This window comes from Cyanistes caeruleus, chromosome 8, assembly GCF_971803275.1.
Source record: "Cyanistes caeruleus chromosome 8, bCyaCae1.hap1.1, whole genome shotgun sequence".
NCBI classification, from domain to species: domain Eukaryota; kingdom Metazoa; phylum Chordata; class Aves; order Passeriformes; family Paridae; genus Cyanistes; species Cyanistes caeruleus.
This window is the reverse complement of record NC_141708.1, coordinates 19,441,940-19,676,333: the sequence shown is the minus strand read 5'-3', so window position 1 is coordinate 19,676,333 and position 234,394 is coordinate 19,441,940. Positions and strand designations below refer to the sequence as shown.

General features: G+C 47.2%; 7 protein-coding genes across 31 annotated transcripts; 4 read left to right on the top strand and 3 right to left on the bottom strand.

Annotated features, from left to right (window-relative positions):
• Positions 1-4,487: 4,487 nt before the first annotated feature.
• On the bottom strand, positions 4,488-32,504 carry PITX3 (paired like homeodomain 3). Of its 5 annotated transcripts, none has more exons than XM_086899010.1 (4): positions 26,633-32,504; positions 11,836-11,976; positions 7,032-7,237; positions 4,488-6,034 (listed from the first exon to the last, which is right to left on the bottom strand). In XM_086899010.1, the coding sequence occupies exons 2-4, from the start codon at positions 11,942-11,944 to the stop codon at positions 5,471-5,473; spliced, it is 879 nt and encodes a 292-aa protein (XP_086755136.1). In that variant the 5' UTR covers positions 11,945-11,976; positions 26,633-32,504; the 3' UTR covers positions 4,488-5,470. The 5 variants fall into 5 exon arrangements, with proteins under 5 accessions (XP_086755136.1, XP_086755134.1, XP_086755135.1 ...); XM_086899008.1 differs by lacking the exon at positions 26,633-32,504 and adding an exon at positions 26,253-26,530; XM_086899009.1 differs by lacking the exon at positions 26,633-32,504 and adding an exon at positions 24,605-24,897.
• A 199-nt stretch (positions 32,505-32,703) lies between these two features.
• Positions 32,704-136,136, top strand: GBF1 (golgi brefeldin A resistant guanine nucleotide exchange factor 1). Of its 5 annotated transcripts, none has more exons than XM_086898973.1 (42): positions 32,742-32,941; positions 38,271-38,376; positions 39,668-39,734; positions 93,137-93,268; positions 98,253-98,371; positions 99,009-99,117; positions 99,479-99,539; positions 101,102-101,156; positions 102,592-102,666; positions 104,011-104,046; positions 107,847-107,982; positions 109,201-109,430; positions 109,939-110,107; positions 110,291-110,502; positions 111,169-111,267; positions 111,675-111,869; positions 112,172-112,358; positions 112,841-112,981; positions 113,526-113,614; positions 116,615-116,817; positions 117,244-117,367; positions 117,666-117,791; positions 118,378-118,460; positions 120,699-120,935; positions 121,838-121,931; positions 124,509-124,685; positions 125,181-125,245; positions 125,347-125,470; positions 126,086-126,157; positions 127,046-127,140; positions 127,579-127,732; positions 127,947-128,169; positions 129,431-129,594; positions 129,896-130,142; positions 130,540-130,727; positions 131,689-131,839; positions 132,188-132,318; positions 132,642-132,743; positions 133,319-133,432; positions 133,666-133,843; positions 134,046-134,183; positions 134,502-136,136. In XM_086898973.1, the coding sequence occupies exons 1-42, from the start codon at positions 32,934-32,936 to the stop codon at positions 134,786-134,788; spliced, it is 5,703 nt and encodes a 1,900-aa protein (XP_086755099.1). In that variant the 5' UTR covers positions 32,742-32,933; the 3' UTR covers positions 134,789-136,136. The 5 variants fall into 5 exon arrangements, with proteins under 5 accessions (XP_086755102.1, XP_086755099.1, XP_086755098.1 ...); XM_086898972.1 differs by having other exon boundaries at positions 130,540-130,739; XM_086898974.1 differs by lacking the exon at positions 102,592-102,666 and having other exon boundaries at positions 130,540-130,739.
• A 3,574-nt stretch (positions 136,137-139,710) lies between these two features.
• On the top strand, positions 139,711-147,643 carry TMEM150A (transmembrane protein 150A). The gene is made up of 7 exons (XM_023929523.2): positions 139,711-139,930; positions 141,739-141,786; positions 143,968-144,039; positions 144,185-144,252; positions 144,381-144,508; positions 145,359-145,536; positions 147,316-147,643. Exons 1-7 carry the CDS (start codon positions 139,857-139,859, stop codon positions 147,558-147,560), a joined length of 813 nt encoding a protein of 270 aa, XP_023785291.1. The 5' UTR covers positions 139,711-139,856; the 3' UTR covers positions 147,561-147,643.
• Positions 147,644-149,655: 2,012 nt separating this feature from the next.
• On the top strand, positions 149,656-160,607 carry NFKB2 (nuclear factor kappa B subunit 2). Of its 2 annotated transcripts, XM_086898987.1 has the most exons (24): positions 149,656-149,748; positions 152,523-152,705; positions 153,886-153,930; positions 154,267-154,345; positions 154,819-154,859; positions 154,960-155,058; positions 155,296-155,447; positions 156,060-156,166; positions 156,315-156,473; positions 156,562-156,666; positions 156,803-156,888; positions 157,014-157,152; positions 157,232-157,351; positions 157,449-157,634; positions 157,792-157,933; positions 158,060-158,174; positions 158,384-158,591; positions 158,682-158,851; positions 159,014-159,116; positions 159,230-159,459; positions 159,669-159,738; positions 159,851-160,023; positions 160,100-160,211; positions 160,305-160,607. In XM_086898987.1, exons 2-24 carry the CDS (start codon positions 152,661-152,663, stop codon positions 160,418-160,420), a joined length of 2,802 nt encoding a protein of 933 aa, XP_086755113.1. In that variant the 5' UTR covers positions 149,656-149,748; positions 152,523-152,660; the 3' UTR covers positions 160,421-160,607. The 2 variants fall into 2 exon arrangements, with proteins under 2 accessions (XP_086755113.1, XP_086755114.1); XM_086898988.1 differs by lacking the exon at positions 153,886-153,930 and having other exon boundaries at positions 149,664-149,748.
• A 1,164-nt stretch (positions 160,608-161,771) lies between these two features.
• PSD (pleckstrin and Sec7 domain containing) lies at positions 161,772-208,443 on the bottom strand. Of its 11 annotated transcripts, none has more exons than XM_086898981.1 (19): positions 207,585-207,718; positions 206,233-206,354; positions 204,720-204,836; positions 196,205-197,096; positions 196,022-196,124; positions 194,913-195,381; positions 188,234-188,677; positions 179,342-179,536; positions 178,758-178,838; positions 178,103-178,215; positions 177,242-177,300; positions 176,606-176,695; positions 167,092-167,135; positions 165,722-165,900; positions 164,883-164,953; positions 164,159-164,316; positions 163,707-163,851; positions 162,964-163,107; positions 161,772-162,709 (listed from the first exon to the last, which is right to left on the bottom strand). In XM_086898981.1, the coding sequence occupies exons 4-19, from the start codon at positions 196,970-196,972 to the stop codon at positions 162,470-162,472; spliced, it is 3,303 nt and encodes a 1,100-aa protein (XP_086755107.1). In that variant the 5' UTR covers positions 196,973-197,096; positions 204,720-204,836; positions 206,233-206,354; positions 207,585-207,718; the 3' UTR covers positions 161,772-162,469. The 11 variants fall into 11 exon arrangements, with proteins under 11 accessions (XP_086755107.1, XP_086755108.1, XP_023785293.2 ...); XM_086898982.1 differs by lacking the exon at positions 207,585-207,718 and adding an exon at positions 207,050-207,137 and having other exon boundaries at positions 204,720-205,008; XM_023929525.2 differs by lacking the exon at positions 207,585-207,718 and adding an exon at positions 207,050-207,137.
• Positions 207,078-214,166, top strand: FBXL15 (F-box and leucine rich repeat protein 15). 4 transcript variants are annotated; one of them, XM_086899006.1, is made up of 5 exons: positions 207,702-207,831; positions 209,011-209,212; positions 209,374-209,624; positions 210,346-210,848; positions 211,215-214,166. In XM_086899006.1, exons 3-5 carry the CDS (start codon positions 209,442-209,444, stop codon positions 211,402-211,404), a joined length of 876 nt encoding a protein of 291 aa, XP_086755132.1. In that variant the 5' UTR covers positions 207,702-207,831; positions 209,011-209,212; positions 209,374-209,441; the 3' UTR covers positions 211,405-214,166. The 4 variants fall into 4 exon arrangements, with proteins under 4 accessions (XP_086755130.1, XP_086755132.1, XP_086755131.1 ...); XM_086899004.1 differs by lacking the exons at positions 207,702-207,831; positions 209,011-209,212 and adding an exon at positions 207,078-207,293 and having other exon boundaries at positions 209,376-209,624; XM_086899005.1 differs by lacking the exons at positions 207,702-207,831; positions 209,011-209,212 and adding an exon at positions 208,401-208,539.
• Positions 212,493-223,578, bottom strand: CUEDC2 (CUE domain containing 2). 3 transcript variants are annotated; one of them, XM_086899013.1, is made up of 11 exons: positions 223,461-223,546; positions 222,874-223,006; positions 222,572-222,701; positions 219,438-219,529; positions 218,461-218,604; positions 218,067-218,128; positions 216,506-216,639; positions 215,509-215,679; positions 215,107-215,168; positions 213,370-213,430; positions 212,493-213,004 (listed from the first exon to the last, which is right to left on the bottom strand). In XM_086899013.1, exons 4-11 carry the CDS (start codon positions 219,509-219,511, stop codon positions 212,858-212,860), a joined length of 855 nt encoding a protein of 284 aa, XP_086755139.1. In that variant the 5' UTR covers positions 219,512-219,529; positions 222,572-222,701; positions 222,874-223,006; positions 223,461-223,546; the 3' UTR covers positions 212,493-212,857. The 3 variants fall into 3 exon arrangements, with proteins under 3 accessions (XP_086755139.1, XP_086755138.1, XP_023785297.1); XM_086899012.1 differs by lacking the exon at positions 222,874-223,006 and having other exon boundaries at positions 223,461-223,578; XM_023929529.2 differs by lacking the exon at positions 223,461-223,546 and having other exon boundaries at positions 222,874-223,458.
• Positions 223,579-234,394: the final 10,816 nt, after the last annotated feature.

Genomic DNA, 234,394 nt, shown 5'->3' with positions numbered 1-234,394 from the left:
CCTCTCTTCCCCTCCAAGAGGCATTGCAGCTTTCAAATAGCCACATCCCTCCACACAAAATGAGGATACTGCCTTTCCAAATGCTGTCAGGGGGCCTTGCCTTATCCCCCCCGTGTCCTGTGCCTTCTCCAGGGAATGCTCACCATCAGCCAGCCCAGCATCGACCTCTTTGGTCTGCTGTTCTCTCAGGCAAAAGAAGAGAGAAATAAACTTCACAGACCTAGCTAGGCAAATCTTTCACATTGTTGTTGTTATTTGGTAAGTTGTCTGGAGTGCCTACCTGTGGGTGTGAGGAAGTTGGTGCTTTCTGGGGCTTGGGGGCTAATAATAGCACCCTCCTTTCCCAGGTCAGTGCTATTTCCCTGAAGCTTCCTAGAAATGTCTTCTCCTGATACTCTGTGAAGAAAAATCCTTCTTATGTGTGCTGGCGAGCTGAAACAGACAGCAGGCTTACTTTGGAGGGGATATATCTTGAGGTTTTGTCTATTTTTGTTACGTTGGGTTTTTTTTACTTCGAGGGCACAGAGAGCAATCGGTTGCCTCCCTTGGAGGAATCATTGCTCAGGGGGAAGCCGTGGTCCCCGCTGAAGGTGTCTTTGAGGATCCTTGCACAGCGGGAGCAACTTGTTTTAGGGGCGGATGAAGGGATGCGCAGAGAGTGCGGGATGCAGGGGAGCAGCCCTGCAGCTCTGACACGGGCCGGGCAGAGGACGTGCTGCAGGCACGGAGATGCGGCGGGGGCGGGAGCAGATGGAGCTCCAGGCTGCGAGAGCTGGTGAAGCCGGGCTGGGGAGTGGGTGGGAGCGAGGGGGACGGTTTTTCCCGGAGGCCTTGTGGGTGTCCCGCTAGTGGGAATTTTTTCCCGGAGGCTGTGTCAGGCCCGCGGGCGGGAGCGCGGCGCCCCGCAGCCCGCCGCTAGGTGGCGCCGCCGCCCGCGCTGAGGGCGCTGCAGGCCGCGACGGGCCCGACCCACCGTGCCGGCGGCACCGGGCCCTGAACGGCGCCTGGGGCCGAAATTAGAGCCACTTCTTACGGCTGCGGACCTATCTGGGCCCAGCCTTAATATGTACAGCAGCGGCTCGGAGGTGCGCACCCACTCCGCGCTTCGGGGCTCTACTGGCAGCACGCACCGAGCACGAGGAGTCGGAACACCCCCCGCCGTGTGAGCGGGACGCGAGCCGGGACGGTGCCTGCTGCTTCTCGGCTGAGGGGAAGAAGCGCGGCAGCTGCTGAGGACACCCAGCGTCGGTGCGCTCCGTGTTAGCCTTCAGACACAGCTGCGGGGGAGTGGAGAGCACAAGCCGTGCTGGTGATGGGGGCTAAAGCCTGGCCTTGAATAAAAAAGTGCAAGGAAGAGAGGATTCAGACAAACGGGATTTTTTCAGACCCTCTCCGTGTGGTGAGCCTCATACAAAGCAATCCCAGAATTAGTCATTGTTATCGATGAGAATTCCCGAAGAAGTTTCCCCTCTTCAAAATGGGGACTGAGGCCAAGAGCCAGGAACTGCTCACAGTTAAATCCCCCACTCAAAAAAAAACATAAGAAAAACTCCACTCCTCCCAAGCAAACAGAAAACCCCACCAAAAGAAAAAAAAAAACCCAAAACCAAAACCAAAACCAAAACAAACAAACAAACCAAAACAAAAAAAACCCCACCAAACCCACAACAACAATAAAAAACCCGCAAAACCAAAACAAACAAAAACTCCCAAACAAATAAACATAAACAAAAAAACCAAAAAAACACCAACCAAACAACCAACAAAACTGGATCAAATAATCTCACTATGTGTAAGCAATGGAGATGAGCAGGAGCTATGTGGACATATTAAGAACAGAATCTGGTCAAAATAATCCAATTTTCCTCTCTGCCAGAGAAAGACATGGTGACGGAGAGCTTTGGCTGCCAGTCAAGTGTCTTTTAAGAATGATCAAGATGGGATTTGGGTAGGTACAAAACCCACTGGATAATTATACCCAGAAAGTTATCCACAGTTCACTGTTGAAAAGGAAGGGGTCTGTTGAGTGAAATTCAGGGACATCTGTTGTAGGTCTGTTTTTGCTCAGCAGTTCCATTAATGATCTGGATGATGGAGGAGAATGTCTCTTGCTAAATCTGCAGATTGGGAAGTAGCCAGCGACAAAGTTATTTGCCTAACAGGTCTCGAGAATAAGTGGGATCCTGCTAAAATCACATGCTTGGGGTTGCAATATCAACATCTGGGGAGCTACTGGGGGCTTGTGAGAGAGAAGTCCTGAATCAGGTCTGTAGAACATCTGCTGTGTTTGTGCTGGACCGGAGGGCATGATGTCCAAGTCCTGGCCCCATGGGGAAGAAGCTGAACTTGAGAGGCTGAACTGGTTTAGCTGCACCAGGCAGGCAGGTGGCATTTGTCAGACAGGAGACATCTCCCAGAGCACTCTGCTGCCAACTTGCTCAATTAGTTATTTGCTATTGCTCATCTCCATTTTCTGTAGATATTAAGGTTTTTCCCATGGTTGAGTCTGTTGTTAGGTACCATTATACAAAGTGCTCTCAGCCAAGAGCTGGTGTGTGGTTTGCCATCTGGTCTGGATCCTACATGGTGCAATACCTCTGACTGCAGAAACAGACCCCACCATCTTCTCCATACAGCATGGGAAGGAAAAACTTGAGCCAACTAGTCAGACTGCAGAGCCACTGGCCACATGTACCAGTTACCTTGTGTGGGTACTGAGTCTGTCCTGCTCAGGAATGAGAGGTATGGAGTAATGTTAATTTAAATGACTGCATGAAAAACCTCAGGAAAAATCAGGACCTAAACTAGGTCTTGACTTTTCTCCACTGGCTCCCAAAGGAGAAAATGAGAACCATGTGCTGGAGTTGGCCTTCTGCTTGGCATAGTTGGACATATCTTACATCCACTGAATCCTGCAACAGTCAGCAGCCAAGTCTTGTACTGCTTCTCCCAGCCAAACATCATCTTCTCTGTGCAACAAGTAGAGTACCTTCACAAGCATCAGAGCAGCACAGAGAGCCACCAAGCACAGGGTGGAGAGGTAGTGTGTGTGGAAAAGGAGGAGGGGAAAGACCAAGTGTGCAAAGAGATCAAAGAGATCAGCTCTTCATCAATGCAGTAGGAAAGGATTGTGGCACAACGTGTCTTGGGTTACCAGGGAGAAAAGGTGGACTCTGCTATGAGCTGGGTATTAGAGAGAAGCCCAGGCCCTTCTTTCTTCCCATAGATGGAAGAGTCATGTCAGAGAAAGGAGCTAAGCACAGTAGCACCAAGATGAGGTGTGTATTTGGTGGAAAGGTGGCTGGTTGGCAGCTCCAGCACAGAATGGAGATTAACCACTGAATCTACTTCAACAGCATTGGTGTCCAGCAGCAAGGTAGGATCTGGGTTACAATGAGACATATGGTCTGGGATGCACTGTGTTTATGTTTTATATGTTTACATTTGGTCTTTGAACCCTTCCACAGGTAGCTGTTTCAGTGCAGGATATCTTGGCTCCCAGGTTTTAGATTAGCTCAGAACAAAGAATAGTTTGTTACAGTGAGGGTGGGCTGACACCCGTGACTGCTTTCAGCATCTGCTCATAAATACCTTCAGAAGCAACTGCTCCCTGTGGAAGAGACTGGCAAAAACTGAGCAGCTATATGCTTGGTTTGTGAGAACCTCTCACTGTGTCCTAGTGAAGATCCACTCTTAGCAAAGAACCTGCTTTCTCTCTGCATGCTGACGACATTGCAGAACATTGGTTGTGTCAGATTTGCCTGTCCTTTCTGGCAGGATTGTTTGTTGCGAGGATACTTAAAAGCTGTGTTTTTTTCTATCTAAAGAGGAAAGTAAAGTATTGGAGTTGTGTTTTCCCATTAGAGCTTGTGCTTGATGAAGGGAAAGGTGATTGCACTGGGTAAAGATGTCCTGCTCCCCTGCTGCATGTGGAGCTTCCTTGGGCCCTTGGAGGGATCTGCTGCCTCGTTTTGCACTGGCTGAAGCATCAGCTTTTCTAGGTGCCTGTATAGCTTGAGAGGGCTGCCTCTGTTTTACAGCTTTTCCAACAGGAACTGAGCAGGGCAGGTTGCTGCATCTGGCATCTCCCCTGGGGACTCCTGCTCAGAGCCAGAGCACCTGAGGGGATTCCCCTGCCCTGGGCTGTGGGAGCCCAAAGGCACTGGCCCCACCCAGCACAATGGCAAAGCCTGAGCCAGAAGAGGCTCAGCCTTCCTGCTGGACCGGGTGCATGAAGACAGGAAACAGGGAGGGGGCTTGTTTTCCCCTTCCTACTCTTTGTGTGGACTTCTGTTGTTCTGAGGAGCCAGGTGTTTGATATGTAAGTGAGGATTATGAACTACTCTTCCAACTTCAGCTCTTGTTCCAACTCAGATTGCCTCATGCTGCTGCTTTTAAGGATGCTTACCTTTACCTGGGCTACTGGCGCTTGATTTCAGAATCTTCAGATGCAGATTTGTGCTTTCAATGACCACACATACAGAAGCTTAAAGGGTTTGTGCCAACTTTTATTATCTTTTTTTGGAAATGGGATTTGGGGAAGGGAAGGAGATGTGCAAGGAGGAGCTGATTGTTGCAGATGGGGATGTTTGGGATGTATGCTGGCAGCAGTGTGTCTGACCAAAATGACTGAAGCAGTAAAGCATGACAGCCAGGACACTGCCTCGGTGGATGTGCTTTCTTTACAGGGTTTTTGGTTTTAAGGTCTACTTTGTAGCTTATTTCACATACAAAACAAGAAAGCATATTTTAATATCTCTATATGTATTTGTATATATATATAAGATATATATATATACACACACATATTTTATATTCTTACAACCCCCAGCTCCTAAAGGTTTCAAGTCTGAAGGGCCATGTGTATATATGCATTATAAAGAAAGGCTAATTGACTGAGACAAGGCTTCCTTACAGGCTGTGTGATAAATAAATGGGCAAGATATCTTTCATTGAAGTCTTGCACGTGTGCAGAGAATATGGTTCAGCCAAGCACCAACTGGCAACTCCCTTCAAGCTGTCCTGTCTCTGGCTATTTCCTGCAGGGATGGTGTGAGGCTGCCTGTGCTGTCCCAGGAATTTGGGGGGCTCACCCCTGTGGGGCTTGGAGGCGCAGATTGAAACGTACTTGGTTGTGCTGCCCATGGGTCAGGCACCCTACATGTTGGGGCTCCTATTTCCCCATGGGGCTTCCAGTAGACTCTTTAAGTTTATTTTACCATGGAGGAGAAGGTTTGGTGGGCAAGAAGGGAAGGGGTTTTGAAGGGGAAAGACAGTCAAAATTCACCATACAATAGACAAATCTTCATAAAGGTTCGTCTGCCTGCTCATCCTTTTCTCTCTCTCTCCCTGTCTCCCTCTTACGCTCTCAAGTTCACTCTCATTCTCTGCAGGACGTACGCTGTTGTAGGGCTAAAGGTCTCCTTTCGTCAGGCTAAGGTCAAGTCCCTGGTTGGCAGAGGGCAGCCCTTCATACGGGCCTGTCCACAGCGTACTGGCAAGGGCTCAGGTTGGAAGCTGCTGTCTGCACCGCTGGGTAGGTGAAGTTGGCATGCTGCTTGGCCTTCAGCCGCAGGCTGGCCAGGCTGGAGTTGCACGTGTCCCTGTACATGTAGGGGCTGGCTGTAGAGGCGTAAGGACAGGCACTGGATGAAACAGCAGAGTTGAGGCTTGGGCTGTTCAGATTATTGATGTTTCCCAGGTTGTTGAGGCTAGGGGCCGGTACTCCGGTCACTGCAGTAGGGACCATGGATGAAGGCATGGTCATTGAGGTGATGGAGCTGGGTGGGGAAAACATGGGCTGGGAGGAGAGGGGACTGACGTTCATGGAGTTGAAGAATGGAAAGCTCTTGGCCGAGAGTGGACTGCTGGCAAGCCCCTTAGTGGCCCAGTTGTTGTAGGAATAGCTGGAATACATGTCATCATAGGGCTGCATCAGTCCATTGAATTGGGCTCCAAAGCTATTCTTGCACAATTCGGCCTGTTGGTTCCTCTCTCGTTTCCTCCACTTAGCTCTGCGGTTTTTGAACCAGACCTGCAAGAGAGAGAGAGGGAGGGCATGGGAGTTGCTCTAGCTGACCTTGCAAGGGGCCTTGCCCTGGTTTATTTGCCCTGCAAGACAAGAGCAGCTGAAGGGCTGGTGATGCTCCCAGGGAGATGGGAGGCTGAGCATCAGGAAAGAGCTGCAGCAAGATGTCTGGGCTTCAGGGTCATCTCCCAGCAGGAATCATGAGGTGGTCCTCAGTCAACAAACAAAAACCCAAACCACTGCCATTTCACAACACACGGAATAACCCTCACTCAACAGATGCCCTTTATACAGGAAAAAGAGAGGAAAATACTTGCTGTATTTCCAAGTGACCACAGCCAGGAGGAGGGGTTGGGATTCTGTGACTTGGGAGCAAAATATTTGGGGGATATGGCTTGAAAGCTGCTGAACAAAGGAAATAACTTCTCTTCTTTTGACTTTACCTCAGGACTGCCTTGGAGTAGGATGTTGTAAGTCTGTCTTCTAACAGGAAAATCTGTTAGTGTTAGAGGGGTTCAAACAATATAACTTCCTAGAGCATGGAAGCTGCTGGAAGGCTATTCATGGTGCTGCTAACTCATATTTCTGGTAGCAGAGAGAAGCTCTCACTCCAGCTGGAACACTGCCACACCATGCCTGTGACTGCACATTGGTTTGGGAACCCAAGAGTGCCCTTCAGCAAGGGTGAGGTTGGGGAGTGATGGTACTGCAAGGAAGGGGTCTGCTGGGTCGAGGCAGTGAGCTGGTGGAGCTCTGTGGGGCAGAGCCTGAGCTTTGTATCTACCTGTGTAATTGCAAGGTGGCCCTGGATGTAGAAGGCACCAGCAGCAGGTGTGCCTTCTGTATGTGGCAGGATGTGTCAAATCTCAAGTACAGACCCTGGTGAGGTGTTTCGAAGACAGGGACATTTTCTAGTGCTCCTAATTCCTTCCTTGGTTTGGGAACAGCTTGGCTTCTTCCCCACAAACTCAGGCCCAGGAAGGTGGAAGGGCTGCAGTCCTACCCGGACTCGTGCCTCTGTTAAGTTGGTCCAGACTGCAATCTCCTCCCTGGTGCTCATATCTGGATAACGGTTTCTCTGGAAAGTGGCTTCCAGCTCTTGGAGCTGCTGGCTGGTGAAGTGTGTCCTCTGCCTCCGCTGCTTCTTTTTGAGCGAGCCGTCTTCAGGGTTGGAGTCGTCTGTCTGGTTTTGCTGGGACTTCTCAGTGTCTGTGTGAGAAACAGAAAGATGAGAGATATCCCCTGAGTTAACTTGAGGGCTTGGATGAACTTGGGGAGCCTATCCTTGGGGCAACCAGTGCTTCCTCAGTGAGGTCCCCTTCCACTGCAACCACCATGAGGAGTGGTCCCATCTCCCTCCCTTGTCCTTGCAAGCAGGCATCCACCCAGCACGAAAACCAATGTCCCCTTCATGCAGCACAACTTGCCTTTGTTTATCTGCCACAACAGATGTTAGCTTCAAAATGTCTTGATTTAGATTTTCCGAACTTCCAGTATTTGGATTTCATTTATCACAGTTCACATGGGGGATAGTGGCAGAACTTACCGAGATCAGAAGGTTCCTACTCTGCTTAAACCTCCTTGCCTAAGGTGTCCTTTATAAAAACTGAACAGAAATTGACACCTATGACACAGCAAAAGATCCACTCATGTTTCTGTGGACAAGTGATGGGAAAAGGCAAATTGCAAATTGACACCAAGCTGAGGCTCTTCAGTTAATTCAACCTGAGAAGCACAAATTTTCACTCCCATTCTTGCTTAGGTGCACATGTTTTGATTTTTAAAAAATAGGGTAAGGCCTCTCTTAGACCTTACCATTAATCACTCCAGCATCTCCCTGTCTTTCTGTTCCTGCCTTTCTCCTGATTCACAGATCCCTCTCCTAGAGGCAGTGTCTTTCGTTTCACTGCCCATTGAATGAACATCTCAAAACTCTCCAGTGTTCACACTGATATCTCACTGAAATGTATAGCTCAGGCTCCTTCTGGGTGTCAAGTCCCAGAAGCCAGCTGCTTCCCTGTGCCACAGCACAGGGAATACAAGCAGGCAAAATGCAGACATGGGGAGAATGCACATACAAATATCTTCAAATATTTAGTTGTCCTCCACAGAGTGCCCAACTGCTCAAAGGTGACACTTTCTTTTATGACAGAAGAAAGCTATAACTTGTGTTTAATTCTGCTGGGAATCAAGACAAGTCACCATAGTGGAAATTTTTTCCAGTGAAAATAAGTAATTTCTGATGTTCAATTCCTTCCTCTGATCTAGAAGGCAGGTGAAGCATTTCCAAATGAAAAACAGGTCTTCAGCAGGGAGAAGAGTTGTTCTTTTACAATGGGAAATAGTCAGCTAAACTAAATAAAAAGTTTTGCAAATAGTTCCCGAATTGTTCCACTTGGAAGAAGAACCTTTAAAAAAAATCCTGGCATCACTCTGCTAAAATTGAAATTTTTGATTAGTTGCAGTTCTTTGAGTGGAAGCTAGTTTAAAAGGCTTCAAAGTCCAGAAAAATCTCAGCATGAAGATGTTTGGTACAGCCCCTTAATGAGTCGGGATGCAAGGAGATAGCATTTTGGAATACAGTTGAGTCAGGGGAAAAAAGAGATTCCACAAGTCAAATGGATGCGCTCTGGAATAATTGGCTCTGTCTTTTCCATTTAGTTTTTATGGGGGATGCAAAAGGCCTAAAACACTTGATCCCCCACAGAGACTGCTGCAGGAAAGTGCTGTGCCAACAGCAGGTGCCTTAGTGGGGCCCAGACCTGGAAGATGCTCCCATCTCAGGAACCTGGTGCCACTACTCTGTTCCTATGACAGCCTGTTAATTCAGAAATATTTTCCTTCTGTTCTTGGAAAACCCTCCTTGTACTTGCCTTTCCTCAAAGGGAGCAATGCCGGAGTTGCAGAAAGCATTTGCAGGAAAGGTGCTCGCTCTCCAGGGATGAAACCCTGGCTGCGGTCAGTGGTTTGTTCTCCTCCAGCCACCTCTGCTCCAGTAGCATGTCTGATGCTATCCACCAGCAGAAATGTGAGTGCAAGGACAGTGAGATGGCCATTGCTCACAGCAGTAGGGTGTAAGCTGGTTCTTCTAAGCAGGAAGGTGCTATGTCCTGTTCCCAGCATCAGGACCAGTTTGTGTTTCCATCCAGGGTGTACCTGTACAGGAACTTTGCCAGCACACTCTTGAAACAAAGCCATAGGAATTGAAAAGTGGAATGAAAGAGCTTGGTTGAGGTCTTGCAGTACTCTTCTCATTTTCATGAGCCTCTTTGTTTGTGGATCCCATGTTCAGCAGTACTCTTGGAAACATGCTCTTAATGTGAATTTTTATAGTGGTTCTTGCCAAGCAGATAAATCTGATTTATCTAGCTCAGTGCTCTAAACCAGTATTGGATGCAGGAGATTCCTGCACTATCCATCTCCAAAAGAGATTAAATGGGGAGTGATTCCACCCATCTGAGCTAGTTGTTAGGAATGGCTCAATACAGATGAATGGGCAACATTTAGTTTGTTCATCTGCTCATTATGGGTTAATTAGGAGCCTCATGCATACAGGGGATGTGTTCTCACCGAAGTCCCTGACAAATATTCATTTCCAAAGGGGCTGCTGTGAAGCAGGAAGCTAAGTCCAATTGGAAACTCCTGCCCAGGACTACCCTTCTTCACTCATGAAGAAACTATACCAAGAGGGAAAGAAAATGGAGTGAAGATACCACTGGTTTACAGGCTGCATCTGGGTGAAAAAGGTCACAATGTATCTTGTTTGGTATTTGTCTTCTCAACACCCTCTGGTATACCTACTTTTCATAAATCTGAAGTCTAAGGAGAAGTAGGAATCCCAACTTCGAGCCTTGAAAAATCTCTGCAGTTCATCTTGGTGTCCTCTTTGTTTCCATACCTGTTACCTGTGTTTCTTTCTGTGTGTCATCCCTTTTCTGTTTCTTCTATAAGCAGGGAATAGGTGTCCTCTGTAAAAGGTACAGAGTTTTGACTGATTGCAGTGAGGACCCAAACTGTGGCAATACAGGGAAAGAAAGGAGCCCACAGAAAGGACGTGGGTGCCTTGAATCCATGCTGAGGAGCACAGTATGGGGAGATGTGGGGCAGTTCTTTACCTGACTCACTTCTCATCCTCTCCCCTGACCTGTGCTACCTGATGAAACCTAACAGAAGGGGGTGTCACCAACCATGCCATACAATTGTAGGACACTTGAGATCCCTGAGTGCTGAGTCCAGACAAGAAGGTTTGTGTTCACTTCCTCAGCATCTCTTACTTGTGTGGATGAATGAAGCAGGGCCAAGGAGAAGTAGAGAGGCTGCTCTCTTGAGGGGAGTCAAGAAGTGCCAGAAGTGAAGCCCTGCCCCTGTCTCAGGAAGCCCTTATCTATTCTGCCTGACACTGGTGATGCATGGCTGCCATCAGCCCCTGGTGCAATGGCACAAGCTGCCAGCATCTGCACACAGGTAATGCTGACAGTCACCTCCCAGAAACATTTTATTTCTAGACTGCTTAAGACAGTGGGGAGTGATGTAGCCACATGTCCAACGCTTATTGTCACCCCAAAATAGGTTGTAGAATATATCTTGTACATGTTCGCCCACTCAGTGAAACTACTGTGGCCATAGCTGGAATTAGCTGCTCACGCCTAATGGAAAGAAAAGTCAGTGCCTAAATTGGCACTTCTACCGCATGCCAGGGTGGGCTCAGTAGGGAAGGCCACTTGAATGGAGACACTGCCATGCATCCAAAGCAGCTGACAAGGAGCCACTGAACTTGGGGATGTGCCCAACTAAGGTACGTGTGCAGTAGGGAATTTGTCGGGCAGATTCTCTGACTCTGGTTATCCCAGCGTAACTCCCTTCATGATACTTTCTCTGGGGAATTTTAATCTGCATCATTATCCTTATTAGCTTTTGAGTGCGGGTGAGCCTGGAGGCTTTACACGGAGAGCAGCGGGCTGTCCCCGGCCCTCACTCCCTCATGCTGGCACTGGCAGAAGCAGCTTTGCATTGTCCTGACATCCAGAATGACAAGAGGTAGAATGGTAACCAGACAGATGTACAATCCAGTGGAAACCATAGCATTTGGTAGCTGATTTCTGAACAGGTGTGAATGGTTTATCAGGCTTCTTATTCAGAGCCTGATGAAGAATTCAGCCTTGGGGAATGGTCAGAAGCACCTCTGTGGGAGAGCAGCAGAGCAGTGCACCAAGGCACAGGTGAGGAGAATTTTTCAGTTAAAGCAGGAGCAAGACAGTGCTTCCCTTTCATCTTAATGCTTGAACCTGGAAAGTTCAGCCTAAGGTTTACCTTTACCATGGAAAGTTTAAACCCAAACAATTTAAACAGAGGTAAAAAAAAAAAGAAAAGAGCAGCTTAAAATCAGAAAATTAAAATTCTGTGCCTTGGATACTTCCTATGTAGTGGGGAGAGCTCTTCTGCTCTGGGGAGCCTGCTTAGGCAAATACAATAAAATCTTAACTGGGCTATGACCTGACTTGCCTGGCTCTGGCCTGCCATGGGCTTGTACCCTTGTGAGCAGTGGCTTCCTGCAGCCAGGGCCAGATGTCCCCACCACTGGGTTGAGGTTCTCACCCTCCCAATAGCTGTCATTGCAATATGGACCCTTACACCTTTGCCCTGCTTGTTGGCACAGCCATGCTGCTATGGCATTTTGCTGGCTCCCAGTACAACGGGAAACTGTCCCTCTGGGAGCACTGCAGCCAGCTCCTGCAAGCCATTGGCCACCCAGATCCACCCACAAGGATGGCTCAGGGCTTTTCTTGTATCTCGAGCCTCGCACTCACCGCTGTGGTCCTGCCCTTTGCAGCTGTGCTCGTGTTGAGGAGTTCCAGAGTCCGAGAGAGACAAGGCTGGGCTGCGAGCCTCTGCGTCTGCCAGCAGGTTGAAATCCATGGGGCAGGGATTGGTGGTGGAGAATGAGGAATCTGAAAAACAGTAGTCACAGTGTGATCAGAGAGATCAATGTGTGTGTGACCTCTCCTCATCACCTCCAGCAGGGATTTGCCTTGAGGAAAGGTCTAGGAAAATGAAAGGATCCCAGTGTGATCCTTGGACACCTTTGAGTTTCTTGGCTGGAAAATGGACATACTGGGCTTTCAGCTGAGCTTCCCTATAAATCAAAGATCATCTAGTGACACTTCTATTTGCAGCCTTCAGAGAAAGAGCCTCCAATTTATAGGTGACATTCAGACTGAAATAGCAACGCCGGGAGCATGCTGTGTAATGGAGATCTGAGGAAGTGGTTTTGGGCCAGCCAAGGGCTGTTAGCACCTTCCCCAGTCATCCCACCTCTCCCATCCTCCCTGCCCAGCTTCCCTCCTCTTTCTCCCTTGTTTCTCCACAAGCTGGTGAAGCTTAAGTAATGCTGTTCAGAGAGCACTACATGCACACATCCCAAAAGAAAAGCATTCCTGTGCCTAGCACTGATAGAAAGGCACATCTGCCTACACAGCCACTGCTACAAGCAGAGACCCAGGCAGTGCAAGTAGACTCCTTTGAGGTACACAAGGACCTCTGTGTACTGATGGGAATCACATTTCACACACTTAGGTGCCTGGGAATGAGTGGTCCTGGCTGCAGCAAGAGCTTGCTTCCAGCATTAGATCATCCTGACCGGACGCTCCCCATGTCCCCTCAAGAGACTGGCCTGTGCTGGTGAGCCATCTTCCCTGGCTGAAAGCATCCCAAACTGGGAAGCTGTCAGTGCTGCTCCCCACGACTGCAGGAAGCATTGTGACTCTTCTGCCACCTCCTTCACAGCTCTCTATCCCAAAATCAATTATTTTCATCATTCACTTCCTTATGGGACCCTGCACCCTCTACCTGTATTGTCTAAAGGAGCTCAGCTGAGAGCACCACTTTGTTCTGGACCACATTAGATGCTCATGAAGAGGCAGGCATGAGGTTTAAGTGTTCCAAGCCTGGCTACATCCCCTTGGAAAGGGGAGCTGACCCTGCGTTAATCCCTAATATGAATTTTGGATCATAACCCAGCAAAACACAGGATATTTCACTGCCACTGGTGCACAGTTTATGAAGGCTGGATCACTTTGAGGGGACCACAGCAGCTTCTGAAACTTTGGCCACTCCCAGCTGATATCTCACCTTCCCAGCTAGGGATCCTTTTCCTCTAAGACACAACAGCTGATACACTGTGCCAGGATCTGGGACCTCTGGGTTTAGGAAAGTTTGGACCAGGTGTTTGGGATTTTCAAACTTTAGGAGGAGACCAGTTGAGAAGGCTGGATCCTGGATGGTGAAGGATTGCCCACCCCTCAAATCCATGCGTGTCAGGGAGGGAATGTGCTGAAGACAGTCTGGACCGTGTTAGTTTTTAGACATGTAAACAAAAGATTAATCACATAGCTGTTGTACCTCTTTTGGAGGTGGATGACAGTGACTAAGAATGTATTTTCAGAGCTGTCTAAAGCCTCCTTTAGTCAATTTGCACAAGGCTGCTGCCAGGGCCCTTGTCAGGGCTGATCCCCATACTTGTAGTGTGTTTTCCAGGCTGTGATGAGAGGGAAAGGAGCCATTTCTAATGGTTATCTGCCTGGCTTCTGCAGCAGATCTCACTCACAAAACCCCTGCAGTTTTCCTTGCTCTTCACTTCACTTGACCTCCACTGCCTCTCCCAGGTACTGCTGGGGTAGTCTCAATACTAACCTCAGTCAGTGCTCTCTGGAAGCAGCACAAAATGAACCAGGATGTGGTTCTGGATTCCCAGACCTTTGCCTTGCTCTGGGCTTCTTCTCTCCTATGGGAGAGAAATAGCAGGACTCTGGCTTTGCAATGAGGCTGGTTTCCATTTCCACTTTGTGGCAAGCCTGACCTTTGATGTCTGCTGGCTGTGTTAAGCTCCTGGCAACAGCCAGGCACAGCCCTGTTGCATTCTGCCATGTGTACATACATGAAGTGATGTGACAGAGGCTGTGTTTTCTTTAATACCTTTGCATGGAGTAGGAGAGTCCATCTGCTGCTGATATTGCCATGGCTTTTAGCATTACTCTCAGAATTATGCAGAAACGCGCGGTGAATTAATTCCATGGATTAAGTCTTGATTAAGATGTGTGTCACTTTGCTGTCTCAGAATTTATTAAGAGCCCTTCTTGAGTCTGCAGCAGATGGAATTTCTGCCCAATGTTTGTAGATGATAATTTCCCCTCTTCTACTGCCATTTGCATATGATTGCATCTGTCAAGCACAATTTCCTCTCTTCTAGAGCCTGACTCTCTACTGGACGATTTAAGGAGGAATTCAGATCCTTGCCTTGCTGTAACTCAAGGACAGTGTCCTCCTGTGCAGGGTCCTGTTTGCTCTTTTTTCCACATCTCGCATTACTTTCATCTGTACAAACTAGGCAAAGATAGGAAAACCCAGGGGGGGAGTATGTTACATAGACAAGGGTCCATAGGCATAAATGACAACACAAGGTACAAGGCTCAGGAGAGCCTAGTCCTGGTATTGAAAATTTATGCCCCATCCTGGATTGCACCAATGCAGTGGTTGCAAAGTTCATCCAAGCTGCTGGACACAACATAGCATGTTTGGCCTGCCTCAGAGATACAATGGGCACTTAGATTAAAACTGGTTATGAAGTGTGGCCAGTATTCAAGTTTAACCTGGGACCTGTGGCTGAGCACAAGTTTGCTTTGTGAACTGAACTAAAAAGCAAGAGGATTTCAGAGAGGTGTTGTATGTTTATATGTAATTGCATAACCTTTTACATGTGCCATATGTGGTGGCATCAGGGAATGCCTTCTCAATTTGCTCTGAGCAGGTCACGGAGAAGCAAAAGCATGGGGAGAGAGGGATCTCCTCAGCATGATTATAAAAGCAGGGAAAATCTGCAGTGGTGGCTGCATGTGTATTTACCCAAAGGCAACCCCATGCTACTGACACAAAAGCCTGTAAGGTATTCTTCTAGATTATACACCCTTTTGGATTTTAAAAAAGGATCTTTTGTCCACATTGGCTAGATCTTGCTGTAGGCAGAGACATTAAGAAAGTCAGCGCTAACCTTCATGGCATTTCTACTAAGTTGTTTGCCTGGTCTGAATGAATCAGTGGAATTGGCACCTCAGAAATATTTTTAGATTAAATCAAATTTACCATCTTGATCTGACCCTTCATCTCACTTTCTTTTAACATAAAAGAGCAGTTTCTTTAGGGACAGCTCCTGTATTAGCAACAAGCAGTCAGGCTTGCTCAGAGGCTTCAGCTTTGTAAAACTAGCCATGGCTCCCAGTCTGCTCCAGCACCAGTAACTCCTTCCATCGATGTATGCTATTGCCCCTGAGATAAAGGTTCCCAAACCTGTAACAAATACATCTCTTCTTCCAGTCACTGCCTATGTGCACCCTCTCCTTGGTGCCCATGTGAACTTGCTGTGGCTACCTGTGCAAGACCCTTCAGCCAGCCAGGGAATTGCCATCTCTGCTCCACGGATGTGGTGGAGGGCAGGGGAAGAGCAGTCCTAGCTCTAGGCCTTTTCTCTTTTCAAATGCATTCCCTTTCTATTTCTGTGTCAGTTCCTGACTTGCCAAGCTGGGGTCATTTAGGCAGTAGAAGGAGGACACTTCTTTGTGAGGAGGGCAACCTTGTTTACCTGAAAAGAGAAACAAGGGTCTCTGTGACCCACCTCCTAGTTCTCAGTAACTGCTCCATCACCTGGGAGCAAAGAGGTTTTGCTTGGTTTTTTTTTCTTTGAAGGGGTAGGAAGGAAACATAAAGGTTGACTTCAAGCAAGGTAAGGCTAATTATAGGAGTGGCTTTTGTGATGTGAGTCTTGTCCATGGAGAGCTGCCTAGAGACTGACTTGTGTGTGCTGCTCAGCTCTCTGCACTGCCATTGGCAGCAGGCTTCTTGCTGGACCTGCTTTGGCAGGTTGATCTGGAAGTGAAAAGCTGCCTCTTGCATTGTTTCGATGTTATTTGACTTCCCATGGGCACACAGGGGTGCTTCAGCAAGGACCTGATGCTTCAGGTTCCAAGATAGCAGCACAATGACCATTGATGGCCCAAGGATAGGAGGGAGGCTCTAAGCTGGCCTCTCTGGAGCAGATCAGCACAGCCCTATGGACCTGTGAGTTTCTTGCCTCCAGCCAGGGCCAGAGTAGCTGGATCTTCTGCTTGGAATTGCTGATCTCCACAAAGAGTTACCCCTCAGGCTGAAAGGTGCTCTGCAATCATTTGGGGGGAAGTGTCCTTTCATTCTTGCATCCCCTGAGGTGAAGGTATGATGTTACATTAGATTCTTAGGGTCAGAGCTGTCTCTTCCTGCTCCATCAATCGCAGAAGTCAAACTACTGCTGATTGCTTCACTCCTCCCATGCTTGTGTTCCCTGTGTGCCGGCTTACTTTCACAAGAGACAAACATTTGGGACTTATTAATGGAATTTAAATGTGCATTTTCAGGAAGATGATCTGGCTCCGTACTTTGGTCCCTGTGAGGGGCTGAGGTAAGGTGGAACAGGCCCTGCCTCTCCCTCTGCTCCTTGTCAAAGAAGAAATGATTGGGAGTGTGCCTGTTCTCTTGTGGAAGAGCATTTTGTTCTCTGGATACATGTGTTTGTTCAGGCGATGGTGCCATCAGAGTGCCTGTGGGCTGGAATTACAAGTGCCACATCAGCACAGCACATGAATCGTTCAGCAACCAAGAGTCAGATTCTCTGCCGGCCAACACAAGTGCTGCCTGTGAGGGGCTCTTTCCCCACTGTTAGAAAGCAAGAATGATGGGGTGCAAAATGAGTTAATATTTGTTTCCTTGAGACTATAGAAATATAACTATGGGGAGACCAAGGTCACCCACTGCTAAACATCTCAGTGTAGCTTTAAATCTCTAATCTTAATGGAATTGCAGCAGGAACCAAGAGCAACCATTAATCACTGGAAGATAAACAGCAGCAGCCAACTGGTGACCCGGAGCGCAGGGCCATTATGGGACAGGAGAGCAAGCTGCCTGCCTCCAAAAACATCAGGCTGTGCACAGCCTCAGGCTGCCTGAGCAGTGGTTTCGGGTGCACACTCAGAAGTGGATCATCGACCTCCAGCAAGGGCTGAGTCACAGGTTATAATAAACTTTATTTCTCGATTTAGTCCCTACAGCTGGGCACTAACCCCTGAGCTCCTGAGGGTGGCTTCGTAGCGGTGTGCTGCTTTGAAGCTTGGAACACAGTTTAGGGATTTTATTCCTCTCATCAGTAGGAATTGCCAAAGCTCCCTGAGGCACTTAGTGGCTTTGTTGTCAGAACAAGTTGTCTGGCACTGCCCCACACATGGATTGGGCTGCAGAGCACTAAGAGCTGTGCATGGTGCCACTGAACTGCAATAGCCCAGGCTCTCGCTGCCAGGCTTCCTGGCCACAGCCGGCAGCAAGGACCTGAGAGCTGGCAGCTCTCTGATGAGGGGTCCACGTTATTTCTCTTTTTGTGCATGGCTCTAAAGAGAAGTTCCCAATAATGTGAGGGGGAAGAGGGTGAGGAGGTAAGGTGCTGCCACTGACTTGTCTTATAATGTAGGTAAAACTATATGACTGATCTGGGATTGTACCCTTCATCTCAGAAATCACATAAATGAGCATATCTGTGCTGGTGGAGGTAATGAAGTTAAATTATTTTAAGTGCTCCCAGATCCTCAGATAAGAGGTGCTAGGAAAATGCCCAACCATCCTGAATACTGCCTATTGCATTTCCTGGGGGCTGGAGGCAGCCTGCAAGATGAGATCAGGCCACTCGCTTCCCTCACTTTGACATAAACCTCCAGCTGCAGAGGAGGATGATGGCTGAAACCGCTGCTCTGGGTAGCAGAGGGTTAATAAACTGCCTGTATTCCAGAGGATTATCACAATGGAAATGTCCCAAGGATTGACAGCTCCATACCCATGTCCACAGCAAAAAAAGCCCACAATGGAATGTGTCCTGTTCGCTTATTTGATGGGCTGCACTGTGCCCCTGTTGTGTGGAAGAGCCCTGATGTCACCATGCCCCATACACAGTGCATCGTTCTCCACAACAGGTGTGTCTGCAGTCCCCTGGACTGGTGCAGACCCTGCCAAGGTGAAGCATTGGGTTCTGCAGAGACAGGGTAATGTGCTTGGGCTTGGCTTAAAGCAAGTTCTTTGCAGTATTATCTTTGGACCTCAGTGCTACCCTTAGAGTACCTGGATTGTTTCTGAAATGACGCACAAAATTTGGGAAAAAATTGCTAATCTTAGCATAAAAGAAAAGCCCTGCCAGACTTTCTGCAAAGTTGTTTTTTTTCCCTAAACTAAACATTCATAGTTCTTGCATTCTTGTTAGCATTGTGCTTCAGGTCTCACTGTGTCCAGCTGTTTCTTCAGTGTCCCTTGGACTCTGTGTCTCTGTGGGGTGTTTGGCACCTTGGATCTATCAGCCAGAATTGGGATTTTCTTTCTGACAGACTGTGCAGTTATATTAATAAAACTACACTTTGTTATGGCTTACTTTGTTTGTTAGGCATCTGGAACAAAATAATTCAGCAAAAAACTCAGTTTTGCCCAAACAACTTTCCATCTCACAAAGTTGCTGGCATGGTGTGGATCCATCATGCAGGAGTGCTAGGAGTGAGAGCATGGTCCCACAGTTATGGGAGAAGAAAAGTCATTTAGGGAAATATCCCTTTGTTTTGGGAAAGGGAGAAAAAAGACTGATTTCAGTAAGAAATTACTGGAAGTAGAAATGCCTGGGAAAATCTTGCAATTGAAAGAAAGGATCTTCTTAAGTGGAGTGTCAGCACTGGCCTGGCCAGAACATACCGACTGTTCATCCCCACCTCCCCTTGCCCACTCCTGCAGCACCATCAGGCTGGCTCCAAAGCAACTTGTGCCACTACTGAGGGATTTGTCTGTGTCTGCATGAGAGAAATAGCTGCACAGACACAGTGTACAAGGGATCATGATCTGCTCTTGCAGAGCCAGAAGCAAGATGAGACAGTTGCAAGCCAGGATCCCGGGCAGGAATGAGAGGTGCAGGCAGCCTGTCTGCAGCTCAGCTGAACATGCGCTCCTCGTGCAGCAGCAAAGGCCACAGGGGCCTGGCATCAGCAGATAGGTATGTGTTGCTGTATTTAGTTAGGAAATTGTATAAATTTGACTAATTATTCTGACAGTCAAAGGAAACTGGCCTGATTCCTATGGGGGCTGTGCTTGCAGAAGCTGGGCAGGGTCATTTCTGTATCTCTGTGGCTGTAAAGTTGGCTCATTTTAGGGAGGCCCAGATAGCTCTGTGACTCCAGCTGCTGTTAGGAGATTTGTATGCAGATGAAGGGCACTGGATGAATTAGATGTTATCAAAGATGTAAATTATTCTCACAATTAGTAAACAAGCTCAAGAAAGTTCCTCATCAAGTGGGTAATGCAGGGGGTTGAAGGTTGGGATGGATGCTCTGCCACCAGCATGTCACACCACTATGGCTGTCTGACCTCCGTGCTCTGTAGAGCTGCCAGTGTCTGCCATCCATCACCACTTCTGGAAATCCTTTCTGGAGAACTTCAACTTGATCATAAACATTTGTTCTATGACAGAACTCAGCAAAACCAGCAGCTACAAAGAAGCATTTTTGGGGAAAGGGGTGGTACTAGATCGTTGTTTTAAAACAACCCATCAGAGCTCAGTGGGTTGCAGAGCTGCAAAGGGAAAAGGGGTAACTGCCAGGAGTTCTGTGATGGCCCCACCAACCGCCATGGCCAACAAGGAGCTCTGTTGGTTAAGGAAACGAGCCCAGAAAGTGCTAGCTTGCTCCGAGGGTTGTGTTGTCTCAGTGCAAACCCGCAGTGCTGGAGAGAGCTGATGTCTGCTGTGCTTGGCTGTAAAGTTTCCCGATGATTTGTCTTTTTTTTCCCCACAAGTAATTTGTATTTAAATTTTTTTTTAAAGCTCTCTGGCAGGCAGCTCCTTGCAGAATGAAGACTGCCGTGAATAAAACAAGTGGATGATCTCAGCTCAGAGTATCCCTCCCCTCTTCCTTTCGATACTGCAGCTGCTAGGGCTGGGGCAGGAGGGGGGTGGCTCCGGGAGGGATGCTGAAGCTTGCTCCCTCTCCACACTCTCCATCTTTATGGACCTTGCAACATGCCCTGAAGGTCAGCCTGTTTACCCAGACACTGTTTGAAGGGGCCGAGGGAGGCAATTAGCAAACACTGCCGGGGCCGATCCCGCAGCGCTTCGCACACGGCCTGTGCCGGCAGGATCGGGCCCGCGGATCGCCCGGGTTTCCTGCCGCGGGCGTTGTGCGTATCGGGGGCGAGGAGGAGGAAGGGCGGCCGGATAAGCAGAGAGGGCTAGCAGCCCTTCTCCAGGAACCTCTCGCCCAGAGGCCCCACTCGAGGCCGCGGCGAAGTGTCTCGCGTCCCTAAATCCAGGGCCCAACAGCCACTGCAAAAGCAAAACCAAGAGGTTTGACTTTGGTAATCCTGAAATGTGGGAGTGTGCTGCCTAGGGACGGTGTACAAAGCCTGTCTTTTTTTTTTTTTTCCTCCACCCCTACTCCACCTCCCCCACCCCCGCCAAATCCTCAGTTTTTCCATCTGCTCGAGGCCGCATCCCATGCGGAGCCCTGGGAGGTAGGCAGTTTGGGTGGGTAGGAGAGGAAGCTGCAGAGCCCTAATTACTCAGCCAGTCTGGCCCTCGGGCGATCCCATCAAAGCGGCTCGGAGAGAAAAGGGATGGGGCAGAAGGATGTGCCTGGGTCACACCACGTCCCGTCCATGGGCCAGCCTGCTCCGGGAACGGGGCTGCACAGCTGAAAATGCCTCTGCCCGCCCAGACCCTGAGAGCGGCTTCTGCTGCAGCTCCAGGGCCGGGGAACGGCTTTCCAGCCTCCCACCCTGGTCTGCGGCTCGGGCGTATCTCCGCTCAGGCACCGGGGCATTGTTATTAAAACCCACCCAACACAAAGTAAGCTGTGAAACCCTGTTAAATGGAACAAGAATGTCCATAGTTTTCATTGCTTTGGTATTTATCTCTGCTTAGGTATGGATCCATATGGAGGCTGAGATTTATAGTTCGATTAATTTACTGTAACGATCTAATTTTTTTAAAATTTTCCTAGTATATCCAGTCCTCTAAAAAGTCTTATTTTATTTTGGAAGAAAAACTCTATGCATTTACTTAAAAAATACAAAACAAACAGCCTTGAAATAAATGCTAACAAAAAAACCCCCAAAAAACCCCAAAGCCAACTCACAGAACTGGAAGTTGGGATATTGTGGCACCAAAAATAAAACTGATGGAACAAAAAGGGAATTTCATGTGGTTTTCATTGTCAAGTCTAAGCTCAGAAACAAACAGGAAATAAAAATGGCTAAAACAAAAGAGATTTCTTTTAAACTGTGTTCAAATCTAAGTGGGGAGCTGCTTTATGTGGGAGGGATTCTATGTTTATTTGCTTTTCAAAAAAAGGAGTAAATAAAAATGTCCACACGCAGACAGGTCAACTTGATTTACCATTAAATACTCATGTTTCACAATGGTCATTTATAATCAGCTTTTTTAAAAGAAAATTAGACTCATATAAATGGCAGCATTGCAAAGGGGAGAAAAGGCAACGGGTGGTAGGAAGGCTGCTTCTGTTTTAAATAAGGTTGAGGGGAAGAAGGAATGGAAAGAGAGATGGAAGTAACTGTGAACCTCTAGTCATTTGTTTGATTCCATCTTTATACTTCTTCAGTTTTTGCAGATAGCTCAGCAGGTGCTGAGCCTTCCAGCCTGTGCCACACCACTGGTGTTCCCCAAGTACCAATTTATTGTATTTATTTGAAAAGAGTAGCCTATAGGATCAGTGCTATGTGATTCACAGTGGCATATGGGCTATATCCTCCCAATAGAAGTATTTCTTAGGCTCTCAGATTTGGGATTGTGAACTTGCTTGATAGGGGTCTACAAACAGGTGTCTCAATCACAGTAGCTCTGATGATGGTTTCTAGGGGTTAATTCAGTGCATGCAGGACCCAGCTCCCCCAAGCCGGGGATCTGCTAAAATACCTAGTAACTATAGCCCCATTAATGCATCTCAGAACATTTTGAATACTTGAAAAATCAGAGGGACAAAATTAATACCAGTTTCTGCAAACCCAGCTCTGGTTTCCCTCTTCTTTTGCATTATTCAAAAGGGTGTAAATGTTTATCTTCTGGTGGAGCTGTGGTTTAGGAGATAGCAAAGGGCATCAGATTGCGGGTCAAGGGACAGAGGCTATATTTCTGACTCAGATCAGGCAATTCAGCCAGAGCTCCATTTTTCCTCTGTTCAACAGGGATATTCCCCTTCGTGCTAAAGAATCCTGAGATCTACGTATAAAAAAGCTAGGAGGCTCCTGAGGAGAGACAGCATAAGGTTCAGCTCTTCAGAAATGAGTGGTCCAAAGCTGAACCTACACCCTGCAAATCAGTGGGAAATTTCCTGTTCGGGGGTAGAGGATTGGCTCTCTTCCTGAATCTGCTTGGTAATATTCTGACACTGACGGGAAGGGAAGAGAGGGACCTCCCTTGTTCACTCCCCACCTCTTTTTAAAGCTTAATAACAGAAATGTCTCTCTTAGCTTCTGCCCAGCTAGATCTCCTTGGTCTTTCCTGGGAAAAACTTCTAATATTTAATTTTTTTGCCAAAATCCAACAGATCTATTGCTAACTATCCCACAGGAATTACTCTGGCTAGGATGCCATACCTGTGCTCCTCTGGGGTCACAGAGAAATGAGGATTCAAGCAAATCCTTTCCCACAGAAGTGACACCCCCCCCCCCCCCCCTTTGCCAAGTCTCGCCCTGGTCCCTTGTGCTGACAAGCTTCCAGGATCAGCCTGTGGACTCCCTTAAATGCCCCAAGGAAGCCCAGAGCTAATAACCAGCTTCATTCAATTCCCAGTCACATTATTATCCAATCTGCCAGAGGCATTAATATTCAGAGGTGAGGCGGGAGGAGGGCAGGGGTGCTAGTGAGGGGGAGCAGCACACAAAGAGGAGGAAGGGAAGTGTGGCGGACTGGCCTCAAATTTTCCTTCTCCAGCCGTCCGAAACCCCAGCCTATTTCAGCTGGGTGTTGACAATAGAGGGTTTTTCGAGCCTCAGCACGAACTTTGATACCAGCTGGTAGAGACTGTTCCCCAGCCAACAGCAAATGCCCAGCCTTGGCACAGCCTAATGCCCTCAGCCCCAGTGGCCCACAGCAAAAGGGGGAGCTTTGCCCCCTCTGCCATCAGGCCCTAAGTAAATAGCAATCTCCCATTTTTAAACTGCCAGATAAATAGCTGAGCCTGCACAGAGACGCCACAGCCTCCTGTTCCTGATCCTCCTCCCTCCATGGTACCACAGCCTCATCCAGTTGCCTTCCTGATGCAGTGTGGACAGCTTGAAAACAGCAGTTCCCCCCATCTGGAACTTTGTTCCCAGACCCAGGTACCTCCCCTGTCCCCAAGGCCAGGGCACATGTGCCAGGTCACGAGACAGACCTCATGTCCCCTGCTCATCTCATCTTCCTTTTGGAGCGGTCTCCTAGATCAGGTTTCTGGCTTTTTCTTTTTGGCAGTCTCCAAAGTCAGCCTCACCTCTCAATCTCAAGGTTTTCGGTAGCATCTGACAGAGAGAAAATACCTTTTTTTTTTTGCCAGCTCTCAGTAGGGAACACTAACCAATACTTGTGCAATCCAGTCACAATTTGCCAATCTATTAATTGCCTGAATTAAGCCCTTATAGAAATGTAATGGATATTAATCGAGGCTTGCGACAGTTTCTCTGACAAATTTTAATATTGGGTTTTAAACCAATGCCTTGGACAGGAATATAGGTGGGCTTGAACAGACAGAACCTGGGCTGCAGGTCAGTAAACCCAGGAACTACAGTAACAGCAGGAAAACCACCGCCCTTGCTCAGACCCCTCTCCAGGCTGGCACAGGAAGATGTCTGTCTCTGAGGTTCCTTATGAGGAGTACTAGGCATGGTGTGCTAATTTGCTAATGAAAAATTATTAAAAAAAATTAAAATCAAACTCTGCTCTTCTTCAGCCAACATTTGTGAAAACTGAAAGCAGCTACCATGATCGGACAGTCTCTCAGGAGCCGGCAGGCAGCCTTTTGTCCCTCACAGCAAAGCACCATCAAAGCCTGCACAAACACCCATCCCCTTCAGCTCACCAACAGGCTGAGGGGCTTGGACACGGTTCCAGGAGCCAGGGAGACACTGATCCCATCACCAAAAAGGTGGTCCTTCCCCTGTCTTTGGAAGATGGGACAGGAACTCTGAAAGACACCTTCCTGAACAGCTGCTTTTAGCATCTTCCAAAATTGCAGATGGGAGACAGCCATTTCACCCCTAGCATCTTGCCTTCCAGGCCATGAGAAGACCCACAAGTTTGTCTGGGGGACGCCAAATTCCTCTCTTTGCTTTCAGCACTGGACTCCCTTAGAAAGTGGATGGATCGTGGGCCCGTCAGTCGGGAGGCTGTTTCCCTCCCAGGTGAAAGAACGGGATGGACATGATGGATTAGTTTTGATTTCTGCACTGCCAGCTCGAAGCATCAGACGGGTGCAGCGGCCGGGGGCTCACCTCCAGGCTCTACGGGACACCGGCGTCCTGAAGCAGCGTGTTTCTCTGCGGCCGCCCGTGCGGAGCCGACCTCTGCAACTGGTAACCCGGAGGGCCAGGCGGGGAAGGGGTGCGGAGCCCCGGGAGCTCCGGCCAAGGGACTGCTGCCCCGAGCTGCCTAATCCCAGCGGGGAGGAGGGGGGAGCTGCGGCAACCGCCATCAGGCAACAGCCTCTGCAGGGCCCTGCCGCGGGGGGGAATCCAGCCCCCTCCCCGCTCGTCCCCTCAGCTGTCCAGCCGCGGGGGCGCCGGGTGAACGGCCGACAGGTGTGCCCCGCTCGGCGGCACCGGGCCCGCCGCCCCCCTCCCTGAGCCCGCTCCAGCAGCTGCGGCGAAGCGCCGGCATCTGCCCCCGCCTCGGTCGCCCTCCCCCGCCGGAGCCGCGGCCAGCCGGGACGCACCCGTTCCTTACTCCCGCTCCGAGGTAGAGGTCGGGGAAAAGGACAAGGGGGTGCCGCACTGGCGGGCTGGCTCTTCCTTCGGAGCCGCACTCGTTGTGCGGGGAATAGACGGGGCAGCGAAAAGTACCGGGCTCCGTCGGGAGCCCGCTACAGTTGGCCTGGCTTCCCGGGCACTCAGCGGGACGGAGGGACGCCGCTCTGCACCGTGCCCCCGGCGCCGGGGAGGGGAGAGAGCCCGGCAAGCACCCGGAGGCCCGACAGCCGGTTCTGCCCGCAGCCTCCCAGCGCCGGGCAGCCGCGCTCCGCCGGGGAGGCTCGATGCCCCCGGCAGAGCTGCCGCCGGGTCGGTGCTCCATCCTCGCAGCCCGACCAGGTCTGTTATTCCCGGCCGAGTCCCTGGAACCCCATCCGCCGGCGCGCCACAGCCAGCGGCGTCCCGGGGCAGATTCGCTCCGTTCGCGGGGGCCGGCTCGCTTCTTCCCGGCGCTGCAGGGAGGTCGGCTCTGCTGTAAACAGGAGCCAGCCCTTACATAAATATAATTTATCCAACTGTCCAAAAACCGTCGGGCTGCTTTCCTTTTCCCCGGCGACATCTCCCCGCCTCTGCTCCCTGCGCCTTTCTGCCCCGGACCCTGCAGACAGCTGAGCCGCAGCCCGCAACGCCGTTATTTACAGCGAATCCCGGCTAATTTAAACAGCCCCTGCCCCGCTCGCCCGAGTGGAAAATGACTAAGTTTAGCAACGGCGAGAGACTACAGCAGCGCTTGTCGGGAAGGGGCCCGCGTCGGCCCCGAGGGGACGGTGGGAGCTGCGGCACCCCGACGGCGGCGAGTAGGGGGCTGCCGGGCCCTACAAGGGCAGAGCAGTGGAAGCGCCGCGCCCCACTGCCAAGCGGGCAGCGCTCCCGGAGCGATGGGGGACAGTTCAGCCACGCACAGCCCCGGGACTCCTTCTGGATGGCAGGGCTCTATCCGCCCGCTCTCACCTGGTCGCCGCCCCTTGACCCACAGGAGGTGACGGAAAGCCGGCGCGCGCAGGACTGGGGCTGACCCCGTCTGCCGAGCAGAGCGCACCGAGCCACGCCGCGGGGATGCTCTTACCCTGTGCCGGCATCGAAAAGGTTACGGCCGGCTGGGCTAGTATGAAGGAGCTCAGAGAGAAAGAGGGGAGAAGCCCGCCCGGAAGGTCAGGGACGGAAAGACACTTACAGTGGCTCCAGATGCGGGTTTGGCTGAGGGGACTTAATCCTGCAAGAGGGGCGAAGCTGGCCGCCGCCCCACGCCCCGAGCTGCTCTGCCGCTGTCAGAAAGTAAATCCCCCCGGCTCCCCAGCCACTCTGCGCGTCGCTGCCGGCCCGCGGCTCACGGGGAGGGCGGAGGCGGAGGGCGCCGGCCGACTGCCTCCCATTCACCCTGGCCATTCACTTTATGGCGGGCGGCCGGCGCCCCCCGCCAGCTGCACCGGGCGCCCCGCTCCCGCCCGCCCCATTCCAGCTGCGCGCCCGCCGCCGCCCGCCCCGTCCAGCGCCGCCCGCCCCAGCACCGCCCCCGCCCGCGCCGCCCAATCGTCCCGCGGCTCATTTACATACGGCGGCAGCCCTGCTCTCCGATTGGTAGAGAATGGCAAAATGCCGCGCCCCCCCGCGCTGGCCCCGCCCCGTCCCGCGCGCTGTGCAGGGTGAGCGGCGGGGCGGGTGCGGAGCGCGTCCCGGGCGCGGAGCTCCGGTAGCCCCGGGTGCGTGGGCACGGTCCTCCTGCCCATGTGCACTGATACACTGCTCTTATCGCCGCACATCCCGCCTGCCTTGCTCACTGCTTGGCCATCCGCTCCTCTCAGTACTGACGCGGTGAGCCTGTTGGGGTTTTGCAGTTCGAGTTACGAGCCAGGCAGAGGTTTTTTGGGGGAACCAAGTCCGTCGTCAGCTGGAAGTAGTTGGAAGCGTTCCGCTGCACGATGGAGCAGCAATTGCAGTGGATGCTTAATCACTGGCTAGTTACCGCACGCACTGTTGCGGCTCTAGGCGGTACCGGGAAGCGCTTCTCTGCCGATTCCGTGCCGCTCCTACCGGGACACAGAGGCTACCGGCTGTGTGAAAAGCACCGCACTCCAGCCACTTGGGTCTTTTGGAGCCCAAATGCTGCTCGTAGTTTAGATTCCAGCCTCGCTTCTACTGAAGTTCACGGCAAAACCCCGGTGCAGGACTGTAGGATGCGATCACTCCTTGAAATGTCCCCAAATGCTTGTACCTTCTACAGCAAGCCTTGAACGTGTTGGCACACACATTTTACTCTAACTAAACAGGTCCCATCTCTCCCAGTGCTTACAGGGTTTGCAGAAGTTTTGTAGCACTGTTTGCTAGTGCTTCTAGCTTGTAGAAGCCGGGCTTAGCCTCTCTGTCCTGCTCCGGGAGCCCAGGGGAGAGATTTATCCCTATCAGGCTCTTCTGGAGCTCGATGTGTGATTCTACGGTCTGATTTTCTTGAGGTCATTCCCATGTCAACCTGCTCTTCAATTTATGATGTCAAAGGTCACCCTCAAGCTCTTCCACTGACATATTTTAAAGATTAGGAAATAATGTTGTGAGAATAGTAGCGAATTTTAACCCTGAATGATTTACCAGAGATATTTATGGAGCCTAATAAATGCACAACATGACATAAAGATACACATGGGAAGACAAATGCACATGAAGCAACACACGATGTAAAAAGAGGTTAAGCAGACCCAGGAATTATGGATTACTGTTCAAAAACATGCACCAACGTGTTAATTCCATAGAAACACAGAAGTTTAAAAGGAATCAGAATGTTGACACACTTGTGAGAAATTACCATGGTTTTTTAATGGTTGTAATCTGGGGCTTGTGTTTGCCTTACTGCTCTTTTGCCTGCCAAAAATGACAACAAGCTAGACCACATCTCTTTCTAGCTCAAATTTTAACCGACCCCGGCATAGGTTTGTCTCCATTAAGAGAAGCAGACACAGTGTAACAGCACTAGCACTTTCCACGGGGCATTCTGTCTCTATCACCACATGCCACAGGGAAACAGAAAACTGTGCATAAGGTCTGCAGCAATGAGGGACCTTATTTTCAATTGCCTCCCTCTCCCTCCAAGCCTTTCACCATCAGTAGCCTCCAGCAAATACAGTTTGTGCTTACACTTACAAATAATGATGAAACAAATGTATTTTTACCTATTTCCCTTAGGCACTATGTCACAAGTTGGTTCCCTGTGGAACACAGTGTAAAACTGTTGGATTAGACCATCCAGACACCTGCAGAAGGAGTCTGCCATCAAGGCATCCTCAATTCAACTGCTGGACTGACCCCTGAAGGGTGTCTTTGGAAGGGAGGGCTCTAGTGCTTGTCATTGAAAAGTAGATTTTGTTGGTTAGTGCCAAGACTTCTCAGCTGTAATGCATCTTGTCTTGCCAGCAGGAGAGTCCATTGCTGAGGAAGAGACTAAGAACTTCATGTGGGTTCAGGAGATCGATGTTACTATTTTAGATAAAATAATATAGAAAAGAAAAAAATATGCAAAAGCAAACTAAACCAAGAGTGACCCTGATTCATGTCTTGGCAGAGAGATGGGATATGCAAAAGAAGGGAATTACTCAGCATCTTAGACATCCTTCTTTTTTCACCAGCTGGAAAGAGTTTGTTCTCAGAGAAGACCCTGTCTCTGCCACAGACAAACATGGTCCTCATGCTGGATGGGTTCACTGCTCTTGGAGAGTGGTGGAGTTGTTGATGATCACGGTTTCCATCTCTGTGTCTTAACTGATCTTTCAGCCATGCTGGGTCCATGCCATCAAATGCCTTAAAGATCAGGACTCAAGCTTGAATTTGGCTTGACTTTCATGCCAAAAGGTGGCCTAGAGAGCAGAGGTAGGTTTGATAGACTTGTGGCAGCCAGGGCTCCCACTGCAGCATGCTCTTCTAGTTGGCATTTGACAATCACTGTGGGCTTCATGCCCAGGTGTATCACGTAGCTGTAGTCTAGCCAAGAAGTGACAAAGATATGACTAACCAAGCCCGGCTTGCTCCTGCCAAAAAGGCATGGCTTGCCTTGGCCAAGAAGAGACAATGAAAACATTACACTGGGAAGTTCACTGGGGGAGTTTGATGTCCCTGGGAAGTGCAGGAGTGTTCTGGAGACACAGGCTAAATTGAACAGCTGGCAGGGTATTTTAAATGTAGGAGTCTGCTCTGCAGCTTTAATATTGTACTTGATATAGTTTGTACAGTTTTTAATAGTTTGTGTAGTTTCCAGAGAAGTGTTTCAATACTTTTAATTGTTTATGCAACAGCAGCTATGTTTTTTCAGTTGTAGGTCCTGACTTGGGTTCAGGTTGTGTCAGATGCTGCACATCAGTTTTCCTTTGGAGAGCCTTCAGCTGGATGTGGGCTAATCTCTACCTGAGCTTGCTCTGGAAAGGAGCAGCTGCTTAGAAACACTGTATTCTGCACAGATTCGGTAGTGGTTTTGGGATGCTCAGCTCTGGGGAGAGTGGCACCACGTAGTTTCTAGACATGACAACTGCTTGTACCTTCTGAAAACCTCCATCTTTCTGCCCTTTTTTTAAGAGACCTTACTAAGCCTCTGAGAAACAGCAAAAAACTCCAAGAGGAGAGGAAGAAGTTTAATCTCTCTCAGACTACTTAACCTGCTGGAAAATTTCTGTGTTACAAGTGTCCATGGGTCTGATATCTATACTCTGAAGATAACCATGAACTGGTAGTGCCTAGCAAGAGTAATGGACTGTACAAGGTTGGTGCAGATTGCAGAGGTGCACGTGGTTGGCAGCATGGATTTCTGACAGTCTCACCAAAGGCAAGCAGTTGGTGTGATATGGAGACACTGCTCTTTGCATGGGGCTGGATGCTCAGATATCTCAGATGAAAGCAGGTGATCTGACCAGGTACCTGGGAAAGGCCTAAGGGGATGACTGTCAGTGAGTCTGGTGAATTTCCAGCCCTTCCATATGCTCCTTGTGGGCTAAGGAGGAATACTCAAGGCAGACACTGCTGAAAAGCTGCATCTTTGTGGTGAAGATAAAGCAAGCCTTCCTGACCAGACAGCAGGAATCTGGGGAATTTGCACAGACTGTTCATCTGGTCTTTGGTTTCATTGTCCTATGTTGTGTGTAAGAACTGGTGCATTATCTTGGAAAAAAAGGGACAAAGCATTATCCTGTGTTCTGGTCCTACACCTGGATCTTTTGGTGCAGAGTGCTCCCACTTGCCCACATGTGTCCATAGCTGTTCACCACTCACTTCAAACACTACTGGATCATGCAGTCCAGGCAATCCAAGTTTCCCCACTGCTGCCAGGTTGGGGACGTTGGTGCCACAGTGTCACATCAGCAGGATTTTCTGTGCAGCCAGGGCGGTGCTGGGCTGTCTGAGGGCTGACTAACGCAGTGCTGTAGTGCGTGTGAGTGAACTCTCCTCCCCAGGCAGTGTGGGGCCATATCACATTGTTTTTCTCTCCAGACAATGCAGTGCTGGATCGTAAGTAAAAATGCAAAGCACATTGCAATGTTTGCTCTTTATTAATGCACTAAGATGCATTTGGGTGAAGCAGAAGGCTCCTGCCTGGCTTGATTTCAAGCTCCGTGACAGGCTTCCATAAATAACACCTTAGCAGGGTCCAATTCACAGATCTGACTGGGTGGGAGCCTGAGCTACACGGTGGGCACTGGAAGGGGCAAGAAGGCATGGAAGGGGGTCCAGACCCTTTCTTGGCAGGTCAGGTAGGCTTGACAAACTTGGACTGAGCTGCAAGGTGTACAGTGGCTAAGCCAGCACCTGAAATCCCCTTTCCAGCGCAGGGAGCAGATGGATGGAGTGGCAGATGAACTCCTGTGGATTTCAAAATGTCTGGCAAATACCACCAGGCTGTTAGCATCAGCTGGAGTGGGGCAAAAGGGAAGGAGAAAGCACCAGCAACTAATTTTCCTGTTCTGCAAACCTTCACTCATTGCCTAGGTGGCATATGAAATCTGGGCTCAGTGAGTATTTGGCCGTCTGTTTTATAGCTGAGAAATTCAAGATAAACTGCATGTACCATGGCTGCAGCTGAGGCTGGAGGAATATATCTTAGCTTCTGAGCCTATAGACCACTGAGGCATGCTCTTTCTTGTTTCTCCTCTCGGGAATGTGGCTGCTTAATGCAATTACAGCTTAGATTTCCAAATCCAAAGACTTCCTACATGCTGCCAGGAAAAGCCCAGCTAAAGAAGGTCCCCTGGCGGTGTCAGAGCTGGGAGGTAATGGCAGTCTCAATGTAAGACATGTAGAATCTCGATCAGGCAATAGTCTGACAGCTACTGATATGTGATGGTACCTGGCCATTTTTTAGGGAGTCAGCCTCAGATTTATATTTGGCTGGCCAGGAAACAGTCCTGTTGGATGTTCCCTTGAGCCTTTGTCTGAGAACTTTCCTCAGTCACACTGTGGTAGATGAAGCTGTGATTAAAAGTGAATGAATACTATTAGACCCTTTCACCTTTCTCTTGGTTCCAGTGACTTGTTTTCCCTACAGAGTTTAAGATTTTGGGATAGCTTTGGGTTGCTCTGACCGCTCTTAACGCCTGCCACAACTCATCCCCAGGGTGACCTGACCGAAGATCCCAGAGCTGTAAAACTGTAAGGTAATTGCAAGGACCTTAGGTCCTCTGTCCCAAGTTCAATGGGCAGAGGCTTAAAAAAGTAGTGACCCCTGCAAATTACTGCCTTTAAGGACTATAGACTACATTTGCTACAGGAGTATAGACATAGAAAGTGCCTGAGAAGGTGGGAGCAGCACCAAGACTTCATTTTGCCAAGTGCTGTTATAGCTACAAAGCTGTGATTGTTTTTGCTGCAAAGAGCAGGCCAATAAAATGGCTTCACAGAGCAGTTAAACTCCACGGTGGTCTCTGTCTGGCAGGATCGCTGGGCTGGATGAACTCAGACTGCAGCACGTGGCTTGTAGCCCAACTTGAGCAAGGAACCAGCTGTGTTCAGGTTTGAAGAGAACGACTGGGGAGCAGGACTGTGGAGAAGAGAGAAACGGCGTGTGCTCCTCTGGGTGCTGTCGTGCGTGGTGTGGCACCAGCTGCACTCTGTGCTTTGTTCAATTGCGTTCTCCTGCTCACTCACAGGAAACAGCAGAGCTAAGACACAGGGAGGTGTTCAGGACGGAACAGACGGCTTGCAGGGGATAATTTCCAAAACGGCTTCAGCGGAGGAGCTGCAAGGGGCTGCAGAACAAGCTGGAAAATACTCGCGAAGCACGGCGGAGAGGCACGGCTTCCCTTCGCAGGCTGTGACGGTGTACCCGCACCCCCTTCGCGGGGGCGGCCCCGGCTCCCCTCACGCCTCAGGGAGCGGCCCGGGGCGGCCCGGCCCAGAGTGCTTTGCGAGCGCAGTCCTCCCGCCGGCTTCCGCCCGGCCTCCCTGGCCGCGCCCGCTCAGGCGCGGCAGCGGCGCCGCACCGCACCGTGATTGGCCAGCGGGTCTGCTGGTTCTACCCTCTCTCCTCTCATTGGCTCTCCGCCGCTGTCACAGCAGGGCCCGTCTCCTCCGCTCTCAGACCGTGTTCCTATTGGGCCCCGCGGGGAGCTACGCGGCGCATCGTGCGCGGGTTGGCTCTCTGGGCCGTCTGTCTGCGCAGTAACCAGGCAGCGGGTCACGGTGCGCCGGTTTCCACGTCAGTGCGAGGGAGCGGGGCCGGTGTCCCTGTCCGTGCCCCGCGGACCCCGGGCTCCACGGCCTCGCCGCCGCCGCTGCCGGCAGGGAGGGGCGGAGAGGGGGCGGGCCGAGCCCCCCGCCCGCGGTGCCGCCCGCCCGTCCGGTTATGTGAAGCGGCCGCCGCCGCGGGGAGCAGGCGCCGCCATTTTGGATGCGGGGGTCAGTGCCGGGCAGCGACCGCCTGTCGCGATACTGTCGCGACGTGGGGGCGGGCGGGAGGGAAGCGGCGGCGGGGGAACCTTGCGGGACCTGCGGGGGGCGGGGACGGGGTCGGGGCAGCCCCGGGGGCCGAGCGCGGGTGGGGGCTGCGGCCGCCCCTTCGACCGGCCGGGACTGACACGCGTGACGGTGCCCACGGGGCGGAGGGCGCACGGGCCCGCCTGGCAAGGACCGCCGCGGGCGTCGGGGAAGAGCGCGGTCAGGGCTCGGGGCCCGGCCGGAGGGAGCTGCGGGGTGGGCGCTGCACCTGCACAGGCATCTGCTCCCCGTGCGCCACGGTGGCTCGCTGCTTGGAATCGGTGGAAACAGGCTTTTCCTGGCATATGATCAGCTCCGTGGCTGTTGCAGGGGAAAGCTGAGAGCTCACTTAGTGTTTATGTTATGAGTTCATCCGGTGGCATGTTTCACAGTTTCAACAGTATGAAATAATTGGAAGAAAAAAGCGCCCCTCACCATAATAACCTTAGGTTTCATTTTTACCATGCGGTTTTGACAAGTAAATGCTACTTGCCTTTCTCTTCTTGGTTCCTAGGCCCAATCTCACTGTTGCAGCTGAATGTGGAGGCTTGCAGTGAAGCTTGTCCCTCTCTTTCTGATGTGCAGCATGGGGGTACCACCATGTTGCTGCTACTTCTCTTTTAAAGGGCATTTTTGAATGCCCAGAATTGCATTGAATTCCCAGGACTGCACAGTTTCTTTCCACATTTAGAGATTATTGCTTTATATCACTTTTGTCCAGGCATTAGGAGCTAGCCTTTGGAGAAACATCCTGACTTATCTGAACTTCTGCTGCCTGTGATGCTTTTTGCAGAAGTTACTGCTTGAAAAACCCAGGCAAGTTAAATTTCTCTGTAGAAGTTCATGTATCTTCCATGTGAGGTTTAGGAGGAAGAAAAGGAGCTTTCTGATTGCCAATTGGGCTTCTGGGAAACCTAGCTGGCTGTGAGATTGTCAGGAGCTGTTTGTGATTCATGCTTGTGTGTTCTGTTTTGGTAGCAGTGTATTGTATCAGGAGTCTGGTAGCCAAATCTAGGTCAGAGGCTATCTAGATTATTCCTGCATTGTCATAAATAATAAAAATTTAGGTCAATGGAAGCTTACTTTGAAATACAACCTTTCTATGTTGTGGTTGTTTTTCACTACTGCTGTTTGTTGGAGTAGTGTCACTGGGTTTAAATCGGGTGCCATAGCTGAAGGCTAAAGTTAATGATAGGAAGAAGTGACTTGATGGAAGTCTGCCAGACCTTGTTGCTTCTGATGCAAAGGCGTGCTTGTGTCCAGAAGAATTACAGGCATTTTGCTTCAGAAGAGGGAGTGTTTCCTAAAACTATACCCAAGAGTTCCTGTGGTAATACTAGGAATAATTTGGCTTCCTATCTATTGGGATGTGTAGGGGTAACACGTTCCAAGGTTGAGAAATGGAGTGTTCAGTGCATGTGTGAAATAACATTTGCAGGTGTAAATCTTGTCAGTGTTTTTATAGGAAGATTCTACATGTGATGCTGTTTCAGAAGTCTCAGAATAGTGATAATTATCATCCATAGAACACTGTTGAGGGTTTTGACAATGTTATGAATATGGGCTTTTGTTCTTTTATGACATGATTAGGCATCAACTTTTCCCACTTATTGTTCCCAATGCTGTTATCAGTGAGGCTGTGAAAGGTAGCAGCCTCCCTTCTTCTCATGGTGGCCTGGACACCTTGTTGCCTTGGTTTGGAGCTGTCATTTTCACTGTTCTGCCTGGTGAACTTCTGTGCAGGAGCATATCTGAGGACAGTCTGCAGTTTTAAGCAGATGTATGAATCTGTCTTGACAAAGAAACAGCAGTTTATATACAACTAACTGAAGGGTTAAGGAGCCAAAAAGCATTCAAAATTTAGTAGGTACCTTTTTTTTTTTTCCCTAACTTAAAACCACAGAACTGAATAAATTTGTTTCTGTGTTGAGCCCACTATATTTTTGTGTTTAATTAAAGATTGCTTGCAAGAAAGGCATTTATTCTCGATTTGAGATCAAGAGGTATTGAAACAAAGCCAAGGGAGGTTGTTTCAAACTTTTTAATGATCTTCAGTATTAGTTCTGTTAACCTGTTCAACACTTTTACAATATCCCATTTTTTAGATCATACCTTTGTAACATTAAGCCTGAATTCATGTTAACATTTTTTTCTTCTCAAAGGTGAATAAACATCTAGTGGTTTTGCTTGCCTCCCATCATGCTCTTGTAAACCCAGCTAATCAATCAGTGCTGGTCTGGTAAATCATGTAACTTTTTTTTCTCTACTGCTTCACAGCATTCATTTCAATCTTAAAACTTCTTTCAATACAAGACATCTGTTCCGTCTCTAAACTGTCATCAGTTGTTGCTTGTGGTGATGCTACAGTTGAAGGAACACATACAGAAATTATCTAATAATTTAAAAGGGGTAGCCTTTGAGAAGTTTGGAGTTTAGTGAAGCTATATCCATCACTTGAAATAAACTTTTAAATTTTTACAGGGTTGGATGATTCTTTTCGTGGGCTTAGCTTACAAGGTGTATCTCTCAGAAAATAGTTGTCTGTCTTTCCTGCTCACTCTGTAGTTATTTTCTGTTTCCTTCTCCAACATGAAGTTGCAAAGGTCCTTTGGATAAGTGAGGATATTTGGCTTCATGGATTACTTTGAAATATGTGTATGCTATTGCTTGGATAGCTGCAAGCTTAAATATAAAGCAGTATTTCCCTCCATCTCTACCCAGTGTTGGTGGGGAAGTGAGCTCTATGTCTGATGCTCAGAGTCTGAGTGTGAATTTGCATCCCCAGCATGATAGATTGTTTCAGTTGCACTGGTCAAATGAATTTGTTGGCATGCATAAAGTGATTTTTTTTTACTTTTGAATAAAGGTAGATTTAATGGAATCTGCAGTGAGGAAAGGAGTGCATTTTCATTGAGTCTTCTCAGACAGTTAGCAATTAAATACTACCCTGAGTTTTGCAGGCTTTTGATATGTCAGGAGAGCCCTGCCAAGTAACAAGGAGTTTTTGCACCCTTACTTGAAAAGATCAGGTGGGAAGGAAAAGGTGTGTTTTGGAGGTTTTTGTCTATTTTCTTAATATTTTGCCACTTGCAGTTAGCTGGGCATTTTAAGTCTTCTACATTGGTGGGAAATAGAGTTAAACAAACTTTTTATTTAATTATTTTTTGTTAAAAATAGAGGAGAAGAAATACAAGTCTTACAAGCAGATTCAGTAGTATGCAGAATAGCATTTAAGCTTTGGCATCACTGTAAATACTGTCAAAATTATTAAGTATCTATATATGTGCAAGTTTTGTAATATGTCTGTCTGGTATTTACATGCTTTTTGAAATAATGTTTCCATGCTAAATGCTTGTAATGGTGCTCTACAGTTTACATACTATGTCCGTACTGTTTTGAAACAGTGAAGACAAGAAAAACTTTTAATATTTGACAAATATGAATGTAGAGAGTATTTCCTCAGAAGTAATTCCCTGGACTAGAATTTTGAGCCCTTAAACTGCTGATGTAGAAATACAGAAAATAATGGAATTACTGAAAGAAAAAAATAAATAAACAAGGAATTTTACATGCAAGAGAAATCTCCCATTCATGCCTTGTACTAAAACAAGGACAACAAAGTAAAATAGAAAAATTGTGATCAATGGTATTTCAATGCAATCATATGAATAATGTATGGAATAATTTACTATTGAGGATGGGAACATCTCTCAAGCATTAGCCACTTGAGTAGGAAGTGTATTGGTGGTTGTTATATACAGCTGTGGAGGAGGGATAGAAACCTTTATTCTTTATTCAAGCAAATTACCTGGAAGCACTATTTGCTTGTCATGACTGTTCTTACAAAATACTTTTGTCTTTGCTCTTAAATTATTGTCTTACACCTGGGAATACCATTATGTATAATTCATTTAATGAAATAAACAATTTTGCCATAAGATTATTCATTCTATTGCAAACATCTGAAAAAAATGAAGCAATAAATAAATGCTGTCCTTTGACAAGATATCTTTTAATAAATGCTTTCTTTCCATTATTTATGGAGTCCTGAAGCAAATGAGTCTCTTTCATTCAGAGGATATTTGTATATTTGAAGAGTTGTTGATAATTCAGACACATTACTTAACATGAAGCCTGACAGACCCAGGATGTATGTTCTGAAATTTCTGTGGTGATCTTTCTGAGGTCTTGAGTACTCCTTCCAGCTTTGCTTTTGTTATGTGGGCAAAAGTCCTTCTCATATTCTCTGTGCTTTATTACCCTCTGCCTCTCCTTCCCAGCTGAATCCTTTAAACGGGCCTGTCAGAGCTGAAGTGTTATGATCAGTGTTTCCAATCTTTTGCTTCCCTGTTTATTGTTTATAAACATTTGTGTCTGTTCATTCCCCTTCATTCTTATTTCTTGATGCTTGACTATATCTGGGCTACAGCTAGTATAAAAAAAACAGTCCCATAGTAGTAGTTCACTCTTCTTTTTCTCAGACTATTACAAATATTTCTTGCTTTTAATTTCTTTCCCTCTCTTTTGCTTCTTTCTGGGTGCATCAGTTTAAGTTTTTTCCCTGAAAGACTTCAGACACACAGGAGAGTGTCTGCCTTTAACTTTCTCACTTTTTCTTCCTGTGTTCCATCCAATTTTGTCTCTAGTTTTACCCATTTCTTTGTGGGGTTTTTACTCACGTCTTTTTTACTTCCCTGCTTTTTTGGAAGCTTTGTTTTGTGAAGCTGGTGTGAAATCAACATCTGTTACAAATTATTTTGTCAATATTTTATGTCCCAAAGAGGTTTATTCTGGCTGGCTTATTCAACCCACTGATGCTTATTTAAGAGAGTACAAGGTTAGCTTTGTGTTCCGTGTAGGGCTGCAGGAATTTGCATAAATGCTGGAGATGCATGTGTTATTGCATTGCCGTAGATGTCTGTCCTGGTACCCTAACACTTTCTGTGAACTTCAATAGACTGGAAAAGAAATGAGGAATGTGCCTTGGCAAAGTGATCTCCTGCATTACAAAGTTCCCTTTAGAACTGCTCTCATGGTTTTGAAAACACACTATGAGAAAGTGTCTTCTTTTGATGAAATCCTTATATTTGTTACATGTAATAACTTGTATTTTGTGCACGCACAAAACAAAACTGAAAGAGTGTCTTGCATCACTGCAGGCTTTCTCTTGGTTAGAGCCACCTTCGTTTCATCTAAGGAAGACAATTACTCTGAGAGACTAGAGATTAATTTGAATTACCTTTATTTTCAGAATTGTCAGGATGGTGGATAAGAACATTTACATTGTACAAGGTGAAATCAATGCAGTGGTGGGAGCCATAAAGCGGAATGCCCGATGGAGCACTCACACGCATCTGGTAAGTTACCTTCAGTTGCTGCCATCTGTAGCAGCTGGTAGAAACACCTATGTCAGAAACCACCTGGCTTTGGAAAGAACTTCAGATTTCTGTAGTGCTTGTTATAGTACTTTTATAAGTAAAGCTGGAATAACTTTCTGCATTGTTTAGGGATTCTCATATGCCAGTGACTGCAAAAGCTACAAAGCTGGATGTCTTCTACCTTTTTATCCTGTAAATCCAGAAACCCCACATTGTATTCCATGTGGGAATCATCTCCTTTAGACTTTTATCACTGGGGATGTCAGACAATTTGCATATATGGTTTATTTTATTTATTTTTAACATTTTATGTATCGTTTGTACCCTCTTGGAGAAGACAGTCTTCATTGTGAAAGCATGAAATAAAAATTGGGGAAGTCACTATATATAGAGTATTTTTAAATTTTTCATAAGGCATAGTATCTGTTTTCAGCTCTGTTTTGTTGCTGTTACCTATATTCCTGACTAAAACCTATTAATAGTTTCAAACCTACTTTGATAGAAACCCCAAATACAGTGTTTCCAAGTCTAACCCTGCTTTGGTGGGTTTGTGGCTGCAGCAGTGTAAACGTGTGGATGTGGCACACTGTATCAGCGGTGCCCTTCGGAATGTCACATGGGTAGCAGAAGGTGGCTGTCATCCAGCACAAGTGGTTTCAGTTTGTCGAAGGGCTGGGCCCTTTTTCTTTCTTTCCTTCATTAGAGCTCACGGCCTCTCGGTTTGAGGTGTGGGTGCGGCTGCACTCAGCTTGGAGAAACTGCTGCTCCTCATTTTAATATCATAAAGATAGACTAAGGCTAAAGGATGCAGCTAATTCATATAAATATTGCACTGTGATTCTTTCTTCAAGTTATTTTAATGGCATAAAATGTCATTGTATTTCTGTTCCCATTACAATCTGCATAGATTAACATTATAGCAAATCCAGATGAGCCATTTCAATATGGTGTGAGTTAGATTTGCAGTGAAATTTATTGAACAGCAAAAGGCTAATCAGAAATACTTCTAAGGACAATAAAACCAAACCAGAATGCTCAGTCTTGGACCTGTGCTTTGACATTTGAGCTGTATGATATTGGGGAGCACTGTCAGGAAAATAAAAATGCTTCTCTTGGATTTGATGTTGTAAACATGCTGAGAGTGATAAACTCAAACCACAGCACTTCTGTGAATGTGGTGGTGAAGTCTTTTAACAGACCCATTATTAAGACTTGTCTTCAGGAATATGTTTGCCTCATTAATTTCTTACTTCCTATGTATAACCTATAGGATGAAGAAAGGGATCCCCTGCTGCATAGCTTTAGCCACCTAAAAGAACTGCTGAATAATATTACAGGTAAGCTTCTACAGAAATCAGCAGGTATGTCCACCTGCTAGGGTATATGCAAATAAATGCACAGGTGTACTTATTTGTCTTCTTTATTATCCAGAAGTCATTTACTGTAGAGCAAGAAAAGAGGAAATATGCATATACTTTAGGCAAATAATACCAATGTGAACTAGCACAGAAATACCACTGCTGCCACTGTCTATAGGGATATATATCCCTATGTATGTGTGTGTGTATATATTTGTGTGTGTGTATGCACACACATTTTTATAAAGATGCATGTTTCTTTGATATACTGAAGCTTGTAGTAATACATGAAATGTGGTGTATTATGTATAGCTTTTTTGTGGTTTGTTTATGCTTTCTGATCTGTGAGCGATGGAAAAAAAAATCTGCTTAGAAAGTGGTTTCCATCTGTTTTTTTCCTCACATTGTTAATTTTCATCATGTGTTATCATGTAATAGGTAAAGCACAGGCCTCTTTCTGTTTGAGTCTCTTGGCTTTTAAGTGAAAGACCTTGTGATCACCTGCACTGAAAGAAATTGGAAATCTATATAGATTAGAGAAGTAGACCACAAGGCTGTGGTGTGTATTCTGGCCATCATTTTTCTCACAACGCATCTTTCTCCCCTTCCCCCAATATTTTCTAGTTTTGTAGCTTCAGGAGTGATTGTTAAAGTGTAACCCAAGTATATGTTGAGAGTCTGGAAATAAAGCTAATCCTGTACTCCATATGGCATTCTGCACGTTATTCTCAAGATTTTTCCTACTGATTGTATTTGAAAGTAAACTTCATTTCTGGTCCCTGTATTACAATGAATGTTCAGAACTGCACTCAGCCTTAGTTTGAGATGGACCTTTTGCATTTCTTACTGTGAAGCATGCTTATTCTTGCATCAGTGCTGAGTCTGGAATCCCATAAAAAGTGTGTTCCCTAGAAGCACAGTAGTGCTGCTTCCAGGTGATGATGACAAGAGGTGCTGAAGACAGGTGCCAGTTCTAAGCCTTTATTACTTCCTCTTTTGTGTCTGCCTGTAAGTGTAATGCTTTGCTTTTCTTTGCCAGGTTAACTTCCTGTGGTTGTAAGCAGGATTCTTCTGTCAGATCATGACATCTTAGGGAACTCCTGAACAGCTTGCTTTTCTGTCTTTGTTCTGGATGTTATGCTTGTACCTCGACTATGACAGTCTGGATTTGTGGGGTTTTTTGTAAGCTCACTCACCTTCTGTAAGATATGCGTGCAGTCACCAAAAGTCTATTGGGAGGAAATTTTACTTTTCTCCCTTCTATGAGATAATTTTTTTTTTTTTTTAATAAGCTTCCTGAAGTTCTTTGCCATTATTGCAAATATCTCTTCTCATCAACAAGAGCAGGGACTGTCAGGATGCTCAAATAAATGCAATATAAGTAAATGTCAGGGACTGGCCATTTATCTAGAGCAGCTAGGTAAAACGTGCTGTTGACTTGTTGAGGAAAAAAATGCAAGTTCACTATCTGCTTATGTTAGAGAAAGCAAAGTTTAATGTACTAAGAGATTCAGAGACTCCCTTTGTATTAGTCATCATGTAAGTGTGGTTCCTGCTGAGATAGTAATTGCTTATATATGGGGATGATAGCATGTTGGTTTGACTTCATGGGTGCTTTTATGCAGGTGATTTCACCTGCAGTGACTGCTGTTTATTGACTAGTGTCCCGAGATAGGACATCATTGCTGTGCTCCATCTTTTTTCCATTTTAGACATGGACTTGTATCCAAGCAATACTTTGAATGATACAGAGTCTCCTGCATCATCTTCCAGGCAATCAAAAGTCCAGTCCCCAGCATAGGGGGTTTCTGGTGATTTTTTTTTTTTTTTTTTTACCAGAGACCTTCCTTTCATGTCTCTTTCATTAGCTCATGGAAACGCATTGCTTTTATATTTAAATTTATTCAAGCTGTAATCTTTGACATTTGAGTTAGCTTTTAGTACAATTTTGCATTTATAGTAATATATATTATGTATTTTCTCAATCCCCCAAGAACCCATTTTAATCTGTTCCGGATGCAAATTTCAGGCTGCCTTGTCCCATCTCCCCTCTTGCTCTCTCCCTCCCTTCCCCTCCCCCATGGAGCATGTTTGATCAGGTGTGGCAGGAATATCCACTGTCAAGCTGCGCCCTTTATATTAGTCAATATTATCCTTCCTTCCCTCCCACTCCCTTCATTCTCCTCTGGGCTTTACCAGTTGATTTATAATTTTGGAATTCTCATCGGAGTCTGTAATACAGTTTGTTCATTATTTAACCAAAACCTGTTTAATGAGCAAAGAGAGGCAATGTAAATGTTAGGCATGTTGCAGTGGAGTACCTTTTGTTCTCCTCTGAGCTAGTGGGTATTAACTCTGTCATGACTGTGATGCTGAAATACCCTGGTCAAGGGTATAAAGGTGCTCTGTATGCCCCTAGCAGCTAAAGATCCCTGTTTCAAAGTATTGCTCCTCAAGAGTAACTAAATTACATACTAGAAAGCTTGCCTGCAACTAAGTATGGTATCCCATCCTGTTATAACATCTACATGTTCTCTTGGAGGAAGCGTATAGAGAAGATGTGTTGCTCAGCACAAACAGTCCCATGATTGTGGTAAGAGTAACTTCACTTCTACAATTCAGCATACCTACTAAGGGCCTTGAACCTAAATTATATTTTGAAGTTTCTCTTTGAAATTCTGATAAAGAAATGTAATTTCTGTGGGAGTTATATGTAGATTTATAAAAATAGTTTAATAATTTGAAAATGGGCAGCATGTCTGCTCTGATGTACTGTCAGTTGATTTATTGGATGCTGTTCTTACATTTTCATGGGCTGCATGTGTTTTAGCTACTATTGATAGTAGTTACATGGAAAACAGAAAGAAAGCATAGAGGTTCTATTGTCTTGGGTGATGCATAAGTTAATCCAAGATAAATTTAATAGTTGAATGCTTGCAATGCTGAGATGACCACAATAAGCTTAAGTTTGATGGCATATTTCATATTTCTACTGCTTAGAAAAAGCAGAAGCCAATGTCCTGAATTATGACCATATGGAAGCAATGACTATCAAGCTCTGTCCATGCATGCAGAATTGAAATATAGCTACATTTTCAAAGATTATTTTAAAACTTTGAAAACCTGTATTGATACAAGTTTGGATTTAGGGCCGCTGTCACTACAGCTTCCCTTTGTCTGCTTTTTAAAGTGAGCTGAGTACCCTGAAAAATGTCTGGATGTTGAAATATTTGTTCATTTTGTCAGTTATGGCTTTAGGTCACCAAAAGGAAGCTTCTTTTTAACATCCAGTGATAACTGAGCACTAGCTCTTTCATGAGTGGTTCCAACTTAGGATGTTCTCCAAGTTGGCAGAGAAAATTTTTGGTTATAAAACCTATTGGAAATATGAATTAATTATAAGCATGGTTTTCTATTATTTCATGAGGATTTGGTTTCTTCAAATGCTTCTCTGGCTGTTGAAGTCTTCAGACCATTCTGGTAGGATGTAGAGGTAAGAGCAGATAGTTCTGTAGTCATTCTTCGCATTACAGAATTTTTGCTTTGTTCAGACCAGGGAGATGAGTCAGTAACCAGGATTTTCATGCCTGAAGTGCTGCCTACTGGTGTGTAGGATGGCTTTAGGATAGGAATGACTGGATACAACTGCCTTGTACAAGTCATGTCTGCAGTGGGAGAAGCAGGTGTTTGTGGAAAGTGTGTGCATCGAGAGTCTATTTAAATAAGGTTTAAACTAGGTAAACACACCTGTGAAGAGGTGCTTGTGTATATTTTAGGTCCATGAGTGCCAGACTGCAAGGTTTGAGTCCTTTTATCCTCTTGTGGTTCAGAGTTAGTGCATTTAAACAGAAGCTGCAAAGTAAGCTGTTAGAAGCACTCTGATTTCATGCACATTCATGACATTTTAAATGAATGCTTGTACAGTGGGTTCAGAAGAATCTTTTCATGGCTTATTTCAGACAAGAAGCTGCTGCAAATCTCCATCTTTAGAGGGTTGGCTGGGGCATTAAGAGCTGGCTAAAGGTCAAATGACTGTAACCGTAGGAGAACCTTTGCCCAGTGTACTGACTTAATATACTTGTTACTGTAGCCATCAGTTTTCTGGTATGTAGACTTGATTGCACACTCATTTTCTCATGTCTGAGCCCTGAAAACTCAGTTTTTGTGGAAAACCTGACAGTTGTATAAAACAATATAGGAATTCTATCTGATTTTGGATTAATGTCTGAACTTTTTATGAAAGATCTAATTTTAGGAAGTGGTAAATTGGCAGTAAATATAAACATGTGGCCTCTTCTCAATGCTATTGAATTGCTGTTGGTTAGAATATGAGATGTTCATTCAAGTTAAGAAATCAGAAAAAAATAGTGTTTTGTTTTTTTAATAAAGATGTGTAGGAATTGGACTATATGAATGTGTGATATGTAAAGTGCTGTGATGCTTATTGCTTTGCAGGTAACAGCAATACTGTATTTTATTTATTAGTTAGATCTTGAGTTTCTGCTGGAAGTGCCTGAACTTACTGGCAAATAACAAATATGATGAATTGCATATTGTAATATTTCTCCCATTGGTTGCATTGAAGGATACAAATGTTATGTAGATCAGCCATTTAAAAAAAAAAAAAGCTTTTTTTTTTCTGTTGCAGGTCAGCTTCATATCAAAGATCTAGAACAGTCAGTGTTCTTATAGATCCTGTCTGTTCTTGTGATAACCCAAAGAAAATAAAAGGAATTTATTTTTTAATAACAGGCATCTATTAATGTTAACTTGGTATTTTTGAATACCAAGAAATTCAGGCTAACATTTAGCTTTTGTTGTGTTTTCTATGAGTTTTAAAGAAGAATGGAAAGGCTATAAGAAGGTTAGGAAATTGATAAAATAAGGTTTCCTCCATAGCTTTAACTTGGCCTCACTCTAATTAGCGGGTGACGGTACAATTTTAGTCCATATTGAATAACCTGACCCTGTGTATAGAAGTGGTAATTTATTTCTCTTCATATTTTCTTACTGTAAGAAATATGAATATTAAGGTGCCAACTTAAATTTGATGCTTTGCTTGCAGATTGAATCAAGACTTTATTTTTGCCAACTGTGTTCAGACAGTACAATAAAAATGGTTATTCTAAAAGCAAGTTTCTTGTCTAAATGAATGCAGACATCTTCCTAACTGCACAGAGAATTTAAACCAATGCAGTATTTTTGCTTTGAAGCTGCAGGTAGTTCCAAATATTCTGAGTGAGATTAGTCTTTTTAATCTCATTGTAGCATGAAATTAATCAAATCACTGTCTTATGGCTGAGGTATTAGGATCTTCCTCAGAGATATTTTTAGCATACTGATATTTTGGCATAGATTTTCTTGGTGTTTTCTTGGAGGAACAATAAATCAGACTTTTCCGAGGTGCTTGCTAACCTTGTACTTTACTTTCTAAGTGATTTTCCCAGAGTGACACCGATGGGCTCTAAGAATGGTAGCTGCGCTGCAGCTGGGATGCCAACTTCTCAAGCCCAAAATTAACACAAGAATTGCCGTAATTTCACTTAAGATTTTGTTTACTTTCTGTATAAAGGAAGGAGGAGAAATGTCCTTGATGAAGAATGGTTTACAGATGCACCAATGCAAGCACCATAACCATTATCAAGTCTTTTTTGTTATGTGTAGGACAGCATTTATGCAGAATGTGTGAGGAGTCAGGTATGGGTAGTGTCACTCTGAATTCTGTTGAATTGTACATTGAGCCCTCCAACACAGGTTACTGAATGAAAGTAAAACTCCTGAGAAGGAGAAGCTTCTCATTGAGATATTTGTAACTAATACTGACAGACAGAAAGGAATAAACTATGGTTGTGTAGAATCCTTAATTTGATAACTTTTTAGCTCTTGTGTTAATCTTCTGGTTTGTGTTTCTGAGTAGTAAAAAACTTAATGAATAAAACTGAAAGAAATTGAGTGAATCTCAGAATGTTAAGAGCAAAAAAACCTAACCAACTCGGTGGTTACACACATGGTTAAATGGTGGTTACCCAGTGGTTAAATACCCTTCACACTAGGTATTTCTGCATGTCTCCTGAAGTCCCTTATGCAGTTCAGCCCCACCACCTTTGTGATACCTCTTAAGCATCCTTTCAGTACAGTTCTCTGAGTGCTGTTTAACACTAGAGCTTGGAGCTGAAGTCTTCCTTCTGTGCATGGTTAATGACTGGCAGGTACAGGCAGGAGGTGGTGCTGTTGGAAGGAATTGCTTCCTGACCCCTAATCCTTAAGGACCCAAGGATTTAGATGGACAAGCACTCCTGGCTGTTGCTTGGAAGAGTTCCCACAGTGGGCTTGTTCTGTAACACCAGCCTTCTGTTACCGCTGCAGGGCTGGGCTCTGAAGAGCTGCCACATGTGCATGGTGTGCAACTGACTCTCTCTTGTTCCACGCTTGTTGAGCAATTACTTTCCCACTTGTTGGGCACTCCATTATTTCCTTCAGTTACTGCTTCTATGTGAAGTGGAGCCATGAAGGAAATGGCTTAATGGATGTACATTAGGGGGCAATAAATTGCAGTTTGATTTGGTGGACAGGCAGTACCAGATGCTGCATAGAAGTTAAGGTTCCTCTTAAGTCAGCCATTGAGGTTTTGTATCGAGTTTTTTGGATGGTGATGTTTTTTTTGATGGTCAAGAGTAGTGAATTTGCATTATAGTAAAAACCCTCTGGAAGTAAGAATGTACATGAAATTGCTTAATTCTGCTAGTAGTTCACTGAGTATGTATCTCTTCTGTTCTGGCACCTTTCTTCTTTTACCTGTCTTCTTTCCTCACTTAATAGTTGCCATCTAACCTGTTAAAAATATTATCACAAGGGTGATTTACTTCAAAGAAGCAATAGCTTGTGTCAGAAAGTGCAGGTGCATATTTATGTAGTTGCATAATGTGTAATAGGACTGCCAAGAAGTGTTGATTATGCATATGCAGAAGCATACTGAAGTATTCCTCATCTCAGAGTCTGTTGCTTAAAAGGGTAGCAACAGAGAGAAATCATTAAGTATACAAAGTTGTTAAACACTTGAGGGTTTTTCTTAATGATTACCTCCTTCTTCAATTTGTCCTTCAAACAGGCTGTTGTTGGCTGATTCCTAATACGGTTTATACCGAGATGTGAATTTGAAGGAGAGGTTTGAAAGAAGATACAATTGGGCAAAATGTCCTTTTCTTCAGGAGTAGTGCAGGAATCTGTGATAAAGTGCTGCTTCTCTCCATGATTAGTGCAGAATAAAAAAGTCAGGAAGAAAAGAGGTAGAATGGCAGGGATTAAAAGGTAAGTGTAAAAGTAGCAGACTAATGGAGAACGTTGCTATTAAAATAGCAGAGTGATTGGTTAAGGAATGATGGTAGTGAGGGATGTGTACTTGGTGGCTTGTCCACTTAAAGTAAACTTGCAGGAGATTTTTTTTAAGGTAACTGTCTAGATTTTTAGCTGAGTGTTGCAGAATAGACTATTGCTGAAGGGTTATTTTTTGTTCATGCTTAGTTTGGGGGGGTTTTCTTTACAATCAGAAAAAAAATTAATCTTCCGATGTGTTGTGGACGTCCTCATGGTGGTAACTTCTTAAAAACACATTGGATGGACAGTGAAGATGATATTAATTCAGTTGGTCAGAGCACAGTGCTGATAACACCAAGGTGATGGGTCCATACGGGCTCACTCAAGAGCTGGACTTGATGCTTCTTGTGGGTGCTTTTCAACTCAGAATATTCCGTGATCTGTTATCTTGCTTTTATAATTTGTCTTTAGAAAATTACACGAGATAGCAGATAATGTCCAGGACAGACATGAAGCTGATATATACAGTCCTAGGAAAACTCTGTTTATCTTTTAGATTACATGATTTTAACTTGCTTTTCAGCACTTTTCAAGGCTACAAAAAAGGACAAAATTTGATATATAAAGTCTGCAGTGCAGTGGCTTGAAGATAGGATTTGAGGTTCTGTGATGTGATGGATTCTGAGATGAGAGATGGAAGTGTCATGATGGGCTTTTACTGGTATCAGCAGATACTTTCTGGGGAAGAACTTTGTGAGTGACTGGAAATCTATTGTTTTGTTAAAAGAGTGAGGAAGGCTAAATAATGAATTAAATATATGTAAATGTTTTAGGGACAGTGAATCAGTACTGTCATCGCAAAATTATAGGAGATTAAAAAAACGCATCCTGAGAAGGAACATTTATTGAGTGATCATTGTAGAAAATGGATGGGTCTACACTGGTATTGTATGATGTAGTGTATCCATGTGACTTGGAAATATTACTGGAAGTGTTAAAGCAACCTGCTCTTGCTTTGAACTCCTAATTGGTAGGTATTTCTTCTTTAGTTGAAAGGCACGGATAGACATAGAATCCTCATCTGTTAAACTTTCTGAAGTTAATATGTCTGTGCTTTTTTGCATGGTGCAAGTTTTGCAGTTGTGAAGTTAAAACCTGTCAGTTCAAATTACTGTTGTATTCAACAGTGTGAAATGCTGTGAAAGAAAAAGCAGGTGTATAGTTTTGTGACAGTTGAGGAATAGATGAGAAATTATAACAAAAACTCCCCAGTGTGAGATGAGTAAAAATGAAAAAGTAAAATATATTAATGAGGATTTGCACGTCTATGCCATGGAACTAAAGTTTGGGGTGATACTGGATTAGGTGTCTTGTTAAAATGAACAGATTGATTAACAGCTTATTCTAATGTATTTTGCACTGTAATTGCAGTTGCACAGTTACATTGGTCAAGGGGCATACTTCATTAATGCTTTTTTGATGAATATATTAAATTCTCCACTGATGGTAGTTCTTTGATTATTTGAGCCTCTACCTATACCCAAATGCAAGCACTTAAGAAGTTCTGTTTTCCAGTTCTATACTTGTAGCAGTAAGCTGAAACATAATCCTAGACATATTTTAGTAGTAAGTTAGATAGTCTTTCAGAAAGCATAAGCTGGTGCAGGAGCCTAAGTGCTTGCATGACTTTAAATAATTCTCAAAGCTTGTGCTACTTAAACGATATGAGATACTTCAAAACTTTTAATCACATTTATCTTGATTCTGGGAGGAATTTTTTTGTTCAGATGTGTCTTTGTGCCCAGTTGCTTTTCATGAAATTATAATTTTTCTTGATACAAAGTCTGCAAAATGAATTAGATTCCACATGCAGCTTGATTAACTGCCTAAATAATTCAAGGGTCAAGTTGTAAATATGAGGAATTGTTGAAATAAACAAAGATGTGGTTCTTACCTTGACCATGGTGTACTGAAGAGAACGGTCTATTGGATCTGGCTATAGCCTTTGGGAGGAACTTTGTTGTAGAAATAAAACAAGTGGCAGTGGTAAAATATGGTTGCTTTTGTAAGCATATTTAGTAACTGCACTTAGCAGTTTGGATGTTCTTCAGAGTGGAATTACACAGTTTATAGTGGCCTGTAATAGTTTTATAATAATGAAAATTAATGCCATATTAGCATCCAGGAGCCATCATTAGCTGGTTTTCACTTCAGTCTGAGATTTTCATGTTTTTCATTCAGAAACAGCATGTTTTTCTTTACTCAGCTCTTACTGAAAAAAAACCCAAATGTTTTGACTATCTGAAGTGCAAATATATTCAGTCACATTTAAAATCTAACAAGCACTGTCAGATTTTTGTGCTTCCTTCTATTAAATACATTCTGCCTCTTAACACTTCAGATGTGATCAGGCTGGTACGAGGAGTAGGAGAACACAGTCCTGGGAGTATTTATTTTGGTGGCATTGTTGGTGATGAACACAAAGGTATAGGATATATGTGCTCAAATATTTACCAGTCTGTTAAAATAAGGTCAACAGAAGGAGATTTTTTCAGTTGAAACAGAATTACTAATTTAGATTTGACAAAGAGATAAGTTCTAAACAACAAGATTTTCTGAAAGCATATAACTTCTTTTTGCAATACAGGAGTCTGAATACTTTAAACACGAAGGCTTCCATTTCTTAATGAAATGGAAGAATAACAAAAGAAATGTCCATGTTCTGCAAATAAAAACATAACACTTTCTTGGGGAAAAGGCTTTGCCAGGAGTGTTGGAAACAGGATGGGAAGAAATAAAAATATTCAGACATTGTAATAAGCAACAGGACTCTTAACAGCAGCTTAACAGTAGTTCAAGAGTTGGAAAAAATGAAGAAATTCTGGAGAAAACAAGTTGCTGAAGAAATGTATTATTAAATAATGAGGAGAAGGAAGACTATCATAGGCATCCTAGAATGCTTAACCTAATGGTTGTTTAATAACTGACTATTGACTATTTAAGCATTGTGTCACAGACAATATCAGATTAAATTTTGCAAACAGTTTCTCCCTTCACTTTTATTAACTACCCATTAAAAATCTGAAAGGGCAGTTCATTCTGATTCAGCTGTCTTTAAATTGTAGATTTTTCTTCTTGTAGGTTCTTAGTGCTATAGAGTTTCGTAGCCCGAACTGGTCCTTGTTCACATGAACAAGGCCCATGTGCTGCAGCGGAAGGTCACACACTCCCTTTCACTCTGCGGGAACAGCAGGTGATGGTACCAGCTGTTCACATCCTTGTATTAGATGCCTGAATTTGAGCAGCTGTATGAGGCTGCTAATAAACTCTTACATGTAATGCAGTTCATATCTTGCCCACATTTCACTTGATTGTACTCAGCCCTGGCCAGTATTTTTTTTAACATCTTTCAATTCCACCTATATGGTGCTTCTTTTCTTCCTTATGCTTGTCTCCACTCCTCTTGTACAATGTGTACAAGATGTTTGAAAGGTGTTCCAATGTTGCAGATTTGAAAAAGAAAAGGTACAAGAAGACATGGGAACTGTACAGGGTTTAAGGAAGCAGGAAAAATCTGTCTAGCAAAAGCTTTTTAAAATTTTAAAGACTTAATGCTGTAATGAAAATAATCTGGGCTGTTCTAAAGGATATTCTTGTCCTTAAGCAGTACTACTTTTGGGTGCAATCCTAGGTGTGCGTGTTTGTTTGAGAAGAATGGTTAAAAGTGCTTTTGTTCTGAGGAATATGCCTGCATCCAGCTAGTTCGAGAGCTCTTGTTATGTGAATCTGCTATTAAAAGAAGGCTACAAGGGTTTTTAAGTTCCACCTTGAGTAACAAAATTGGCCTGGCAGTGAGTTTTGATATAGCCACAGTTGATTTCAACTTGTGCTTTTTATTTAAAAAAGCTTGTTCGTGACCTGTTTGGACCCTCTGTTAAACCTATTAAATAAAGGGTGGAAAAGATATAACTGCCTATCTGCGCTTTCCAGGAAAAGGGGTGGAGGGAGCCAAAGAAAGGATATTTACCATTTTAAACCCTTTCAGCTCCTTTGTTCACTTCTTTCTCTTGAATCAATGGTTTAGCCTCCTATTGCCCTCTCTGGAAGAGTCATAGTACCTAGATCCGAAAAATACTTTGGAGTGGCCACCTATGTGATGACTATCTCTTCTTTCTAATGATGTTCTAAGAGACAATTTTCTTGTTTTGTGGTGATTTTTAAAGTGGATTTTTTAGAGGATTTCTTTTTCCCTTGGTTTTGTTGGGGACGTGGGTTTGGGGTGGGTTTTTGAGGTGTTTTTTTGATTGGTTGGATTTTTTGGGATGGGGTAGGCTGGTTTGTTTTTCTCCCATTGCTGTAATCTTGAAAAATGCACTTTGGAAGGAAAGTAATAAGTAGGAGCTGTGAAGATCATCTTTCAACAATGTGGAGGTGAGAAGAGAGTTTATTTGTTCCTTTGCGCAAAGGCTCTCACAGAAAAATTCAGCAAGAGCAAAGATAATTATCAGAAGTTGGGTGTTAAGTGTTCTATAAAACTATGAAAAGAAGAGAACCTAGCTAGAAGAAGACAGCATGGGATCAGAAGTGTATGGTGGAATATAGGAAGAATATAACAGCTAATAATAGTGAAGTGGTTTAGCTCAGGTCATTCATTAGACCTTATTCTTATTTCTCCAAAATTCAACTATTTTTAGCTGGTCAGCATTCTTAAATTGAACTATCCACAGTCTAGAACTGATGTGTGCTGCCTTTCTCCAGCAAAGGTGGCTCAGGATTTTTTTTCTGGATAAGGAATTGGCTCTCCCACGGCAGATTAGGGCAGTAAGCTCCTTGTTAAACATCAAGAATTTTTAAGAGAGTCTTAAAATTTCTTGCTGTACACAAGTCAGTTGAAACAGCCAGATATTTTTAATTTCATGTTTCATATTTTAATTTTTTTTTGGCTGTTCAGGCATCTCTGCAAGCTATAAAGCAAGCAGTTGAAGTAAATAGCTGTATCAAATGAAGTACCTCTTGTCCCTGCTTCCAAAATAAACTGGGAATAATGCTTTACACATTTTGTCTCCTTTAACTCTACAGGCAAGCAAGAGAGGAAGCATGGATTAACATCTAGTGATTTCTAGGAGCTCAGATTCCTCTGTGCTTGGTCTGACTGACAGGGACATGTGGCTTGAGGGCATCTGGAAATATATCACTGGCAAAAACTGGTTGGGTAAATATAGCAGGAATGGGTTGTTGGGGCAGGAGACAGATTGTTCTGGGAAAGGAAGTGCTGTCTGTCGTCTAGATAACGATTTCCTATATTTCTTAGACATACCTATATCTTTCAGTGTAACTAAGGTAACAGCAGGCTCTGACATACTTGCTATGTTCTGCTGTTGTATGTTCTTATGGGGAAAGTGCTATCTGAAATGGCAAAATTGGTAGGAACAGCTGCAGAGAACTGATACCAATATTTTCTGTGGTGTGTGAGTGGTAGCACCACACACTTTCTTCTAGTTTAAGCTCTCATTGAAAAGAGGCAGGGCCATGAAATGTGGAAAGTATCCCCCAGAGTTTCAGGACATGATTATATTGAAGAAACCTGACTTCTGCTTAGGTGCAAAATTGTTTCTAGGCCACATGATAAGCAGACAAGCAACCAAAAAACCCATCAACCCCTTCCTTGAAAATGGGCTGAGAGCCCGTATTTTAAAATTCCTGTCTCTATTGGCAGTTGATACGTAGGTAACGAGAAGGAACAGAGAAAGCCAATCACAAGGATTTTCTCCAGCAGAAGCTGATTGGCAAAGCCATAAAGCTGCTTGAAGTATCATGATATTGGTTAAAGTCTCAACACAAATCATACTGTTTGGGGAGAAAATTGAACCAACTGTGTTAGAGGGTAGCCTGCAGAATTCTATGCAGGCATGTCATGTATTTTACACAGAAAGGCATAATCATGGGCAGTGACAAACTTCTAACAGATGCAGGCAGTATCACATATAACAGTAAAAGACAAGTTTTTTGCAGTTTATCAAGGGAAGTTGGAGATGACTACAGATTGGAATCGGTACCATTTGCAGCACTCTCCTAGCATAGTGGGCAATTTTTTTCATCAGCTCAAGAACATATTGAAGATAGAAACCCTGACAATTTTGTGCACAGTAGCTGTCTTTGTTAGCTATTGATTCTGTTGTCTTTCCTGAGAGGTTACATGCTGCTTCCCACCATAGTGAGCTCAGTCTGGTGCCCTGTGATGTGGCTGTGTCTGGGGTGGGGTGATCAGCCAACAGGTGCACAGCATACCACGCAAATGTGGAGGCAGGGAATTTGTGTTCAAGGGCATTGGGGATAAATAATTGTAGTTGTAAAAAGTGTTACATGAATGCTAACATGTTCACTGAGCAATAAGTCTGTTCTGAAAACTGTCTCACAAACTTCCATATAATAAACTGCAATTTCTATCCTCAGAAGTCTGAAGAGCTTAATTGATGTTGAATTTTCTTTGGCTTTTAGGAAGAAATGGGTCGTTTGCTGGAGGGTGCAACTGATTCAGACTAGAGGTTGTCCAAAAACTTTCTGTAGTTACAAGCAGTAGGATAAGAGATGGGATTCTGTGATTTTTGAGTAAAACCTGCTTAACTCTTTTGTCAGTGTACAGTGTTGTTCAAAAATATTTGTAAGCCCCCATGATTAATTCATTATTTCTTTTGATTGCACCAGGTCCAAATAGTGCATGTCATGGCATAGGCAGGGATAAAGCCTTGCCATTTCTCATTCATAGTGCCAGCTCCAGACTTGTTACCATTACTAGCTCTGTCACATAGCACGCCTGTCTTGCCTAGGCCTTTTGCAATGTAAACTGGTGCAGCAGGAACAATACATTAAGAAAAAATAAATCATCAGTGTTTAACTTACTGTTGTTCTATTGTCTGCATGCATGCCTCTTATTCCAGGTGTTCCAGCTTCCAGCAATTGAGATTTAAAGTCTACTTTGTAGAAGCGTCTGTTTCTCTTCAATGCTGTTCTTCAATCCTCTTTAAATCTAGTTCTTTATTAGTTTTTATTTTTCCTTTGCCAGTTTCTCTCTGGAATAAAAGAGAAAGGGCTAAACTTCATGTTTCAGGTGAAATTTCACATCAAAAGACACCTGTTACCTGTGATTGTCGGGTACCAATCACTGTTGGTTTGTTTGACTACATTGGCTGTCGATACACATGACAACAAAAGACTTTTTAATCTATCTGGCAGCAGAAATTAAATCGAGCATAATTTATGTTCAGAATATATTATCCGTTGTTCCTTCCGCCTACATTTACATCTTGTTTTAAAATGGCAGAATTCTTTTCTGCCATTTTCAAAGGCAAGAAGCTGAAATTGTCTACAGTGCATTGAAAGTGTATTAAAAGAATCAGACTGTGGTATTAAAAAGAACTGCAGTTACTTAACTTTGAAAGAAATCTAGAAGGACCAAAGCACAAGGTGAATATTTGTAAAGGGCTTTGAAATTGTAAAGTATTGTGTGCAAGAACTATGGAGTAGTATTGGGAGGAATATGGGAGAAAGTTTAGGACCTGCTGTCTTGAGGAAAGTGAGTAGAATACTTAAAACTCTTCCACTGGAGCTTTTTCTGCAGGGATTTCTTCTGGGACCACTGTTCCATGATAAGAGTGGCTTTTCTCTGGATGATTTTGCATGATTTCTTCAGGATGGCTGTAGAATTACTTTTAACTGTGATCTAGCTGTGGTGTTGCTAGGTGTTGTCATGTAAATAGAAAACATTTAATCCCTGTAAGTATAACTATTCTGCATTCTGCAGTTCAGTTGCAACTGTCTAGGTAATACTAAAGCATATGGTATTTAAACCTTTTTTGTGATAGTAAATGCTGAGTTGCTAATTTGTTCTCATAATCTCAGCTGTTTAATTGTATGAAGAAGATACTTGTTTCATTTGAAGCCTTTAAGGTGTTTTACTCTTGTAACTACTGATTCTGGGACAAGAATGCACATCTTTAGGTGATAGGTAAACATGAACAAACAGGAACGTGAAGGTATATAGCCTCTAAATAGGAGTATAGTTACTTTGTGTTTGATGTCCTCAAGAACACCTTTTAGGTGTTAAGTTCGTGGGGAGTTGATAATTTCTTTCATGTGATACCTTGGTGTCTGGTATGTTCTGACCTGAAATTTCACTTCATGAAAATCACCTGAAGTATTAGCTTAACTTAGTCTTCCAGTCTGAGCCCATGACCTTTAGCTGCACAGAACCTTATTAACTACAACAGGCTGTTGTAAAATACTTGTGCTGCAACCTTATTTTTGGTTCTAATAATTTAACACTTAAAAATGGAAAAAGCAGTGAAAACAGGCTGAACTTGGAACCAGCATACAGACCTTTAATGTGTACCTTATGCTTGCACAAATGAAGTTTGATATGTGAAGAAACTGCCTGAGTTTCTTGTAGGGCACAAACAGCACTTAGGGCCCATGTAAATGCTACAGAAACTGCTTTGCAAAAACAGCATGATTTTCCAAAATTTTTTTAGCTTTGTCTTCCATGACTCCTGTTAACCTTTTCTCTTTTGCTGTTACTTTCTGTTCATGACTTTTTATTTCCCACTCTGTTCCCATGAAAGCCGTTTGTGTGTCAAACTTAAACCGAATGTAACTTTTCAATAGGAAACCCTCTCTATTTGTCTGACACAGTTCTCAGTTCCCATTCTTTATGTTCCTTTGCACAGTCAGCACTGAGTTTTTGTTGGGCTTAATATAAAGGGACTTAGAAAGGCAGGTGCTTCTGGATTTGAATTTATGAGACTTCCAGACATGAGTGTCATATGTGCTTTTTTTCCTCCCGTCTTCTGTAATGCTCTGTAGTCTGTAATAGGTTGAGTTGTAACATTCATTAAACCATTCCTCACATTCCCTGCTTTGAAAGCTTATCAGGTCTGCTTTGATTTAGTTATCTGGAACAAAAAAAGCCATTTGTGAAGGTTGGAATGGAGCTCTGGAGCAATAATATATCAGAGATCAGATTCAGGTCCCAGTTGTATTATTCCTAGGGATTTATTTGCCTGTGTACACACAGGCAAAGAGTGTAGTGTGTATGGAAGACTTGCAGGAATGCAAATTGGACACATTTTGTTGGGAGCTGTAGGGGATTTTCACTGGTTCATAATTTTTCTAAGGTTTGTTATACATCAGGCAGCCACTGCCTCCTCTTTAAACCTTTAAATCCCCCCTCTTTTTCCTGTTCTAAAGGTCAGATTTTTTTGACAACTGTGTGCAGGAACAAGATTTGTTAAATCCCTTCATTTTTATTCATACAAATACCAGTGTTTGGTGAGCAAGAGTTACCCCAGAATTCAGAAGCACATAAAGCTCAGTACAAGCCTTCTGAACCTAAATTCAATTCAGAGATGCATCCCTCGAAACTGAATCTGCCATCTGAATATTAACCCTTGGCACTGTGTAGGGAATGCATGGTAGAAATTTCATCTCTTTGTGTCACTCAGTGGCTTCACAGGCCCACTGGTGTCCCCTGAGCTGCAGAGCAGTGTCCTGCATCTTGTCCTGGGTCCTCCTGGGCATAGGGCTTAAGGCTGAAGAGCTGCATATCTGGTCATGCTCATCTAGCACCAGTCCCTTCTGGTGAAACTGCAAAATTTTTGAGCCTTTGCTGTTCCAATCCAGTCAATGAAGTAACTGAGTCCCCAGTGTTAAATCCTCTTGAAGCTATTTATATTTTGATTTCACATGCAACTTAGCTTTGAAAAAGCTATGAGATGCGCTGTTGATCCTTGGGATGTGAATGAAGACTAGGTATTGTATCCCCAATGTATAGGAATGAGTGACAGTGGTTTACTTCTTGGAAAAGAGCATCATCAGTAGCTCTGAAGTCCTCATCTTTCTTTAGTGTGGGTAAAGAGAAGAGATTTAGGAGTGGGAAATTCCTTTTCTTACCCAGAATAGCTTCTGTAGACTTAGCAGTTGACAGATGAGATCTGGCAGGTCATACTGTGGTGTTTTATACAATATTGTAAATCATTCTGATAAGCAAATTGCTATGCTGGAAGGGTGGAGTTCTTGTTGAGTAATTACCCATTTTAAAAAAATCTCTCAACACTGGGGCAGTGGCCAGGAATTGTACCTTTTTATCGTCTGTCGGATTTCATACAGAGGTGGCTGGAGAGTGGCCATGTTTTATTTGTTTAAGTCTCTTGCAGCAGTTGATGATTTTGGAGGAAGGTGGAACAGACAGCTGCAAAGTCTAGGCCGGTCAGAATCTTTAGTGCTTGTTTCATCACAGCAGGATTCTCCAGAGTGAGTCAATCTACTCCTCAGTTTTACCTATGCCTTTTACATCTGTCAGCACATCTGTGCTAGCTGAGAATAAGAACCATGACCCTGACCACTGTCACTGCATTTATATACATGTATGATATCTGTTGTTGGATGCCCAGAGGTCATTCAGCTTACATAGCACGTTTTGTGTAGAGTTATGTGCAAAGCGGTTTTGTTAGCTTCGGTCATGCTAAATTTTGCCGATACAATACGCAGTGCAGATTTGCAATATATTCACAATCTGTATCTTACAGTTCCTATCAATCACAGCTACTGACACAGTGTAGAGAATTTCAAGAATGCTTTTCCTGTGTGCTCTTTGTGTATAGATGCAAGAGTCTAGGACAGGGAGGAGAGTTTACAGAGCTGCTTTCATGACTTAGCATGTTTAATGTGCATGAGATTTAATGTGCCTGAGACAGCAGAAATAGTTAGGCTGGGATTTGGTTCTGGGGAAGAATAAAGAAAAATGTCAAATATTTTAGCACAGATCACTGTCAGCTTGCTTTAATACCTTTTTTTTTTTTTTTTTAAGCTACTGTTAAGACACTTCTCTGGACATCTTCTGCAGCTAGCCAAGAGTTTCTGTACTGGGTTAAATTTAAATTGGCTAATAGATGCAGACTTACCTGTTTGCTTCTTGCAAAGTTCTCGGTGTCCTGATGAGAGTGGCAAACAGTTGTTTTGGAGCCCTAGGGACTGACCTCTGAGGCAGTGCCTGTTGCTACTGTTTAGAAAAAAAGTCTTGATTCTGAATGACCTCAACACTAGAATATACTATTTCATCCTTGAGCTTGGTGTTCTGAAGCAGAAAGGTGATGGTCAAAAGTATTTTATTATGCTGTCTGCAAGCCAAGTGAGGGTGCATAAAGGCTAGCTAATGAAGAAGTGTTTTAGGCAATTTCTTAAATAATGTGTTAACTCATAACCTCTCCTGTGCAAATGGTTTTTGGTGCTAAGTGGAAAGATGTGGTAGGCAAGGATGACTTAAGATGGACACCAGCAAAAGCAAGCCTGCTTGTCCCTGTGCTTAGTGACTGTACGGCTGTGTTTATACCCCTTGTTCTTAGAGTGGGCAAAGCCTGTGTTGTGTTCCATATTGTCCAGGATGAAAAGGGTTGTGTATGGGGGCTGAAGAAAAGGACATAATCTGCTTTCTCAAAATAACAAGACAGCTAACACCACCTTGGAAAAAAACCTGGTCTGTGGAGGAAGCGGGTTCAAACAACAGTGCTAGAATAGCTGAAGGACTGTAATGAAATCTGTTGAAGATTAACCTTGGTACTTTATAGGCGAGCCAGGCCTTCAGAATGGTTTGACCTGAGTAGCAATTTTAAACGTAAGGTCACAGTTAATCAGTCAGAATGAGAGGGAAGGGAAGTGCATAAAGCTTGTCATCCTTGGTGATTGCATTAAGATAGTTGGGTATCTCAGAGACTTTTCCTTTTTTCTTTTCAATGATCAATTTAAATGCGGTCCACCCAACTTTCTGGAGTCTCAGAAAAATGGTGGGGAAGGCCATTTGGCAGGCATTAAGGTAGCAGCTAACTAAAAAGGCATGAATAAAATTAAAACAAGAGGTAATTGCCTTTTGTATAGATAATCTGGCCTACAGAGTCCTGATTATGCTGATAATATAGGCCAGATGTGACTCAAAGTAAGCCATGTGAGAGATGATGATTTCTACATGGATAATGAGCTGTCTGGAAGCATAAAGGATTAATCTGTTAATGTGTTAGAAAGTAGGATGCAGTTTTTTTCAATGAGATACGTAATTTATCTCTTTGAGTAACTTTTTCCTATTGCTTTTCTTGAAAAATGTTTGGGATGACACCCCCCACCCATTGCTCTCTGAAAGACCAATGGGAAGGTTTCCTTGGTGTTTAAGAAACTACAGAGGCTGCCTGATGTGACTTTAACACCTTCCTCCTCTTACCTGTTTGGTGATGTCTTGCATCTGTTGAAGGTGTTTAAATAAACATCTTGTAATTTTCTCTACTTATTTGAATGTTGAATCACATTAATGAATCCCTTCAATTGTTAGTAATAGATGTCTGTAAAGAAAAATGTGGTGTAAACTGTTTTTTAAAGGATGTTGTTCCAGGATTCATGGACTGATAAATGACCAGGTATAGAAAGGATAGTAGTAAATTTTCTTTTGGCCAATCAGATAACTCTAAAGGTTTAAATTTTAAAGGTTTGGGATTTACTGTGGTGGTTTTTTGGTTTGTTTTGGGGTTTTTTTGGGGGAGGCTGTTAGTGGGGTTTTTCTTTCATTGCTTTGTTCGGTTTTTTTAGTTTAGGCTTTTTAAGAACTGAGCATTTCATTTCTGTACATAAATCAAACTATTGAAATCATAGCATAATTCTTGCTGCAGTTCCCGTTACCTGAATCAGAGACAAATGTACAATTATGATCTGTTTGTGGGCTTTGAAGTACTTGTGGCTGGAAGCAAAGAGGTAGTCTTTTGGTATAAAATGATTTTATCTGTGTAGCCTGGACTGAAAGGAGCAAAAGATTCCCAAGTTTCCAGAGACTTGAGGCAAATTGTAGTGATTAGTAGAAGTCATTACAATGCCTGCTTCTGAACTGCTGGTAAGAAGCTGTAAATCTGGCCAGTTAATGGCACTTTAAACAGGGAATGACAAGTTTGGCTTATGCCTGGTGTGAAGAAGGTTGCAACTGTTGCCCTGCTTCAACAGCTTTCAACAATATGCTGGGTGGATGGAGGGTCCCAGACGAATGTAATTAATCAGGTTTGGGGTCTCTGGAGTGTTGACAGAAGCATTGTGTAGGATACAAAACCAGCTTCTGAACTGCAGCCGCTGGATAGCTGGATTAATTCTGACCTGTAGGGTTTGCAAGAGCCTGAGTGGCAATTGCTTGGCAATTGGACTGCTGCGTGAGGCGTTGGTGGTAGTATAAATCAGGGTGGTAGTAATTCTGATTCTGCTGGGTGAAGCAGTGGTGAAACAGGAACTTGGTTCTTCTGTAACACATTCTAACCTCAGCTGGCTACTTCCCTGCATCAGAAAGGAGATGTGACTGCTGTATTCGTATCCTCTGTTTCTGGATGGCACTTGTGTTTCATTTGCTGTTAGTTATAGCAACCAAATGCTAGCATTCATGGAGCCTAATAATTTATAGGATAACCAAATCTGGTTTTCACCATTTTTCGTTCATGCTGAGGGTCTTTTCTCACAATTTTTAGTTTCATTCCTTGTGTTTAGAGTGCTTGGTGGTATCTGAGCAGTCGGTATTTGAAATAGCAGGCATGGAATTTGTTAGGGAGATTATTTGGTAATAGATTTTGGTTTTTATCATGATACAATGGAGCTAGACTTGGTGATAAGGAGAAGTACTCTACCAGCTGCCTGGAGAATTAATTCTTTTACAGAACAGGGAGAGTTTCCCATTCGTAATTTGGCATTTAAATTTTTGAAGCTTGCGTAAGAACTACCTAGAGGAGGGAGAAGTGATGGGAGGGACTTTATTTTCTTCATAGGAAAATCCAGTCTAAAGACTGAAATATGGGACCAGTTTGTGTCAGAAGAGTACTTTACTTCCTTACCACTGCAATTAAAAAAATTGCCTGATCTAGTAGTACTTACTTCCTCCTCAACCGCAAATAATTGTAGCATGCCAGTTTTGTCAGGGCAAATACTAACTGCCATTTCCTCCTTAAGGCTAAGTTTAAAAAATGAAGGCTAGGATTAATTTTAATTGCTTTCCTTTGTGACAAGAAACTTGCTACGTTCTTTGTGAATATATGGAGTAACAAGTATAGAATGGATTTCTGAGAATGTATAAGTAAGCTTCTTTACACTGGAATTGATTAAAAATGGACATGTGAGGGGTTTTGTCTTGAGCTGAGCTTGGCTTTCATGAAAGATTACTTTTTTGAATTTGATAATAGGAAATCTAGCTAACCTAGACATAAAGGCCTTAAAAAAGAAGCTGTCCTTTAGCGACCTGAAACTTTTGCCATGTGAGCTGTGGATGGATACAGCAGTGGAGGTAACCTGTTACAGGAGGTAACAGTTGGTCTCCCTGAGCAGCCAGCTTCTGTGCGGAAATTTAATTTTGTTTTAAAGGGCTTAGATATAGCCACCAGCGGGATATTTATGTAAATTCATATTTAAAGGAATGGAAGCTATAAAAATCACCAGTCTGTGTCTTAAATTTCACATTTGAGAATGTAAGGCTGAGGACACCAATGTGTAACACATTGAGTGATACAAGGTTGAAAAATACAGTAATCCAGTGTAACTGGTTGTAATTCATACTTAGCTCAGATTTCTGCAAACAGTAAAAATTTCACAATGTTGAAATACAGCAAATTGTTCTGCTCTTAGCTCTGCCTCTCATTAACCTTTTCTAACCCAGGAAATTATCATAGTATACAAAAGTTGATTAAACTAACCTTCAGGAACTGCCAATAATGCCATCATGTGATGTGGTGAATGGAATGTGGCAAATAGCTGATGGGTTGCTGTGAGGGGCATTGGATATGGGCCCTGTGCCTCTAAAAATTAGACAGCTCTATTAAAACAGTCATGCGTTAAATAACACATCACCAGGTCCCTTTGTGTTTCTTTATTCTCATCAGGTGTCGGAAACCATTAGGATCAAAGTTTTCCTTTTCAGTTAGATAATAGGCATTATGAAGTGGAGGAGAGAGAAGAGAGACTGAGGCCAACAGTTCTGGTACTGATTAAGGGTACCTTCCTAATTTAATTTTTTTTTTTTTTTTTTTTTTTTGCTAGACAAAATCAGCTGATTGCCTGTGTACAGCCTGCAGGCAATAGAAATCAATAGAAATAAGTTTTCATTCTAGACTTGAGTGTCAGCAAGGTGTTTTGTACCACTGGACATGTATTGGTAGGCAGACTAAGTAATGAAAGGAAAAGTGTGAGATGAAGGACAACGTGTAAAAGTAAAGATGAGTATGTACTTTTGCCCTCAAATTAGAATTCTACAGGTGTTGTTTTTTCCACTCTTCCTAGAGTTTCTAAAGATTATTGTTAAATTAGATGTTCAAATGCAAGTCATGCAGAGGGTACTACAATAATATGTTTATTTATGCATGAAAATACCCGGTTTTCTGTTTTCTTTGCACTATTGTTGTATTGTGTGCAAGTAATTCCCCCCACCCTGAGCCCCTTCTGTAAGCAATCACTTTACTCCCCACTAAAAATTTATCCATACTTTAAATGTTAATTTGTTTTAAGGGAGAAGGTGATTTTAAAGCACAGCAGCTTTTCTGCATAATACCGTGTATAGATTATCTTTCTTCTGTTTATCATAGTTCATTTTGAAAGTTAGTATTGAATAGTAATGTGTAAACAAAACCCTAATGAATGTCTCATTCTTATTCATTAGGTTGTATCCCTTCCTCTCGCTTAGAAAAGAGGTGATTGAGTAGGTATTGGTGGGTCATCAAATTGTACATTAATGCTTTCCTCTGATGTCCACTTTGTTAGCAAAGTGGACTGTATGCCTCCTCTTCTTGAATACTAGACAGATTTAACTGGAGCTGGGAAACAGATATTCTACTTCCTCAGCATACATCCAAGCAGTTCTGAATCATGAAGTAGTATTGCTTTGATTTTTAGGAGTAATTATCACTCATACCATGGTTCAGCTTGAGATTTTTATAGGCTAATGGGAGCAGAATAATTGGGAAGAATTTTGACAGTCCCTATTTCCTGTTACTGTGGAGTATTCTTGGGAAAAATAATGCACATGGAGTGGGTAGGGGTTTTTTTTCCCTAGCTTTTTATAGTAATTAGATAAACTGTGAGGCAGTTGTTTTCCTTATCAAAACAATTATTCCTCCATTTATGCATTTGAAGAAAGGAACTGTATGGAAAAGGAGTTAATCTACTGGGCAAAAGTCCTCCCTTACACTATTCAAGTTATGCAGTTACAATCAGCTCCAACATAGTGGAGTTTGTTTGTTCTCAAAGTTTTGGTTATAGTACATGGAGAATCTGAAAAGCAACAGTTGCAGGTTTGTAATAGATGCAGAACTGTATTCAGCTGTGATGTCAATGAAAATAGTTCATAGGAATCTTGTGAGTAGTAGTAGTCTGTTGATTAAATCAAAGTGTGAGCTACTGCTTTAGCATGTTTATTTTAATAATATTATCCATACTTTGATGGCTCTCAGAAACTCCATGTATAGTTAAGCCAGTGGTTTTTAAGCACTGAGCATGCATAAATGTTTCTGTTTAATGGGACACAGAGCAGAGAGAGGAATCATTGCTGCTACTTTACAGGTATGGGTATTGAAACACAGAATTAACTTTCCAGGGTTTCTTGGGAACCCTGTTGTATACGCCTTGAGGATTTATATCTGTGTTTCGTTTAGAGCTAATGTGGTGTCAAACTGCAAAGCTATCTTTTTCTATAGGCTTGCTGAAGTACATTGAAATGAGAGATTTCCTTAGTGGCAGTTTTTACCTTTCATTTTCATTTTGTTTTAACTTGTTTTAACTAGCCAAATAGAGAACTAAAATTAGGAGATTAAAATGAAATTCAGACACCTGTGCTTCTCCACTCCCCTCTTTCTCTGTGATTGTAATTTTCTTTGTATGGAGAAAGAAACTGGAAGAGACTTCTGGGCAGAGGAATTTAGTAACTTTTTTTTTTTATAATATTGTCTAGAGAACCTTTAATAATATTATTCTTAAGGGCATCAGGTCTTTGTGGCAGTGTGGATTTGCAGTCAGTTGTGTCTGTTCTGAAGTATTTCTGTTATAATGGACAGTTATTATTCTGTATTATATTCTGTTGGACTGTACTGAATTTTTCTGAGCCTTTTGAACATGGTTTGTTGGTATAGCACTGTGAATGCTAGAGAAGCAAGTCTCTTAGTACTTGAGCTCTTAAGCAGATGGTAGAGAAGTAGGAGTTCTTTCACGGATGCTCTTATTCTTAGCCTTTGGACAAAGTGGAGATGTGAATGGTGGAAATTTCTTTACTATTAGCAGGCTTGGAGGACCGTTCGTTTTTAGTCGTTGGGCATGTTGATCAAAGAAGGAAATGGAGCAGTTCTCACGGCTGGAAGATGAAGACTGGACTCCACAACAGCTGTGGCTTCTGCAGTAATTTCCTGCTGTCTGGCTCATGCTCTGTATTAGAAGATGACAGCACTGGGCAAACTTAACTCATGAGCTAAAAACAATCTAAGGTCATCCTGGCATAGGCTTTTTACACTTGTGATGGGAAGAAAAGTTTTGTGGAGCTTTGACATTATTATTGATAAACGTAGTACTGGAATGGCTGGACCTGTTTTACTGGGGCCAAGTTGCTTGTGTTGAAGTGATTGGTGTGAGCTAGAAATAGCACAGTGTCACACCTCACCAGCATTTGCTCTCTATTGCCTTGGGGCTGTGGATTCACTGGGGGAATGGCATCTTGGTGAGATGACTGTCTTCTTCCTGATAGATGAATGCGTCAGGTGACTGGAATGGAGTCCTACCTCGCAAAGACAGAAAGCTGGAAGCATCTAAAATTCTAAATAAAAATTCTAAAATACTTTTTATTAGTTGATTCATATGCAGCCATGGTCAGGGGAAGGGGTGGCTGAAAAAAAGATGCTCATGCAGGATTTCAGGCCCACCTTCTGAACATCCAAAAGTATAGGTATAAACTAAAATTCTTTCTCAGCTACTCAGTAGCTTTTGTAAGATTAACAGTACCATTTTGTTTCTGCTATCACATTTCAGCTGATATATTGTACTTGATTTAAAAATTTAAGTGTGTTTGGAGAGAGACCAATCTTATTTCAAAAATGCCTCCTTTCTTCTCTGCTGGGTTTTGACTTCGTAGTGGGAATTCAGACTCAAGGTGGTTATTCTTTCTCATTTGTTTTTTTTTTGTTTTGCTAGTTCTGTGAGTCTACAGAGAAGACTCCTGTAATCTGTTCCTTGGACTGATTGTTTGGCTTTTTAAAACTTAATCACTTAGAGAAAAGAAGGAGGGGATTGTTATTTTGCACCTATTGCTGTTCTCCCTGGCCTGTTCTCACCAAGGATTTGCAGAGACGATGGCAGCTCTGTTGTAAACACTAAAGCTGCCTCCTACTAACATGAGCTCACATTGGTTAGGCTTCAGAGTCTGATGTATAACTTGGGCTCTAATCGTATCTGGTTGTCAAGAGAAAGCTCTATCTGATTTCTGCGCCTGATCAGTCACTGACTGATATGACAGCCCATGTGTCTGAAGTGTTGAGCAGCAGGTAAGTGCTGACACTTTGATTGGTCAGGCCACAGTTTGGGGATTGACAGCAATGTCTGCAATGACGTTGGAAGAGCAGCCAAGAATTTACTTTCAGTGGACAAATGGGATTAGTTACTATGTTTAGCTGACATTAAGCTATAAATTAACTGAAAGGTGGAAAGAAATTCCACTCAGAGTTCATGTAGAATTTCCATTTACTAATCTGGCTGCACTGAGTCTGAATATTTATAAGGGTCTTCCTTTACCAGGTTGTATATGTTTTTGATGGATGTTCTTGGTACTTAATTTGTTACAAAATTCAAGGAACCCAGTTAGAAATCAGGTCTGGGCATACCAGGTGCTGTGTGGAGTCATAAATTTAAGCTCTGAGAAGCTTACATTATATTACCCTTGTTCTGAGAGCAGCCAGGTATTTTCTTAAAATTAGGCTGTTGGGGGTTCGTGTTTAGGGTTGTGGAGCTTCCTTTTATTAATACTTTAGTGTTTAATAGCTATTTTATCTAATCGTTCTGTCTCTAAAGTATTTGCAGCCACACGTTTATTACAGTCATTCTTAGGTAGTTTTTCAGAGGTGGAAAGCAGTCTGCCATGCTCAACTTTTTTGAAGAGAAGATAGATGGCCATTGGTGCTGTGTACACCTCTCCAGTGTCTGATACCTGCTCATAAAAAAATATCTTAAGCACTGAGTCACTCTTTATCTGTTAATGAAATTACCAGAGACCTCAGTTTGAGTCTTGGGGAGTTTTATTACTAATACTCAGCCTCCTTTCTCAGCCAAAGTCAGTCAATATTTTTCTTCAATGAAGTATGTAAAGCAAGTATAGCAGAGCTAACATCTAGGTGTCACAAGAATTTGGTTTCAGGGAGATGTTTGTCACAATCCCTAATGATTTTTTTTGTCCAGTTATAAATAGACTTTTGCCTCTTAGTCCACCTTTATGCAATTCACAGGTTTAGGGTTTTGCTTTTTTTCTTGTTTAATAAGGTTTTGTTTTGTTTTTTTTAAATGACCTCAGACAATAAAATGTTTTAATTTTGTTGATTTGTCCGTAATTAGGTCTGATGGTAAATAGTGGAGAAATACTCTAGTCTCTGAAGAACAGGGAGTAAATATAAAATAACTGTTAGCTTTAATAAAAAGGTGTTTTGTTAGTTGATTTCTACACATTGCTGTTCATTGTATTAAAATGTTATGCAAATTTTGCTTTAAGCTGTTGTATATGGCTGCTTTGTCAATTGTTTAGTAATTGTGCAGACACAATTCCTGTTTAAAGTTGTTCTAAGGAGGAGGAATTTAATATACTGCTCTGCAAACTTTGGCTAGCCTTTTATGTTGCAAAGGTTTTGTGGCTGAAAAGAGACAGGTTTTGATGGTCACTGTCTTATACCTGGCAACTGATGGATTTGAGGCGGCTGGAAAGCTGTTTTTCTTTTACATTTTTTTCTCCACTCCACTTGCTGCAACTCTTTCTTGCCCTTGTTCATACCATATTTCATACAGTTTTAATTTCATTTGTGCATTTTGAAGGATGCCCGTTAGTTTGAGTGAGGATGCTTGAGAAGTCTCATGGAGCAACTGAATAGGAGAGAAAGGAAAAGAGGCTGCCTGTGCTTACAGCAGACAGGTGGCACTTCCTTGCTCTATGAATACATAGATTTATTTATCTGATTTATCTGTGTTCCTAATAGTGGTGAATAGTCTTTTAATAAACCAGTTTAAAAATTGGCATGTTTCAGCATGCAACAATTGTAATTCTGGTGTTGATGTACCAGATTTTAGAGAGTTTTTTGATACATTTCTGACTAACAGTCAAAGTACTCCAAATTGTTGAAAAGATTGAAATTTTTCATTTAGTGCTTTTCAATTATTGGCTATATAAACCTTTAGTTGTTCAGACAGAGTAGAAGTTAGAAATGACCAGCATGTGTATGCCCTATATATGTTTCCAGTGCAGAACCTAATGGTTAGGTTTACAGACAGGTGAAATCTCAGACCTTGCATTAGTCATCTCTACAGGCTTAAAGCAATATTTGCTTTCAAGTCTCATGCAAAGATTGTCATAAATAGAAGAATGGAAGGCTCAGATAATGGTTCACACTCTAGAGTTAGTTGGATGCAGATGTTAGTTGTATCAAGGGTTTTTAGTACTTTATCTGGGAAACGTTGATTTCTTGAAGAATACTTCCTTCTCAATATGAAATTCTTTGAATTACTGATATTTTTCTTATTTACTCATGTAAGTTACCATCTATCATAAAGGATGCTAAAGGTATACACTAGCCCATTAGCTGTCTTGAGTTTTGTGGCTGTTTCTTAATTGCTGATGTCTTCCTTTTTCTTGAGAGAAGTTGATGTTGTTTATTTTGCAAAATGGGAGTGAGAACCCTTCTCTAGAAGGCCATGTTTCAGCAGTGAGGTGAACCAGACTTCACCATCTTCCTTAGATGGTCTTGAACCTCCATTTTTAAAAAGTTAAAAAGGAGGACCCAGAGAGCTACAAGCCAGTCAGTCCTACCTCTGTGCCCAGCAAGATCATGGAGCATATCCTCCTGGAACCTAAACTGAGGCACGTGGAATAAAAAGGATGCAATTGATTACAGTATGGCTGTACTAAGGGCAAATCATGCTTGACAAATTTAGTGGCCTTCTACGAGGGATTTACAGTGTTAAGGGAAGAACAACTCTGTGTTATGAACTGTGTCATCTGCCTGTATTTGTGCAGTGTTTCACACTGTCCCATACAACATCCTTGTCTCTCATCTGGAAAAACATGGATTTGATGGATGGACCACTCAGTGGATAAGGAATTGGCTGGATGGTTGCACTCAAAGAGTTGTGGTCAACAGCTTGCTGTCCAAGTGGAGACTGGTGACAGGTGGCTCAGTTGTCAGTGACAGAGCCCTCAGGGACTGGTATTGGGACTAGTGCTGTTTGACATTTTAGCTGGCAGTGTGGACAGTGGGATCCAGTGCACCCTCAGCAAGTCTGTTGATTACACTAAACTCTGTGATGTGGTCAACACACTGGAGGAAGGGCTGCCATCCAAAGGGACCTTAGCAGACCTTCAGATGTGGGCTGGTGTGAGCCTCATGAAGTTCAGCAAAGCCAAGTGCTAGGTCCTGCACCTGGATTGGGTCACAAATACAAATCACAAATCACAAATACAGGCAGGGAGGAGAGTGGATAGAGAGCAACCCCAAGGAGAAGGACTTGGGGTATTGGTTTATGGGAAACTTGACATGACCTGGAGAATGTGCTCCTGCAGCCCAGCAAACCTGTCCTGGGCTGTACCAAAAGCAGTGTGGCCATCAGGTTGAGGGAGGGAGATTCTGCCCCACTACTCTGTGAGACCTGACCTGGAGTGCTGCATGCAGCTCTGCAGCCCCCAGCAGAAGAAGCACTTTGACCTTTTGGAGCAATTTAAAGAGGAGGCCATGAAGATGGTCAGAGGGCTGGAGCATCTCTCCTATTAAAACAGGTTGGGAGAGTTGGAGTTGCTCAGCCTGGACAAGAGAAGACTCTGGGGAGACCTTACAGCACCTTCTAGTTCCTAAAGGGGCTACAAGAGAGTTGGAGAGGGACTTTAGACAAAGGTGTGTAGCTGTAGGACATGGGGGAATGGCATCAAACTGAAAGAGGGAAGGTTTAGATTAGATATAAAGAAGAAATTGTTCACTATTAGGATGGTGAAGCACTGGTACGAGTTGCCCAGAGGACTTGCAGGTACCCAGTCCTTGGAAGGGTTCAAGGTCAGGCTGGATGGGGCTTCAAGCAACCTGGTCTAGTTGAGTTGCTGCCCATGGCAGAGGGGTTGGAACTAAACGATCTTTCAGGTCTCTTCCAACCCAAACGATTCTATGATTTTATTTTCTTCAAGCTCTAGTGCTTGAGCCATACTGCGTAAGAATAATCATGTATGCAAATGCAATAATTTCATAAGTGACTATTTAAAAGTGCTCTGAAACTTAAACCATTAGAGGTGTTGGAGGCAAGTATTTCCACTAAGTAAGGTTTTCTCTGCCAACATTTTTCATTTAGACTAAGCTTTGTGGCTACTAGCTTGGGGCAGTAGGTGAGACTTAATGTGTAAATGGTAAACTAATGTTTCCTTTTGTCTCTCTCCTTAGGGATCCCTTGATGGTTTTTTTAACTTTTTTTTTTTTAATTATTAAATGGGTAAAGGCTTCCCCGTGCACTTCCAGTTTCACCCACTACCTCATGCTGGCAGTAAATAGTCTGCAAAAAATGTCATTTGCTGGTGGATTGTTTTTCTGTTTATTGGAGGTGACATGAGCAGTGGGGCAGCGGCAAAGAGGCCGTGTTGCCATTGCTAAATATACATCCCTGACAGTTTGATAATGGGTTCCAGGAAGTTCAGTGGAAAATTAAAACAAAGCAACATTTATAGCTGATTGAACTTGAAAAGCAGTTTTCATGTTGAATGGCAAATATGTGGACTTCAGCATTCCAGGAGACTGATGCAGCTCCACTGGATGGGCCTGACCTTGTGTGCAGAATGGACTGTGGACACAGCAGCAGGCAGAATGGCTTCATCTATAGAGGACTTCATGGGGAGGAAAAATTTGCTATCGTGCACAGAAATAGTTCTCACATACGCCTATATTTATACAGTGTCCACAGGTCTGAATAGCATCTTTCGTATGAGGGTTTTGCAGCCCATTAGCACTACAAGAATGTCTGGTACTGGGACTGTCTTTGTCCCTGCCAAAGCACTGAAAATACCCTTCCATCTATCCTCTTTCTGAAGCTGTAAGCAGTTTACTTTTACTGCTTTTATAAAATATGATGAAAGTTACCAATCATGTTCTAAACAGCAGTAAGTGGAGCTTGGGTATAAAAGGCTCTATTTTCCATGTCTGCCTTTTGTGTTTAAAAGGTACCCCTACCCCCAAACCCTATAAACTCAGAAAACAAATTAACTGAAAAGGTGTTTCATGCTTCATAATATCCAGTTGTTTTTGATTTACGAAGACCAGACACTCCTGAAAATGAAACTCGTGAGGTAGAAGAGTAGATTTTTTTCCTCACAACATTGTGTCAGCTAAGTTACCAGTTAGAACTTTCACAGGTCAAAACAGGAAGCTGCAGGCTGGATGGCTGACTTCCACTGAAACCCAGCTACTAAAAGTAAATTTGATGAAGACTGCTTTGCTTAAGAGAATCAGAAATAGAATTTGTAAGTGAGCTAGCTACTACTGGTGTTGCTGTTTTTAATAATAATTTTAAATAATGAGTTTTAGAGTTCAGTTTTGTGGAGTTTTAAGTATCAAACTTAATATATGTCAGTTTTAAAATCAGCCATTCTAGAGTTAAAAACATCTAAACATTTATGTGTCTGTATTGTCTGTCTGGTTACTTGTCAAAAAAAATTACGTTCAGTGGTCTGCCTGTATCTGAATGTGCATTTAGAATGTAAAATGTTTCATGCATTCCAAAATAGCTGGCCCACCACATAAAACCCTTCCTTGAGCATCTGAAATGGTTTTAGCTACATGGCCTGTAGCATACCTTTACCTTTTTAAAGGTGCTTTGGGACTCAGCTCTTTGACTGCTGAGGGCTAATGAAGTATAACCTGTGAACTTTGTGTCTTGTTAAGTCCTGAATTTTCCTCCTGTGTCCTTTCCTTAAAAATGAGCAACTCCCCAAACCAAACAAGACAAACAGGTGTAAGAGTGTGAGCTGAGCACTGCTTTGCTGTCATATATTTCTCATATGAAAAAGCAGCAGATTGTTTACAAATACAGAAAATGTCAGCTCCATCTCTGGTCCATTCTGCCTCTGGAAGGGTTGGATAGTGCATGGAGCCCTTCCTGTCTGCTCAGCCACATGTGATGCAGCTCCACTTTGTCTCTTGGCTTGTGTTTAGTTTATAAACTTGGATAAAGTGGCACCAGTTGCATCACTTATGTGTTAACATAACACAAATTCAAGGTTTTTTCTCTGTTGTGTGTAATGTAGTGATCCTTTTCTGTTCCATTCCCACTTGCTTCCAGGTGGTTGTACTGTATTCAGCCCTGTGCTGTATCTGCACCGAGTTTGAGGCTGCTGTTGTGCCTGGAGGACCTGCTGAGCTGTTAATAGCTTGTGACAGGCCTGTGCTCCAGTTTAAACTGATCTGTCTTTTTTTTTTGAGGGTCTAGAGTTTTTCAGTGAAGGCAGAAAACACTGCTGACTCAACTCCCCCTTTTTCATCTGACATTTTTACCAGCTAGTCTCCAGAACGCAGCTGTTTTACTGACTCTTAGTTGTTCTGTAGCGCTCTGAATTAACTGTGAGCTGTGAAATGCTACTCATTTTTCAACACTTAAATGCATCTAAATCTGCAGTAGGCCAAAACTGAACTCCTGGAATTTTATGCCAATGATTGGGGTTTATATTCTTTAATATCAATGAAGTCAAGGCCAGGACCCTTACATGGGGTCTTTGCTGGGGCTATGGAGTGCAGCAGTTTGTCAGAAAATCAGTTTGTATCAGTCCATTTTTATGCTTTAGTTTAACATGAATGGTTTAGAAAAGGGCTTTCTCTCCATTTTTAAGAGCTCGTTCTGCTTGTAATGATTATTCTTGCCAAGAATAAAGCAGTCAAGTATGTTGGAGTCTGACATCCTTTTTAACCTCGGTGCAGTGAGTTATCCTTTCAATTCCCCTGCTGCTCTCATCCTCTCTGAACACAGCTCATTTTGGCTGTTAGTTCCACAAGCTCATTTAAAACGAGTAATTTATTATGAGTAATGAGGTGTGTGCTTTTAAGTGAAAGAAAACAAATTGGCTGCTGTGCAAGCCTTTCAAATTCCTGAGTGTGCTTGGAGGTGTGGGTTACAGGAGAAGCAGATAGCGAGTGAAAACAACTCTATGCTGGGCTCAGCTGCTCAAAGTATTTGTGGTGTTGTGTGTTTATTTATGAGCCTGTCTTTGCTGGGGATTCGCTGCCCTGTATCCTGGTAGAGAAGACTCACAGGCAGAATGAGGAAGCCCTCATTAATCTTCATGCTCTTGTTTAGAATTTCTTGTGCTGCCTGCTGCGGCTTCTGTTGGAGCGGGGACTGGCCTCTCGCAGTGAATTGAAATGGCTAAGATTAATATTAATCCCTTTAATACTGCAGCTCATGATATAGTCATTAGGTGACTTGGAACTAATCCTGCCCACCTAACTAGTGTGATTTATTAAATACACATGGAGGATTTAGTGTGAATACAGCTTGGTGGAATAGGCATCAAATAAATACCGCTGTGTATCTGTGTTAATGCTGGCAGATTGGGACACAATTGCAGGACAGGCTAGGAAGAAGCAGGAGTGCAAGGGATACTTATCATACGGTTCAATGGAGTTTACCTTTTTTGGATTAGTAGTGATGATTTTTCTGGCTGGACACAGCATGTGCCAAGAGGTAACTGCAGCCGAAATGAGGTTAAAAAATAGAATTAATAGAATGGGGGAAGCACAAATACATTTATATGCTGCACTCAGCAGCAGAAATTGCTCCACTTCCTTGCTGTACTGTGAAGAGACAGCAGATTTTCTTCATTGTCTGCCTGATCCTCCCAATGCAGGGCACCAGTTAACATTCCTTCTGCAAACTTTCAAGGTGTAGAATAGGAAGACAGTTAATTAGTACTAAGCTAATGAGCCTTAACCTGCTATTTCAAAATAACAGAGGCTTCTGTTGCAACAGTTTGGGGAAAATAGCTTGTCTTTTTTCCTTATGTGCATGATAGAGATCTCTGTGGAATTGCTTTTGATGTGATATTCACTAATTTTGATTAAGAAAGGATTGTTTAAAGCAACTGAGCAGAAAACAGTGGTCTGGGTAAGTGGTGTCTGTGTATATAGCTCTGAAGGGATGACTTCCTGACCTCAGCCCTAGTGACATACCCATTTTGACATGGTAGGAAGGAGAGATCAAAGGTGAAGTTGATCCATTTCTAGATGTTGGAGGTAGAAGATTATGAGAGTTTAGGAAATGACTGAAGTTCAGTCCAAGTAGTGACTATTAAAGCTGACAGGCTACAAGGCACTGCACTGTGAGCCGCACAGGTTTCTTTGCGTATCATCTAAGAAATCTTTGTGTGAGCCGAATTAGCCATGTAAGAGCTGGCAAGGAAAGATTAAAATCTGTATGCAAAGATTTTAAGCTCTTTATGCCTATCATTTGCTCTTTGCACTTTAAATCTTTTTTGTTAAAGCCACAAAATACGGAGCTTTTCTTGAAATTGCTTCTTTTGAGATGCTTTCACTAGATCACTCATGGAGAAAGGATGAAAATACACTCAGTCTGACAGAACCAGTAGCTCTGAACTGGTTGGGGAGTAAACTGGATTGTGGCCAGGTTAATCTTTCCAGAATGTGGTGCAGAGGTGCAGATTTTTTAAACTAGAGCTACAGGCTGGAGAGGCAGAGAGAAGTGTGAGAGACAGAGTTTGCTGAGCTGTATCTGACACAAATTCAGAAATTATTTAATAGTGTATTTTATTTTTCACTTAAATTTTCAGAAAAAGAAATGGGGTTCTTTGTTTGAAGGCTACTTGAACTGAAGAGGAATGATCTCTGTGGAAGGAGGACTTGCAGTTTGTCCTACTGACTTCCTCAATATTAGTAAGAACAGAAGTTGCATTTCAAGTTAAACTGCTTACCTAGGCAGAGATTTGGAAGATCATGTTTAGGAGCATGCTAGTGTTGAAGAGACAAGTTGTTCTGTGCAACAGGACAGATATGATTGACCAACTGTGAGCCAGCCTGTTCTTCAAAGTATCAGTCCAATACATTAACTGTACATAAATTACATTAACTGTAGTTTTGTCAAGATTTTTTTTTGCTTCTTCTTCCTCCTGAGCTTTATAAATCAAATCTTTTTTAACCAGCTGTTCTGCTTCCACAACTCCTAAATACTCTTACTTTTTTTACTTTTTTAAAAAAAAATTAATAAAGTGTGTACTTGTCAGTTCTGCCATGTTTGGAAGACTTCTGCTTTTGAATTGAATTTTCTTTGAGATATAACATGATTCAGACCCGACTGAGATCCGAGTTGCTAGGTTTTTAGCCTTTAAAAGGGGGCATAGGACACCTCATAGTTTTTTTCTTGCCTTCTATAACTTGGGATCCAACTATGAGGTTGTCTGATGCTTTAAGTGTGATTAATTTTGTATTGAACCATGTAATAGAAAGCCAGAAATGTTTAATTATGATGGTAGCAAATAATTTTTTAGTGAGATGAGTTTAAATGTCTGGCCTGTTTGAAAGAGGGGATGGGACTCTTCTTGCCTGTTCAGTTGTCTTTATCAGTCAATGTGGGAATACAGCTGTGACTTCTCATAAGAGATGCAAGGTCATGCACTAACTCTTCAGAGACCATATACAATTTCTGATGGAATAAATCTGGTTGTAGCTAAGGAAATTCAAAGTATGCTAAATATGAAGCTTTCCGAAATGTATGTTTTGATCTTTTACATTTGGGCATTTTAGTTATAGATTCTCACTGGTTCTGAAATAACATTGTCTGATAAAAAATTGTAAGATTGTCAAAATTGTTGTCTTGTAAATGTTTTATCAAATAAATTCATGTTATTTTATCTAGATTTTGGATTTTACAGTTTCCTAACATTCATTCCTCTCTGACTATGAGGTACTCTCATCCCAAGCCCCCTCCCTACAGTGAATTGCTACAGCTCTTCAGTGGCTATATGAGGACAGAGCAAAATATTTGTTTTAAAGACAGTGAAATTCCAGACTATCAGAGGATGTTTGGATCCTCCTATAAGTCCCGTGTGTTCTGGGTTGCTGGGTTGATTGTTACTCTGAAAACATACTAGAAAGCTAAAAAACTGCTAGGACTTACTAGAAATTAAAATTTTAACATGGATTAGAACAAGATATAGTTCTTGCTTCTAAAAAGCCTAGTAATGAGGAGGCAGGGAGGTTTTTCTGTTAGTTTACCTGGTGGCTGCTCGTACACTAGTCAGATTATTTCTGAGCTAGTTGCTTAACTTAGAAATATTTAAATTAAATAGGTTGCAGTTGTTATTTCTGTTAGTCTGTGAAAAGTACTTTGCTTACTATCCAAATAGTTCACATTTGTATATGCTGATGTTTGTTCAGTGGCTGTGAGAGATATTTAGGATACAGTGAGGAAGAAGAGTAGGGGTTTTTTTGTGTGAAAGGGAGCATTGACTATGCAAGGGGTAGCAGCATGGCTTAGTGACTGTTAGTAGAGTTACAGCAGGTGTAACTCAGCTGAATCCTCTTCGAATGCAATCATACATTAATTTGTATAGTAACAAGTAAAATGTAAAGGGTCTGATGTTTTGTAAATGCTCCTCGCCAATGACTTTCTAAAGTAATTAAATGCCTCTAAATTCAGTTAATAAATTATGTGGAGTGTTCTGAATAACAGTATTTAGAATTAAAAAGAAACCTAAAACTGCAATTTTTTGTTTTATTAGTTAGAATAACTTGGCTTCATTGTTAGCAAGGCAGCTGCTTGCATTTTCATGGAGAACCAGAAAATATAAGAGACTCTCACAAGGTCCCAGAAGGTAATAGTTACTGGAGGAAGAAATTACTAAGGTGCTTTACATAATTAAGACAAGTTCTATTTTCTCCTTTCTAAAAGTTTAGTGCCTGAAATTCCTGAAATTAAATAGCACCATAGCCCAAACAGAACATACATCAGGAGCTTTCCCTGATGGCATAGTTAACAATAAATATTGATGTCTTAACTGTACTTTCTAATATCTTCTGACGTTTTTCTTGCTAAGCGGCCACAGTGATCATCATTCACACATGCAAATGAAAGAATGAAGACTGCATTTTGATCTGTTTTTATGTAATACTTTCCCTCTCCTGGCATGTTACATGAGATACCTTAAAATGACCAGCTGAGTAAGCTTTTCAGTGTGCTTCTGGTTTTGATGGCCTCAAGCACTGGAAGCCATGGGTAAAACCTTAAAGTCATGAGAACTTTGCAAATTAATTTTAGAGCTATTCAGAGTTATTTAAAGTAGTTTGATGGCATCATTGAAGTTTCATCTTTTTTCAAGTGGGCCTCTAAATCTAAGGGATGGAAGTACTCAGCAGAAAACTAAGCCCCTGGTAATCACTGGATTCTCTTTGGGTGTGTAGAATTGCACAAATAGCAGAATGGCTGAGGCTGGAAGGGAGCTCCAGAGGTTTTTCTGGTCCAAGGGGCCTGCTTAAGCAGAGCTGCCCAGAGGTGGTGGCCCAGGGTTATGTCCAGGCAGCTTTTTACTATCTCCAGGGTTGGGGACTACACATCAAGTTACTTTGAATAATTGGAAGCTACCCACCCACACTCTGAACTTCTTCCACTGTGTCGTGTTGGCACTTACTGGTCTTTTAAGTAGTTAGTTTTTCATTGTGTGTGTAAACAATTAATTTTTTTTTAAAGAAACCTTTCTGTCAGTTTCTTAATCAGTATCTAACAATGTTCAGTGAATGCTGTAGGCAGCCCTCCTCTCTGAGGCAGAAAGGAATGAATGGTTAGAGTCCCTAGGGGTTAAATTCAGTTCTGTAATCTGTGAAATTTAAAAATTAAGTGCAAGTATATATTGCTCTAGTATGGTTGGGACAGGAAGTACAAGTCACTGTCAGTACACTTAAAAGAATACGAATAAGAATATAAAAGAGAATGCCTGATTGCCATTCAGTCTAAGAAAATAAGCTTGCAAATTATTTTACTTTTATGTGATATGACTTAAGGATGAATCATGGCTGTTTTACGTGGAGCCCTGGTTAAATTCATTGGAGGAGAACACTGGGAAAATATGGGTTTAGGGTTGTTTTTTGGTTTTTTGTTTTGGTTTTTTTTTTTGTGTGTTGTGGGTTTTGGTTTTGTTGTTTCTTTTTTTTGTTTGATTTCTGTTTGTTTTAAAATTTGTGTGTCCACTAATGAAGACAACTTGGAGTGTGAAAGTAGCTACTTAAGGTCAGATGGGACATTTGTTACCGAGACATGGTGAGAGCAAGTGATTAATATCTTGCTTTGAGGGTCTTGTAACCTTTTAAGTTAGTTTATGCAGTGAAATGGATAGTGGGTGATTTACTGTAATCTACTAACCCTGCATTTGCTACTTCCTGTCAAGGAGGGATGGCTACAAAACAGTTCTTATATATTTGAACAGAACTTCAAAGGCATTTAGGAAATAAAGGCAATAAAACAGATAAAGACTACTATAGTTCATCAAGGTCTTCCCTACCTGCCCCCTTCTTAAATATGAATGCATTGTAATCCCCTTTTGAAAAGGGCAGAATAGAAGTTTTCTGTTCCTCCCTGGCACAGTGTTGGGCATCTTGGAATAGTCATGTCTCCTCCCTGTAGATATTTTCTCTGCCAGCTTTCTGCTGCTCCCTATGTAGTTTGGTGAAAAAATGCTTTGAGAAGGAAATGTTTTTCTATATTTAATCTGCTGCTATTTACTAATTATCATGGGATGATAAGTATAAGTGCTAGCCTTTTTTTTTTTTTTTTTTTTTTTTAAAGGCTTTCCTGCTATTCTGTAATGGGACAGCCTTTGGTGAGTGGGACCTCACCAAAGTGATCTTCTTCTGCCGAAAGGAGGATCACAAAAAAGACAGAGCCACCTACATGGGCCAAGAGATCCATAGTCATGAATATGGATTAATTCCATTTGTACTTGGGGGGGGGAAATGTTGTGAGAGAGAGTTAAATACTGGGACATGGGAAGAGAGAGTGGAATCTCTATTCATGTGGATTTTTAAAGTTTGACTGAACAAGGCCTTGAAGCAACCTGTTAGGACTCCAGAGCAGTCTTTGAATGCTGGTTAAAGTAAGTGACCTCCAGAGAACTCTTCTAATCCAAACCTTTCTGTGGTTCTCTGCTGGTTATTTTAGTCATTCTTAATCTCCACTTTGTATTTGTCTGATCAGACAAGAGCTGCCTGTTTGTTTAAAACATAATCAGATTTTCTTTAAAGTGCACATAATCTTCCCTGTTCGCTCTGTACAGTTGCTCTTTGTATGTAGTTGGATGGCACAGATGTCTTATATGTCAACTTCAGGTGACTTGCATGCTGAAACATCTAGTCTTAAACAACAGAATTATCTCTGCCAGATAAAAGACATGGCTTTCCAGTATGTTCCAAAATTGTGGGAGCAGGAAAAGGAAGGACTGCTTCCTTCCATTTCCCCCAGTGCTTCTCTGCTTGAAATGTGAAGTTAGTCTGAAGGGTTCTGCTGGTCCCTTGAGCATGTCATTATCCATTTGAAGGAACCTAGCAGGTGAAGCTAATATATAAGGAGCATTTCATTTTCTCCTACTCTCTCAAATGCACACAGTTGTGGATGTTTGTACTCAACAGAACCAGTGTGAAATTTAGTCACAGCCACAGCATGTGTTCTGATTTTCCGGGGAAACTTTCTCCCAGCTGTGGGTTAACCCTTTCTCCGCTCTTCTTTCTGCCTCTCCAGCTTTTGAGAAATTTCAGTGAGCATTTTCTGTGACCAAGGAAGCCTGGAGAGCTGGAAGAACTACTAGTTCTCAGTGGTCATATGGGGGAAAGGAATAAGATTAAGTAAGAATGAGTGTTGATGGGATGTGTGTAGGAGGTTTGATTTTGGCATTTTTTAGTTTCTTTAAAACAATTGAAACAACTGTTTTTGCACCCCTTCATTTTTGTCCTATGCTATGAGAAAACTAAACTGAAGTAACATTGCTGCCATCAGTCTGAAGGGGCAGCTGATCTAGTGTGAGTGCTGCCATACTGTTGTAAAGATTCTGACCCCAGTAAAGATGCATTCATTTCAGGAGTTTTTCTGCTGTAACTCATAGGCTTAAATTGGATTTTTAAGGGAGGTGGTACAGATGCTGTATTGACTAGGACTTAAGGCAGTGCCTTTTTTTTCTTTATTTATTTTTCTTCAAGCAGACATTCTAATACTGAGAGCATTTCTTCTTTGTGGAAGGAATCTGCTTGCAGGTATATTGTTACAGTTTTGCTACCACTTCTTGAAGCCTATTATAGTGAGGAACAAATGTGTTTGACATTCTTTCTCTGCACTAGAAAAGCATATTCGGAATTATATGTTGAGTTAACTGTGTGTCCTTCTATAAAAGAAGGGAAACTTTCTTTTATAGAAACAACAGGAATATGTATTTCTAGATTTTAAATCCTAATGTTACTGTGGTAAACAACCATAGTCTGTGATGTCTAGTAATAAAGCAATTCCAAATCATACATCAGTGCTGAGTCATATTTTACACCATTCTTTGAAAGAGCATTCATTGTCACAAGTGAGGAAAGTAGCGCCTGCTCAGCAGTGCCCACAGTAACCATCAGGAGGCAGACAGAGGGGAACATGAAGAGAAGATGGTACTTCATAGCACACTGACTTCAGCTGCTCTTTCTCTTTGGCCATATTAAGTTATGTTGTGGCTTCCTTTGCACACTGCTGCTCTTTTCACTCATTTCTCTACTTGGATTCTTTTTGTACTGAGATTCAGTCATTCACAGAGCAGCAAAATGACATCTCTAGACTGCCTGCAGCCAGATCACAGCAGTTTCAATCGGAAACTTAAAAGCTGAAGCAGGTGCTGGAAACTATTCTCCCTTTGGTCTGGTTCATTGAGTGCCAGCCTTCAGCTGAGGAATGGGGAAGGGAGGAGAATTGATTTTGTGACTAAAATCTTGGACTGATTAATATTTGCATTTCTTCAAATAGTAGTGTGAAAGGACCATAAATCTGAATTTAGTGGAGCTTCAGGTGGTTGCAGGGTGATTTGCTTTAGTTCTGAAGTTATGACTCTGGACCAAGCTGCTGTTTGTTTGTTGACATTAATATCTGCAGATGTAATATCTTTTTAAGAGAGCACAGGAACAACACCCTCTATTTCTGCTAGTTTTCTTAAAGTTTCCAAATTTGGTAAACTATGGAGGGTTTGATTCAGGGTTTTTTGTTTGTATTTTGGTTTGGTTTGCTTTTTCCAGTTCAGTTACAGCCTGAGTGTGCAGCTTCTGTTTAGAAAACTGATTTAGAAAATCATGAATGTTTTCTAGGTATAGTTCTGGAGTGAGGTGCTGCTTGGTATTTATTGATTACTGCTACTAACCAATAGAAGATCTGGGGAGAGAAACTTTCTTCTCTCAGGGGATGTTAGAGAGCCTATATGTACAATTACAGAGGAGGCTTTTTGTTCCTGGTGGGCACAAGTCAGAATTTAAATAATTTAAGTAGGAAGAGACCTCTGGAGTTTGTCTGCTCTGATACCCTGCTGAATGCAGGACCAACTTGTGAGGTTGTGTGCAGGGTTAAAGCCTGCTGAGTTCTGACTGTTTCCAGAGATAGAGCTTCTTCACCTTCTCTGAGCAAACTGTTCTGGTGTTTGACCACCCTTCTTTAGAAAATATCGTTCCAGTACCTAACTGGTGTTCCCCATGTAGCTTCTGTCACTGCATCTCAAACTATTCTGCAGTCTTGTATTACTTTAATCCTATTAGAAGAGATGTTTTTTCTGAAAGTATAGGGTCATCTTTCCATTCTCATGTGATTTGGCATGTTGGGACTAGTTTAAAGACTTTGTCATATGCTATTTGGGAGAAAAGGGACTAGGAATGCTTCTGCTGCTGGCATTTTAAAGAACTTGTGTTGATTCACATATGGCCCTGCAAGTTTGGGGTTTCTTGATTTGTAGTGTGTAAAACCAGTAACACTTGTGATATAACAGTATAACACTAAGTCATGATTATCAGTTGAGTTTGGATGTTTGATTCCAAAACTTGATCTAAAAATTGCAGTAACCTTTTGAGTGCAAGGCATTTACTTTTCTGGTTATCGCTTAGTGTTAACAGCTGGAAGTGCAGGAGGAGAAAGTCCCACAGCTGATGAGGAGTTGTCTGAGGAATGATTTTGGTAATGCTGAGTGGGCATGAGAGATTAGACTATTTTGTAAGGTTTATCTTCAAACAGTGCTTACTTATTAGCCTTAGATTTTTGGAAACCTAATTGAGATGTTATGCAATCAAATAATTCTTGTAGAAGCTGAAAAGTTTCATGTCTGAATGGTCTGGAACAGAACTTATGTGTATATGTTTTCAGGGAAAATACTACCTTGTGCATCATTTCCACATCTTATTGGAGAGCCATGAAAAAATTAAAGTGAACCATCACATGGATGTTTTTACACAGCCTTAATAGGAATAACTTTTGCCTGGGCTCATCACTGATCCTCTCCTGCTGCTGCTTTTTTTCTTTTTTGTTTCTCTTTTTTTTTGTTAAAAACATTGTTTTTAATTCAGTGTGATAAAACATCCGTTATTTGTAAGTTGATTGAGCATAAAGTATTTCATTATAAAATGGTCATCCATCACTGGAAGCTGAGGGCTGCAAAAAACATTAACTGTGCACTTTTGGCTGGAATGCAGCTTCTCCAGAATAATGCAGCTTCTGTGTAAAATATGCAGCATAAAAAAATCGACTGTTCAGGAAAACAGGTGCTCGTCTTGCTCTCCCAGGGCTTTGGGATTTCATCCCAAGTTTTTGGAAGGGCCCTCGAAGTCCTTCTGTTACCTAGCGTCACTTTTTGGTTTTAAGCAGTGGTCTCAAAGCTGAAAACGCTGGTGCATGTCAAGTGGTTTCATTCTGACAAGGCCATGAGAATTTACTAGCAGTTTCACTGCTGCCCTTTAGAAAAAGATGCATATTTTCTTTCCCTCATTCCTTAGGTCTTTTGAAAATTAGGTGGCTTTTTTTAAAAATCAAGTTCCTTAATATTGGCATTCCAAAAGGGAGTGGCCAAGCACTGCCAAGTTTTTTCTCCAGTTTGTCCCTGTAAATCTCCTTTATATTTCATAAGCTCACCTGCTGTTTTTCTGTGTGATAAACTGTAAAGATCATTTTGCTTTCAACTTGTGTTATACAGTGCATGTCATACTTCCCTAACTTAAATATTAACTTGAAACATTGCTGTTTTAACTAAGAGTTTTAATTTAATTTTTGATTTTGGGAGGACAGGACAGGAACCTTTTATTGGATTGCTATTGCTGCTTTTTTTGATAATATTTCCAGGTAATCTTATGGCACAGCACTTAAGGCCGAATATATTCCCTTTTCATATGAGGAGCTGAAGCAGAGATGAAGTGACTTGCCCAAGAGTATGAAGGGGAGATGAGTGGCAGAAGCTGAGTAGACTGATTTGCCTGGCTGTGATCAAGGGCCTTGCTACCACTTGATGGTCAGTTTATTTGTATATGTGCTTTCATCCTGACAGAGTAAATTCTGTAGGTCTAGGCTTAAAAATCAAAGGGAAATTCTTCTGTCTTTGGCTTTTTACCAAGTCTTGGGAATAAATGCTGTTGGAGTATAATGGCTCCATCCCAGAGGTCATGGCAGCAGAAATGCTGGGGGTGAGAGGTTAAAGCAGAGTTGTGTCCACTGACCTGTTCAGTGTATGTTGTGTATTCCAGTTCGAGAGCTGGGCTGTGTTGTGCCCTGGGGGAAGAAGAGAGGGATTGAAGAAGCCTACCTAAGTGTGTGAGCTGGGGGCTGGCTTGAACAAACAGCTCTGTTTGTCTGAACGAGTTGAAGTTCTGCACTGGGCCATTGGTTTCACATCAGTCTTGCTGGGCAGCATGTAGTCAGTGATGGCTTTTATCAGCTGAACTTCTGAGCCACTCAGAAGTGGTTTCTTCTGTCATGGGCATGTACTAGATCAAAACCATTAGTAATAGACTAAAATAGATCTATTTGACACTTTCTTGGAGACTGTACCCAGTGTTCTATTTTGTTACATAGATTTTAGGCCATTTTGATTCTCCACAGATATTTTATTGTTTTACAGCTGATACATGAGTCCAGAGCATGGAAAAAAATACATTTAATAGAGTTGGGGATTGATACAATATTGTTTTCATGATGCCTGTTCTAAGATACATCCTACGTGGTGATCACTGAAGTTGAATAGCATTCACAGATCTCTTCAGACACAAAAACTAACAAAAAAAAAGAATTCCATTTATTTTGATGTATCATCAGGACCTTGTATCAGTGGTTTGTTCTAGCACATTGCAGAAATTAATTTCTTTCCCCAGTCCATTTACAAGAACATAATGCTCACTTGTCTTATTATAGGAATTGAGCTGCCTTTTAATGCAGATAGCATCTGCATTTTGGTGCACATGTGTGTGCATGGATTACTGATTGCTTCAATTTTTGCTGTGGGGGGCAGAAAAATGGTTGCTTAATGTTTTTACTGTTGTTGGCTGCCAGCAGGCTGGGCTCTTCTTCCTTTTGCTTCTCTTCCACTCCTCTAGGGTTGAAACTAATATCCCCATGATGTTTTGCCTTCTGCTTTCCTCTAGTCTCCCGTTTTGTTCTGTGGTAACCTGGTGTGTGGGTTCTTGAGCTCTGGGCCATCATATTTTGCCATTAGCCCATGGGAATTTTACTTTCTGATAATACGGCACAATGTCTCCTAGATTAGTTCAGGTTGGATAGAAGAATTTGTGTAAATCATAACAGCAAGGTACATTAAACCTTTGAGAGATTTTTGTCATTAAAAGATTCTTTCCTCTTGGGTCATCAGGCATTTCTTCATTTCATTCTTTGGATTTTGTTTGTCTCACTGATGCATTTTTGATTCTCTGGCAACACAAGAAATGTCTTGGCTTGTTTGGGATTTGTTGCTCGTCAATTTCCCTTTAATTTTTCCCCTTGGCACTCATGGACTTCCCTTGAGGAAAGGGTAAACAGAATGGAGTAACATCCAGACAGCTAATTGATGATAAAACTGTAATCTTTTTCTCCAGCCTCCTAGAAATAGTGAAGCTTGCCTTTTCACAACATGGTGAATTTGCAATGAGATCTCTATTCATAGCGTGGTAGGCACACAAAGCTGTGGAGAGTTACTGTGCTTTAAAATACCAGTTTTAATTTCTCCTGGGCTTTTAAATTGCCTACTTAGCTTGGGCCTGGTACTGTGCAAGATGTGTAAAATATCATAGTGAAACAAGTCCAGTGACTGAATAGGGTTCTGTAGAGTGTCACAATCTAATTGCTCTTTCTTCAACATGTGCCAATTTCTTTTAGAGAGCAAAAAGAGTGCTTAAACTTGACACACATCAAACTTGTACTGTCAGTAAGATGAGTGGCTAAGTCCATCCTCTGGACCTGGCAGTGTGCAATTCCCCACAGGTTTCATTTAGCCTAGTCTGTCTTGTTAGACTGGCCACGCTTTCTTCCTCGTATTAGGAGGGAACCTTGGGAAACCTGGCTCTAATTCACAACTGCAGAAAGATCAATAACTATCAGCATTTGGTCAAGGGCAGATGAATTTGTCATGGGATGGTGCTTTTTGATTTGGTTTATTTTGGTTTAGTAATTTCATTTAGAGTTGAGTTGAGTTGAGTGTCATTGGCTTGGAGGAGTGCCTGTGGGTTCTGAACTTCAGACCCTGGTGCAGATTCATCACAAAATCTGGCTGTTGTCAAATGCATGGTGATTTTCTGCAAGAATCTTTTGAAACAGTTTCATCTGGTTCTAAGGAAAAAAGAAAGGTGAAGCTTGCCTTCATTTTACTTGCCCGTTTTTAATGGGATGGTTTTGTTTTGTTGGAGTTTTTGAGAGTGGATGTTAAACTTCAGTTACCTGTGAAACTTGTAAGCAGTTTAGTTTACTGAACTTCAGGACAAGTAACTCCTATCCATGGGAGAAAAATGCTTCAAGAATGAGTAAAATCCCAAATCACTTGTAGAGTCACTGGGCGAGTTCAGTTTTCTGGAGTAGAATTAAGTACCATTACAATTGGCATTAACAGTTTAGAGCTTGTGTCAGTTTGTAAAAGCCACAAAACCAGTGGTATATTCCAAAACCAATTAGAGGCTTAGATCAGCTGTATTACTCCATCTCCTTTCCCTCAGAGCAATCAGCCTTCCTGTAAGGGAGATAAAACTATTTAAGCAGTTCTAAATTTGCTTATTTCTATAATATGTAAATAATCTTACTGTGAAATGTGCTAGCAAAATCAAGTGGTTCTCTAATGCTTATCCTCTACTGTGATGTAGGAGGAAGGGTTTCATGAAAACAAGGATAGATTAGCATTGAAATTGCCCTTACTACTTTTCACACTGGCAAAAGATACACTCATGAGAGAGAAGTTTGGAGATAGGAGGTGTTTACTATATAGTTGCTTGATTTTTTTGCCTTTCTTTGGAATTAGTCATGTCCTTTCAGAGGTGCTCAGGTCACAGGATGGGAGGAAATAGTTTGCGATTTGTATTATGGTCTACTCCTGATGACCTTCAACTTTACTATGCTAAATTACCCCTCAGCTTGGTTTAAGAGTTGTTCTTATTTTGAAGCAGTCTTTGGATTACAAACTCTGACCAGTACGTGTCAACCATAGCTCAGAAGAAAGTTTGTCAAGATGTGATTATGCTCATCTCTGCTGTCTCCTCAGTGCTAAGAAAAAAAACCAGAATTAAACAACTTCTGCTTTTGAAATAACCTCATATCCAGACACTCAGCAGTCTTCCTGGCTGGTGTTAGAAATTCAAGGTGGAACAAGTAGTTATGTCTGTACTTTTAAGTCCATCCAAATATAAACCATGGAAGTTTGCCTCCTGTGTAGTTCCATACTTCTGTTGATGGTATTTGCTTTCCTTGTAGTTGAAGTGAGTATCTTCTACTTCTTGTAATACCACTCTAGTACAGAATACTACAGCTGGGGGAAAAGTTCTTAAAGTAACAGTGGAGACACAGCTGGAGTTCAGAGCATAGTGTTGGCTGAAGAAACTCCAGAAAGTAACTGCTTATGAAAAAGGAAACTTTAAGGGTCAGTCAGAACAGCTGAATTTGAAGCACAGCATTGGATGAAACTCCTTGAAATTAATGGCTCACACTGGTGGCATTGTCAGTGTTTCTGCTTCGCTGGTAGATATAAGTAATTCCATAGAAGACAGTATTTTAGTTGAGTTTATGGTGCCCTAACCAAAGGATGTGAGGAGTCAACTGCTCAGTATGCATTCTGTCACACTTCCCCAAAATAAAAATCTCAGTTCTGAGGGGTGCTTGAGTTCTTGGCACTATGGAACAATCATTTGTTAAAGTCATGTTTAATGAAAGGGAGATAAACACATGAAGCTGGAGTGTGACAAATGGAAGCATTTGTGCCATTGTAATGAAATTAGGCAAACAGAACAGGCTTGACATCTCTGGGTTCCCCTTGTCAAACTGCATTTGTAATTCCAGCTTTGCATTCATGTGTGGCTGTGAATGGCACTGTTTCCCTCTTGATTTGGTGGGTTGGGGCCCCTGAATGACCACTTGAATTCACAGGGCATTAGCTTTGAAGAGTATATTTTACAGACATCCTTAGAAAAAGATTGCCGTTAGTTCACACTTCTCTTTCATTGGCTTGAATATCCTTGATTTTCAGCCTGTGTTTATGTTTATTGTATGCAAAGCTTTTGATACCATTTATTATAATGAAGTATTGATTTCAGAGATTCACAAAGCTTGCTTCCACACATCCCCTTGGTATGTATACTGTGTTGTGCAATCCCCACAGTATTTATGTGTTCTAGAAACTAGGATGTAAGCTTCTGGCTCCTCAGCTTCTCCCTAGCCGGCAGAATCCTGTTTTCTTTATCTGTTAAGAGCACAGATTAGGCTAAAACAATGATATTTTGGGGAATCCCGAGAGAATATCTGGTGGCTTTTGATGACCTCTTGTTTATGAACTTTAGTGGGCATTGCCATTATTTTCAGGAATGAGAACTTTCTGTCATAACACTAGTTGCTAAATCAGACTGTATAGGTGGCAATCTGTTCTCCTTTCAGATCAGATAATATCTACAAATGTGCTACCAATTGCACTGTGTTGCAAAGGCAGGTCTAGAATTGCAAGAAAAACAAGATGAAAACAACAACTAAGACCCCCTTGTAGGGGAGAGATAGCAGAGAATTCTTTTCACTTGAAACACTGTACCAGGGCTGTGTGGAGCCAAACATACACTCAGGAACAAATGAGTGTGGATCATCTATAGTGTAGCTTTTAAACACTTGTTATCCAACATTAATTGGCTGTTATTGATCTGGGGTGAAATGTCAGAGTAAATTTGCTAGCTGGAAGTCAGGGTATGTCTTTTAGTTAAGGTGCAGAGTGGCATGTGTTCCAGTCAGCCTGGAGAATTTGTTCTTGGAGTGGTGAAAAACATGTTCCTCCTCTGTTTATCAGCCGTAGAGCTGCTGTTGCAGTTTTGCCGGGGCACCTAGAACCAGTATGCATTCATTGTTCTGTGCCTGTTACCTGGGGACTCTATGTAAAGCTAGTTCAAACTCTGCAGATTTTTAGAGGAACAAGTTACTGTAATTCTGTGTGCTCGATTTGTTAGCTTCTAAATTAAACATCTGGTAATAAGAGGACTAACTGAAAATAATTTCTCATTTCCCTACAATCCCACATTTTGACTTGGCTAAGATTAAGCCAAGATTTATTTCAGCAGTTAAATGTTTATGAAAATCCAGAAAGTGTGACCACTCCATACTTCTAGACAATTTTAAAAGGCAAGTACAGTTTTATCCTTTTTCCTTGTAACTTTTTCAGTCTGACTTGCTGATCCAGACTACAGGGGCTTCTCATCCTTTGAGTGAAAAGACAAAATATTTTGGTGTTTGTTGGGTGAACTGAGAGTAAAGTGCATGTGGGCCAGAATGGCAGTGTTTGCAGAAAGTGGTTATGAGGATGATCCAGGAAGCGCTTGCTGATACCTCAGTTTTCTGTGGCATAAATTGATTGAGCCCCAAGGCAAGAGTCCCGAAAAGCTGGATTTCTCCTCTGTTACAGTGTTATCTTTGTCTCTTTCTCACCTTAAGAAAAGAAAATGCCTGTTCATTGTTGTAATCGGGGAGCGCAGTAGTGCATGCTGAAAGCATTGCTGTCTGAGCTCGTCTGCACTGGGGAGGTGCGTGGGATACAACTGAGACAGCCTTTCTGAAGGCTGGGCGTCAAAGGCCAACAGCTGCTGCATAAGAGGAGTCCAGGTCATGTGGTTTGGGTTGCAGTTGCCTGTCCTCGGGACAAATGATGTTGAAATAACTTGTCATAAACAATTTTTTCTTGTTCATTTACTCTGATTCGGAACGCATAGCCGATCCTGATAAGAGTCATTCAGGAGTGAAGAGCTGAACTGCCAGAGAAAGCAGTTTATGTGAGCGTTTTAGATCAGGAATGTGCCAACAGCGTGCTAACAATAAGAAAACTTGTCCGAGGGGGACCTGCTCTTGCACTTCAGGAGAAAAGGGACGCCAGAGGTCTGATGCAGTTTGTTTGCTGAAGTGCCAGAATGGCTGGATGGGATTGCTGAAATGGGAGTTAGGTGCTTAAACATGAATTAGTTGATTAAATATCATTATAGACATGTGTGTCTAAGTGCAAATAATCCATAGGAAGAATGAAGGAAAGCACCGTGGTCTCAAAGGAATTGTGTCCTCATTAAAATTGCCAGCCTGAAGAGTTTGATTTTTGATACATTACTTAAGATACTCTTTCCCTTCTTCTCCATTTCCATGCACTGCTTTAGGCCAGCCGAGCATTTCTGAGTGTTGTGCTGATGCTGGTCTCCACTTGCTTCTCTGAAATTTTGTTGAAAAGATCTGTGTGAGAAGAATGGGAAGTGCTTTCTAGCTGGTCCCCAAAAGCACACCGACCTCTTCATTTAAGCCTAAGCCTAATTATATTTTATATCATTTTTCCCTGTCTTTGAGTAGATTTCAAAGGAAGGCTGCTTGAAAGGAGTCCCTTGAGAAATTTTGTTCTCTTTGTGGATAGTTATTCAGTTTTTCCTCTTATAAAACCCTTGGCTAAAGTCATGCTTGCAGGTTTGGTGGTTTTTCGGGTGGGTGTTTTGTTTGGTTGTTTTCTTCCCCAGAGCTGAAACTGAAAGAGAACCTATCCTGTATTTTCTTGATAAAACACTGAGAAATGTCTCTTGCTAGAAAATATACTAGAAACATCTGTATATGCAGTTCTCAATCACTGGTTATAGTTACCTCACTTGTAATGACTGAACCTGAATCTGGCAGAACAAGAACCAGATTTGAAAATTCAGAGCTACTTTCTTTTTTTTTTAAATGTTATTACAAACATGATGTACTTTCAAACATTTAGTATGTACCTTATATAGCCTTTGTTTTGTCACAAGGAATTATTGAAGTAATTAATTATTTTGTTACATTTTCTGAGGTTTCTAGATATTTTCAGGAGAGCACAGGGTTGCTTTTACAATTAGGTGATGTTAAGACTGCTGTAGTGTCTCTTTTGTGAAGTTTTAACTTGTCGGGCAGAACAATTCCCTCTAAAGACTACAGTCCCACCTTACCAAAGTATTGTGGAAAGAATGCTATTCATTTCCTACTGTTCTGTGCTCTAGATCAAACATGAGCTGTAGTGGAAAAGCTGGCATGGAATGCACCTTGCAGTTGTAGTTATTGATCCAAAAGGGCTGGCAGGTTTGTTCTGGACACTGCCACTTTTGGCGTACAAGGCTAAGAAAAGCTGTTGAGGAAAGAGCTTCTGAACTAAATTCATTGACCTCAACAGGATTGACTTAAAAGAAGAGGATATACATTTGATCTACTGGCTTGTTTGCAAAATTGTCACTGCATTAAAAACACAGTAGCTTTAGGGATAGCTTTTATAACTTTTAGCAGATAGGTGGATTTAAAAATCCAGGTAGCTTTAGTAGTACTTTCAGATGCTGAACCTTCTTTAGCCCATGAAAGCACTGTGTTTCAGACAGGATACAGCAAGAATAGCTACAGTATGAGTGTTTTTCTGTGCTCCCAAACTTCCCATTGAAGCAAAAACCACTACCAAGATTAAGTTCTGCCTTGAAAAGGGAGCTGGTGACCCTTGTAAGTCCTCAATGCTTGCAGATGCTTCTGGTAAGAAGAGCTCATTGTAGTGATTAACTGAATACTCCTGAGGTGTGAGCAATGAGATTGGTGTTTCACTGACATTTAGATTTTTCAGACAGTAGTCCTTCAGTGGGTAAGTACTGCACTAAAAATGCTCTCTTTTTGTCTGGCATGTTTTTTATTTTTTTTTTTAAATACCGCAGTACCAGCTACCCAGTCTAAACAGTTTTGCAGCATAAACCATCAGTTTCAGAGAGCTTAATATAAAGTGCTTTGTTACTGTAAAATCTGGATTCTCTGAATATTAGGGAAACTGGCCAAAGTTGCTGTGTAATCAACAATATGTGCCTAAGTTAAATCCTAATTATGATAAGCTGTTTTGTGATCTTCATGTAAGTTGTAAATTTGTTAGACTGCAAGAGAATCTGATCTTTAATAACATTAAGATTTACAATTCTAATTGAAAGGAAAAGCCTGATAGTCCCCCTACTCTTGTAAAGAAAATATCTATTTGTTGTCCTAATGGAGAGTGTGATGCTCTATGCCTCCACTACCACGTGTGTCTTCATCGTCTCATTCTATAGTGCAGTGATGTATATCTGGTCAAGTCCCACTTTTCTTACTAGTCAAGTGCAGATTTTTCATCCTGGAACTCACTGGTTTGAATGAAGCTGGAGGAACTGACAGGATTATATTCTGGTCTGTAGAAGGGATCAGTTTTAGGAAAGAAAAATTTGAGTTTTGATCCCTAGTAGTCTTACTATATTTAATATTGTCCAAGTGCTTGTAACCAGTCAAGTGTTCTATAAAGCATGCTTAAATAAGCATTAATGTAAGTATGTCTTATGATCATCTGGATTTCCATGTGCTATTGGGAGGTGACACAATTGTAATGTTACACCAGCGTATTATCTGACAAATTGGGGGAGTTGTTCTTAAGCCAAAAAGCTGAATCATCATGTTCCTTTTAACCCCTTCATCATGTTCCTTTTAACCCCTCAAGTTAGTGGTGTTGGCCTTCTTTGAACTGGTGGCTGAAAGGTAAGGGATGGTGTAGTGATTCCCAAAGTCCCTTTTTAATCGCAGTTTTGCATTAGTTAACAGCACTTTGATGTTCTTCTCTGTGCTCTTAACATAAAGTTAAGCACCTGTATAGTTTTTCCTCCTTGGCTTCCTTGCCATAATTTGACACAGTCATGTTAACATAATTTCTGACAGACTTTTTTGCTTTGATATTTAAGGCTTCCCAATAGGAACCGTGATAAAATGGAATTTCACTCATCTCAGAAAAAGGGGTTTGGGTTTTTTCCCACAGCAAAATAATTGAATTATGTTGGTAGATAGAAAAGCAGCAGCTTGTCTAAGCTTGCAGTCTTTTTTGCTCCCTGCTTCAAAGAAGCTCATATGACAGATAAGTTCAATCTTTGATTATTTGATTGAGGGTATAAATGCCAGTGGTCCTGTGACACTATTAACCATTAGACTTGTTAATTTTCATTAGGAATCAAAGGTAGGTTTCAGCATGTTGAGCCAAGTGTTGTACTTAAATATTTCTCGTCTCAAAATTATTCAAGTTACTTTTAATGCATTCTTCTGTGCCTATGTACTAGCTGTGCTGTGGTTGCCTTCACTTGCTTTTTAACGTTTTTTCTCCTAAATCCCCCTCAGGGCTTCTCTTATCTTGATTCCTCCTGTTTTATTTGGTTTGGTTTGGTTTTTGTTTTGGTTTGGGGTTTTTGTTTGTTTTTCTTGGTCAATTTCCCTAGTTCTGGTTATTCTCTTCTGTATCTCTTTTCCATTCCCAAAGCGTCCCGTGATCATCTTGGAAGGTTCAGGAAGCTTGTTAGTTGTTTTTTCTCCAGCTCAATAGCTCAGTGCCTTCTTGTACTGCAGCTTTAGAGGGGATCCTTGCTGGCCAAACAGCAAGTAGAGAAGAGTGCCCTTTTTAATTGTTTGGTTGAGAGGTTTATACATTATTTTGAGAGCATGACAGAAGAGTTTTTAATTTGGGTTATCTTACGGGGTCTTCCTGTCTTTGCCAAGCAAATATTTAGTGTTGCAGAAATGCAATTTGTATTCAGGCAAAGAGGTCTAGTGAGCCTAGTTGTACATTTGTACTCTGCATGTGATTAGTGCAGGGTTTTATCGGTAGTAGGATGTTACAGGGGTGGCAGAAGGTGGGACAGGGTCTCTACAGTTCATGGGTTCACACAATCCCAAGAGTAATAGGAAAATGCAACTAAATTTGCCAATGAGTTAAAACACAAATTCCGGCAGCAGTGGCCTCTGTGGCGTTTACAGTGTTCCTACAATCAGATTTTAGAAGGCTTCAGAAAGCTGTTTCAAAGATTGCAAGAAAGTGAACTTTACAAAGCATTGCTTTTAAAATATACACATATACCTATGTGCGTGTTTGTGTGTGTGTATATGTAAAAGAAACCCTGACCTTCCCACCAGTCTTCTGAAACTAACCTAGAGCAGGCTTTTTTGCCTCTGAGATGAGACTCACTGTATATTCTTAAGGAGAAAATGAATCCTAATGAATCAAGTCTAATTGTCTTTTTAAAATTCTTTTTAATTTACAGAGCTATCTGAAATTGAACCTAATGTCTTTCTTCGGCCTTTTTTGGAAGTAATCCGTTCTGAAGACACTACAGGCCCCATAACTGGATTGGCACTCACCTCTGTGAACAAGTTCCTCTCATATGCACTAATAGGTATGTTATGTGACTGTGGGATTTGCCAAAATGCCAGCCAAATGCATCTCTGTGAGCTGTGTCTTTGGCCAGGATACATGCTTGCAGTCTTAATGTGGAGATTGGGGAAATAAGAAAATTGTCATTAACACTGGGGAAATCAGCATCTGCAGTTTCTTAATATCTCACTGGCTGATCTTCCATGGTGCTACAGCAGTGTCTGGAAACAGCCAGAGCCTCTGGTCTGCCCTGGCTGCTGTGTGTGCTTAGGGCCTGCTGCAGCACTGTGCTGGTACCAGCTGCTTTTTAATGTCCTCCAAGCAAAAGGGCCAGGGAGGGAAGAATAACAGCTTGGATTACGATGTTGTAACACGTGGAAACACAGTGGGATTTATTTAGTTTTGTGCACTAATATTTCTGCTCTAGAGTGAGGATGATTTTTGCACGGTCCCAGACCTTGTCAAGTGGTGTGCCAGTACTTTTCACTTTCCACAATTGTCATGGCAGAGACTGTACTGCTGCTGCCCAAACTTTCAAATTTGCACATTCTCCTTTGTATCTGTGAAAGACTAATAATGTGCATGTGGTCAGCTCCCGTGGCTCAGCTGGCTTGTAACTCATTAGCTGGCTTTCTGTGTGCCATCAATGTGTCATCCTGTTGTTAGTGATACTCGATTTTTCTCTGTAAGTTCTGTTAGTACTTTGTGATCATACCTGTGCGAATTACAAAACCTGGTATCTGTGGTTTTTTATACATAGTCTCACTTTAGTTTTATCAGTCTTCCTTCCCCCTGAATTCAGATTTCTCAGTTCTTTTTCTCCTTCGCATTGTAAGGGAACACTCTGAATTTTTGGTACTGTTGTTTTAATTATTTAGTTCTTTGGAGATAGCATGAAGGCAGTTAGAGAAAGAAAGGACTTCACATCAGTGCAAATCTCTTTTGCAGGAAAGACACAAAGCTAAAATGAGCAAAGATAGAGACTTGCAGGGAAAAAAAAAAATAAGTGCTGGATGAAAATATAGTGTAGTGAAGACTTCAGTTAGTGAGTAGTTTTTGATGTAATTAACTTGTAAACATATAACTAGAATGATGCAATAGTCACATAAGTTCCTAGGACAACAAAAAAAAATCTTAAAAAATAGGCCTGTAAAACATGTCCCCCTGGAGGATTAAGCATAATTCAAAATATATGACTTTCAGCATTGCAGTGAGGGTTGGACTCTTCTTCTGGGCTTTTATGATCTGTATCACATGTCCAGGCAGATGTCTGCGCAGACAACTGGCTATAAACAACTGATTTGAGGCAGAAACAGGAAAAAATGGGGTTAAGAGTTTGTAGCCTTTCTCTAGATACTTGTTGTTTAGAATATTAATTGGGTCACTCCAACAGGAGTGCATCCCTGTAATTGTTGGTGATTGTGTGTCTTTGTAGTAGACAGTGGAAGACTCTCTGCCTGGCTTTTTTTCTGGGGCAGAACCTGTAATCTAAGACCTTCGTTATTGCTTCAGATGACATTCAGAGCAGCCTTGTTCTTTGTGCTGCTCCAGATACCAGTTAGGCTGGGATTAGTGGTGCTGGCTGAACATCTGGCTAGGTTGTGTTGTTAAATGAAAGCTTTTTTGCTATTATAATTTATTTTTGTAATATGAAACTAAAGGTAGTCTAAAGACTGTTTGCCTAAACATAGGAAACGCTTAAAACTGTTCTTAATGTACAAATCTGTTTCAAACTATACAGAGCAAGAGAGAAGGATGCTGGCATAACCACGGTAGGGAAATTGCAATGTGGCAGACATTTAGAGTGTGTTTTGGGGCTGAGTAATGACAGGTGAAGCCAGCACTTTTTAAAAAAGTGGCATTAGCTTTGTCTCTTCTGTGAGTGGTTGGTTTTTGCTGTACACAGTGGGTTGAAAACCAGGGTGCAGCGAAAGGGCCAAACTCCTTTGATAAATATCTTTGTTTAAAATGGCTTTCTTTTCCCATTTCCAGAGTATTTCATTGCTAATCCTTGTGCAGTCTCATTGTTTTTTTATTCTGTCACATGTTAGAAGGTGGTTATCTGTCTCCTTTTTAGGCCAGTAGTGCTGAGGAGTATGTTTTAAAACCAGTTAGAAAATAACAATTCTTGAGTTTAAAACTTCTGATCTCTAGCAGTTTGAATTGCAGATTCACTAATGGTACAGTGTGCAATCACAGCTCAGTTAGAGAAAATTACTTGATATCCACCACGTATGTGTTTTAGTCTTACAATGATTATCCTCTCCTCTAAGTACTTCTTCTGCAAGAGCTTCAGTTGATAAATTACACAGTAACTTTTAAAACTATGTGGAAATACTAAACTCCTATTGATTTTTATCCCTCAGATTAGTTGTTTCCTTGCTCAGCAGTTTTGCAGTAGCTAATGAGTTGTCAGCCTACTGGATGAGCTCAAACCTTAGCTATAGGGAGACTAGTGGCTGAATTTCAGAATTGGGTTTTTCTGTATTTCCTTCAGAAGAAGTATGTTCTCTTTTTATTTTCCACAGCAGCTTCTGGCTTCATTTCTAAAGTTAGCTTTCCCTGATGTTCCTGAAAATTGTGTATCTGTAAGTAAGTAGCTGTTGTTCAGCTTCCAGTGAGAGGACTTGCTGTTAAAGGAGTTTAAAGCTTGTTCTGCCCTCTACCTTTTCTGTCTCCTTGGTGATTTATTTTAGTTCCATTAAAGGTGTTACTGAGCAGGCTTCTGGCTTTCCTGAATTTCCTCTGGTTCAGAGCCTGGATTTTCTGATTTCTGTTTGTTCTTTGCCCACCTGTTGTAAGGTAGTACCTGGTATGAAAGGTGTGTATCTAGATGGGGTATCTAGATCTTTCCATTGTAGATGGCAATTTTTAAACTGTTATTGTGCTCACTCAAACTTCCTGTTAGTGATTCTGAGCAGGCATCGATACATCTTTTTGTACTGTTTTCTCACAAGGGAACAAAGATTTTTTTTCTGTATCATGTTTCTGCAAAGTAGAAGTATCTGTGCTTTTAATTGAACTCAAGAGGTTTTATAAATTGACCTGAATTTGTAGTGCTGTTCCAGGGAGCCAGAACTGAAGTAGTCAGGCGTGATGTGTTTTGGGAGAGAGGTGTTGAAGGTAGGGGCTAGAACAGCAAAGCAGTACTCATAGATCTGTTGAAGTCTGTGCACAACTTGCTTGCATTTCCTTTTCATGCAGACTCTTTATTCGTAACTACAATTAAATATATCCCTAAAACTAGAGTAACTCATGTCTACTGGAAAAGGTGATAGTGAGGTGAATCTGTGTGTCCTACTTGTGGGAGCCTTTTCTGCAACAAATTGCTTATCTTAAGTCCCACTGGGCTGCTTTCCACTGTGGTTTTTGAGCTTGGTTAACAGTAATGCTAATGTAGGTGCTGGCATTGTAACACCACTGGTCTTTGCCTAGTTTAGCTAAGACAATTCAGAATGAGCCTACATCCCCACTGGTGGTTTAAGCTATTGCCTCCATGAATAAGAGTGCATGAGACACCAGCCTTAGACTTGTTTTATTCTCTGGTAGAAGAGTAGTACCTTCTCACTGGATTATAAGCCATCATTGAAGGTATGTAGGTAACTGCTTTTGAAGCCAGGCCTCTTAACTAATGCTTCCCCATATAAATTTTTATCCTGTTGGTGCTGCTGCTAAACTAGGTGAAAAGTGACCAGTTGGTTTTAGAACAGCCTTCTTGATAGCTCAGTGAGGTTTGTCTGGCAAACCAGGAGAGGAACTCTCTCTAAACTATGCAAGATTTCTCAGTGTTTGTGTGAACAATGTCAAAAGTAAGTAAGCGCTGTTCTTAACAGGGACGTGTAAGAGATGGCAACGGCAAAGTGCTGTTCCTATGCAGATTTATGTGAGTACACTGATGCCATTTCAGTTTTATGCAACTTTGAGAATTTCTTATCCTGCAGCCACTTAGGATAGGAGTGTGGTAGAGGCTGCTGTCTCTGGACCACAATAAGGGCAGCTTTCTTTAATACCAAGGGCTTATAGCCCTTCCTAGATGTGAATATTACTGGTGTCAAAGAGGGAATCTGTGAAGCTTCTCTGTAATGCAGGTCTTCCTTGGTTCCTCTGTCAGCATCATCCTTGCTGGAGTTTAAGAGGCCCCATTGCCAATTAATGAGGTATTAAGCAATGTTTAGGTTGTCTCCTTTCTTTTCTAATGGCTGTTTAGGTAGAAGGGTATCAAGATTCTTGCCCAGTGCCATATTGTCTAAGTGAGAATGAAATCAAAGCCAGAGGCAGCTTTTCTGAAGCCACTGTAATGTAGCACAAGATACAATTACTAGCAACAATCTCATCCTAAACATTCTCTCAACTGCACCATTGTTTGTAGCTGCAAAAGACTGAAATGGAGAGAAGGAGCCTTGATGAATGATTGGAGTGGGAGGCCTGCAACTCTGATATCTAAACTGTGATTGTGTCTGTCTGCTGTTTTCTCTGGGGAAAACTACTGGTCTGTTCCTTCCCAGCTCTCGTTCCTTGAGAGGGGTGTAGAACAAGAGACAATTTTCCATTCTCAATTTAGTGGAACCTGTTTGGCATTTTCTTCTCATGAGAGTAAATTTTAGGTTCCCTATGTTTAAGAGCTGTTTTTTTCATTATTCCCAAGGAAGCACTGAATGCATTTAATAGCTGATTGTGCTGTATTGTAGGGAATGGGACACAGTCTTAGAAGTTAATTTCTAAAACACAGAGGACTGGTAACAGTGGAATTGTAATTATTTTCTTTGCTAAGTTATATCTTTTTGCAAATGTAAGTAGATTCTTGATATGTCGTTCTGAAAGCTCCCAGTTATAAAGCCTTTCTGTTAGTGGGAGGTAAGTTATGTTCTTGTCGGGTCAACTTGCTGCAAGTCACATAAATTGAGGAAGCTGCAGGTCACACAGTATCTCCCTGTAGATGTCTCCCCATAGAGGTGGTAGACTGTAGATGGCTGTTCACTGACACATATTTTTATTCTGTTATTCAGATCCCAGCCATGAGGGCACAGCAGAAGGGATGGAGAACATGGCAGATGCTGTCACTCATGCTCGATTTGTGGGCACAGATCATGCAAGTGATGAGGTTGTCTTGATGAAAATCCTACAGGTAAGAGGAGAGAAATGGTAATTACCATAATGGTTGCAGCCTGTTGTGGAACATATCCTGTTACATAGAGATGAAGAGGAGGGAGCAATGTTTTGACTCTGTAGGAGCTTAGTGACAGACTTTATTTTTAAACAGATGGCTCATATACCTGTGGTAAAAGCTTTTCCAAATGAAAATAGTTAAAAGCTTTAATTAAATTATTTTAAAATTATGAACTTGATAAGGTGGTAGTGTTGATAATCCTGCCTTGTGCATGGTCTGCGTTGGGGGTGTTAATTAAGAATACAGAGCTCTCAAACTTATTTTTGAGAAAAAAAAAATTTTGTCTCTTCTTTGTAGAGACAAAAGTATGGACTGTATACCTCTTGGGTCTGTGTACTTCTGAGCAGATATCTAGTTCCTGAATTTAAATATTGGGTAGTATGCAATGTATCTGGCCTCCTTTAGAAGTGGGTCAGGAGATCATTCTTATCTCCTAATTGGCTTCTTGAGCAGAGCATTCAGTTTGAAATGACTCCAGAAGAAACCTCCTTAGCTTTTCTGCTCATGGTAGTCTTTCTTGAGGAAACCAACCTCCCCTTGGGAATGCACACAAGCATCATTGCAGTGTGGTACATACAGGTGCTGTTCTTCGCAGGTGTTGAGGACGTTGCTGCTCACCCCAGTGGGAGCCCACCTCACCAACGAGTCGGTGTGTGAAATCATGCAGTCCTGTTTCCGCATATGCTTCGAAATGAGGCTCAGCGGTAGGTTTGTTCATACTTCTGCCGTTAAGAAATTGATCAGATTTCTTCAGTATTAGCTAGTTCTGTTATAGAGCATGCATCCATGGAAAGCTGCTGAGCTTTATATTATTGTGTCTTTCTACAACTTCATGGAAAATTTGTTGAGCGTTCACTGTACAAGTTTGGACTGCTCTTTTCCCCAGCTGTGTAGCGCCACCGTGTGATGCCGTGACCGTTTGCAGTAACGCAGGGTTGGAGCTGGTTTTAATAAATTTGCCGTAATCTCTGTAAACAAGACTCGGAGGGGAGTCTGCTTGAAGAAGCCTCTTGATAATATCACACTGAGTAATGACACCTGTGTTATTTGTTTTTGTCTTCGCAGAGTTATTGAGAAAATCTGCAGAGCACACTCTGGTCGACATGGTGCAGCTGCTCTTCACAAGGTAAACCTGCTTGTGTTTGCCTCAGCATTGCCGAGATGGCCCTCTAAGGACAGAAAGATTCCACACTTCCACTTAAGGGCCCTCAGAAAAATCATCCAAAATGGTCATTATTTAGAGGTGGAAGGGGATGAAGGATTTGGCACTTTTCTCTAGGGCTGACCCTGTCAGACTGCAGGGAGACAGAGGTAAGGAAGGCTGCCTGGTTTAAGGTGTCCTTTGAGGAGAGATGGACAGCCAAGTAATGAAGAGCTTTAGGATAGAGAACCAGTTTCAGGACAGAGAATGCAAACTTCACTGAAAAAAAGGTGCTCTAAAAAATATAGCTCTCTTTAGCAGAGAGAATAGAAATGGTATTGAATAGCCACACATTGATTTCAAGCTAAGAGCTTTGACCTCACGCATCAAAGAACATTTAAAACTCTTGAAGTCGTGTGTCTTGGACAAATGTTCTGCCCCTTTCAGCACCCTTCAGTTAATTAAGATGACTTCTTTAAAACTCAAGTAAGTTAATTAACTTCAAAACAGTTTCTCCAAATAGTGAAGTAATCATAGACTTTCTCTGGGTATTTTAAAGAGGAAATTTTTACAGGTACAGATTAAGTAGGAAAGGATTTTAGTGAAACTGACAGCTTATGAAACACAGTTGCATCATATTTTTTTTCCCCACTGTCACACAGTTCCAGTGGGTTCTCAGTTTTTTTCTCCTCTGCGTGCCCTGCATTGTGCATTGGATGAATGTTAGGCAAAGTCAGAATCAATCTCCTTAAAGAGGAGCCACCACATTACTTTTTCTCCAAATGCATATTTGAATTTTACTTGATTTTTCATTACTTACTGTGTAATCCTCTCCTCTGTCCTTGATAAGGCTTGGAGACACTGTCACCATCTGTGCCTGTGGACATTGGGATAGAGATGCAAGGCAAAGGCAGCAACTGCAGGGGTAGTTTGGCTGTCTTGCTTTCCAGAAAAAGAAATAGTCAAAGCTATGCTCCAAGGCTTTTATATCCTCATCAAGTAAAGACAGAATTGTAGTAAAGTAACAGAAGAGAGAGCAGGGTGTGTGGATTTGTAGAGCTGTACATGATGCCATTTGGTAGCACAGGTGAGAGCAGTCTACCTCATTCTGAGATGAGAACTGCTTATCTCCAAAGATTCAACTTTATGTGCATCTGCTGCGCTCCACAATTGTGTTTATGATACAGAACACAGGATAATTGCTGGGATTTCTACAAATTCAAAGAGAAGAATTGCCATAACTAGTGATAAAATGTACACTACAAGAGTCCTGCTGTGGATGACACTGATTCAGCAGCTGCTTTTAGCAGCATCAGAAAAACCTGTTTTGAACAAAAGTAAATAATAAATGCTGAAAACATACACTGAAGGAAAATAAATGGTCTGTACATGGCAGGAAAATCAATATAGAAAAATAGCCATTAGTAGTAAAAACTAACTTGGGTTTTCTAGTATCTGCAGCATGACTGGAAAGACCAGCCTGTTTCTTTCCCCTTCTTGTTAATCTATGTAAGCTTATGGTTTTTGGCTTGCTCTTTGTATTTCAGGTTGCCTCAGTTTAAAGAAGAGCCTAAAAGCTACATGGGAACGAACATGAAGAAGGTAAGACTCAGCACTGTGTTGACTGTTCTGCTCCTGTCTTTGGCTTGTGCTCATCTCTATTTTGTTTGTTTTCACACTTGTATTTCTTTATTTCTACAAGTCCCAGTTCACTGAAAGAGCATGTTTAACCGCATAAATGGACATAGATTCATTAATTCGTGGGATTAAGTCCACATATCCAGTGGCAAGTCTTTTTTATGATACTGCTGCCTAAGTGAGACAGTCTGGATTCTGGGAACAGCCATCAGCTGCTGTGGGCTAGAAAACCCCAGCAAGTTCTGGGATCTGATGGTGTCATTGTCTGGTTATTTGCTGCCTTCTGCTCTCTCTCCAGCTTCTTCATCATCATTCTTCATTCACTACAGGTCTGAGCTCTTGAGATGTATTTTTGTCCAGTTCCTCCTGTGTAAATGGGAAACTTTTTGAGGCTGGTGAAACAGCATGAAAGCGTGAAATTGGCTTTTGTAGAAAAAGCTTTGGTGAATTCTAGAAGGGGCAGCATTCTGTGGTGAACACCTTAGTTCACACAATCAATGCCATCTCTATTAGCAGCCAAATCAAAATAGATTTTTCTTTATGCCACTTTCCCTAAAAGTACAGCTCTCTGAGGCTGGGCGTTCTGGATTTGTTTAACGTCACCATCTTGATCAATGAGTTTTTTAGCAACTGGATTCAGTATTTCAAATACCATGATGTGACCTTATATGATTATTAATGTAATACTTTCTTATTGAAGAGAGGTCCCATTGAAGAGCTCCATATATACTTCTATATTCTTTGTATTTCATATGAAGAATATCAATAAAGGTAATAGATTCTGCTGTTGAGACCAACCAACAGGATGGGGAAAAGTGCTAGAGAAGAAATAACTACCTTTCATCTTAACACTGAATATAATATACAGATTATAACTTCCACTGCTTTTATTTCAATGAGTTGAGAAAAGGGACAGCATAGGGTAAGCATACCTTTCAGAGCCAGTATAGCAGTGTTTTGAGAGACTGAATGCTTGGTTGTAGGAATTTGAAACCCAGTAAAGCTTAGGACTTTACTTCTTGTCTAGTAAACTAATAACTGCTTGTTTCCCTTGCTGTGGGAGAAGTCACAGGATTTGTGATGATGGTAGGCTGGTGTACAGAAAGCTAAAAGAGATCAGGCTAATGTATGGCAGGTATCAGGCTTTGTCATGGTTTGTGTACAGAAGGTGTAAAGTGAAGGTGACTGAATTTCGGAGGGCTGCCCTTACCAAGTGATGGCTGCTCCCAGCTCGGTTAAGTGATGCTCTGTCTTGTGTCCGATCTGTGCAGTTCCCCTGTACTGTCTCTTCGCTGTGCATGTCAGGAGTGTGCCCTGCAGCCTTGCACTCTGCCAGGTTATTCTTCTCTTTGGGTTTATTTTGCTTTGTTTAAACCATGCATTTGCCTATCTTTCACAGATTTCTTCAGGTCTCCTCAACAAACTGGAGCTAAGTAGTGGGGAACAGCCCAAAGCCCTGAACCAATTAGAGAGGGTATTGATCTTTAAGAACCTGAAGGTCTCTCTCTCCCTTCTCCCTTGTTACCTTACTCCCCTCTTCCTTCTCTTGTAAACACCACCTGAGAGATAGTTACGTTGTGTGCAGCAAATCTCCCTCCACTCATGTGACACAGCATGGCTTTTGGAGACAGTGCATGCCGTGGTTGCTTTGCAGTGTTGTGGCTGCAGCTGGGGCAGGCTTGGGAGGGAGAGACCCTTGTTTTACAGCAGCATTCAGTGTGTTGGTGCCACCTAAGAGTGACACCTGAAACACCATCACAGAATCCTCTGGAGGAAGGGAGTGGGAGGGCATGGATAAGATTTGACAGTGAAAACCTGAAAAAAGGGAACATAAAAAGTGTAGATTTGTCTCTGAAGTGTTGTGTGTCTTGCTTGTTGATCTTAATTATAGACATAGCTCCTCCATGTACCTGAGGGGTTTTTTGACCCAGCATTAAATTTTTTTTAGTTAAGGTAAAGCTTTGAGCTTTGTTACTTGGTAAAGGGCCACAGAGTTCAGTGCTTTCAGAATTTTTCTTGAAGGAGACTGCTGTATATTTTCAACATCTTTGTTCATGTTTCTACTGAAATAAAGTATGTGTCCCGGCACAGTATATCCTAATGGGGGATCTGTGGGGCCAAACTAATTTACAAAACACCTTAGTCCCTGCTAATTCCCCTAGAATTCTAAATTTCTAAAGAAATACTGTAGGCATGCAGATTATTTGGTTTGGATCAGTCATGGTAAACCTGAAAAACTAACTTAGACAGGACTGTTCTCAGTTTTCTATGTTGGTTCATAAACTTAATGTAGCTTTATTTTTTGTCTGGCATTAATGTTACTTAGTCCAAACAGAGATGAACAGAACTTTTGTCCTGTGTCTAAGACAAAGTAGATATACAAAGAGAATAGTTTGAAAGGCAGTGGCTCGAGACTTGCAGATTTATGCAGTTATGCAGAAAAAAAGATTAAGAAATGTTTCCCATTGCAGTAGAAAGTGTTCTAGGTAAACATTGGGTTCTGCTGTGGGAGTGAGGAGGAGTATACATCTGAATTTTCACAGATTTTTGGGGTGGGTTTTGTTCCTCGTTGCCTAAGATGCGTTTCACCAAATAACCTTCATAAGTTGTTGCAGTACAGGCAGGTACGTAAATGAGATGACTGGATTGCCTCGGTGTCTCCAGGACTCGGATCGTGGACTGCGTTCTCTCTGCATGCTTTTGTGTCTTGAACGCTACTTGGTGTGCTGACCAGTTCCATGCTGCATCTAGAATGAGCTCGTGTTTTAGTATAATCACTTTAATTACTAATCATTGGCCCCTGCCCTTTTTTCTTGAGGCTTACAGTATCTTATGGAAAAACAAACGAGTACAGGTAAGGTGACTTGTAGAAAAATGAGATCTCATGGACCATTTAAAAAGAATCTTGTAGTATTATATTTTTCTTCACCTTCCTAGACCTTAGCTAGGGTTTTATTTGTAAAACCTCATCTATCAAAGGAAGCATTTGGAGTCTTGTAATTCTTTTCTTCTATATTTTGTGGACATTTCTTTATGCTAAGGTAACTCAGATAAACGTAGTTGAATCTGTACAGAATTCCAAGCTGAATGAACAGTACCTCTGAGCTCCCTCTCTCATTTCTAAAGAATATTTTAATACTAACATCAAATGTTTTTTACCATCAAAACAACAAGCTTAAAGTAGTCTCAAGGATGTTGATAAGTAGAAAACTAATGTAACTCTAATATCACTGAGCATGGAAGAGGAAAGGAGAGTTTTAGATAATATGTGAGATTCAGGATATGTTAATGATCTGTTAAATGCCATTTAGCTGCTGCATTTAGTCAAAAAGGCAACATTAGGTTTAATATATCAGTGTGTTAACATACAATGCAGCTTCCTAGAGAAACTGGGAAATGCCTTGGAATTGAAGGTAAAAACAAGATTTAGAAATAGTTCCTTTAGTCAAAGGCAAATTGTACAAGTGTTTTTTACATTTTTTATACTAATATTAAAGCAAGGAATCGTGAGATTGTTACCTTTTAATTCAAAGAAAATCCAGAAGGAATGATGTTATTTTGCTGTCCTTTGATACATGTATTGTTTTAGAATTTCCAAGCTCATTATTTGTTAAAACAACTTATAGCCTCCTCACACTGATGAAATGTTTTTATTAAGCATTTCTGTTTGCTTTTGCAAATTTTTAAAGCTGTGCAATAGTTTGCTACAATGAAGCAAAAGGAGATTGCAAAAGAAAAAGGAGGGAGGGCAAAATTATATGGGAAATAGTTCTATGTAGTCCTACTAGGTAATTCTAATAAAAGGATGCCTGTTTGTGTAGAATGTGGAGATTGGGTGGTATGAGATGGAAAGTACCTACTGGGTAATCTCATTTTATCTCACCCCACCTACCCCTCTACTCCCTGAAAAAAACCAGCCAAACAACAAAAACACCCCCCCCCCCAAAAAAACCCCACACCCCCTAAAAATCGAAAACAAACAAACAAACCCAAACCCTCCCCCACCCCCCTAAAAAACCAAAACAAAACAAAAACCACAAAAAATGAAATCCACAGAAAACTACCCCAACCAAAATCCCAAAAATGCCACAAAAAAAACCCAAACAACCCAAACAAAAGAACCAAAACCACTTAAAAAGCTCAAATAAACTTCGATTTTGGTCTAAATTATTTATAGTCTGATTAAGTGTTTTGGAATCTTTAAAAATCAGGTAAGTCTTCTTGCTTGCCTGACTGCACTGTTTCCCATCTATATGAAGCTGTTGTGACTCAGTCTCTGAAAGATGGCACAGGTTTGTCAAAATGATTACATATGGGCCTATATCTTAAGACCCTTGAGATGGAATCTTGGAAGTTAAAACAGGACAATTGCAAAGGGTAGATTTTGTGTCTAAGGAAAAGTGCTTTTTTGAAAGGCCTAGTGATGAATTGAGGTGGTATTTGGTGTAGTATGAAAGGGGAGATTAGACAGAGTAATTAAATTGTCACAGTTGCATTGTTTGATAGAATGTTTTAAACATTAGGCATTTCTCAGGAGCATGACTGAGGGCAGAAGGAGCGGTATATGGTTAACCTGTATCAGTATCTCATCTCCATTTTGCTGATTCAATTTTGCGTCCTGCTGCAAGTAACTTTTAACCTAGCATATAACAACAACATGATTTATTAGCTAGAAGCAAAGTTGGTTTTGAAATTGTGAAACAGACCATTTTTTGGTGTAACACATAATGCTTCCAGGTTTCCTTCCTAATGAAAGTTGTTTGGTACGATGAACCATAAGTCTTCAGATCTTATTGTATAATTTACTGAAAAAGGAGAAAAAAAAACTAACCCAGCTATTTATGTAATAACTAGTAGGTAAAACTATCTGATCTAATTTGTAGCTGAAGCCTTTAATAAATGCAGCTGTTGGTGGTATTTAAGGCTCAGATTTTAGAAACTCAGGATTCAAGATCAAGAATCAAAGATAACACATATTTTATATAGCCCTATGAAGCAGTAAATAAGAAAGATGAGAGAGCTGATAATTTTGAAATGAAAGGATTATGATCCATAAGCATTGTAAAACATTTTGAAATATGCAAAATTTTACTTCTAGCTGTGTGCTTATCATGTAAGTATTTGCCAGAAGCTGTGATTTAGGATTCTTACTGCAATATTTGAAAGAAATAACAAGGAGCAAAGTAATTCTGAATCTATTAATTAGCACACTCATGGAAACTGTAGCACAGCTAAAACCTGGGGATTAGTCATCAAACAAATACAACTTGTGGTGTGAAGAAAAGTTACACAAATGGTTTACTGCACTGGGATATAACATTTTCACAAGCTTTGTTTAAATGGGAAGAAGTACAGGCTGAGGCCATATACAGGAGTTAGAATTCTACCTAGAAAATGGAAAGAGAAGAAAAAACAGTGGTGAAACCTAGAAGGTTTATTGGCATTTAAGAGTAGTAGTAGCTGGAAGGAGGTAAGTTGCAGAAGAAGGAAGAGACTAAAGAATATAGCTGTCTTCTACATAAGTTAAATCTGATGCTATAGTTATAAGAAATAAGGAATATTAAAGCCCAAAATAAAACCTAACTGTAATAAATTTACAAAGCAGAATACTGAATATGACGTGGTACCGAAGCTTGTTGAATGGTTTCCATGCCATGTACGGTACCTGTTCAGTGCTTAAATTTGCATCCAAACACAAGAGTAGATGCAATCCTGCACTTGGAGGAACTCACATTGTAAGGAACTGGTTTTCATGCTGGCCAGGGCCATTTGCTATCTGACTAAATATCATAATGTTTTCAAGAAGTTCTGGAGCATTTCATGCCTGAAATAGCAGTGCTGTGCGGCAAGTGCCACACAGTCTGCCCTGTTCCTGTTTTTGTTCTTGTTTTCCCAATCAAAGTTCTGTGTACAAACTAGAAGTAGAATCTTGGTCAACAAGGATATCAAGAGTCAAGGTTAGATTTAGATCTGAGGAGAGGTAATGTGACAGAAGGAAGGTGAAAGGAGAATGAGGTTTGTTTCTAAATCACTAGGATGGTATTTGCAATGTAACATGCACCAGTAGCAAATGAAGTGTTAGAAACACTTGTTAATAGTGAGCATGGAGGAAAGTGAGCATGGCATTGCTACAAAGATGAGGAGTGAATTGAGGTAAGAGATCAGTCACAGAGCTGCAGCATGCTCACACTTCTTTGTCAGCTTGATATATAGATGATGAAATTTTAGTTTCATGTCAAACCTAACTAATGCTTACTTAGATACTTTAATTGACACCCTTTGGAAGTCTGGAGGAGCTTTGGTCAAAGCAAAGAGATTTGAGATGTGTAGGGCTAAGAGAATTCTTTATCCTCATTTAAAGTTGGGAGGTATTGATAGGGAATAGGGAGCACTGTGATAATTGAACTGTTAATTATATATTACAGCAGAGTAACTGCAGTTAATTGTCCCTTGATTTAGCTGTGGAGTGTTGGCTAATATGTGGGGAGTCAAGGGGTAATTTGCATGATTTTGAGGTGCTGATTAATTTGTGTGATATATTTGAGTGCTATTGCCTGACTTTAAAGTTTTTGAGGTAGCCTTTGTGAGTTGGCTTGTGTAACCCATTATGCTGTGTGGTTTTGCAATACTGATACTAATGATTATTATTTTCAGTTGAAAATGAGAGCTGGAGGAATGAGTGAATCTTCAAAATGGAAAAAGCAGAAGAGATCACCTAGGCCTCCTCGACACGTAACTAAGGTCTCTCCTGGGACAGAACAGTCAGCAGGCAATGCTACTAATACCACAGGTAAGTTGAAATCTTTTTCAAGAGACCAGACAGCATCCATGCTAGAGCTTTTTTGAATATGTCTTGATTTCTTTTCTTCTAATATATTATTTTGCAATAATTCTTATCATGTTAGTTCTCAGTGACTGTAGCAATAAAACATATATAACTTCTCAGGTCCAGGAGAAAGAGTTTTCAGGAAATGGAATACTTATTGAAGAGAAAGTCATGGTCCTGCAGATAACATGACAGCATTCTTGTGCCTTCAGTATGCCTCATAGGGGTAGTTTGGACAAAAGAGAATGCACACCTGAAGAACTGGCTGAAGTTATGGACAGCAGAGGAGCTGGAGGATGCAGCAGATAGATACAAGAGACTGAGAACAGTAACACTGACAAGAGGAGAGCCAAGGGCAACTAGTGACAGGACAAGGGGACATAGTCTTAAGCTGTTCTAGGGGAGGCTTAGCTTGGACATTAGGAATAATTTCTTCACAGAAAGGATGATTAAACATTAAAATGGATTGCCCAGGGTGGTGATGGAGTCACAGTCCCTAGAGGTGTTTAAAGAAAGACTGGATGTGGCATTCAGTGCCATGGTCTGGCTGACATGGTGGTGTTCAGTCATAGGCTGGACTCGATGATCTCAGAGGTCTTTTCCAACCTAACTGATCTTGTGATTTTGTAAGGAACACTTATATTCTTGGAGCACTGTCTCATATTTAAAAGTAGTAGAAATTCTTCACTGCTTATATTTCAGATCCATTTGAATTGTAATGCATTTTCATTTGTTTAGGAAGAATTAAAGAAATAGGCCCTGCTTTAGAATCAAGTCAAAATTCTCACTTTGAAGGAATTATCAATTCTTGATGAGAGGATTTCAAGTGGTTGTGCCATTATATTAAAGAGTAAAGTACACCTTTTAGAGTATTTTCAGATTTCTTCTTATGTAAATTCTCTGCACCCTTTATCTTATTTATTTAACTATACAGGTTACCTAATTTGCTGAGTCAGACTAAATTTAACTCTTGTGTTAAATTTAGAGAGCTACAAGTATCTCCAACATTCATCTATTTAATTCATTAATACCTAGAAAGAGAGATCTTTGTTCATCTGTGTTCTCTAACTTAGAGTACTGCTGAGATAATTTGTAGTGTGAAAGAATTTGCTGTGTTTAATGTATGAATTTGTGGTTGAGGGACAGAGCAATACTAATAATTTTGCTTCTGTTTCTCATCAGCAAGCGGAGTTACTTTCATAGATGCACCTTCTCCCAGCTCCTCTGGGAGCTCAGAAAATGTTTCATCAGCGGTCAGCCCTGTTACAGACAGTGGGCTGGAGCTGTCCTCACAGACAACATCCAAGGAAGACCTGACAGATTTGGACCAAGTTGCTTCTTTGGGACTTAATGCAAGAACACCTTCAAATGAGGCCAAAGTGGCTGAAAATCAAAATCAGACTGAACTCCAGGTACATGAATATAATTTGCAGAGGAAAGTTCCAACTCTAACAGTAATGCTATTGAGAGGATCATAGAGCTGCAGGGGACCTTTCAGAGCTGCAGATATTTAGAATGGTAAAAATGCTAGGAACACTTAAACAGAAGTAGTGTGCTGAAGTTGTGTAGCATTTAAAGCAAAAAAATTGAGCAAAATTTTGACCTCAGAGGCAGTAAGAACTGCCTAGGAGTATTTATGAGGTAAAGTCCTTGGTCTCACAAGGAGACTAAGTTATGTAGACTAGAATTATATAAAGCAGATAAGAACTTGATGTAAGTGGAAGGGTAAGAGAGGGTTGCAGCTTGTGTAGAGGTTCTCTTTTCTTTTAAATTTTGTTTTTCTGATACTCTTCCATTAGTGACCTGTGTTGTTGTAATAGCTACAGATTAACTGGGAACAAGTGAGACTTTTTTTCACTTGTCTAGTGCTTTTTAACTCTCCTTTTGCTTCTTTCATTCTCAAATGACATTTCAATGAAGAACGACAGTCTGAGGGAGGAGAAGGTCCAATCAGCTTCTGTCGAGTCTATCCCTGAGGTTCTAGAGGAGTGCACATCTGTAGCAGAACATTCTGACTCTGCCTCAGTTCATGACATGGACTATGTAAATCCCCGGGGAGTACGTTTTACTCAGTCTTCCCAAAAAGAAGGTGAGAGGTGGGCAATGCTGCTAAAGTCCTGTCTCATTTTCACTGTTCTGTTTCACTTCCTGCTAAGAGGCTGATAAGTGCCTATCCCTTGGAGGGTCTGTAACAATTAAAATTCTAACACTTGCTAGGCACCTGCAAAAAAAAAAGAAGAATTTAGGTTGCTAATCTCTCTTTTTTATTTAGGAGCAGCTCTGGTCCCATATGGGTTGCCATGTATTAGAGAACTGTTCCGCTTCCTCATCTCACTCACTAACCCTCATGACCGCCACAACTCTGAGGTGATGATCCACATGGGACTGCAGCTGCTGACTGTTGCTCTGGAGTCAGCACCCATTGCAAACTGTCAGTCCCTCTTGGGACTTGTCAAGGAGGAGTTGTGCCGGCACCTATTTCAAGTGAGTCTGGCTTATGCTTGCCTGGAATGTGGCACTGGGGAGTCAGATAGGAATTTTCATCAAAGAGTGTATTGAAATTTAGTATTATGAAGTTTGGCAGGTCTGCAAACAGGCTCTCTCCTGGACTGCAGTGAGAATTCTGAATTGCACCAAATGGCACTGTTGCAAAGCCAGAGAGGTTGTCACGCTATTTTCTGCAGACCAGGGCCAATAGGGATGAGCATGATTTGAATGAACTGTTACTGTGGGATGACACTGTGTTTTGATATAATTGGTTTGGAGGTAATTGTGGATGTAAGTTACCAGCTTAGTAGTAGGCAGAACGTTTGGGGGATACCAAGCTATTAATTGCACTGGGGTCATCTCAGAGGCAGGTCCTCTCCCAAGCTCCTTCACCACTAAGAGTCTCTGTGGACTCGGCAAAAGAACCAAGTTTTAGCAGGTGAAGTGTTACCACACACAGATGAGAATTAAGTATATCCATCCTCACTAGGAAAAAGTGGGACCAGGAGGTTGAACATGGGATTGTTTTCTAAAATATTGCTGTGGGGGGCAGTGTGTGGATCTTCGGTTGATTCCAGGTGATGCCTGCAGTGCCATAGTACTGCTACTTAGAGCACATTACTTGCCTTTGAAATTCTTAAAGGTTTTTTGTTTCTTGTTCAGCTACTGAGTGTTGAACGGCTCAATCTATATGCAGCCTCCCTCAGGGTGTGCTTTCTTCTCTTTGAGAGCATGAGAGAGCATCTGAAATTCCAGCTGGAGGTGAGTTTTTTGAGTATGACTGTGTGCCTTGTAATAGTTTATTTGCCTTCAGTTAAATGCATATATATGGACAGTAAAATAGAATCTAAGTATCAAATTATGGTTGTATAAATGACTCAGTGTTGTGGGTAGGCTGTGTAGACCTTTTGCTGTTGGAAAATCAAATGTCTTTAAGGCTGGTACTATGCTTCTTGCCTTCAGACTGTTTTTTAAGCACTGTAGATCCAGGTGCACTGAATGGTAGAATTATTTCAAACCTTTTCACAGCCTCCTTCAGAATGAGCCATCATTAAAGATGGAATAATATGGGAAGGTGAAGCTTAAATCTCCCTCTGCAGTCCTCAAAGCTATTCACTGTCCTGCTTTTTTTTCTTTCCTTAAACTGAGCTGCCCTGTGTTTCTGCCAGATGTATATCAAGAAGCTGATGGAAATAATCACTGTGGAAAACCCAAAGATGCCCTATGAAATGAAGGAGATGGCTTTGGAGGCCATTGTTCAGCTGTGGAGGATTCCCAGTTTTGTGACCGAGCTGTACATTAACTATGACTGCGACTACTACTGTGCCAACCTCTTTGAGGAGCTCACCAAGCTTCTCTCCAAGGTGCTGAACTGTGGCAAGGGCAGGGAGGGGGCAGAACTTAACAGGGAGAGCGGTCAAAGGGTCTGGGGTGAGACTGCTGTAGAGATGAGGAAGGCCATTTAACATTTGGAAGCAGAAGAGAAAAAGAAGAGTCATGATGCTTTTATAATATCAGAGCAAATAAACTATTAAATACAAGCTAGAAAGCTTAGGGTGTTCTGTTCTAGTTTCTTGCCTTCCCCAAGCTGTGGAGGGAAACTTACTTGCCCTGTTATGGTGAGAGAGACATGAAAATTGACTAATGCTTATGTATTATTTACCAGAATGCCTTTCCAGTTTCTGGACAGCTGTATACTGTCCATCTGCTGTCTCTGGAAGCATTGCTGACAGTGATAGATAGCACCGAGGCACATTGCCAGGCCAAAGTGCTGAGTAACATACATCAACAAGAGAAGGAAGTTGTCAAACCCAGCCCAGAAACCATCAACGGCACCAAAGAAACAAGCAATAGTAAGACCCCTTCCTTTGATACTTTAATATTAAGCTTAGTCTTGTGCAAAACTTGGAGATTTCATTTTGGTTGCTGACATAGTAAACTCCATAAATAAATGTTTTCAGTCTTCCTATTGCATGTTTTATAACTACACACAGATGTTAATAACCTTGCTTTGTAAAATTTGCAGATATTAAAATTTGGCTCTCATGAAGCTTTATATAAAGACCATATCAAGACAGGCAGTCACAACAGAATGAGGGTATGCCATGGAATTCATGTAGACAGAATACTGAGGATACTGCAAAGTCATGGTTACTAGAAAGAACTCCTTTGAATAAGACATGTTCAATTTAGAGTGATCAGTTCATTATTTTGCTGTTGATAGCTCTATTTCTTGGCTTATTGGTTTGTTTCTGTGTGGGTGTTTGGTTTGGGATATTTTTGTGGGTTTTGTTTGTTTGTTTCCTTGCTTGTTTGTTTGTTTTAACCTCTACAGATACTGAGAGAGTATTCAGTGAGGGAAAATCTTCCAGTGCAGTCTCAGAGCCAGCTGGGGCATGTCCTCCCACCAGTGGATGCCTTATGGCTGACCAGATGAAGGAGAGCTGCATGGAATTGGAAGGAGGAAGTGAAGCAGGTAATAGCCTCAGCAGTACCCTGACATGATACCCAGGGTGTCTGTATCCTAAGGATGGTCCTGACATTTGCTGACAGGTCCTGCTGTAGTATGGACCATTGTAGCTATTGTGTTCAAAATTGGAAGGAGGTATATGGTGAATGTATGTTTATTATAAGTGTGCTGTTTATGCTGACTAGGTGCTGCATTTCTTCTGGGTCACTTTGGTGGGTCATTTTGGGTCGGAAGTGTGTGAATTTATAGCAGTGCTTAGAGTTTTGAAGGAAGCTAGGGGCTCTCCCAGTAATCAGTAATGTAGGTAGCCAAAATAGCCAGTAAATTAAATCTTGTGGCTGTGTGAAACTGGGACAAGAGCCTACTAGGCAATTATGCTGAAGAAAATGTGGGTGGGAGGAATGTAGTAATTAAATTGAAGTGTGACTGCCATTTGCAGGACAGCATATTACAGCAAAGTCTCCATGACCGAAAGTCATTATGGGATACTCTCATGCCTGAGTGCTACTCTTGGGATAGGTTTTACTGTAATGATGCTTTGTCATTCTAGCTGAGAAGAGTATCCCCAGGAAACCTACTCGATTTTCTTGTATCCTTCCAAGTCCTCAGGAACTTATGCAGATTAAGAACAAAAAGAAGGTATGGTTTGAAATATACTACAGGTGGATCTTTGAGTGTTCTCCTCATTCCCATCCCATGTGGGCTTTGCATGACTGGTCATATCTCAGAAATTTTGAGTTCTGGTCTCTGCTGATCAGAGTTAAAGAGTCAGCCATTGAAAGTCCTGCTACACTGCAGAGACAGCAGTGATTATTTCCCATTCTGGTTTAGTTAATGCTGAAGGTTGCAAGAGGTGTTGGGGAAATTTTGTGGCACAGTTTGTAAAACTAGGTCCATCTGATTTCTGGGTGGGAAAGTCTCTGGATTTAGATTTTATTATATGGAGATTATCAGGTACTTTGATCAAAAAGGGCAGCTTCACTGCTCTTATCAAAGATGTAAATTGGGAGCATACCAAGAGGCCTGTAGTAGAAATTAACTGGTCTGCTATTCTGCTTTGATAATTCCTTTGTTTGCTTTGTCATAAGGATGACCAAAAAGATTGTCTCAATTGTGTTAAAGCCATTCTTTGTTTTCAGTTTCCTTGAACCTCATTAATCTAAGTTATAGTCTAAACTTTATACGACTTTTCCATTCCCTTAGTGTGTCTGGTCTAGGCCTAGTGTTGATAAAGATACTCCATGCTAATGGCTTTTTATTTATCTGCTATCCTGTGTCACATATCTGGTACTGGCCTGCTCTTTCACTTCCAGAGACAGTGGATGAATATATCTTAAGTCCCCAGGGGTTACATGGGACTGTTCGGGTTTTTTTGTTGTGTGTTTCTTGAGATTTTTTTCCATTCACATATGTTCTTTGTACATATTTTGTTCTCTTTGCACAACATATGCATGAGGTAGGCTTCTTTCAGATGTGAGAGATTACTAAATTTCAGTATGAAAATAATGCATGTTCTGGATGAAACATGAGTGGCCACAATAGTTGTGGGTAAGGAAATGATATAGTAGAAAAGAAATTAATGTCTTTGAAGGATTCACTTGTGGTAAAAAAGAAATGTTTTTTCATTTGTATCTGACTAAAAGGCTTCTGGCTTTTCTGTCCAGCATAGGTGGTTTTATTTTACATTTTTATAAGGGATTGATGGTCATATTTGTTTAATCTTACTGAAACAAAAATAGAAGAAAATACAATATATCTCTTTCTGCTGCCATACTAATCTGTGCTTTGTGATCCACTCTGACAGTCTCTGGATCTGAGTGGAATTTAAAGCATTGCTTTCTCTCTTGGAAGTTTACTATAATACTTAGAAACTTTTTTCTTTACCTGCAACACAGTGCTGAAGTGGGGTAATAGTAACTGGCTTCCCCAGCCACAAGCACAGTGGAGGGAAGCGATCATCTGCGCAGTCTTGAAAGCAATCACCAAGTTTTGGCCTTAAATCTTGCTTTCATAGCAACTTTGCTTGATGGACTCTGTGAAAGTCCAGTGTTGAGAAGGGAGCTTGTGTAGTGTTTCCTCTGTTCTAACTGAAAACTGTTGGTAATACTCTGGCTTTGCTCCGCTGGAAAACAAGTTTGGAAGAAATCAAGAGTAGAGGGCAGGAAGATGTTCATAAATCTCTGAGCTTGCCCAGGGAAAATTGTTTTCGGACTCTAAATCTCCTAGTGGTTTCATCCTAAGCACATAAACAGGGCACACCAAACACTCAGCTTGTTATGTTCATGCTGACCTGGCACCAGCATGTTCTACTTCCTTTAACCTCTGACTAATAACAATACAACACAGTTGGAAGGAAGAAAAAAAAGCTAAATAAAAGCAGAAAACAAATTGTGCATCAAACAAAGTTGTCTTTGATGTTTCCAGGGGCGGTGACCAGAAGCTCAGAAGCACAAGACTGACAGGATTGTAAATGCAATGCAAATTGCCAGTAGTCCAGTCTCCTTTCAAGTGGTTTTAAGAGTCTGTGGACTCAACCAGTCCACAGAATATTCTTGGTCTTGGGTTTCAGGATTTACAGCTAAATAGAAATGCTGCCAGTGTTATACATTCCCTTCGGGCTTGCTAGAGCAGGGCAGTGCATGGTTTTTCTTTTGTTATGGCCTCACTAGGTCTTTGTGCGCTCCATGCTATTTCAGGGTCTGTGTTTCATTGCAATTTTGAGTATGCTCACACAGGCAGGGGAAGCAGAGACCAGAGGGCTGGTGGCTTCTGAGGTACTGAGAAGCCCAGGGGAGCTAGTAATCATGATGGTCACGAATTTAGTTCACTAGGTCATTGCTAGCAGTCTGATCATGATAGGAGCTATCAGGGAACTGACATTTATTCTGGTTCCTTAGTAAAGTTCATACCATTGTTTGTGCTTTTGGTTTTTCTGAACACCACCAAGAACATCCAGTTAACCCTTTCCTAGTTGTTCTATTGCACCATGACTATGGTACAGTCTAGTTTCCTAGGAGGGCAGAGTAGGTGAGTTCTTTTGAGAACCAAATATGTAGCTGCTCTTACCAGCCTGCAGATAACCTTGTCAGGCTGGAATACCAGATGTTCCTGGGACCATCTCTCACTAGGAGAACGTTTGCTAGTTCTTAGTTTTAGCTTTTGTAGCACTGCTTCCTTACACCTGCTGAATGAGTGCTGAGGATTCTTGCTGCCTGTCTCCTGATGGTGAGGCAGTTATGAGAGCCTGGAGCCAAAGGGACACGAGAGGACAATAGAGCAGTGCTGCTGTTGCAACTGGGTAGGGCTGATCTTGCTGCATGCCTGGGGTTTATCTGCTCTGTTTACTAATGAGGGCAGGTGAGGCATTTGAAGTAGAAGAGCTTATTGCTTGGTTAGATGTTAAAGCTTTTCAGAGATGGCAGCTCATGCTTACTCTGTCCAGTACTATTTGATGGTGAAACCTTGTGATGAATGCAGATTTTCTGTCCTTCATTAGCCTTTTTCCTGGATAACATAGTACAGAAAACTTGATCATGCTGAGGCTGATCTTTCTTCTGTTTTGTTTTTGGTTCAAATGCCAAGAACAATCTTAAATAAGAAATGCGCTTCAAGCTGTAATTATCAAAATGTCTCCTGCAGCTCCTGATAACGGGCACAGAGCAGTTCAACCAAAAGCCAAAGAAAGGGATACAGTTTCTGCAGGAGAAAAACCTTCTTGCTACCCCAATTGACAACAGTGAAGTGGCCAGGTGGTTACGGGAAAATCCTCGCCTGGACAAAAAAATGATTGGGGAATTTGTGAGTGATCGTAAGAACATAGACTTGCTGGAAAGCTTTGTTGGGTGAGTATGCTTCTGTATATCTTTAGTCAGGAAACAGTGAAAGTTAAGAGTTTAGTAATAAAAAAAGCAGTAGAATGGTAGTCCCTGGTGGCATTTGGTTTCTATCACTTGGTTCTCTCTGTACTGCCTTGCCTTAATTCTGGGCATCTCTTGCATATGGTAACATCTTAGATGTATAAAAGTATGACAGTCAAACGCCTTCCAGCAGGGCTAGTCTCTGTGAAGACTGGAGAGATAATTACATACATAATGACTTGTAAGATTGTTGGCTCTCTTTTATTGTTTTTTGGCTGTTCATGGTATATTTCTTTTCTTCTCTCCTCGCCCTCCTCTCTACTGTCTAAGCAAACAAGATTGTAATTATTAAGTTTGTCCTATCTTTCCCATGCTGTTTCAGCTTCTTATTGCATTTCATTGTTTTTGCAGGACTTTCAGCTTCCAAGGTTTAAGGCTGGATGAAGCTTTACGACTTTATCTAGAGGCCTTTAGATTACCTGGAGAGGCACCTGTAATTCAGAGACTGTTAGAAGCCTTCACAGAACATTGGAGGGTGTGTACTTAGTGGCAGAAAGCTCAAAACTGCATTCTTTCTTGTCCATCTGCTTGCCATGATGGACATGTCAGATCAAATGGCCTATATAACTGTGCTCTGCAAGCAGCAGCTGTTGTTTTGCAGGAGCTGGCAGTGGTAAATAGATTCCTGGGCTATTTTTCAAAAGCTAGAGCCAGAACCTGGGATTTTTGTTTGTCCCAGAGATGATTCAGTACTGTGGTTAGGAAAATGGCTGTTTTGGTCACTGATATCACTGTTCCTGTAGGATTAATTTGTGCATATATTTGCCTTTCAGAAATCAAATGGGTCTCCGTTTGCTAATAGTGATGCCTGCTTTGCCCTGGCCTATGCAGTTATTATGCTGAACACTGACCAGCACAACCACAATGTCCGCAAGCAGAATGTCCCAATGACTCTGGAGGTGGGTGTTTCCAGTGCAGGAATCTGTCTTCTCTGCTTTTGAGAACAGTGTAGTACCTCTCTTTGTCTCAGTGGCATTGTCTCTTTTCTTTGGCCTTCACTCATGTACACAGTAAGCTGGAGTGCAGCACCACAGCTGAGTACAATTTGAGAGTGTAGCTGTAGGCAAGAGACAGCCTGAAGACATAGGAGTTTGCCAGAGAACTTAGCAGATTCTTCAAGAAGCTTGTGTTTGTGCAACCAGTCTGTATCCTCAGACATAGTAACATGAAGAAGATTGTTGTACTGCTACTTCTAGAGAGTTTAAGTCATGTGAGTGCCAGTGCAGTGGTACAGGCCTGCCATTCTGATGTCCGGCTGCAGCTAAGCACGTGTTGTGTCTCTGCTCTTTCCTTGTGAGCATAGGCAGGAGACACTGCACACTACTCCCACTAAGAATAGCATTTACCTTTGAATTTTGAGTCTGTATGTTGAAGAATGCAGGAAAAGCTCCTTCTGGCCCCATGAAATACAAGTGGAATACTGATCCTACCCAAACACTTAAAGTTGGAGATACTAGGAATTAATGTTGGTGTAACTTTTTTCAGGAGTTTCGGAAGAACCTGAAAGGTGTGAATGGAGGCAAAGACTTTGAACAGGACATCCTGGAAGACATGTATCATGCCATCAAGTAAGACTCAACCTATCATCTCCATGTATCCAGGGAGTAAAGTAGAGTTGTTGGGTCAGTGAGATATCTGGAGAGCACGGAGAGAGACTCACCAGTCACTTGCCTGTTTGCCTCAGACCAAAGTCCAGCTCTGTGTGGGGCTATGGTAAACAAGCTTGTCACAGCAATTACACTTGGATTTGTATCTTGGACTTTTGCCATGGTAATTTAATCCAGATCTTAAAATAAATTTTAAAAAATATGTTACTTCAATGAATATGGAAAATGATGGCTGAGCAAGACCAGCACATGTAAAATGCTGTATCTAAGAAAGCTCTGTTCTCCAGACCAGGCCTTCAAACTTTTTTAGAACTTTTTTATGTGGTTCAAGAGATAATCTCATCCCCAGGGCAGCACTTGTACCCTGACACAATGTGTCCAGGTTTCCATTTAATATATTTTGCTTTTGAACTCTTCATATGAGGCTGCTATCTGCATCAGCCTCTTCTGGTACTCCTGAAGCGCTTGGCACACAGAGAAGTATTTGAGGAGAGTTCCTGGTGGCTGAGGCCCTTAGTGCACAAGCTAGCTTTGGGTGGGAAGCTTTAATAATAGCTCAAAAATCAGTAAATCCAAGCCCAGACAATTTGAAGCTGAGAGGATTACATCTCTGAGGAGACAGGATGTGACAGATTCTCAGCTGATTTCCATCTGCAGTGGCAGGCAGTAGCTGGTGCTGAAAGCAGGGCAGTGTGATTAGGGTGATCCTCCCTTTTAAATTTCTCCAGGAACGTAGGGTGATGCTTGTACTGAATATCTGGAATTTCTTGAAGACATAGCTCTACCTTTTAAACAGAGCTCTAGTTTTGATTTGCCTCTCTCCCCTCAGGATGTTCTTAATGTTTTGAATTGTACACAAAGCATATACACATATCTTTGTTACCCAGTGCCTCTATCCCAGTCTGTTTCCCTTTATAATCCCTTCACCAGATATTTCAGCTTTTCCAATACATTCTATGATTAGAATAATTGATATATCATTTCAGTATTCCCCCATCTCAGATAGATTGCCCCAGTGTCATAGTTGAGATTGAGGAACTGTTTATTTGTATTTTTAGGGGAAAAAAGTAAAACTGCAATCTGTATGAAGTAATGTGTGATCTCTTCAGAGTCTTAGCATTTCACTTTTGACCACATTTTCATTTCCTGAAACCTTCCAAGTAAACCCATTCACTTGCTCCTGTTAATTTCAATGATATATGAAATTTTAGAAATAATGCACTGTTTACTGCAAACTTACTTTCCTATATTTTCCAGTAATAACAGCTCTTGTCAAAATATGCCAGCACCTGAAGCTGAGAAGAGCTTATTTCTTATGCATAAATCAGGAGCAGTTTTTAGTTGTTGTGAGCATATGAAAATTGCCTCTATGGCAGATGAAGGTTGTTATTTTTTGATTCTTGCAGAATGAGCTCTTCAGATTGGCTGTAATCTGCTGTTCTTAGTGGTTTTGAGGCTCTTGTTCACTTAGTTGGTCATTTGCAGAGGATTTTCTCTTGTGCATTGATACCCAAGTCTAGGAAGTATGTATTTAAGCTTTATATGTTTTAGTCTAGGATTGCAAGCAGTACTTGGTGTTAATTGTAATTGTTTTATTACAGTATAACTTCATCCAAGTTAGAGTAAGGAGCTGTGGTGCCCTGGTTATAAATCACCTGTCATACTTTTGGTTTCTTGTTTTATTTTTAATTTTATACTACTTTTTTTTCTAATATTTGATTTTGGCATAATATGAATATTTCCATTATTCTTATGCAAAGATACTCTTGCTTACTGGTGACTGCAGCAATGTAACTATATAATTTTAACTGCAAAAAATGATATGAAAAGAGCACTCTAACAGGTAGAGAGTTGAATGGAGGTTGAATCTTTGCCAGTGTGCTGTCCAGAATTTCACATCATTTAATGGCAGTATGTGTTGTGGTTTGCACTTGCAGCAGTTGGTACCTGCTTCTTCAATACTGACCTTACACAGTTGGTGCTGTATGATTCTGAGAACCACCAGACTTTATATTCAGGATATCTAAGAAGGGCAGGTGAAGCAGGGAGGCCTAGGAAAACAGAACGTTTCAGGAGCTGGCAAAATCATTCCAGAATAGGCATTGCTTAGCTCTGGGACTACGTAATGAAAGACATTGTGTAAATGTTAGGTTTGGCTCAGAATGAAAAATTCAATCTTTATGCTTTCCTCCCTTGTAGAAATGATGAGATAGTGATGCCAGAAGAACAGACGGGTCTTGTGAAGGAAAACTATATCTGGAATGTCCTGCTGCATCGTGGTGCCACCGATGAGGGAATATTTCTCCATGTGCCTCCTGGAAGCTATGACCATGACCTCTTCACCATGACATGGGGGCCTACCATTGCAGCACTTTCTTATGTTTTTGACAAGAGCTTAGAGGAAACAATAATTCAAAAGGCTATCTCTGGTTTCAGGTAACTCTTATCTTCATAAAGACCCAGAAGAGTAAAAGTGGGACCATCAGCTCCCGTTTATCTGCTAGATCACAGTGAATATCAAATGTAGCTTTTCCTAGCAATTGAAAAGCACTTTTTTATGACCTACAGTCCTCTAGTGTTCTGTCATTTGTATCAATTCATCCCATCTTGGCCTCTCTGGCTTGCCAATCACTGTTTAGCCTGACTGCTGTGTTCTAATAAATCAAACTGCCCAGGGTACATATTTTTAAACTCCAGCCTGGTTACATTTAAGGGACTTAATTACACAGCTAGGCTGTTTAGAAATGAAAGGGAAGAGTCACTCAGCTTGCACAGTGATGCTGACAAAAATCTCCATGTAGGAACAAAACCTTTCATGTGTATGAGTCCATAGCTGTGGCTGAATGGGATGGGGGATTTTTTTTTTTCCTTCCCAGATGACCAGTAGTCAGAAAACTTGCCATCTGTGAGCAACTCTATTGGAAAGATCTTTGGTCATGCTTAGATCAGACCAAAGGATGCTGTATTAAAGCTTTGTCAATACATTGCCTTAGCCATGATATCCTGGAAAGTGGATTTCAACACTACCACCAATCTCAGCAATTCTCTGATGTCAGGACAGGAGGCTGGATATAATGCTCAGGTGCAAGTGCTCTGGCTGCTTAGACTCACTCCTTTAAATTGATCCTTTCATCAGCATAGACAAATATCAGTATCTATGGATAAGGATTGGGTTTATTTAAACAATAATAGTAGACTTCTATACATAAACATTCATTATGAATGGGTGGAGAGGAAGGTCTAAAATATCAACAGAGAGGGTCTCAGATTTGCTGTCCTGTAGGCGGAGTTATCTGTGCTGACTTAATACATTATTTTATGTTTTCTTCTTTTCCCAGGAAATGTGCAATGATTTCTGCTCACTATGGCCTTAGCGATGTGTTTGACAATCTCATAATTTCTCTCTGCAAGTTTACAGCTCTCAGCAGTGAGGTTAGTTTGCAAAGAGGGGAAAGAAGCATGATTTCTACAACACTGGAGCTCTCTTCCTCTGTTAAACAGCAATACTTGCTTATTTTAGTTATCATTGTATCTGTAGGTATCCATCAGCTCCTGCCCAGAGTTTTTTGGAGGAAGTAATGGGAAATGTGTAGTGAAGTGGGACTTCCATAGGACAGATTCAAATATGCAAATTTTATTTTACTCACAAGTGTCAGTTTGTGCAGAGCAGAATACCTTGGTGTAAAATTGTTTATTCCCCGTTTGATCTGAAGAGACTTAGATCTCCTTGTTACCCCAAGCAAGTTCATACATTTCAGATATTGATTATTCAGGGTTTATGCAGTGCCAAGGGGAACTGTTTTGTTAGATATACTTCCAAAGTGTAGGAGCTATGCAGATGCACAGCATAAGCATAAAGGGTTAGAAAAACAAATGCTTTGAATAGTCAGTTGGGGTGTGGAGTCTGGTAATAAGAACAGCTGTTAGCCCCACATTTGGCAAGCCCTGAAGACTTTCTTTGGGGTGTACTGTGAGAGTAAATTCAAGGTGCTGTGGTTAGTGTAAGCTTTATTGCCCAAATCTGTTTGTGTGTTACAGCATCCACCTGTGTTTCCCCAAAGTGTTTGATTGACAATGCGTGGCAGACCATGCTGTGTACTAAGGAGTAGTTGACAGCAATTCCTGTAATGGGTCAGAACTCCCAAAGGATCTCACAGTATTGCTCTCAGACCAGTGCAAGACCCACAGTGAGGAAAAAATATTGCCACACATACAGGAAAGGAAAACAAGATGATTCAAGACTGAAAGCATGGGAGTAAAAATGCCAAGACAGGTGAATTTTTTAAAAGACAAAGAAATCCCAAGCAGAGGATTTGCTTTAGATTCCTTCTTTCTCCACAGCTCACAACAGTAAAGACACAGTATTTGGTCATCCTCAGGCACACTAGACCTCGAGACTACCAATAGGAAACACAATAAAAACAGGGAAATGTCTGCCATGAAACAGTTCGACACAGATTTACACAGCAAAAGCAACTAGACTAGACTAAGCCCTCAGATGCACCAGCTATTGCCAGCTGCATCCCATCTAGTTGTAAGGCTGGAATCTGGAGCAGTCTGAGGTCTGAGTTAATTAAATAAGCATGTCTTTTGGTTATGACATAGAATCAGGGACTTCTGGATTTGAAGAAGGCTGAGTTCTTATCTTTGGCCAGATTCCAAGCACATTGATGACTTTCTGCTGTCCTAAATTCCTGTAAGGCTTGGAGACAGTAGTGGAGGAGGACAACTGAACAAATATTTAAGTGTCTGGACGAAGGAGGGGCCATCTTCAGAGGACTGAAGAGTCAAAGCAGGCATCCTCTCCATGCACTGCAATTGCTGTGCATGGCCACTTTGATTGAAAGAAGGGAAATGGAAAGGAGCATAGAGGGACTTTAAGTGATTAGGAAGAATGAGTGCCCCACTTCATGACCCATAGTTAACACTCATACTGACTCAGTATGTAAGTAGTAGCAAATCTGTGTGTTTGGTTTTCAGTGATTTGGCTTCTTGCCACAGAGCAAAATCAGGAATATTTCTGTTTTCACCCTGACACTTCAGAGATACATTAATTCATGAAGTTTCCCCATAGCAACAATGGAAAAAACCCAAATTGGTTGTTGCATTTCTGCCAGATTTCAGATTGGCGCTTCTAATGGAGTTTGCTTCTAAATCAAAGACCCATTTTGATAAGTTTTGCTATCAGTTTGGCTGAAGCAAGAAATATTTTTTCTGAACTTCAGATCTGAGATAGGATACATTGTCTCCTTCAATCCTTTGTCTTCTCATCCATTCTTGGTGAGGGGGTAAGTATGGATTTTGTCCACACAAACAAGAGAATGGCAAAGCCCATCTCTTCTCAAAAAGAATGACCTTAAGTAACTGCAGAATCATGGAACATGTTCACTGCTTGATATTAGCTCACATGGTTGCTGGTTTTTTTCTTGTTTTGGCAGAGTATGCTTGGTTGGTTTCAATGACTTAGCACACTTCTTGTATTTTGAAAAGTTATGAGTGCATTGATCAGATTATGAGGATTTGAGATCCAGCAGTCATTGACAGAGACTCCATGTTAGGATTGAATCACTTTGAATCTTGCTGTTAGGTAGTGGTAGGAGTAATTTTGCAAGTCAGTAATGGATTTGGCCATAGTTTCCTTCTCTAACAGCACAACAGAGTAGTTGCTGCTTCCAGAAGAGATGTGGTACTTTTTGTAGAAGGCTTTGATCCTGAGCTGAGTTCCTGTAGCAGGATAAATTAGTGGGTTTTCAGCAAGGACTTTCAAAATGTTCTGAGTTGTCATTCTTGGGGAGTTTATATCTAGGTGGTTCCGTGATTCAGTTTTTATCAGGTGAGCTACCTTGTCCTTGTTTTCGTGCCAAGTGAATGTGAGCTGAGGAGCTATCCAAGCACAGTACAGAGAATTGTTATCTTTCCCATAACCAGTTCTGAAGCATCTGCCCTAATTTCTGTTGAAAAGAAAACATCTCTTTCTGACTGATTGCCACCGCCTCTTCTTTCCTGCAGTCTATTGAGAACCTGCCCACTGTCTTTGGAAGTAATCCCAAGGCCCATATTGCAGCAAAGACAGTGTTTCACTTGGCCCATCGCCATGGTGACATTCTGCGAGAGGGCTGGAAAAACATCATGGAGGCCATGCTACAGCTTTTCCGAGCAGAGCTGCTGCCCAAGGCCATGGTGGAGGTAATAATTAGCTGGCGGGTGGATAACTGAAGAGTTAGGGGAGTGGGAAGCTGGCTTGTCATAGAGCCAAAAGCAGGAGAGGTCTCTTGCAAAGGCCTGGCTTTGGTAAAGTGTGTACAGATCTTGGAAGCCTGTGAAGGGTATAGTGTTCAAATTATGTGCAGCTTCTTTTGTAGCTTGTTTAATTTTTTTTTCATTTCATTTCTTGCTAGATTTGAGGAATTCCAGCATTTTTTTTTACTTGAACAGATTTTGAATGTTGTGCAGAAGAGGGACGTGCTTATAGGCATGAAGTACTAGAGCACTGCTTTGGCGTTACCAGATGAGAGGGGAACTTTACTGATAGGATAGTGGGGTGGAGATCTGGGTTTGACTGCACACATGTGGGCTGTTTGGTGTAGTGTTTCATCACTAAGAGAAATATAATGAGCTTGGGGAAGAGGGCCATAAAGAAGTGGACAATTGGTCAAAAGCATGTCCTGGTCTGTGTTCCAGGTTGAAGACTTTGTGGATCCTAACGGCAAAATCTATCTGCAGCGTGAGGAGACACCATCTAACCGGTGAGGGGTGTAGATGTCCCAGGCAGTCTTTTTTGTACCAAGGTTGGAAAATAACATGATTTCTTGTTTTCATACTGATGCTGATGTCTTCTGATTTGCAGTGGTGAATCAACAGTACTGAGTTTTGTTAGTTGGCTCACCCTCAGTGGGACAGAGCAATCTGGTATGAGAGGGCCATCTACAGAAACGCAGGAGGCAAAGCGAGCGGCTTTGGAATGCATAAAGGTAACCTACAGGCTGTAGAAGAACCTTTTTTTTTCTTGGTGACAGTACTATGTGGGTAAAAGAAGGATATGGATTTATATGGATCATGAAGTAAGCAACAGAAGCGTAAATATGCATGCTGCTTGGCAGTATTGCAGGTAACAGGAGACTTGAGAACTGAAAGAATCTACAGAGGAGCATATCTGGATTAACAGCTAAACAGTCTCTTGTGCAGCTGTGCACAAAGGAACCAGCACATCAAAACAGGAGTGATTCCTCAGGCTGGGATCCGCCCTGGGCATCACAGTCTTATATTTAAAGACAAATTAATGAATTCTTAAACAACTAATCTTTTCCAAGACAATGCAAAGGTATATGGTGCCAACAAAATCTGAACCTGGGATTTGACCACTGTGTGGCCAGAGGAGTTACCTGATAAAATCTGTCTAGCACAGGTCAGGTCTGTTAGAAGTAATTGACGTTAAAGAGCTAGTAATAAACTAGTTGGATGGAGTTTTCCTGCAGATAGTAACAACTATCTGTCTCTTTCCTGTGAACATGATGTGTTTCTGGAGGATCTGTTTGTATGCCTTCCACAGCCCCCAGAGGCACAGTTGTCTTTTCTGTGTTTTGCAGCAATGTGATCCTGAGAAGCTGATCACAGAAAGCAAATTTCTCCAACTTGAATCCCTCCAGGAGCTCATGAAGGTGAGAGAGATACTGGGCAAGGGACTGGATGGTAGCAGACAAATACACTCTGCATGATAGTAGGTGTGTGCTGTGTACTCACTTAACTCCTCTGTCCTCAGAGGAGGTCTTGGAGCTGGTTGGGATGTGAAACTAGTCTTTAGTGCACCTGTTAAAAGTAACTTCTGTGCTGGCAGACACAAATTGCTCTGGCAGTAGAAGAAAGCCTTAAATTGTGGAATACATTCTAAAAGCCTTGAGAACTCTTGGCAAGTGTTTGAAAGTATTTGTAGTTCTCTGACAGAGCTTAAAGATTTTCATCATTTCAGGCACATGTGCGTACCTAATGAGAGCATTCTAAGAGGCCACTCTAGAGGCAAGAGCTGTACAGAAATATTTGACTATGTGTCCCTAAGCAGTATGGTACCTGGCTGCTGTGGGAGATACAATAAGGCTGGACTCATTAGCCTTTGGGCTAGAGAAGCTCATCTCCCTGGGGGAGTGTCTTCTCAGTTCCGGGGAAACATTGTGCTCCTACTCCGATTATGTCCCTTCACATACAAAGCTGATGGCTTGAGGAAGAAGAACTCCAGTATTTGTAGTCATTCTTAGGTATGCCTACCTTTTCTGTACTTCGCATATTATTAGCAAGAAGCTGTTGGATATCAGAGATCTCTTCATCTGAGACACTTTGTCAGAATTTAGCATCTTTTAAGTTCATATTGCATTTTGCATAGTAAAAAAAATAAATTATTTTTCCCATAGATTTAGTTTGACTTCTATCCAATGCCTTTGACTGTGCATGACCTCACTAGGCAGTGGAGTACACTTCTGGCCAGACTTAAAGCATTCTGTTGGTTCCACATTTTTGGTAGCTTGCGATTCATAAAAATATCATGGCTCTTCCAGGCTCTAATCTCTGTGACTCCTGATGAGGAGACATATGATGAAGAAGATGCAGCCTTCTGCTTGGAGATGCTTCTGCGGATTGTTCTAGAGAATAGGTATGACCTTGAAATATATGCACATTCACTATGATGTCCCTGCTTTACTGCAGCTGCTGCCTGGGTCCAGGGAATGAGTTCCTTATGTCCATGATTCACCAGCTGAAGCAGCATGTGGCTGTAATTTCAGGGCTTAACAATTCCACTCTAGCATGTGCAAACAGAAAGGCTATTAGCTCATGAATTAGTGCTTGATAATCCTGAAATCTGGAGAATATAAACTAAATTCTAGAGGGAGAATTGTCCCACCCGATTCCTTTGCAAGTAATGAGTAAGAAGTTTGATGGTTTTGTTGTTTCTGATCTTGTATCTCCCAACTGGAATTTTTCACTGAAGTTAAGAAGTAATGGATTGTCTGGAGTTGGGGGAGAGGTTGCTGGATCCTGCTTGTCTAATGTCCTTTCGTACTACCCTGTCCCTCCTCCTTGTTGTGGCCAGGGATCGTGTGACCTGTGTCTGGCAAACTGTCCGAGACCACCTTTATCATCTCTGTGTCCATGCAATGGAGTTCTGCTTCTTGGTGGAGAGGGCAGTGGTGGGGCTGCTGAGACTGGCCATTCGACTGCTCCGTCGAGATGAGATCAGTGCACAGGTAAGGGATTTTTGAAAGGCAGTCACTGGGGTTTTGTGCCTATAGCCAGTGACAACAGGAAACCAGCTGCTGTTGGATGGACCCATATTTAACCTGTCTGTGCTGCAGGTAGCAACAAACAGCAGTTGTAACTAGCTCTAATAGATGGAGTACATTGCTAGAGAATGGAATGTAAGTAAAAGGGTCTGTTTTTCTTGTCTTCTTCTCTGGCCAGGTTCTCCTCTCATTACGTATCTTACTTATGATGAAGCCAAATGTGCTGTCCAGAGTTAGCCATGAGGTTGCCTACGGCCTTCATGAACTCCTGAAGACCAATGCTGCCAACATTCACTCTGGGGATGACTGGTACACGCTCTTCACCCTCCTGGAGTGTATCGGGTCTGGGGTGAAGCCGCCCGCAGCCCTGCAGGTTACAGCAAGGGCAGATAACGACACAGGTAAGACAGGCCAGCTTTTGCTAGGAAATCTGATGCCTGCCTGCCAGATAAGCAGCTGCTTCCTCAAGCTTTTCAATTAGCAAAGGGGACTGCAAGAAAACAAAGCTGATATTAAACTACATTAGCAAGATTAAAGACCAGCACCTGCTGTTCACTCCTCATGGTCTGTTCCTGTCTCTATTCTGCCATCTCTTCCTACTCACTGAGCAGTAATCCAGGTGCTAGTCCCTGGGGGCAGTGGGAGGAAAACTGATAACAGTTCTGGCAGCTGTAGGACGTCTTAGCTCTACCCAAGGAGCATTTTCTGCTGGTTGTGGTTTCGTGCCTTGGGTACTGTAATCTCTTATCTGGGCTTGTAAACCCAGCTGCTGTCCTGCTTCTTTTGTGGGACTGACTCTTTTCTGTCCCCATTTTAAGGTTCTTAAAAAAGGAGTTGTTCTTTAAAATTATGTTTCTAGATCCATTTGTATTAATAGTCCCTGATCCATTCCCACAAGACCAATGCACTATTTCTCACTTCTCTTGACTGTGTTAGAAAGGTGGTCTTTTCAGCAAATTGTTCAGTTTTGCTTTAGCCAGCTGTCAATATGTTTGAAGCTGATGTCTTCAAACTTCTAAAGCAAAGAGCAATAAAGGACTTTTCCAGAAGGTTTTGTTTTTCTCTTTATTTTTCTAGAACTTCTTTGACAGGTCTTCATGTTTTGTGCTAGACAGATGGGAGAAGCATGATTTTTTAAAACACTTACAGACTTCGCCTCCTGGATTAATGCTGTGTCCTCTTATGTCTCTCCTTTCTTTTTTCTTGTTTCTTTTTTTCTTTTTTTTTTTTTTTTCTTTTTGCACTGCTACTGTCTTTGCTGACAGAGCAAACTGCTTGACTTGGCACCTTGCACACCAAAACATTAGTTCTCTACCTCCTTCTGAAAATGTTTGGAGCACTCTGTTCACAGCAAGTCTCTCTGTCTGCTGATGAGTTTCTAGATGGTGTTGAACAATGGAGAGCACAAGTTTTTACTTCTAAATAACATATCTGTAACTTAAATTTGTCCCTTGCAAGGACATCTCTCTTGGGACATGTGAAATTTAAGTTTATCCTAAATGTCAGGGCAGATAGATCTGACAGGTGTAGAACGTATTAACCACTTATGGTTCCTGGTTGATGCTGATCTGACTAATCTGGATTGCTTCTTCCTTATCCACAGCTACTCTTGCAAGTTCTTGATTTGGCTCTGATCTAAACCCTATGCCTTTTGCCTTAAAGGTGCTCAATCAGACAGCGAGGTGTCCTCCTCCTATCATCCAAGTGACATGAGCCTGGACCGTGGCTACACCTCTGACTCTGAGGTGTACACAGACCACGGGAAGCCAGGCAAGATGCATCGCTCCGTCACAGATGTGGATGTCATGAACAGTGGCTGGCTAGTGGTGAGTACCCAGTGGGCTTCTGATGCCGAAAAACTACTACTCCTACCATGGTTGTGAGCAGAGGGTGTGGTAGTGAGAGAAAGAATAAGACAGTCGAAAAGAGAGCTAAGATGAGCTGATAATGTAAAGGCAGGATGGGGAGAGACACAGGTGTAACAGAAAGCTTTGAGGCAAATGAGGAAGGGAAATGGACCGTACAGAAACATTACCTGTTGGCTTCTGAAGAAAGGCCCTTTCAGTGTGTGCATGAGGTGCTTCTTGTTATGCGCTCTTCTGCTTATCTGCTTGCTGTGGCCTGCAGGTGGGGAAAGATGACATCGACAACTCCAGATCCACTGCTGGGCTCAGCAGGCTGGGTCCATCACCTCTTGTCAACCAGTACAGCCTGACGGTGGGGCTGGATTTGGGCCCACATGACACAAAGTCTCTCATGAAATGTGTTGAGTCCCTGTCCTTCATCGTGCGAGATGCTGCCCACGTTACACCTGAGAACTTTGAGCTCTGTGTCAAAACAATACGTATCTTCGTGGAGGCCAGCTTGAATGGGGGTAAGATGGCCCTTCACTTGTCAGCCAGGATTCAGCTTGGGGTGGCCAGTCAGCAAGCAGTGTGAAGGATGCTGTCATGGAATGAGTCCCCAACCCAAAGAAAATGGTCTTTGTGACCTGAAAAGTGTCCTGTCTCCTGCTAGCCGCAGGGATCTTATTCTTATCCCCCTCCCTGGGTTGGAGGGGAGGACTGGAGTTGGTGTAGGGACAGCAGTATCAGCTCTTGCACAAAGTTGTTCCTTAGGGGCACTGGGTCCCCTTCAGGGAGGTAGTGGGCATTTCAGAGGACAGGGCCCTTCACTGGGGATATCAAAAGGTGACTGCCCTGTGTGTTGAAAAGTAGAACATTTTATAGTGGACTGTTGTATATGGAACGTTGTTGCCTTTTACATTGTAGGCTACAAGTCCCAGGAGAAGAGGGGGAAGAGCCACAGGTATGACAGTAAATCCAGCCGGTTAAAAAAAAAGCCAAAAGACAGCTCCACACGGCGATCCCGGGTCTTGAGCCAGCACCAGGCGCACACACACAGTGATGAGGATGAGGACGAGAGCATCCCTGCCAGCTACCACACTGTGTCTTTACAGGTTAGTCAGGACGTAAGTATAGCAAGGATTTCCTCCTCTCCTTTCCCATTCTTAGGGCCTGGCTAGGTAATCACTGGAATTCTTTATGGGGCAAGGGAGGGCTGCATCCTGGATAAGCACTGGATGGCGAGGGTGTCTGTGGGGGCAGTATGTGGTTCTGCAGTGAAAGAGGAGGGTTGCAATTTGTACTGGTAAAAGCAGAATAGCAATGGAGAGGTCCTCTGAAAAGCAAGGAGGAGGTCTGAAGCTGTGAGTTGCTGTAGGTAAGATGGGTTACGCTCATTTGGAGACATGAGGTTCCAGTAGGATTAGCAAGGAGTCTGACAGGGCATCTGAGCTTGTGGAAAGGGGAAAGCCCTGTTGGCTGAGGCACTGGAATTTCAAGTACAGAGGACTGGGCTAAGGGAGTCATTTCTCCCCAGCTGGTACTTCAAAGATGTGAAGGCACAGCTGAGGCCTGCTGACTGCCAGGATGTTGGGTCTCAGTTCAGTATTAAACTGACTAGAGTGCTGTCATGTCTGCTTACAGGGAAGGAAACTTCGCATGTGCTTCACATGCCTATAAAGTTAAGAAAAAAATGTTGCAGAGTTGTTCTGGACAGCACAGCTGAATCACTGGGTTTGTTCCTTTGCCTGGGAGAGTCAATGCTCTGTGCCAGGAAAGAGCCCATTCTTCCTTTAGACAGGACTGGAATAGTGTTCCTCAAAGATGGAATTGACATGGCTACTGAACTGACATAAATCTTGTTGAAGATACCTGGCACTTGAACCACTTACTGAGGGCACAGAAGCAGAGCCTGACACCATCTCTACAACTGTGCGTGATTGTGTATATATAAACACAAGAGAAAGCAGGCTCGAGTAGCTTGAGCTTTTTAGCCTCATTTGGAGAACAGCAGAGATCAGAGTTGCTTCAAAATTTAAAGTCCTTTGTGTTTCTTACTGTGCTGTGTACTTGCAGCTCCTGGACCTCATGCACACCTTGCACACACGAGCAGCTGGCATCTACAGCTCCTGGGCGGAGGAGCAGCGACACCTGGAGACAGCGGCCAGGAAAATCACAGCTGATTCCCGAACACTGTGGTCCAACTGCTGGTGCCCTTTGCTACAGGGTAAAGCCATCCCCTGGTGATGGGTGCGAGCAGAGACACTTCCATAGTAATGGCAGGAAAGTTGCAGAGACAAGAACTAACTGCAGAAAGCAGGCATAGGTTGTTTTTAGGGTCTGTTGTAATTGAAAAAGAACTTGGATCAGATTTGGAAAAACATCTTTAGGATGAGTTAGCTGCCAGCATGTTTCTGGATCTCGTAGTAGACTGCCAGTCTGTGGCCTGGAACAAGTATAATCCCTTTTTTTAAATAGAGAGTTTTTGATCTTCACTAGACTTTTTACTCTAGACTGGGGAAGTAGGGATGTGACACTCTCCCTGTGGGCTTCGCCCTGAATCCCTCTCTTGCAGGTATTGCCTGGCTGTGCTGTGATGCCCGACGCCAGATACGGATGCAAGCACTCACTTACTTGCAGCGGGCCCTCCTGGTACATGACCTGCAGGCCCTGGATGCCCTGGAATGGGAGTCCTGTTTCAACAAGGTAACTGCCTGGCTGGGATGAGCATGTGAGCAGGGCAGCACCGTCATGAAGAGCAAAGCTGTGTGCAGTAGTGTTGTCCTACTTCACTACTGTCTTCTTGAGAAGTTTGTTCACTGCAACAGACAAGATGTTCCCTATTTTGGTCCTGTGAAAAGTTCCTCTCTGCTTAGGCTTCTCATGGGGCCTTTTGGAGTATTGAAGTGAATCCATTTATGTGCACTTCCCGTTGCTTCCCAAAAGCCAGTGCCTTTCTGTAAGGCTGTCTGTGAAAATCTCATTAGTAATTTTTCAGCTCTAAAGTATGCATGTGTCTGATCCAACAGGTGCTGTTCCCTCTGCTCACCAAGCTACTCGAGAACATCAGCCCAGCTGATGTTGGTGGGATGGAAGAAACTAGGATGAGAGCCTCAACACTACTCTCCAAGGTGAGCACACCTCTGCTGCCTGAAAGCTTAGGGGAAACAATGTTCCTCAAGGAAACAAAACCATTTGCTGTGTTCACTTTTGAGCATCTCTAATCTAGACAGGTGTCAGGGTACTAGTTTGACTGTCTTCAGTGCTGGGCTTCTCCACCAGCTTTTGCTGCTGGGACATACCTTTGTTCCAGAACTGTCTCCATGATTCTAGTCCTTGGAAAAGTTGTCAGGAAGAGGTTTGTGACTTTATGATAGAGAGAGAAGTATTTCACTCAATATTTGTTGAAGACAGTTTATTCTTGGGGTGAAATGATGCATGTCACAAGCTGATAGTCATGACCTGAGGCAGAGGTCTGGGAGAGCTAGAAGACATGGTGATGCAGACTGCACAGGCCTTCCACAAAAGAGACAAGATCCACTCCTTCACATATGCAGCTCAGAAGACTGGAGGCCTGTGGCATCCTCAGGCCAGTCCTGTGCATGTTCCCTGCCACAAGGAGGGAGAATCCAGATTTGTGAGACTGGCTTCTCAGTGGACACCAGCCCCTATAGTACTTGTTGACAGTAATTGTGTTTTTTCCCAGGTGTTTCTACAGCATCTCTCCCCACTGCTCTCGCTGACCACCTTTGCTGCGCTGTGGCTCACAATCCTGGACTTTATGGACAAATATATGCATGCTGGCTCTAGTGACTTACTGGTAAGGTGCTGGATGCAGTCCTTTGGACAACCATTCACTGTGTTTTAACCTTCTAAACCTGAAAGGTGTTTTGATTTGGTGTGGGTTTTTAGGGTTTTTTAACTTTTTATTCCTTTCCAAACCATTTTGTTCCATGGCTTCTCACCCTGGCCACAGTTTCCAAGGCAGCCCACTGGCATTTGGCTCATTTGGTTCATTGCTCTGCCCATTCTGTGTCCTGTTTCTGATTATAGCTGGAGGCCATTCCAGAGTCTCTGAAGAATATGCTGCTGGTAATGGATACGGCTGGGATTTTCCACAGTGCTGACTCAAGGACAGGATACTCAGATCTCTGGGAGATCACCTGGGAGCGCATTGACTGTTTCTTACCTCGGCTGCGGGATGAGCTCTTCAAACAGACAGTCATCCAAGGTATGAGAGGCTGGGAAGGCTTAAGAACAAAGGTTTTGGACCAGTGCTTGCACCTTGTCCAGTACCCAGCTGCCATAGTGACTTGATGCTGCTGAAATGAGTTGTAGGAGGCTGTGGGAACTTGGCATAAGAGCAAATTGAGGGAGGGCAAAAGGACTGAGTAAACTGGTGTGTGGTCTCATTGCATGTTTTGTCTTCCCAGATCCTGTCCCCAACATACCAATGGAACAGCAGCATCAGAAAACAATAGTGTCTGCCCTGCCCCCTTCTCCTGTGGGGGATGTGCGACCAGCCACCCATGTGGCTCCTTTGGAGAAGCCTTGTGAACTGGGTGTCAGTGGTGAGTCCCATTTTCTTTTTGCTGGAATCACTTTCCTAGCATGGTGGCATAGATCTGCTTTTCCTTGCTTTAGCATGATCTCTGGTGACCAGGCTTCTAGTGTTGTGAAATGTGCCTCCATGTGGATAAATTGTTGCTGAGGTTATTGGGGTGGACAGAATGCCTATGATTGACCCCTCAAGGCTCTTCAGGGCCTTGTATGAAGGGGAAAATCTGAAAAGGCCCCTGAGTTTATTTTCAGTCCTGCTTAGTTTTGAGCTAATAGGTGACTTTGTCAGGACCTGTGTAAGGATCTATTTTTTCTCTTTCTACTTCCAGAGTCTGACAGAGCTACTGCACCTGCCTCACCCACCGTCAGCACCTCTGCCTCTCCTTCCTTCCCAGCATCAGCTTCAACAAAGTCAAGCCCCGTTACAGACATACCTCCTACGACAGCACAGCCGCCGCTCATTCTGCAGCCTCTTGCCTCTCCCCTGCAGGTTGGGGTGCCACCTATGACTCTTCCAATCATTCTCAACCCAGCCCTAATTGAAGCCACCTCTCCTGTTCCCCTCTTAGCTACTCCACGGCCCACTGACCCTATGACAAGCTCTGAAGTTAATTAGTTAGAGGTGGTGGAGAACTGTCTGCTGAGGAGGCTCTGTGGGTGGAGGATGCTGGCCAAATGTTCTCTGGTAGTGGGCATGTTTGTTTTAAAAGATGATGCTAACCTGAGCAGAAGAGCTGTTGCCACAGTCCTCTGGAGCACGTCCTGTCCTGCTCCCTTCTTGTGGCATCACCTAGAAATCTGCCCAAAAATCCCTGTCTCTATGGAGGAGTGCCCAGTTCCACTGACCAGTCTCCTTCCTGCCTTTGCAATCTCAGGGGCCAGGCAATGCCCATGCCCAGCAGCCTGGGACCAAGCTGCCACCAGTTCATCTGGTAAAGAGGGAAAACTTGTTGATGTCACACCAGAGAGGGGCTGCAGTACAAGACTGCCTCTCAAGGTTACTCAGTCCAGTCCCTGGGCAATTCCCCAGCCATTCCCTAGCTTTCCTGCTGACTCTTCTGGTTGCACTGCTTTGTTTGGGATCTGGGCATGCCTGGGTTCAGCAGGTAGTGAATTGTATTAGAAATGTGGATTGCTTACAGTGCAGCTCCCAGATTGCTACACAGGGCTTCTTGCCTGCTGGCACATGCTTTCCTTCCTGCAACACGGATGACAGCAATCCCCAAGCCAGATACAGATTAAGCAGCAGGCGAGTCTGATAGGGGCTTTCATCCCTGCTCCTGTAAATGTAATCAGGCTTTCTGGCTGGAGAAGGCAAGTCCAGAAAGCTCTGCCTAGCTGAGTAGATGAGAAGGAAATGCTGAGAGCAGAGCACCATGGCCATGTCTCACACAGCACTTGTGGGACAATAATGTGTTGTTTGCCACTTGCCACACATTGGTCTCTTGGTGACCAGCCCCTTCCTTAGGAGAACATCCTCTTCAGCTACAGATGTGGGGATCTGTGGCACGTGCTGACAGATGCTCAGCAGGTCTGCAGTGGTTTCTCTTGGAAGTTCTGAAGAGATCACACCCTTCTGCATCTTCTTGTTGGGATCCCATGTCCTACCCCCAAGAAGGCCCCTGCAGCTGAGGCCCTGGCAGTGATTCTTGTGCTTCCCATCTTGCTGCAAGGACATCCCGCTCTTCCCCCTGCTCATGTCCAGAGCAGAGCTGGCTGCCTGGCAAGCGCTGCATTGCTGATCCTCCTTCTCCTCCCTCGACTAGTTGGCTAAATTCTCAGTAATTTCAGTCTTGGAAATCCCCCGGTGACTGGGAGGGGCATGGGTGGGACTCCAACCCAGTGTATCCTGTATGGAGAGGAACCTGCAGTTGGTGTGGGAATACAACCAGTGTACATACAGAGTAAATGGCTACAAATCCAATGGACTTTTTACAGTGTAATAAATATATCCTGTAAATGAACGTTCCAGTGTTGTGCTCCTTTTCTGTCATGGAACTTTGGCTCAGAGCTTTGGGAAAAGGGGAGTTAGCTTGTGAAGGTGTTGTGCCCTGGCTTCATATACCGAGGTCCTTCAACAGAGTGCTCTGTCTGGAGGGAGCACAGGGGGTCTTGTCAGCTTGGGGATGAGGGCTGCAATGGAGGTTAGCCATCAAGGGACTAACCAGGAACTGTTCCCATCATGGACAAAGCAGAGCTGTAATAGCAGGATTGGCTCTTTCAGAGGGCAACAGTTTCATATGGGCTGTAAAATTTCTGGATTTACACTGGTGTATGTTCATGTACCACCAGGACTGAGGGCAGAGATGAGGGCTGAGGAGCAGGTGCTCTGCTCATATGGTCATGGAGCCAGAACACAGATCTCAGAGACAACTCACCTGACATTGGTGATTCTCTGATGAAGAAGAAATCCTTGTTTCTGTCATTAGGATTCAGAGTTGGAGAGCGTGAGAGATGGTGGGCTCTTCAAGGGCTAGTGCTTGCCATGGATTTGAACAACTACACTTCCCTCCTGGTATTTTCTACTTTGTTTCATGGCAAGATCCAAGCAGTGCCACAGTGTTCTCAGAGCTGTGTGAGGCATCAGTGCCTTCCCTGTTCCAAGAGACTCCTACAGACTTGGTAAGGGGATTAAAAACTTGGGAGTTTGTTTGAATTGCATGATAAAATGTCTAAATATTGCATAATAGAAGAATAATGTGCATACTAGGAAAGTCCTGTTAATAAATCCTGGTTCCCTAACCCCATTTGTACCATTCCTGGAATATTTTTGCTGCAGCAGCTGTCTTTTTCACCCTCCATGGCCTGTAGATTGTCTTTCCAGCCCTTCGATGTTTTCATTAATGTATTTGAGTCCTTGTGCAGCTCATGGTGCTTCTGTATCCAGCCGCCCTCTCTATCTTGTCTTTCTGAGCCTTCATGTCTATTTACAGCTCTGTTTTTCTGTTGTTGAAAGCTTTAGATGATTAACTCTTTGTAAACTGTTGCTCAGTTGTCAAGTGCCTCACTGTCAGGACTGCTGCCCTCTGCATTCCCAGCTGGTCTTCTGACTTTTTGGGATGGTAATGAGCTAATGGCAAAGCTCATTTTTGCCAGCTGCCTTCAGATAGCTGTTTTGGGCAGATGCTATGTTTTAACCTGTGTTTGCAAACCCAGTTTCTACTGAGAGCATTACATCTTAACTGACAATTACAGTGCAAAGCAAAATCCACCCGAGTGAACTGCAGGAAGTGGAACTAAAATGGAAGAAATGTTGACTGGAAAGACAGAATTGTACTTTAAACAGTTTTCACTACACTGTAAATAGGAATGGACTGGAAAACCAGAAAAAGAATTTTTTGAATGTTGTTTGGATTTTGCAAGAGTGAGGTTTAATGTTACAGAGAAAAAGTATCAGGGAAAGTATTGAACTGAAAGGAGATCAGAATCAACTGACAAGGTATCATGTGCTACCTGATATATTTATCAGTAAGTCTCTTGAACTCTATTTGTTAGTTAAATTACATAAAAGCCAGTCATACTACTAATGGCTGCTGGTGAGGAGTGATGTTTACAACAGTACCCCTTAGATTTGTCCTAGCATATCCTTTTTCTAGTCTTGCACTTCTTTCTCATTTTTACTCAGGGTACGACTAAAAATATTTCCCAGAGGAGGCTGCACATACATCACTGTGTTTTGGATTTACCTGCCTCTCCTGTTCCTATTTACATCAAGGACTTCTACTGCTAAAACAAAATAGAAATATGTACAGGGGTTTAGCATGTGCCTGTAAAACACTTTACTGCGGAGCTGATGTTTTCCTCCTTGGTATGAAGCTTACTAGTGTGAGAAGTTTTATGGAATGATAAGCCCTGTCTGTAAAACATACATTTAGCACCAAAACTTGTGAAACAAAAGCACTGCTGCTTTTAGTTTTCATTTTAAAAATTGGATCTTAGCATACTCAAAAGGTCTGTAAGAAAGGCTTCCAGTAAGTATCAATAGTGAGCTGGCTTTTTTAGGAGTTACCCTCAGTCCTATAAATGCCAGCCGTTTAACTCTGGAAAGATTTATGCCTGTTACAGAGGCTGATGTGTTCTGAAGCCACCGTGCGCGGCATTTTCGGCCCAGCTGCGCAGAAGGCAGCCCGGCGGGGCTTGTGCTTCTCGCCTGTGTCCCAGGAGTGTTCCGAGCCCTGCCGAGGCTGCTGGAGGCGGCAGCCCCGGCGCTGTTCCCGCTGTCCTGTGGTGTGGAGCCTGCCGGGAGAGGGAGGGCCCGGCCCGCTGCCCGCTGCGGGACAGGAGAGCACGGGGCAGCTTCGGGAGCGAAGTTGTGGAGTGCAACTCCTGCCCCGAACTGATGGGCTGAACAGCACGGAGAGACCCTGGGCCCGTGAGGAAGCTGCTGGGAGCGCGATTCGACGCGGGGGACGATGAGATCCCCCAAGACTACAAGTCCCAATGTGCAGTACTGCTCCTGCGGTTGTGTAACCCTGGCCCGGGGGAGGTGGGGGGCAGCCAGCGCTCCTCTCCCACGCAGGCCAGGGCCAGAGCCGTACCCGGGCAGTTCTCCCTGCAGAAGGTAAAGTGCAGGCTCTATGAGCACCAGATGCTCCGTGCTCGAGGGCTGTGCACAGCCCTTGGCCACGCACCATGTGTTGGCACTTGAAAACACATCTCCACGAGCAGCCAGGGAGCAAGAGGGAAATTTATTGCTGGGACGGCAGTGGCATTGCCACAGCCCTGCTTCTCTGCCAGGGAAAGTTGTGCTTCCTTTCCTCACGCTTTCTGTGTAAGAAAAATGGAAATCTCCCTGGGCAGCAGTGTTGGTGCTTGGCCGCTAAACTTGTTCTCTAGTTGTAGAAAGCGTCTGGGAACAGAGGATCGCGAGTGTGCACAGACAGTGGCTGGCAGTGTGACTGCAGCCCTTTAGTGAGAGCACAAGGTCACTCAGTCCTGGGGTGCAAACACAGCCTTGTCCTCAGGAGGGAACACCGAGCCCTATGGAAGAGTGAACCGAACGAGGTCTCTGCCTGGCCGGTCCCTGTCGCAGCACCTCCTGCCTGGTCCTGTGACAGCGCCCTTCGGGCCGCGCTTCTGTGCATGTGGGCCCGGGGTGGACAGACAGCACCACCCGGAGCTGAGGGGGTGAGGCCCCCCGGCCTCCAGCGGGCTGTCGATGCCCGAGCGAGGCTTGGCAGAAGCTGTTCGGGTCCCCAGCTGCGGGGAGGAGTGTTCGCTGCCGAGCTGTGCCTGCGCTCCTCCCCGGCCCTCTACGCGAGCCTGTCCCTCGCCGCGGCTCAGCCGAGCGTGCTGTGGGGCCGCCCGGCCCGCGGAGCCCGGCGTTCCCGCTCCCTGTGCCGCCCTGCTCCCCGGCTGCCCTCCGCAGCCCTGTCCCGCTCCCCCGGGCCGGCAGCGCGGCCGCCACGTGGCGCCGGGGGCCGCGCCGGCCCGTCCCGCTCCCCGCTCCCCGCTGCCGCCGGACGGGGCGGGCCCGGCCCTGCCGCCGAGCGGGACCCGCGCTGCCCCGGGGCGGGGCCGGCCTGGGCTGTCCCGGCGCCGCTCCGCACGGCCGGACCCGCTCCGCCCGCCAGCCCGGCCCCGGCCCCCTCGCCCATGGAGAGCGCGGCCCGGCGGCGGCCCGGCAGCTGGAGGCAGCGGGGAGGTTCCCCCGGCGGCCCCGCTCGCCCGTAGCCCGGCGGGGCATGCCCAGGATGCCGGCCTGGGGGATCCTCCCCGTCACGCTGCCTGCCTTCACCATCACCGGCATGTGGATCGTGTGAGTGCCGCGGGGTCGCCGCCAGCCCCCCGCCCACGGGCATTGGGGCCGGGGCTTGGCCCCGATGCTGCGGGATAACTGAGGGCCGGGGGATGGAGGATGCTTTAGACTGGGATGCAGCGGCCAGGAGGCTGCGGAGAGCCGCTGTCCCCGCTCATGTTGGGGCACTTCTGGACACTCAGGGGCTTCTACACTCCGCTGAACCCGCACAGCCGCCCTGCGTGGTCCCCACGTCCCCTGCAGCAGCTCTGGCATGTGCCCCCCTCTCCTTACATCCCTGACACCCTGCGGAATCGCGTGCCCCTGTCCCGGCGTGAGTGCGGCTGGCGCTCAGCTGGCACGGGAAGGCATCGGGAGCCGTGCCCAGTACTGCAGCACCCGGGCTGGAGTCGTACCTGGGCATCCATCCCATGTGGTGGATGGATGGCTGGATGGATGGATGGATGGATGGATGGATGGATGGATGGATGGATGGATGGAAGGGCCTTGTGCTAGGAGTAGAGGCTGTCACTTGGGTGAACAGTACTAGTCCAGCCCAGGAGTCCCTTTCTCAGGCCTTAACACTGGTGAGCAAGGGATGAAGGACTTTTCTGAAAAGCACCAAGAGGTTCAGTGTAGGTGATGGGACTTCCTGGGGTGTGGGATGGAGTAGACGCACCCCATATGCATTCAGGTTCCTCCAAGAGCTTCCCCGTGAGGTATCACTGGTCCTACTTCACAACAAAGCACTGAATGTTGAACCTGGTGCTAGGAACTTATGCTCCAAGATTTTTCCTCGGGCACCTTGCAAAGCATGGGCTGTCTCCCATGAGTGACCCTGGGGGGCAGACGCCCCTCTGGACCAAAACAGCACAGACCAAAGTTGGTGCTTGTGTGTCTTCCTTTTGGAGACTTTTGGAAAAGGTTGCGCTGGGAGATGGCTCGGTGAAGAGTCTGCTCCTTGGTGTCTGGGGGTGCTGTTCCTTGGTTTCCCCCACCTGCCCTGCTCTTTGCTTCTGTTCTGGGATCAGCCTTTCTGCAGCCCATTGTGCCATGGCCAGGTTGGGAAGGACAGGAGTTTTCATACTGGTGTTGGGGCCTATTTTTAACCTGAGCTGTTCATGCTGCCAGTGATTTGGACAGCAGGATGCTGCCCACTGCTGTGGGTGCCGGGCAGGAGGGCTTTTTGATGGCTGGGGTGGGGGCCATGGGGCTGAGACCCCTTGGAGTGGAGCAGGATGCATGTCTGAGACCCCTTGTTACACTGACTGAGACACAAGGGTGACTCTGCAGTGAAATGCTTGATGGAGCTGATCTGCCCATAATGCCCTCCCCACCCAGTGGCTGCTTTTCCAGCCCTCCTCTAGCTCCATCGCTGGCCAGCTGGGGGCTGGGGGAGCACGGCAGAGCCAGCCCTGTTGGGTGGCACAGCTGTAGGCTGGTGCACAGCCCCGATGCCAGGGAGGCTCTGTGACAGGGCACTCCCCAGAGCCTGTGGAGCACAGCAGCACGATGGAGAAGAGGCCCCACAGAAGCAGCTGTGCTGAACTGGAGCAGGAGGTGGCTCTCAGCAGGGATAGGGGTACAAGGCAGGGGAACCTGGTCCCAGCAGCGGGAGTTCTGCGGAGCATGTGCTCGTGCACTTGTTTTTCTTTTTCCTGCTTTGTGAAGCTGGGAGGTGCCACAGGATGATCACTGGGCCCTGGCAGGCAGTAAGGGCTTGTATCCTCTGCTCTGGCAGCTGGTCCCTGGGGCTGCTCTGGGTGTTGGCAGGAAATGGGGATGCAGGGAGGCAGGTGGCTGTGGTAACCCTGTTGTCTCTCCTCCAGATATGCCATGGCACTGTCCAACAACCACATCTGTCCTGTCCACAACTGGTAAGACCTGGGGGGAAGCAGGGGCTTTTTGGCATATCTGGACTTGATTAAACACCTCATAAAGCCAAGTCCTTCCATACCTGTCCCATTTGAAGTATGCCAGGCTGTGCCGGGCCACTGGGTAGCTGAGGCACTCCCTGCACCATGACTGCGCTGAAGGGGGGTTGGGGATGATGGGAGAGGTGGGAGCATTAAAGGGGCACAGAGCCACCTTCTCCCATAGCAGACATGGAGGTGATGGGGTGCAAATGCCACAGGGCACGTGCCTTCTGGCGAGCTGAGGGGCTTTTGGGAGCAGAACAGCTTGGGGACGAGCTGCTGCCAGGGCTGGGCTGCCCTCCCTCCCCTGCCCAGGCTCTCCTGTGCTAATGGCTGCTCTGGTGATCAATCCAGCCTCACTGCAAACCAGGCGGGGAGAAGGAGGCCTTTGAAAAAACACAGCATGGAGAAAGTATGAAAATAAGTGGTCAGGGAATTACAGAGGGCCGTGTGTCTCCATGGAAAAGGTTGTGACTTGCTTGCTTGTGGCTAAATCCGGCAGCGCCAGGGGGATGGGATGGTCCTGCAGCACCCGGACACCCCAGGGGCAGAGCTGCCTGCAACACCCCCAGATGGAGAATGAGGCGTGGAAGAGACAAGGGCTGGGAAAAGAAACACTGTTCGGTCTCTTGGCAACTCCTGCAGGGTTTTTGGCTTGTAGCGTGGCCTTAAAAATCTGCCCAGAAAGATCCATGTTAGTTTAATTCTTGCTGGAGTGTTTGAAGAAGTGAAAAAAAAAAAAAACCTGCTGCCATTTCCTGCCTGATGGCTGATTCTGCCCTGGGAAGAATGTGTGTGTCGGGTTGTCTCTGCTGCACAGCCAGCCCTTAATGACGAATAATGCTTCCCGGCCTTGGGCTGCTTGCTTTAAACAAAATAATAATAAAAAAACCCCTCCCAAACCAAACACGGCCCCAAGAGCAGCCTTTGAGGAGGCCGTGGGGCTCCATGCCTCGCCTGGGTTTAGTGGTTGGAAAACAAAGCTACCAGTAAACTGAGGAGACTGAAAAAACACCAGAGCCCAGCCCAGCCCTTTCCAAAAAAGGCTTTTTTAACCGTGTGCTTGCTGCATAGCCAGAGGTGGTGGATGGGCAAGCCTGGGTGAGGGACAGGCTATCACTGCCCCCCTCAGCTGCCCCCACAGCACTGTCCCCCTCAGTCCCCCCCAGCATGGGACTTGGGGTGTCAAGGGGCCCTTTGGGGCTGAGAACTTTGCACTCACTGTCTGTGGTGTGAGCAGGGGGTGCCACTAGGCCAGCAGGCAGAGGTGCTGGATGCCTGGGTGATGCTGCTGCAAAGAGACACCCAAAACCCCACTTCCAGTGTGTGCCAGCTCCTGGGAGAGCTGTGAGGGTGAGGGGCATGAGCCCCTGCCCTGGGAATTCGGTTAGGGTTGCGGGCAGCAGCCGTGGTACAGGAGGGGCTGATAGGAGCTCAGGGTGCCTGGGCTCACAGGGTCCGTGGCTGCAGGAGGTGCTCCCAGGAAACCATGGTGGGTGCAGGCAGTGGAGCCCTGCCCAGCCAGCTGTGCTGGGACTACCCCGCTGCACGGCTGGTGTGCCTGGCTCCAGGGCACCTGGGGGCTGGCTCTGCTCATGGTGTCCCTCAGGCAGCGCCTCCCAGCTCCCTCCCTCCCTCCCAAGTGTGGTGGCACTGCCTGGGGGGTGGCTCTGGCTGTGGGGGCCATTTCCACACAGCTCAGCATTCTAGCCCATTCCCTGCAAACCTGGAGCTGTTGGTGGCTGCATGCCTGGCTTTGCCAGTGCTTCTGTCCCAGGAATATGTCAGGGGGCTGGCAGGTGGGTGCTCCTGCTCCTGTCTGGGTATGGGGCTGTCAGAACACCCTGAGCCCTCACCCTGGCCTGTGCAGTCTCTGCCCTGCCGTGGCCTCTCCCTCACAGCCTGGGGCTCTGGGTGAGCAGCAGAGCCAGCAGGAAGGGAACAGGCTGTGGAAACGCGGGTGTGATGCACGTGTAGGGCAGTGGGTCACTCCCTGGAGGGTGTGGGCACATCCCTGGGTTTGGGCTGCACTCGCTGCAGAGTAACTCACAGCTCAGCTGCTGTTGCAGGGCCTGTGGGCAGGAGACAGGAGGGTCCTGGGCAGCATCTCTGCTCTCCTAACCTGTCCCTCTGCTGCTGCAGGAGTTACAACCAGTCCTGTGACATGGATGGCCCCAGCTCCTGCTGCACACTGGATCACATCCCCCTTGTCAGGTGAGCAGCCTCAGGGTGGGAGCACGGGCAGAGCTGCTCTGAGACCCCTCCAGGGCAACCCAGGAGGGTGTCCTGGGGAGGGAGCCTAGCACACACCCCAGTGCCCCCTGTCTGAGGGCTCCGTGGGTCTCGTTTGTCCCCACAGCAAGTGTGGCACCCTGCCTCCTGAGAGCTGCTTCTTCAGCCTCATCTGCAGCCTGGGCTCCTTCATGGGTAAGTGCCTGCTGCCGGGGAAGCAGGGCCAGGAGAGGCTGCCCTGCAGGCACCCTGGCATGGGGCAGCAGTGGGATGAGGGGGGCCGCAGACAGGGGCATGTGACGGGGCCGTGTTTCCCTCTGCAGTCATCCTGGTGGGACTGCTGCGCTACGCCCACCTCCTGGAGCGCCTGGGGCCATCCCTCCTCAACACCCTGGGGCTGGCCACTGGCTGGGTCTGCGCTGCTGGCCTCACCATGGTTGGCAACTTTCAGGTAAGGCACCTCCTCAGGAGTCCCTGGGGTAGGAGGGCAGGAGAGGGCCTTGGCTGGAGCGGGGCAATGGCTTGGTTTGGGGTGGTTGTTTTGGTCCAGTGACCCATCCATGCAGTCCTTCCCTTCCCCTGAGTCAGTGCTGTGCTTCCCAGGGTGCTGGGAGTCCTCTTTGTGTATTCATCGTTCAAGTCCAGATTAAGCCGCTGGGTTTGGTTTAACCCTTACCTGAGCCCCCTCTGCACTGTCTGTCCTCTCCATGGGCACGTGCAGGGGCAGGGACATGCTGTTCAGGCTGCTCCTGATCCTGCCCAGGGGGTGACGCCAGGAAACTGTCGGGGCAGAGCCTGTGCTCACAGGGACTGTAGCGGGCCCGAGCTTGGCAGCACACGGCGGTGCTCAGCCCCTCCTGCATGCCAGGCACCGGCCTCCTGGCAGCTGCCTGTGGCAGCCAGGCCCTCCTGCTGGAAGGGAGGCTGCTGCCCACACCAGCCCCAGGAGAAGCTTTTCAGGCCCCAGTCCCCCTTGTGCCCCAGCTGTAGTGAGCGGCACTGGGCTGTGACCCTCACCAGGGGTGCAGGCAGTCCCTGATGTTGCTCAGGGCAGAGGGCAGCCCCTGCCCCTGGGCACAGCAGGGCTGCTGGCCCATGGATAAAAGAAACAGAGCTCTTTGAGATCCCAGCAGTAGGTGCTGGATCCAAGTCTGCTCTTCAGCCGGGAGTGAGGCACAGGGTGAGCTGCCTGGACCTGCTTCCGACACCCCTTCCTGGGCAGGAGTCCAACTCCTGGAGCAGAGTCATGCTGTGATAGGCAGTGTCCCAGGGGATTGGCACTGATGGTCTCTTCCCCACAGGTGGATCACGCCAAGGTGCTACACTACATTGGGGCGGGGGTGGCCTTTCCCACCAGCATGCTGTTCCTGCTCCTGCAGTCCATCCTCACCTACCGCATGGCCAAAACCCGAGCGCAGTACTGGACCGGCCACTTACGTAGCATCCTCACCATTGTGGCCTTCTTCACCCTCGTCTTCAGTATCCTGAAGGGTGTGGGAAGAAGACTGGGAATAGGCTGGTGAAAGGTTGTCCTCGTGGTGGGGTATGTACCCCATATTCTCTATCCTTTGGTCTGGCAATGAGGCACAGTGCCAGGAGAGGAGCTGGGCAGGGCACTGGGGGTGGGCAGCTCCCTGCAGGTGTAGGTGGAGGAGCAGCAGTAGCAGGGCTGGGCAGGGGCTGAGGAGGGGAAGGGATGCTGGTGGGTGTCTCTAGAGGTGCTGGGATGACCCAAACCAGCCCTGCCCTGGCTGCTGCAGCCCAGCCATCACTGAAGGCTCCAGTCACACACCACCCAGGTCTGGTTAATTGTTGGGTTTTTTTAATGGGACAAAGCTATTTTGAGCCCTTGGCAATGCAAAGTCTCTGGGTTACCTCTCAGACCGAAGCTGAGTACAAAAGTGCTGTGTGCGGGTGCCAGGTGCATGGCAGCACCTCTGCCAGACAGAGCTGCTGGGCACTGGCCAGCCAACCTGCCCATGGGACAAGGAAGGGCTTGGCAAGCAGGTACTGGGGTCTGCAGACACTTTACCAGGGAGGGAGGGCATGGCATCAGGTGGGCTGGAGCTCAAAGAATGGTCCCAAGTGTGTGGCTGGGGAGTGAGGAGCATATTTGGGACTGAGGTTAGAATAAATTGGGAAACAAGGTAATGGTTATTGGGCAGGGAGGGGAAAAAGCATGCAGTGTCCATGGATCCCAGAGAGGCAGTCTGGAGTCTGGCTGGGGTGAGCAGCGTAAGAGGAGCCTGGGGGTGCTGGCAGGCCTGGCACATATCAGAGGGTCCTGCTCCGTCACCACAGCAGGCAGGCAAGCTGGGAAAGGCAGGACTGCCACAGGGCCATGCCAGCTGTGAGGGACAGGAAGGGCATGTAAGGACAAGGAAGACAGGACTGGTGCTCATCTGCTGTGGCCATCGTGCTCTGTAAGCTCCGGGGACTGGCAGTGGGCAAGCAGTGAGCACTGCCATGGCAGTGTGGGAAAGGGGCTGGCATCTTTCCTGATGGGACTGGGGGAGTGAGCAGAGGGCTCTACAGTGTACAGGTCAGGTCCCTGCCTCTGCAGCTTTCCCAGATCTTGGTCTCACTTGCAGAAGGCATGGTACTGCTGGAGGCTTCACCTGGAGGGCTGGGGGATGTACATGCCTCCTCCCCACATCTGCAGTAGCTCTTGAAATAGGTTTCCCTGGAGATTTTTGGTGGGGATGAGGGAAGGATAAAGAAATTCTGATAGTGGTAGGATCAGGAGAAGTGGGAACAGGCCCCCTCTCTGGGGTGGGCCAGCCTGCAGCACAGAAGGACAGGAGGTGCTGCAGGACTGGGATGCAGCAGTCCAAACCCTGTTTCAAAGGCTGAGTTTTACCATCCTTGACTGCATCCTGTGGGAGAATGGGGACCACCAGCCTGGCTTGTGGAAGAGGCAAGGAATGTGGGGAAGTTGATGCATCTGGGAACCTGGTTTGCACTGAGACCTGCAGCCTGAGCTCCTCCTGCCCTGGCCTCTTCAGATAATCCCAGCCTAGCATCAGTGCCGTGATGAACCAAGGCTGGTTTGAGCATGTGTGCCACCGCTTCACCCGTGCCAGGGCCCTCATGGTGCTGGGAGAAGCTTGTGGGGGTTTCTCAGTGTTAGGAGTGGTGATGTGTTTCCTGCAGAGGATGGGTACTTACATCCACCCCAGCACGTGGTAACAGTGGGACATGATCCTCCGTGGGGTGGTTGGGGTTCAGCTGTACTTTCCTTGACTGGGATACTCTCAGGTGGGGTGTTCTTCATCCAGGAGAGCTTTGTGCTACAGCATGTGGCTGCCTTGTGTGAGTGGATGTTCATCATTGATGTCCTGGTTTTCTACGGCACATTCACCTTTGAGTTTGGGGCCATCTCCACAGACACCTTCCTGGTCCTGCTGAAAGCCAGCCGGGCCCCCAAAAGTTACAAAGGCGAGAGCAGCCTGTCCAGTACAGCCCACATCCACAGCCACGTGGAGGGCCTGGCTATGGCCTGACCCCCACAGGAGGCAGCCCACAGTGGAGACCCCAAGCTGGGCTTTGACAGTGACTCCCCACCTTGAATATCTCTGAAAACCCCGCTGTCGTGTGTGTGTGTGTGTGTGTGTGTGTGTGTTTATGTTTGTGTGTGTGTGTGTGTGTGTGTTTATGTTTCTGTGTGTGTCTGTGTGTGTGTGTTTATGTTTGTGTGTGTGTCTGTGTGTGTGTGTTTGTGTGTGTGTCTGTGTGTGTGTGTTTATGTTTGTGTGTGTGTCTGTGTGTGTGTGTTTATGTTTGTGTGTGTGTGTGTGTGTGTGTTTATGTTTGTGTGTGTGTCTGTGTGTGTGTGTTTATGTTTCTGTGTGTGTGTGTGTGTGTGTGTTTATGTTTCTGTGTGTGTGTGTGTGTGTTTATGTTTCTGTGTGTGTGTGTGTGTGTGTATGTTTCTGTGTGTGTCTGTGTGTGTGTGTTTATGTTTCTGTGTGTGTCTGTGTGTGTGTGTTTATGTTTCTGTGTGTGTGTGTGTGTGTTTATGTTTGTGTGTGTGTGTGTGTGTGTTTATGTTTCTGTGTGTGTCTGTGTGTGTGTTTATGTTTCTGTGTGTACACGTGGGCCTGCGGTGCCTTCCACTCTCAGCGGGAACTGTGTCCAGCACTCCTCTGGCAGCTGCTGCCCCTACAAGAGCTGTCCCCTCCCTGCCCACAGGGTTTGGGGTCACTGCTATGGTGTGGGGATGCCAACCTGGTGCTATCAGCAGAGCTAGGATCTGCCCCTGAGCTGCTGGGATAACCTGGTCTGAGTTGGGCTGCTGAAGGCAATCATGCAGAGGCTTCCTGCTGCAAGGGATGTGGGGGAACGGAGGGCTCACCCTCCTCTCACCACACAAGTCTGGTGTGCTGGAAGGGGACAAGATCACTCTTTCCTCCTCGACAGGGGTAGGGTTCAGCTGAGCAAGCCTTCCAGCTGGCTACTGTGACTGTCAGAGGAGCCAAAAACACTGGGGTGCCCTTTCCTTGGGAAGTGACTGCACTGCCAGTCTCCCTGCAAACCCCAGTCAGGATGGCAGCAGGGTGTCTCTCCCTGCCTGCCCTCCCAGGTGTCTCACTCTGCTGCAGGATGACACCAGCAGTCCCAGCTGGACTGTGCTGACCCCCCACACCAGGGCTCTCACTGCCCAGGGCCTTCTATGCCATCAGTCAGTGACTTTCCCCACATTTTTTCAGCTTTGCGAATTGTTGAGGCAGGTTTCACCTCCCTGGTCACAGCATTCCTCTGCTTCCAGCTAGTTTGGGAAATGAGTCTCCAAATTTCCCTTCATAGGGGGGATGTCCTGCAGGCACTGTGCCTGCAGAGCAGTGGACTTCTGCTCTGGGCCACTACCAGCCGCAGCTGTCCCAGGGAGTGCAGCCATGGAAAGGGGAAGCGCTTCTGTAGGAACAGAGGAAGCGTGTGCCCCATTCTTCTGGGACTCCCAAATCCGTCCTCTGGTGCCTTGGCCAGTGCCTGCCTGGTGGGAGCCCATCCTGCTCAGCTGCAGCATCCTTGGGGTGTTGAGGGGTGTGAGTGCTGTGTGTGCATGTGTATGTATAGATCTACAAATATATATATATATATACACACACACACAGACATATATATATATATATATGTATATAAAATCCCCTTGTCCCTGGAGAGGGGCATTTACTGCTGCTGCTGCTGCTGCTGTGCGCATTGATCAAGTTGGGCTTTCCTATTTGCCCACCTTTTCCAAACCGGCCTGTAAAATCACCAGTATACGTAGTTCAAAGAGGAGCCTTTCTGACTTTTGTATCTAATATATTTTTTAAAAAGTATATATAAAGACAACAGTGAATTTACAATAATAAAAGTGAAAATCAGCCATGGGTGAGGCAGATGGTCCTTCCCCGCTGGAGTAGCAGCTGGCTTTGGGAATGGGGTGAAGGGTCCTGAGTCCACCCCGGAGGAGAGCCATGAGCCCGGGGCTCGGTTCCGTGACCCCAGTGCCAGCCAGGCGGCGGATAGGCGATGTCGCCGGCGTGCAGCAGCCTGGAGATGCCCGTCCTTTCGGGGGTCCCCCGGCCCGCCCTCCCGCTGTCTCCGCCGGGCGGAGCCGGGTCCGGGAAGTCCCGGGAGGCGGAGTCGGGTCGGGACTTTCCCGGTACCGCGGCCGGGCGCGGGGGCCGGCCCGAAGCTGGGGTGAAGGTAAGCGGCCGGGCCGGGCTGGGGGTGCCGGGGGTGCCGGGGGGACGCGCCCGAGCGGCGGCGGGCAGGGCTGCCCGCGGCAGCGGGAGAACGCCAACCAGGGACAGGGAGCCGAGCGATCCAGAGGTTTAAAGTTCCTGTGCTTGAGCTGCCCGTCCCGGCGGAAGGGTCCTGGGCTCGCTCTCGCTCCAGCAGCTACGCCGGTCCCCGGTTGCCTCTGGGCCGGCAATGCGGCCAGCTGGGGTAGGGGATGCTGGCAAGATCCAGGTTGGAGAGACACTTGCTCTCTTGGAGGGGAGAGGAGACGCCGAGTCCCAGCGCTGGCACTTACACCCTTCTCCCTGCCGGTGGGAAAGTTCCTTAATTTTTATGTGGCCGGTGGGTCCTGCCCCGTCCTGCAGCTCTCCCTCTCGCGTCCTGTGCCCTGCCCGCGCCGGAGCAGGGCTGGCTCGCTGCCCGCCCCGAGAGGAGTCACATCCGTGCCCGCAGGCCCGACGAGCTCTAGCCCGCAGGGAGCCGTGGGCACCAGGGCACCAGGCGGTGGTACTGCGGGAACAGTGGGAACCGGAGAGTGAGAGACAGCAAATGCCGGGCTGGCGCTGGGAGGGGTTCTCTGAAGGCATACAGCCAGATTAATAGTTCATAACAGCAGAGGAGCTGATTTACAGGCCCTTAGAGGAGAAAAGCAGAAGATCAGTGGGTGGTTGGGGTTTGCCAAAACCAACTTGATAGCCACAATGGGAGTAAAGGCATTTTATGCAGAGATATACAAATGGCTCCAGTGCTCGAAGGCAGGCTGTCAGGAGAGGAAGGCTTAGGAAGCTTTCAGGGAGAGGATTTCTCTCTGCCATACTTGCTGGTCAAGGACTTCGTTTCCAGGAAGGGTCTCAGAGCAAAATCACTGTGATATGAGAGAGACTCAGCAGCCTCTTGCCAGTAGCTGTTTGGACTCCAGGGATGGAGCAGAGCACAGGATTTGTGCAGAAAGCAAGGCCAAGTGTTTAGGGCCATTGTTTGCAGGTGTTAGCAGACCCCAGGGAAATCAAAATGCGAAGGGAAGAGTGTATCAGAGGAGCAGCCAGCTGAGTGGCTGGAACGTGTCAGCTGTACACTAGCGCAGTTCAGAGCAGGGCTGCACTCGTGCTGCCTCCTGCGTTTCTGGAGCACCCTTTCCCATGGCTGCTAAACACTCCTGCCTCAGGCTGACGTATGTTTCCCTCCTGCCTGCAGGGCATCAACTCTGCAAGTCAGCCGACTGTCATGGGAGGAAAGAAAATAGCACCTGAATTACTAGGTCACGTTCAAGGAGCTGCAGGCGTGGAAGAATGGTTTTAACTCACACTGCTTGCCAAATGCTGGCCCTTAATTGAAGCAGTCTGGCTGGCACGGGGAGGCTGTGCTATCTGGCAAGGGTGCTGTGGCAGTGCTGCACTCCAGACAGGGAGCTGGTGCTGCTCTGGGCAGTGCCTTGCAGCTGCTTCTTCTTCTGCTGCTCTTTCCCCCCATTCCCAGCAATGCCCAGAGAATCCTTCCTGAACCTTAGGAATGTGTGAAGATGGGGAGGAATTAGCCGAGCTAAAGAGGTGTGCACTTCAAGCCCGTGATCCAGGGCAGATGTGTTGGGTATGCTACTGCTGGAGGAAGGAGAGATGCATTCCCTTCTGGGATGTGTGGGGGATAAAAGTGTGTGCTACACTCCTGGGGGAAACCCCGAGGCAGGGGGCCAGAAAGGCATGCTGCTTGGCACAGGAGGCAGGACTTCACCTTGAGAGCAGGTCTGAGGTTGCCTGAAGTTGCTTTTCCAGGAACAAGGAAGAAGGTGGTGACACCATCTCTGCTCAGCAAGCAAGGTGGGCTTCCTGCAGCACACACCGCACAAGTGTGCAGGGATATGGCTGGCAACCTCCAGAGAGCCAGAGCTGGGATGGGGAGACACAGGCATGACACCATGACATTCTTTAGTCAGGCTGTTTGCTGCAGCAAGTGGAAGTGTCCCAGGCAGCAGTGACTGAGCTGTGAAAATCCCTCAAGAGGGAATGGAGCTGATGCCAATGGAGAAGAGGACTTGTGCTATTCAAGGGGCACAGTCCATTCTTATCCAGCAGCTTCAGGCCTGGGCTCCTCCACCACGCTCAGTGGGTAGGGTAGGTGACTTTCCCAGCACACTGAGGAAGGTTGGTTGTCCCTTTGTTCACCTCTCTGGAAGATCTGTGCCAGCAGATGGGGTGGCTGACTGGTGGTGGCAGGCTGAAGCTGTCCAGGTGGGATGATCGGTGGGATCCTGACAGCAGGGTAGTCTGTGCTGCTTCTCACAGACCAGCAGGGGGTTGTGTCCATGTTCCTAGGCCTTTGAAAGCCCCTGCAGAACGGCAGGAGGAAGGTCCCCGCCTCATTTTGCAGTGCTGGATCTCCACCTTCCTTGCAGCCTCCCCTGCACTTGCAGGTCCCACAGACCCCACATCCCAGGCTGTACAGCTGCCCGGGATGCATCTCCGTGCTTAGGTGGCAGGCCAAGCGGGAAAAACCTCGGGCTTGGGGTCACAGGACAACCCCTTTGGAAGACTTGAGTGGCTGAAAAATCTTGAAAAGGCTCTGTTCAGCTTCTGAAGAATATGAGTCACGCACGGATTGAACAATCCCCTTCCTTCCCCTCTTCTCCCACACACCCAAAATCCCCTGAGTGGGACCTGCAGCAACCACTGATTCAGAAATTCATGGTATGAGGGCATCGTGGAGTCAGATACGGGATTTTTTTTTTTCTTTTCATTGGTTAGTGAGAAGAAATGCGGAGCGTGCCCGTAGGCTGTCCTCTGATCCTGCCCCTTTGCTAGAAGTCACCGGCGGTTCTCTGAGGTCGGGCAGACCTTGGTCCCAGCGGAACTCCTGTCTGTGGTTCTGCAGTCCCTGTGGCCATGCTGGGGCTGGACGGGTTGCTGAGACCAGCCTCTTCCTCCCCGGTGAGTAGGAGGGTGTGAGTGTTGTGAGCGGCAGGGAAGGGCCCCAGGGGCTGGCAGTGCCTTGCTGGGGTCGGCAGGAAGCGGCCAGTGCCGAGTGCTGGGGCGGTGGGAGATGCTCCCACAGGGAGCTCGGCCAGTGCCGAGTGCTGGGGCGGTGGGAGATGCTCCCACAGGGAGCTCTGCCAGTGCCGAGTGCTGGGGCGGTGGGAGATGCTCCCACAGGGAGCTCTGCCGCTGCCGCTTCCACTCGGAAGCCGGTGGGAAGGAGACAATGGCAACACCGATAGCGAATGCCTCTCTCAGGCCGCCTTCGGGGGAAGGATGCAGGAGCTGCTGTGTAAGCTGAAACTGGGGAAAGGGGAAGCACCTCTTTGGGTGCCTGTCAAGGGGCTGCAGACTCTGCTTCGCTCTGCGGAGTCCTGGAGGGATTCCTCTGTCCAGGGGGGAGCCACTGTCCAGGGCTTGGGGACGGCACTTTTGGGGCGACTCCTGTTTGAGTCCATAGGGGCTTGGAGACGACATCCCGGTGCGGGAGACACATCCCTGTGCAGGACAGGATGGTGTGGGGTAGGGACCCAGGGGCACCCAGGGGCACCCAGGGGCCGCTGCGGGGCTTTGCGGGCGGGCGGGCGGTCCCGGCCGTGCTGCACCGCAGGTCCTGCTGCACAAGGGCTGAGGGCAGCGCAGCCGGGACTGGCACCCGCAGCGGGACGGGCGGCCGGGAACGGAGCGGGGAAAATCCCTCCCTGCTCCCGGGGGGAAAATACGGCACATCTGACGCCCCGGAGCTGCCGGGCAGCGCCCGGGCGAGAATGGCCTGGGGAGACGGGCGGGAGGGCTCCGGGATTTCCAGCCCGCCCGGGGCTCCGGGTCCAAAATTCCCAGGCGAGGAGGGGACAGCCCGTCCCATTGTCCCGGGCGGGCGCAGGAGCAGCCGGGCCGAGCAGAGCCCCGCTCCGGGCCGGGCCGGGCCGGGCCGAGGCTCGCTTCCCGCGCCCCGTGCCCCGTGTCCCCTGTCCCGTGGCCCGAGCCGGGCCGGGCCGTGCCCCGGCGGGGCGGGGCGGGCCGGTGACGCGCGGTCCCGTCATTTCCCGGCTCGGCGGGGTTTCTAGGGACTTTCCGGAGCGGCGGTGCCTTCCTGCAGCCCCGCTCCCCGCTCAACCCCCCCCTGTCCCCGCAGGCCGGCGGCCGGCCCCGCGCCGACATGGACGAGCAGTTCCAACCCGTGAGTGCGGCACGGATCGGATCGGATCGGCCCCGGGGGCTGTCGCTGCCTGGCCCCGGCCCCGGAGCTGGGCAGGGGACAGTGCCCGACCCCACGGGTGGGGTGGGAGGTGGGGGTCTGTGCCTGCTTCCGTGGTAGGAGGTGGGAGGGTCTGTGTCAACCCCCAGGGTGGGCACTGAAGGGTCTGCACCTGCCCACCTCTCTTCCCTGGGAGGGACAGGGATCTGTGCCTGCCCCGATGGGGTTCTGTGCCAGACTGCCATCCCCCGCCCAAGGTAGTTGGGGGATTCCAGCCCCAACACACTCATCACGCTCATCTTCCCTCCCACCATCTAGTGCCTGGATGGGATTGATTACGATGACTTCAGTTTTGGCTCCCACATGATGGAGCAGAAGGAGCCCCTGATGGAGACAGGTAAGGACCCCTCTGGCTGTACCCTTCCAGGGGTTCCCAGTTGCAGTGGAGTTTCCCAGCAGGTTGACTCACGCCTCTTAGTTCCCAGAAGCACCACAGGTTTTGTCCTTACTGGTCCCACAGTGGGCTAGCTGGGAATCCCTGCCCCGTGCCACCAGCATGGGGCTTGTTCCATCTGGCCCTGCTGCTCAGCCTATGAGGGACTGCCAGGTTGGGCTGTGACCTCCTGGGTGTCCCTGTTCCCCAAGTGACAGAGCATCCTCTGGCCCTCCCCTCCTCTTCCTGCTACTCTGACTGCTGTTCCCAGCTGGCCTGTGACAGCACAGGGTTTGGGGGCTCTGATGACCCCCATGGGGACAGGCAGGGATCATATCACCTTCAATACTGTCCCTTTATCTCCAGCATCCGTAGTGAGAACATGCACTTTGGTTATCCCATGTTTCTCATTGGTACCTCTCCTTTCTGTCCTCCAGTGGAAGGTCCCTACCTTGTCATTATTGAGCAGCCAAAGCAGGTAAGGACACCACCTGGGCAAAGACAGGTGTAACTGTCACCTGCTGCTCTTGTGGCACCAGCCTTTGGCCACCCTTGGCTGACGCTCTTTGTCTCCACAGCGGGGTTTCCGATTTCGGTACGGCTGTGAGGGCCCTTCCCATGGGGGGCTGCCGGGAGCATCCAGTGAGAAGGGGCGCAAGACCTATCCCACTGTCAAGGTGAGCACTGCCATGGGAAGGGGATGCAGCAGTGGTGCATGAGCATCAGGAGGGAGCCTTGAAGGAAGGAGGGGAAATTTATAATGAACTCTTGTATGTCTCCTGGTGCTGGAGGGACGGGAGGGCTGCAGCAGGAGGGAGGGGTGGTAGCCATGGGGAGGGATACCAGGCATTTGTAGAGAATCCTTCAGACTCCTGGCTTATTGTACCTGACTGCCGTCTCCTTCTTCCCTGCAGATCTGTAACTACACAGGGATGGCCCGGATCGAGGTAGACCTGGTGACGCACAGTGACCCTCCCCGTGTGCACGCCCACAGCCTGGTGGGCAAGCAGTGCAACGAGGCTGGCAACTGTGTCACGATCGTGGGACCGAAGGACATGACTGCTCAGTACGTGCAAGGAGGACCCAGGGTGGCCTCTTGCCTCTGTGAGGTGGCTGTGGGTGCTGCCTGCAGCTTATGAGATGGGGAGAAGATAGGGGTTAGTATACCCTGGAGCTGGGTTTACTGGATGCGGTCAGGCGTGTGTTTAGACAAGTTCATTGTTATAGCTGTGTCCCCTGAGCATTTTGCCTGTCTCTGGGTTTTGACACATGCAGCTTATTTTGAGCTTCTGTCCTTGAGGTTGCAGCTCCCCAGTTTTGCAGATGACTTTTGAAGTCAGCCTGAGTCACAGGGTTATTCTGCAACTGCTGCAGTTGCTCTTATATATCCATCCCTGGCTCAGCTCAGTACCATTTGCATCCCTGTCACCCTCAGTCCTCCTGGTCTTGTCTTGGACAGCCCTTTGGACTTGTCACCTGTGGGAGCCCAGAGTTTCTGGGGCTCCTTTCCTCTCCTCTGTGGTTGCTCATCTTGTGCCGCACACACACTGATTCCCTGCTGCCTGAGTGGCACCACTCCTTGCTCAGGTCCTTCCCTGCTGCAGGAGTATGTGCTCCTTTGGGTTTGCTGCTCCTGGCCTTAATGCTCCCAGATCCCAGCAGGTTCTCTCTTCTCCAGGTTCAGCAACCTGGGTGTGCTCCATGTCACCAAGAAGAATATGATGGAGATCATGAAGGAAAAGCTGAAGCAGCAGAAGATGCGCAACAGGAACCATCTGCTGACAGGTGAGGGCAGCCTGGGGACTCGATGGGCTTCGGCACCATGGGCTGACATCTGCGGGCTGGGATTAGTGTGGGGCTGGGCTGGGCAGGAAGGGGACCTGGAGCACTGTCCCCCCATACAGCCTGGTGGTTTGTCCCTCTGCCCTGGCAGAAGTGGAGCTGCGTGAGATCGAGCTGGAGGCGAAGGAGCTGAAGAAGGTGATGGACCTGAGCATTGTGCGGTTGCGCTTCACCGCCTACCTCCGTGACAGCAGTGGGAACTTCACGCTGGCCCTCCAGCCCGTCATCTCAGATCCCATCCATGACAGCAGTGAGTGTGGGGCCAGTCCAGGAAAGGGATGGGGCAGGAGGGGGTAAGGAGTTCTGTGCAGTGATTCCCAATACCTCTTGCTCCGCAGAGTCCCCTGGAGCTTCCAACCTGAAGATCTCACGGATGGATAAAACAGCAGGCTCCGTGCGGGGAGGAGACGAAGTCTACTTACTGTGTGATAAAGTTCAGAAAGGTAAAAGCCATTGTCTCCAGACAAAACCTTCTGGAGGCAGGAGAGGTCCGGGGCCCATGGGTGGTCAGGGGTCTGTGTCCTTGGAGCCTCTCTGGGGCGAGGACACAGGCGGTGCCAGTGCCACTTCTCTCCCCAGATGACATTGAGGTGCGTTTCTATGAGGATGATGAGAATGGCTGGCAGGCCTTCGGAGACTTTTCTCCTACAGATGTGCACAAGCAGGTACAGGGGAGGTGGGGAGTGTCCAGCTCTGCTTCAAGGCAGATGAATGTCCTGTGGGGTGAGGTAGCCCCATCCCCAACTCCAGGGATGAGCAGAACCTCATTTCCATCATGTCCTGCCTACAGTATGCCATTGTCTTCCGCACACCCCCCTACCACAAGCCCAAGATCGACCGGCCTGTCACCGTCTTCCTGCAGCTGAAGCGGAAGCGGGGAGGGGATGTGAGTGACTCCAAGCAGTTCACCTACTACCCAGTGGTGGAAGGTGAGCACCACCCAGGCAGGCTGGCATGTCCCCTGCTGCTGGGGCTGCCTCTCACCCTGCTGCCCCTCTCTCCCCACAGATAAGGAAGAAGTGGAAAGGAAACGCAAGAAAGTCCTGCCTCAGTTTCCTCAGCACTTTGGTGGTGGCTCACACATGGGGGGGGCCGGTGGGGGGGCCGGGGGCTTTGGCTCTGGAGGAGGTAAGTGGTGATGCCTCTTCCCCCTCCTCTCTCAGGTGACTGAGGTTTGGCCCCGGGGGCTCCCTTCTGCTCACCCATCCACCGCCTTGCCCTGCAGGTGGGAACCTCAGCTTCCCATACTCCCCTGGGCTGACCTACAACAGCATCTACTCATCTGGCCCCCACCCAGTGGGGAGCTACCAGGGGGGTGTGCAGATGAAGGGCCCCGAGGCAGAGGGGCCTGGGAGCGACAGGCAGGCACCTGCAGAAGAGAGCACATACTGCAAGGAGCTGCAGAAGCACGGTAGGAGGGGCTTGAGGGAGGGCTGGGGCACATCGCTCAGGAGAGGAGGCGTGGACTGGGGACCTTTTCGGGTTGTGTGCTGCTCCCCACACCTGGTGGATGCAGAAGGGTGGATGAGGCTGCTGCTCCTGGAGGTGACATCCTGCTTTGCCCCCAGCCCAGCTGTGCCAGCTGTGGATGCTGGCGCTAGCCCGTCGCAATGCCCACGCCCTGCTCGACTACTCGGTCACCGCCGACCCCCGCATGCTGCTGGCAGTCCAGAGGCACCTAGCCGCATCACAGGATGAGAACGGAGACACGTGAGAACACGAGGGGTTTGAAGGGAGGGCATGGGGGTCTTGTGCCATTATGATGGCTCTGAGGGCAGCAGGGAGTACCTGGAGAAGCATGGAGCTGAGCTAGGGGCCATCTCACTCCTTCTACAGGCCTTTGCACCTCGCTATTATCCATGAACAGACAGTGGTGATCAAGCAGCTGATTGACATCATTGTTAGCATCCCCAGCCAGCAGATCATCAACATCTCCAATAATCTGCAACAGGTACATGTTTTTCAGAGCAGCCAGTTCTTCTCTCCCTGGGAGTAGTTCCTGACTCCCGTTTTCCAACCCTGGGGGCTCCTGTCGCTGCTCCTGTTGAAGGGAGGCTGCAGATCTGAACTGCAGATCTGGCTGCAGCTACTGGAGAGAATGGTGGTGCAGGACTTGGTTCTTCTTGTGCACGCTGCTGAGGATGTGCTGCTGTCCTGCAGACGCCACTGCATCTGGCAGTCATCACCAAGCAGCCCCAAGTGGTCCAGCTCCTGCTGCAAGCCCGCGCTGACCCAACCTTGCTGGACCGCTATGGCAATTCCCTGTTGCACCTGGCACTCCAGGCTGGCGATGAAGAGATGCTGAGGACACTGCTGGCTCACCTGGGCTCAGCTACCCCTTATCTGCTCCGCCTGCCCAATTTCCATGGTGAGTGTGGTTCAGGGACGATGGGCAGGACCGCAGTGGTGCCATCATGGGCTTGGCCAGAAGGCTGCTGAGCCTATCCCCATCTTTCAGGCCTCCTGCCTGTGCATTTGGCTGTGAAGGCAAAGAGTTTGGCTTGCCTGGACCTGCTGGTCAGGACAGGAGCAGATGTGAATGCAGTGGAGAGGCAAAGTGGGAGGACCCCACTGCACCTGGCTGTGGAGATGGAGAACCTGAACATGGCCACCCACCTGGTGAAGAAGGTATGAAGTGGCTGGTGTAGTGGTGGCTGTAGGACAGGGATGGGGTGCAGCCTCCTACAGGCTCCTGGCAGAAGTGGAGGCTCCCCTGAGGCCTTGGGGTGACAGGGTGTAGGAGGAGCAGTGTCCAGGCAGTACATCCTCATGGCCTCACACCTTTCTTAGCTGGGAGCAGACATCAACAGCCGGACTTTTGCTGGGAACACACCCCTGCACTTGGCTGCTGGCCTGGGCTCCCCCACCCTCACCAAACTCCTCCTTAAAGCTGGTAAGGCACTGCCCTTCCTCCTTCCCTCCCCATGTCTCTGGCTTCCTGTGCTAGGTGGTGCCAGGCACAAGGTCAGATCCATGGACCGGGCTCATGCCACCCTTTCCCGACAGGGGCAGATGTTTTGTGTGAGAACGACGAGCCCATGAGCCTATCCTCGTCAGAGGCCAGTAGCGACACAGACACTGACCCTGAGGAGCAGGAGCTGGCCATGGAGCTGGGAGAGCCAGCCCTGCCTGCAGAGCACAGCACCACCTCCAAGCTCTCCACGCAGGGACACTGGCAAGCAGGGCAGAGGCAGCGCCGCTGCCACACGTCCCTGGACCTGACTCGGAGCCAGAAGGTGTGTGCTGCACCGGGACAAACTCGTGTGTGTTTCTTTTGGGAACGTTTCTGCACAGGCCATGGCATGGATGGGGCAGTCTCTTCTCCAGGAGGTGCTCCTGTGAGGATGCCTGTGCTCCTCCGTGTCCTGCAGAGATCCAAAGTGTGAGGAGGGAGTGGAGGATCTGGGCAGTGCTTTGGAAGATTGACACCCATGTCTGTCTGCAGGTGCGGGAGATCCTGCTGCAGGCTTCCCAGCAGGGGCCCGAGGCAGAGCTGCCTACTGCCCCCCAGCCAGGTGAGCATCCCCTTCCCCCTGCCCCCAACTCAAAAGCATCACACCTAGGCAGGGTAACACCCTCCTGACAACAAGGAGGGCAGCCTGTGATGGGGGCACCTTTTCCACACAGGGAAGGTCCTGTCACTGGATAGTGAGGCACTCCAGGGGCTGGAGCAGCTGCTGAACCAGGACTGCAGTGGGTCAGACTGGATCGAGCTGGCCAAGCGCCTGGGGCTGTGCAGCCTCGTGGAGACCTACAAGGACACGCCCTCGCCCAGTGCCAGCCTCCTGCGCAGTTACGAGGTCAGTGCCTGGTTGGGGTGCCTTGCCCACCCTGCCTGTCTGGCCATCAGCCCTACTCAGTGCCCTCTCTCCACAGCTGGCAGGTGGTAGCCTGGGGGGACTGCTGGAGGCACTGGACTCTATGGGGCTCCACAACGCCGTGAGGATGCTCCACAAAACCGAGGCACTGGAGAAGCTGCAAACCACAGGTACAGAGTGAGGGCTGGGGCTGGTGGGCAGGGAGTGTCTCTGCTGCCTCCCTGTTGCCCCAACACTAAGAGCAGCCGGGGATTGCTTTGCAGAGCTGAAGGAAGACAGTGCCTACGGCAGTGAGTCGGTGGAGGAGGGGCAGGCGCCTACATTAGCCCTGAAGCCAGGGGGTGAGCTGCCCCCCAGCCAGCAGCCACAGGTGCACTGAGGAGCCAGCCAGCAGCCCCTGTGACCGCATAGGGAGCTGCACTGCCCTGTGCCTTGCCCACGCAAGTGCCTTCTGGACTTGGGGTCTGGGTGCCTGGACTCCGGGGGATGGGATGCAGCTGGCTCCTGCCCGTCTCTGCTCTTATTTAATGATCCCTCTTCTGAATAAAAGGACACAGGTTCCATTAGTCTTTGCCCTCCCTCTCTCCAACCCCAGCCGTGAGCTGGGCACAAACCCCCCTGAACCCTGCCTGGATCTGGAAGTCTGGCAGCAAGGAGACAGCTGCCAGCCCCTCCTCAGCATCCCTCAGTGCCAGGGCTGTCCCCAGCCATAGGGAAGAAACCACAGCACACCCAAGAAGTGAAGAGTGAGTTTTACTTCAGTAACTGAGAGAAGAAGCTGTACAAAGGTTTTTTTCCCCTCCCCCCACCTCCCAAGCCACCTGGGGCAAGGGTGGATTTTTTTTTTCTTGGTTTTTTTTTTTTTGTTGTTTTTTGTTTTGTTTTGTTTTTTGCAATAGACTCAAAAGAGCAGAATAAAAAGTTTTGACACATTCGCAAAGTCAGTGCTGAAACCAGCCAGGTCCCAGGTGGCTGAGAACTGCACATGTACCAGCTCCTGGTCACAGCCCTTCACTGTGCCTGGACCCCTTTCTGGACAATCCTGCAGCCGTGCTCATCAGCTGCCCCTTGCTCTGGACAAGCATCCTTCAGTCCACTCTGGAGTGGTGAGGGCTATCCGAGCCTGCCCCTCGTTTTGGCAAGGAGGGAGCCTGTTGCTGAAGAAGCAGCTGCATCACTGCTGCTGTAGCACGAAGACTGCAGCACTGCAGACCAGGCTTTGCTGGCAGCCTCTGAGGCCCCAGCCATACATTGGATAAAAGATGGGAAGAAAAGCTGGTTCCAGCCTGTGCTGGCCCCATAGGGCAGGGGGGATGCCCCTATATCAACCCTGGCTCCAGGGGTCACCATCCCACGGGGAGTACTTACACACCGCTGCCCACCAAGCCCTGGGTACAATGCTCACACCCAGGTTCCTGCAAACAGGGCCAAGCTGCCAGCAGTGGGGAGCAGGAAATGGGGGTCATGAAGCACCGGTGCATCAGCCTCCCATGCAGCCACACATGCAGCAATGGGTGCTGCCATCTCAAGGCTGCCTCCTTGGTACTGAGAGCCACAGGGCTGTCACCCCGAAGGGTTGCTGGTGCTGAAGTGGAGCTGGGGAGCAGGCAGCAGCAGTACACACAGTAGCCCACGCTCAGCTTGCTGCAGGGTGGGGGCATGGGGAGCTGGATTGCCCCCCGAGTCCTTTTAAAAACATCTTTCCCCCAGAGTGCAGTGCCTACAAGATATGGCTGGGTTTGTGGTTTATTTTTTTTAAACAGTTCCCAAAAAGCATCAAAAGTAGCCCCCCAAAAAAAACCTCCCTGGTGGTCAGCTCAGTCTGGTACTAAAAAGTGCAAAACTGTATCACAAAAACTGTCCAAAAGTTGTAAGAAAGCGGGGAGGGTGCAGAGGTGATTGAGGTGGCAGGGAAGGGAGCAGGTGCTATTGTCCTGGCTTCCCTGGCCACCAGCCCCAGGAGAGGGGACAGTCTACGGCTGGCCCCCTCCCAACTACCCCCATGGCACAATGGAGCTGGAGAAGCGGCCGCTGGCTTTGTTTTGCTGCATTTGTCTTTTTTTGTATTTTTTTTAAGCCATTGAAGAATTGAGCCCAGCGGGTAGGTTTCAGTTGTTCCCTCTCCCCAGGGCAGCAAGAGTAGGTCCTGCATCCAAGTGCAAGGACAAGGAGGGGCAGGAACAAGTCTGATGGGGCCAGGCAGCTCCTGCAGGCAAGGACTGGGGACCGTCCTGCTCTGCCACTGTCTCCGGTGGAGGGGCCATGGCCCTGCATGGCTGGTGCTGGCGGCTGCAGAAGGGCTGTTACCCCCTCCAGCTCGTGCCACAGACAGATGGACACATGCAGGGTCTCGGCAGGCACACAGCCTCCACCCCCGTGCCGGGGGAACAGGAACAGAGCTGCAGTGCAGGCAGCTGAGGCCCCGCACTTACGATTTCTGGGGGTGGCCAGGGGGCTGGCGGCCAGCGCGCTCTGAGATGTTGCGCTTCACCTTGGTGGTCGTGCTGGAGGGCTCTGCGTTGAGTGAGGGGCTGGAGCGGGACTTTTTCAGGCCATCGTCCTCCCCACCCGCTGTGTCAAAGAGGGTGGACTCAAATGCTGCCAGGTCCTCGGAGCCAGCCTTCAGCTTGGCCCGCAGCAGCATGGCATAGGTGCCATAGCGGGATTTCTGAGGAGCACAGTGCAGCAGAGAGAGAGGTTGGCAAGCTGGGTACTGTCCTATGGCCAGCATCCCTGCAGGGGGGGATGCTCATGGTCCCTCCAACCCAGCCAGCATCCCGGGGCAGAGGAACGCTCGTGGTCCTAGACCACGGCAGTGGCAGTGTAATTCAGCTGATGGGATGGGTTGATCCCATCACTGAGGATGGCCAAACAGGTAGGGGCAGAGGGCCTGAGGGCAGAGGGGGGAATCTTCCAGCTCACCTCAAATTCCAGGTACTCTTCTTTCTGCTTTAGCTCCTCGTACTCCTTGCCTTTCACCTTCTTCTCAGGCAGTGAGGAACGATGCTCCAGCAGCTCTGCTGACATTGTCTTGAACTTGGTCTCATGGTTCTTCACCTGCTCCTCCTGAGGAATGGTGGCACCATTATCAGTGCCCTGCTCTGTACCCTGGTAGTGTGAGCTGCCCAGGGACAGAACAGGTTTTTCCCCCTTCTAGAAGCAGCCAGGATCTCAGCTTCTGCTGCTGGGTTTGATTTTTTTTTTTAAATCACAAAATCACAGGCTCTTGGGGGCAATCTGGTCTCACCTCATAGAGGGGCTGACTGCAGTCTTAAAGCAGAAGAATTTAATCCCTCTAAACTAGGCTGGTGTTTTTTTAAATCCTTTCTGCTCTATGAATAACTGCCCTGGTATGCACGAGTGCCAGCTAATCCCCCCAGTCATTTGCCTTTCAAGGTCCCTGGCAGGACCTTTCAAGCCATGATGTGGGACCACTTTCTCCTCCATGGTCTGCCCATCATCTGACTCCAGCCCCACTGCCAGAAACAAGACCTAACTGCCCCCAGACTCAGTACCCTTTTTCTCTGTCTCCCCCTTGGCCCTTCACCTCACCGGGGAGGCAGCTGGGTGCATGGCACCACGCAGATCCCTCCACAGGAGAACGTGCCACTGGCAGATCTGGGGGTTTGTCCCAGGCTCACCACTGCCCCCACGCTGTGGCCCACCTGAGACAGCCTTGTGCAGGAGCTGGGCAGCAGCGGGCGGCTGAACTTCTTCTGGGAGCCGATGGCTGCGGGGAAGGGGGGCGCAGAGAACATGGCTGCCACCACATTGATGCGCGTGATCCACGAGTGCATCTGTTCCGGGTTCCTGGGAAAAAAGGCCAAAATACAGATGTCTTTGTCAAAGACAGAAGGATCTGCTCTGCAGACAAGGTCTGAGCCCCCCAGGCCAGCCATGGCATCTGGGACTCTACCCACAGCTAACCTGAGCCCAGCAGGATAAGAAGAGGAGGAGCCAGGCAGAATTCAGCACTGACACCAGATTCCTCTCCTTCCAGAAAGGGCCAGGACAGGAGAGAGCAAGGTGGCCCTAAGCCCGATCCCACGCTACACTCAAATCAGAGGAGCTCCTGTGCCCCAGCATGGGACCCTTCCAGGGATCCCGAAGGACTCACTGTGCTTGGAAAAGGAAGACCCTCCAGTCAGCTGTCCTGAGGTAGAAGACATTGGGTCGCTTGCTGTAGTCAGATGCCCGTGTGGCAAGCGAATGGTGGATGCTAATAGCATTCTTCAGTTCCTCTTCTGCCAGTGCCTTCCCTGGCTTATACTCCTCCTGCAAATCATGGGGTGTTTCAGAGCCAGCTCAGGGATGCACCCCACTGTGAGTCAGCTCTATGAGGTTTCAGGAACTGCAGACTAGTGCTGGCTGTGGCAAGGCTTGGAGATCACCCTCCACCAGGCAGCTGCAGATTCTGCTTCCAGCTCATGCTATACTCCTGGAGAAAGGCTGCAAAACCCAGGCACATAGGCTTGGCAACAGCACAGGGGGCTGATCCCCACTGCCCCCAGTTCCCTGTGTGTGCCTGCAGGGAAGTGGATGTACAGCCCAACCCTCCACTCAGGGGAAAGACTCCGGTGCCCCTCTCTTCCCAGCCAAGCCCCCTGCACGCAGCACTCTCAGTAGTGCCTTCCACTGTCCAAGCTGTACCAAGCACCAAACAGGGGTGCCACCAGGTCCCCAAGCAACAGCTCAGGCCCGCAGGGTGCTGAGTCTGCTTAGGCCAGGCTTTGCAATGCTGTGTGCTGCAGGCCCTCTCTCACTGCTGTGGAGACTGCTGTGACCCACTCTCTGGACTGGGGACAATCCCTCTCCCTGGTGTGGGTGGCCCTGCTGCCTACCTTCTGCAGGTAGAGAATCATTCCCTTCAGGATGGCGTGGAAGGGCTTCCAGCCGCGCTTCCCTCGGGGTGCTGCCGGGGAGGAGAGAGCAGCTCAGACATCAGCCTCAGACTGAGCGGGGGGAAAAGCTTCCCCCCGGCCTCTTCCAGCCAGCCCTGCCACGACGCACGTCAGCCCACCCCCGGGACGGGCAGCACGCCAGCACTGTCCCCGCACCTGAGCCCGTGCAGGCCGTGGCTGGCAGATGGTGCTGCTGGCAGGGGGGCCGCTGCCGCCCCGCGGGGCCAGCGCTGTGCTGCGCTCCCCCGGCCCCCCCTGCGCTCCCCGCCTCGCTGCTTGTGCTCGGCTTCGCCACTGCCTCCGTGCTCGGGCATGGGGACAAGGCAGAGCTGCCTGCCAGGTACTGCTGGCTTTGAAGGGCGGCTGCATCTAATCACATCCAGGCAGCATTAGACGGCCAGGGCTTAGGAGAGATTTCATGGGGAATATGGTGAACGTGCCTGGCAGTGCCCAACCAGCTGCAGCCCGCTGTGTGCCTTGTCTATCACACCACAGGACACTTCCCTTCATCCACACGATCCTGTGTGATCACCCCCAGAGACCCCACCCCACCACCCTGCCTGCCCCTTCCCCAGCGCTGTGGGGAGGGAGAGGCTTTCCAGCTCCCCAGCCTGAGGGCTGAATTATGCCTGGCACAGCCAGCCAGCCAGAGCACTGATGCTGGAGGCTGGCATGAAGCTACAGATGGACATCACCTAGTGACTCCCGCCCTGCTTCCCATTCAGTTCTGGAGTACACAGGTGCCCCAGGTAGTCCCCATGGGCTCCCCAGGCACCTACTTTTCTTGCAGTCGGGATCGGCGTGGATCTTGCGGACTAACAGTCCGTGCTTGTAAGTGGCAATGCTGGAGTCCTGGGAAAAGTCCAGAAATGGGTTACTGCAGCTGCTGATGCGCTTGATGGACTTTGGGTTGGGATCCGCCAGCTCCGAGAGGGACTTTCTCAGCTCCTCCTCATCTCTGCCAATCAGATTTGGGTGGGGAAAGAGTTTGTTACCTTTCTGGGGACAGCAAATACCAAGTTCCCCACTGGTCAGTGCCACTTTTAGGCCTGGCTTCTGAAAGGGAAGACAGGAGCAGCAGGCCAGAATGAGCAGTCTTCCATCAGCACTGGTGAGCATCCCAAACCTAGCCTTGCCCGTGTACCTGTCTGTCTAGGCAGCTGAGGTGCTGCCTGGTCTCTCGAAAGACAAGGCACTGGACTTTTGCTGCTGATTCAGGTGGGACCCCTGCCTGTCCCAGGGAGTGAGAAGGTTTTTTTGGGCAGGGGTGCAACAGATGCCAGCCAGGCTGATGAGCCAGGAGTGATGGAGGAGCAGTACGCCAAGGCCTGACACTACCACAGCCCCCCAGCCATGGCATACAGGCTCACCAGTCCCCAGCTGGCAGGAAGGAGGGTATAGAATGGACCGCCCCCACAAGGAGAGACCCAGGCTCTGGTCCCCACATTTTAAGGGTGTCAGCGAGACCACAGGGCCCAGAGCCAGAGGCAAAGGGGTGCAGGGACACTGTGATGGGAAGGCCTTGGGCAGTACCATCCAAGGGCACGAGCAGGTGTGGGCAGGATGTAGGCAGCCCGTTTCCACTGGGTCACAGCACCTCACTCTGGGCAGGCTGCACCCGTGCCACTCCCCTCCACCCGCAGGAAGATGTGGGAGCCCAGAGCTGCTGCCTCCCCACTCCCTCAGCCGCTCGCTGCTAATTAAACCCCTCAGCATCTGCCGGCGTCTCCATGGCAGCGGTCGAGCGCATCGCTCAGCGCTGGGTAGCACCGGGCTGATTAATCCCTGCAGCGCAGGCGCTGCCGCTCCTGCTGCTGGAGATGGCAGCTGTGGGCGAGGGTGCAGGCACCCTGTGGGGCCCTGGCACAGCCACAGCACCTCCAGAGCCTGTCTATTCCCATCCCGGGCACAGCCACCAAGGCACAAACCCAGGCCGAAGCTGCAAGAAGCCACCCTCAGGTGGCTTTCCCCCAGCACACCGGAGTGCTGAGAGCAGCCAGGGGTACATTGCCCAGCCCAGCCCATACCAAGCTCCCTCTCCTTCCCTCATCCTCACAGGGGACCTGCCCTGCAGCATCATGGTTTGTGCAGTCTCTGGGGCTGGGTGGATTCAGTGCTGTGCAGCAGCATCCCCCACAGGGGTACTTACATGGCCCACTGCAGCTTCTCGTTCTTGATGGAGCCGTACAGAGCCTGCAGAGAGAGAGAAGAGTAGGGGGGGTCAGCAGGAGAGTGGTGCCAGGCTTGGGGGTGTGCTCTGGGGAACAGAGGAGGCACGCCAGACTGGCTCAGGGACCCTGGAGGTTCAGAGCATTCCAGTCCAGCCCTGTCCTGGCCAGTTGACCTCGATTTAAGGTTACAGACACCTTGTCCTGAGGACCATGGGATCTGCAAGCCCCCCAAACCCCAAAGAAATGCTGGGGATGGCCCTGACATTTTTCCTTCTCCTTTGTCTCTACCTGCCTGTGACAGTGCCACAGTGTTAGCAATGTAATGGTGAGGCACAGCTAACATTTCCAAGTGCTTGGGAGAGCTGTTTCTCCCTGTTCCAAGGTGTTCCAGGCTGGTAAAAATGACAGCCTTCAGGAGGCCTGAGCCCAAGGAGAGCAAGCTTTTGGGACAGACTTCATTGGTGCATGCCGTCACCCCACTCAGTGGAACCTCAGCCTGCCCCAGGGCCTCCAGAAGCTCCCTGTCACAAGAGACCACAGCCATCAGCTTCACTGCAGTCAGCCACCCACCCTGAGCTGGCAGAGACCAGCTCGTGGCAGGACCCAGCACACCCCAGTAATGCATTGCTCCCACAGGAGCACACTTTGTGAGAGGCTTCAGCATGGTGCTGCCCTGAACTGGCAGAGACCCTGGCATGCTGTCCTTTATGAGGCCCTCAGAGGACCCTGTCCTCTTGGCTGGTCAAGGCAGGTGCTTGGAGTGGCTGTGGCCTGTCTCTACCCCATCCCCAGCACCCCCAAACACCACCCATCTGAGCAAGGCAGGGTCTGCTGCCTGTATTTCTGCACAGGAACAAGCTAAGCCTGCCTGCAGCAGGATACTCAAGGGCCTGCTCCCAAGCGTTTGTCCGGATTGAGCTCGGGGCAAGCCAGCAGTGCTCAGCACAGCTCTGCAGTCAGGGAGGCTCCAGAGAGGGTTTCAATACATTGCTCACAGAGGACTTCAGAGCAAGATCTGGAAGGCATCATCCATGGAGGGAAATAATCGAGTCTTGCACAGGCTGTTCATGCAGCTGTCAACATCCATCACTGGGCCGGAGACTGCTGCTGAGAAATCTTGCTGGTGGCTGAGAAAGAACAGCTGGAGGCGTGCAGGGGCCCAGCAATGCTGGCCAGCAGACAGGCCCCAGCAGTGTCTGGGGAAGGGACATCCATCACTCCCAAGAGGCGCAGCAGCCAGGATGGAGCAGGAACCCAGCTCCTTCCACACTTTTCCCTCGGGGAAATGCTGGCATAGCACCAGCTTGTTTCTCAGAGGAGGGAAAGGATCGTCTCAATCTAGCAGGCAGAAAGTAGGGTTCAGTTCTCTCCTGGGAAGACAGGAGACCTATAAAGAGGTAATGGCCTCAGAGCATGAGAGAAGATTTGATCCCAGACCCATTCATACAGTCCCAGTGCCAGAGGGACAGGATGCTAACTTGTGAGCAGGAGGTACCCACCAGTGGGCTGGTAGCAAGGCAGCCAGAGGAGCAAAGAGACTTAAAGAAGAATCTGGGAGGAAAAAAGCAGTCCAAAGCCCTGCAGAACATAATCTGGGAGCAGAGCAGGAGGATAAGCAAGATCTCAGAGCAATGTAGATGATAAGGAGTCACTATGGGAAACAGAAGGGAAAGGATCTTACTGCCGAGGATGCAGCTGAAAAATGCTGAGAACCAACAGACACAAAAAGGAGACTAAGAAAAAATGGCACAGAGTAGTAGGCACGGGGGCCGGCAGAAATGCACCTCAGAAAGAGCAGGCAGAATGGCACACGTGCCTTGGCTTCCATCTGACTCATTGGTGATACACAGAAGTGTCAGCTCCCTGCCCCAAGGAAGGGAGATGTGAGCCAGCTGAGCAGGGATTTTGGAGGGCTGGAGAGGACCCCCGCCCCGTGCAGGGCTTGTGGGAGGATTGCTGCAAAATGGTGAGTGAATGAGCCAATAGAAGAAGGTGCTCAAGGAGTAATTCAGGATGGCACAGTGCTGGATAACAGCCTGGCAGAGAGTACTGTATTTCAAAAACCTGGGCTCTGGGACTCTCGGTGAGTACTTCAAAGGCTGAACTGCCTTATGGCTTCGAAAGACTCCAGCTGCCCTGCTACAAGCCCCAACAGCATCCCACCAAGCCCATTACCAGCAGGGGCTGCCAAGTACCCCTCCTCAGAGACGAAGCAAGGGCTGCTCAACACGCCTGTGCAAGCAGACAGAGAGGCAAACAGGGAAACTGTGGGACTGAGAGGGCAACACAAAGCTTTACATCTACACTTAAAACCTGCCAAAATTCTGCTTGGCTAAACACCAGCCCCAACCAAGAGCAATTCTCAGGTACAAAGCTGGTGGACTCAACCCAAGTCCTAGCTGAGGAAATGCATTCCAGCCACAAAGCCCACCCTGCTGTTCTGGTCCTGTAGCAGAGCCACTGCCTGTCAGTCCACAAAATTCTGGGCTCTCTGGTGCGTAGATTGTTTCTGCTGGGGAAGCGCAGGTGACGCAGGTTCCTGAAGCCTAACTCACGATCACGTCAGCAGAGACCAGAAACACCAGATTCATCGCTCAGCAGGTCCCTCTCTCCAGGCTTTCTTTGCTCTGTGGATTCATTTCCCCTGGGCCAAAAGTACAGCAACTCTTTGGCATTTCTGAGCTTGCAAGTAGTACCCAAGAGAAAGCTGGGCACTGGCCACATGCCACTATGGATGACGACCCCAAGCATGGATGGGGTTTTTTGCCATCGCTGGGTTATGAGCTCACTGTTGCAGCATGCCAGGCCAATCAGCCAGCTCTGCCCTAGACATGCGCAATGCTGAAGAGACCTAGGAATGTATTGTCCCAGTGGGATTTCTAACTGAATCAACATCTTTCTTTGGTGCTTTCCCTCCCAAAAACAGCTGAGAGGCTCTCCATGAGTCCTGCTCTACCAAACGTCTCAAGGACAGTTGAGAGGCTGCACTGGCTCTGATGTTCTAGCCCAGCCATAGGGCCAGCCCTGCTGAGGACAGCCTACATAAGCAGGGTAGGGAGAAGACACCCACCCTCAGCTCCTCAGCTCAGATCAGACCAGAGGGAAGATCCAGTGATAGTCTGTGGAGCTGAGCAACAAGCTGGCCTGAACACAGCTTTGGTACGGGACTGTACTGATGGCTGGAGCCCAGTGTTCAAATAAGAGGTGAAGGTTGAGGCAGGGATTTCAGCATCCAGATGAGGGTTTTAACCCTTTCTGGAGTGCCTCATTTATGCATCAGAACTCTTATAGACACATCCCCTTTCCAGTCTGCTAGTTCCTCTGCTAAACACGGTGTTCAGCTCTCCATGCAGCAAGATGCTCTGTGCATATCAAGGCCCCCCTTCCTCTTGTCAGCCCTCTGACCAGCCATGGGTTTATGATATTCTTGACAGGCTTCCCAGCCACTGAGCACCCTCCCTGCAGTCATTCTACTTCTCTGACTGACAGCATTTAAATATGAAAGCTCAATTACTGTCTGTCCCCAACTTTTCCTTAGCAAAATATCTTTGCTACACCCAGCCACAAAGCTCTGTGAGGTCCCCAGGCACGCAGATGCCCCAGCTTCACAGATCCAAACAGGAGGATCAGACCAGGGCTGTATGTCAGATGGAACTGTACCTATGTCAGGTCCTTAATTCACCTTGGCAGCCCCGCACCTCCTGCACCTCCACAGCAAGCACAACCCATGCTATGCTCAAGAACAACTCATCACCTGGCACATACCAGCCCTGCTGCGTACACCGCCGTGTCCCTCCCTCCCCTCTGCTGCAGGGCGCTCCTGTGTGCACACAGAACAGTCTGACTTGGGGACAGACTTTTTTTCCCTGTAGAATGGGCTGCCACGGGGACAATGTCCTGTGCATCGCCTTCCACCCTGCTGCAGTCATGGGTGGCAGCAGGTGACAGCTACCCATCTGGGCCCCACACTTTTGACTCAGTAACATTGTTGGCTGCATCAGCCTCTTTCAAAATATTTAAACCACTCCTTGCCCAGGCAACTATCACCCCCAGGACAGCGGGCCCTTCCCAGCGCAGCCCCACAGCGCGGGAAGCAGCGACCGAGCATCTCCCAACTGCATGTTTCCATCCGAGTGCGTCACAACTTAATGCTGCCCCCAGACCGTACTGCGCTATGACAGCACCGCGGCTTGGCACGGCCCCGATGGCCCCGCCGGGCTGCTTCTGGCCACGGGGGCAGCACAAGTAGCTCTGGGGTAACCCTGACTGCTCTGCCCCAGCCTGCCTACGAGGAGGGGGCCGGTGTGGGCTCTTCTCCCGCTACTACACCGGAGGCAGGTAGCCGACAGAGGTACAGGAACAGACAGCCTGTTCGCTTCTTCCCACCTAGGACAGATGCGCACCAGCCTTACACCCCCAAAACGGATACCGGCTCACAGAGAGCAAGCTCCTGACAGTAAAAAGCCCTTTTTTGTCCAGGCAGCCACTCCTTCCTCTCAAACTCCGCTCGGCTGAGAGCCGGACTGCGGCGCTACCCCTCGGCGTTGCCTTGCGGGTCTCCCCGACGCTCAGGGGAGCGCCGCTCTGCCCTGGCTGGGCTGGCCAGGACACGGCGCAGCGCAACCCTTGGCAGAGAGCCCGCAGAGCCTGTCACTTATGCTAAGCCGTAGGGCAGGTCCCAGCGGTACGGCTCTGTCCTGGATTCCTCTCGCAGCGATGTTTTCGAGCAAGCACTGCCGCCAGACCACGGTAAGCGGCGCAATGTCACTCAGGTCTTGCCGCGCTCCCGCCACCCCCGTGATCGGGGTGGGATGGCGGGGGGAGAAATCCAGAGTTGGGGACGGGGACTCTCGGGCCGAGGGGGCATGGTGTAGACCCGGCTCCGCAGAAAGCAGGCAGGAGAGAGAGAGAGACAGAGAGAGATGGAGCTCGCTACATCCGTACCGGGGCTGAGGCTTTTGCGGGGGGCACGTTCACCCTCCCATGTCCCCGGCGGGGCGCAGGGCGCTGCGCATCCCCCCGCGGCGGCCCCCGCTCCCTTGACCCGCCGCTTACCGGCTTCTTCTTGCGGCGGCTCTGGATGCGGCTGACCACCAGGTCGGTGTAGAGCACCGGCTTGAGGGTACGAGAGCGCTGGGGCCAGCCGTAGCAGAAGGTCTCCACGCCGCGGTAGTTGCGCCCGTAGCGCACCGAGCACATGGAGCGGGACCGCATGCGCCCCGCGCTGCTGTTGATGCTGTTGACTCCGATCATCCTGCCGCCGGCGGCGGGGGGGCGGCGGGGCGCCCGGCGCGGAGCCCGCCGGCCCTGCCGTGCCCGGCCCTGCCGTGCCTGCCGCGGCCGCTCTGCCGCCGCCTGTTGAAGCGGGGCCGGGCCGGCCGGGCTCGGCGGCGGCTCCCGACAGAGGCGGGGCGGCCCCGCCCCGCCCGCCGCAGCCAATGGCGGGGCCCGGCCGGGCAGAGCCGCGCCGAGCGGCCGGAGGAGGGCATCCCACCTGGATCATCCCGCCTGGATCATCCCACCATCCCACCTGGGGGACAGCACCCCTGACGCTGATGCCACACGGGTGGCGCCAGCTGGCCGCCCCTGCCTCCTTCCCGCGGAGAGTGGGAGCAGGTGGCTGTGCCCTCCTGATGGGGACACGGCTGTGACACCTCCCGAGTTCCAGGGGCCAGGTGGCACCTCCACTCGGTTCCACCTGGGGAGGCTTCCGAGCTGCTGCTGCAGCCCGGCCCACACCAGGGACCTACAAAGCCGGCAGGAGATGCGCCCAGTGGAAATGCGCTCAGACTTTCCATCTTCAGTGCCCACCCCACACTTAAGCCTTTTGCCCGTCCCTCCCAGGCCAGGCCGGAAACAGCAGTAGCTACAGTCACCCAGCTGGTTAAGGGCAGGACAAAGATGCTTCAGGCAGCTGCTCCCGTGAAGAAGCAAAGAGCTGGGCATCCTTGCAGAAAGCACGAGGATCGATGCGTATTAGGCTTGACCGAGCAGGAGATGCAGCCGGTGGAGAGGGGGAAATTTTCCACTCTGTCCTAACTGCTCGGCATAGTGATCATTTGGCACAACTTGTGAAGAAGGGGTATGGATGTCTGGCACATCAGATGTACTGGGCTGCCCCTGAGGCCCGGGGGAGCCATGGGAGAAAGGGCCAGGGCAGCCTATCCCTCCCAGGGGAAACAAGCAGAAAAAAAAAAAAAAATGTAGCCCGGGGGATTAGACTGAGCAAGCGTTCCTGTGATTATAGCTCAGAGGTGGGAGCCAGGGCTTTCTTCCCACATTGCTAATCACTTACCCAGCACTCTGAGCGTCTGAGCCCTGCTGTTGTGCCTCCAAGCTGGAAGGTGGGGGCCCATCCTACTTTCCTCCCCCGAGGACCCGACGGCATTGTCAGGCTTAATTCATTAACATCTGTGACGTGCTCCAGGCTCCTAGGCTGGAAGGCAGCACAGATTTGGCTCACTCCTGCAATTGCTAAGCAGTGCTGGTGAGAAATGGAGCCCAATTTGGCCCTACTGTTGTTTCTGCCGGCCAGTGAAGCACAAGGTTAAGCTAAAAGAGTAAGGAAGATGGGGACGAGCTAAGGCTCCACAAAGTGATCAATCATATAAAGGTCAAATCCACATCTGAAATGTAACAGACAATCTGCAATGGGGAGTGAAATCCCAGGGGCCTGGGCTGGAACCACGCTGTCAAGAGAAAAGCAACATCTCAAGAGCTAACCAAAATATCACCAGCTTCAAGGATGTCCTGCATCCACCTCCTTCCTTGTTGCATGGGCAGCTGCAGTCATATGGCCTAAGGAGTTCAGGTCCAAGCCTGCAGGTGTGGGCATCTTCAGGCACAGTATTATATGGGCTCTTATATCCCCAGCAGGGCTCCATGCCTGATCAGGGGGACATCTCAGCTGGAGAATTGGGCAGTCCTGTCTGCAGGGTACAGTTCTCCAGGGGAGCTTTCAGAGACAGAGGAAAGGGCTTCCAGCAGCAGTGCTGGTAAGGTAGCACTACCTTAGTTCCAGCAGCAGTGCTGTGCAGGGCATAGTGAGGCACTGGCAGTGAGGGGGATGTGATGCTCAGCTGTGAAAGCTCTTCAAGTGTTTTCATTGCTTCTGCATAAAACTGGGACTGTTTACATGTATTATCTAGTAGCAGATAAAGTTCTCGTCTGACTCAAGCTGCCACATGCTCTCAGGCATCATGCTGCGTTTATCTTGGGACTCCCTGCAGCCAGAGACAAGGGGAGTGCTCTGATTCCTTGTGGGTCTATTCCTGATGCTGTCCTCAGAGTCACATGGGATGGTGGCCTTGTGCCCCTGCAGCCACCTAGGTCCTGCCCTACTGCCCCAGTTCCGTGGCAGTGAATGCTTCAGGTGAGAGCCACCTCCAGCCCTCCAGCTCTGAAGTCCATGGGCTAGCAGCCTGTGCTATCTATCCAGGAAGGCTTGGAAGAGTCCCCAGGACCTTTCTTCTGTGGTGCTGGTGCTGCCCAAGAGCAGGCCTAGAGCTTTGGGAAGCTCCTGTGAAGCCTGCCAGCCCTTGCCCTCCCATTCCCCTTAGGAAACGCGTGTGCTCCTGAAGCGCTAAAATTAGCCAGCCAGCTGTGTGGCACGCTTGCACAGGAGCCTCAGTCCCCAAGCACAGCCTGCCAGCCAGGTCTGCCAAGGAGGAAGCATCCTGCTCAGGGTAACAGGGCTAATGCAGGCTGACACAGGAAGGGCAGCAGGAGAGCCTTTCCCCATTTGTCTGTCCCTGAACCTGTGCAGAGACCACAAAGCATCAAGCAGACAAAAGCGGTGGGCAGAAGGGAAGGAGTGTCTTCTCTGGATGAGCTGGCTAAGGCTGCCCAGGAGACACAAGATCCCCCCAGGACAAGCCCAACAGTACTTTCTCCATCTCAGCTGCCCCAGAAACCTACTCCCCCTTGCAGGGCAGGGGTTTCCAAAGTGGAGTGGTGCTTCAGGTGAAGAGCTGCAGCCTGCCCTGCCTGAGGTTCCTCACACTGTCTTTCACTCCCCCTCCCCAGCATGGCTCCTGTACAGAGGCGGCTGAAAAGCAGCGGTGGGAAGCACCGCAGCTGCAGAGGGAACAGGCCATTTTTAGCAGAGCAGCCTCCCAGCTGCTGGGCTGCCAGCAGAGCTGTGCTGCAGCACTGCAGCCTCCCTCCACTTCCTTACACCCAGCAAATGTCTTGGCCCCTGCCCGTGAGAGAAAGCCTGTAGCTTCATGGCACTTCCTCACTGTCCTATTTCCCTCTGTCTGGGATCTGATGTGGAAAATTCATCTCATATGTTTGAACTGCTGGTGCTTTGAGGGGCTAAGTTTAATAGGGCAGTGCCACAAGTGTGGGCACCCAACCATGGCAGTGTGGGTTGCAAAGGGGACCCACTGAGAAGTCTGTGGAGCTCAGATACTCCAAGGTGCAGCAGCACTGAAGGGCCAGGGTTCACATTTCATATGTTTCCATCCATTTTGTGTGCTTAAAGCCTTTTCTGGTGCTGGGTTTAAAATTAGAGGAGAATTTTTCCTGAGTAACTCCTTTTACTGGTGAAGTGTGGGCTGAGAGGGAGGACAGCCCTATTGAAAACTGCTGGTAACCCCTTAATGATGGGGTGAGCGACACAGCCAGGAATAGACCCATAAAGGCTGAAAAGGGAGCTCAGCTTTTCATCCTCTGTTGCCTTTTTTCATCAACCACCTCCCCCCCGTTGTGGCTCCAGCACCCTGTGGGAACCCATCTTCCACATCACGAGTATTTGCCAATTGTAGCGCTTCACCAACAGCAGCAGTTTGTGCCTGGCAGACCCCACGGGAGCTAAGGCAATTCCCAGGGTCTGAGACGAGGAGACAGCAGCTCAGAAAAACCCTCCTGAGAGCAGGCGATGCCAGAGGAGCGCAGCAGTCCAAGGCCAGAGGTGCTTCCTGAACACTGCTCTCCTTGACCAAGCCCCAAGGAACTGGGCCAGGCAGGGAGAAGGCAGGAGTCCCCCAGTCACACCAGTGTGGTGAGTTCCCAGCTCCGAGGTTTTTACCTCCAGCCCACTCTCCCCATCGCGATGCCTTGCCCATGTCACCTCTGCCACCAGAGATAGCTCCAGTCCCAGGGCCCGGCTGAAGTTTTGGGCCCCAGTGCTTCAGGGAGTCAGAAAGGGCTGAGTATCACAGGATTGATGCCAGGAAGCCTCTGGCTGTATCTGGGCAAACCAGCCCTAGTAAGCTGCCCCATGTATGCTCCCTTGCCTGCAACACAGGCCCAGCAAGAGCAATGAGGGAATCAGAACCCCAGGCAAAGCTCCAGTGTCCTGCTGGGGGAATGGAGCAGCCCATGTTTCCCTCAGCAAGGCAGGAGCACAACTGCAGGCTCAGGGACCATCACTGTTCTTGCATGTAAATGCATCTTGCATTCATAGCATCTCAGGTAGCCCTCCATGTCATCCAGCCCAAAGCTCTCACTTCTGCTGCTTGGGCAGCCATGGAGAACAACCAAATTTACCTTAAGCAGCTCCTTGGGGAAGTCAGTGCCTCCATTGAGTCCCTCCAAGTTGCCGATGAAGTCGGAGCAGGACATTCTCTTCCCAATGTTCTGGGGGAGTCAGGGGGAGAGAAACATCAGGATAACCTTTGGGACTGAGCTCATTGCTGGCTAGAGCAGGTCCCACAGCCCAGGAACAAACACCCCATCTTGGCAGAGGGGTGAGAGACCAGCTAGGTCTCTGGAAGACTGCTTGCAAGTATGGGGAAGCTGCTGGCTTTGCAGAGATTCCAGAAGTTTTAAATAGCCTTTTGCAAAACTGTGTGCTCCCTGCTCCCAACAGCAGCTGGTTTTGGAGTCTCATTCCCACCTTCTTTTCCTGTTCAGTTTTCTTTTCTGTCCTCATTCTAACTCTACATCTTTCAGCTCAGCAAGTCTCCTTCAAAGCCCCACTCTCTCCTTCATCAGCCTCTCCTCTAATTTAGCCTTTCTTGCCTCTCCTCACCAAATGCATTAGGGGTGACCAGCTCTTATGGGCCCAGGGTCCCATGCCTCCTGCTCATCTGACACTGTCTTCACTCTTCCCTGAGCACCTACAGTTTCAGTGTGGTGAGATCAGACAGAGGACAGTCTGGAGCAACGGCAGTGGTAACTTACATGTCCATGCAGATCTGTGTTTAGCAGCATCAGGGCGCACGTGAGGGTGTGGGCTCCGTCTGCAGCACAAGCACAGGACAGGAATTAGAGCTCCCAGCCCAGCCCTGCAGCTGGTGCTCCAGTGCCTCAGCATCTCAGCAAGGCTATGGGGTCTCTGAGCCCCCAAGACAGTGCTGAGCCCTTCCTCCCACCCTGGACACAAGAGGATGCAGCAGTCACTGCAGTGCTGACAGCCTGCAGGTAAGCAGGTAGGAAGCTGCTGGTTCCAAACCTGAGCATACAAATTCCCTTCCAAGCCTGCTGCCCCTATAGTCAGGCAGTGATGCTGTAGCTAATCCAGCAGAGCTCCTAGCATGGCACAGCCCAAACCTCACCTGTCCTAGAGACAGCCCAGAGCAGATCCAGAAGCAGACCCATTCTGTGTGAATGCACACAGAAGAGGTGTGAAGACATGAAATATGACCAAGTGTCTGTCTGTGCTCATGAAATGCTAGGCACATAAGTGCCAGGCATTATCACTTAGATATTTCCTAAGCTGAGGGTCTGAGAGCTGGGGTCTATTTGGTAAGGAGTGTGCTAAGTGTGTCTCTTGTGCTAATCTGCTCAAGGTCAAAATTAAAAATTAGTTAAGCCCTAATTATGCATCATCCAACCAGAGCAGGCTTAAAAAAAAAAAAAATCTAAAGCATCTGTCATTTGAGGGAAATGACATACTGGGGCTATCTTCTAAGGCATCAGTACAGGCTCTCTGCCTGCTCTCTAGTTTCATTTTGAGCACATTCATTGAGCTGACACATAGGCTCCCCTGAAACACACACATGCACACACACACACTCCCCACAGACATGCACAGTTTCTTACCTTCTGAAGAGATGGCATTGGGATTACACTCATAGTAACGCTGGGAAAAATGAGCCAGCACTCGCTCTCGCTCTTGTGTCTCTCCCATCAAGGCCAGCTCTTTTAGAAAGGACCTGGAAAAGCAGCAGCAGCGTTGGTCACACATAAAGCACACTGCAGTTTCTGCAACTCACCCTGTACAGGAATGGAGCTGTGCTTTCTGGTTTTGAGACCTTCCTATGTGCTGGATGAAGCCCTGCTTTGCACATCCTTCCCTCCCTCCAAACCCACTGCGGGACTCCTCCAAGCCCACAGCACCATATCCTGCTGGAACATCACAGAGACCTACAGCCAGTATCAGGAGCTACAGTGGGAAAGGAGGTAGGTGTAACAACAGACGGATTTAAGTTCAAGACCTGGAAAGTCAGGCCTAGGTGATCCTGACTGTCATTCAACTGCACTGACTGCATTCAGTTAAGAGGGATTTTTCTTTGTTGCATGGCTGAGAGACCATCTTGGAAATCACCCTCCTATTTAAGAGGGAAGAGGATCTCCAGGTGGCAGCTATGGGGTCTGCTTGCTCCTGCAGATCTCTGTGTGGCTGCAGAGGGCACAGTCGGTTGGGACCCCACTCTGGTGGCCACCACACACACACGTACACACACCCAGTTCTGACCTGAGAGCCTGATCCAGACTCATCCCTGTGAACACGAAGAACTTCAGATATTCCCCTGCCACCATCCTGCTGAACTCATTGCTGAAACAGAAAAGGGGGAGGGTGAGAATGGAATCAACCAGGCTGTGGGGCACACAGGGGCTGGATGGATTCCAGGAGGCTGGGAGCTGCCCAGGTTTGCAAGAAGCCTGACAAGGACAGAGACACCCCATACTCCTGTGAAACTCAGAGAAGTCACCCACAAATTCACTGGGAATACTGGGCATGTAAGAGAAAATGGAGAAGCTATAGAGGGAAGGGCCCACAAGAGGTCAGTCAGCCACCCCCACGCCCCAACACCTTACTGAAGTATCCAAGATGCAGTCATGGTAGGAAGGTACGAAAAACTGGATGTCTTCTAGGTTTTTAGACCTTTAAAGGGAACACCTGGTGCAAATGTACCAGTCACAAGGAATGGATTTGAAGGTCCTGCCAGCAGTTCCTTGCCAGCCTGGTGCCCCACAAGGGCAGCAGCTGCAGGTGCACTGCAGGTGCAAGTGAGCTCCTTGCAGAATGGAACATTCCTTCCAAATACCCACACGTACTTCTTCCCCAAGTGGCGAGCCACATCTGCTTTCTTAAAGCCATCCAGGTTGTAGAGCCTCTTGGCCAGGCGTTTGGCAGCCTCCAGGTCAGCCTTGTGTCCATTGGAAAGGGTGTCCGTGCTGCCCAGGGCCAGCTGCTCCACACTGTCCATCTCCGACTCTGAGTCTGAAACCAGCTGGCTCTGGGGGCGGTCGCTGCAATGGGAAGGGACACTCCACGTTAGCCTGCCCACAGATCCCCTCCTTGCTCAGCCTCTCAGGAAATGCTCCTCACCCTGCTTTGGAGCCTAGCTACTCACTGCTGGGACCCAGGATGAACTGCACCAGTCAGAGACACTGAGGTCAGCTAAGGGAGGGTGTAGGAAGAGAGGTAGGGTAAAGGGACAGCACCAGCGACTGACTGGACCAAGGCACTCAAACCAACATTCATACTGGATGTGGTAGGAAAAGACAACTATCCCAAAGTCCCCCACTTTGAACCTGTGAAACTGCATGTGTGGGCTTAGGCTCTGCCAAGCTCAGCTGTTGCAGAGACTTGGAGCAGAAACATGTGCACATCACATGCTGTCCTACAGCTCCATACTCATTTTTTAATCTGGACCAACGTCCCGTGCTGCTCTCAAGTGCAGTTTCTACCCAAGACAAGACAACTCTAATTCCTTCGTTCACCTCTGCACACCCACTGATTTCAAAGCACTGCACAGACGGCAAAGCCGAGGCAGAGAAAGTGAGGACGAAGGAAAACCCCCCTGGCTTCCCAGCTCACAGTGGAGTGCAGTCTTCTCCAGGCTGCCCATCAGCTCTCAGCCCACCACGCCTTAAATGGCCATGTTAGGAGATACTTTTGGCTTGGTCCCCAAAGCAATCTGACTCAGCTGTGCAGAAGTTATCCCAACCAAAAGCTGGTTGAATCTAATCAACAACAAATGTTAAGCAACTCTGACCTCGTCCAAATTTTCTGGCAGCCCTTACAATGTTCCAGTCTGATTTATTTTTGAAAGACTCTAATTGAGTTTTAAGAGGCCTGCTCTCCTGAGCCAATTACCCAGACCAATCTCCTTGAGGCTCTGCTCTTTTCAAGAAGGACGAGCCTCCTCCTGCTCAGCGCTGCCTGTGCCAGGGGAGCCCTGCACAACACTGACAAGCTGCCCCATGCCTCAGGGGGTCTCTCAGGTGCCATCCTCTCCACCTTCCTGTCACCACCAGCCAGCATGCAGCAGCAGACGCTGCTCTGCACTCAAACCTTTGGGTCAGACACTTCCCTGATGAAAGCTCCAACACTCTGCAAGTTCTTGGAGAGATGTGCTTTGCTCAGAACACTGCTGAACTCTGATGCCAGGAGGTGATTGTGGTAAGACCTGTATGGGTGGCTGAGACAGATCTGTGCCCACTTGGCTCCAGTCCTCCCCAGGGAGCCTGTCCATCACTCCAATGCACCCTGGTGGAAGCAGCCGCGAGCGTGGTCACAGGGGCACCACGAGCTCACCAGGTCTGACTCCACCAGCTCTGGGGAGCTGGGCAGGCAGCCTCCAGCATCACTGTCCACATTGTGAGTGTACCCCATCCTGTGGGCAAATCTCCCACCTGCCTAGAAGCTCTTCTCCTCCCAAAACAGCCACATCCAAAGGTGCTGCTGGCATGGGCCCTGGGGCCTGGCTGTGCCTTCACTGTCTGGCAGGGTCAAAGCTGCTCTGAGGGGTGCCTGACAGAACAGGCTGGGTGCTGCTGGGCCAGTGCTGGGCACACACCTGGGCCCTATTTCAGCTCCTTGTGTAGCTGGAGTCACTGTGACCTCAAACAAGGACAGAGGTCACAGGCTCTTTGATTCCCAGAGACAGAGGAGATTAATCCATCCCAGCAGCTGGCACCTGCCAGCCATGGGTTGTGGTGACTGCATTTTTTTGCTAAAATCCTTATCTGTTATCACAAGGGCACAGGAACTAGTCCCATTTGCAGCCCAACAGTTCCAAGGGTGCTTTTCCAGCCACAGGCTGAGCTACAAAATGCAAAGCCATCCCTCCAACACTCCCCATGCTCTAACTGCATCTCCAGAGCAAGTTGCTGCTCAGTCACCCTCTCAAAATCTTTTAGTTCTTCTCTGCACCATCTCTAAAACTCCTGATAGCCTTCTGGACCCGCCTGAGAGGTTGTCCTCCCTCACATGGCCAGTTCCTGGAGTATCCACAGACAAACCTAAAGCTCCAAATCTCCCCCCATGACCTCTCTTCCCAATCTATGATCCTCAGCTTTCCTACGTACTGCTGAGCATATGGGAATGGGGCTGTTTACAGAGTTTCTCTTGTCCTTCAATACCTGTATCTCCCTGCAGGGTCCCAACCTGTGACTACAATTCCTGCCTTGCTTCTTGCAATGGCCATGCAGGGATCTCAAACCTTGAGTCTCAAAGTAGCTCTACCAATGGAATCTGCTGCCCCCTCCCTCACCAAGTCCCAGTACTGATTTGATGTTTTACAGCAAAGCATAACCTTGCTCTCAGGATGGGGCACTATTCAACCATACCATGAAATGGGTTTTTTTCTAGCACTCAAGCCACTCTCATGCAGTTAAATATGGCCAGTCAGCCTCTGTAGGCTCAGTATGCCCCCTTTGTGGTACCTATCTGCCACCACTCAAAGCCCCGGTTGGCTTGGAGAACATGCAGGTTGAAGACAGAAAAACAAGAGCCCAATTCTCAAGTAAATGGAGAGCAGAGCAAGAGATGTGTTCACGTCTGAGGTAATTGAGGTTATGCTAATTTTCTCACCAATGAGCTAATTGCAGGTCTAAGGGTGAGGGGTTTTGGTGTATTTAGTAAAGTGACATTTTAGTTTGGCTTGAAGAAACACTGAGATAATATTTTTCACATTAAATACACACTTAAGGAATAAAGATCAAACTTGATATTGTGCAAGTATCCCTGGTGTGCATGAAGTAAGTCATTCCTGAACAGACGCAGTGCTAGCTCATTCCTCTCCCTGCTGCCACCACTCACGTCATTGGGAGCACAGGTCCCCCTGTCACCTCAGAAGTGTTTGCTGGAGCCTGTGTGCTACAGCGAGGCACGTCTGGGGGTCTCTGCAAGGAAGGCACGTGATCCAGCACAGGGCTTAGGGCTCACCCTGGGACAGAGGCTCTTCACTGACCACTTCCCACCCCAGCTCAGCAGAAGGACTTGTGCTCCCTGCCCTGGAAAGCTGCTGCAGAATCATGGTCCTGCTCAGAGCCACCATACCAAACACACTGCTTCTTCCAGGTCAGATGGCTCTCCAGGGCCAATATGTTCCTTCTCAGGGCCAAGCACTCCTTTCCCAGAGCTGGATCATCATCTCATCGCAGTATTCCTCCTCTAGCTGACTGCCTGGTGCCCAGAAGCAGAGACCACAGCACCTTCCCTGGCTGCAATGCAGTGTGTCACTGCAGGAGTCCTGACATCCTTTCCACCTTGCCACCATCAACCAAGCTTACTTGGCACCATGTTTACTCGGTTTTCCAGCAACCAGAAGTAAATTTTCTCTCCTGGAAGTGGAGCAGCAAGAAGGCACTTGTTCTGCAAAGCCAGGCCCAAGGGGTTGACCTCCACCTCCCAGATGCCAGCAGAGATGTATCTGCATGGTGGGACCCTTCCTGCAGCAACAACCTGTTCCCCAGGAGCTGGGGTGTGCTCAGCTGAGCCTCTGGGCTGTTCAGGTTTGTCCTGACACAGTTCTATGCAAGACATCTGCTGCAGGAAACCCCAGACCTTTAAACATGATTCAAGTACCTTGTGCTCCCCCACATGAGGCTGGTTTCATCCTACACCTGAAGGGACATGGCAAGGAGCTTGGTGCAAATGCACAAAGAACAGGTGCATGGGGCAAAGTAGCACTCTCCCCTCAATTCTGGAAGGCCCATATGCATAGCTCCATGCTCATTGCCTCTGCAAACCAAGCTTGCCTAATGTTGCTGCTAAGAATGTACCAGACCGGATCTTTGGCTGAGCTAAATAAACGCAGCTCCCTCCATCGGTCTCAGTGGAGCGACTTTGATTTATGACAGCAAAAATCTGGGCCGGTTCATTCCTCACAGAATTGAAGTTAGGGCTGGGAGGACACTTGAAGGTCAGCTAGACCAGCCTCCAACCGCAGGCACGTCTGATTGTGCTTTCTGGCAGCTCTGGAGTCCAACAATCTCCCAGCCACAGCAGCACCCACTGGTGTTACTGCTAACAGATCCAGATAGCGCTGAACTTTGGGCAGCTGTGCCCCTCCAGAGTCTTGTTTTTCTGCAGACTTCCAGAACTTCCCCTGCAACACCAGCATTCTCTAGAGATGTCTATGATGTCTATTTGTCCTCCATCACCCCATCCCACCAGCTCTTCTTATGAGGGACACAACTGCTCCTGCAGAGGACAGGGACTGACACTACAACCCCACCAAACAATTTCTGGTGCTAGCCGAGAGCCTTAAATTACTCACCTGCTGGATGGAGGGTGGTCTTCTCCTTCAGAAACACACATGCTATAGGGTCAGCACAGGAGAACCTGGGTGTCTTGGACCCTTGGGCCAAGACCAGCCTAGGGGCTCTGAGTCAGATCCGAGAGCTGGAATCAACACCTGATACATGGGGCTGCATCCCACAGGTATGTGTTGCTGCTCATGCCTCTGCAGGCAGACCTGCCATCCCTGGGATCTACTGCCCTTTATGCCCTGCTGGGCTGATGTGTTCTATGTCCTGGCTCCTGCTGCTCTTCATGGCTTGACATGGCTTACAAAGGAGAAAATTCCCCCAGGCTTGTCCTTTATTTCTTGCTCTGCCAATGCTTGTGGGGAGACTGTTCATCCTGCACCCTAGCCTTGTCTCCCTACTGTGCTATCACTCCAGCCCACCTCATACTTTCCTTCCCCTATCTTCATCCTTTCCTTAAAGTCCACCTTCCTCTACTCAGCTCTCAGCCTCAACCTCCTGCATCACACCCCGAATCCACCCCAGGGGCCCCAAACTGGGCACAGCCCTTCAGGGCATCCTCACCAGTTTGCCCAGCGCTACCTGGGAGCTCAGGCCAGCTGAGACCTGCGCTGGCCCTGGAAGGGGAGGGGCACCGGCTCCCCGAGCGCTGCGGTAACAAAAGGAGCCTTATAAAGAAAGGCAGCGGAGCTGGCTGGCAGGCTCCGTGCTCCGGCAGCCGCGCTCTGGCAGGGCCGCAGCTCCGACTCCCGGCGCATCCTCCGCCCGGGGCGGCTGCCAGCCCCACGGGCTCCCCGCTCCCCCCACACAGCCGCAGCTCCAGGGCTGAGCTCTCCCTCTAGCGAGGCTCCAGGCGTGCTGCCCTCGCCGTGGTGTCCGGCCCTTTTCACCAGGCTGTTCGCAGCCCTCCGCCTTTGATGTTGCTTCTCCCGCCTACCCTTCTTTCTGTCCCTCCGCAGGCAAGCCCCGATGAGGTCCCAGCGGAACCTGCCTCACTCGGGGGGCGAGTCACGTCTTTTCCCTCCGCGGACAAACCTCAGAGACCGGCACGACTGTGCCCGGAGCCAAGGCTGGCTCCAGAGGAGTGGGATTGCAGGGAAGGTGGGCAGCTGGATTTCAGGGAGCTTGCACCCACAAAGAGATGCAGGTTGCATCTAATGAAATTAATTAAATTAATGAAGTCCTTTGGGACTGATGCCCCACAGTCCCCAGTGCCTACCTGTATAGGACTGGGCAAGCCAGGTGACCCTCCGGACACCAGCTTTAATCCCACAGCTTGGCCAAATCCTGCAATTTGGACCTGCAGTTGCAGAAGTCTGGGGGTCACCACTGAAGCAATCTCTGTGCAGTCCCTAGAGCTGCCCCAGCTCCTGCCCCACCAGCTTGCCTGCGCTGCATCCGTCCCTGGCAGGCCTCCCTGTGTCCAGGACTCCCTAGCCCTGGAGGGCTCTGTCTCCACACATACTCTGCAGAGGTCTGTCACAGCCACAGGGAAAACCTGCTTTAACTGCAGCTCTCTGCCCAGTGAGAGCAAGGCACCTGCACACTTTCACCTCCTTCCCAAATCAGGTGATAACCTACTCCCAGAGCCTATGCCAGGGATGTCACTGTGGGGTGACAGGGATCCCACTGTGGGCAGGGCAGGAAGGGGGTTCAGTCTCTGCTCCATTCCTTTCAACCAAGTGAGTAGGTGCAGGCATCCTAGGGGAGGCCTTTGTAGGTCTGCACTTAAACACACTTCCCATGTACAAGGTCAAGATAAAAGCGTGGTCTTAGTTATTATGTGCGGAGGTACACCAGAGCCTCGGAGTAAGCAACAAGGCTGCATGACCCAAGGCCACTGGCTGTGGAGGACACCACATCTCCCCAGCAATGCAGGGGCATCCTGCCACTAAGGGAGGGAGGAAGTCACAGGCTGCAAGGCTGTCTCCAACCCAGATCACAACCCCAACTATTACAACAGTTAGCAGCAAAGCTTTTGGGGACACGAGGAAGATGGCCAGAGGGCAGCACATGCAGGCCTAGACCCACTGGTGCTCATCACCAGTCACACGAAAGCCCTGCAGCCTGAGGTCACCTCTGCCAACCCTGAGACTGACAGTATAAAGCATAGTCTCCACTGCAGAGTCCCCCTGCCAGGGTACCCAGTCTACCTGTGCAGGTGGCAGTCAGTCTGTACTGCCTGAGACCATGGGCAGTGGTGAATGCCTTGCTCTGGCCCTGCTGGCACAGGTGATGATGCACTATAGCGACTGCAGAGGTTCTTTAGCTCCTTTCCTCGTCAATTTCCACTGAATACCCCTTAGTGGGAGAATTATAAGGATAAGCTCTGCTCGATCAGATCAGCCCTGCCAGGCATCAGGATCTGCTGGTTCAAATTCATGAGAATCTTTGAGCAATCAACCCAGCCACTTCTTCCTGAAACTACTTGGGATTCTTCAGTTTCATGGTCAGCTCCACTGAGAGTCTAGAAAGTTGGTAGCACCAGTGATGGGGAAGAGGAAACTTCTTGGATCTCTCCCTTGTCAGAAACTCCTGCCACCTGAGGACTCATTCTGCAGATGATGGGCTGTCTTAGACCCTGGTGCCACATGCCTTCCCTGGTTCCCAACCTAGTTCCTGCTCCCAGCCGCAATCTCCACTCCTTTCCACTGCACCAGATGGCAGATGCCAACCACACCTGCCCCTCCGTTCACTGTTGCCTGCGGGACTGTGAGGACAGGCTCACTCCATGCTGGGGAGCAGAGCTGGACTGCTCCCTGCTGGAGGCCTGCAACAGAGCCCTGCTCCTCCACATCTCATTTCTCACTGTCTTTCCTGCAGTCTCTGCTTCAGGCCACCACTGGAGCCAGGGCACCTGCTCACCTACTGCAGGGCAGCATGGCAGATCAGAACAGTCCAGGACATGGGCAAGAAACAGGGCTTGAACTGGACAAAAAGAAGTGCTGTGCAAGGACCTACTGATAACTAAGGGAATAGTTTCTAAGCAGGGAAAGGTAGTTGTTTGGGACTCTGTATGCATGTGTAACAGAAGGTGAGGCTGGAAGTTACGGTGCTATGGGAAGCCCCCCAGGCCTTGGGGTCCCCACGCCAGGGAGCACAGTGGGGGCTGCAGCTGCATTTCCCCTGTGCTCCTCTGTCACCAAAGCAGAGGTACTCTCACTGGAAGAGATGACAAGAGACTCAGCAAAGATCTAGGGCTGCTTGGGGGATACACAACATCCCACCATGGCCTGTGTTGCAGGCCAGCACTGCTCTGAAACCTGAGCTAGGAGGGGAGAACAGCACCACAGTGTCCTCAGCACTGCCAGCATGCTCTGTGCTCCACTGACTATAAACCAGTGAGGAACAATCTCTGTTAAGCCACCTCATTGCTGCTCCTGCTGCCAGCTGTGCCTCTGCACCCTCACACCTGCCTGTGCTCCTGCATTGCCGTGCTGTGGTACAATGGCACCCCATGGACAGTTAGTCAGATACCGTCCTTTAGCTTTCTCCAGGGTGCTGTGTTTCAGTCCCTTGCCTTGGAACAAGAATAGGAAGCCAATTCTTCTTGCGGAGAGCACTGATCATGGCTGGATACTGTCACCCTTCACTGCCATGTGCCTCCCAGACATGACCAGTTTTATGGCACAAATCTTGTCAGGCCTCTGTGCTACCACATCTCTGGCTTCAGTGTCCCTAAAAAAGGGAAGGCCTAACCCAGCTCCTCTCTGCCCCAAAAGGCCCTTGGACTGACGCAAGGACCACAGAGCTGATGCAATATCCCACTCTCCTCTCTTGATTGCAGATACCAGAGAAGACACAGAGCTTAGATCTCCACCCAGCCACCCCAAGCTGAGCCTACAAAGACGGCACAGACTGTGACAGAGGTTTGATGTAAAAAAGACCAAAGTCTGGAAAGTGGATGAGGGCTTATCTCTGCCCTCCATCTTCCAACATGAGCAAGGCTGAAGAGGTTCAGGAAGCAGAACAACAGGTACAAGACCATGGGACTCCTGCCTTTAAGAAACAAGTGGCTGCAGTGCAGATGGCAAGAGACAAAGTCCCCACTAGGGAAACATTGTCAAATTTCTACTGGTAGTCAACTTCAGACCGGTGTCTCCCCATACCATCACAGATGCTGGACTACCTTGCAAAGAAAACCACCAGAGGATTGAAGTTCTGGCATTCCTTGCTTGCTTGGCTGAAGGAAACCTCACAGTCCTCCAGTACCTACAAAGCTGGCAAAGATGAAAAACGAGTTGTGCTCCCATCAACACACCTACCACAATAAATACTGTGGTGATCACTGGCCTGATCAGCCACTGCCTAGAAAATCTAGCACACACAGTCCTACCCTTCCCCAGCAATACAAGTTAGGCTCTGGCTGCAAACCAAACCTCACAGCATTAAGACTCCACATCAATTCTTAGTGGCCCAGCTGGACAGCAAGCAACTTTGGTCACTCACCTTGTGTTGGAGGCTAAGGGAGTGCCAAAGCTGTCCTCTGAGTGGCAAGGGCTGTGCCGAGTGCCCTTCCTTCGTCTCCCCCGTTCCTCCTCCCTCTCTGTCCAGGGGGCATCTGTGGCTGAACTGGTTCCAGAGTCTGGCTCCAAGTGAGCCAGAGGAGCAAAGTTCTCCTCGATCACCTTGGCGCTGTCTCGGATTTTTCCCTGTATTTCTGGGGTGAGGGTTGGGAGGTCAAAAGTGAAAAAAGTCCCATGGGTACGGGCTGGGGAAGAAAGGATGTCAATGGAGTCCAGGCTGGTGTAAGATGTGCCTTTGGCTCTATGGGACTCCATGATGGTCTCAAAATGTTTGCTGAAAGAGTCCATGCCATCCTTGGAGAGGCTGTGCCCTAGAAGGAAAGGCACTGGAGACTTGAGCATACCCTGTGTGTCTCGGTCCATGATCCTAGAGGGAGAGAAAGTGAGAAGAACAGATCATTGAAGAACAAGGGATCAAAACCCCAAAACAAAAGCCCACACACTGCTTCAAAAGGAAACTAAGAAGGGTAAAAATCTCTTCTGAACATCTTTAGACCACCAAGGAAACGCCTTGCCTACCCAAGACACCATGGGAAGCAGGACTGGGATGGCCTCCCTCCAGACATATGCTTCTCCTTTAATGCGCCACAGACTTTTGTTCCTTTAGTGGCTCATCCTCATAAGAAGCTTATGAGATGGCTACTGCTCCCAATCACTTGACTTGAGCTTAGATCCAATAAAGGGCTCAAGTACAAGAAGCAGGATGTGGTTCAACTCCATTTCCAACCAATTCTGGAACTGGCTGAATTTTTCATGAGCCTTCAGAGCTTCTATCACCAAGAAGCTCCTCCTGAAGCTGCTCAGGACAGCATGACACCTTCCTCCATGAACTCTGCACTGTGGTCACTGAGTACTATGCTCAGAGCATGACCAACACTCACCTGCAAGGTCTGCTGGCTGTTTCCACAAGGTGATGTTGAGTCCCAGGAGACATATTTGACTGACCACAAAGTGATACTGAGCTCCAGGTTCCCCCAGGCAGCACAGAGGGAGCCTCACACCCATCTCTGGGCTTGGGGATCTGAACTGGCCCATGCCCTATAGGCCATGATTGGTCCTAGCTCATCATCTTATCAGGGATCAGCCCCATAGAAAGGCCCAGCCTGTCTCCAATGGTGGTCTGGGTCCAGCCCAACACGGAAGTTTCTAAACCCTGAAGCCCTGAGTGTTTTGTCCTGTAAATGAGGTGAAGTACAGCTTGCCCACCTACCTAAGCATGTGACAGTACAAATGTTTCCAACCCAGGGAACATCAGTGCTTCAGCAGTACAAGCACAACACAGCCCTAAAAGCCTACTTTACTCATAAGCTGTTATCATTTTATTAAAGCAGCAGAGAAGCACTTGTTATGCCACTCTCTTCTCTGATTAAAGGAGAAGAACTGCTCCAGCCTGTCATAACATTTGTTATGAACAAACAGCTTCCTACAGAGAGCTCAGAAGATGTGTTGCTGTAACACACACCAAATTATTTTCATTCATTAGCCTTCACATGCCACTCAAAAATCTCACCCCAATTACTTCAGCAGGCCAAGAGCTGGCAGCTTGACTCCCCCAGAGTGCCAGCTGGTTTCAAGGGAAGAGCAGTGAAGCCAGACACAGGTAAGAGAGGCAGGGTGCAGGCTGATCTCACCCATCCACCAGTGTTTGCCTGGCTATGCAGCATGTGACACTCTTACAGTTCCTGTAGGAGCCCCAGGAGCAGCCACTTCTGAAGTGGCTGTCTTGGGTTGCAGTGCAAGATGTAACCAAAAGTATGTATTCTATCACCATCTGTTGAAACCAGGTGGGGAAGTGTTCTTTATCTCCCATCCCTCATAACTGGGGGCTATCTTCTGTTAATGAGCCAGCTGTTAAAACCAGGTGGGCCAATGTTCTTTATTTCTTCCATAACCCATCCTCTCTCCAGGGGAATATCTTCTGTTAATGGGCCATTGAGTGTCACTGCATGACTGATAAAATTACATCATCCCATTGTGAGATACTCCACCTGGGGGAGGAGCCAAGCATTCCTACCTGGATATAATCTGAGACTTGGAACACCACAGTCAGCCTTTCTCCACTGGATTCCCAGCAGAAAGACCAAACCCATATACATCACCACTGGTCCTTCAGAGGAAAACTACAGCCTTTTACAGGATCACTGCTTCAACAGAACCGCATTTGTCACTGCAGGAGGACAGCAGCCACCATTTAATCAGACTGCTACCAACACCCTGACCAACAGCGTGTCAGGTTGTATTCTGACTCTGTCTGGATTTTTTGTTGGTTTTCCTTTTTGTACTACTGCATTTTTATTTTAATTTTCTTAGTAAAGAACTGTTACTCATATTCACATATCTTTGCCTGAGAGCACTTTGATTTCAAGATTATAATATTTTGAAGTGGGGGGATGGTTTACATTATTATTTATTTCATGGGAGGTTTCTGCCTTCCATAGCAGACACGTGTCTTTTTCAAACCAAGACAGTGGCTTTCGGTGAGGACAAGGCAAAAGAAACCTCTTTAATATCCGCAGATGTGCTTTACAGATGCAAATGTGCATTTTCCATCCTTCCCATCCAGCCCCATGCTACTAAACTAAGCTAGTGTTGCTGGCCGTTTTGCACCCTGAACCCATGAGGAGGGTGAAAACTGTGTCAGGGAAGATAATGCCAGATTGGAGGGAATCTTGTTTCCAGGAGAGGTAGGCGGGCTCGTTTTTTGAGGTCAAGTATATTGCCACCAGGCCACAGAAAAACCATGGCTGGTTTTGTCCACACCACCCAACCTCTGGAAACAGTGTCTTCACCCCACAATATCAAGCACAAAACCATTCAGTTCCTGAAGGATGTAGTTGCAGCAGCAAGGAGCAATATTGCCTGCTCAGACCCAGATGCTTCATTAGCCCCTGTTGTACTGCCCAGTTCCTCCACGCTGTGCCCTGGTCCCCCAGGAAGGGTCCCTGCGCTGAGACCAAGCCAGACAAACCCAGCTGAGAGGAGCAGGGGAGAGAAGGAGACGCAGAAGCTGTAATTGAGTATCTGTGCAAGGGTGACAGACAGTAGGAGAGCAAACAGGTTTCCAGCCTTGAGCTGGTGCAGGAGAGGCAGTGAGCCTCCTTTAGGAAAGGTCCAGGCAGACATGGAAGGGAAGTAGATCAGGGAGCCAACAGTGCCTCAGGCAAAGCTCTGGGTATGGGGTCTGAGCAACTGGGTTTCTGATGCATCTAATGGCTGATGGAGGGGAAGGGGCTCACTCTCCCTGGCTGCAGAGACATGGTGCTGCAGAGACATGACATCGCTGGCTCAGGGGAGCCAGAGGGGAAAATCTCTTCTCCAGCCCTCGGTGGTCTTAGCTCTCTGCTAAATGCTCCTATGACCCTCCAGACCCCTGACTCAGCCATGCCTGACTCCTCCAGCTCCAGGCTCCTCCAGCCTGCACAGGCACAGCAGCTGCTGTGTGAGGATCCCAGCTCAGTTCAAAGAAATTGAGGCTGTTCAGCACTGTCCAGTAGCACCTAGCTTTATTCTTCTCTCAACAAAGCTCTTGTACAGACCTGTCTTAGCAGCACCTTGCAGTCCCCCCAAGCTCCTTTGCAGTACTCCTCCAGCCTTGCAGCAGCCTGCTCTTAGAGCTCAGTGTCCTCACTCTGTCCCATGCTTAGGCACAGGTACTGACCACAGGCACTGCAGTCTCCCCTGACTGTCCACACTCCCCTGCTACATCCATGCCATCATACTATCCCCTGCCCCCACAAGAGCTGTGGGTACCTCCCCTGCTCATTTCCAGGCCCCTGCCAGCATCACCCCAAACTTCCCCTCTGCTCCATCCCGGAGCATCACCCCGAGCTGTGGTTCTATGGCCACTTTGGGCTCTGGGACAACACATCAGAGGCTTGATGCAGGTTAAGCACATGCTTAAGTATTTCATGGGATTGAGATCATAACCATTTTTCTAATCCCCAACAAGGCTTGCCCTGTGGCTATTTTCTTGCCAACAAGCAGCAAGCACAAAGGCTCTGGAAAGGTTTCCCAAGTAGAAGATCTAAGGGCTTTTCTAGGCAAGCCTTGCAGGGAGAAAAGGCATCACTGCCTCCCATCAGCCCTCAGTGCTCTCAGGGGAGCAGAGCATTCCCTAGCAAAGCCTCTTCTTTCTTATCAGCCCAAGGCACCCATGCTGAGGGGCAAACCAGCCTCTTCCTATAGCTTAGCCAGCATGTCTGCCGATGCTCAGGGAGGAAGGGAACTGAGCCTGATCTCGCTGACAGGTCTCAGCTCTCTGGGACTAATAGGAATAAAGACAGTAAAGGCTTAGACTAATCATTAGAGTCAGTAGATATAACTCTGAATATATTCAGGAAGCAGATGTGCTGTAAGAGGACAATATTTCTTCCATCGCTTATAGTGTCTTGTTGGATTTGGTGTAGATTTTTTTTTTTTTACTGTTAGCATGCTCTCTTATTTTGGGAGGGTAAATCACAAAAGAAGATTCTGAACTTTGGCCAGAATATGAAGCAAAACGAGGCAGTACCAAGCCAAAGTCCTTCTTGCAGAGGGTGCTAAATCCTTAAAGCCAGATTTTCAAAGGGATGTTCATATCTAAAAGCTGAAAATCAGCATCAAAAAGCACTTCAGTGGTTTTGAAGGGCTGGTCCTTCCCAGCAACCAGGACAGGTGTGGGGTTCAGCAGCTCCTGCAGCAGCAGAATGGTGCCAGGTCCAGGAAGCCAGGGTAGCTTCTTCATCCCCCCAACTTCACCCCTCCTGAGAGCAGGCAAAGCAGAAAGCTTGAAGAAGAAAACATCAATACTAGTGACTGGTAAACAGGGATAAGGACTGCAGCTGCAGAGCTCAAAACAGTGTGTAAGCAAAAACCCAGGGCGGTGATGCAGGGACTGAACAAGCTCGCAATTTGAGCCTCGTGATTTTTCAAGACACTGTCTAGAGGGTCTGCACTTACCAGGGGAATATTCAGAGGGCTGCGGGGAAAAAAAACAACTGGTCTACAAAGAAGCTGTGCCAAATGAACATGACACCCCCATACACACAGTGGTAATTATACTGGGAGCAACATCTTTTAGGAGCAACAGTGGTTGTTTAAGGACACATCCAAGCTTTCAGCACTGGCTGGGGAGCTACAGTAGGGTGTCTCAGAGGACAAAAACCAGATTGAGGCTTACAGCTCACAGAGGCCTCAAAGATATCTGGAAACAAAACAAAACTATGCAAAAGAATTGTTACAGCAAATTGAAGAACTTGCAGTAACTTTACTCAAACATTCATTTGGGAAAAAAAAAAAACCCCACAAAAAACCATTACAAATGGCTTATTTACAGATTTTCTCTAGAACTCAAATTTTTGAGGACAGGGTGGCTGGCATGTATTTATCCCCTCCAATAGAGATGCAATGGTTGGAAAAAACTGACAGGAGTTCAGCTCCTCTAGAGATGCACACCCTTCCCTCCTTGCTAGCTCAGCACCTTCATTCTTTTCCTTCCCAGTGCAGGGGCACTACTGTATTAATGTATTATTAATGTATGTATTTAATTATTTTTAACTTCTGCTGACATCAAAACCTCCCTTTTCCTTTTCTTCCACCTAAATGCTCTCCACCTACCTTCTGCACAGCTAGGTGAGTTCATACTGCCACGTGGTATCCCAGGCATCACCCTGGTTTTGCGCTTCCCAGATGAGACCTGTCCCTACTCCTATGGAGCACTTGCTGATGATGCTGAACCTCCTCACCTGACTCAAGACTCTTGACAATGTAGATGTCAGAACATGCCTGCACAGGGCCTTTCCCCTCCAGGTGGCTGTCCCACACAGTGCTTTGGACCTGATGATGCTCATCACTCCTCATGGTCAAACTACCACTCCAGCAGAAACTCCATGGGCATGCCACCAAACCAAAATGCCATCTCCCACATCGGCTAATTGCCAGTGCCTGGCATGGGGCAGATAGCAGGTGAGAGCACACATGCTGCCCATGGGTAGGCAGCTGAATGATAATCTTGGTGCCACCCACTCCATCAGCCTCCCAGCACAGGGTGTTTTGCCACATATGTGAAAAATGACACAGAAGGCAACACACTGCTTTTTTGATCCCAAAGTATCTCCTACACTTTCCTGAACATGGCAAATACCTAATGAGGCTGAGGAAACAGAACTGCTCTCACTGCTGAAACACAGTCATCTGTGGGGAGAAGGGCAGCCCAGCAGCACCTGGCAGGCCAGAGTAGCTCCAGAACACAACCTGTGCTCTGGGGTCCTGACACTGTCACCCCAACACCTGGCAGCACCATGGCAGGACTCATGCTGGGAAGCCTCGACTCAGCTGGGCAACCTGAGCTGCAGGGTTCACCCCAGGTGAGTGAGGCCCACGGCACAGTGCTGGATCCCCTAGGCTGGCTTACTCTTTCCATAGGGCAGTGAGGGGCCCCTCCCAGCCCTGCCCCCAGTCCCAATCCCTGTGGTGCAATCCAGGCCCCCATCTAACCCTCATGCACAGCTTGCATGTTGCTACTGGGATTTTTGGCTCAGTCACTTCAGCAAAGCTTGTTTTGCCACGCAGGGTACAATAAGGAGGGTGAGAAGAGCTTTTTGCCCTTGCACACAGATCCTCACCTTTCCCTGTTTTCCTTCCTCATCGCTTCAAACACCTCATTGTCCTCGTCCACATCCCTGTCCTGCAGCCCATCCTTGGAGCAGCTGGTGCCTGGGGCAGGTGGCTCCTCTGGTGTGCTGTTCCTCCTGCCTGGTGTGCCCACAAAACTTGGGTTGCTCTCACTGTCCTTCTGGCTCTCAATTGCTGAATCCACCTCCTCCTTCTCGGCCAGGATGTCATCGATGTTTGTTTCACGATAGCACCTCAGTGGCACAGTGTCCAGATCAGTCTCAGAATACTTCACGGTCCTCCTTATAATCCCAGTTTCACAGGAGCCAGGCTTCTGGCTGCCCAAAGGAGACACTTCTATCTCCACCTCCACATGGCTCAGGCTGTGCTCAGGTACCAACCCCGGTGGCTCGGCTGGCAGTGGGGAGACAGACTTCTGGGGGAGTTCAGCCAGGGGAGCAGAGTCAGGGGCAGAGGAGCCTGCAAGGAAGGCCCAAGCGTTCAGAGCTACAGGGAGCTGCAGTGGGGAGCTCTGAGGAGCCACTCCTGCAGCACCACACACACACACACACACACACACCGAGAGTGGGGTCACACATCATGGAGTCATTAAGCTTCAAAAAGACCTCCAAGATTGTCAAGTCCAACCTTTGACCAAACACCACCATGTCAACAAAACATAGCACCATATCACTAAGTGCCATTCCAGTTTCTTGAACACCTTCAGGAAGAGTGACTCTACCATGTTGAGGGACACAGGGGAACAGCGAAGAGGTGGCAGAAGGAGAAAGAGTGCAAGAGGCAGAGACAGGCTGTCAGTGCTAGTGCATCTCCAGCCAGCCCTGGGACCCCATCTAAACCCAAAAGCTCTTCTGTGGAGGCAGCCAGGGGCTTTTTGTCACCTCTTTTGCATGGCCACAGGGGATTTTGCACGGAGGCTGGTACATGCACAATCTGACCCCAGGAGGGTACAGGCTGGCCAGACTTGGGGGAATCTCAGCTCTTTGCTGGGCACTGAGAAGACCCAAGGGATGGGCAGCCCCAGTGAGAGTCCTGCCAACAGTACAGACTTAAAAGGAGGGATGGGCCAACCTGATGGCCTCTGCCCACAATTTCTTACCTGTCTTTGGGGTATCTGAGGAGCCATAGAAGAATTCCCACTTGGCCTTGGCAATGCGCTGGGCATGGGCAGAGCTCTGCCGGGGATACAGCCAGGTACTGCCCTGCAGAGAGGAGAGCAATGAGTGGGCAAAGCATCCCCAGGGCAGAGCCCATGCCCAACATGTGAGACCCTGGTACCTACCTGGTGTCGGGGCTCTGGCTTCAGGGGACTCCTGGCGAATGTGGGGAACTCCTCTGGCAGCCCGTTGGTTAGGGATCGGCAGAGGCAGCTGGTGTTGAGGGCACAGAGCTCCTTCTCACAGGGACGTGTCCCCGCTGGAGTCCTGCCCCCGGCCAGCAGTGGGTCAGATGCAGAAGCCTCCAGCTTCAGCGTGTGCAGGAGCCGCTCCTGAGGCAGGGGCTGGGGCTGGGGGGATCCCATGTCCCCACCGAGCTCCAGACTGCGGCTGAGGCTGTAGGGGCCATTCTCCCAGCGGAGATGGGGAGCTGTCGGGCAACCCAGCGTCCGCACGCTGGCCTTCTCAATGAAGCGGAAGGTGACCACAGAGCTGTGTCCCTCTGGGGCTGGAGGACTGCGGCTGCCTGGAGAGGCCACAGCCGGGCTGGGCCGGCCCCACCGCGGGGTGGAGGGGGCAGTCAGGCGGCCCGTGGCGGGGCAGCTCCCGCTGCCGAAGGGCGCTGCCTCAGCCGGCCTGCGGGCCAAGGAGCCGGTGCTGTTGTAGAGGCCGAGGGGGCAGCGGCGGGCATCGGGCGCCAGGCCCTTGCGCAGCAGGTGGAGGCGGCCGGCGTTGAGGTTGGGGGTGAGGCAGGGTGGGGAGCTGCACCGCCCAGCCTCGGGGCTTCCCCCCGCCCGCCAGGGCCTCCGGGCCGCCCTGTGGGCAAAGGGCGGGGGAGAGGCGGTGCAGCCCTCCTCGGGGTGGAAGCGGACGGGTGCCCCTGCTTGGGCCATCCTGCCAGAAGAGGGCACAGAGGTGTCAGGTCCGGAGCCCAGCAGGGTGGCACAGGCACAGCAAGGCAGGTTCCCAGCAGCCCTGAGATGTCTGAGACAAGAGGCAATGCATCCTCAGGCAGCCCTGAAACAAGGGCAAGGAGCTGGTTAGGGAAGGAACAGAAAAGAGTCTGGGGCCACGGGGAGGACAGACCGAAGGTGCCCTGACCTTGTGGCAGAAGAAAGATATGCTCCAGGTGAGACAGCCCCAGCGAATCCTTTCCTGCTGCAAGAAGCAGGCAAGGTTCATCAAGGGCATCACACCGGCACCACTGCAGGGATGCTGGCAGCCCATTGCTTGGTCCCCAGGCACCCAGAGTGTTTGCTTTCTCCCCAGGGTGCCAGGATGCTCAGACATTTTCCCCCACAGTTCAGCACCCCAGACATTGCAAGAGAATGCACTATAAAATGGGTTTCATTCATTCTGCTTTAGGCTGAATATATTACTACCCACAGCCTACAGCCTACTAAGGTAATGGGGAAAAAAAAAATACCTACTGTATCACTGAGACATCCTCCAATTATACTTGCTCAAGGAGTTTAATATGAGCAGCAAGGGCAAGGAGCCTCTCTCTTTGGAGGTCAGCCTGGGTTTAAACTGTGTCACACCAGCACATGTCACAGCCACTACTGATGGCACAGACAGAGCTGTCAACACCAGTAGATTCAAAAAGCAGTGGTAACAGACAATCCCAGCCTGGGGGAACACAGCAAGCCTGCCCTGCACATAGCTCACTCGCTTGCCTGTCTCTGCCCAGAGACCGTATACCCGGAGATGAGACCAGCCACCTCACAACAGCAGGTGGGTGGCTGCAGGGAAAGGCAGGACCTGGAGCCCCCACCAACCCCGCTGGCAGGGCTGCTGACATTTTTCTTTCTCCCAGTGGAGCTAAAACTTGTACTTATCCTTCCCTGAGTTTCTTCGAATTCCTAATGTGCAGAGAAGACTCTGTCTTGGCTGCTTGTGCCTTCTGACAGATGCCAAGATACTGAGTCCTTCACTTTGATCATTTGAAAGTGAGAAACCATATGCAAGCTGCAAACAGGAAAGCATGATTTTCCTCTCCTTGTTTCAGAGTGCAAACCAGACAGGATTAGATTCCTAAAGGATGTGGGGCTGAATTTTCAAGTGTTTAGGCTCCAGAGATGCACAGACAAAACTATTAATGAAATAACCCAAACCACACCTGTGGGGTAGGCGCCCATTTATCTGCACTATCACACTGCTGAGCAACAGCAATCTCTAATTCGCTCACTGCAAATTTTATTCTCCTGATTAATTTATCATGTACTGTTTTTACAATATTTTTCTCCTGCTATGGTTGTGTTCGAATTCAAGGTTGCTGAAGTTAACTGCTAAATAATAAAGATGCGGGGTTTATATATTTCAAATGAAATTCCACTTTTTATCTCAATGCAGACTGACACATATGCCAAGGAAAAAACTTATCTCTAGGAATAGTTTGCTTTCACTGTAACATAACAAATCTACAAAAACCAGCCTATCTCAAAATATGTGAGTTATTACTAGAACAACTGGGATAAGCAGAATGTCCTCCTCGTTATTAAAACAGAATTATCAAATTTAGAGTAAAGGTCATGCCTGCCTTTGACCCACCAAAGCTGGATGGCTCCACCACGCAGTAGAGTGAGCTTTTCTTTAATAATGAAAGGTAAAAAGCACAAATGCAACTGAGACAAAAAAGCGGCGATGGAATGAGCTACAGCTTCCTGCTTGCTGATTTCGATTGTGAATCAAACGGATGCTCCTTAAATCACTGTGATGAATGGGTTAGGCTGTAAAACACTGGTGGGCTGAAGAAAGCCTTGTTGGTCCTGCTGCCTAAAGGCAGGAGAAGTCCTGCAAAGAAAATCTCACAGGGTGACTGCCTGGGCAACCCTGGGCACACATTCAAAGAGAAAAACTCAGGAGCTGCAGTGTGATAGCCAGGGGCTACACGTCATTGGGGGATTCAATTTGTTCAATAAAACATCTCACAAGAAACTTGTTATTCCTGGCTGTCCCTTCTTAACGGCCAAAGGAATGCCCAGAGATGCCACCTGGGCATTGCTTTGAGCCATACCCAGTGCAACAGGGGGTGGCTGCTCCCCATGCAAGCGCTTGCCTGGTGGAAGGGGGTGATGCGGAGCGAAGGCAGCAGGCAGCAGGAGCTGCTTACACTGCGGGGGAAGCACACACCCACGCCACGGAGTGTGGGGACAAGGCGTAGGAGACGGGAGAGGATGAGAACAGATATGGCAAAGAACGGGACAGAGACAGGAGAGAGGCAAGAGGTGCAGGGCTGGGGGTTAAATTCACACGATGGGCAGTATTTGTGTGTTGGACATAGAACCCATCACAGGGAGTGGGGGAAACCAGGCTGTGGCTGCCGGGCTGCCTGAGGGGACTGGGGCAGATGGCCCCAGGATGACTTTGCCCTCCAGAGGGACACAGAGCAGTTGGAGGGGATGAAGCGGTGACCGATGCGGGATGTCTGGAGGCCCTGAGGCTGTGGGGCAAACAGGTGACCTCTTTCTGGTGTGGCGTCTAGGCAGGGGACGTGTCCCCACCTTGGAGCTCAGGCTGAACATGCTCTTCACTCCCCGGCCCCCCCTGCCCGGCTTCCCTCACCCGGCACCTCCCGTCTTGGCGGGATCAACCCTGAGTGGATGTGACATCCATCCGGATGAGGAGGGAGCACCCCCGGCCAGGGGGCCCGGCGGAGCCGCCCGCCGCGATCTCCGTGCCTGGGCATCGCCCCGCGCCCGTCCCGCCGCACGGGCACACGGCGGCCGGAGCGGGTCTCGGCCCCGCCGGGAGCCACCGCAGCCCCGTGCCGCCGCCCGCCGCTGCCGGGAGGGCGCAAAGCCGCCCCGGTCTCTGCAACAACTGCTGCAACTTTCCCCGCTCCCCCGACGCCCCATTTCGGCCTCCGGTTCCCGCCGCGCCCCGCCCCGCTCCGCTCCGCTCCCCGCGTCTCACCGGCAGTGCCGCCGCCGCCGCCGCCACCGCATCCTACGCGCCGCTCCTCCACGCTGCTGCCGGCACGGCGCGGCTCGGCCCGGTCGGTCAGGGTACGGTACGGTACAGTACGGTACGGTACGGTACGGTACGGTACGGTACACTACAGCTCGGTACGGCACGATGCAGCACGGTGCCACCGGCCGCAACCCGCCGCTCCCTGCCGCGCTAATCCCGGCCGGGCCTGTCACTCCGCCCCGCTGACAGCCACGGCAGCCAATGGGAAACCCTCTCCGGGCGCCGCGCCCCGCCCACCCGGCGGCACCGGCCCGCGAGGAGCACCCGGTTCACAGCGGTGCGTGTCCCCGTGGGTGGGCAGCCGGCGGGACCCCACCTCGGGAGCATCGGCCGCACGCCCGGGTCCCGCTGTGCACACCCCTGTGCCAGGGCGAGCCTGGCCTCGGTGCACTGGCAGCGCGGCGCCGGATGCCGCCGGTGTGCCTGTTCCAATGCCGCACCGCTCACGTCCCCATGTCCCGGCGTGAATTTCTCCGTTCATCAGCGTGCACATCAACATGAACGGCCTGACCCGGCTCAGATGCATATGCAAGTTGCTATGTGGCCACTGGCACGTGTCATGCATGAGCATGCACAGCCTTTGCCTTGTGCCCTATGCCATAGGGTGCAGGCTCCCCTGTGCTCCACTGTTGCTTAAGAACCACGAGGATGAGAAGACAAAAGCTGCTGTGTGGTCCAGGCTGCCAACCAACATCAGCAAGTCCTTGCCTTAGAGCACAGGCTCTGTGCCAGGGTCTCTCCAAAGGTAATCACCCTAAGCACACTACAGCCATGGGTGCCAAGGTGTCTCAGGCCACCAGGAACTTGATATCACAGTGTCACTAGGCACCCCAAGGATGGTAAATGCCACACGAATCTCAGGAAATCACTTCTACATTCAAGGGTGGGAAAATCGCCTAGCCTTAGTCTCCTGCCTAGGCATGGGGACTCCACCAGTGGCACGTGTGAGCAGAGCTCATATGGGACAGCTGAGTACCAAGGTGAGGGGTGCTGTGGCAGGGCTTCAGGAAAGGGCTTCCAGTGCACTGGGCCTGCTTGTGGCAGCCACTGGGACTGGCAGCCAGCACTTTGTGCTCTCGCAGGTTGCCAGATTGATTTGCTATTAAACAGCACTTTATTACCCAGCCCAGCAATCACTATTAAATGTGTATGAGACAAGTAGAAGCCCAGGGGAGCTGGGGCTTCATGTGCACATCGTGTCTGCAAGAGAATTTGGGAAGAGCTGCTTCTCCTTGCTGCTTTCTCTGCCTGCAGCAAGCCCAGCTCCAAGCTCACCTGCCCCCACTGTCACCCAGAAAGTGTCTCCTTCTGCCCTCCCAGGCATGGGGAAAAAGCATCAGGCAGGGAAGACTTTCCTCATATTTAATGCATCAAAGTGCTGCCATCTTCTCCTTCCTTCTCCAGGCTCCTGCCTGTGAGGGGCCTCTCTCCCCCACACTTGAGGACTCAGCTGCCTTACACACAGCCGGCTTTTCTGGCAGACTCCAAGAAGCTGGGCTAATTAGAGGCCTCACTGCTGAAGGATCAACGACCTGATTCCTTCAGCAGCTTCTTGATGGCAGGAGGGCAGGGAGGGGGAAGGCTTTTCTTTAAGCCACAGCCAGAGTGACAAATTTAACCAAGTGGAAGAGCTCAGAGCTTTCCCAGCGTGTCCATACCAGGACAAGGCGTATTTGTGCCTTCCCGGCACCTGCAGGCAGCCCTGCTGAGAGCTGCAGAAGGTAAGAGAGAGGTCTTTTCCTGCCATCCTGACTGGAGATCCAGACCATTCATAGAAAACATATTTCTGTCCAAAACATGTGTTTTCCCTGCCGTAGCAGTAGCTCTTGCTCTCCCTACAGTGTCCTGCTCTGTATCCCACTTACCTTCCCACAGCCCTATAGCCCATGAAAGATGTGTCCACACACGTGGGCCTGACCAGCACTGACATAAGCCTCACTTGGATCAGGATTTTTCAGGATTTAGCCCTGGCTCTCCTGATCCCTCCTACTGCGAATCCCTCCCCATGATGAAGGACAGGAAGGAGCATAAAACCCCTCTGGCAGATGACAGAAGGGGACAAGGTATCCCCCACACTTCAGCTCCCAGCCGCAACCCAGTGGGCTTAGATAGAGAGATAGGAGTGCAGTGCACTGAGAACTCTCTTTACTACCATTTGGGTACCTCAGGACCTCTAGTTCTTGCCTGCAGGTACCATGTTCTTCCTGTATTAGAGTCCACTCAACTCCAAGTCATCCCTTTCAGCCTTCAGATCCTGCAACAGGGAGCTTCCAGGAGTTTTCTAAATATTACCAGCACTGTCCTTGGTCATCTTCATAAGTTTGCAATACACTTTTCCCTCCCAAAGTCAGAAGGGTCTGGGTATCGTCAGGGAAGCACAATGATGAACTTCCAGCTTGGAAGAGATCAACCTGACATGTCCTAGTTCTGAACAGCTGTACAGATCTAGATGAAATTTGGGTGAAGAGGGGTTAGACTAGCTCTTTCCCCCAGGTGGCTCCAGGAGATGCTCATGCTCAGCTTGCCCTAAGGCACATGGATCAGTCTCTAGAAATGTGCTGCAGCTGCAGCTCCACTTGGGGTAAACACTGTAGTGCACCCCAGGGCTGCTTCTCTGAGCTTAAGAAGGCCGTCAGAGCCATTTCCTCTCAGGTGTGCTTTGTGCTAAAGGCATTGTAAAGGGTACAAGGGCATATTCTACCTCACTGCTGCCAAAATCAGTGTGGCTGTGCTGTAGCCTCAGGGCACAGTGTAGGCCTGCAAGGGGGAGAACAATCACTCCATCAGCAGATGGGCTCTTCTCACCCAACTGACTGGAAGCATCATGGAAATAGAAACTCCAGCCACACAGGCAATGAGTCCCAGTGAAAGCAAGGGAAGCTGAACTCCCCTCACCTCTGCATTCAGGGCTCCAAGGCAATTAGGTTGTATGTGTTCCCTTGGGGCCTAAGCATAACTACATGGCTCTAATTAATGCCTTCTATCTCCAGTGCCAACACCCAACCACATCCTAGTCATATATTAAAAAAGCCATTGCAGCACAAGCCAAGTCTTTAATGGGCTGATGCACTTATCTGTTATTTCACTAGACTTGTGGTTAAAGATAAATGGTGAAAATACCCTCCCTTGGACAGCCCATACAAATGTTGTTCTGCAGCTTTGACAGGGCAAAAAGACAGTGCTGGAGATCCTTCCTGAAGTCTCTTCCACCCAAACCTGGAACAGGGAAGGGCAAACTTGTACTGTCCTGTGCCTCTTGCAGCTCCTCCTGTGTGGGACACTCATGTGGGACTGTTGGTAGGATTTTTCAGGGTGAAAGATATTCTAGAAGAGGATACACACTGCAAAATGTCTTACAAGAGATAAGAGCCCATGCAGACTACAGTCTACACGAGGGATAGCTGCTGCCTGCCCGTCTGCCAGTGCCCTGCCCAGTGTCCCAGCTCCCTGCCTTGTGCTGCTCCCTCTTGAAGGAGGAGCAGGGGCTTGGAAGAGTGGAGTTGTAGAGAGGTGGTAGCAAACACTGTGTGCTGGGCCTCAGAATGAGCTGTAACAAAATACTTCTGTAATGCCCCAGGCACACCTGCTATTACAGAAATCCTCTAGGACTCTGTCCCCGTGCCAGCTCCCGCACAGGGAGCAGGCTTCCTCCTGCACCAGCATTGCTCTGTCAAGATGAAGGCAGAAATGACAGCATGATAAAACCTGTCCTGGGGACGTGGGAGGTGGGGCCTCAGCACAGCTTGAGCCATAAATAATCTCCCTACACAGCAGTTAGGGGAACAATTGTGTGGGAGTATCTCTTGGTAAAAAGATGCTCAGGCAAAGATGGTCTTGAAGGAAAGCAAGGGATTTCTAAGTGGCAGGGTGGGCTCTCCAGTGAAGACAGAGCTTCCTGGGTGCCTGCAGGTCATTCACCAGACCTACCTCACCATGGTGAGTCACTGCACCACAGAGACAAATTTAGTCTGAAACAACCCAAATCACCCGTACTCTGATGTAGCCTCCCAGGACAGGCTTGTTCTGCAGCACAGATCTTTAGACTGCTCTCCAGCTAATCTATGCAGCAATAAGATGTCATCCCTTCCCCATACCTTTAGACTCAAGATTCACATGGGGAAAGGTAAAAGGATGTAAAGGGAAGTGAGAGCTATAACACAAAGTATTTTATGCAGGAAAGAGACAGTACGCCCCAGGCACACAGTCTGACCCAGCACAGGAAGAACACAGAAACATACAGGATTGTGTAAAAGGCCCTGAAGGTCAGTTAAAGAGGAGTAATTACAAATATATCCAGAAAACTGAGCAAAATGGCTGTCATTTGAAAAAATGACACTGAAAGCTTGAATGCAGGGGATTCATGAGTGGGATGCTGCAGAACAGCCCTGTATTTCCATTTAGCTGGGAGCTTCTCATGCATAATCCTCTTTCAACCTTGACTTGCAGAACTTGGTCTTGATTTACTTCTATTTTTTTTATTTTATTTTTTTATCCCTGACTGTATAGTCAAATTCTTTTCTGAATAAGAAGTAGGAAGGTGGCATGTATGGGGAGAGTTGAACAGAAGTCACCATGTGTTCTTGTTTCACCAGCTTAGAAATGGCTTCTGGTTACATTGTGCAACCTCAGCACTGACTGACAGCAGAGCTTACCCTATGAGCTCAATACCTTTTCCCATGCAACCAAGAAGTCCAGTTGTGGTCCACTCCAACCCTGAGAGTGATGGAGGCTGTCAGACTTATCCTGCAGCCAGAGAAAAGATGGAGCCAGATCCTTTGAAAGAACCTGGTGAGAGTCCAAGAAAAAACAGTGTTGAGAAGCTTTACTGAACTTCTGTGGTACTGCATTCACCTAGCTGTCACATCTTGGAGGAATGAATATTGCAGAGCGACTGGTGTCCTTGTGTAGTGGTTTTGGTCTTGACAAATTTCTTGTTCCACTTGAGATTAGTAGGAAACTGTAAAGAAAATGGCCCCAAAGTCTTTGCAAGGCTAAAGGTGCTTAGCCAGCAAGCTGCCAAGCCATCATACTAGGTGATAGATCCTAGAACATTGGGATAATGTTGGCTTGGCATCATATTTCCCAAAAATAAGTTGTAGCCTTGGACAGCACTAGTTTCTGGAAACCCCACCAGGCTTGCGGAAAGCCAGCCAAACTCTGAATACATCTCTGACATGGAAATAACTGAATTTTCAATGCAAGGGAAAAGTCAAAAGTCAAAGCAAGTAGGGGAGACTTGCCCATTATAGCTAGCAAATCAAGAGCATCTCTGGGAAAAGAAAACAACTTGGGTTCCTGGCTTGAGGTCAGGTCTTCTAACCCCAAAACTTCCCCTCCTTCAGGACCCAGCTTTATAAATCACATGTCCACTTCCTAAAGGGTGAGGTGATGACCAAACTGCTTCTCTAGAGTCTTCAGAAGTATAGCTGTGCATCAGCACTGCCTCACAGCAGTGAAGCTGGGTAAAGTCTCTGTTCACTTCAGGGGATGTTCATGAGGGTGAAGAAGCCATGCCCTGGCTCTGCAAGCTGCCAGCACCGTATGTTTCCAAGGAATACACAATAAAGCAGCAGTTGTTGTGAGCTAATCTGCTTCCTCCTCCTGGGGCTCAGCTTGGTCTCTCATTACTGTGGATCAGCTCAAGGCCTGACGCAGTAGCCCTGCTTTCCCCCAAGGACATCAGTGGCCAGGGGGACAACAGGAGTGTCCAGAAACTGAACAGCGTCCCCTGTGTGTTAAAGGTACCTGTGCAATACACCACTCCCCCAGCTGTCCTGCAAGAGCTGCAGGTGTCACAGCCCAGCATTCACCAGGTCCAACTCAGCTATTTTGGCAGACCTGTTTGAGGTATTATGGATCGACTAAAAATGGGCATCCAACTGAAGCTAAAAAGGAGACTTACAGAACACCTCTCAAGAAAAATGCAGACCCAACTTTGGCAGAACATATTCCAACAGAAAGGCAGAAGCTTGACAAGCTTCAAATCTTGATTGAGGAGAGCAGAACAAAGCTGTGGTTTTTCAAACTTGTCTGCTTTGAGCTGTACCTTCACAAAGCTACAGTGGATAACACCCCCCCAAGTCCTGTGCTGCAGTGCTGTACAGCCATTTCACAACTGCTCTGCATACAGGAAAACCTGATAGACATGAGCACAAAAGCAGTGCTGGTTTGGGATCCTTACCATTGCTGTAGACCTAGGTTGCTGGGTTCATTGAACATCCTGATGGTGTAAAGCCGTGTCTCAGCACACACCTCTACAATACACTAACAGTCTGTGATTCTCTTTCTGCATCTGCAAACAACCTGCGGACAAAAAAGAGAGCAATATGAACATTTCACAGCTGGAAACTATACATAATTCCTAGTACCTTGCACATACATCTCAATAGCTCTATCAGCCAACTGGCCAAACCCCTCGCAGGCCAACAGCTCTCAGGCCCTTGGGGCACTTACAAACCTCAGTGGCCTGAACCAGCCTCACATCCAGCTTCCACCACTGCTGCCCATAGGCCCAGTAATTCTATATTAAAGGGACTCTGCCAGGTGGCACCTTTCTGTTTCACAGTGGGAAGTCAAGAACAGAGTGCTGCCACCACAGGCAAAGAAAGAGCTGTCCCAGAACATGGTCAGGGGCATTCTTAACTCTAACAGAAAATTTTAAACCCTGCATCACTTGTCCTTTAAATGAGAAATGCACTGTGCTAACTCAGAGAACCACTGGAATCCTCGAGGAGCAGGTGCTACATGTCCTGGAGCAGACAAGGTGGGTAGCTTCCCCCAGAGGAAAGAAGACCTTTCCACAAACCGGCTTCTATGTTTTGAGAAAATGAACAGAGCAGGGTGCACAGACAGGTCTTTACTTTCCAGGAAACTTGGGACCAGGGATTTGGGATGTATTTACTGTCTGTGGGCCCTGATCTTTTGCCAGGTGTATTTTTTATGGTTCCTATGCCCGCAGTAATCAACAGCTTGATACTGCACAAGTCGGCAGGTCTCACCCGAGACAGAGATGGAGTCACACGGCCTATGCCGGATCGGAGGTGTGGTGTACGAGCGCCGCACCAACGCGGACCGGCTGCCCGCCGGTGTCCGCTCCGCCAACCCACAGCGGGGAGGAAGGAACAGCGTCCGTTTCCACGGGGTCGTTATGGCAACTGCGCGGGCAGGAGCCCGGGCCGCTCCTCCGCGGGGGCTGCAGGCAAGGGGAAGGACCCCGCCCTGTCCCCGGGGCTGCGGAGGCAGGTGGGGCACCGGCGGGGGAGCGGAGCGCGAGGAGCCGCTTGGCAGCGTGGGAGGATGCGGGCTGGGAGCGGCGGGCCGCGGGCAGCCCCGGGGAGGGGACAGCCCGGTACCCGCGGAGGAGAGGGGCCCAGTGACTGTCGGTCGGGCGTTCTGTGAGAACTGTGAACCCTAGGGATTTGCCTTTCTCTGGGGTCCGCCCGCTCCTGCGGGCGGGCAAGGGCGGCACAGCCCGCTGGGAGAGCCGCGGAGCCGGGCAGGTGGCTGGGGGGGTCTGGAGGGGCCGTGGCTCACCGGCAGCAGCGGGTCCCGGCTCCGCGTGGTGCTGAACGGACAGCGGCGCCGCGCTGCGCATGCGCGGCCGCCCGCCGGGGCAGGGGCGTGCGCTGGGAACCGGGGAACGGGGCAGCCGGTGTGCGCCCGGGAACCGGGGCCATCGGGAACGGGGACAGCCGGTGTGCGCCCGGGAACCGGGGCCATCGGGAACGGGGACAGCCGGTGTGCGCCCGGGAACCGGGGCCATCGGGAACGGGGACAGCCGGTGTGCGCCCGGGAACCGGGGCCACCGGGAACGGGGACAGCCGGTGTGCGCCCGGGAACCGGGGCCATCGGGAACCGGAGCCCTGGGGAACGGCGGCCGGTGTGCGCCCGGGAACCTAGCCAGCTGCGGGGCTGAGCAACCAGTGTGCGCCGGGGAACTGGGGCCGTGGGGAACTGGAGCAGCTGGTGTGCGCTGGGATCTCGTGTGCGCTGGGGAAACGGGATAACTGAGGCACTGGGACAGGCGCTGTGCACTGGGGAACCGGGGTAGCTGCGGGGCTGCAGCCACCGGCGTGCGCCGGGGAACTGGGGCCATGGGGATCTGGTGTTCCCTGGCCACCTGGGATAACTGAGGCACTGGGACAGGCGCTGTGCCCGGGGGAGCGGATGCGCCCCGTGAGCTGGAACACCAGGGCCGGTATGCGCACCGCGCCGCTCGGAACGACCTGGGGGAGTCGCTGTGACACCAGTGGGACCTGTGAGCACCGTGACCTGCTGTCCCGCCCGGCACTCCAGCCGCGGCCCAGTGCCTCCGGGCCGGTCCCGGTAGCGCGCTCCGCCACCGGGGCGCGGCCAGGGGGCGGGGCCGGAGGCGAGGTGGCGGCGCGCGCACTTCCGCCCGCCGGCGTGACGTCACGGGCAGCCGCCGGTGTCCAGGGTGGGTGCGGCGCCGGATGGAGCGGCCGGGGGAGCCCCGGTGGGGCCGCAGGTACCGGGGGGCTGGGGCTGCGCTGGGCTGCGGTGGGCTGCACTGCGCTGGGCTGCGCTGTGCTGTGCTGGGCTGGGCTGCGCTGGGCTGTGCTGGGCTGGGCTGGGCTGCGCTGTGCTGGGCTGGGCTGCGCTGCCACCTCGCCACAGCGCGCTGCGGCGGGCAGCGAGGCGGTGTCCTGGTCCTGGCGGCGCTTTCGCAGCCGCCCCGCTGCGGCTCTGGGGCCGAGCGAGGCCCCTTGGGGTGGCGAGGCAGGAACGGCACTTGGTGCGGGCTCTGCTGGGGCCTCCAGCCGCAGCTCGGGAGCTCCGGGCTGCCGGGACCCCTCTGCTTCTTCCCTTCGCGGCCCGAGGCCTGTTCTTGGCAGAGACGCTGAGCGTCCGCTCCTCGGAGGGAGTCTCCCTGAGGGGAGCCCGGAGCCTTGTTTCTCCCCGCGGGAAGGAGCAAGGGCCTGGTCTCTCCCCCTCGCAGGGTGCCCGAGTGGCCCGGCACTGGATGAGGGGATTGGCTGACAGGTAGCCACGATGCTCGGACGTGAATGCTGGGCACAGCTACTGTGCGACTGGTGCGGTAACGCTGCAGCAGCTTCTTGCTGCTTCGCCGAGGGACAGGGCCTCCTTCAGCAGCTGATGGAAAGCCCCACCCAAGCTCTCCTGGAGGGCACTGCGGGCAGGTAGACTCGGATGCCTGAGCAGTGAACGTCCCAGGCTGGGGAGGTGGTGATGCAGGTGGCAGGCACGTGCCCTGCTGATGTGCCTAGCCAAGGGGCTATTCCGTGTGGGCCGATTGTGGGAAACGTCGCTGAGTCTGAGTCTTTCTGGCTATTCCTCCTAGAGGCATCTGGCAATAAGTGTGAGCTGATCTTGCCTGGCTCCTGCAGTAGCCTGGCTCTCTGGTGTCTGATGATGAGTGTGACCCACACCAGGGGATGCCTCCTGGATCTGCCCTGGGAAGACATCTTGGTTCCACATATCCTCTGTCATCTGCCACTGCAGCAACTCCTGAGCCTGCAGAGGGTCAGCAAGTCATTCCAGTCCCTCATCCAGCTGTACCTGGCCAACATGCGCTGCTTTGACTCCAGCCAGGTATTGGATGGCTCTGAGGCTGGGGCAGGACACAGATGTCCTATTGCTCTGAAACTATGTGGGGAGAAGAAACCCTTGGCAAGGAGGGTAGTTTCTGCTCAGAAGCTTGGGTTAATGGTTCAGGTGTCAAACTGGACAGATGGGCTTAGGGAGGAGAGGCAGTGATTCAGGGCCCAGCAATGCCAGTGTCTTGAGTAAGAGGCCTGGGGAGGAGTAAGCCTGGAAACTCCACCCAGGCCATTATGGGGCACTGGCTGGCAGAAACAAGTTTTGGAGTGGCATGTCCTCATGGAGCTTGTGCAGTAGGTTGGGTCTGATGGGAGATAACTGTGCTTGGTCTTCAGGGAAAGTTTGTGCTATTCCTGGGAGCCACTGCCTGGACCTGGGAAAGACTGGAGTAGCTGCTATTCTGTGAGGACAGAGTGGTCTAGCAAAGAGATTTTTGGAGAGCAGAGGTGTGGAGCTCATTATGAGTGTATCAATACAGGAGTCATGATGTGGGATGGAGAAACCAGAGTATCATCTAGCTTGTGGCAGTAGCCTTGGCATGAGGTGAGCAGAGTCTGATGGTAGGGTTTGCCCTGGGAAGAGGACAGGGGATGACTTTGGTCACTATTGTAATAGAAGAAGAAAGGAGAGGAGAGAGTATTTGGTGAGGACCGGGCTTATCTGGGGATTAACGCTGGGGGGATGCCTCATTCTTCCTGGGTTCCCCATGCAGATTGGACCTGCCATCCCTCGAGCTGCTTTTGTTAACCTGTTGAAGGACAACGAAGTTCTGCAGCAGCTGGCACTTCAGAACTGCTCCGACTGGCTGACAGACCGGGAACTGCTCCCGGTCATTGGGCAGAACCACCACCTGCACCAGATCCAGCTGAAGGGCTGCGCCCAGCTCAGCCGCCACGCGCTTGTGGCCATCTCACTGAGCTGCCCCAACCTGCGCCAGCTCTCCCTGGCTCACTGTGAGTGGGTGGACAGCCTGTCCCTGCGCAGCCTGGCTGACCACTGCAAGGCGCTGGAGGCTGTGGACCTGACGGCCTGTCGCCAGCTGAAGGACGAGGCCATCTGCTACCTGGTGCAGAAGTGCAGCAGGCTCAAGTCTCTGTCACTGGCTGTCAATGCCAATGTGGGCGATGTGGCAGTCGAGGAGACTGCCAAGTGCTGCCCAGAGCTGGAGCACTTGGACCTTACAGGGTGTCTGCGAGTCAAGAATGACTCCATCAGGTACTGAGCAATGTGGGGAGCCAGGGTGGGGATGGCAGGTATCTGGGATAGGGAGAGGAAGAGAACCAGAGAGGAAGTCAGATTTCTTCAGGCTGAAAGCAATGAGAGCTTAGTCTGGGAGAGAAGCCACTAGCAGGCCCTTCAGGGGAGGCATTGTGTGCTATTTACAGTAAATTTTCCAGCATATCATGGTGGGTAGGTCTGGGATCCAGATGTCCCTTGACTTTATGTCATACCACCTTGGTGCTGTTCCGAAAGGATGGTGTATGTGTGGCACAGTCACAAGCGCTGGGCTGCTGGGAGTAGAGAGGAATATGAGTGGAGGAGTCCTGACTTGGAACTTGCATGTGCTCTCTTTCTTGACAGGGTCCTGGCTGAGTACTGTCCCAAGCTGCGCTCGCTGAAGGTCAAGCACTGCCACAACGTGGCTGAGTCCAGCTTGAGCGTCCTCCGAAGCCGTGGGGTGGAGCTGGATGTGGAGCCTCCGCTGCAGAGGGCTCTCGTTCTGCTGCAGGATGTGGTTGGCTTTGCCCCTTTCATCAACCTTCAGATCTAGAACTGCTGCTGCTGGGGAGGGGGGGACTGACACAATGCTGGGATCCCAGAAGGATGCCGGAACTGGCTGCTGTGGAGACGTGCAGAGGGAGAGGTCAGTTCCATTGGTGAGGCTGGCCTGACTGGGGCTCACTCTTTCCTCTGGGGCTGTTTAGCTGCCACTGAGTGTTCATAAGTGGACTTCATTGGTGCCTCTGGGGAAAGTAGCTCCCTCTGCAGTGGTGTGGAAAGAGCGAGTGATTTGCAGGAACACCATGGTGCTGAACAGGCCTTGGTCAGGCCAGCTAATAGATAGGATTTATTTGTTGCATTTTAAATCTTTAAGCGGCAGCTGTCCAGAAAGCAGGGGAGTGTTTGATGGGGAGTGTCCCCTGGGGTGGGTGTGCAGGGCATACCAGCAGAGCTGTCGAACAAACCAGACCAGCTGGAGCAGAAAGAATAGCTACCAGCCCTCCTCTTGGGAGAGGGCAGGCCCCTCTGGGCTCTGGGAGGAGGGCAGTGAGCCTAGCTCCAGCCCACAGCCACTGGCTAGCCTGGCACCAAAGGACCAGCATGGCCCCAGTGCAGGCAGTATGTCTGCCCAGGCCTAGGGTGCTGGCTTAGGCTGGAGCAAGGTGGGAATTGTTTTCAGGAGGAACGTGCTCCTAATGGCAGTTTGACCAACAGAAAAATGCCAAACCTAGCTGTGCTGTCACTGAAAGCAGTTGGTCATTGTCATTTGTTTCTTCCAGCATCTGACCTAACATTTTAGTAGTGCCCAGGCCTGCTACTTTATTTTGCTCCCTGTTGTGTGGCTGGAGCTTTGGGTTTGGCTCTCAGCAGTGATGAGAAATGGCAGGAGCACTGACTGCTAACAGCTGGAGCTTATGCTGGAGTTTATGGAGAGAGCTGTAGATTGTGTTGGCAGGGAGAGTCTAGTTCTGGAGTTGAGCCTAAGCCCTTTTATCTGCTAGGCAGTTAATCAAACAGCAGATGCATCTTGAGAATGTGATGAAGAGAGTAATTGGAGGAATAGAGGATGACCCTGCTCCTCTCTTTGGCCCTAGGAAGTACTGGAGGCAGTGTTGTAAAGCATGTGCACACTCTGGCTGAACTACACACCAGCTCACATCATCTTTATTAATACTGGCACTCAAAGCAACAGTGCACAAAGACTTGTTAAAAAGGTTGCTGCAAAAGCACATGCCAAATCTCAGATCCAAAAATGTCCCATGCAAGGAATAGCAGAGAATGCCCAGGCCCTGGAGAGCCACTGTGGTATGCCCCTGGGGGCAGAGGGATAACTACACAAGGAGAGAAGTCTCCTCAGCCAGGTTAGTTGAGGAAGCTGAAAGCAGTGTCCTGGCTTCCAGGTTAGTTCAAGTTAGTGGCAGGTGGAGTTGCCTCATTCCTAGCACCACACATCCATCCTGCCATGCCTGGCAGTGAGGCTGAAGAGCAGGAGGACCTGGCTGTCAGTGGAACTTGTACTTCCTGGCTGGTTTTAGGCTGATGTAGGTTCTCTTCATCTCCTCACTCTCAGGCTTCTTGATGTCTTTGTACCTCTCTCCTTTTGTACTCACCACCTGGTTATCAATATAGCGGATCAGCTTCTTGGGAGCCTGGACAGGAAAGATAGTAACACCAAGTGGATGGACAGCCACATTTCTAGAGAAAGGGAGGGGGCAAGGAAAAGCAGAGCTGCACTATGGAAGGCGTGTGAGTGGGTTGTTTTACCATTGTCTGTGCTGGGAATCTTGGCCAAAACTGGGAAGGATGCAATCTGATGGGAAGGAGTGAGAGCCATGGTAGTCAGGAAAGGTTAGAGCTAACAGTCCCTTAGCTGAGCTGATCTTCTCTCTTTGACTGACAGGTTCTGTGAACAGACCTGCCTTTGGCTTGTCCTGTTATTTTTTTGGACTTGCAGCCTGTTTTTTTTTTTTAAACCTTGGGACATTCAAACTGCTGGTGAGCTGGGCCTGCTTACCTCTTTGGGTGGAGCTGGCCGATGTGTTTTCTGATCCTCTGCACTATCCACCATCATGTATCTGAAACACAAGAAGCATTTAGTGAACACTGTAACATACTTTGCCTGGAGCTACTTACAGCCTATGTTTCTTCTCCCCTGGCTGGTTTGTGGCTGTGCAGTGTGTCCTATTTGCCTAGGTTGCAGCTAGGAGAACCTGATGTTCCCCTCTGGATGAAATGGGCAAGAAGTATGTCATCCTGGTGAGAATCTAGCAGGATTCTTCTGGAGTAGCATCCTTAGCAGTATTTGAAGGGTATTGAAAACTCAGGTGGTTGAGAATGCTGATAGCCACTGCAGAACTGAGCAAGGTACTGAGGTCTGGTGTGCTCTGCCATCAGGGCAGCTTTGTTCCTTCTCAGTCCAAGGGATGGCAGCCAAATGAGACACAGGTGAGATTACAGGACCAATCTGTCTGCTTTTGCCCTGAATGATGGTGTTCCTTTCACACTCCTCCTACTACTTGACTGTGAAACAGGTCTGTGCTGGAAGCAACTTGATAAAAGCATCACCTCATTTCCTGTGTAACTGAAACATCAGGGTCCAAGCATTTGCTTGCTGTACTGCTGAGTTGCTACTCTGAGATTTTGGTGCTGGTTTAGCACAGGTGACCATGACTTCTCCCTCAGTAGTTAGTATAGTTCTCTTGTGTATCTTCAGCTATGGCGATCTGCTTTCTGTACCTGTGCTTGAGTGATGTTTAAAGTACAGGATGTTGCCAAAATGTCATTAAAGTGAAGTTCTCAGAAACATAAAAAGAAGCTGGTGCTTTTTTGTTCCCTTGCCTGTCACTCTGAAATGAGCCTGCACAGGAGATGGGCAAGGACAGGGATTACTACTTCTGCCTGGATGCTGTTTGGCCTTGCTTTATCTTTCCTAGCCCATCAACTGTTTATCCTGTCCTTGGGGAGAATGTAAAGTGGAAAAGATGTAGCTGGATAGATGTGTGGAAGCTGCATGCCTGCATGAGGATACTCTTGAAAGATGAGATCTTAAAGCAGATCAATGAAACCACAGTGTGGGTTCTCCCACTGAGAATTAAATGCTTTTAGAAATGAATATAGGTAAGCTAATCTAAAGCTGCTTTCATTCCCAAGATGTCCATAGGAGGACTTCAGAGAGATTTCTTTAAATGCATTGAATTCGCACCTTCAACAACTGAGATTTAATCTTCCCAGTGCTGTTGTACAGGCAGTCTCTTGAAGGTATCTTTAACCTTGTTTGGACTGTCTCCAAGAATGGAGGTATGAATGAGCTACTGTAGTTCTACAGGTCACCATGTGTTTGTTACCTGCGTTGCAGCATGATGTTTGTGCCTTGGACCTTTAACCAGGACCTCAGCTAACAGTGCTGTGACTTACACTGTATCTACAGGAGGCTGAAACCCTGCACGCAGCCAGTGCTGTGACCCAGCCTGTACAGGCAATGTGTTTCTGTGCCAGAGTTCTAAAAGAAACCAAACCTGTTCTGTTGTTCAGGTTTTGTGGGTTGTTTGTTTGTTTGTGGGGGGTTTTGTGTGTGTTTGTTTGGTTGTTTTGTTGTTTTTTCTTCTTCTTCGCAGCTGATGATCGTATTTGTGCTTAGACATGTTCAGCTAATACCCACCCCTAGTTCTTTATAGACCACACTGTTCCCCAGACTGCTACCTCTTCATTTATTTGGAGCAAAACAAGGGGTTCCTTGCTGCTGGGTACTTACTTCTGTAGGATGACCTGTTTTAGTTCATCATGGTTGGGTGCTCTGCGGGGCCGTGCCAGTTCCTGGGAGGAGACAAGTTGGTGTGCGAATAGCACAACAACAGGGCATACAGCTTACCAGCTAGCTCTGTGAACCCAGCTGCTGCTGGAGTACTTCAGCCCCTGGGGGAAAGGGGTGCCAGCCACAGCTCCACTGGGGTCCTGGCTTGGTTGTGGGCACAGCCTATACAGTGAGAGCCAGGGGAGGGAGAGGGGCTGTTGCTCTGCATGATCCTCCTGGCTTATTATGCATAAAGTTTCTGCAGTCAAAATTTCTGCTTGTAGCAGACAGCTGTGACACCTCCATGTCCCTGAGCTCTGCCCTGCTTCTTGGCCCACTGCCACCCCAATCAGAGTACAGTACCTTTACACTTGCACCTGCTGGGCCAATTTCCACCTTCTCCTCCACAATTAACTGCACTGCCTCTTCCAAGTTCCCCAAGGCCATGGCGAGAGCCTTCTCTGCCTGGCTTACAGTACAGGCCGGGAACATCTCCAGTAGCAGCTCCACCCCATCCTTCAAGTCAGCACCTTCCTAGTTGGAGCAAGAGACAGGTAAGTTGGGGATGCAGTGAGGAGAGGGCTACTGAAAAGGGCCTCTGGTTTTTCATGCTCAGGAAATTCAGCTCACTGAAAGCTCTCTCTCTCCTTACCATCATTACTAAATCTGATTGCTGAAACTAACAGGGGACTGTATCTTTGGAAAGGCCAACTCTCACTCTTCAATCTCCCCCCTCAGTATTTCAACTTGTTTTAAAGCAGGGCTCCTATAACCTGACTCATCTGTGTAGCCATGCTTAGGAGTGAGCTTTCTGGACCCTGTGGTGCAAATGCCTGACTCCTGCCCACCTTGTGAAGTTACATTTACTTTGATTAGAAAGGAGTGGGCCTGCTGAACACTGACATGATGCTTTATCAGAAGGAATCACCATAGTAGCATTTGCTAGAATGCTGTGGACACAGAACGATTGTACTGCAGAGCAGGAATAGATCAGTACTGGAGAAAGAGCAAGCAGGGTGTGGGGGAGGAAGGTGGGGTTGATGTGGAAGGTGCTGCAGTAGCTGTAGCTGCTGTGGGATTTCTGAAGGCACTGGGACAGGCTCTCTCAGCTATTGCTCTACCCTTTCCAGCCACTGAGAAGGATGAGCCCAGAGCATTGGCTCATAAGTCTGTCAGCACATAATTTTCTGACAGTCTTGCTTAGGCCTTAAAATGGAGAAGATCATGGACACAAGTGATGCTGTGTCATAGCCTATGCTGTGGTTCCTTCCAGAGCTGGAAAATGCCCTCAGGTGGTGCTGGTAGCCTAGTGATGTGTGACTGTTCCCAGTGTTCCTGCTCCTCTGTGGGGTACTCATACCTGGGCCCCGGCTCCATCTGTTAGAGTGCACAGTCTTTCCCCGTTGCAGGCTCCAGCTCCAGGCTCCTGGCCCTCGGTGAGGTCTTCAGAGGGCGCTTCACTCCTGCTTTCCACAGCCTTTTGGCCAAGTTTTTCTTAAAGACACAGTGATATCTCCTGAGGAACAGTCCCACTAAGGCTAGAGCTCTGTGCTTTCTGTTGGCAAGAGATTGCCAAAGCAAATCTCTTCTTAAGTGACAAGACTTGGAAGTACTACTGTTTCTCCTGCCCTCAGCAGGGATAGCTGCAGCTCTGGTCCCACTGATCTGCAGGAAGCCAGTGCTAGCACCTGCTGGAGTGCCTGAGTTCTGCTTTTCCAGGCTGTACAGGGCATGGGCTGCTTGCAAATTCAGTTCTGCTTTTCAATTCTCAGTCCGCTAGTGCTTCGGTTGTGGATACTTCTAAGAATTCCCTGGTACTTGCTCTATCTTTGAACTAAGGTGTAGTTTTGATTTTAAACTTGGGAATACACTGTGGTAGTCCCCAGGCTGCATGCAAGCCAGCATATCCTGTGATCAGCTTACTCTGATGCATCTCTTTTTTTACTGTCTCTTTTTCTCACTGTAGGAAGAACCATTTCACTTTTGTTCTGTCATAAGACTGGGATGGTGCTTTCCTTCCACACTCTGGCTACATCAGGATCCTCAAAGGATAGGATGCAGGGGAGCAGAGCAGAGCAGTAGATTTTGTCAAGTTCAAGAAAGCAGCAAGTAAGATAAAAGACAGGACTGTCTGTTCTACATTGTGTAGCCTTCTGGCAAGACAGCAGTGATGTTGTTAGATCAACAAAACTCAGACTGGTTATGTCCTGGAAGGTTTGATATCCAGGCACTGCAGCCTGTCTGTTCTTTAGTGGAAAGTACCCATGGAGTTAATTGATACAGCAATCCAGCTGGTCTCTGAATGCTGAGGTTAGAAAGGGCCACTGTCACAGTATAGTCTTCTGCACTCCTGCACAGTGCAGGTCAGAGCACATCACTGATTCTGCACCTGTGCCAGGGTTCATGGACGAACAGGAAGTGAGCTTTGAGGATGCTCAAAGTTAGATGTGATACATGTATTCAGCTGGATACTCTATTTGATGATGCACCTGATAAAGGCTGCCCAGTGGTAGTGCCACTTAGGCAGATGGCTATCAGAGGCAGGCAGAAATCCTCGCTTTCGAAATTAACCTGCAGCAGAATTTCAACAAGCAGCCCTGAATTGGCTATTTCTTTCTTATTACTCTGGCTTTGATCTCAATAGAGATATTTGGAGAATTGATCAAGTGTTTTTCACTCCAGTATGTCTTGGACAGTATTCCATATGACTCCAACCTCCCATCTGTTGATGTGAAAAACCTTACTGAACGTTGAAATAAAAACCAACAATCCCAAACCTGTCAATCAATTCAGGCTACCTTATGCATTCCTAACTGTGGCAAACAAGTTCGTATTTTATTCTGTGACATTGTTCAGTATCAAATATTAACACTAAAAACATGTACAGATCTTCTTGTGCTGAAATTGTTTGTGTAACTCACCTTTGTTGCGAGCTTCACCAAGCCTTTCTGAGAGGGAGAACATCATTTCACAAACATCCCCACTGCAAGAGACAGAAGCTGTATAATTAGCATGAGGAATAAAAGCACTAACTTATCCTACTTGGCTACTATTTTATAAAAAGACAAGGCTTGATGGGAAGCCCAGTAAAATCAACTGGTATTTCAGATGGCCAAGGACCTACTTGAAAACTATATTAGGATTAGCATCAGTGTATTCAGGCAGAGTGGCTTATTGTGATGGCTCAGGTTTAGTACTAATACATCTTCAACTAATACATTTTCAGCAATTCAACAAAAGAATCAATAGTACTAAGGGGCTTGGGGCCAGGCCCCTGGTGTGTCATGCACATACAAACCAATAACAATTACATACCTGTGGATTTCTGCAAAACCAGGGATATATGCCTCCATCATTTCCACAAAGGTGTCCATGTCAAAAGTCTCTTCAGATGATTCTGGTGAGCCCAGCTCTTCCAGGACACCCGTGATATAAGAGAAGAAAACATCATCCATCGCACTGGAGACAAAGAGAACACAGGCAGCAGGGTCAACAGGCCCGTTTTTAACTTTCTTTCCATACCCATTCTGCCTAACCCTTGTGTCTTTCTAATAACAGCAGCAGGACCTGTGTGACTGTATGAAGAAATCCCACCTGTAAAGCCAAGAAGCAGGTTGTCAGTGGTTGAGAGGGAAGCATTAGCAGATAAATAGTGCATATGGTCCTGCTTCCTGGGCAGCACTGAATGAAAAGCCCCAGCGTGTGTTCCAGAGGCTGTGCCCCTGTGGGTGCTTTAGCCGTGCTAACCAAAATATTCCAATGTTTGAGACCCTGGCTGTTCTATACTGACTGGTGCTTCAGGTGAGGTCATCATATTCTGTTAAGTTACACTTTCTATGGGATACACTGTTCTCTGCTTGCTGCTCTTCATGCTTGTGTCACTGCTGCCACCAGCTGCAAAACTAGCTGCTGTGTTCCAGCCTCAAGATGGCTGTATCTCTGCATGCAAGTAGAGTTCAAAACAGAGAGATGCCTGACATAGATTATCCTGCTCAGAAAGACATTTGGGAATGCTGTGGAATGAAGGAAATCCCATATCCTAATGGGTATTACTGGACAGGAAATTATTCATCTTGGTCATCAAAGAAATGACATTGCTAGATTGCAATGCTAAACTATAGTTATTCCAGCATTCCCATCAAAGCCTGTACAAATTACCTACATCCTGGATCTGACTTAAAAGAGAGCAACACAAAGTACAGGAAAACTACAGAATTCAGTATAATGCACAGAGTGACCATGCAGAGTTCAAATCTGCAACAATGATACTGGAACTGCCTCTCTCAACATACCTGAGATCTGCTGCAGGGATGTGGGACTGGATGAAGCGTGTCAGTGTGTCTTGAATGATTCTTTCAAGCTCCATGTTTCTCTAAACCTTTTTCTTTTAAAAAAAGAAGGAAAAAGAACTCCATGTAACTTTAATGAAATGAAAATAACAATATCAAAGTGCAAGTATGGTATAGGTAAGTGTGTTCTTCCCATGAGAACAATTCAGAAACTCCTCCAATGTCTTGTCATCTCTGGGTAACAGCAGGCAAAGATATCCATAAAAAGTTGCAATATGAGGATCCACTGGAAAAAGGAGCTCAATATCTTGGGCCCCTCCTGACTGTGTTGATGCTGTCAGAATGCAGCTGAACCGTACATTTAAAAAGTCTCCTCTAGGAAGCAAAGCAGATGTATCCAGCTGCAGGACACCTTCTGAACTGGAAGACTGTGCTGTCCAGTGACGAAGAAACGGAGTGGGCTTGTACACTCAGTGCACAAAGGGGTGGACCTTCCAGCTAAGAGCATAGGCAGTGATGCTTGGGCTTGACTCAGGAGTGAGTGGGAGGAAGGGTAATGTCTCCTAAAGAAAGGACATCCTAGAGCATATTTTACAGGGAAATACCAAGCAGGGCACAGACAAGTAGTCCGCCAGCCAAAATATCAAAGGTCTCCAGGTCAGGCATGGACTGCCAGTGGAATCCCGCCCAAACAGGAGCCTGTTGTTGTGCTCGGTAAATGAGCCATTCTACAGTTGATGCAGCTGCAACAAGGGGCACTTGATAACCAAAACTCAGGGGAGTTCTAAGAATCACAGAGCTCCTACAGAAGCACTGGCAGAAGGAGACTGCCCACAGCCCTGCTTCAGCTATCAGTACTGAGCCTGGACCGAACAGGGTGGAAAAAAAGCTGCTTCTTAACCATTCCTTCCCCTTGGGGTCTACAGAGCTGCTGGGTGGACAGATTCCTGGTATAAGCACCAAGTTCTTCCCAGGAAGGAAACCAGCCTTCCATTCACAGAAACTGGTATGGGCATTGTCCAGAGTGTTTCCAAGGGTCATCATGCTCCCATCAGTGCAGCTCTCTCATTTCCAGCACACTAGGACCTGACCAGGCCTGTTTGACACGGAACATAGGGAACAGTCATATAGCTTACTAACAGACAATTCTGCTGTCCCATGGGAATCAGAAAGGTTTGGCATTTCCCTAGATGAGTCTTCCAGAGTTAGCAGAATATAAACAAAACTACCCCATGACACTCAGCAAAGTTGAGAATTACATAACTCAGGACATCAAAACACCTTATGCATTATACCTTCAAATGCTATGCTGCTTCTAGTGATGACCTGCAATAGTTAAGAGGGAGATTCACTAGAAGAGCTTATCCTATGTGCTCAGGTTTGTGTGGGAGTGATTTACAATGCACAAAATGATCTATAACCCAAAGGCAGGAGGAATCACTCTTGAGAGCTCAGTTTTCCTGAAAAGATGTTACAGTACTTCTAAACTTCCAGTCATAACTGAAATGTGGGTTTTAAGATCACTTCACTAATTGTGATTCAAATATATCTGTGAAAGTCCTTCTGCATTTCTTGTTGCAATTTGGGTTCTGTTGCACAGAATCTACTTTTAAAAACATATGATGAAATGATACTCCCATTGCCCTGCTCACAGCTACAGCCTTACAGTTTTGCACTGTCAGAACTCAAGACCTTCAGCTCCTGGAAATCCCTGTCACTTTTCTGACAAACTCCAGTCTTTAAACACTGGTGTTTTTTATCAGAGTGAGCAGTGGAACACTGTATGTCATTTCATTAAGACAGGCTTAGTTTGAAATACCAGGAGTGCTTATTTGAACCACATAACATCACATGGCATATGTATTTCCTCACCTCAGGCAGAGAAAAGTGGTATTACTTCTCAAATCGTGAATGTAAAAATTACTCATTTTCTGTATTTGATACTTTGACCAGCATCTCAACAGGGTTTCCCACCCTATTCTCAGTGTCAAGAACCCAGCAACCTCAGCAGTCTCCATGCTCTTGTAGTCTCCTTCCCAGCATGTTAATGTCAAATTTATTTTTTTGGTTTGGTGGTTTCTTTTTGTATAAAACAAATTTAGAAATAACATTCCTCTTAAAGTACCATTTTTCTTGTTGTGTACTAAATAGCTACTTATGCTATATTGAAGAAAAGTTGGTATGAATCTGTCTTCCTCAAAAAAAAAAAAAGGTGAAAATCTGAACTGTTTACATATAGCAAGATTGTTTTGGAAGGCTCTTTCAACTCCAACTTCAGTAATCACTCTCAAATGGGCAATGTGATGGAATTGGAATGACTGTGAGTCTTGGACTTCTTACTAACAAGACAGACATGAGCAATTTAGAAGAATGTTTCTGAGCTGAGGAACTGCCATTTGGATGTATATCAACTTTTATGGGATCATAAATTTGCCTACCAGTGTCTAGAGGTTTCTGCAAGAGGAAGGAGGTGGGTGTTGTATCCTCGGGTATTTCTCAGAACAGGTTAGAGCAAGTTCAGGTAAATCTCATCTGGAAGGTTCATTTAGCTCAAATGTCAGTGATTATTTTTATGTGAGTAATGGGACAGGGGTGGTTCACTGAGCTATCTCTGAAATTTTTTTTCCTCAAAAAGCACAGAGCATGTCTTATGCTGCTTGGTGTGTCTGTGCTTGGGGAAGTGCATTTCTCTGGGGTATAAGGCCCTCTCAGTGCAGCCTGTGATGTACAGGCTCAGAGGAACCTTCTCAAAACACACGTGCAGGACAGAGAATGAGCTGCGGCTATACTCCACTCAACTACTTAATGCAAACTCTGCTGGCTTAAAAAAAAAACTTTCCAGGCTAACTGACACTTTATAGACAATTTCAGTGCTTCTATTTTTTGTTTTTCCTGCTAAATAAGTCCCTGAAATGGCTTTGACAGTGGTTGCTATGGGAAAGCAGGCTGAGGTCACTGTGTGTGTTAACACAATTAACTGCTTAATGCTCTAAAATTAATATAAGACTTGTTTATGGCTTAGTCCCAGTAAACTACAGTGCTAGAAGATAGTAATGCCAGTGGCCAGACTCTGCCCTCCCCTCCAGATGGACACTGGAAAGCAGCACTTGGATACTCTGCTGACACAGGGCCCTTACCGGAGCAGATGCGTCACCTGTGCGAGGCCTTCGGCTCACGGCCCGTGTTCATGAAGCCACTTCAGTGCCTGCAGAGGAGTCGACAGTCCATCCTATGACTGCCAGGCCCAAACCATGAATGAGGAAACCCCTTTATGGGAAAGGAAAGCTGAATTAGCTGAAGCAGAGAATCATTCTGTATACTGGTGTCTTTATGCTTTATATCACTTGTGACCATTTCCCCTAACACAGACGGTACAGCTTTATTCTTTGGCATAAAATGTATTCTGTGGAAGGGTAACGTGGCTGTGAGAACGGTATACCTGTCAACCTTCAAATTCGCTGCGATGGCGCGATGTTTTTCAACATCCATCCGAATTCATGTAGCAAGGCCAGCAGAGGTCCCTGCCACCGGTGGCCTCATCGCCATGGCCAGGCAGAAGTTGTCTCTCGAGGCTTTAAGGAGACAGACCGGAGAGAGACCGGTGTTCCTGCTGTGCAGGTGGCCACGGCCGGAGCCCCACCGGGGGCGGCACCGCGGGCCTGGCGCCTTTCTCTGCGCTCGGGCTGCTCCCTGCCAGCGGCGGGCCACGATTCCCCCGCCGGGGCTTGACAGCGAGGCCGCAGAGTGCCCGAAACACGCACGGGCCGGCTCCTCCACGCCGTGCCGCCCGCACCGGGGGTCGATCCCCGCACCGCAGAGGCTGCGCGTTACCCCGCCCGGCCCCCTGGCCCGTCTCCCGCCCGCCGCGGTGCGGACCGCCGATAAGAGCCCCACTCCCGAGTTCCGCGGGCTCCCCGGCGCTGCGTCCCGTGTCCCCTGTCCCGAATCCCGTGTCCCCTGTCCCGTGTCCCCGCGGGCGGGGCGGTAACGGGCGCGCGCCGCCGCCGCCGGGGGGTTAGCGGTCACCTGATGGCCCGCGCGCGCCCGCCGCGCCGTCCTCCCTCCGCGCGGGGCCCGCGCGGCGCGCGCGAACGCGTCACGTGGCCGCGCCCGCCGCCAGCAGCCGAGGCGCGCGCGGCCCGGCAGGGCAGGGCAGGGCAGGGCGGCTGCGCGCTGCCGCTCCCGCGCCGCCATCTTTCCTGTGGGCAGCGGCCCGGGAGCGGCCCGCCTCGGCAGGGCTGGGTCACCCCGGGAAAGGATCCCGGGAGCTTTCCTTGCCAAGTGCGAGACACGCGTTCCGTGCTAAAATAGCTCTCAAGTGCTTTATTCAAATGCCTGGCTGCCCAGCTGTTCGGTCAGCCGCAGCTCTGTCACGGGATGCTGTCCAAGCTGCCGCCCGCTTGCAGTCTCCTGGCTGAGGAGCCGCCCCGCTACACCCAGCCAGCCGAGCTGCTGTGTAACCATTCATTCCAACCGTCTGCGGCATTGCTGTGTGCCTGGGGCAGGCTCAGGCCCTTCAAGAATCACCGAATCAACTGGGTCGGAAAAGACCTCTTACATCACTGAGTCCAACATGTGACTGCGCACCAACCTGAGAAGGCAGCAGGGCGGGATGGGGACAGGAGCGGGGCGGGATGGGGACAGGAGCGGGGCGGGATGGGGACAGGAGCAGAGCGGGATGGGGACAGGAATAGGGCGGGATGGGGACAGGAGCAGAGCGGGATGGGGACAGGAAGGGGGCGGGATGGGGACAGGAGCGGAGCGGGATGGGGACAGGAACAGGGCGGGATGGGGACAGGAGCGGGGCGGGATGGGGACAGGAGCGGGGCGGGATGGGGACAGGAGCGGGGCGGGATGGGGACAGGAGCAGAGCGGGATGGGGACAGGAGCAGAGCGGGATGGGGACAGGAGCGGGGCGGGATGGGGACAAGAGCAGAGCGGGGTGGGGACAGGAGCAGAGCGGGATGGGGACAGGAGCAGAGCGGGGTGGGGACAGGAGCAGAGCGGGATGGGGACAGGAGCAGAGCGGGGTGGGGACAGGAGCAGAGCGGGATGGGGACAGGAGCAGAGCGGGACGGGGACAGGAGCGGGGCGGGATGGGGACAGGAGCAGAGCGGGATGGGGACAGGAACGGGGCGGGATGGGGACAGGAGCAGAGCGGGATGGGGACAGGAGCAGAGCGGGATGGGGACAGGAGCGGAGCGGGATGGGGACAGGAGTGCAGCTCTTTCCCTCCTCGCTGGCTGCACTCGCCCGTCCCCAGTCAGCTGAGCTGCTCGCTGCTTTGCTTGGTTGACAACGCACCTTTGGAGAACTAACTCTGTTATACCTGGTGCTTCTTCAGAAAAATCGTAAAGCAGCAAGGCATAGTTGCTCTCCGACTCATGCTCCTCAGTCATGTGTTACTAAATACTAAGCGAATGAGCCTGATTCTGCCTTTGGCAATACACAAAATAACAAAAAAAAAAATTCCAGAGTAATGGGTAGGGAACATCACACTCACTCCAGTGTTACTAAGAGAAGAGTCTGTTTCTGTTGTTTATTTCTCTTAAAATGTACATCCATTCCTCCATTCACACTGTATGAATATACGTCATTGTAGGAATATCCACTGCCTTTCATTTCTTCTGCTTTTGCCTGATTTTAGCTGCACTTATCCATACATTAACCAGAAGTAATCAACTCTGCTGCATTATCTTTCCTTTGATCTGTGTTTTTGCTTTAGTTTGATAAACAGTTCGAAATCCTGTAGCAAGCCTGCTATTTCTAGGTTTCAAATTGTGTGAGCCATTGTGTAAAGAACATGCTGAGAATGCATCTGCTTCTGGTACAGGCTTCATCACAGTGAAGTGGAAGGAGAGTTTTTGAAGAAAAAGAAGTAGCACATGTAAAGCCCTGTCCTGGGGTAATTTCGTGATGTTGAATTATATTCCCATTCATCTGTTTAGCACAGAAATAAGATTTGTGCCTTTAAAACTGGTTCCAAGAGCAAAGGGGGAAGAAGAAGTGCGCAATTTGTTTGAGGGAACTGCGCTTTCTCCCCCACATTCTTTCTCAGGGACTGTGTTGTCTGCAGCACAGACAGCAGGAGAGAGCTCTCCTTTGCTTTTAGTTGATTTATTTTTAGCTGGCTGAGGCAGAGAAGTTCCCCAGACTATGGCTTTTCTTTTTCCTGGAACTGACCAGCCTTGCTTTGGACCAAAAACCCAGAAAAACACCAGGGGCTCACAGCTGTGGCCCCCTAGGGCCCAGGACATTGCATTCCAGCACAGGAGGGACTGATAAGAGATGAGCAAGCCGAGCTACACCCCACAAAAAGAACTCACTCTGAATTTGCCATCTCTTCAGAACAATGAGAGATTCCACTGTTTAATATTATTCATTTTTTCATGTTTGTGAAAGAAACCTCCCCTCCCCTGTAAGTACTTTGATTGTTAAATAAACAGCTTTTCCACTTTTCTCCGAGAAACCTTTCCTGAACCAGTGAGGAGGAGAATCTGCTTGAATTTTCTTTCTAGAAGAATCCAATTTCAAAGTTGCCTCCCAAACTTGCATTCAACCAGAACAAGCCCCTAGAAATTAACAAATTTTAAAGCTGTAATAAACAATTGCAGTTACCTTGTTTGACATAACTTCCCTCATCAATTCTTAACTGAATTAGAACAGACATTCCTAAAATACTTTGTGTTAAGTGGTTCTACTAGCTTTTTCCAGGTAGTTCATGGCATCCTATTCATCGGCAGAAATTAAGGGTTTGATTAGCCTCAGTCTGACTTGAAGTTTCCTTGGCTTGCTTGTAAACCTTGAGGCCCATAAGAAATTTTTGAGAGTTCTAACATACTGTCAGTTCAGACAATTGTAAAATTCTTACAAATCCTATGATTTTTGTATCACAAATTTCAGAGCAACAACAGACTGGACCTCTGTTTGTTGTTCTTTTCTACTACTAAGACTTTGAAGGTGACCATCAGCCAGGATGATGGTTGGAGGAGGAAGCCACACTGGACTTTGAAGCAGAGGTCTGAGAAAATCTGAGTTACAATACCACTGAACTTCTCCTATTTAAACTATTTAAACTTCTTAGTTGTGTGCATTGAATACACTAGGAAATAGTCTTAGTGTACTTTGTTGCAATTTGATATTTCACCTTCCCATCTCACTGTAAACCAAACTGATGTAAGAGAGTGGGATTTTTTTTAATTACAGTAATGGAAGAGGACTAGTCTTGTAGTACTGGTAATAGATACCAGAAAAAATATGGCATGTAACAGCTCCCCAATTTTAAGTTAAATTCAGAGAGGTTTGACCTAAAGCTCAACAAAACCTCCACAGGGATTCCCTATACAAACACACAAAATACACCTTTCATTGAAAGTCCAGGCAGAAAGAAACAACAGCACAGGAAATTATTCTTGGAGGACCCTTCTACTCGTCAGTCACAGGCTGTTGCAAACCAGAAAGGTTAACACACCGTCTAATTATTTGATAGGATTCATATTCCTTCACAAATGTGATGAATAATGCAAGTGTGTTGAATCAAGCCGGAGGAAAATTGTTCCTTCTCCAGCCTTTTATTAACTCCCTGTGGTATAATGTACTTGAAATCATAGAATAGTTTGGGTTAGAAGGGACCTTAAAGATCAGCTCCCCACTATGGTCAGGGATGCCACCCAAAATGAATTCGTTCTGTGACATTTTAACCTGTGGGTGAATGATTCTTGTATGTGAGAAATTTTACTTTTACACGTGTTTCTCTTTATTTTTGACTTGAAATTAGAGAACAAAAAAGTACCCCTTCCAGCTGGTTTTGCTGCTTGCTTAGAGCAGACTTAGTGTTTCCTAAAATGGATATTATGCTGGTTTTGTATACTCTAGCTTTAAAAGGCTCTGGTGATGGGGCTTAATCTCAAACAAGGCACATTTACTGGGATGTGCTTCCTGATATTTAGCCTTTATTTTCCATCAGTTTTAATTAATCGTGTCACACGTTCATATGTATCCTTGAGACTGCTAAAATACTTTCCTGTTGATAACTGTAGAATATCAGTATACAGCTTTACGTTTTGTCCGGCGCTTTTATTTTTAATAACTCAAACTGCATTTTAATTATGATTTATCATCAGTCCTCTACAGACCCTCATTTTTGCAACTTAGAGAAAGGATATTTTTTGAGAAGATAGTCCTTTTTTTTCTTCTCTTTTTTCTTGGTTTTTTTTTTGTTTGTTTTTTGTTTATTTTAAATTTTAAGTACCAATAGGTGCTCAAACTCAGAGCTCTTAAAAAAAAAAAAAATATAAACAACTTCTGAACATCCCTTTGAAAGGGCCCAGGGCTGGCACATTTTGTGCTGCAGCCAGGGGAGGTTCCAGGTTTGCAGCGCCGGTTTCCAGGGAGTTCGGGGGAGCTCGGCTTTGCAGGGCAGCCAGCGGGACGGGACCCTGGCGCTCTCTGCCGGGAGCGCCGTGGAACGCCAGGAGCTTCTTAAAAAAGACAATTATTATTTTAAATTTTTTTTTTTTTTTTTTTTGTGAAAGCGAGAGCAATTTGTCGAAAAATAAACAGCAAAGTACGTGCATAATAAGTAAATAAATGATTTTTCATCTTTCTGTCAGGGCACTCATTGTGCTTGGCATTTGCCTTACAGTTTAATGTACAGTAGCCTGGAGCGAAGAGTGATGACAGGTATTTCCAAAAGTCTCAGTGTCAGTCTGTGTTAGAGCCAGAAAAAGGAATTAGGAATTTGTGTTCGCTGGCTCATCCAGTTAGAAGTGTGCTACTTACGGGCATTTTTGAGGATGTGAAAAAATAAAATAATCAGTGAACTAAGGGGTGTTTTCAGTCTCTGATTATAATGCATTGAGCAAAGGTAGTCTGTAACAGGCTGGGATGTCTGGACCTGCTCCAATTTGGCCAACTCTAAAGGAGGAGTAAGAAGATGATACTGAGGAGCACTGAAGTGGCTTTTCATCTGCAAAAGGCTACTGATGCTCTTATGGTGATGTAACTCTAAAGTTGGTGGTATTATAGCAAATAACTTTCCAGCAGACAGTGTCAGATGGTCTCACAGCTGGGAGGAGCTTTTAGGCTACTGAGTATTTGGACCTGCTCTCCTGGTGCAGATCTTGTAAGCGCTGTGTGCTCTCTGATGGGCAGCTCTTCCCAGCTTCTTGTAGGTGCTGCTAGTAGGGTTCCATAGAAGGCTGGGTCTTAGTCATGGTGTAAAGGCCTCACAATGCTCACTTCTTTTTTTGGCAAGTGTGGTAAAGGGCTTTCTCAGTACTTATCTCTAGCCTTGATCAGTGGTGTGCTCCCAAAGCACGTGTCGTTCTGAAGAAAATGGCATTTGCAGCATCAATTCTGCTGTGATTTCTTGCATTTTGCCTGTGAATGCAGGCCCTGCTGCCAAGAGGAACGTTCTCACCCATAATACTTCTTAGCCATGTGCCAAAGTAGATATTGGACAGTTTGCCAGGTTAAGGCCAAATTATTTGAAATTTAATTTATTGGAAGCTTGTTAGTTTGTTATGCATATTATCAACAGAAGTATTGACAGGGTCTGTTCTTCTGTTGCATTCATATGTGAAAGTAATTTTTGTCTTCTATTTTTTGTAGCAGCTAATTCAGCCAGAATTCAAGTGTGAAGGCTTTTCCTAATTTAGAGGAATTTTAAGAACTGGAAAATTATGCTACGTAACTAGCTATATTTGAATACGTCTCTGAATTTACATAGTAAATGCCTGACATTTGCAGTTAGCAGAACTAAAATATGGAGAGGATCAGAACACTATTTAAGCATGCTGTCTTACTGTTATCTCTAATTTCTTTTATTCAGATGTGTTTCTTTTGTTCAGATGTAATGGGAAAAAAAATCTAACTATTTCAGTACTGGATAAAGCTCAGGACATGGTCTTTGATCCTCACCTCCCTCTGTCTTTAGGTATTATCCTCATTTCACAGATGGACAAAGTAAGGCAAGCAACATGTGACCTTTTTTTCCTTAAAGCACTTGGAGATCTGCTACTGAAAAACATGAAAATGCTTCACACTTCTTATACAGTTATGTAGCTTTTCTTTAACATATCCAGCTACTTCATCTCAGGCAAACTGAAAAAAAGGAAACATATTCAGCTGGGATAACGTACCTGCCTGCAGAGCATTCTGATTAAATTATACACCATACAATTATACTTGAGTAGGCCATGTGGTAAAAATAATAATAGTAATAGCAATAATAATAATAGTAATAAATAGGATGCTGCCTTCAGGAGTTCCCTCAAAATCTCCAGGTAATTTGTGGTTTTTAAAATTCTGATAGCTGCTATTTCTGATATATGGAAAATGCTCCCTGGAAGTGCATTTGGTTCCTTGTCCTCTTTTGATGTCCTGCTGTTGGAGAGTTCTGCATTTTAATTTTGACTGCCACATAAGAGAAGAAGAAAAAAGAGTTTGAAAAATTAGGGTTAGAAGATAAATTTGTTGTGAGCAGCAATGAACAAACAGTGCAGTCAGTGCCTGCGAGCAGGCATGGTCTTTGAAGAAAGGCTTAGTAATTACAAGTAGATTTCTATAGGTACGTTTTTGTGAAACCACTGTACCAAGTGTGCAGTGGAGGGCGAATGCTGTTAAATAGAACTCGCCGTGTTCTAGCTGGGCCGCTTCATGCAGCACAGTCCGGATAACCAGAAGGAGAAGTTTATTCCCTTTCTTATTTTACTGTACTACTGATGGCTTCCCGTGTCATCAAGTGACGCTGCAGAGAAGCGCACCCGTTTCACATGGGGCAGCTCAGTGTTTTGTGTCCCTGGCCCAGGCCCGGCCCGGGCGCCCGGAGCTGCCCGCGGCAGAGGCGCGCTGAGGCAGCCCGGCGCTAGATGCCGCTCGGAGGCCGCAGGAGGAGCTCGGCAGCATCCCGGCACAGGAGGCTGCGAGCCACAGCTCTCGGAAAGCCCCGTGTGGGAGGGAGACGGGCCGAGCTCCTTGCATACCCCTCCGATGACGCCCAGAGAACAAACAGCGGAAAGGTGAACCAGGGGCCAGCGGTGCTGCCTTTGGGCCCCACGTCAGCCAGGGCCAGCAGCAGGTGCTTCGGACGGGAACTAAAGCTCCATCCAGAGCTAGCAAATAATCTCCCGACTTCAATGGCTTTGTGCGCAGGTGTCCCCACTGCTGACCTATTAGCCAGATGGGCTCCAAAGGAAGGAGGAAGAGCAAGGTGAAAGGGCAGTTATAGCTCACTGGATGGGGTTTCATGAGAGTTTAAGGATGACCCGAAGACCCGTGGCTCTTACCGTGTTTCTGCTGGTACACTTGCCCTACAGGTAGGTCTTTAAAAGTCTGTGATCAACAGAAATACAGTTAACAACGTCCTTCTTCACCATTCCCATACACGTCCTAAACATTGCAGCATTGTGCTGAGAACCAGGCATCACCACTGGCAATAATCTGACTAAACTAATAATGGGCATGAGTCACAAACCTCAGCGTGGGTATTGTGCGGCTCAGAAAATGCAGGAGTATCTGAAAAAAAGTTTGGCTTGTTGTCAGATAAAGTCTAGTTGTGCAATTTGGATTCAGATCAAGGCTAAAATGTGGAATGAAGTTTTGATGGGGCAGCATCTTTTCTGGGAAGTGAGTCCGCTTTACTGAACGACTTGGAACGCTTGCTGTGAGTGACGCATACTATGCATCTTCTGAAAAGCCCTGCCTGTTCATGCAATGTAACACTAGCAACACAAACACTGCGAAGAACTGAAGAAGCTGTGAACTACTAAAAGGGCGAAGTGAAAGCAGAGAAAATAGAGAAAATCTATTTTCTTTTATGTGGAGGGATTTACCGAAGCAACGTCATAGTTTTGAGTGAACTGCGTGGCTTGTAGTCCTCAGGCTTAAGGATGAATACATGTCAATCTGGAGGAAACAGGAAGGGATGAATCCTGGTAAAAATCCTAGTCACTGATGCGTATTATTTCTCTTCAATTACTTGATATTCCTACATAATCAGGAATAGTGTGCAATGCATTGCTAAGTGAGTTATGTTAGTCTCAAATAGCAGGCTTATAGAGAAAATAAGATTTTCACTGCTATTAGCTACAGCAGTTTTTTAGGGAAATGGTGAAGGTACATGTCTCAGAGCTGTTTTTTTTAAATGCTAGGTTCCTCGCATTGCTTTTGTGGCCTGTACTCTGCTGCAAGCCTCCCATGTGAACTGTGATTGGATCCAACCCTGTTGTGGTAGAGATGTGCATGAGTTTGACCTTTACAGAGTTAAGTACTCAAAAATAACTGCTCTTGGCAAAGTGGAAGTATAATGCATTGTCTGGCTGTTTCATTCTCTATACCAGTTGGTCTATACAAAGAATTAACAGATATTTACTGTATCAGGTTTTATGTGAGCTCAAATGGTAGAGGATTATATTTTTGGTGTTCAAGTTCCTGTACTTGCTCTTTGCTGTCCGGTTTAGACATCTGTTACTTTGGGATCATAAGTCCTACTAGTGAAACATAGCCAGCATGCCTTAGGAATTGAGTGGCCCTTCAGTAGCCAGTTTCTAGTAAAAAGTATCAGAAAGAAACATTCTGTGTTTCCTGCCACCACCTACCTTCTGGAAAAAAAAATCTTCTAGAAGAGTGATTGTTCAGTAATCAGAAAGCCCATATGTATTCCTTCTGTGTATCTCTAAGTATGTGAAAGTCTCTTGTCCTGTGGTTGTCTAAGTCCACTGAGCAATCCATCTGGGGTCCCTTAGATGTGTGACTAAAGCCTGGATACTTCCATATAGCAGGATGTTGGGTCAGTGTCTGCTTTCCCTAACTTGAGTTTAAATGTAGAATTGACTACTTTGAAGTAGAGCATTCTCAGATATTGAGGAAGGAGTTTGGTCTTTTGCATGTGAACTACACAATCATTGCACACACACACTTTTATCCATGAAGCCACCCCAAGTCCTAACGTGGAATTTCAAGGTTCTCTGTTGGCAACATCCATCTTCTGCACCCTCCTCATATTAGCATTGATCTACAGGGGAAATAGAGAACACGGCTGTGTTATTATATACCTGACTGCAATTTCTGCTCTAGTGATTGAGTGTACATACAGAATTTTTGAAACATGGCCATTCTAACTTATTTTGTCTTCCTGTCAATAGCATGGCACTTGTCCAAATTATGGATCAATATCAGCTGATCTTTTTATGTTAAACTGTAATGAAGTTGCCTCTCTTATTGGAGATGTGATCTTGCTTCAGGCAATGCTTTTAACTGCGAACTTTTGGAATGGAAACGGGGGAGAAGGGAAACAGAAGCAGAGGAATGAGCAAAAGCCAGAGTGGAGAATAAAAGCATTCCTTCCTCTTTTTGAAAGAGGTAGGAGCTGGGTAAGAGGAGGACTTGGATATGAAGGGAGCTGGCTTGTTAGGACTTGTACTAGTATGGGTAAGAACTGTCAGCCTCTACTCTCTTCAAAGTACTGTCAAAAGCCAGTGGTGGACACTGGGAATGAAAACCTGGCTCTCTTGAAATTTCATGCAATGTTACCTTTAATTTCTATTTTAATTTCTATTTTTTTTTTCTATTTCATAAAGTTTGTGAAATCAAATGATTGAAAGAACAGAGGAGAAGTGGAATAAGGCAAGGAGTGGAGAATAAGAGATGTAAAAGGGGATATTGGATCAGCCATTTTTCCCTTGTGGACAGGATTAGATCATCTCTACAGTGACTTCTTCAGGTTGTTATGTAGCTCAGAAGAGTTTCAGGTTATCAGTGTTGTGTCATAGCTGTAGCACAGAGCAGCCGAAGGTCTATCATTTCATAGGTATTCACTAAAACTCTTCAGACTTCCTCTGCTTTTACTCTAATCTTATTTAACTTGTATGGACAAAATGTAGAGGGGAACTTTTTCTATCCCATTTCTAGGATAAAAGGTTTGTGGAAGAAAGATGTTTAGTCTGGCTTTTGGAAAAAGAGTCTGTAGGGGACTATATTAATTTTATTTTGTAAAGGAAAAACAATGAAGAAGGGAACTTGGTGGGTTCAGGAGCTGCTAGTCACTGGCTGAAGTTGACAGACACTTTCCTAGAACAAAGGGATGCTGGTATTTTGAAAGGTGTCTTTTTGTGAACCATTTAAGAATAAGTTGGTTTCTCTCAGAATGGTCTCTGAGCCACTCTTACAGCTCAGTTTTGGCTGCTATGAATATGTGCAATATTTCTGGAGAACCCAGGAATGCCTCCTATTCTGAGTGTCTCGTTTGTATCCCTGTCCCATATGGGAAGGGAGGTGTGAGGCCTGAGTATTTGCCAGTTCTCCTCGGTTTCTCTGCAGTGGCAGGAGGGCCAGCAACACGGAGGGAGCTCTGGGAAACACCAGCCTGGCCCCTGAGCTGGCTGATAGGAGGATGGAGAGCCTGGGGGGCATTGCAGCAGGAACCCCTTGCTCAGAGGAAATGCAGCCAGTCTCATGTTCTATCTCTCCTCTCCAGAGTATGTGGGGTTCCCTGGGGGTATTTTTCACTGGATCTCTCTTGGTCTGTAGTCTGGTCAGCAGAGCTTCACTTCTGTGTAATTGTTATGCAAGAGACTGTTAGATTCCTTTGCAACTTTTATCTTTTCTTCCTCTTAAACCTTTTCAATGGGTGGGTGCTGCCCTCCCCCAACTCCCCCAATATAATTTTATAACTATTTCTGATTCAGGAAGCTCTGTATGTGTGTCTTTCTAAATGCTACTGTTATTATTATTCTTAGTTACTTTATGGAAGTATCTAGAATGATCCATACAAATAGACTGTTGGACTTGAGAAGCACATGACAAGATCTTCATAAGAATTGAAAATGACTGAGTAGGACTGATAAACTGAGATAAGTAAGGGAAATTAAGGAACTAGGCAAGTGGTTTCTTTACTGTCAAAGAACTGTGGCTGAGCTAGAAACTGAATTTTTATTGCAGTCTCATGTAGGTACTTCTGA

What these genes read in the sequence shown, in the direction of transcription:
- PITX3 (XM_086899007.1), bottom strand. Translation starts at nt 12,843, where the DNA reads ATGATGAAAATAATTGATTTTGGGATAGAGAGCTGTGAAGGAGGTGGC. An exon ending in AAGATGGCTCACCAGCACAG is followed by an intron (nt 11,977 to 12,698) that starts GCCAGTCTCTTG and finishes ACTGTTTTTCAG; the next exon opens with ATTCCTCATTCTCCACCACC. An exon ending in TAACAGAGGCACGAGTCCGG is followed by an intron (nt 6,035 to 7,031) that starts GTAGGACTGCAG and finishes TCTCTCTTGCAG; the next exon opens with GTCTGGTTCAAAAACCGCAG.
- GBF1 (XM_086898972.1), top strand. An exon ending in CCCTGAACCAATTAGAGAGG is followed by an intron (nt 102,667 to 104,010) that starts GTATTGATCTTT and finishes TTTTTTCTTGAG; the next exon opens with GCTTACAGTATCTTATGGAA. An exon ending in TGCCCAAGGCCATGGTGGAG is followed by an intron (nt 124,686 to 125,180) that starts GTAATAATTAGC and finishes TCTGTGTTCCAG; the next exon opens with GTTGAAGACTTTGTGGATCC.
- TMEM150A (XM_023929523.2), top strand. Translation starts at nt 139,857, where the DNA reads ATGCCCAGGATGCCGGCCTGGGGGATCCTCCCCGTCACGCTGCCTGCC. An exon ending in CAGCCTGGGCTCCTTCATGG is followed by an intron (nt 144,253 to 144,380) that starts GTAAGTGCCTGC and finishes TTCCCTCTGCAG; the next exon opens with TCATCCTGGTGGGACTGCTG. An exon ending in CTTCTTCACCCTCGTCTTCA is followed by an intron (nt 145,537 to 147,315) that starts GTATCCTGAAGG and finishes GGATACTCTCAG; the next exon opens with GTGGGGTGTTCTTCATCCAG.
- NFKB2 (XM_086898987.1), top strand. Translation starts at nt 152,661, where the DNA reads ATGCTGGGGCTGGACGGGTTGCTGAGACCAGCCTCTTCCTCCCCG. An exon ending in GGAGCCCCTGATGGAGACAG is followed by an intron (nt 154,346 to 154,818) that starts GTAAGGACCCCT and finishes TCTGTCCTCCAG; the next exon opens with TGGAAGGTCCCTACCTTGTC. An exon ending in TTATTGAGCAGCCAAAGCAG is followed by an intron (nt 154,860 to 154,959) that starts GTAAGGACACCA and finishes TTGTCTCCACAG; the next exon opens with CGGGGTTTCCGATTTCGGTA.
- PSD (XM_086898980.1), bottom strand. Translation starts at nt 196,972, where the DNA reads ATGGCCCAAGCAGGGGCACCCGTCCGCTTCCACCCCGAGGAGGGCTGC. An exon ending in CTCAGATACCCCAAAGACAG is followed by an intron (nt 195,382 to 196,021) that starts GTAAGAAATTGT and finishes CCTTCCTTGCAG; the next exon opens with GCTCCTCTGCCCCTGACTCT. An exon ending in AGGAAGGAAAACAGGGAAAG is followed by an intron (nt 188,678 to 194,912) that starts GTGAGGATCTGT and finishes CTCTCCCTCTAG; the next exon opens with GATCATGGACCGAGACACAC.
- FBXL15 (XM_086899004.1), top strand. Translation starts at nt 207,078, where the DNA reads ATGCCGGATCGGAGGTGTGGTGTACGAGCGCCGCACCAACGCGGACCG. An exon ending in CCCCGGGGCTGCGGAGGCAG is followed by an intron (nt 207,294 to 209,375) that starts GTGGGGCACCGG and finishes TTCCTCCTAGAG; the next exon opens with GCATCTGGCAATAAGTGTGA. An exon ending in GTCAAGAATGACTCCATCAG is followed by an intron (nt 210,849 to 211,214) that starts GTACTGAGCAAT and finishes CTTTCTTGACAG; the next exon opens with GGTCCTGGCTGAGTACTGTC.
- CUEDC2 (XM_086899012.1), bottom strand. Translation starts at nt 219,511, where the DNA reads ATGGAGCTTGAAAGAATCATTCAAGACACACTGACACGCTTCATCCAG. An exon ending in ATCCCTGCAGCAGATCTCAG is followed by an intron (nt 218,605 to 219,437) that starts GTATGTTGAGAG and finishes CTTTGTCTCCAG; the next exon opens with TGCGATGGATGATGTTTTCT. An exon ending in AAACAGGTCATCCTACAGAA is followed by an intron (nt 213,431 to 215,106) that starts GTAAGTACCCAG and finishes CTTGTGTTTCAG; the next exon opens with ATACATGATGGTGGATAGTG.